This window comes from Cupressus sempervirens, chromosome 8, assembly GCF_028749045.1.
Source record: "Cupressus sempervirens isolate cs-2001-9-10 chromosome 8, ASM2874904v1, whole genome shotgun sequence".
Taxonomy (NCBI): Eukaryota; Viridiplantae; Streptophyta; class Pinopsida; order Cupressales; family Cupressaceae; genus Cupressus; species Cupressus sempervirens.
In genome coordinates this window covers 260172032-260460389 of record NC_143125.1, presented here as the reverse complement: position 1 = coordinate 260460389, position 288358 = coordinate 260172032, and the positions used below count along the sequence as shown (strand labels likewise).

Here is a 288358-nt window from a genome sequence, read left to right as displayed (position 1 = left end):
CCATGTCCTTTTTATCTGGATCAACAAAACCTTCAGGTTGTTCAATGTAAACCTCTTCATCCAATATTCCATTGAGGAATGCTGACTTGACATCCATCTGATAAACTTTGAATCCTTTGTGAGTAGCATATGCAAGTAAGGTTCTGACTCCTTCCAATCTTGCAACAGGAGAAAAGGTTTCTCCATAATCTATGCCTTCTTCTTGAGAGTATCCTTTGCATACCAATCTGGCTTTGTTTCTGGATACTTTACCATCTTTAGTCAACTTGTTTCTGAATACTCACTTGGTTCCAATTACATTCTTATTTTTAGGCCTGGGTACTAGAGTCCATGTCTTGTTCTTCTCTATATGTTATATTTCCTCGTTCATTGCCTCAATCCAACTATCATTTTTCAATGCATCTTTAATGCTTTTAGGTTCAAAATCAGCAAGTAAACAAGTATTTTTCAGCTTGCTTCTTGTCAAGGTTCCTTCAGACTTGTCTCCAATGATTTGATCTGGTACATGATGTCTTCTGACATATTTAGCTAATACAGGTTCTTTGCCTCTTGAATGAGTTTCATTGCTATCTCCTTGTGCTTCAATTTCATGTTCTGGTTGTTCTGGCTTGGTAAGAATTGGCTCAAGCGCTTCAGATTCGGTAGATACTTGCTCGGTAATGTTTGAATGTTGTTGTGGCTCGGTTTGAACTTTTTGTAACTCGGTTACTGATGACTTGGGAGTTGAGGATTCTTGAGTGAACGGTATGCTTGGTATAGTATACTGTTCAATGTAAACAAATCTTTTGTAATCTTCAAGTACCTTTTTGCTTTCTTTTTCAGATTTTTCTGCAAACTCATCAACTTTCACATGTGCACTTTCTATAACTTTGTGAGTGGATAGATTTAAACATCTATATGCTTTGCTTTTGCAAGAATATCCTAAAAATATTCCTTCATCACCTTTTACATCAAATTTTCATTTTCTAGATTCTTTCAAAATATAACATTTGCTTCCAAATACTTTTAGATAACTTACATTGGGTTTGTAGCCATACCATAATTCATAGGGATTTTTGAATGAGTCCTTCTTCAACTTTACTCGGTTTAAGGTATGAACTGCAGTGTTGATGGCTTCCTTCCAGTATTTGATAGCAACCTTCTTTCCTATCCTCAGGGTTCTTGCACAATCCATGATGGATCTATTTCTTCTTTCAGCTATTCCATTTTGTTCAGGAGTTCCTAGTGCTAAGACCTGTCTTTTAATACCTTTTTCAATGCAGAAGTTGTTGAATTCACGTGAGGTGAATTCACCACCTCTATCTGACCTTAAGCATTTTAGTCTTTTTCCTGTTTCTTTTTCTACTCTTGCTAAATACCATTTGAATTTCTCAAATGCTTCTAATTTATTCCTTAGATACATGACAGTCATCATTCTTGAGTAGTCATCAACAAAAAGAATGAAAGACTTTTCTCCAGTATAGCTTTCTATTCCAATGGGTCCACATAATTCAGTATGCACAATTTCTAATATATCTTCAGACTGGTAGTTCTTACTTTTAAAACTAGTCTTTCCCATTTTACCAATCTGACAAGTCTTGCATAAACCAACCTCAGGTTTCTTAATGTTAGGAATGCCTCTCACTTTCTTGAACTTGCTTATGTTTACCAAATTATCAAAATTGACATGACACAACCTTTTATGCCATAACCAACTTTCTTCAATTTGAGCAATAAAACATGAGCATTCACCAAGTTCTAGATAAAACAAGTTACCTTTAGTTTGGGTGCCAGATCCTATCAGCTTTCCTTGCTCATTCAACAGTCTTGCCTTTCCATGCATGAATTCCACTTTGAATCCAGTATTGAGTAACTGTGCCACACTTAGCAAATTATGTTTAAGACCTTCAACCCAATAGGCATTATTACATACAAGTTCTTTGGTTAGACAGATTCTTCCTCTTCCTTTTATGAAACAAGGTTCATTATTACCAAACCTTACACTGCCACCATCATAGTCTTCAAACTGATCAAACTTAGTTTTATCACCAGTCATATGATGTGAGCAACCACTGTCTATAGTCCATGTATCATTCTTACTTATATGAGAAACAAGTGCCATTTTATCTTCCTCATCACTATCAGAATCATCTTTAACGGCAATATAAACAATTTCATCCTCACTATTATCAGAATCTTTAGAATTTTTGGCCATGAAGCATGATTTCTTACCTTTGTTCTTGGATGATTTGAAGTCTTTCTTGCCATTCCATTTATTTTCATCATGTTTTTTCTTGTTTGGACACCTTGCTGCAATATGACCAATTTCTTCACAAGAAAAATAGATTAGAGGAACTTTACCTTTGTATTTTCCTCTGCCTCTAGAATATTTCTTTGCTAGCAGAGCTTCAATCACTTCGAGGTCACTATCTGAACTTTGGCTTGATTCATTTTCACTTTCTGACTGAGATTCCTTCTCCTTTTTGTTTTTCTCCTTGAGTGAGAGCTTGGCTTGAAATGTTGATTCAATGTTCTTGGATGCTGGTACATAGTTGTCAAAGTTATCTTTCCTGAATTGCAGAAACTTTGATTGCATACACAGGAAGCAAGGTTCTGAGAACTTTTCTTATAACTGTTTCAACATACTTTGCAATGTTTTCATCCTCTCTCATCCTCATTTGATCAAATTGTCCTCTTAGACTTTCTGCTTTTTCTCTTCTCACATTATCATCTCCTCCATAGATCTCTTTTAGCTTGTTCCACATCTCAAAGGTAGTTTTGCAGTCCTTAATGTCATCAAATTCTTCATAACTGAGAGTGGATGCTATGTCTATCATCATATTGTTGTGAGTCTTCTTTTCAGCAATGTCATTGACAGACAATGTGCCAGGAGGTTCTTCATATTTTTCTTTAAGGTATTTTAGTCCAGTATCACCAAAAGTAGCTAGATGAAGTCTCATCAATTCTTGCCATGTGGAGAAGTTATCTCTGTTGAGTTTTGGAATTTCTCTTTTGTAAGACATCTTGATCTTTGGCTTAGATCCTTGAAATCTCTTCTTGCAAGCACCAAAAGCTCTGATACCAATTGTTGGAAATGAGAATAGAGTAACTGAGAGGGGGAGGGGGTGAATCAATTACTCCAAAAACTTTCATAGTCCCTAAGATGTCTAAATATCTCCTTGATCTAATTAATATTAAATGCCGAAACTTGATAATGCAGCAAATGACAAATATTAAGAACTGATATGTTATCATGCATAAAGCAATTTAGCAATTAAGAGCACAAGAGACACCAAATTTAACGTGGAAACCCAATATGGGAAAAACCACCAATGTAACTAGATACTATTTTTCACTCTTCTGAAGTGAGCCTTGTTAGGAGCCAACCCTGTTAAAGATTACAAAAACACACTGTTAGGTGTGACCCTGTTAAAGGATTTAATCACCCTGTTAGGAGTGGCCTTGCTAGAGGTCTTTAGAACAATTCAACTGAACTGTCACCTTGTTAGAGGATTTATTGAATGGTTGTTAAACCAACTCTGTTAAGAGATTTTGAATTCACTGTTAGAATGGTTAGAAAGCAACAATGAAGTGACCTGATATAAAGTACAACTTATCTTTGCTGATTACAGATCTCTGTTATGCTTGGTTGGATCCTCACTGATCAAATGCAACTTTACAGCTCCTTCAACACATCTAATCCTTCATTAGACTTTGCTCAACATTCACCTTATCATTTCATACTATAATTTGCATTCATAACTTCTTTTTCACAATCACACACTTTTAATTCATAATTGGAATGAGCATATATACCTTTCAAATTATCTAAGTCAGCTTGAATCACTGAATAAACAAACAATTACAACAGTCGGCTAGAAGTAATTAATTTGCAAATCCCTATACTAGCCAACTCAGTACAGTAAACTTTGTTCAAAAAATAATTCTTGTGTTAACCGACTGAGCTCGGTGAGTACAGTGAACTTCGTGACAATCCTTCAATCACCGGGAGAACTCGGTAAGTACTGAGTTTCTTGAGATAACCGAGTGAGCTCGGTGGAAACTATCCTTTGGAGATCGAGTGAAGCTCGACTAATACTGACTTCTTCATGATTTCTTTGATGACTGAGTGAGCTTGGTGGAAACTACGCTTTGGAGATCGAGTGAAGCTCGGTTAATACTGACTTCTTCATGATTTCTTTGATGACCGAGTGAGCTTGGTGAACACTGTTTTCTCCATGATTCCTTTAATAACCGAGTGAGCTCAATTGGCACTGTAAATTGCATTGCAAACTATCTGAGCTCGGTGATCTTGAGACTAATGACTGATATGACATTTGTGTGACATCAAGGACAACATTATCCAACAGGTACTTGAGAACATTTTCTCACTATACACAAAATTGTGCAACCCCACACTCTTCACACAAGAAACAAAAAGTCACATTTTGAGTTTGGAAAGTCAGATTAGCGCATTAGGTGCAAAATTACCAATGACACCAGCTTAGAGTGAGAAGACTTCAGAACTTTGTTACAAACCCAAAATTAGTTAGCTGCATTGTCAACAAATGAAGCCATTATAAGGGAAAATTTGATTAGCATCCAAACAACATTGACCCCATGCATAGAAATTTTGCATAAGGAATTAGGCTACACAAAAACTCTCAGGAAGAAAGATCCAAATTTTTCAACATTAGAGGGCCTAGTCCACCTTGCTTCCAAGCTAGCCATCCAAATCAAGTCTTTGGATGTAGCATGTGAAAATTGGGATGTAGCTCTCAAAATTATCCTAGATGTCCATAAATATTTCTTGGAAAAACACACTATCAGTGTATAGCCCATTGACATTAGTGTCAAAAAGGGGGAGAGTAAGAAAATTGGGGAGATAGAGAAGAATGGGGGAGAGTAGGAAAAAGACATCATAAGCTAAGGGGGAGAAAGAAAACATAACATGAAGTCAAAGAGTATTAGTTGAGGCATATTTACTCAGCAGGGGTATAGAATTTTGGATACAGAATAGACTTATCAACTTAAGGGAAGTTATCAAAGTTATCAAATTTTGAGGTACTTAAGTTGTTACAAAATTTTGAAATTTTGAAGTTTTGTACATAAGCTAAATAAGAGATATGTTATGCTCGTAAGGATAAAGGATATTAATGCATGACCAAGTGTTTTTTACACTCATGTCAAAGGGGGAGATTGCTGACCTCAAATTGGTTTTGACTAATGAATGTCTACACACTTAAGTCATTTACTTAGTTCATGTCGAACAAGTAACACATGCCAAGCACAACATGTATATAATAGAGCATATTGAGTCCACAATGAGTGTCGAGCCACTCATATGTGGAGTCACTCAAGTACCAAGCACAAAGTGTATGCCAAGTGATACAGATGTCGAGTCATAATGAAGAAATCGGTATATGCTGAGCATCAAAGACTTTAGATGCCGAGTGAGACAGTTTTGTCATAGTTGTTTGTAAAGGAACAAACTACTATGTAAACCATATTTGAGTTGACTAATGAATGAATTATGATATTTTGGAGATAAGGATGAATCTTAAGTTTGATTCCCAATGCAATTACATGTAGCCAATCAAAAAAAGGGAAGGTTTAAGTGGAAAAATGGATGAATCATAGTTGTTGATTCATACCTAACCCTAAGTCACCTAAGTCTTCTCAAGGATTACAAATCCCAAACTCTCTAGTGTGCGTAGAAGGAGTGTGGAAGGAATGAATAGAGAAGTTTGCATGCACAAATAGAGCATTCATGGTGGCTAAGGAGTTGTGACCTAAGATAACATTGCAAAATCAATTAAGGGAGAACAGAGGAAGGGAAAAGAATACAGCAGCGAGACATCTGATCAAAGAGGATCAAGAATACATTAGTCTAGAGGTGATCTATCATCAAGCAACAAAGTGCTAACTGCAGGATCATTACTGAATCATTCTAATAGGTGAATCAGTTAAATCTCCTAACAAAGTAGTCCTAACAATTTGTATTAAATCCTCTAACAAGGTGCTTACTTAATTGTGAGTTAAAGTCCTTTAACAAGGCACACTTCTAACAGGGTATTGAAATCCTTTAATAGGGTGAGACCTAATAGTCTTTGTAAGCCTTTAACAGGATAGATCTTTCATATGGTAGATCATGTCTCATGATCAAAACATTATAACCTTCATTGGATACACTTTATTACTACATTAGTGAAGATTTGTGGGTGTCATCCCCACCCCATTTTTAACTTCTTAATGGAGGGTTTTTGAGTAATCATATCTAGTGTCATATATGTGTGAATGTTTACTTGATTACATATTTTAGATGTACATGATTTACATGGTATGTCAACCGAAGGGTGCTCCTAACAAAAGGGTGCTCCCCTTAAAACCATGAACACATAACAGAAACAAAGAAACAACAACAATTGTGAGAACAAAATATGGACTTCTTATTTGCACCACAAATGCAAAATTACAAAATTCACAAGTACAAAATGCTAACCCATATGGGTGCCTTCATTTGAGTAATCTACAAGGCAAGCTGTGAACTATCACCCAGAGCTATCCTAGACAATGTTTGGGCCTTTCTTAAATAGGCAATTTTGTGCTATTAGGGAAGGTTCTAGACAATGAAACTTAATACCTAGGGCCGACAGACCCTAACAATACATATAGAGTCAGCCAAATACATGTTTGACAATTATTTTAGATATTTTGAGTAGCCCAACTTCAGAAGGTCATAACTCTTGAACTTTTGTTCCAATTGGCTATTATAACCAATTTTTGAAAATGCCAGCTCCTGATCTATAGGCTCAAAATTGTGGAAGTGCCCTTCCATCGAGTTTTTGGACCTCATCTAGGCACTTTAAGGCCTCCAATGGTGAGCCTGAAGTTTTTTTGCAAATTTTTTCAGTAAAAATCTGTAATAACTTCTTTGATACTTAAGATGGAGCAATGAGATTTTTATGGTAGGCTTATAACTCTAAAATGAACCTTCCTGTAGAAAATAAGAACATTCCAAGCTCATATGACAAACTTCCTAAAAATAGCAAGTTCCCATAAATAGTAACCACCTTGTCTTTTCTACTAGTCCTTATTAAAATAGAAAAGACTAAAAAGAAAATATTTTTGGGTGATGCAAGATTGCTCTTACACCCAGGATGCTCCTACATCAAAAGCCTGGGGTAATTTGAGAAGTCACCCTGTCATGTCTGAGGTGTTAAGAGGAAAACCAAGATGATTAACCTCCTCCTTTACTAACCATGATGAATCTTCAACTCGCCTCCCTTTGCATTTGACCATATATTCCTCATAAGTTTTGTTCCTAGTACTTTTTCCAACACGATTGTTTATTATCTCCTCAATCTCCTTTGTAGCCAAACTAGCTGCTAGAATACTCCACTGCACTTTTGCAACTTCATCTCCATCACCTCCTTCATAATACTCTATCAAATCTAAAATATTAAATAGTGGTGAAATATTCAATAGGCAACTCCACTTCATAGGCATTTCCATAATCATGTCTTTTCACTAGCTTATATGATCCAAACTTCTTCATCTTCAACTTATTATATTACCCACTGGAAATGCTCCTTTCTCAAATGAACCATGACTTCATCTCCAACATAAAATTCCTTATACCTCCTTTTCACATCTGCCTTAGCCTTATACTATATATTCATCTTTATGATGTGCTTCCTCACCTCCTCATGGATGTTCTTTAAATGTTCAGCAAAATCTTTTGCTTCAGCACTACTTATCTCATCTTTATCCAACTTCCTCAATTTAGAAGTATTTTTGGGACTACTTCCATATACAATCTGGAATGGTGATTTACCAGTACTCCTATTGAAAAAATTATTATATGCAAATTTTGCCTATGGTAAAATCATCTCTCATCCTTTTGGTTCATCTCCAAAGAAGCATCTTAGCAAGTTTCCCAAACTATGATTCACAGCTTTTGTCTATCCATCAGTCTGTGGATAATGTAATGAACTAAACTTCAACTATGTCTTCAACTTCTTCCACAATGTACACCAAAAATACCCAGCAAATTTGGTATCTCGATCTAAAACTATACTCTTTGGTAGACCATGTAGCCTTACCACTTCTCTAAAAAACAACTCTACCACATGAATAGCATCACTAGTCTTCTTGCAAGGAATAAAATGTGTCATCTTTAAAAACTTGTCAACCACCACAAAAATAGAATCATGTCTGCACTGTGTCTTCGGTAATCCAAGAACAAAATCCATGCTAACATCCTCCCATGGCTTCTTTGGTATAGGTAATGGATGATATAACCTGTATTCTACTTTACTCATTTCGCCATCTGACATACTCTGCAACTTTGTATAAACTTCTTCACATCTTGCTACAACTGTAGCCAGTAATAATTCTCAACAACCAAAGCTATGCTTTTATCTCTGCCAAAATGTCTAGCCAATCATCCACTACGCTTCTCCTTGATGAGATTCTCTCTCATTGAACTTCTAGGAATGCACAACTAGCTTCCTTTGAACAACATATTATCCTAGATCATGAAATCCAACCACTTTGTCCTATCAAGTGTAACAGGTTTTGTACAAGCCTTCCGTGCTTCACCAAAATTAGGATCATTTAGATACAAAGTATTGAGTTCCTTGAACCCAACCACCTCTATCTACATTTTTGTCAGCAAAATTTGTCTTCTACTAAGAGCATCTACAACTCTATTAGACTTCCCACTCCTGTGTTTCAAAATGAATCTATAACTCTACAAAAACTCAACCCACTTCAAATGCCTTTCGTTCAATTTTCCTTCACTGTTCAAATATTTCAAAGCTTGATGATCAGTATACAAAAAAAACTCCTTAGGAAGAAGATAGTCTCTCCACTTCTTCAATGTTTGAACTAAGGCATAAAATTCTTGATCATAAATAGAATATTTTCTTTTTGCATCATTCAACTTCTCACTAAAATAAGCAATAGGTCTACCTTCTTGGCTCATAACATCTCCTATTGTAGTACCACTAGAATCACAATCTACTTGAAACACCTTCTTAAAATTAAGAAGTGCTAAAATAGGTTGCTCAGTCCACTTAAACTCTTCCATATCTCCTCTCATTATTTCAGTCAAGGGTCCACAAACACTGCTAAAACCTCTTATGAACTTTTTATAAAAACTAGCCAATCCATGAAAAGATCTTACCTCTATTGCACTCCTTAGATTATGCCACTTAAGGATAGCCTTCACTTTCTCTGGGTCCATTTTCAGACCTTCTACTGAGACTACAAATCCCAGGTACACCAACTCCTTTACAAAACTGCACTTCTTCAAGTTTATCAATAACTTTTCTTCCCTCAACTTATCAAACACCTTGCGAATATGAATCAAATGCTCCTCCAATGGCTTACTAAAGATCAATACATCATCTAGGTCAACAATGACAAACTTACCTAGAAACTACTTCAATACCTCATTCATGAGCTACATGAAAGTGCTCGATGCATTGGTTAGCCCAAAAGACATGACTAACCACTTGTACAGTCCTTCTTTGGTCTTGAAAGCAGTCTTCCACTCATCACCTTCTCTGATACAAATCTGATGGTACCTACTCTTTAGATCTATCTTAATGAAATACTCATCTCCACTCAAATCGTTCATAATATCATCCATCCTTAGCAATGAAAATGTATACTTGATTGTGATCTTATTGATAGCATGAGAATCTATGCACATCCTTCATTCTTCATTCTTCTTTGGTACTAATATGACTGGTACATCACATGGACTTAGACTTTCTTGAATGAACCCCTTTTGCAACAACTCATGAACTTGCTTGTTCAACCCTTTACTTTTTGCTAGTGTTATTCTATGTGTTTCCTTGTTTGACAAACTAGCTCCTGGAACCAAATCCATCTGGTGACTGATCTTCCTCATTGGGGGCAATCCATTAGGTACATTATCTAGTACAATATCAAAAAACTCTCCCAACATATTTGCAACTTCTACAGGTACCTCCTCTACTTCTTCTTTACTACTTTTTGGAATTATAGCAAAAAACATATGCTAATGCTTCATACCTTCGAGAAACTCTTTTTCATCAACAAAACATATTTTGGTACCACTACATACCTTTTCTTTTTTATCCTTCAATGGCTTCAACTTATGTTTCACTCCATCCTTGGTCAGAGTGTATGTATTTGTTTGCCCATTGTATATAGCATGCTTTTCAAACTGCCACAATCTACCCAACAACATAGGACATATGTCCATAGGTATGATATCACAAAATACCTCATCCTAGTAGCTTCCAATCTTGAACTTCACGGAGCACTGCTCATTTCCCATGACCTTGTGGTCATCTTGCACCCAAGCAATATGATATGGATGCAGGTGTTTCTACCTCTTCAGCTTCAACTTGGTGACCATCATTTCTGACACCAGATTGTTAGTACTTCAACCATCAATGATTACGTCATAGCACTTATCTTCAAATGTGCACCTTGTGTGAAACAAGCTCCTTCTTTGATTAGGTTCATTCTCACCACTCAACAGGACTCTTCTATTAACTAGGACTTCTCCTCTTTCAACATCTTCAGAATGTGATGATCTAGCATCTTCATCAACATGTGCAACTCTAGGTTGGCATTTTGTTCTTTGATCTATCCTTTCTTGGCACTGGGTACATTCAAATGCTCTATGCCCTTCTTCTTCGTAGTGAAAACATTTCCAATGGAAGCCTCCTCTTTGAGATCCTTGTCCTCTACCTCTTCCTCTCTGATCTCTATTGTTCTGATCATGGAAATGATTGGAATTATTTTCCCTTTGGATCTAACTGCTACTTCTAGCCTTGTCCTTATTCTTTTGATCATCATTATGGCCACCATAAGATCATCTGCCAGATCTTCCACCATGATCTCTTCCACTATTCTTTTTGTCAAACTTCTTGCTCAGTTTCTCCTCAACTCTTAGGGAAAACTGGTATGCCTCCTCAATACTATTATTTGAACAAGATTCAGCTCATCCTGAATGCTTGGCCTTAACCCATTAATATAATGAGAAACTTTCTCCTTATCAGCTTCTGCATGGCCAATTCTAATGAGAACTTGGTAGAACTCTTCAATATACTCTTGAATATATTTTTTTCGCTTGCTTCAAACCTTGCATTTTCTTCAACAGATCAAGCTCATAATCCATAGGAATGAGTTATCACTTCAATTTATCTATAATCCGATCCCATCTGATGAATATGTCCTTTCCCTTTCTATTTTGCTCCAACTAAACCTCCTCCCACCAGATCTTTGCATGTCCCTTCAGTTTTACCTTCGCAAACTTGACCCAATCAGGATCATCAATATCTTCATACTCAAACTACTCCTCTGTTTCATTGATCCAATCGATCAACTCCTCTGGGTTAAGATTTTCTCAAAATGTGGGAACCTCAAACATAGGTCTTTTTCCAATCTTGGAGATGGCCCTAAAAAGCCTCTCTTCCTATGGGTTTAGAAATGCCTCTGCTTCGACATTTTCTTCTACTTCGTCCTCGTCCTTGCTTTCATCTCTTATGAGAAGATTTATTCCTCTATGCATTTGTTCTTCCAATGCTTGTGTTTGCCTTTGGAGGGCTCAGAAACCCTCAAGTGTAACACCTACAGCTCTTTTTCCATGCTCTCTTTATGGAGGCATTTTTGCACTTCCACTGAGACCCTAGTGCAAACTACCTCACAATCGACGATTTGTCTACATGCTCAGCCCAAACCATGGTCCTGGTATGAACTTCCTCACAGTTAGCAATCTATCCACACACTCATGAACTCTAGCTCTAATACCACTTGATGAAGGGTGCTTACCTTAAAACCATGAGCTCATAATAGAAACAAAGAAACAATAGCAATTTCGAGAATAAAATATGGACTTCTTATTTGCACCACAAATGCGGAATTACAGAATTCACAAGTACAAAATGCTAACCCATATGGTTGCCTTCATTATAGTAATCTGCAAGACAAGCTCAAACTATCACCCAAAGTTGTCCTAGACAATGTTCAAGCCTTTCTTAAATAGGAAATTTTATGTCACCTAGGAAGGTTCTAGACAATGAAACTTAATATCTAGGGCCGACAGACCCTAACAATACATATAGAGTCGACCAAATACATCTTTTACAATTATTTTAGATATTTCAAGTAGCCCAACTTTGGAAGGTCATAAATCTCGAACCATTGCTTTGATTCGTTATTATAACCACTTTTTTGGAAATGTTAGCTCTTGATCTACAAGCTTAGAACTACACAAGCGCCTTCCATTAAGTTTTTGGACATCATCTGGGCACTCTAAGGCCTCCAACAGTGAGCTTGAAGATTTTTCTGCAAAATTTTCCATCGAAAATCCGCAATAACTTCTTCAATACTTAAGCTGGAGCAATGAGATTTGTATGGTAGGCTTATAACACTAAAATGAACCTTTTTATAGAAAATGAGAACATTCTGAGATCATGTCACAAACTTACTAAAGATATCAAGTTCCCATAAATAGTAACCACCCTATTCCTTATTAAAATAGAAAATATTTTTAGGTGATGCAAGATTGCTCTTACACCTAGGATGCTCATACATCAATATATATACATATACATGTATATGTATCAATATTTATATAGATGTGTATGTATGTATATATATATGTGTGTGTGTAATACATGTATATATATACATATCCATGTATATATACATATATATGTATATATATACATATATATGTATATATGTATATATGTACATATATATGTATATATGTACATATATATGTATATATGTACATATATATGTATATATGTACATATATATGTATATATGTACATATATATGTATGTATGTGTATATGTATATGTACACACATACACACATTGACATAGTGCAAGGTAGGAGAGTCCCCAAAGGAGATGTCCTAGCCCCTAGAAACCAACCACATAGTGGAATATAAATAATAACACAGAGATTTAGATCCACACAATGCCAATTCTCATAATAATATTTTTATCTAACATGCCTAACAATAAGACCTTTTGGGTTATGATCAAATACATCAACAATTACAATAAAAGTTTACCAAGATCTCGCAAGATTCAAACTGCTAGCTAGCCCAGATCTGTAACCTAGTAGAGAACTCCAAGAAGAATCTAAACACATGCTCATAAGCCACCAAGAAACCTTCTTATTTCCCAAGCCACACTTAGCTACGAGCTCTGCTCAAACTTTGCTATCTCAACTACTCATCTTCTTCCACTTGAATTCTCCCAAAATTATGCCTAAAACACCACCCAAGACCTACTTAAATACTTGCACTGCCACAGGTCGGCCTATTGCAGTTACATTTATTAAATACACCCACATTAAATATATCCTCCAAGCCACAAGTCATCTTGCAATAGATATAAAATATATGACATAAAACGAAATACTCAGGACAAGTCCCAAGTTTATAATGTATAACCAACTCATAAGACCACATAAGAATATGTACACTTAGACATAGGTCCATGTGCCAACCAACTATCCAAATCCAAGAGCATGCACACCATCTCCCTCGAATTGAAGCTCACAAATACAATCTCCAAAGTGTTGCTAGTAAATAGAAGCATACTACCAGAAACCACTAAAATGTCTCTAACTCCAAGATGATGACTTCAAACATCACGCACACTTAAGGAAAGGTTCCCCAATATGCCTTGAATAGATCCCCAACTGCATGAATCATAAATCCACAAACTCAAGCACAAAGCCTCTACATATAGGATTGTTGACTTCCCTAGGATGATCCTGCATTATATATATATATATATATATATATATATATATATATATATATATATATATATATATATATATTTATTTATTTATATTTATATATGTATGTATGTATGTATGTATGTATGTATACATACATATGTATGTATGTATGTATGTATGCATACATACATACATATGTATGTATACATACATACATACATACATACATATATATATATATATATATATATATATATGTATGTATGTATGTATACATACATATGTATGTATGTATGTATGTATACATACATATGTATGTATGTATGTATGTATGTATGTATGTACATACATATATATGTATGTATGTACATACATATATGTATATATGTACATACATATATATATACATACATAGATATATATGTACATATACATACATATATATATATACATATATATACATACATATATACATACATATATATATACATATATATATACATATATACATACACATACATATATATACATATATATACACATACATATATACATATACATACATATATATATATATACATCTATGTATATATATACACATATACATATATGTATATATATACACATATACATATATGTATATATATACACATATACATATATGTATATATATACACATATACATATATGTATATATATACACATATACATATATGTATATATATACACATATACATATATGTATATACACACACACACACACACACACACACACACACACACACACACACATATATATATATATATATAAGTTGGATCTTTGATTAGAACTAGAGGTAACTAAATCTAGATTGGATTGATGTAAACACTCATTAAACTAAGGGGCCCTACTATTCAAATTGCCTCAATCCTTAGTAGCAGAAGTAAACTCTGCACTATCCTACTAGGAACCCATTTATTAGTTGTGAGAGTAGTGTACAATATTTTGGGAAAATAGTTTATCAAAAATGGGGATAAATTTAGAGTCAATTTAGATATTCTTGTTATGCTCATTACTTCACCTCTACAAGCAGATCCAAACAAAGTTGAAATAGAACTTCTTAGAATGAGGGTCTTCAAAGAACCATGCATCCAAGATGATTTTGGGAATAATAGATTCAGTAAATCCTCTCACACATGTGAATAGATTAGAGAAGCACAAAATTTAGCCATGATATTTTATATCAATTTTTAATGACGATTATTATTGCCTATTCACATGGTGTCTAGGTACAATAAAGCCACATTTAATAAGCATTTGATCTAAGAACTAAAAATAATAATTATAAGCACTAATGATTGTGCATTGTCCTTCCTTTGGTCTTTTCAAAATATCACAATATGACTATCTCCTCTACTATTTAAAGAAGCCTACCTTGCTTCTACAATTGAACATTTATGGTTATTCTTTTTAGATTTAGGATAGTTTGTAGAGGTTTTCATGGATATGCCTATTCACATGAGGTCTGGGAAAAGGGAAATGCCATTTTGGGGGGTTATTAGAGATCTTAGGAGCAGTGAGATGGTTATTCATAATAATGATCTGGTAATTAGGGCTATCAAAATTATGGTTGTGGAAGAGTTCTTAGAGTTAAAGGATAGGCAAAAATACAATAGAGACATTGCAACCATGTTCATTGCTATTATTATGCAAGTAGATAGGGATGAGGACACTATTAGGGATTTATGTAGAGTTGTCTTTAAGAAACCCTTTATCAAGGAGCTTGATGTGGTTTTGGAAAATATGTATGACAACTCATGCATCCCAAAATGGAGTGAATATAGGATTAATAACCGCCTTGTCCAAGTTTTTCTAATCTTGGAGATTAAAAATCGAAGGAAATTTGTAGAAAGAGAGCAAGCAATCATGCACAATTGGATGTTTTTTCTTGCATCCACCAACACACGTATCTGCGTCGACTAGAAAGAAATAGAGTGGTCTCTTTAAGAGGAATTTGTTATTAATCAAGCCAAATTTGGGTTAGGGTATATTTTGGTATGATCATGGTCATTTCGGTTATTCTTAGTTTATATATTGTATAGATGTTTGTCCTTTTCTCAATTTAGCTTGGCTCTCCTTCTTTGGGTTTTGGTTTATTTTTTCGGTCACCCTTGCATTGTTCTCTTCTAAAGAATCTTTGTCTCTTTCTCATTAATTTTTCTAGGTATGTCCTTGTCTGTTGGATTGGCCAATTTTACTTTGAGCTGTAGCTTTGATCTCTGTTTCCTTTTTGGCTCTCCCTATTTTTGGTTTTATTTCATTTTGGTATGATCATGGTCATTACTAGTTTTTCATTTCAATTATTCTTAGTTTATATATTGTATAGATGTTTTTCCTTTACTTGATTTATCTTAGCTCTCCTTCTTTGGGTTTTTGTCTAGTTTTTTAGCAACCCTTGCATTCTCTTCTTAAGGGCCTCTATCTCTTTCTCATTACTTTTTCTAGGTATGTCCTTGTCCATTGGGTTGGCCAATTTTTCTTTGAGTCCTAGCTTTGATCTTTGTTTCCTTTTTGGTTCTCCCCATTTTTGGGCCTTATCCTGTAAACTTTAGGGTTCATTTTCTTCTTGATATTGACTAGTATCAAGAATGTAAATAGATGAAATATCAATGAAATGGGAAAATTAAGATTATCTTATGGCTTCATGAGTAAATTGGTCCTTATTTCTTCAAAAATTGACATTCCTATCCTTGTTCTAAATATTCCCTAATTTAAAATTTAAGATTATATTAGCTACAGATACACTATGGTAGTTTTATTCAGCAAAAAAACTCTCAATTTTTTTTCTTTTCTTGCTTCTAAATGAATTTGGTTCTAATTATGGCTTCTTTGTTGGTCCCCTTTTTTTATTATTTAATTTCATTTGATGGATTGGTATAATTTAATCCTTCAAAGACTAAAAAAATCCCTCACTCTTTGGGAATGATAGACAATACAACATGCAAATCTTAAACAATAAATACAAAAATGAAAAGAAAGTTTAACAAATTCTAAGACTATCTATGCTTATGTCAATTAGTACTGGTGAATTAATGATAAGGAATTCAATAACTTTAGACTCGGTGTGAGTTATGGATAGGTAATAGTATTTATTTTGTCTAGCTTCCCTTCACAAACCAAAAATAGGTTAGATAATGTAGAAGCCTTCTATCTATCACCTGAATTTTGGAATTATTAAAACATTCACTAATGAAGGTTTTATGCATATTATCAATATTACATATGATCTGGTAGGAACTATTTGAAATAGTCATCTAGGTTTGAGTGGTATCCTTTTTTATATTCCTATTAGGTTCTAATCGATATATGAAGATTTAACTAGAATCCTTTTAATATTTTTATCCCAACAAGTGCCTTATAGCAGACTTAATCACTCTCATTGAAAGGCCTAATCTGAACAAATTTTAAGAAATCACAAGTTCAGACAGTAAGGTTATAATAATAAATCATATATAATTAAACAAGTGTATTTATGATTTAAAGGAATTTTTTGGGTAAATAGAATCAAGATTAATATACCATTAAAAGACAAAACTAAAAAACAAAATCAAATAAGAAGAGGACCAAGTTTGTAATTATTTAGAGTATTTATGTTTAATCACCTTACTCCAATCATAGGAATGAGCTAGCAGGGTAAAACTTGGATCAACGAGACAAAATTGTCATCCAAAAATAAAGAAGTATAACTGCTAGAAAAAATTGGATCATCTCCTCACATTCTATGATGAAATAGAATTGAATATATTAACAAGATTAAGAGGGAAGAATGACAAAGCAGATTAGAGGTAACAAATATGAATTATAGATAGCACGGCTTTAACATAACATGTGCTTTTAAAATAAGTGGTTGATATTTGATGTTTGCAACTAATGGAAGTATTGTGTAAAGTTAATTGAAAGATTATAAGGACAATAACCATAACTTGATATAACAACTAATAGTGATCTTGGCCAAGAAACTATGTCGTGCAGATTAGTCCAAGCTTTTCATATAAAAAAGATGTTGAATAAGGAAAGGAGGCATAAACTATACTATTAAAATTATGGGAATACCCTTATCAAATGTAAATAGGGGTACACCCCTATATCAAATTTTGTAAACTGTAAGTGGACAAAAGTCTTCGAGCTAGACTAGAGGTTTTCTTGCTTTGTTCTTTCCTAATAATGTCCATTTTGAATGGAGTATCAAGGTAATTTTTTGCAATTTAGTATATTATCAGGGCTTAGGCCTTTTACCGATCAAAAAAACAAAAAATAAAAAAATGACCCAAGAAGACCATGTTCCTTGAGAAAGACTAGGATCTTAAGGGCTTGAAAAAAGTATGAATCTAATTAGAAAAACTTTTGAAGCTAATAAAAATAAAAGTGCATGGGAGTCTCATGTTGTCCAAATAAAAAATTCCCAAATGAGCCAATCTATTACCAATAGGAAATCCTCGATAAATAATGCATCAAGAATAATGAGCAAGATCTAGTTCAAGAGTTGTGAACTAAATTATCCAAAGTTCAAGGTGTAAAGTAGTAAGACAAGAGCATATATGTTGTATATGATTTAACTAAGAAAACTTTGGAAAGTGAGGTAAGAGCTAAGCATGCCTCTTTCAAGTTTTTGTAATTGTAAATGGAAATTCTAAATACCAATTGTAATCTTCCTACTAGGGTTTTGAGGTTCTAACCCCTAATTTGATAACATATTAATAGGAATTGAATTGATGATTTTTTTAGTAAATCTTGATATCTTAATTGGGTGTCTTGGACTTTATTTTATCTTCTAGCCAAGAAAGGAAGTTTTAAATGCATTCAAGCAAAATCTCGATCGCTCTATTAAACAATCTCATAGCATTAAGACTAAGTAAGTTACTGATTAAGTAAATGGTCTTAAGTGTAAAATTTATCACTATACCACTAAAGTTATGGTTTAAAGGCTTCTCAAATTGTCCAAATTATTTTAAAAGAAAATGACCCTTAGATTTAAATGCATTCTTTCATGATAAGAAGGATATATAGATTAAGATCCTTGTAAGTCAAGCACACTATAAAAATGACAAAAATATATATTTCATGTCAATCTAAATTTGAAAGGTTCTCCACCTCTAATAACTTTGATAATACATTTAACATATAAAACTAAATGTACAGATGAGGCTAAAAGTAATCCAAGGCCTCCAAAGTTGTGAGAAATACAATAATAGTCCCAAACCATTACAAGAAAGTTTAAGGCCATAACAAGAGAGAGCCACATAATTTTTGTTATGGATTTCTCAACCATCAATTCTAATATATAAATATAGACTCATTTTATTAATACTATTAAACACCCATTTCATAGAGACATGTCTATCACATGAGAACATGTCCATATCCATATATTTTACATTTGATTTACATACCTTACTTAGTAATCTTGATGCAAGGACGGATGATTACTAGGGCCAAAGGCATGCCTAATAAATAACCAACCTTGCAGAGTTAAGACAATGTAAGAAAATATGAAGAGACGACACTGGAAAGAGGAGAGAATAAAAAATTCTTCATTGATCCATCAAATTTTCACCATACATGTCTAGTTGTGAGGCCTTCTAGGTTAGAACCAATACAAAGAATCAAATGTCCTCCCGCATGTGATATCTGTGACCTCTCTTTTTTTCAAATTCTAATTCTAATCTCTTATTCCCTGCTAAATTGAATGCTAAACCTAGACCAAGATCCTATATTTATACTTGCCAAAATTGATTATAGAAGATCCTAGATCACATATAGAGAAGGTTGACCAAATAACGGTCTACGTGCATCCCAATTATTGATCCAATACATTAAATTGTGACCTTGAATTAATTACACAAGTTGGATATTAAATAAGAACCAAACATACAACTCGATGAAAGAAGAACAAGTATCACCAAACAACAACAACAAATAATCATTGAGGCACTTAGTGCATAAAAGCTAGAAATCCACTTGGTGAAAGAAACTCAGCCACTTGGTGAATGAAGACAAAAACACCTTCACTAATCCAATCAACAATGAAGTCACTAAATAGGTTCACAATGATAACCAAGCACATATCTACCAAGAAAGATAGCAGTGCAACCCAGGATGCTCATGCATAAGACAATCAAGGTTGAAAGAAATGAATCATGAGTGTGTCACAACCCAAGTTAATCCAATTAAAATTGAGAAATTCATGCAGCATCTTCAATTGGCATGTTCTTCCACTTTACCAAATACTCAAAGTAATTATTTCCTCTTGTACTCTTACCAACTATTTCATCAAAAATTAGCTCTATCTCATCAGTCTGCTTCTTAGGATAATCACTCGACATTGTCAACTCATTATTAGATTTATGATAATTGTACAATTCAACAACATTAAATAAAGGAGATATATCAGTGTCATCAGGTAACTCAACTTCATAAGCATTACCACAATCAAACTTCCTCAAGATTCTACAAGGACCAAATTTTCTTCATTTTCAGCGTACTATATGTACCAATACGAAATCTACCCTTCTTCAAATGAACCATCACCTCATCACCAACTTCAAAACTCATATGTCTTCTTGACTTATCTGCATTCTCCTTGTATTTATGATTATTATGTTCCAATTTGTGTTTCACTTCCTCATGCAAAGACTTCATAAATGTTGCAAATTCATTACCTTCAACACTTCTCTTATATTCTCCAATGATATCCCTCAAATCTAACATACCTATAGGCTAAACTCTAGTAACAATCTCAAATGGTGTCTTTTGAATAATCTTGTTCATAGAATTATTGTATGCAAACTCTGCTTGTCACAATACTAAATCTTGGTTACTCAGTTTATCCCCGACTAAGCATCTCAACAAATTACCTAAGCTTTTTATCACAACCTATGTTTTTCCATCAATCTATGGATGAAATGTAGAGATAAACTTCAACTCATTGTCCATCTTCTTCCACAAAGTCTTCCATATATAACCAATAAATGCAATGTCTCTATCGAAGACAATTTCCTCAATAATCCCTGCAACCTAAAAACCTCTTCGAAGAAAAGCTCAGCAACATGCGCTGCATCATATGTTTTCCTACATGTTATTAGATGTGTCATCTTAGAAAATCTATCAATAACAACAAATACATAACCATGCCCTCTTGTAGTCCTTGGTAAGCCAAGAACAAAATCCATACTAATATCACTCCAAGGTTTCTTAGGTACTAAAATAGGTCTGTATAATCCTGTATTCCAACTTACTCCTTTTGCAACTTGACAAACTCCACAACTCCTTAAAAAATTCCAAACATCTTTATATAGTTGTGCCCAATAATACTTCTTCTTAAGAAAATTAAATGTCTTATCAATACCAAAATGTCCATCCAATCCACCACTGTGTTTTTCCTTATTCAAATTATCTCTCATAGATCCCCTTGATATACACAATTGGATACCTTTATACAACATACCTTTCTGAATGAAATAATCTTCATACTTACATGGTTGATATGATAGATTCAATGCTATGCACTCTCTCTCCACACCTCAAAAAAATGAGGGTCAATCTCATACAAATCCTTCATCTCATCAAAGCCAAGAACTTCAACTTTCATCTTGGTTAAAAATGATCTTCTTCTACTCAATGCATCTACAACTCGGTTAGATACTCCACTCTTATGATTGATCACAAATGTGAAATTCTACAAGTACTCAACCCACTTCATATGTCTCTAATTCAACTTATGTTGACTTTCCAAATACTGTAAAACCTTGTTATCAGTATAAACAAAAACTCCTTAGGCATCAAGTAATATCTCCACTTCTTCAAAACTTGAATAATATCATAGAAATCTTGATCATACATAGAATACTTCCTTTTAGCATCATTCAACTTCTCACTAAAGAAAGCAACAAGTTTATCATCTTGACTAAACATAGCTCCAATTGCACTACCACTTGCATTACATTCAACTTGAAATACTTGATTGAAATTAGGTAAAGCCAATACAAGTAATTTAACAACATTTTGTGATGTGAATATCAGGATTTAACTGTGTGATTTTGAGTCAAACTCATTGACCCATGTTTCATGAGTAGTGATTCAACATGAATCCATCTCCTACTTATTAACAACATTTTGTTTCAACATCTCAAAACTCTTATCACCTCCATGTGTCCACTTGAAATCTTTTTTATCTCCTCTCATTGTCTCAATCGTAGAATTACAAACCAAACTAACATTCTTAATGAAATTTCTATAGAAACTTTCTAGCCCATGAAATGATTTTACCCCACCCACATTCTCAGGACTAGACCATTCAAGAATTGATTTAACCTTCTCAAGGTTCATCTTCAAACCTTCAGATGAAATCACAAATCCCAAATACAAAATCTCCTCCTTCATGAATGAACACTTCTTCAAGTTAATCAACAACTTCTCCTCTTTCAATCTTTGCAAAACTTGCCTAATATGCTCAAAATGATCTTCCTTAGTCTTACTAAATATTTCAATATCATTCAAATAAATAATCACAAACTTGCCCAAGAATTTCTTCAAGACTTCATTCATCAACCTCATGAAAGTACTTGGTGTGTTAGTCAAATCAAAAGGTATAAACAACCATTAAAAACAAACCTTCTTTTGTCTTGAAAGAAGTCTTCCACTCATCACATTCTCAAATTCTGATAGGATGATAACCACTTTTTAAGTCAATCTTTGTAAAATATCTTGCTCCACTCAAACAATCCATTATATCATCCATCCTCCATATAAGAAACCTATACTTCACTATTATCTTGTTAATAGCTTTACAATTAGTACACATTCTCCACTCACCATTCTTCTTAGGTGCCAATACAACATGTACAACAAATGAAATCAAACTTTCTCTAATCAAAATTTTCTATAAAAATTCTAGCACTTGTCTATTAAGTTCTTCGTTCTCGGTAGGTGTCAATCTATACGATGCTTTGTTCATCAAACTAGCTCCAATAATTAGGTCCACACAATGACTTATACTCCTTACTGGTGATGAACCATTAGGTACATTCTCTTAAACAATCTCTTGATACTCGTTGAGCAACTTTTTAACTTCTATTGGAACTTCGTCAACACTAGCATTACTCAGTGTACTAGGAATCACAGCAAAAACAAACTTTTTCTTTCTCATACCTTTCACAGACTAATTTCCATTTACCATGCAAACCCATAATGTTTTACAATGATTTTCATCAGGTGTCTCTATTAAAGGTAACAAGACTTGTCTCTTTCCATTTGCCCAAATAGAATATTGATTCAATCCATCATCATGCAATGCTTGTCTATCATACTGTCAAGGTCTACCCAAAAGTATATAGCAACAATCTATAGGCATTATACCACACAAAACTTCATCATAGTAATTCCTAATCTTCAATTTCACAAGACATTATTCACTTACCAATAACTTATGCTCATCCTTGATCCAAGCAACTTGATAGGGTTTAGGGTGTCTCATCCTCTACAACTATAACTTATTAACAAGCTCTTTTGATTCCAAATTTTTTGAACTACCACTGCCAATGATTACCTTACAATATTTTTTGGCAATTTTGCATCTAGCCTTGAAAAGACTTCTCCATAGGAGAGATTCTTTATCAGTTCTCTCATTACACAAAGTTATCCTCACTATCAAATTTTCTCCTTTTATAGGTCCATTCGGTGGACTCGCAAATTCTCCTTGGACTATAGCATTTATGCTACTACATTCAATTTTCTTACATTCAAAGGCTATATGTCCTCTTCACCACATTTGAAACAAGTTCCATGAAATCCTCCTCTTCCATAACCACCTCAGTAAGAACTACCTCTTCCTTGGTAAGAACTACCACCCTTCCACTCGGTCTTACCCTTCTCATCACTTTTCTACTCGATCTTGCCCTTATCTTGCATAATATTGTCAAATCTGGTATCTTCTCCATAAGAACTACCTCTACCTCTTTGGAATCTTTCACCTCTACCTCTTTGTCTTTGTTCATGTTTCTTTGTCAAGATCTCCTCGTCTTTCAAAGCATATTAATATGCTTCTTCCACACTATCCAATTTCACAAAATTGATCTCACCTTGAATTGTACTTCTCAAATTATTGAAATATTTGGCCACTTTCTCTACCTCCTCATTAATATGCCTAGATCTAATGTCTAATTTGTAGAACTTCTCAGTATACTCTTTCACACTTATATCCTTTTGCCTCAAATTTTGCATCTTCCTCAATAAGTTGATTTGGTAATCAACATGGAGGAACTTCTTCCTCAATTTATTCACCATCTTCAACCATGTCCTGATCTTTTCTTTCCCTTTCCTTTCTCTAGCAATTTGCAAATGTTCCCACCAAAATGAAGCATGGCCCTTTAACTTGGTGACTAACATCTATATCTTTCTATTATTAGGGGTGCCCTCAAACTCAAAGAATTTCTCCATCTCAGAAATCCAATCCAACAAAGTGTTGGTGTCCGAGCTTCCATCATAGCTAGTAACCTCAACAACGGGCTTAGAATGTGTTCTAGACAAAGCTCTTAATAATGTTTCCTCATCAAATTCCACCTCAAGTTCAAGGTTAGGATTTGGTGCTCCAGGAGCTCCTCATCCTTGCTAACATCATCAAGATGTACTCCTCTCCTTTGGGTTGTCTCCACAGCATCAAGTTTGGCTATAATTTGTTCAACATATCCATAATCGCATTATCAATATTTCCTCTACTACAAACCATTTTGATAACAGGTTCCTATAAGATCATAATCCTCTGCAAGTTATAGGCCAAATATCTCATATCTATCACCCTATAACCAAATCCACTTAGGGTTCTCCATTATCCAATCTCCACAAGGACAACCACCCTCTAATACCACATGACACAAGGAGTGATGGTAACTAGGGCCAAAGGCATGCCTTACAATCAACCAACCTTGCAGAGCTAACCTAATAGAAGAAAATCACAAAAAGACAACACCATAAAGGAGAGAGATCCAAAAGTCCTTCATTGATTCATCAACTCATACATGCCCACTTGTGAGGCCTTCTGGGTTATGACCAATACAAATAATCAAATACACATCAAATGTCCTCTAGCATGTGAGATCTATTACCTCTTTTTTTTTCATATTCTAAATCCCAACTCTTGTTCCCTATTGAACTGGTTGCTAAACCTAGACCAAGATTCTGTATTTATACTTGGCAAAATGACTTACAAAAGGTTCTAGTTTATTATATGGAGAAGGCCAACCAAATAATAGTCTGCACGCATTGACCCAATAATCGATCCAATACATTAAATTACAGCCTTGAATTAAATACACATGTGGCTCTCAAATAAGAGCCAAATAGACAACTCGATGAATAAAGAACAAGATATCACCAAACAACAACAACAAATAGTTACTGAGGCACTCGGTGCACACTAGACAGAAATTTACTCAGTGAAAGAAGAACCCAAGCCATTCAGTGAACGAAGACAGAAACAACTTCACCAAGCCAATCAACAACGAAGTCACCGAATAGGTTCACAATGATAACCGAGCACATATCTACCAAGAACGATAACAATGTAACCTAAAATGCTCCTACATCAAATCTCATACATTTATATTACATTTCTTTAATTGTTAGATGTACCAAAGTTAATAACTCTAAATCCAACAAAAAGATAATAAACATAAAAGCATCAATTTCCTATAGCACCCACTTTCACTTCTCTTATATCTACGTAAATGCACCATAACAATAATTCTATTTTGTATCATATCCTCATGCACTTGTGAATTACAAAGCTCTTCTTCCATCCTCCCTTCTAGTCAAAAACACAAATAATAAATAAGGATACTTGACCAAGTCTACACAATGATCAGCCAGCTATCTATGTTGATATTTTCGGAGGCACAGAAGTGTAAATACAAAGAACGAAACCGCACAAAGAAATTAAGAACTAAGAAATTATTCACTAGCGTGATAATACTAAGTCATCATGTGGTGATTGCCATTATCTTGCATTTACAAATATGTAGTCATGGACTCAAATGACAGTTGACGTTATCAAGAGCTATCACAGAAGCTTAGTGTAATAACCAACCATTCTTCCCTGACTTGGAGTTAGCAAATAACTTATCCAGTTCCACCCTTAACTTATCCAATTCCAGTCTCTCCAATCATAGTTTTCCTTACTATTAATGGATATCGAAGTGTATTTTGTCTTATTGAATTGTCGCCTAATTGTAATTTGCTGGAATTTGGTTACATATGAAGCGAAGCAACAAACAATCTCTATATGTCATTTGCTGGAGCACAAACACACTAGGCCATGCTGGTTGTTTTTGGAGAAAGTGGCAAGGAAAAGATTCATCTCTTGATTCCCCTCATCAATAAAGACACCTGCTAATCATGTGTTGGTGATCAAGACAACCATATCTTAGATACATACAGTTGTGCAGTCCTAATAAAAGGGATGCACCGTGGTGGCTTTCTACTCCCTGAATGAAACTTTTGAGTAACATGAGTCAGTCAATCTATGGTTTCCTTGTAAACAGACTTGTCATTAAAAACCTCCTCTTGTTTACAAGACAAGAATTTAAAAAAAGCAGATTAGAATGTTATGGTGTAGAGTATTGGAGCTTTTTGGGAGTTTGAAGTGTAGTGGAAGAAAATACTAAAGCAATGCATTCTCAGGCTGGGTTCAATCCAGGAAGCTTGCAAGATTTGCATTCTGATTCGGTATGTAAACTCACATTAGCTTTTTCCATGTTTTAATTTTGATCACATTCAGTCGTTTATTATTAAGAAGAGAAAAATGATCCAAAATGCTGAACCAAAAAAGTATGCACAGTCTAAATCAGAAACTCACGCATCAATATCAGAATTCTATAGTTGCAATTTCTATACGCCCCACAATTACAAGTTAGGAACTTTCAATTCACATTAAGTACACCAGATCCTTTTATGCTTAATGCATAACATAAACTATCATTTCTAATTTATAGCCGGGATAATCCAATCAAAATTATAAGTTAAGGATGAATTATGAGGCATTACATTTTTCCACAAACCATTTAGTGTGTTTAGTGTGTCTATCTGTATGCCCTCGCCAGTGGTCTTGTGAGGGTCAGCACCCTAGTTTTTGCTGCTGATAAATATAAAAAGCAAACAATTTACCGTGAAATAAATAATAGGAAGTCAAAATCTACAAGTGAACATGTACTATATATTGTTCAAAAAGATTATTTCTGAAATTGTTTACAAAACTTATTTATAATATCAAGTGTTTTCTGGGTTCATCCCATAGTGCATTGATTAGTAGGTGCATTGTTCTGTCCACCAAGATTCAAACCCCAACTGGACCATTACAATCGCAGGCTTACATCTTTGCCGATTAAACCTCAGCTTCAATAATTGAGAATAAGATCCTCATTTATAATCTCACAATTTGTAACAAAGGTTTCTAAGTGTTAATATCTTATTATATAGATATTGTATTTCAATTTTCCATGTACCTGCCTAGTGCAGATTTCTAACAATGTGAGTTTATCTGTGTGTGTGAGAGAACAGGAATTGGCATATTCTTTTATAAGGCAACTGGTGTACCCATCTAGTCCTCCCAAACAGCATGGGTTTCCTGTGACAGTGCTTGATCAGTCATTGAGATACCAAGAATGTACCTCAATCAATTCCATGGTTAATATGAAGCCATGGGAGCTTTGGGACTGGAGGGGAACACCTGAAGGTAATGTCACAATTTCTTCTCCATTCAAACAAACTATGATCATCTCAGTGGAACTCACTCTCTGAGATTTAATTATTAAATGTACAGAAGCCTATAACCCTGTAGAAGAAAACATGCATGAGGTAGGGTCAGAATCAAGGAAACACACATCCAAACAGGAAGGTGTGACATTTTCAAATTCAATTCAGCCTCTGGAGTCATGGAATCAACCAATAACAGCTCTACCGAAAAGCCAATTGAGGTTGGATGAAGAGCAAACAAATTGCATATTGAGAATGAAGAATACAAAAAGGACTTCTACCCATTCTCAACATCACATTATTGCTGAAAGGAAGCGCAGGGAGAAGCTCACACAGCGATTCCTAGCATTGTCTGCCATTGTCCCTGGCATAAAGAAGGTAAGACTACAAGATTACCCACAAGAAAAGAAACGGTTTCACTTAATGAAGAGTTCGTATTGCTTCTTAGTTGTAAGAATAGACAAATTTAAGAAGACTAAATTTCACAGATTTGATGTGATTGGTATCTACCTAATTGATAAACAATTGTACACGATTTCGATACAAATCCTTACCTAAGTTTGGTTACAGGTTAAATTTCTGATTTAGTTAGCATTTTAATTGTTGTGATATTGCTATCAAGGTTCAACTGTGTAGTTATTGAGTCAAAATCAATGATTCATTTAAGACATAAGTTTTCCACAATCTATCAATTAGCAAAATTTAGTTTTTAGAAAAGACTGTGTAAGATTTTTTAGCATCAACATTTTGGATCACACTTTATGATCCATCATCAGGATAAGAAGAGAGCTGAAGAAGAAAATAATAAACAGATTGGACTTCCTTTTGCTTCTATCCCCTTTGCTCCTTCCCTGGTCTGCAATCTGTTTATTATTTTCTCCTTCAGCTCTCTTCTTATCCTGATGATGGATCACAGAGTGTGATCCAGAATATTGATGCAAACACAATCATTTTCAAAAACTACCTTACTCATTGATACATGTTTTAGGAGTAGTGGTTTTACATAAACCCATCTCCCATGACAATGAATAAAACACTTAGTACTAATTAGATCTGGGTGATTTTCACAGGGGTGAAGCACAGGCCTCGGAAGGTCACTCAGTTGACCTCCCAAGACTACTGTACTTCGAGCACACTCAACAATGGAGTTTCCTCCATGGTTAAACCCATTTTATTTGTAATCTCATTTATTTTTCACGAAACATGAGTCAATGAATTTGATTCTAAAACTAAACAATTAAATCCTGATAACAATATCACAATTTGACTTACTATGAAAAATATCTCTTATTTATCAATTTTAACCATTGTTAAGAAATATTATAGATGGATGTGAAACCTCTTACAAATAGATATTTAGAGGGATCCCAAACTGAAGCCCACTATCTTACCCTTTGTGTTCATAGACAGATAAGGCCTCTGTTCTTGGGGACGCCATTAAATACGTAAAGCAGCTGCAGGAAAGGCAAAGATTTCTAGAGGGACAGATACCGAGCCCAGAGGTGAGATCAATTCCAGGATCTCCCAATGACTCAAGGATTGAAATGGGGCAAGGCAGTTCATCAAGAAGGCTACCAGAGATCCAGGTTCGAGTCCTGGCCACTCAGGTGTTGATCCGCATACACTGCCATAAAATGAAAGGGGTACTCATCAAAGTATTTACAGAGCTTGAGAAGCTTCAACTATCTGTGGTCAGCGCCAATGTCCTCACATTTGCAGAGACCGCACTGGACTTTTCGTTGACTGCTGAGGTGGCCATCTTCTTTCCCCTCTGCCAAAGATGAGATTTTTATTCGTGTTATACTTGTGAAACCCGCTGACATGGAAATTGTGATTTTGTTGATCTGTAGATGGAGCAGGGCTGGAACTTGACGGTTGATGAGATTATCAAGACCTTGAGAACCTCCATGGACCGTTAATCATTGTTTTGTGCTTTCTCATCCAGAGTTTCTTCTTCTCTTTATAGAGAATTGTGACATTTTTAATGACAACGAGAATATGGAGATCAAATATTTACAATTCATTGTAAGTAGAGGGATCCGCATTTGGATTAGATTGTGTACTATCATAAGTTTTGAATCATATTGTTTGATCTATCATTAGAATGAAAGAGAGCAAGAGGTGCAAAATAAGGTTTAATGAATTCATAAACCATTCTCCATTTTCTAATTGTAAAGATTCTACTAATTTGGAAGTCATAGGTCATATGTTGTTGCTAGTTCTAGGAGGGGAAGGAGTAGTATTAATGTGATCCTTAAGTTTTATTAGTTGATATAGGTTGTATGTTTTATAGCTTTCGTTAGTTGATATTGAATAAATTAATGAGATGTTTATATTTATTGCATGTGTGTGTGGGTTTTTAATATTAATGTTTAAAAAGTCAATGTTATTTTTTCATTTTACTTATTGTCTTATTTTCTAAATCGTATTTTTAAATTAAAAAATTATTGATCATTAAATGAGAAAACTTAATCATATTCGAGTCCATATATATATATATATATATATATATATCTCACGGTGTAAGGATTGCACCTATTTGTATTAATAAGTTGTTACAACCGAATTTTCAAATTGACTTCCCCTATTAAGAATCAAATCCATGAGATCCTTTCAATTAATAAGTTGTTACAACTGAATTTTCAAATTGACTTCCCCTATTAAGGATGGAATCCATAACATCTTTTGAACTAAAATATATTTGTATAATGTGGCATATATAGTACCACCTATTATAACACCCATCTAAGATATAACAAACTATCAATTTCATATAAAATTTATGTGAAACAATATAAAATTATGTAACAAGCAACTCAAAAGACATGAACCACATTAGATGCTTGATGAACTTCCTATTGTTCCACTTCAACCTTCACCACACATTTTGAGTGGTCCTTACACAATCCTCTTTTACTTTGGCTCTATGTATTATTCTATTAGATGATGGTTGTGAATAGTGTTATTAATGTTTTAAAAAGTCAAGGTTATTTTTCATTTTAGTTATTGTCTTATTTTCTAAATCATATTTTTTAATTAAAAAATTATTGATCATCAAATGAGAAAACTTCATCATATTTGAGTCAATGAATGTAATTTGTTTTATATAATTAAACCACAGTGTAAGGGTTGCGCCGATTTGTATTAATAAGTTGTTACAACTGAATTTTCAAATTGACTTCCCTTATTAATGATGGAATCCATGATGTCCTTTGAATGTAATTTTTTTATATAATTAAACCACGGTGTAAGGGTTGCACCTATTTGTATTAATAAGTTGTTTCAACCGAATTTTCAAATTGACTTCCCTATTAAGGATGGAATCCATGACATCCTTTGAACCAAAATCTATTTGTATAATGTGGCATATATACTACCACCTATTATAACATCCAACCAAGACATACCAAACTACCAATTTCATATAAATTTTATGTGAAACAATATAAAATTATGCAATAAGCAACTCAAAAGACATGAACCACATTAGATGCTTGATGAACTTCCTACTCTTCCACTTCAACCATCACCACACATTTTGAGTAGTCCTTCACAATCCTCTTTTAATTTGATTCTTCTCAATATCTAGTTCTCTGAATCTTTATCTTGAATTCCTCTTGTTCATCCCTTCATCCCCACTCTTTTGATGCATCCATCCTTCTTGTAAGAATTTGGCTTAGGCCAGAACTCACCCAAGACCAAGGAACTCAAACACAAGCACACAGTAGACCAAAATAGACAAAGTATGATCAGAATGACGATATTCATTCAATATGCCAACTTGAGAGTACACTAGGAGTGCTTGTATATAAAGGCCTCAGGAGAGCTTCTAGAATGCATAGAAGTCAGCATCATGATAAGTCATACAACCAAGCACGTGTCCACCAGATATGGGTTATCCTCCATTAATGATGGAATTAAGTGTGATGATGTGAGGATAAGCCTACAATGGTGTAGTACGCAAATCAGTGGTGTAGATAACATGTGCTAAATGAGGAGTGCGGATAACTGTGTTGTCATCATGACAACTCAGCAAATGATGCAAACTCATGTGTTGCAGACACCATGTGCATAATTAGAGTTGCATAACTCATGAGAGTACAAAACCTCCTAAGTGTCTCACCTAATTAAATAATAAAATAATGCAAAATAATTAAATAATGCATTAACCTAGTAAACTTAAGTAAGTGTAATAAGTAAATACTTATTTACACCAACACCCCCTCCCCCCCCCCCCCTTAAGTGCAACTTAGGGGAATGCCCTTAAGCTTATGAAATCTAGGATGAAATGCATAATGGGTCTCGACCATGTTAGGTACCCATGTGCATAATGATATGCAATCTCTCATAAAGCAAAGAAAGAGGGAAAACCTTGTGGGAAAAACCCTCCCCCAAAAAGAGAGATGAATAGGGATGCATAGATGGATGGAGTAATGAAGACCCCCCCATTATGACATACATCCAATATATACATAAGAGAATGATGAGAAGAGGAAGAGAGACAGGGTAGGCTCCCCCCCCCCCCCCCCACAAAAAGAAGAATGTCGAACAATGACTACTCTGATGAAGAAGCTGATCCAAGACTACATAATGGTGTTCCTCCCTTTAGGAAGAAACAAGGCCAAGGGTACAAGTGAGACTCTTCCGCTATGTGTGGAAAGAATCCCATGGATAAGTGACGTCTCTAAAACCTGCTCAACTAGCTGAAGAACCTGTCTCAAAGAACTATATGTCTCTGTAACTGATGAAGAACCCTGATGCAACTGTTGATCATAAGTATCCACAATCACTTTAACCTGTGATGATCGATCATGTAGAGAATGAACAAGAGAGTCGGATGGAGCCCTCGTGACAACTGAAGAAGGTGTTTCTGCATCAAGAAGAAGAGGTTGATCATCAATATTGTCCCCCAAATATGTCACTAAACCTATACCTAGAAGACTAAATGTACCCTATTGTTCTGGACCTATCACTGTGGCGATGTATGCATGTGGACTAAATTGATGGAGTAACCTCTCACTGTGACTGTTGATAGAACTCCACATGTCTAAATCTATTGAAGCATTATTGCTGGTGTCACTATCAATTTCCATATTGTATGATGTGCAGAGAGGAGTAGAGGATAAGCTTGGTGAGCTTTCCTCAAAGTAGACATCCTTCTCCACAAATATCTGATGTGTCTTTGGATCTAGAAGTCTGTATGCCTTCACACTGTCTTCATAACCAATGAAAGTACAAGGTTGAGATGATTGTGCCTTGCAACCCTTGGAAGATATCATTGCCCATGCGGGACAACTGAAGACTCAAAAGTGTGTCACAATAGGTTTTGTGTTGCACCATGCCTCAAAAGGAGTTTTTCCATCTAAGGCTAGATGAGGAGAAAAATTAAGAATGTGAGTGGCACTTAAGATTGCTTCGACTTCTAATGATGGATCGAGAGACTTGGCATGAATCATGCAACTTGCCATAGACTTAAGAGTTCAATTCCTCAAATTTGCAACATCTATCTTATGTGGACTGAATGGTGCTGGAATCTAAAGATCAATGCCCTTGAGTCTACAAAAGTCCATAAGTCTTTTGTTCACATACATGCTTCCATTGTCCATTCGGATTACTTTGATGGATTTCCTAGATTTCTGTTCTATATGAATCTTGAAGTCTAGAAATCTTTCCAACACTTCATTATTGTTATGAAGACAGTGTACCCAAGTGAACCTTGAAAAGTCATCAATGAAAGTCAATATGTAGTGAGCCTGGCTAAATGCAAAAGGACCTGCTAAAACTATGTGAACCATTTGTAGAACACCTAATGCTCTTGAAGACTTCCCTCTCTGTAACTTCCCCTCTGGATACATATCCACTGAATCTGTTGAACATTCACCTTTAGAAAAGTTGATTTGAGGTAGACCTTTGACCATTATGTATGTGCAAAGTTACTGAAGGTAGCAAAAGTCAAGATGACCATACCACTCATGCCATAATTGCATCTTTGAATTTGATTGTGTTAACAAGGCATTTTAAGGAGACTTGGGCACAAAATGAGAGAAAGACTACAACCTTTTGTTATGATTCACTTTCCCCACTACAACCAAGGAATCATCTTTAAGACTGTGCACCTTTACTGAGTCTGGAAGGAACTCAACTCTTTGTCCATCTCTGAGGTGAGTGATTTGGTAGATTGATAGGAGATTTGAACTTAGATTTGGAACATAGAGAACATCTTGAAACTCTCCATTTTCCATTTCCATGTTTCCTTTTCCTTCAATTTACATTTTGCTATCATTTCCCATGAAGATGTGTGGTATCTTGGACTGCTTCAATGAAGAGAAATCCTCCTTTGAAGAACTCATGTGATATGAGGCACTTGAGTCAAATATGCATTCCTTTGAAGAGTTAGAATTTTCCATGAGTGCTTGCCCTTTGCCTTTTGAATATGAAGAAGACCCTTTCTCCTTATAAGCATTAGGCAATGGAACCATCAATCTTTTTGAGATAACACTCATGCTCTTCATGACCCAATTTCTTGCAATAAGCACACTTCTTCTTCTCCTTATTGTTGTTGTCCCTCTTCTTGTTGGAGTTTGAGGACTTGCCTTGTTGATTGGATTGTGGTGTTGTCTTTTCTGCATCCTCAGATTTGTTCTTCCATTCCTTCTTACCCTTTCCTTTATTTGAACATTGTCTAGCTGAATTTTGAGAACCCTCATTGTTGGCCACCAATGCTTTAGACTGAGGTGATTTGAGAATCCCCATTGACTTCAACTTATTTTCTTCATCATCCAACAGTTTAGTATTCATCAAAAGTGACTTTCTTGTAGGCATACCCTAAGGTAGTCTTTGAGGTGTTAAAAGAAGATACAAATGTGGAATATTCTGATGGCAGCTTGTTATGTATGAGATAAATCAGTCTGTCATCTTTGATAGAACTCCCACAATCAGTAAGTTTTGTCCTTAGTTCATTCACCTTGATGATGAAATCTTGTATGGAGTCATATGACTTAGGATCTAAGGAAACAAGCTCATCTTCAATTTTGAAAACATCCTCTTCAGACACTTTATCATATAGGCTTCCGAGGGTATCCCAAGCTTCCCTGGATGTAGAACACTTCTTGATTTGATACATGATCTTATCATCAACCCCCAAACATATATCACCTAGGGCTTTCCTATCCATTGCTACCCAAGTTGAAATATCACTATCTGAAACTTTATCACCTGCTAGTTTAGGAAGAGTACCATCTACATATTGTGAAACTCCATTATGCATTAAGTGATACCACATTTTGATTGACCACGTAGCATAGTTATGAGGAGTTAATTTAGGAAACTTAAAGTTTCCCATAATGTAGAAAAGTGCAGAAAAGAGAAAACACAACACCAAGAACACCCCCCCTTTTCACTAAATCAAGAAACCCCCCCCAAAATAGATGCTTTGGGTACTTTATCAATAGTGCAATTACAATGGGCCACTTGCCAATTTGGCCTTTGTGGACTTCTAATTTTACTTGTTACAACCTCTTATTAAATTACAAATCTAGAACTTTACAATGTGCTACAATTCTGAAGCATTACAAAGTAAAGAAAGGCCCTATTTCTGAAAGTGACACTTTTATCTACACAACCCTACAATCTAACTAAGGATCTAGAAAGTAGACAAAAAATAATGCACTTTCAAAAAAAATAGAACCTGTTTTCAACTCTAGATGTGCTCGTACGGAGCGTTTGAAGTTGCAAAATGTAAGATTATGCAGGTATAGTAGCCAAAAAATGCAATTTATGAACAATCTATGCACCAAAACTAGAAAAAGGCTGCACCACTAAAAAATTAAGAAAATTTTATCCAATTTCAAAAAAAATTGCACCTAATTTGGAGTCTGGATGTCCGAGTTATGGCCTCCCGAAGTTGAACTGCAAAAATCAAAATCAATCTCAAGAGGGGTTGCATCAGCGAATGACGGGGTTAAATTTGACAATCATATGGCCATTGCAATAGTTCAATTTGGCCCTGGAATGATGTCCAAACAGGCATCAAATTTAAGCTAGTGAAAAGATGATGTCAGCGCACCTTGCCCCCTATGATGATGTGAGCATTATGTCAGCAGTACGAATATGTATGGAATAGTACAGAACTGGTACACCTGATGATGTATGCAAGCTTGTGTGGAGTATGACTATCCATGTGGATTGCTGACTGAAGTCTATGGTTTGATGAGTTTGTAGCTAACTGTGCTTGCAGGTATGCTGATTTGGATGCCACTGATTGCAGGTTTTAGCGATTTAAACAACGCCACATGTCTCACTAGGGGAACGACGCATGTCACAGGAATAGGAAACATGGCCATAGAATTTGCTGGAGGTTCAGAGTATATTCTACCAGAATTAACTTTTTGTGGCCAGACTGTGAGCATGCCAAAACTCTGAAAGGCGTTGCTAGATGTGCAAAATGTAGGCATCGAGTTTTGTATTGCATTGCCAGATTCCTTAATTTTTGTCCCACATTCATAGGGATGAAGAGTATATGGGTTTGTAAAAACAATAAATTGCAACAGCAAGTGTAGAGCCAAGTGCACCGAGTTGATGCTTGTGAATTAACGTATGTCGGTGTAAAAAGCTGTTGGTCTAGTGGGACAGGGTTATCAGTTATGTTCGATCGTGGCCTAATGTAATATGATGCATAGTACGACTTTGTTGTGGCAAAATTTAATAAGGTTGAAAAGTGAATAAAGAGCCCACTATGATTAAAATTTCCCTGCGATAATGAATTAAATAACCAAAATTGCAGAGCCGGGATCTGACAGCCCAGTTCTGCAAAAACATTCTCTACAACTAGCCCAATAGGGCACAATAATTTCAAAAATTAAAGAGAATTAATAGATCCAAAAATGCAAATAATCAAATCAATAAAACGACCATGCCCGAACTGCAAATCGGGGCCTCTGGGTTTTGATTTGCAAAAAAAATTTCCTCACGATCAACTTTCACCCAGCATAGGCAAATTTATAGTCAATCTTCACCGAATCGACACTTTGGACATAACAGTGAGCTCAGATCTGGCTCTAGATGCTCCCAATTTTTGCGAATGCTCTAAATTTAGGTCGAGGTGCTAAAGCATGAACGGTCTCGAACGACTGTGTGTAGAGAATCTCCCTCAGCTCTAATACCATGTAAAAATTTGGCTTAGGCTAGAATTCACCCAAGACCAAGGAACTCAAACACAAGCACACAGTAGACCAAAATAGATAGAGTATGATCAGAATGATGATATTCATTCAATATGCCAACTTGAGAGTACACTAGGAGTGCCTGTATATAAAGGCCTTAGGAGAGCTTCTAGAATGCATAGAAATCAACATCATGATAAGTCATACAACATGCCCACTAGATATGGGTTATCCTCCATTAAGCACAGAATTAAGTGTGATGATGTGAGGATAAGCCTACAATGGTGTAGCACGCAAATTAGTGGTGTAGACAACATGTGCTAAATGAGGAGTGTGGATAATTGTGTTGTCATCATGACAACTCAGTAAATGATGTGAACTCGTGTGTTGTAGACACCATGTGCATAATTAGAGTTGTGTAACTCATGAGAGTACACAAACTCCTAAGTGTCTCACCTAATTAAATAATAATAAAATAATGCAAAATAATTAAATAATGCATTAACCTAAGTAAACTTAAGTAAGTGTAATAAGTAAATACTTATTTACACCCAACACTTCTTTATTCAAGTATATGCATAATTACCTAACCCCACCTTCTAGCACCAAGTGTACCATTTGTTTCAAGAACAAAATACACCTTTCCACAAAAACCTTCTTTTTTAGTAGAAGGGAATGTGGCAAAAAGACATGGATGCTACATTAGTATTTACTCTATACCGATGATGCACCTCTAAAACATGTTCTCCTACAATTATTATGGCGTTGATTATCAACCCATGGTCCATACTTGAATTACATTTGAACTTTTTGTTGCTCACTTTGTCCAGAAATGACATTTGTCTCTTTTTATCACAATTATAGTGAAGTCTCCATAGTAATATCTTAAAGCTCATCACTTCTTGAAATGAAAAAATGGCACGCTTGCACACCATCCATTTCTATCTATTTATTATGTCACAAATAGGTCACTAGACACTTAGACATGTTTTCTTCTCAATACTATGCAAGCAAGAGAGTTAAACTTTATTACCTTATCAAATCACATCTTCCATACCATTAATAAATGAAAATATTGGAAGCAAAAGTGCATTCAATGATGGTATCATCCTCCACTCCTCATCATCATGTATGACTTAATGCATTGTTGAGTTGGCTAGAGAACTGACCAACTCATTAATTTTTTGATACATGTGGGTGATCTTAAAGTCTTCAAACAAATTGATTGCCTCTGAAATAATTTCTAACCATTTGGTAAGTATTAGTTTTGTGTGTTATTCCTTTAATTGGATTAATAAAGATAAAAGAATATCATTCAAGATGTAATTCTTTTGGTATCAATCTTATCCCATTATTCAAGTTTAGTAATGTCATATGAAATTTTACATCAGTATTATTGATCAATCCCAAATATTTTATTTTCGTGTGTATCACCTTTTCATTACGCTCTCACACCACATAACCAATCCCACTTCTTCTAAGGGTTCCCTTTAAGACCGTAGTGTCACAAATTGTATCCATGTATAATTTCTTACTCACCTAGGCCTAACTTTAGCATTTTGAGCCTTATATCTAAGCATACTTAATTTTCCTTATTCTAGTTCAAATTTTAGCTTCTTTAAATTATGGATTGTAGGTTATTGTCCTTGATATTACTAGGAGGACTAGGATGTGTGTAGTGACTTGGTCACAAGACTAGGTCACATAGGGAAACATTCTCTAGAACTAGATTGGTTGAGGCAACCTAGTCCCAAGAATTTGGGCCCAAATTTAAACCAACTAACAGCTCTCTTGTGGGAGTGGGAAAATTTTTCTCATGTCATCTTACTCCAATATTCCAAACCCAGAATGCTAGGGAGATGTACAAAAGAAAGGAACCCCTGTCATTTGAACACATAAATAAAGCAATCATATCTACATTCTACATCAAGCATTTAAATTCAAGAGAATCCTAAGAGGAAGTTATATTCAAGCATCCTTTGAATGCAGTGAGATAGAGTAATTTTCATATCTATAGCATTCATGATTGAATCCATGATCAACTATTTCTAAAGTTAACATCAATATGTTCATGGGGATTTCGACACAAAGAAGTTGTATGAAGGCATAACCACACAATTTTTAGATTCATCCTTGGTACATAATAACACACTTAAATTTTTATTTCAATTTATATCAAATTTAGGGTTATTTCCTAAATTAGGGTTCAATGTAGGAAAAACCCCATTAATCTAACATGTTCTCCCTTTCTATGTGCATGTGACAAGTTACAAGGGAACAGATCTAAGTTCAAGTCAAGTATTAGAAGACCTATAGAGCCATGCTTATAGCTCTAAAAAAATCAAGACTTGGATCATGTCAAAAATTTCTAACATAGTCCAAGGATAGGATACCCTACACATTTTTATCCCTTGGATTTTTTCCAAATTTTCACCACATGTTCCTATTTATCCATGTTCTTCAAATCTATAGTCAAAGTCTACATATCTAGTATATTACTCAACATGTTGAAAACTATTTGTTTACCATGCATTAACCTAGCTTCTTCATTCCTCATTTGTAATTACATAATAATTTTCAACTCGTGATTAAGGACATCCAAATCCACTTTGTTTTCAAATATCTTGATGCAACTCAATCATTCTCCTTCAAACATAAAAGAGTGATATAGGCCCAAGATGCCTAGATTTGTAATCTTAGGCTAACAAACCCTATTTTTCTATTGTAAATAAAAAGTAAGCAATTGAGAAGCAGGGTGAGTCAATTGCTTCTAAAACACAAAACTTGAACCCTTGAAACCCTCAAATCACAAAAACCCTTTTGATGCTTAAACCCTTACTTTTGAATAGTAAAATATAAAACATAAAAGCATAATAAAAAAACATCAACATAATACAACACAAAGAATTATATCATAGAACCTGAAACTATGGTAAAAACCACGGTCGGGCTAACACCCACAATAAGTTAGTACCTAGCTTTGAAGGATTTGAGAAATATGCAAAACAAATCCACAAAGCCCTCGAATACCTACATGTAAGAACCTATCACAGAGAAAAAAAGGACAAGAGGAGGGAAGGGTTTGCTCTAAAAAATATGCAAATGTATTCTCAGAAAAAGAAAAGATGTAAGATAATTATAAATGATCTATCCTTATAGTAGGAGATCGAAATCTGAAAGGGTAACCTAAAAGGTAAATGTTATTTAATAATTACTAATTAATTATTAAATAAGAATGCATAAGTGAATAAAGTGAAATCTTAAGAAGGGAGAAAAGGTAATTTAATTAACCTTTTTCTCTAACACCTCCCTTTAAGATGAGCAACGATGCAGCTACAAACAATGCAGAAAGAGCAAGGAAACTACAATGCAATGAGGAAAGAAAACTTGGGTCCCAACAACAAGGCCTGATGAGGTACCCAATCATAATTAAATCTTTATGAAATGGAGAAATAGAGAAAACTCAGTGGGAAAAAATCTACTCCAAAAAGAGATAGAAAAAAATGCATAGATGAAACATCTCAAGAGAATCGCTCAAGACCATAAGTACAATGAAAGCCTCCATGATAGAATCTCGAGACTCCATAGCCCCCCAAAAATGGCAGAACTCTTGTGTCAATGAACATACCAACGTGGCTTCAATCTGAAGGAAACAAAGGCAGTGGAAAAGGATGATAAAACCCATGCATGTAAGGTGCAGTTGGGAGTCCTAGTTGATGCTCAGAGAAGAAAGCATGAGAATCCTAAAATGAAATCTCCAATGGAGGTGGAATAACAGGTGTGTTGAATCTATCATCTGAGAGATGTGTGTCCTCTGATATATCCTCAACAACTACAGAAGGTGGCTTGATGACTAGAGTTGCAATAGTAGGTAATGTTGAAGAGTAATTTTGTGCAAGAGATGGAATCTGAATAGGAGGTGGAGGTGTAGAAGTCACAACATTGGTCTCAAGAACAACACATAAGTTCAAGCAACCTGACTTCACCTTAATAGAATCTCATGAAAAAAAGAGTGAGTCTCTGATAGTGGAGATGGTGGACCAAAATGTGAGAGGGAATATAAGCAGGAAGCATGATTAGCAATAGCAATAATATTGCCTGTCTCACTATCTCTAATATGCACTGAATCCTATGCAAACTCAATTGTCTTCCCTATCCTGTTGTAATGTTATCTAATAAATAGAGAGAAGGTTAGAGGATAAAGATGGAACACAAAGTACATCATGAAATGTACCATTATCAAAGTCAATAGAACCTTTTTTGTATACAGTCATAATAGTGTTATTCCCCATCAAAATGTGTGGAGTAGGAGAAGCCTCAAAAGAAGAGAAAAAATCATGAGAAGATGTCATATGGTGTGAAGCACCTGAATCCAGTAACCAATGAGAAGAATGAGGGATAGTAGTTGCACATTGTGCATGACCCTTTCCCATATCTTTACCATCTTACTAAAATGATGATGATGAAGAAGGTCTATGAGAAGTAGAAGGAATATCAATGTTGCTCTTCTGAAGGAGAGCTGTCAAATCTGAAACCTATTTGGCATAGTTATCTAACCTCTTCTCATAGCAATGTGACTCATCATGATTAGGCTTATTACAATAGGAACATTTTGGTCTTTATGGCTTTGATTTACCCCCTTTAGGAGGAGGTGGCCCAAATAAATTATGAGTGTTGGAATCAATTTGGGACTCTGTAGAATGAGATTTCTAAGTCTTCTCCTTCATCCCTAAAGATGGTTGAGCTACCAATGCATGACTCTGTGAGCCTATGAGAGAATCCAATTGAGAGAGCTTAGCTTTCTCTCGAGTCAACCGTTCACAAGAAACCTCAAAGGATGGCATGGTAAATCTATTACCCAAAGCATATTTGGTGGAATAGAAGGTAGAAGAAAAAATCTAAAAGTTTCCATGAAGCTTAGAAAGAATCAAATAGATACACTCAGTGTCAATCTTCATTTTCCCACAACCCTGCAATAAAGATCTCAGTTGCTTGAATTTCATCAAGAAGTCCTCAATGGAGGGAAAAGAATCTAGTATAAGTGAGGTAAGCTCTACCTCAATCTGAAGTACCCTAAACTCATTCATTTTACCAAATAAGCTTTCAAGCTTGGTCCACATAGCTAGAGGGGTACTGCACCCATCAAGATGAAACTATAGACTTTCAGAGACCTGTAAAGAAATCAATTCTATTGCCTCATCCATCTTGTTCCTGTGTTGCATGACCTCAAAAGACCTCTTTAAAACTAGTTGCACTGCATTGAACCCTAACCACAACCCTTTTGACCAAAGAAGCCATGTCATCAACGTCTTCCATGTGTGATAATTATGAGGGGTCAGAAGTTCCAGACAAGAAGAGGTCTCGGCCATTGTTTTAGAAGGTGTTGAATTGTTTTTTAATGTAGTTCTAGTTTACATAAGTAAATAATATAAATAATATGATGAAACATTGAACCCTAGCTGCTAGAAGGAATGCGTAAATGAAAGAATAGCAAAAAAGCTTCAAATATGTATCACAAATATATGTTTTTTGTAGGCCAAAAAATGACCAAATATATAAGTACTATGTCCACTCAATATTATTCCAAATTGATACCAGATTTTGAAGGTGGACAATAAATCATGCACTTTAAAAAAAAATAGCACTTGAATATGTGTTCATATGAGCCTGAAAGAAGCCTTTGAAGTTGCAAAAATAAGGATTTGCCATTTTTAGAAAAAAGCCAGAAATAGAGATCACAAACAACCTGCACCAATGTGTAGATCACAAAATTCTACCCCAAAACAAAAAATATTTCTTGAAAAAAGGAGTCTGTATGAGTGAGATATCGTTGTTTGAAAATCACCTCTATAATATTTTTTTCTAAATTGTCGTCGTTGCACCTCCAAAAATCAAAGAAAAATGTCCAGAAAATGTCACAGTTGTTCTATCAAACCCTCCTTCTCCTTTTTCTCCAAATACTGAACAAGATACATCAGATCTAGCTCTGATACCATGAAGGATTTGAGTAATATGCAAAACAAATCCACGAAGCCCTCGAATACCTGCATGTAAAAACCTGTCATAGAGAAGAAAAAGATAAGAGGAGGCAAGGGTTTGCTCTAAAAAATATGCAAATGTATTCTCAGAAAAAGAAAATATGTAAGATAATTACAAATGAACTATCCTTATAGTAGGAGATTGAAACCCAAAAAAGGTAACCTAAAAGGTAAATGCTATTTAATAATTACTAATTAATTATTAAATGAGAATGCATAAGTGCATCAAGTGAAATCTTAAGAAGGGAGAAAAGGCAATTTAATTAATAAAATAAAATAAACCTTTTTCTCTAACAGCTAGAAGTATAACTTATTACAATATGGGGAATGTACATACACTCAAGCACACTGCCCAAAGGCCACTACTCAAATTTTCCTCGGGTTCCAATCCTAAGGAAATAAGAATGACTTGCAAACACACCTAATACTATAATTTGATACATTGGTGAACTATGCATTATCATCTCCTTATTCCTTAATTAGTTATACTTTAACTACAAATAAATATACTATTAGATCTCTCTTCTACAATGTCCCTAAAACAAAACAAAACAAAACAAGACTATGCTCCTATTGAAATTCCTAGTGTTTGTGATCACTTAGTAACATGTATGATACAAAGCTACAATAATTCAAGACCTAATTCATCTCCTTTTATCAATAATTAGGTTAGAAAAAACCTTCTTCTAAACCCTAAACCATGTATGCCAAAATCAACCATATAGATCGATTTGTGTAAGCCAAACATGACTAGGGTCCATCTCAAATACCTTGAGATCGTCATCTTAACAATAATTTTTTTTATCAATTTGTTATTAATCATTTTATAATCTTCATTTACCTTGTAAGACTAAAACAAAAAGAATTAATATGTAGATGGGGGGTGGGGTGGGTAATTAAAGAATAAGAATTCAAATTTCTTATCTTGAAGCTTTAGTATATAGGCCCCAAGTTGTGTGAAAAACTTCAACTTCTTCAATTGCTCCAATCATATAACTTGGTGTAGTCTATAAATTGTTGATGTGTCTAGGGTTCAAGAACACTAGGGATCCTAATGCCCTTAAGTATCCCCTCTTCTTGAGCTTGTGTTATAGATCTCCCTAGAGCTTTCATCGTAAGGATAAACAAGAAAGGAGAGATTGGATCTCCCTATCTTAGACCCTTAGAAATCCTAAAGAAACCTATTGGTGACCCATTTACTAGAATAGACATCTTGGGAGTTGCAATACATTTGGGTATCAAGTTAATCCATTTTTTGGAAAATCCAAAGGCTTCAAGACACATACATACAAATTGCTAGTCCACTCTATCATAAGCCTTTTTCATGTCTAATTCAATAATCATAGTTGGTTCAAGATTCTTTTTGACCAAACAAATATCTTTCAGCGCTATTATTACTTCATCATAGATGGGCTTCCCAAGAACAAACCCAATTTTCTCTACACTAATAAGAGAGGGTAGCAATTTTGTAGTCTATTGCCTAGAGTTTTAGTGAATATTTTATATAGAGTGTTGCAGAGTGTTATGGGTCTAAAGTCATCAAAACTTTCTCCTTTTTCCATTTTTGAGATTAGGGCTATAAAGGTATTTTCAACCTCCTTAAGGCGATTACCAAAGTTCCTCGCCTCTTTTAGGGCTTTAGTTGTTTTTGAGCCTATAAAGGACCAACACTTTTGGAAGAAGCAGGCTAGAAACCCATATGGGTCTTGAGCTTTATTTGGGTTCATATTTTAAGGACTGTTTCTACTTATTATTTGGTGAATTTTTCCAATAACATTATATTGTGTTCCTTGGTGAATAATTTTGGAATGTTTTTAATTACCTCCACTTGCTCTCTTAAAAAAAAAAAAATCCAGTTATTAAATATGCTTTCAAATTAATTAATGGCTTCCAACTCAATTCTATCTTGATCTTCCCTAAGCATGCCATTACTATCCTTAATAGTAGAAATTATATTGATCGTTCTTCTTTGTTTGGTGTTTTTAGGATTTTTTTGGTGTTTCTATCTCCATCTGACACCCATGTCTCCCTAGATTTTTGCTTCCAAAAGACTTTTTCTTTAGTGAGGATCTCCTCATATTTATGAAGAAAGTCCTTTTCTTCCATGTGTAAGGGTTCATCCATACCTTTCTCCATTACTATTTTGTTTACACCTTCCAATTTCTCTTCTAAGGACCCCTTGATTTCAAATATTCTACCAAATCTTTCCACATCCTATTCCTTTAGATTTTGTTTAATGACCTTCAATTTACCAATGACTATAAGAAGTTTTGAACCTGATACCTTAGTTTCTTGCCACTATTATTCTATAGGCTTAAGACATTTATCATCTTTGAGCCACTTTTGTTCAAACTTAAAAGGGCATCCATTGGGACTTGTATCTGCATCAAATTTTAGTTCCACATGGTAGTGATCTGAACTTGAAATTGATTTCACCTTAGACTCTAGAGTAAAGGATGAGTTAGATAGGCTACTATATATAAAGAACCTATCTAACTTCTTAACAATATTACTAAACCCCTTTCTTCTATTATTCCAATTGAATGAATTTTTTGAGGTTGTAATTTAGAGAAGGCTATTCCTACTAATCCAATAAATAAAGTCCATTTCCACTTGAGATAGCCTTTTGATGCCCCCCCATTTCTTTGAAGGTTTTGTGATGGCACTAAAATATCCTCCGATCACACAAAGTTTACCATTATAGGAAGAAAATTTTGTTTCAATTTCCTCCTAGATCTTATTCTTGTCTCCATTTTGAATGGGACCATACACATTATTAATATGAAATGTACATTTTAACCTATGACACTTAGCATGGCCACAAATCTAGTTTTGGTGACCTTCCAGGGAGGAGAGGGATATATTTCTAGGGTCCCACAGGGTTGCCAATCCTCTTGATGACCCAAATGTTGAAGAGTCCTAGATTTTTGTAAAATCTAATTTTTTTTTAAAACCTTACATATTGGAGAAACTTAGTTTGGTTTCTCATATCAGAATATGTCAACTTACATTTTAGATAGGAAACACTTTAGGAGGTGTTATTTCTTAGGGGTGTTAAGGCCCCTAACATTCTATGTGAGTATATTCATGGCAGCGTGGAAAGGTACTTCCCCTTCCCTAAATGAAGAATATCAGTAAGTTTTTCTTGGGACATGGCCTCACCATCTTTGTTTCTCAACTTAAGGAGGGATTCTCATACCCTTTTTTGGGTAGACTTTGAACAATCAAGAGTAATTCTACTAGGCAGAATCATTGCAATCTTTAGGGCCTTTTGATTGTCCTTTTCTAGAGATTTTAGGTTGATCAAAAGATCCTCAATTCTCCTTAGTCTAATAAGGTTATCTTCTCATCTAATGTTAGCAATTAGGAATTCCTTCAATCTCTTTAATTCTTCCCCGTCATTGATTTCATTCATGAAAATGTCCATGACATCGTTAACTACCATATAGCTTCAATACTCTAATATGATGTTAATTTCTCCCACAATCATCATTCTCATTATAAGGAATAGACTCATAGTTTTCTACATTGAGATCATTGACTACAACATAGGGAAAGAGTACATATATCCATCCTCCTCATAAGCCACAAAAGTGCCAATTTTATTGCCTATTAATTTTAGGGTTTCTTTGTTGAGGATTTCAATTGGGATGTCAAGGAGAAGGATATAAGTCAGTCAACCTTAAGATATTGGAGACTAATAGGGTTGAAAAGTGATTGCCAATCTAGAACTCTAAATAGTTACCCCTTGAAAGATAAAAAAAATTACCTAAGATAATTTTTTGTTTTTCTATGAATAAAGAGTATTGAATTGGTATCAGATCTTGCATTATTGTTGTTTTGTTGTTGTGTTTCCGTTGTTTGGTTATTTTTTGGGGGGTTTGGACATCTCTTTTGGGGATTCTCCTACCTTGCACTACATCATCTTTTCTCTTCTTCAATCAGTCTCAACTAATCCTGAATATCTTCAGAAAGGGGCTTATGTTGATCATAGCTTATGAAAGGATTATCATCAATGTTAATTATGACACTAGTTTCATCAATTTGTAGAGTATCACCACTTATTGATAATTCTAATTTTTTCTCTGCAAAGGTAGGAGTTGTCTCTACCTCCATCAACATTTTATTGATAGCTACAACAATTTCACTTCTTATTGTATGCTTATCACCCGCCATAAATAAAATATGCCTCATTTTGTTTCGTAGATAAGGTGCTAGTTTACTCATCAATTTCTTTATTTCTTCTTCATCTTCATTCTTGCACATAGTTCTTATCATTCATTTTCAAAGTTCCATATCTTCTTCCCAAACTAGTGTCTTCTTTGTTATAAGTCTGTCACAGACTTTCTAATTGACAAAACCTGTAATATCCTTAAGTGTCAAGTTATTTAGAATCATATATCTCACAATACAGATATCAATTTTTTCCTTCTCCATATCACTATACAAATCATAAAGCTTGTTCATTTGCACAAATTTCCCTTCATTAACAATGGTTGTGTTAATCTTCTCTATCTTTGGTTTATAGGGTTACCTTGTTTTACTTGTTGGCTACTTGGAAACAGTGACTTTCTCTGGTTTTTTATCTTCTTGTTCATCACTAGAGTCTTTAATTGTCAAGAATGCCTTCTTTCTCTTCTCTGGTCTAGTAGCTTGTTGCTTAACTCTTTTCCACTACCTTTTAGATCCACTTGGTTGTTTGGCTAATACATCAACATATGAGATGCTCTTTTTAGTAGGATTTTCTGCAATAGATACACTGGATGCTTGGCCAACTAACAAAGGTGTCACATACATTACATCTTGTTCACTAGTTTGTTTAAGTCTGCAGATAGTTTGTTTAACTGCTTGAGATTCTTCTTCTGACATACCAACCTCAAATAGTGCTTTCTACATTATAGATGCAATCTTCTTATGAGATGCCTTTTCTAACGATGCTTGGTAAGTTGACTGGGTTATCTCCTCATAAGTTCCAAAACTGTATGATGCTTGATATATTTTGGATTTCAACATTAAATCAATATATCTGATAGTTATATCATCGTTTAATTAATAACCGAGGGGCTCAAGAAATGTTTCTCGAGGTTCTACTGCTTCAATATAAGTTAAGTCAGTATCCACCATAAAACATATATCATTCTTAAATTTGTCAACGATTGTAGGGTCAATTCTAAATCTCTGTTTCATCTCATTCTAAAATGTCCTCGAAATCAATTTTTTGCAATCCAAGATTTTCTCTGCTGGATGCCTTTTGCACACATTTGTTATCTTGTCCATAGTGCATCGTTCACTACTCATAATATCAGTAATTGATAAAAATGGAAATCTCTTAAGTACATGAAAGAAAATATGATTAATCATAGACTAGAATCTGAATACACCATTCTTAGTTCTCTTAATTTTCTCCAAATTCTAAAGAAGTTGTACTCTCAAAATCTCACTTAGATTCACTTGTTCTTTCTCAACACACATCTTATAAGCCGTATAAATGAAGCCTACTAACCATTCATCACCCTTAGAACTTGCACAAATAGAGTATGCAATGATTATGCTCAAGAATCTTACATTATGTTGTCTGATGGTGTTAATCACCATTTCTTTGCCATTGTAAACTGCCTTAGTATAACTTTCAACCTTTTCCTTAACTAGTTTCTCACCAATAGGTACATTGCCTTGTTTGCTAAGACCAGTGATCTCATGAATAAGGTCGATAGAGATTTTGATTACATTGTCTCCCATCCAAATCTTTCCATTATGAATTCTTCTCAATATGATTTGAGTCCATTCTTTTGTATCAAGTTTGTGGTAAAAATGATATCTATCTAAGTTTAAGTCTTTCAGATGCTCATATCCTAGCCTAATAGTCATATCATGATTGAAAACAATTTCCATATCTTTATTCATAAACTCACTTCCAATGGTTTCAAACTTACTACACAGGTAGCTTCCTACATCTTTCAAGAAAACTATATTGTTTGGAGTATTTGATAAAGCTGAATTGGGGTTTTCCTCTAGGGGTTTCACAATAACAACCTTTAATTTGGGTCTCTCAACATTTTCAACATTCAAAACAATTGACATATCCACGATCACACACACACACACACACACACACACACACACACACACACACACAATGGATGAAGCTCTTTGATGGTATTATGAAAAATCATACTTTTAATCAATTTGTAAGTTAAACTAAGTATATATGAAATCAAACTTATAACGAATTTATAAATCAATATTAATTTTATTACAATAAAAAAAGATTCAATTGTAAATGATAGTTGTAATGCCAATAGTTATATAATTGTATTTACTATATATAGATTTAAACTTAAGAAAATAATATAATTATATTTTTTATTTAAAGTTATAATTTAATGAATATATAACTAAATAATATGTAAACTTTAATATCCATATCTCTAATTATTATTTTATATTCAATACTTTGTCTTTTTGCTCATTAGTAAATTTAATACTTTTACATAACAAGTAAACTAAAATACCCACTATTTATATATCAATAGTAATAAATTTAATACAAAACATTACAAAAATTCTTTTTTAAAATTTTAGAATTCTTAAAAACTTAAATTTAACGATACATAATTGTTGATCAAATATTTAGCATAAAGAGATTTATTTTATATAGTTTTTAAATGATAAATCTTATATTTTAAGGACATGTCCACTTAAAAATGATAATTATACATGAATAAATTTAAGAACATGAAAATATTTAATAGATCTATTTTAACACATAAACAATTGAAATCCTAGTAAGTTTCACATGTCAAATAAAATGTACATAAATGATAAATCATAGTAGAAATAGTGAACACCCATAAACAATTAGCAAATCACGCAACTCAGGAAAAAGAAAACTTCAATCAATAATTAATTTAAATAATAAGTTTATATGAAGCACGAGAAAATAATAAGATCATATGAAGCATGGGAATTTCAAGACAAAACCTTCATTCATGAACCTCTACAAACCTAACTTCAGAAGCTTCAGAATTGTAACAGTTAGAATCCATTCTCAAGCTTTGCCTTAAATTGTAGTGGAGCGATGTCCTCAAACTGCCCTTGTAGCACCTTATTTTTGTGCTAATAGACATTGCTATGTTCTTTCACATATGAATCTGCATACAAAATGGAGAGAAAATGAGATAATTCGTGAAATTTAGGATTATTTTTTATGTTAAAGATTTCAAATATTACTCTATAAAAGGGTGAAGCTTTTACAAATTTTGTTGGATTTGTTGATTATGTGACTAATGCAAAATCAATGTTTGTACATAGTGTAAAATCATTGAAGAAATCTTGCTTGTGGGCAAACAAAAATCAAGTTTTTAGATAGACCTTCTTAGCTCTCTTAAACATGCACCTCGTGGTGGGTTTTTTCCTGGTGACGACTCTATGCTTATTGTGTCCCCAAAATGTAAATCCCAAAACTATAAACATAGGGGCTCATCTCACATACAATAATACCATTGAAGAAGTTGTAAAAAAATCCATTAAGGTTGTTATGGAAGATGTGAATAGGGATTTCAGTCTACTTAATGGGAATTGGTTTGTGCTCAATGTAGTGGATTCAAATTGTTCTGCATGGTTGGACACTGTTGTATGTACATGACATTTTTTTTTGTATTTCTCTCCACCTAAAAATTTTCTTTAAAATGCATCTCAATTTAGATTATCTTTAATCTTTTTCCTAATGATGGTCAATGTGGAAACTCGTAGAGAGACATGAAATGTTGAAATGTACACTACATATCAAGAATAACCTAAATGAATCTTCCAATTTTGTCATTCCAATGATACCTACTTTCAAAATCTTTTTTTGAAATTGATCCTTCGTTTGGTAACATTTTCTCATATTATGTCATATTTCAACTTTTTATAATCTCTTAAAGGTATTTAGAATACCAACGAAAATAGAAGACATAAGCTAATTGTTTTTAGACACTGAAAATGGCTATATATAGAGAGCCCACTGCATTTTTTTGTGCAGTGGCAAGGTTTTTGGATGAACGTCCCTTTAATTTCTAAACAATTTAGAAATTGAGATCAATTAGGGTCAAATATTTCATTGCAAGAGATGCAAACAAATTGTTTTTAACCATTATTAGCATTCAATTTTGATAAATTAAAAATCAAAACTAAGAAGTGAATACTTAAAGGAATCCAAATATTAAAAATATTAAAAATAAAATAAGAAAATACATTCAACAAACTAATAATTGCCTGATTTCCATGTTTTAAATCAAGGATTGAATTAAATCCCATAATGAATGGGATAGTCTATGATCTTAACCAGATTTTAAGATCTTTTAAACTTAGAAAAGCTCTCCAAAGACCTCATGGAAAATCTATAAATGCATTGTGTCAGTTCAACATTTTTTGTAACACACATCAAAGGAAAGTTTATTTTTGATAGATGTCTTTGCACTCTCTCCTATTATGATTAATACAAAACTATTGTAGGAGTTGTAGCTGGATTCTACGATGCTATCTAAAGAAAAACATTTTCCTTCTATGTATTATTTTCAATATTCCTTATTCCAAAGGAGGATGGATGGTTTTACTATCCTGGAATCTTTGCTTGGTTTACCCCTTTATATAATACTTAATAAAAAGATTTGTTTCCTTGTTGGAAAGAGGAGAAAGCTAATCATAGTTATCTATTCAGTAATGTCATACATTACCAATTGTTGCAGAGTATTTTCTTGTACAGCAAATGTTTGTCGTATACTTTCAGCTGTAATGGCATTTTTTTATGACATTTAGTAATAATAGAAAAATGAAAAAGAATAATGATAAATTATTTTTATAAATTGACTTCTTAGACTCAAATAAATATCTTTACTTTAGTGTAAAGAGAAAAAAAAATGATTAGAAGCATATGTACTTTGAAGGGAAACATCTTTCACTACTTTATTTACTTGCTGCAAGCCACTCTGAATAGATTTCAAAACTAGTATAACTCTATTTAGGGTTGTATCAACATTGCTAAGCCTATGCTCAAGCTATTATGAAATGTGGTCTACAAAAATGGAGATTCGCAAGATGAAATATAGTTCTTTTTAATATCAAAGTTGTATTTTTTTTAACTAGCCAAGGGTTTAGAATTTAAAGGATACAGTTATCACTTGGATATCTATGGATCATATTATTGGCACAAGAAGGCCTTGTTAAAGAAAGTACTTGACAACACTCATCTCTGCTGCCACCATGCGAAAATGGTGCAAAGCATGAATTTCTTTTGAGTCGAATTTGTTGTTCTTGGGAGCCAAATCTCCACTAGAATTATAGATTAATATGTTTATTTTTATAAAGTCTTCTAAAAAATATATTAGAATTAGTTAAGCAATGAAATAAACCATTCCTATTTTGTATAATCATCTTAATGTAAACTCATTAGAAAAATAATAGACCAAAAAATGTGATTACCACCATAGCCAACCATATGCAATTTTTTTTTTTTTAAAAGTTTGATTAAGGTGTAGGAAGGAGAATTCAAATAGTATTAGATTGTTTGAATTTTTAATTCAATTCAACCAGATGAGTTATTGTAATCGTGGACTTGAATAGATGATAATGTTAAAACTTATTAATATAACTTGTGGGGTTGACTGCTCCTCTCTTACAAAAAATATATATCTTGTAGCATACTGATAACATAGAAGAAATAAAAACTTGTTGCATCTCACTCATAGTAATGGTCTTCGTTTCTATCTAGGATCTGTTGAGTAGTTCTGATTCTTAAGCATGCAAGACAACTCATGGACGTGCATAACGAATGTATAAAAAATTTTATTGGAAGTAATCTGAACTATAGATTATAGTACTCTGTCATATATATCCCATTTATATTAATGGTAATCTTATTATAGTGTTTATAACATTACCTAGGTTACTATAACAGAGCAAATCCTAAAAAAAGTTGTGAGAGTTTTTTGAATTATTAAAGATTCACTATCAACAAATATATGTTACTCAAATTGCAAATCTAGAACAACTTAAAACAAAAGGTACTCGAGGGGTTTTCTTTTTTAAGTAGATGGTTTTAAACGATATTTTAAAGCTTCAAAATTGCACTTAAATAGAAAAAGGCTTGTTAAAAACCCATGATATTTATTTTTGTTTAGAATCAGATAGCTTATAGTTATAGTATGTCATCTATGAAGCACACGTCATAATTTTGATGATAGGGTTTTATAGAGATATAAGTTTAACTTTAAAAAAAATCATTTCTTACATTTATAGCAGGATAATGGGGATTATGGACTGTGATTAGAAATGTTGAAAGAAATCTTGTCGTAGGCTTTCTAGAAGCATTTTTCAATTTATAACCTTTTTTTTTTTTACTGCGCTAAAGGAGTGGAGGAACAATTTTCAGAAGCATTCAACTTTGTAAAGTTTAACAGATACGACAAGCTAATACATGACCATTCGGGATAAGTATCTTTTTCTAAGTTCTCAGAAAATAGTGTATATTAAGACACTTTTGAAAAAGATTGTTGAATTTGAGAATTTAGTGGAGGATAAGAGCTTTGCATTCGGGGAATATGCCTTTTGTTGAAAGCTTTTACACCTAGAGCACTTTGACCATCCAATCTCGTTTGAAGAGTATTTACATGCTTGAATCAATATTAGGAAAAATTTGTCATTTGATGTTAAGAAACATTAAAAAATAGACTCATTAAAAATAAATTTTCATGTGCGAAAGGAAAATGTAGGAGAAAAATAAGACTAGAAATAAATTTCGTAAGTTTATGAAAATTTCACTCTTTCAACTATTCAAAACTTTTGGATTTTGTGTGTATTTTTGGGAAAAGGTAAATACCTAACCACTCATCACATAAACATATTACAATTCAACACATTGGATATTACCAAATCAAAGAAATCCTAGAGGAGTTTTGAGAATACAGGCAAGCAAGAGTAGACGATATCGACAGTAGTATTATTTATGGGAAAAACCATGTAAATGCAGGCAACCGAATTTGTTATCACGAAAAAGCTATCATTAAAAAACAATGTAAAACACACACACAATTCCTTGGAAAATATTTTTAAAGTTACCAAAATTGAAGAGAATTTTAAACATTAGCGTACCAATAATGATATCTTCAAAATTGAGATTGTGAGGAAAACAAAGAGAAAATAATGCATCCGTAGGCGAGCAGTGGTATTTAGTAGCAACAAGGCTAATGGAGTATCAAGAGTCTGCTTGTCTCTTCCCATAACAATGGTTGAAGTGATGAATCAAAACTTGTTAGTGCGTAATGTTGTTTAAATTTTTTTCCAATTAAAAAAAAAAGAGTATCCAAAGTTTGATTACAAACATGATAACCTATGGCACACTCTAAGACCATGTCATCTATCTTGTGAGCTGTTATTAGACATGCACATGCAAATAAATGTCCTCATTAAAAACCGCCAAGTTTACACATTAGAGCATCTTGAATAGAGTGCAATAAGTTTGATATTTTTTACAACAAAAATAGAAAAGACTACTAGGAAATATCCAAATAACCAATAAAAAATTAGGAATTACTTGTAAGAAAAATCATTTAAATAAAAATGATGTTTAGAACATAAGTTTAATAGATTTTGCACCATTTTCAATAACAAACTAATAGTAAAAATGCAACTGAAAACTATAGTCTCATGCCTTACGACAGGGACTAAAATTTATGATATAAAATAACTAAACCTATTTTCTTACTATAAGTCAATTTTAGACTCCTTGCTATTCTTTCCATATTAGAGTCACTGTCTATCCGTCTCACAAAGAACCCATACTTTTGGCACTACCTTTGAATGAATGAGACTGCTTCATCTTTAATTTTGAGGACAAGATTCCTTAGATCATATCTTGAAGGTATAAGGCTTTAATTTGGGTTTTTTTGTTTTTGTTTTGTCAATTGTTGCTTTCGACATTGGAGGGATTCTCCGTATAACAAAATTTTTAATTGTTAGATCCACTTTGCTTGTTTTACATCTCTTATCTTTGAAATTAGGTTTCCTATATCTTCTTGGCGTAAGTCATTTAGAAGATAATTCATGCATGAGCAAGAGGCAAGGGTTACTTCCATAAGCTCGAGTTTTGGGAGCATTATTGTGCTAAGCTTTCAAACCGTTGTTGGCTAAAAATTTCAAAACTATTGATCCATATCGCCTCAGGTCTTTGTGGTAAGATATGTCATATTTAGATGACTTTTGGATTTGACTTCTATCCAACTCCCAAGATCCCTTACATCAAAATTATCCTTAGCAATCACTCGGGACTACAAAGTGATGGAATAGAAATGACAAATCACATACTTAGTTTTATTGAAAAAGTATTTCCCGCTCGATAATTTCCTAAAATTGAAGGGAGCACATTTTCAAAATCCTATGTTCATACAATTTTCAATTATTATTTGTAATTTAATAAATAATAATAATTAAAACTAAATACATCACTGAACACAATGAATACAAGCAACAGATACAAGTAATGAATGAAGGAAGATAAAATTCTGACTTGGCAAAAATACCAAAGATTTCAAGAAAATAATAACACTTATAAGTTAATTTCATCCTTGGTCATTTTTAAAAAAATTGAATATGGCATCTCAGTGTAAAATTATTCTGCAAAACTATCCTCCCCTTTCCTTATTTAGGAGCCTCCATTCCTGACTTGTAAACAAAATATGTAAGATTTGTGATTTCACTCCACAAAATAAGATTGTGAACTTGTACAAGCACCAAATCCAATTCTCAAGCAAAAGTTACCAAAATGATAAAGTGATTGAGGAACTTTAAAATCGAATTCGTGGATTTTGAGAAAAAGAAAGAGGATTATCCTCAGATAGAAGCACAATAAATAGGGCATAAGCACAAAAAAAGGGCAAAAGCACAACAAACAATTTAAAGTTTGAACCCTAAAGATATTAAAGGGCACAATCATTAAAATAAACAATAATATAAGGTATTACAAATGACCATCGCTGAATATAACAAGAGATGCGAAGCATCATAGTTCCTACCTAATGTTTAATAGTTGTAGAATTGTAGTGAGACTTCTATGCAAGACAAAATTGGCGCAAGGGTTAGGGAGAAGCATTCTTTCTATTTAATTAAAATATTTTGAAAACCTTTGTTCCTTGTAAAGTATAAGTGAAGAAAATTTTGAAGGAAAATTTGAATGATCTTAATGAGTACTTATTTTAGTTGGTGAGATGTGCGTGCGCGCGTGTGTGTGTGTAGTAGTGTACAATAATTAATTAATGTCACATTTGAATTTTGGTGGTTTTAAAATGCATTATTATTTAAGATAAGCTTTATTTTTCATTAAAGTTGATAAGTAAGTGAAACTAGATGAAATCATAATACTATATTTAGTAATTCCTAAAGAAAATGGATTGAAAATTTATACTTTCTTTTCTTAGTAAATGGTGGGGGGGGGGGGGGGAGTGCTAGAACGAAATTTAAGGTCATTATGCTTTAAATTAAATAATTCTTTCTTTCTTGAATGCTTGACACGTCATAGTAATATGGATTGCCACCTGCAAAGTAATATAGATAACCACCTGTAGTAATAATACTTTTATTTAATCTCTTAGGTTATGCAACAACTTTATTAGGTGTGTTCATGTTGTATTAAACTAGACTCAATAAGTCCATCATTTTTTTCAGGTAGTTCTCAATTTTAGCAATCTACCAGCATACTTCCTAAATAAAAATCTCCACATGGTATACATGCTATGCATGAGCAAAATAGCCGACAACTACCTTTGGTTCTCTCTATGATTTGAAGTAATAATATTATGTCCAAATGCTCATCATTGGAATATAGTGGGCCTCAAATAAAATTGGACTTCCATAGACTCACAACACAAGTTACCCTTTGTTCCTTGAACTTCAAGGTTTAAAAATAATTTATAAACATACGAGGTTGTATAGTAATATTAAAGTTGAAATTATTAAATATAAAATATATTTAATTTAATAAAAAATAATAATAATAATAATAAAATATGATATTATAATACTAGCATAAAGTAAATTAGATAATATAACTAGTATACTAAATTATAATTAATAATATTATTTCTATATATATAAAATTAGTAAATGGCCAAAGGCCTTGATTAATTTTATTAATTTGAATAAATAAGTTACATTAGCTTTTCTCCATTCAAACAGGCATTGGTAGGAAAGAACGGAGAAGAAAACCTCCAGTCTAGCCCGTGACAAATGTCCTAATATAGTTACATCTTAAAAGGGGCATACCCCAATGAGATCTCATTCTATTAAATACATTGTTGTAATTACATCATAATGAAGGGCATACCCCTAACAATTGTCATTTGATTGACTACAGTTAATGAATATGATTATCCGGATCCACATGAACTGGAGTCAAGAACCACTGAAGTGCTCGCAAACTTCTATACCAAAGTAATTAACCCTCCTTTTGACTTATCAATCAACAAGGTTAGATAATGATAATAAAGAACATAGATAAAATCACCTTACGAGATTACCAAGATATACTGAGAACTAAAATAGATGTTAACTATTTGCCAATAAATTCGAGAATAAATTAAAAATCATTCATCGAAGATAGCATTAAACTAAGACAGGACTATCCCAAAGAGGATTCCAAAAACCACCAAGATATCATACCAACTAAACCTATCCTTAACCTCTAATGAATACGCATACCCTAATCTGACCATCAAGTACAAATATAAGCATAATTACATTTCAATTATAATATTATTAAGTGTATATATGTATAAATATTATAGTATTATCTTAAATCAAAATTGATGATGTAATTAGTATACTAAATTATAATTAATATATGATATCTAGTAGAAATTAAACAATGCCACGAATAAAATTTATCACACCAAATATATTTATCAAATAATTATATATTAAATATAAATAAATTATATATCAATAAAAATTTATAAAAAATTTATTTAATAAAAATTTATAAGATTTTTATTAATTTTAATTAAAATATATTTAAAATAAATTATATTTTTATTGGATCGGTAAACGGTCGAAACCTAGATTAATTATTATTTATTATAATTATTTATTTATATGTGTTAAATGAATTTGAACCCAAGACCTCCCACATGAGAGGCTCACAAGTTTCTTGCCTAAAATAAATTATAGTTTTAATATAGAAATATAATTATAATTAAAAATTTATTTTAATATTTTTAATATTTTAAAACTTTTTTAAATTTATATATCAGAATTATTTTTATTTATTTTTTAAAATTAATTCTATGTAAGCAAAATCCATAGATTCACATAAGAATAAAGATGGGAAAAGGTTGTATTATGACATCATTTGAAGTTTGAAATATCATATAGGCATATTGGGAGGCAAACACATAGCTTTTGATATCAAATTGCTTTGATATATCTTGCAAGTGTATTGTCTTGCAACTATATTTTAGACTAGATATATAAAGTCACATTAAAGAAAATGGGTGAGTGGAATACTTAAGGCAATTACGTGCATAGATGTATAATGGACAAGTGTCTGGCAAATGTCAATTCAAAAATTAGATTTACGCCAGTTGTGTCAATGAAACATGTGTTTTAAATTTTTCATTTCATTGAAAATTGTAAAGCTCGAGTCTTCAGTGTTATATTTCATGGCATTGAAATTTATCAGTTGGGTTTCACAAAATTAATTCATGCACAAAAAGTGATATTTATTATTTAATTTCCAATTTTTTTTACATTGTGGATGATTATGTTCTTTGAATGGATTTGTTCATGCCTAAGACTATATAAATCTTTCCTCATTTTAGTCTAAAGATCTGTCTGACTCAGAAAAATGAGCCACGACATTATTTAAAATGTAAAAGATTCCTACTTGTGAGAGTAGAAGACCATACTTGCAATAATAATGGTGCTGAAGTAAACACCATTCTTGTTAATATCAAGTGAAAAAGGACAAGGTATCGAGTCTCAGAACTCCCTGAACTAATCTCATTGGGCTTTTTTATTCCAGGAAGCTTCAGCTTTGGATAATCATGTTCCACGCTCAATCCAACATGGATGACTTTTTCAATGAGTAGAGATAGTAAACAGAGTGTTTTTGTTGGGATTTATTGTGTGATTTTGAGAGGGACAGAATTCTAGTCGTCGAATCATGGAGTTGCGCACTAGATAATGTAGATAAATGATTGAATAGAATAGTTGGACTATAAACATATAGCTTGCTACAAGCCTGATTGATTCTTGGAAAATCACAAGAATCTACTATCATTTCATAAACCCGACTAACAAAATTAAAACATCAAACAATAATAAAATTGAAAAACCAAACTTAAGAAAATTGAAGAAAACCCAATGATTCTTTAGCACCTATGAATTCCTAAGAGTTTAAAACCATCTGATATACTAGGCTAACGACATTAGAATAGCAAAAGTGCTATTGAATCATAAAACTAACTTGGGAAAATTGAATAAAAGCCATTAATTCATCAACACTCACAAGTTCATAGAAGTTTAAAGGCATTTTATGAATCTGAATGAAAACATTAGAGCATCAAATTGCAGTCAATCTGATCATGAGTAGGCAGACTGACAATATATCACATGTACAATACATAAATTGCTAACAAGGCACGAAATACCATACCAGTGGGAGATGGAAGCACTTGAACAACAATCACATATAATTGAAACTCAAAACAAAAAGGACCGTGACCCTAAGAATAAAACTTGTAGTAGTATTAATGTACAAACATAATTGAAGAAAGTGAGTAACAATAGCTTTTTCTTCAATAATTTTAGCTGGATGAAGAAGCTTTTGTTGATACAATGCCTGGGACAATTTACCCACTTCAGCTAAACGCACCAAAATGCTGAGAGAGAATGAAATAGCGTATGTGGGAAAGAAAAGCACAAGTACATGTCTAACAATTCTTCTTGTCAATACCTGATTCAGAGACATCGATGACAAATGGGAGAGGTGGATATGGACAAACAATATTCAATGTCAAATGCAAAAGAAAATATTTGCAGAACTGTAATGTTTTTAATTTAATATGTCATACCTAGATAAATGTCCACCAACATTGTAGTAAAAAATGTATGAATTGAAATGTTGGAAAAACGATGGTGGAGATAAAGACAAGCATAAATGAATGTTCAATTGATTCCCAACAACTAAAGACAAATGCAAAGATTTAAGTGGCATAGATATGCACCCAATATGTATGTTAGGGATATTTATTTGTTCATAACTATTATGCCTTTTACTTTTGTCCCATTTTTTTTTGGAAAAAATAATTTTCTCCTTGCCTAAATTGACCATAACTAGTGAAATGTGAAATAAACAATATTTTGTATATTTGGAAAATAGTTTTTTGAAAAGAAACATTAAAATAGACTAGAGAAGTGCTAAAATATTCTAATCTCATTGGTTAGATTAATAAAACTAAAAGCACTTGCATGAATACACTAGTATTCCTGCCTATGGCAGGAACTAATAAAGAAGATGATATTATCATTACTGAGGATGATATACAAAGAATATTATATACATCGTAGAGGACATTATAATTATCACAGAGAATAATTTATAGAAGACAATTCACATATGATAATTTATATGTACCAAAGACATCAATGAATATTATAGATACTTCTAGTAGTATTCATATATATATATATATATATATATATATATATATATATATATATATATATATATATATATATATATATATATATATATATATATATATATATAAAGTGATGTCCATAAGAAAGATACAAAGTTATTTATATACCATTGAGAATAGAAAAATCATTAAGAGAAGGGTGTGGATCAATATCTATACAAAGATAGGTTCTAAAGGAAAGTCAAATATTAAAACAACAAGATCTAGCAACAAACTTTGGTAGGATTCTAAACAACAAATTACCTTTATCAAGTTTTGAAGGAATAGTATCATCCAATTCATATGTGAACTTCATCATTAACAAGGCAAGGGCAAATTCTTAAGAAGGAAAATTTGTTAAGAAAAAATAAAAAAATCAATCCTTGAAGGCAAATCAAAAGTAGTGAATGTGGAAGAAGTTTAAATTCAACGTTTAGTGGTGTGTGAGACATCCCTTTCATTCACTAGAAATTTAGTGCATCTAATATCACAGCGAGTATATTTTGGGAACAAAATATGTGAATTCAACAATGTTTAACCCTCATGAAGTATTCAATAGATATCTTAAAGAATGTTATGTCTTCCAGAGGTTGTGATATGCAGTACCCTTCCTCTAGTCCCTAAACCCTCAAACTATTGTGGAAGATGATTAGGGAGAATGGACAATAGTTTGATCTTGCCTATCACACAAATATGATGCTAGAATACTAATGTCATGGGGTAGAGGGATGTCTATCATGCAAATATGATGCTAGAATATCAATATCAAGGGGTAGAAGGAACTTGAAACCCTATGCAAAGGTTCCCCCTAAGCATGGAGGCAGAAGCAATGCCAAGCTTAACTCAAACTCTTTTTCCATTTTGTGGACTGAACACCAGAACCCCAAGAAGTTGATGCCAACACATCCTCTAGCTTCAAGTTTGACAAAGTCTCTGAGTAACAAACCTAGGATCAAGGTAGATGATCGCCTTGTTTTGAATTTGACAACTCATTCAGTGGAATACAACTAGCACATGCCAAAAAAATTGGAGTTTTTCTCAATAGACTACCCCAAGTATGGAAATAGATGTTATAGTCAAATAGATTAAAAATCTCTTAGGAAATCACATAAACTTGGCAATTATGGAAAACAATATTCTTTACATTGCTTGTGATAGTTTAGATTTTAAAAAGTCTTCTTAAAGGGAAAACCCTAGTTTTTAGTGGATATCCCTTCAAAGTTTTGGACGAAGAACCCTTTTTGGATCCAAGGAATGTGAGAGATTTCAAAGTAGACTGTGTAATAATTTTACCAAATCTCCATATAGAGCTAATTATTATGAAAACATTTAAACTTATAAGTAATACTCTAGGATATTTTTCAAGATTTGTAGAAATCGATCTCAAGTGCTACGATCCAATTATTATTGTTAATATAAATGTTAACATTTAAAACCTAAACCACTGGATACTAACGTCAATGGTAAAACCATTTATATCAAACCTAGATTTGTCGAGGATCTCTTTAAGGAAATTTTGATTCTTGGAAACCTTCCTTCCCCAATTTCAAACTACTTAGTAGATGCTACCCCTGCCTCAAATATTAAGTTCATTCTTAATGAGGATGGAGGAGGTTTCTATTTTGTTACAGTTGAAGAATGGCAAGAACGAGAGATTAGGGACCCCCAACCCTTGCATCTTTGATCAATGATTCTTAGGACATAGAACCCAATGGAGGAAGAATCCTCCCCTTTCAATGTTGATATAGATACAATAGTAATCTCCTTGACAAAGGATAAAAAATTGATCATGGTTTCAACTATGAACATGGTACTCCCAATATTAACATAGGTGATTAAAATGAGATTGACATTGTTCAATGAGCGGAAAACATGTAGACCCCAAGCCGAGTCAAAAGAGAGGTCAATATTTTAGTAGAAGCTCTAAATGATATAATGGTTGATGATCTCATGAATCAATTTTTAGATGAAATATGTGATAAAGAAGAAGTTAGAAGATAAAAATCAATTCTTATCAATTTGATTCTTAAAAATGATGTGGAGCATGTGGAGGATTCCCCCTTGGTCCTAAATGGTGGGATAGTTTTCTTAGATCAAGATATAGTGTCAGATAGGGAGCATGATTATGTAGGGCTTGGCTTCCATCATCCAAGTTGAGCCAACCCAAAATGTTCCAAATCCTTAAAGAAATATGGTTGTAAATCTCTTCAGGATGTTAGATCCGGATATGGAGTAGCTCGTGGACAATCAAAATTAAAGGATTTATTTTATGTTGAAAAGGGGAAGATCCTTCCCACAACATCATGAATATCTTAACCTATAATATTAGGGGCCTTAATGCCCCTAACAAACAACGTCTTCTAAAATGTTGTATCTTATTGACTAGAGATGATGTCACCCTTATCCAAGAAACCAAACTAGCTAAGGAAGAGATCGACAAATTTATAAGATTCTTAGGTTGGAAGGAAATTAAGGACTCTCTAACAAAGGGTACCTTAGGGGGCATTGCTTTTATTAGTATCCCAAGAATGTTTCAATATCTTCCCTGGAGTTTCATAGGAATTAGATGTGTGGGATAATAAAGGGTATTATATTTGATGTCCCTTTTAGACTCTTCAAGGTTTATGGTCCAACAAGGAATCAAGATAAAGTAAGGGTGTAGAAGGAGAATTAAATGCTATACTTAGAGCTTTAGAGAAATGAGGTGGTATCATCTATCTCTCCTCAACATCCAAAGATTTTGCAGATTGGGTCCATAGTGTTGGTCTATTGGAAATTTAACTCAAACTCATTCACTTGGAATAATAGGAGGAAAGGTTTTAGTAATATTATTGAAAATCTTGATAGGTTATTCATTCATGGGGATTTATCTACCTACTCTATTTCATTCATAGTTGAAGTTAAACTAGTTTTAGGATTAGACCACTTTGCTATTGAGCTTCAAATTATCAAGGATAAAAGATCAAGTAAGTTCCCTTTTAAGTTCAAATGAATGTGGTTTAAGGATGATAACAACCTTAATTTGATTAAACAATGGTGGAATGAAACCAAAGTATCTAGCTCCAAAATTTTTTAGGAGGTTAGTAAGTTGAAGCTTATTAAACGAAATCTAAAAGAATGAAACTTAGATTTCTTTGGCAATATCTTTGAGGATAAACTCACCCTAGAGAATAATTTGGAATCTTTCAACAAAGGGGTTTTGTAACATGGGATGGGTTTACCCCAGTTCCTCGAAGAGAAGGAGCTCATGCAACAATATGAAAATGTTCTAGCTAAGGAGGAACTCTTTTGGAGGCAAAAGTTTAAGGAAACCTAGTTAGAGGCTAGGGAAAAGAACACACAATTATTTCACAACAATACCAAAAAAAGAAGAATGCTTAACCATATAACATCCATAAGAGTTAGGAACTCAGGTAAACTTGTGAGAGAAGTAAATAAAACCAAAATTGCTCTGATCTTTAAAAATGAGAAACTAGAGTTTTTTGATGATGTCTAACCCATAACACTCTGTAATACTCTTTACAAATTTCTTACCAAGACTTTGGCTAACCAACTTCAATTGCTCTTACCTAACCTTATTAGTGAAGATCATATTGGTTTTGTCCTTGGTTGATCAAGTTATGATGGAATTATTATAGCACAAGAAGTGATGCACTCTATCCAAAATCAATAGAAAACTAGGTATGTTGATCAAAGTGGATATCAAGAAGGCACATGATAGAGTAGACCGGAGATTCCTATGTAAATGTACTGAAACTTATGGTTTCTCCAAGAAATGGATAAACTTGATCTTTGAATGCATCTTGATGCTAAAGTTATATATTCTGATTAATAACTATCTAGTGGGCTTCTTTAGTATTTCAAAAGGTTTGAGGTAGGGGAATCCAATTCCCCCCTTTTTGTTTATCCTTATGGTTGATGCATTCATCATATCTTTCTCTAATTCTATATCTTTTGGCAAAATTAGAGGCATTTCTATTACTAGTGATTTAGAACCGACTAGAAATCAACATTTTGTGGATGATACCATACTTTATGGTCAAAGCACGATTGAGGAAAGTAGCGCTCTAAATTGAATCTTAACACAATACTCTCTGGTCTCTGGTCAAGAGATCAACAAAGATAAATCAAACATCTTTTTCTTTAACACCTAGCCAAATGTGGAAGATCAAATTTGTGATATTTTTTATTTCAACAAGGGATCCCTTCCTTGTAAATACTTAGGGATACCTTTGAACTCTAGTACTTGATCGACCAAATTATGGGATCCTATATTAGAGAAGCTTCAAAAAAGAGTGGCAGGATGGAAAGGTGAATTACTTTCATATGGAGGAAGAGTTACTTTAGTTCAATCAATCTTTTCAAGCCTACCTGTCTATCAACTTTCCTGTCTGGACTTGCTAGGTAGTAAACTAAATGAAATTAATAGGCTTTTTAGAACTTTTTTCTGGCGAGGGTCGGATGAGATGAAAAAGTACCCTTGTATCTTATGATCAAGTTTGTAAATCAAAAGAGCAAGGTGGGGTTGGTATCAAGAATATCAAATTACAAGGGAAGGCTTTGGGAGTCAGGCCAACATGGAGAATGCTAACATTCCCAAAACTAAAATGGGTTAGGATCCCCTGTCACAAATACCTTACCTCTGGTTCTCTTTAGTCAATTTAGAGAAGCCAATCTCCCTAAAGGCTCGAGAATTTGGACTTTCTTGGTCAAATGTAGATGTGTCATTCAAAATAAGTTCACTTGGGATTTAGGGAATGAAGAGGATGGTTTTTTTTGGCATGACCCTTGGGGTGGTTACAAATCCTCGAATTTTCTTCTCTCCTCCATTAAATGGGTCCGTTAGAGTCCAAGTAGGGTTGCAACATTAAGGATTATGTATTTTTTGAACAAGGAAGTCTTAAATGGCATTAAAAAATCCTAGATGAGGAGGACATTCTTTAAGTTAGAAGGAATTTTTGAAGAATATGCTATCCCTTAGGAAAATTTCATTTTGGGGAGGTAAAGATTCCTTTATTTGAGATGGACGTGAGAGTCGTGTTTATAGTTCTAGGATAGGTTATAAGCTTATAAAATTCTCTCCAAGGTTCTCTAAGAGTCCTCTTCCTACTAATCTTTGCTAGGATAAATTCAGTCTCCTCAAGGCAGGAATATTCGCATGGATTGTTCTCCACCATAGAGCCTTAACAACATATAAGTTTAGGAGAATGGGCTACTAGGATCCTATTAGATGCCCCTTTTGTGAATTAGACGAGGAATTAGTAGAACATCTTTTTCTTAATTGCCCTTTCTCAAACCACTGGTAGTGGTGGTTGTGTTCTAAGTTAGAGTGGAGTTCAACCTTCCCTAACTCCATCATAAGTTTGCTTTCAACTTGCACCTTGTTGAAACCATATAGCATTTACAAGAACCTTTGGATCTCCTCTCCTTCCATAGTTCTGTGGGAACTATGGAAGGAGATAAGTAGAAGAATATTTTAGGACAATAAGATGGAGTTCGATCATATTGTCAATAAAATCAAAGCCTCAATCATTAAATCAACAAACAATCAATTGATGTCTATGATCCTCAAATGGGCAAGCATGTCTCATTGGGATGAGAAGATGCATAGTAGTTGGATTGGATTAAAATTCCCCCTCTTCCTAGGGAAAAGGTTTGATATCCCCATCAATAAGATCCATATAATTAAATAAATAATAAGAATATACTATTAATAATGATATAGTATAATTTATTATCATATTATAATAGTTCATAGTTATTAATATGAGAACTACATATCATATTAAAAGATAAAATATAATATTTACATTAATAATCTAAACACATAAAGTAAATAGTATTATCTATTATATGTAATAATATTGGTATTAATGATTTTAATAACGTCCACGAGGCCAAAGCAACCTAAGCGACCACCTAGAAAAACACACCACCCAAGAGGGTGGGAGGACCCTAAGTCTTTTGAAACTGCTTCTTTAGGTTCATTCTTCCTCAAATATAGAATCCAAATTGTCGGTTGCTAGGATATCGCCGTAGGTGGAGCAGATGTCAATGTACGCTGGGCATTCCATGATAAAATGTCATTCTATCTCCACCACTCCCATGCTGCTAAATAAACATATTCTTTCCTCACACTCTTCCTTTGGTAGTGTCCACCTACCCGTTTCTCACCTCAAGTGATGGGAACCCGTTCTAAGTTGAGCTATGAGCATTTTTGCTTTCCAATTGATATTTGCTCCTATGTATGTTTTCTCCACCTACTCCCTCTTTAGATTAAATTCTTTGATAATATAATAAAAAAAAATTGTATCCTTTTTGTTTTGACCATATTAGACTCTTGAATTTTTCATTCACATACTTTTTTATCTCCTCATTGTTATATGGACATTCTTGCCTACTACTATTCCACTTTTCCATCCATTTACCATTCTATTTCATCCATGTGTTTTTTCTTCTATCAAGTCTTTCTTCTATGATCAATTTAGGCCATTGCTGATTTTCCATTCTTTGAGTTTTCTTTAAATAACATAATAATTGAACCATGGCAGCTGCCTCTAATAGAAAAGTACCCATTTCTGCCAATAAGATCTTGTAAGGAACGGTGGTTTTAATCTTGAGATTACAGATGCTTAGCTTTAATGAGATTTCCTTCTTAACTATTTTCAGTCAGTGTTCATGATTAGCTCTTTATTTTGATAGGTATCTATGTGTTTTGCTTTTTCTCATTAACGACTAACCCTTTGTTCGAATATCTAGCATAAAAAAATGGTTGAATGCAGGAAGTAAAATGAGAGATTATAATCAATCCCTTGATCGCTATCCTAGCATCACTCGACAGAAATTATGGATTTCTTAAGTTGTAAATTATCAGGGGTATCCCCCAGATTACATGTAATTATTAGAGAAAATGATGCAGGAGCATCTTGCATGGGAAAAAAATTGAAAAAAAAAAAAAAAGAAAAAAATTGTGGAGGAGAGAGAAAGTGACGAAAATTAGAGGAGAAATAATTTTTAAAAAAAAGGGGGAAAAAGGAGAAAAGAAAGAAAAAGAGGATTTCTATTTTCGAGGTGCATAGGTAGCATAATAAAACAAAAAAAAATAAAAATGGTTGTCATTCCATTTATCGAGGTGTGTGGGTAGAATTCTAGAAAGTTATGAATATTGTAGAAAGTTGTGGATAATGTAGAAGGTTGTGGAGGAATTCTAGAAGCTTGAGGAGTAGAAGCTCGAGAAGAAGGTGAAAGCTCAAGGAGAAGCTTGAGAAGAAGGTAAAAGCTCAAGGAGAAGCTTGAGAAGTGAAAGCTTGAGAAGGAGAAGCTCGATAAGAAGTAGCTTGGGAAGGTGAAGGCTTCAAAGTGTGAAAGAGGAGGAGAAAGTGAAGAGTGAGTTTTCCTGAGTCTGTGGATAGAGCGCCAAATATGAGGCAGTTTACAACAGGATTGTGATGGACTTGTGAGTGTGTAGACAGAGCGCCAAATGTGAGGCTGTTTACACTTGGATCTTGCATTAGATTGGAGAAGAGCTAGTGGCTGCGGTTTAGAAACAAGGAGGTTGCTTGGTGGCTTGCGAGCACGAGTTGAGATCTTGGAGGTTTCTACCAGAGTGTGGATCTAGGCTAGCTTGGGTTTGGATTGGATTTTGAGAGATCTTGCCAAAAATATTATTGTAATTACTATTGGATTTTCAAGTATAATAAAATTGTCTTCATATTGTTGCATTCTTGGTTGTGAGTTGGTAAGGATAGTGTGACCCGTCCTTCGGCAGTGGTATCAGAGCCGTCCTTCGTCAGAAAAATTTCACTGGGGTAATGCCCCTTTTAAAGTTGTAATAATATAGGACATTTGTCTCGGGCAAGACTGGAGGTTTTCTTCTCCGTTCTTTCCTACCAGTGCCCGTTTGAACGGAGATATGCTTTGTAATTGCTTTTAAATTAATAATATAGATCAAGGCCTTGGCCGTTTACCAAAAAAAATAAATAAAAAAAATATTGGTATTAATATTATAATAAATATAATTGATATACTATTAATATAATATAATTAAATTATCAATATAATCTAATTTAATTTATGAAAAGACATGACTCTTAATAAAAATACTATATATATAGAGTTTTAACATTGAGAGAATATCATTCAGAAATATGAAGAAAATACATGCAATTGATCTGCAATCGAGAAAATGAAATATATTAATTGAAGTCCCAATAGGGGACATTACAAGGGGGACCTTCAAAGTAACATAAGCAGACAATAATGTGTATGGAAGGCTCCCAAGAGAGGATGGTATAAGCTTAGTTTCGACAGAGCATCTAGGGGGAATCCTAGTAAGGTTGGCATAGGATGCAACATTCATAATGATGAATGGATATAGATTGCATGTATAACTAAAGCAATTGGGGAAGCTACCGATAGTTGGGTAGACATTTCTACTTTAGTAGAGGGTTTGGATCTTTGTAAAGAATTGGAACTTAAGAAACTAGAAATAAAAGACAACTCATCCATAATAATCAATGCCCTCAGAAAAGGCTCCCTCAGTAACTGGAGATTAGATGCCCAATTCTCCAAAGTCCTGGTGCTTTGTAATTATTTTGACAAAATTTTAATCAACTATGTATATTGTGAAGGGAAGAAGAGGGCTGACGAGTTAGCTAATTAGGGAATCGATCTTTCAACAAGCTAGGGTAGATAATGTAAAGAAAGGACATCATTAAAGGGATAAATATGCTAACGAATATGGTATTAATGCGAGTGAGATCTTTTTAAAAAGACATTTTATTTTGGTAATGATGTTTGGACACCTCAACAACAAAGGATGAAGGGAGGAGGAGGAAGAACCTCCATCCCCTTCTTTTATGCCTACTGATGGACTTTTTATTTGGGATATGTACTTGGAATTCAATTTTTAAATAAACAAATGCTTCTTATGTTTATCTGTATTTTTTATACCTCTTCTTTGTTTTGTTAATGATAGTTCTTAGTCCTCTTATCTCCTTTTAAGCCACATTGTTTAAAAAATGACAAATTCTAGATTTGTAGTTTATTATATTACATACTAACATATTAATAAAGTAGACTAGGAGTTGTTTGGTGGTTTGGCTGTGTTATTTCATGATTGAACTAGATGAAGATAATTTGAATGTGCAAAAGAACATGGGAAAAATTATGATTCACATATTGTATCTCTCTTTTCTATCTTTCAAACGACATACAAAACTGAAGGACTTCTACCCAACTCCATCCTCTCAGTGCCTTCCGAGTTGAATTGTAATTTTTTATTATTTTAATCAATGACTTCAACCCCTTATTTAAAAAGAAAAAGCACACCACTTATAATCATTTTAAAATATTATCTATAATATTATAAAATATAAATACATCACATATAATTATTTTAAAATATTATCTATAATATTGTAAAACTAAAACAATTAAAATAAATTTTAAATCTACTAAAAAAAACTAATTTAAAAATAAAGCTAAAAACACTATACTTTTGTAAAAAAGGATAATTAAGAAAATACTATATTTAGATAAAAATTTTAAACTTTTTTTCATGAAAGATTTCTTAACTAATATAAATTGTAGCGTTACATCCGTCTTCCAATTAAAATATCCTATTCTATTCTATTTATGTAGTCGAGTGAAATAAACGGTCATATAGACCATCAAATTCATGATTGACTACGGTATTTCAAAAAATCAATACTGGTCACCATATTTTTTTTTTTTTGGTAAAATAAGAAATAAAAATCAGTGACCTAACTCTGGTGTAATGTGCGCTGGTAACTTGTGTGTTTTTTCCGGACTTGTGCGACTGCCACTGCCACTGGCACAGGCACGGGCAGGAAAACCAGTCACATTTTTTTTTTTTGCGTATTGCAAACTGCGACGGAAACAATATTCTCCGCAGGTAATAAAGTTAGAAAATGAGTATTTGACTGTCGTTTCATGGTTTTTCATAATTGTTAATTTTTTTGTTTTTTCGTAATTTATGTGATGTCTCCTACAGGTATAGGTACCGAATAAAAGCTGCAGTACCTCAATCACGAAGTATTACAGTATCTATAATTTCATTTTCTGTTTGGAGGGTCCGTTATAGTGCTTCTGTTAAAGATAAAATGAGCTGGGAAGACGAGAGTATAGGTCCGGATGTGGTTGCTGCCGGTCGTTTAGTGAGTGATTGCATAAGCAGAGGTGCCTATTCTTCTCCTGATTTGGAAGAAGCCCTCGAAGCTTCCAGATACTCCAGTCAGCCTTACACTTCTCCCCATAAAGAGGTAAGCAAATACCACCCTTTTTTGGTATCTATAAAGCTTGAACTTCACCCAAACCCACAAATTTTAGTCTCTGAAAGCCTAACCAAATTTCAATTCCAACAAAACTCCAATATAATTTGCTAGACCCAAACAGTCGAAAAAATATAATCTCTACAGCAAATACCGGAAAATTTGGACCTTTCAAAGGCCCTTGAAATCGAGTTAACAAAAACTCAATAACTTTCATTTCTGGTAAACCGCCTACCGCACCCCCTCAAATAAAACAAAAAAGACTTAACAAAACCCAAAAAATAATAATGAGTTTTTAGTTGGGTATTTCAGATTTTCAATTGGGACGCACCGGGGGTAGGGACTATTATTTATCGTTGCTATTCTACGGTTGACGTTTCTCTTTTGTTTTGGGGAAAGAAAAGATGAACTGAGCTAATTTAATTGATCAAGGCCTTCTTTTCCGTTATGTGGTTGTATAGTATCACAATATCAGAGGAGGACATATGTTTTCTAGGATGGAGCTTCTTGTTATTCTGCATTATAATGATCTTGGTTTAATTTAGGGGAAGAATTGGTCGAGCTGAACCAAGTAATCGTGGCTGCTGTGGCCTGTACTTGGTTGCATATTTTCATGTCCTTAGGTCAAGACTTGTATGTTTTTGGCTGAAATGCTTGAGTTGCTCATCTAAATTGGAGAAGAATGCTGTTAACTGGAGAAGCATGTTGTTCTATAGGGGAAAGAATGAGTCGAGTTAAAAGAGGAGAGTGCTGATGCTTTGCAGGGCACTAGGCTGCATTTTGCAAAAGGTTAGGCCATAAGCAGTGGTTGCGGAAGATGAATTCCTTATGTTAAAGTGGCTATTAGATGAGTGGTGTAGAAGATAGACCTGAAAAGTTCAAGTGACATCTGAAAGAGGCATCCTGGCGTAAGACTTGAAAAGGCAGAAATTGAAGAGATGTCATAGTTGGTTCCAGATAATTGTGTCTAGAAGCTAAATACAAAATGTCAGAGAGTAAAAAAATTGTACAGTCGGTTGCAGATAAATGTAGCCAAATGTTCACCTTCTTAAATCTCAAAGTTCTACTAGGTGGCAATTCAGTTGGGCATGCAATGTGGGTTGCGATGCCAATAGAAAACTAAGGCCTTCTTCATGATGTAACTTGATAATGTATTTGGTTGGAAAGGTGTAATTAGCTGAACTAGTTGACTGGGGCCACTAGGCTTTATATTTTGATGCATTTCTCCTGGAGCTAGGGGAGAACTTGTATACTGCATGTGTTTCGTCTGCTGATCAGTTGAGATTTTCTTTCAGCTGTACTGTCAAACACCTTGGTCACCACTGCTGCCTACAGCTGTAACATTATCAGTGAGACTTAATGTACTCAGCTGGGTAAAACTCCTTTCCATTGCTTGTATTTGTAACTGGTGGAAGCTGTTTTGAGTGATTAGGTGACTACATAACACCCCAGAGATCACTGAAGGACCAAAACAACTTCCCCAAGAGAAAATGACAAGAAAGATTGCTTTAGCACTGCAAGATTGATTAAAATGATAATTAAGCAAACTCAATGTACGTGAGGGACCTCCCTTGTAAAGGCATGTTGATGAGGTAGGATGACAACTTTCCTTAATACAAACATTAAATGTTTGATGTAAATATTAAACACTATGTGGGCAAAAGTAAGTAATGAGACGTGGTCCCATTATAAGGAATTTCTAGAATGCCTAGGATAACTAATGTAAGTTTTTAACTTCAGATGTGAATAAACTCTGACTATGTATTAGCTAGGTGATAACCTTATTCATGCTAACAACTCCCATAAACCACAGGTGATGAGTCGTAAGAATGTAAACTGCCTGCAACATGTGTTGTGCAAAAATTAGGAATATGCCGAACACTGGAATAGAGAGATCTGCTGTGAACACAAATATGGACTGCCAAATGAGGTGTTGCAAATGGGATGGACAAACCCAACCAACTTGCAGAGCAAAGGAATAAGGCAATGTGCCTGCAAACTACCTGAGAACAAAGGTCCGTTAAGGGAGAAAGTGCTGACCTGGTGATTGGACTCGATGGTAATATAAAACCAGCAAAGATATGGGGTCCCCCCATGAAAAGTTTGTCAAAGACTCAAATGGGCACTGGCCTGGCCTCCCAACTCTTAACAGAACCTGCAAATCCAACAAATCATGCCAAACACAGAAATAAAAACCGACCGCAAAGCACTTGGCCACTTGATCAATGCACATGTCAGACAAAATTATTTGTTAAAAGATGAACCCAGTGGTGATATACGGGCCTACTGTAAGGCTATGGATCTGTGAATTGCCAATTGAGATGTGACAATAAAAGCCAGCTGAGTGAGATTTGGATGCACCAAACCATGTACAATTTAACCTCCCTAAATAATGCTGTTGAGATTAAGTAAAACAGCTGGAAACAATAAAACATTGTATTTCTTAGAATAGTGCTCTGCAACCAAGACAAAAAATGCCCAGTTTTTATGATCTTCAAAATTCAAGTGTCATATATGATTCATGAAAACAGGGGTATGTGGCCCTTCTAAAGACAACAGTGATGCTCATTTCAATATAAACTGCAGCCAACAATAGCTCAAGCCAAAGGGCAATTATCTTGAGGAGTTTATGAATTTGGAGCTTTGATACAATGTTGGAGTAATTAGGTGACTCCACAACGCCCTGAGATCAGTAAAAGACCAAAACAACTTCCACAGGAGAGAATGACAAAAAAAATTGCTTCAAGAATACAAGATTGGTTGAAATGATAAATTGAACATATTAAATGTACCCGAGAGACCTTGCTTATAAAGGCAAAGTGCTGAGGTAGGATGTAATGTCCCACTTCTGAAATAGTATTTATTAATACTTAATTATAATAAAGCTAAACTATTAAAAATTATAAATAAGATAAATAATAATAAATATAATATACACTATAATTACAAGTTTATTAAGTTGAGCGATATAATCATTTAGGGAAATCACTTTGTTCGTTGTAAGGCTATTGTTAATGTTGCCAATAAATCATCACTTTGGAGATTTGCTATATTCCTTGTTTGAGCACAACCTTCATTCTGTGATTATATTGTGAATTTCCCTCATGGTTCCGACTTTGGATATACTTTGTCTTGACTCTTGAGGACATGGCATGAGGAGTATTGGATTTGGAATATAGTAGTTACAAAATAATGAAACACAATATCATCAAAATATTTGATGACGGGATTAAGTATTATCAGGTCTATTCTTTCCTATTGGGTAAAATAAATATTTATATCGCTTTATTAAATAATAACCTTTATATAAATTGTTCTGAATGGAAGTTTTGGTATGTGGGAGTATTTGTCCTGAAGCTTGGTTGTATCCCGTGAATTCTGTGCGTGCGTTTCAGTCAACATTTAGATTGGCAAAGAGAACACTTTTTGGGTTGCAACTCATTGTCCTCACTCAACAGCTTTATAAAGATAGAAATTCATTTGGGGGAAGGGGACAATGCTGGAAAGATAATTAAATCACCATCAGAACAAATATTCTTGCAAGTGAAAATTATATATTGTGGTATGGTTACTTCTCATACATAATGATTATGTGAACGTCTGTGTACTTTATGAAATGCTGTGTATATGTGACTGTTTATTTATAGTAGAGATTATTGGATATGCGTATATCTGCATGCTTTCTGATTACTGTATATGATTATTTGATTCTAAGTTGCGGTATGAGTATGGGAATGGATACGTGTACTATTACGAAGTAATTGGTAAAACGCTTGCTTGTTATTAACAGAGACCGAGAGGTCTATTAATACAAAAGAATAAAGCAATGTTTCCTTAGGAAATGTTCGTAAAGAATAAAAATATTCTATTCTAGCTTAAAGAAAGCTAAAGACGCTAACATATAACTACAGTTAACTAAATATTAGAAACATTCTACTATTTACAATAGATTACAAACAGGTAACCATTAACTAATAATAGAAGCTTATTAATTATCGTAATACCCTCCCTTAATGGTTAATCTATCCACAACACCAAGTTGTCCTCTGAATTTGACAAACTTATCAGGACCAAGAGGCTTGGTGAAAATGTCTACAGTCTGATCTGCTGTAGGAACACACTCCAAGTCTATTGTCTTGTCTTCAACCAACTGTCGTATGTAGTGATAGTGAACATCCACATGCTTGGTTCGTTTATGGAAGATTGGATTTCGTGCTAACTTGACAATGCCTTCGATATCAACAAACAAAGTGGTTGGTCTTGTTGGTGACATCTGTATATCCCCAAGCATCTGATGAAGCCAAACAACTTCACAACCTGCCTTGACTGTCCCTTTGTATTCGGCCTCTGTAGAGGAGAGAGAAATTGCCTGCTACTTCTTACTGGTCCATGTGATGACACCTGATCCCAAATTGAACACATATCCAAAAGTTGACTTTTTATTGTCAATAGAGCTTGCTCGATTTGAATCCATGAACCCATTGAGTCTAGGATTAGAGCTTCAAGAATAAAGAAGTCCATAATCTGAAGTGCCCTTCACATAACGAACCACACGATTTGCTGCCATCCAATGATCAACCTTAGGAGCTGTCATAAAGCATGAGATGTAACTGACTATGAAGTTGACATCAAGCCTAGTAGTAGAGAGGTAGATGAGGCTGCCTACTAGTTGCCTATATATAGTATCATCAACGGGAGGAGAATCAGACTTGGCTGATAACTTGAGACCTTTTTCCATGGGTGTAGATGCAGGCTTGCAATCCTGCATACGAAATTTGTCTAACAAAGCCCTGACATATTTGGATTGAGAGGTGAATATACGAGAAGACTGTTGCCAGACCTCAACACCTAGGCAATAATGCATGAGTCCAAGATCCGTCATATCAAAAGATTGACATAAATTCTGTTTGATTTCCTAAATCAAAGATGCCGAACTGCCAATGATGATCAAATCATCCACATCAATAACCAAAATGATGATGTCATTGTCAGTAGTCTTGATGTACAAATTTGAGTCAGAAGAACTCTTCTGGAAGCCTTGATCACTGAGGTACTTATCGATTTTTATGTACCATGCCCTAGGGGCTTGCTTCAAGCCATAGAGAGCTTTCACCAATCTGAGAACCTGATGGTCTTTACCAGCAATCTTGAAACCATTAGGTTGCGTCATGCAGTTCTCTTCGTGGAGATCATCATTCAAGAAAGCACTCTTGACGTCCATCTGATGGGCCTTCCAGCCAAATTGTGTTGCCATGGCTAGGACTAATCTGATTGTGCTCATCTTTGCAATAGGTGCAAAGGTCTCCTCATAATCAATGCCCTAACATTGAGAAAAACCCTTCGCAATTAAATGAGCTTTGTACTTTTCCAAAGTACCATCAAATTTGTATTTGATTTTGTAAATCCATTTGCAGCCAATGGGTTTGTAATGTTCCTCTAAGAGGACTTTTCTTTTGAGAAGTGAAAAAGCAAAATAATATTAATTATTTTATATTAGTTTCAATTTACAAATCTATTGAACTAATATAAAATAATTACTAATAAATAAACTTCTTAGTAAATATTTAAAACTAAGTTTATTTTATAATAAGCTTGTTTTTTGAATAACCCAACCGCATCAGTTGGTAGATCACCAGATTTTCATTGTTTAAATAAAGAAGGCAAATGACTTCGAGGGACATGGAAGGTGGAAAGCAATACAAATATTTGATTATGAAGTATCTGTTGGTTTCAGATTGGTTTTGACAATTGAGTGTCAACACACTTGAGAAATTTCTAAGTTGATGCCGAGTATAATGTAGATGCCGAGCTACAGTATGTGCCGAGCTACAGTGTGTGCCGAGCTAGAAATTCAATAGGTGGCGAGTTATTCAAGTGCCGAGTGACAATTGATGCTGAGCCAGTATATGTGCCGAGCAAAGTATAGGTGCTGAGCGAGACAGAGTTACTATAGGAGCCAAGCAAGACAAAAATCCTATATGTGTCGAGCATCAGCAATCAATAAGTGCCGAGTAACACAGAATCAACATATGTGTTTGTGCCTTCACAAGCTCAGATGTAAACCGTTTTTGAGCCGACTCAAGATGAATCTCGAAGGATCTAAAAGATAAGATCGAATCAATTACATTTCCTATGTAATCAGCATGCAACCAATTAGAAAAATGGAGAAAGCATGCAACCAATCAGGAAATATGGAAAGATTTGAGCAAGAAAGATGGATGAATCTCGATCGTAGATTCATACCCAACCCTAAGTCTCGAAACCTTTAGAAGGAGGTCGAAACCCCATATTGTAGTGTGTGTAAGAATCATGTGAATTGTATGGAATGCATGAGAGAATGCTAGCGAAGTTTTGAAGGAAGTAAAAGGGGGTGTGAAGACTTAGAGGAAGAACAACATTGCAGAATCAGGTTATCAGAATAGAACATCGGCACTAGGAGCAGAGTTATATTAGATCAAGAGGGATCAGATCAAATTGGACAGAACAAGGATCCGAAATCAGCAATTGAAGATTGTAAGCTATCAGGTCAAGACATTCTACTATACTTTCTAACCATTGTATTAGAAGAATGGAAATCCTATGATGATAGGTTGGTTTAGTAGCCATATTGTAAATCCTTAACAAGGTTGTAAATCCTTTAGTAGGGTGACATACCAAGTGAATTAATCTGTGTAAATCCTTTAGATAGGTCACTTGTAACAGGGTGTAAAGCCTTTAATAGGGCAGGTCTTTCACAGGGCAGACCATTGATGGTGGTCAAACTTTGTAATCTTAACCAGTTACATATTGCTGCAGTGATAAGTTGTGGGTGTCATCCCCACCCCAGTTTTTACCTTCTCATTTTGGAGGGTTTCTGGGTGATCAAATCTTGTGTTATATATTTTCATGCATGTCTTTACTTTCATGTTTATTAGAGATGTTAGATGCATGTGATTGATCTCAGTTAAAAGTTTTAGAGGTTAAAGTTTGTTACTTTTGATTCACCCCCCCTCTCAGAAGTAAATCTTTCCACGTTTAAATTCCAACAATATCTAGGAATATAAGACTCCTTTCGTCAGTTTTCCAAATTGGCCTAGTGGAGAATACACATCAAAGAGTTTGAGATTATCTTAGATTGAGAATGTTTGCAGACAAAGACGACTGAACCTTGGAAACAAAGCATGCCCTTAGTTGATAACCGCATAAGGAGATTCCTGCGGATGATTGGAATAGGACAAAATTGATAAAGAGAAAAAATCTTAGCACCCTGACTCTGTAGTTGATCATATTATTACGAGGTAATTGGTAAATACTTGCTTGATATTAACAGAGACCGAAAGGTCAATGTATAGAAAAGAATGAGACGATGTTTCCTCAGGAAATGATCGTAAAGAATAGAAACATTATATTATAGAGAAAGCAAAAAATGAAAGCAAACTAAAGCTTAAGATATTTACAATAGATAACCATTAACTAATAATAGACGACTTTATTTATTATTGTAATACCCTCCCTTAATGGTTAATCTATTTAACACACCAAGCTGTCCTCTGAATTTGACAAACTTATCAGGACTAAGAGGCTTGGTGAGAATGTCTACAGTCTGATCTGTGGTAGGAACATACTGCAAATCTATAGTCTCGTCTTTATCCAACTGTCGTATGTATGACAATGAACATCCACATGCTTGGCTCGTTCATGGAAGACTGGATTTCATGCTAACTTGATAACGCCTTCGTTATCAACAAACAAAGTAGTCAGCCCTACTGGTGACATCTGCATATCCCCAAGTATCCGACGAAGCCAAACAAGCTGTCCTCTGAATTTGACAAACTTATCAAGACCAAGAGGCTTGGTGAGAATGTCTACAGTCTGATCTGTGGTAGGAACATACTGCAAATCTATAGTCTCGTCTTCATCCAACTGTCGTATGTAATGACAATGAACATCCACATGCTTGGCTCGTTCATGGAAGACTGGATTTCATGCTAACTTGATAACGCCTTCGTTATCAACAAACAAAGTAGTCGGTCCTACTGGTGACATCTGCATATCCCCAAGTATCCGACGAAGCCAAACAACTTCACATCTTGCCTTAACAACCCCTTTGTATTCAGCCTCTGTAGAAGAGAGAGAAACTGCCTGCTACTTCTTGTTGGGCCATGTGACTGCACTGGATCCCAAACTGAACACATACCCAGATTTTGACTTTTTATCGTCAACAGAACCAGCCCAATCTAAATCTGTGAACCCAATGAGTTTAGGATTGGAACTTCAAGAGTATAGAAGTCCATAATCTGAAGTGCCCTTCACATAACGAAGCACAGGCTTTGCTACCATCCAATGATCAGCCTTAGGAGCTGTCATAAAGCGTGAAATATAGTTGATTGCGAAGCTGATATCAGGCCTAGTAGCAGAGAGGTAAATGAGGCTGCTTACTAGTTGCTTGTATGTAGTATCATCAATGGAAGGAGAATCAGACTTTGCTGATAACTTGAGACCTTTCTCCATAGGTGTAGATGTAGATTTGCAATCCTGCATTCTGAATTTGTCTAACAAGGCCCTGGCATATTTGGATTAAGAGATGAATATACCAAAAGACTGTTGCCAAACTTCAACACCTAGGCAATAATGCATGAGCCCAAGTTCAGTCATATCAAAAGACTCACCTAAATTCTGTTTGATTCCCTGAATCAAAGATGCCGAATTGCCAATGATGATCAAATCATCCACATAAATAACCAGAAGGATGATGTCATTGTCAGTAGTCTTGATGTACAAATTTGAGTTTGAAGAACTCTTCTTGAAGCCTTGATCACTAAGGTACTTATCAATCTTGATGTACCATATCCGAGGGGCCTGCTTCAAGCCATAGAGAGCTTTTACCAATTTGAGAACCTGATGGTCTTTACTAGCAACCTTGAAACCAGGAGGCTGCATCATGTAGACCTCTTTATGGAGATCACCATTCAGGAAAGCACTCTTGACGTCCATCTGATGGACCTTCCAGCCAAACTGTGCTGCCATGGCTAGGACTAATCTGATGGTGGTCATCTTTGCAGTAGGAGCAAAAGTCTCCTCGTAATCAATGCCCTGATGCTGAGAAAAGCCCTTCGCTACTAAACAAGATTTGTACTTGTCCAAAGTACCATCTGATTTGTATTTGATTTTGTAGACCCATCTACAGCCAATGGGTTTCTTCCCTGGTGGAAGATCAGAAAGGACCTAGGTGTTGTTCTTCAACAGGCTTTGGTGTTTAGATGTCATGGCCTATTCCCACTTTGGAATTCCTTTAGCCTCGGAATATGTTTGAGGTTCAAACACACTATGAATGTTGGCCATAAGAGCAAAGTTAACATAATCTGTAGTTTTGCTCTTTTTCTGAGCAGTTATCCCATCAATGAGCTCATCATCACGAAGATCAGCAAGTGTCTTAGCCCACCACTTAGGCTGGATAGGAGAATGACCAACAATAGTACTAGGAGATGCTTGATCAACAGGATCCTCATCAGAAGAAGCTGGATCAAACTCAGTTGAGGCATCTACAAAGCGAGGTGATCCTGCAGGAGAAGTCGAAGGTGTCTGTACAGGTATTACTGGAATAATTGGAGTTGTAGGAGCTACTGGAGCCCTCCCATCAGGTGGACCTAATGGAAGCTGAATTCCCAAATCATGGGCCTTCATAGGCTGGTTTACTGGATCAGGAACAGGAGAAACATGCATGAATGGTCCTTGCTGCTCATCAAACACTACATCACGACTGTAGATGAGGCGAGATGTCTCAACATCGATCAAGTGGTAGGCTTTGTGAAGATTGCTATATCTAGCAAGCATGAGTTTTTGACTCTTGGCATCCAACTTGGTGCGTGAAGCATCAGGGATCCAAACAAAAGCAAGAGAGCCAAAAACCTTCAGGTGACTGATTCTAGGCTTGCGACTTGACCAGGCCTCTTCCGGAGTTTTACCTTTGACCGCCACTATGGGTGACCGGTTCAACAGATAAATTGCAGTGTTAACTGCTTTTGCCCAAAACTGCTTCGGAACATGTCTATGTTCGAGCATGGAACAAGCCATCTCGATGCTTATCCTGTTCTGTCGTTCAACTACACTATTCTATTGTGGCGTGTGGAGTGTGGTTAATTGGCGTTTGATGCCATGTGTATCTAAGAAGCTGGAAAAAGCATTAGAACAAAATTCCCCCCCATTGTCTGATCTAAGAGTAATAATAGATTTCTTAGACTCTTTTTCAACTAAGGGTTTAAACTTTTGAAATACAATAAATGCATCTGATTTCTTTTTAAGGAAATACACCCACATTTTTCTACTGAAATCATTTACAAACAACAGAAAATACCTTGACTAAAGAACAGAAGGAGTGGCCACAGGGCCATAGATATCAGCATGAACAAGCTGAAGTTCCTGAGAAGCTCGCCAAGAATCACCACTGGTGAAAAGTGTGCAATGTTGTTTCCCAGCTTGGCATGCGTCACAAACTTCAGGGTGTTGAGTCTGAATCTCTGGCAAGCCAAAAACAAGCTCAACTTGAGCAAGCTGTGAGAGATAATGCGCATTTAAGTGCCCATATCGCTGATGCCAAAGTGTGCTGACAGAAGATCGTCGAACAGCCATAGCTGAGTCCTGAGAATCACCAGAATCAAAAAGTTTGAAAAGACCATGATCCTCAAGACCCATTGCAACTGTAGACTTAGTTGCCCGATCAGTGATGGTGCACTAATGTGAACTAAAGGTGACTGCCAAGTGTAGAGAATGTCGTAGCGGTTGACTGACTGAGAGTAGAATTAGTTCCATTCCTGGAACGTAGTACACATCAAGGAATATGAGATTCCTTCCAATAGAATGAATCTAAATGTTGCCTTTACCGAAAATCGTGTACTCTTCTTCGCCACCAAAAATAACAGAGTCTGAATAAGGCTGGTAGTCAGTAAACCACTCTTTGCGATGATTGAAATGATGAGAGGCACCTGAATCAATGTACCAGGTAGATGACTTCACATGATCTGCAGGTCTTTTAACCATGAAGGCGTAAAAGGTAGATTCCACCCGCTCAGTGTGCTTTACTCTGTTCGCTTTGGGCTGTGAACCTGACTGTTTAGACTGGGCAGCTAAGTGTTTCTGACATTCAACTTTCATGTGACTAAACTTGTGGCAGTAATTGCATTGAATTTCTTCTTTCTGGAACCATCTAATGTTGGAGCAGAAGACTTCTGTTGAGATGGTTGCTGAAACTTGACCTTCTCCTTCTGAAAGGATTTCGCAGCAAAAGTTTGCTCTGTGGAGGTGGAACCGGAGCTGCTACCGAATTGTTGTTTCCATCGATCTTGCTGAAGCAGTAGTGTGCAGAGATCAGTGAACTTCAAATCAACATCAGTAGATGTGATGTTGAGAGTCTCGATAAAATGCTCATAGGATTTTGGTAAACTTCGAAGAGTGATAACCAAAATATCCTCCTCCATCTTGCGACCGATGGCAAATAGCTAATCACGGATTTCTTGAATCCGATTTAGGTGTGCCTGGAGCGAGGTGCGCTCATCCATGACAATAGAAAACATAGTGTTTTTAAGAAAGAAGGCTCTACCCTTGTCGGAAGTCTCATGAAGACCTTTAAGATGTGTCAAGATTTCGGCAGCTGTCTTGCCGGATGGAGTCTGAGAAAGCTTATCATCAGCTACGGATAATTTGAGAAGCATCACTGCCTCTCGATTATTTAGATCCCATGTATCTTGATTAGGACCTAGAGAAGTCGGACGCTTCGTAACACCTAGAACAAGTTGATCGGTGTTTCGATATTCAAAAATTGCGATGATGTGCTGCTTCTAGGTTTTTATAATTGTGACCATTAAATTTGGAATTATGCTCGAGCAGAATATTTGTCAGAGATGCCATGGCATGTTTTTCAATGAAAAATTGTGAAAATCTGTGAAAGCATGTTCTTCGAGGCAAAAAATACGGAAGACCTTGAAGAATTAGAGAGTGACCCAAAAAAGAGCTTGAAAAACTCAAAAGGAATATGTTGTCGTTTTTTGGATTCGTTGGCTCAAAAATCAAGGCACCCAAAAAAATGGACGACAACCTAGTTGAGCTCTCAAAAAACCCACCAAGAATCTGCAATCAATTTTTTTTTGACTCCATAAATTAGGGTTTCGAGCAAAAAATCAGTTGGTGGCCATGGAGGTCGAAATGGCAAAAAATGTTATTTTTTGGGAAAAAAATGCCGATTTAGCAGTGGCAAGCTGCAAATAGGTATTTGCTGTGATCAAAAAACACATAGCCATCTGAAAACGATTGTGATCGCCCTAAAAAAATGTGGATTTGGCAAGAGCAGAGCTGTTTTTTGTTGGATACAAATCACACTGCAAAAAAAATGACTCGATTTGCAGAGTACAAACGAGCACAGTTCACTGAGAACAAGTTTGGACCAGTCACGAGCACCTATTTTTTTTATCAAAAAAAAAAGACCACTACTTTTCCAGATTTTTTGATAAAAACTACCATGAAATTCAAGCATTTTTTCGATATGTGATTTGCAGAACTAGACACAAAAAGACATTGCGTTTTTTAGAGAGGAGTTGCAAAACCCTAGCTCGAGATTTCTCTAGGCAGAAAACCCTAGGCGGGTTTTAGAGAAAATTGACTGAATTTTTTTGAAAAAAATTAAACAAATAATTTCAAGAAGAAATTATAATTTTTTCCAAAAAAATTTAAGTATTAGCTCTGATACCATGTAACAAGGTAATTGGTAAATACTTGCTTGATATTAATAGAGACCAAAAGGTCAATATATACAAAAGAATGAGACGGTGTTTCCTTAGGAAATGATCGTAAAGAATAGAAACATTCTATTCTAGATAAAGAAAAAAACGAAAGCAAGCTAAAGCTTAAGATATTTACACTAGATAACCATTAACTAATAATAGACGACTTTATCTATTATTGTAATACATATCACACTGGCTATTTATTATAAACAATACAAAAGTCGGGTGAAGGATAGGCCACTGCGTTAGTTTCCATTTCGACCCTACAAAGTCAAGAATTGATTGTCTTATCTGGTGACGGATATTCCAGAAGTTTAAGGAGACTTTAGTAATTCATTTTTGGCAGTCCTCCTCGTGAAAGACAAGAAGTCTTTGTGATCCAGATTTAGCGGTTTCTTCTCAGCAAAGGAGTTTCTATATTCTGCCAAGGTGCAATTTTATTATGAGATAATTGCTCGTTTAATAGTAATTATTTATGGAGCATTTGAAAATTATCTTTTCCTATTGCTGATTTTAGAAATAACATTAGAATGAGGGACGAGTCAAAATCTTCAGATTCTGTTATCTATATCTGATGTTGTCTAAACTTGCAATATTCACCATAGAACTTTTGGATAGATCCTTCTGTGATCAAATAGTCAAAGATTGATATGCAATATGTCATACTTGAAGTGTAAATTCCAATTGTAATAAACAATATGATACAGAAATGAAATTGAAGAATTTGTATTCAGAATTTGAAAATAAATTGGAACAACCCTTATTTGTTAAAATCCGAGACTTATAGTCAGAATTAGACTCTAAAAATCCGGGATTTTACATTGGTATTAATGCCTTCAGTCCTGCCAGCCTGAGGGTACAAACACATATGCCAAAAGGAAATTATAACTTCCATAATACCAGAGTCAGAAAAAGCAGATTGATAGAATCATCTAGTTCCTCTATATAAGTTGACATTGAAAACAGTCATATTGAGTCAGAGGAGGAAATAATATTTGAAAACAATATGGGAGATGTAGATGACAGACAATAGGGATCTCATAACTGCATTATTCAAGAGCCAACAAGAGATGCAAAATAATGTAAACCGTGTGGAAAATTTGATGGCACTATTCATGAACAATGATAGGAATCAGAATCAGAATAATGCAAGGGAAATAGGTGAACAGGAGAACCAATCAGTAAATGGACAATTGGAAAGTTCAACTTCAGCAAGACTCTGCATGTCAACCTTCACTCCTAAAAATCCATAGCCCGAAAGAGAACCTACCATTACGGAACTCCAGGAAGAGGTATACTAGGATTGGATACAAGCAGGTGATGAATTCAGAGCATCAATGACTTCTAGAGAATATTTAGATGTCAGGATGAAACATAAGAGTAATGGGCAAAGTGGGTATAATAATGAATTACAAAGAAAGATTGGTAAAATGTCCATCCCTTATTTTGATGGGTCAGGTAAAACCAATGCTAGAGCTTGGGTACAAAAACTTGACATGTACTTACAATTAAACCCAATGATGGAGGATGAAGCCATCAAATATGCAACATTACATTTGGAGGGAATTGCCCATGAATGGTGGCATCATGGACAACTGACATTGGGTCATAAGCAGATTAACACTTATGCTGTTTGCATAGAAAGGCTTATTGATAAGTTTAATTCTAAGGATCCTGAACTCCATCTCAAAGATTTGACTTTGCTTAGACAAATAGATACGGTGAAACAATATATTTCTAAATTTGAAAAATTAGCAGTATTAGTAACAAAAATCACCACTAGTTATAGATGGATTACCTGATACTATCAAAGGGTGCGTTAAATCCTTAAAATCTTCTTTGTAGACGACCATTAAAAGGGCTAGAGAACTACAACCCCCTTCTAAAGGAAAGATATTTAACAAAGGGCCAGTCTCTAAGCCAGATTTTGATAAAAAAACCTTTTCCAAACAAAACACCACCTAAAAACAAATTAGAAAAGGAAGAGCGTGTTGAACTCGGAAGGAAAAATTGTGTTTCAATTGTAAAGAAGCATGGGCACCAGGTCATAGATTTTTGGGAAAAGGGAGAATTCGCTACATTGAAGTAGTATCAGATAGTGAAGATGAGGAAAACATAGATCCGAATCAAGAACAAGATCCTAAAACTATAGGACAGGTTCAGGAAGATCCACTAGGAAAGGGTGAAAAATTAACAATGACAGGAACATTTTAATATTTTCAGAGTAAGAGGGGTGTTACAAGGGCAATGAGTTATTGTTATGATAAACAATGGTGCTACACATAATTTCATTGATACTGCTCTTGTCAAAAAGCGTGGCTTACATATAGTGAATCATGAAGGTATTGGTGTCCAAGTAGCAGGTGGCACTACTTTAGTAAGCATGCATAGGGTTCCTCAATTAAGTATTACTCTTGGTAATTATACAATAACATATGATTTTTATGTGGTTGATTTGGCTAACTCTAATGTTATGTTTGGCATTCAATGGTTGATAGCCTTGGATAAATATTCACAAAGTTTCAAATGTATGGAATTTTCTTTCGAAATTAATGGGAAAAAGGTAATCCTTAGAGGAATGCCCAACGGAGGTGCCCAGGTTGTGTCTGCTAACATAATGGAGTCCATTTTCCATCATGGTGATGTAGCTTGGTTAGCACAATGCCTTGTCTCTACTAAGGTAACAGGGTTTGACTCTAAACACTATCAAGATGATTTGTTGCGGATTTTAGATTCACATAGTGTGGTTTTCTGTGATATACCTCTAGGAGTTTCTCTAGATAGAGGTTTTGAACATACTATTGAATTGGAAGAAGGGGCAAAACCAGTTATTACTACTCCCTACAGGTATCCTAAGGCATTTAGAGATGAAATGGAGAAGGCCATTAAGGAATTACTAGATATGGGGCATATTAGACCTAGTTTGAGTCCATTTGCTTCTTCAGTATTACTGGTCAAAAAGAAAGATGGGACACTTCGCATGTGTATAGACTATTGTGCTCTCAAAAAAAGACCCCAAAAAATAGGTATCTGATTCCCCGCATTGATGAACTGTTAGATGAATTACATGGTGCTTTATACTTTTCTAAAATTGACTTAAGATCCAGATACCATAAGATAAAATTCAGGAACAAGATATTCATAAAACTTCTTTTTGTTGCCATTATGGTCACTATGAATAACAAATGCTCTAGCAACATTTTAGTCTTGTATGAATCATATTTTTAATAAACAACTGAGGAAGTGTTTGCTAGTTTTCTTTGATGATAAACTAATTTACAGCAAGACTTGGGAGGACCATTTGCATCATATTGATGAGATTTTGGGTATAATGGAATAATAGTCCCTTTATGCAAAAGCATCAAAAGGTGAATTTGCTATGTTAGAAATTTAATATTTGGCTCACATGATCAATGCCAAAGGTGTGCAGGTTCATCAGGAGAAGATTAAAACCTTTTTAGATTGGCCACCTTCACAGAATCGTTCAAATCTAAGAGGTTTCTTTGGTCTATGCAGTTACTACAGGAGATTTGTTAAGGGATTTTAAACAACTTGGATCACCATCGACATATCTTACCAAAAATGGGGCATTCAGGTGGACTGAAGAAGCACATGTATTTGACAAACACAATAAGGTAATGAGTTTTTGTCCAGTTCTTGCACTTCTCGATTTCAATCAGTCTTTTGTATTAGAATGTGATGCTTCAGGTGAAGGATTAGGGGCGGTTCTAATGCAGATTGAACACCCTATAGCTTATGAAAGCATGAAACTCAATAGTGCCAAAAGACTGTATTCAATATATGATAAGGAAATGTTGGCAATTATGCATGCATTGGCTGGCTAAATTTTGACAATATTTAGTTGGTGGCAGATTTGTAGTTAGAACTGATCATAACAGTTTGAAATATATTTTGAGCCAGAAAGATTTGAATGACAGGCAACAAAAATGGATCAGTAAAATCCAAGCTTATGATTTTGAAATTGAATATGTTAAAGGTAAGAACGATGTGGTTGCTGATGCATTATCCAGAAAACCTGAAATAAATGCTATTTTGGGAGTAACAACTGATTGGAGATCTTTGCTATCAATAGAATATTCCAAAAATACATTTGCATGTGACATTTTGGATGGGAATTTTCAGGATGAAAGACACAAGGTTATAAATGAGATAATTTATTATAAAGATAGTATTCTCCTTGTACCAGGATCTAAATTGAAAGTGAAGATTATGCACGCACTTCATGATTTACCTTTGGCAAGACATCCTAGTTATTTCAAGACTTACAGGCAAATACGTGACCGTTTCACATGGAAAGGGCTCAAAAATGATGTATTACGCTGTGATGGAATGTATTACATGCCAGCAAAATAAAACTGAGCATTCCTATCCAGCAGGCTTACTTCAACGTTTATGCATTCCAAAACAAAAATGGGAAAGTATTTCTATGGATTTCATTACTGATTTGCCCCGAGTACAAGGTAAAGATTGTATTTTTGTTGTGTTTGATCGACTGACGAAATTTGCACATTTCTTTGCTATTACTACAGAGTTCATTGCAGTTTAGGTTGCTAAATTATTTTTAAAGGAGGTGTTCTGTTTACATGGTTTGCCCAACGACATCGTTAACGACAGAGATAGCAGATTTTTGAGCATCTTCTGGGAGGAATTATTCAAGTTATCAGGCACAAAGCTGAATCACAACACCAGCTACGATCTGCAAATAGATGGGCAAACAAAGATTGTGAATAATGGGTTGAAGGTTACCTTCGCAATTATGTGGCTGGGCATCGAAAAGCTTGGATTAAATAGTTATATTTAGGGGAATATTGTTACAACATGACATATCATATGTCTAGTTGGTATGACTCTGTCATGTCCCCAATTTTCGGTGGCAGTCTGATTAATTAATTTGATTAACTTGGTTGTCCAAAATAATGAATATTTTATGAGGACGACTAATTAATCATTTTAATTAAATAAATAAATGATATTAAGTTAATTACTTATAAAGTTATCAAATAAATAAATATTAAAAGATAACTTTATATTTAATTAATTTAATAAAGTGACTTGGATTATAAAATATTTAATAAAGTCACTTAAGAGATAAGATCAAAAATGTTCTAGAAGTCTCTGGAGAAGATGGAGAGAAAAGAATAAATAGGCACCCCGGGGCTCCATTCGAATCAAGTAGTTGTTTTATTTCTCTCTTGTTATCAGATTGTGATTCAATCACAGGTGCATTGTGGAACCTAGGGTTTCTGCAATTGTCACAGTTGGCCATTGAGAACGATAACTCTCAATTGGTACGCAATTTTGAGGGTGTGAAATATCATCTGAATTATTGCAGATTGGAGGTGACACTTCAGTCATTTCATCAGGGCGATTATTTGTGGCTTAAGGCCAATTTGTGGTTCTGGCATCTCTATCCTTTGAAGGATTCAATTCGGATAATCAGGTCAAGGGCAGAATTGAGAAGAGTAAGGGACATCTTCCGCATTTTATATAAAAGCTCGCAATAAGAATAGGTCAGGAATAGGAGAGCGATACATCCAATGGTGAAGCACTCCTGAAAATTTATTGAAATATAGTATTCCTGAAATTGGGCCGGCTAGAACTGGAGATCATTCTAAGACTTGCGAATTGAGCAGTGGGCAGCGTTTTCATATAACCGTTGGGCAATTGGGATTCGAGGGTTCTGAGCATCGCTCACAGGCATCTTCATTAACCTTCCCGTCACTTCCTGAAGACCAGTAAATATCGCATGAAATGAGGGAGGTTGTTGTTTAATATTAGGAATCGAAGTCTGGACTGAAGGCTATTACCAATGTCCTATTATAAGGTGACACCATTGGAAAACAAGTGGGAGGTGGAGCTGATTTGAATTGGACTAGAAGCCGTTTGAATCTTCTTGAGGTAGGCGTTTTCTTTTCATTGTTTGAGGATCCGTGAAATTCGCAGGAAGAGGGAAGTCGTGGGTGTAGGTATTGAAGGTGAAATAACCTCCGCTGCAGCTCTAAAGACCTGTGCAACTTCAAGCCCCCGCTCCAGTATTAGTAAATCCGTCAGTAATCGACCACTGTCTCAGCGATATAAATTGCATTGTCTTCGACCGCGGGGCAAATCCAAATCCGACTCCATTTGTTAGCTCTCACAAGCCGAAGGCATAATAATTTGCATACGGGTTAATCACTTTCACCACAGGAGGAACTCATTCGCATCAAACAGAGGTTGAAGACTGTTAAGCAAGCGAGGCCGATGGTATTATGAATGGATGAGGGAGTTTAAAAAGTCGACGGCAGTACTCCGTATGGAGTTCGCAGGCCCAAATTATCCCAATTGGAAGTGGTGTGCCAGCTGGGACAAAACCTCAGACATGCTGAGATTGTATAGGATCTGGGACGATTAGAAGGCAACGGGATACATTTCGGTTGGAATCTACATCCTCAACATGCAGGAGAAGTGGTTCGATTGTGAAGGAATTTTGCAAGACTTGCCGTGGAGATAGAGTTGTAAAAGCACGGAAGAAGATTACTTTGGATGTAATGGAAGGTATCGATAATGGAGAGTCGTTGTGAGGAACAGATTTCGAAAGTGGTCAGTCAGGGGATCTTCTTGTAACCATAAAGGTTCGTGATGATCCTATATTTCGTAGATAAGATGCAGACATTCATGTGGATGAAAACATAAGCTTCACCCAGGCAATCTCAGGTTTTCTTTCTTCTACAAGTTCAGGTCTTTTGTTGATTATTGAATTATGGTTAAACAATGAAACATATGATTGTAATAAGAATTTCTCCCTGAACATTGAAGGTATGAATATATATATATTGCATTTGATACGTCTATTGGTGAATTATGTGAGGAATTCTTCTATTCATGATAAATTTCATAGGGTACAACTCTGACTACCAGAATAGAATTTGACATCAGTTCATCTCTGGTTCGTAACAACCTTGATTGCTAACTGTTTGACGAAATGTCTAACCCTTAAAGCTTGAGTTTTTTTTGTGTTAAAAGAGGCAATAACCTGTTGGGGTTATTTCAGACTCCATTCAAGGCTTTGTATGGATATGATGCTGTATCTTTTGTTTATCTTGCTTTTAACAACAGTAATGTACCCAAAGCTCAAACAAGCTTCAGGAAAGTCAAGATATTTTGAAAGCACTCAAGGAAAACCTACAATTTGCATAGAATCAATAAAATATTTAAGCAAACAAGAAACGTATGGAGCGCAGTTTTGATGGAGGAGAATTAGTGTATCTCAAGTTACAGCCCTACCAACAGTCCTCACTTAAACGAAGTGGAGCTGCAAAAATGAAGCCTCATTGATATGGGCCTTATTAGATTGTCAAAAAAACTGGTGCAATTGCTTATGAATTGGATTTACCAGCAGGTAGTCGTATCCATAATGTTTTCCATATCTCTTGCCTTAAGAAGGCGTTGGGTAAACAGGTAACAACATCAGAAGCATTACCACCCTCGGATTCAGAAGGCAAATTGGAAACAACACTTGAAAAAGTTCAGGACATACGTGAAAGGCATTTGCGTAATCAGTCCATCAAGGAATATTTAATACAATTCAAGAATTTGCCAATTGATGATGTTACATGGGAAGGTGAACAGGTGTTACAACATCCTAATTTGCAGTTGCTTGTGGGCAAGCAACATGAGGGAGGGGAGATTTGTTATGTATCTCCAAGAGGACTGTTTTTTTTGAAAAGCGAAAAGGCAAAATAATATTAATTATTTTATATTAGTTTCAATTTACAAATCTATTGAACTAATATAAAATAATTACTCATAAATAAACTTCTTAGTAAATATTCAAAACTAAGTTTATTTTATAATAAACTTATTTTTCCAATAATCCAACTGAATCAGTTGGTAGATTACTAGATTTCCATTGTTTAAATAGAAAAGGTAAATGACTTTGAGGGACATGGAACGTGGAAAGCAATACAAATTTTTGATTATAAAGCATCTAGGAATTGAACACTCCCTTTGTCAGTTTTCCAAAATGTCTAGTGGAGAATACACATCGAAGAGTTTGAGATTATCATAGATTGAGAATGTTCGCAGATAGAGACGACTGAACCTTGGACATGGAGCATGCCCTTGGTTGATAACCGCATAAGGAGATTCTTGCAGATGATTGGAATAGGACGAAATTGATAAAGAGACAAAATCTCAGCACCTTGACATTTTAGTCGATCATATCACATTGGCTATTATTATAAACAATCCAAAAGTCGGGTGAAGGATAGGCCACTGCTTTAGTTTCCATCTCGACCTTGCAAAGTCAAGAATTCATTGTCTTATTTGGCGATGGATATATTAGAAGTTTAAGGAGACTTTAGTAATTCATTTTTGGCAGCCCTTCTCTTGAAAATAAGTCTTTGTGATCCAGATTTAGTAGTTTCTTCTCGGCAAAGGAGGTTCTATATTCCACCATCACAAGCTCAATTTTATTGTGAGATAATTGCTCATTTAATAGTAATTATTTGTGAAGTATTAGAAAATTATCTTTTCCTATTGCCAATTGTAGAAATAACATTAGAATGAGGGATAAGTCAAAATCTTACAAATTCTGTTATCTATATCTGACGTTGTTCTAAACTTGCAATATTCACCTTAGAACTTTTGCATAGATCCTTCTGTGATCAAATAGTCAGAGATTGATTTGTACTATGAATCTCGAATCGGCCATGAATCCGAATCAAATTGGCCATGAATCGACAAATTAAAAAAACCCTTGAAATTTAGTAACTTATTTTATAAACCTTTATTGCTGATTCGATCGCCGATTCACAAAAAATTGTTTGGCTTGAATCGAATCGCCGAATTGCGTGCATCGCCGTGATTTTTGTTACTATGGTTTAAACACACTATGAATGTTGGACATGAGAACAAAGTTAATAGACTCTGTAGGTTTGCTCTTTTTCTGAGCAACTTTCCCATCAATGAGCTCATCATCACAAAGATCAGCAAGTGTCTTAGCCCACCACTTAGGCCGGAGAGGAGAATGACCAACATTAGTATCAGGAAATGTTTAGTGATTACAGGATCAAACTCAGGTGAAGCATCTTCAAATCGAGGTGATCCTGTAAGAGAAGTTGGTGGTGTCTGTATAGGGATCATAGGTATAATTCTTAGTTGCCAATTTGTGAAACAAACCCGATTCAAGTATGCAAATCGGATCCGTGGATGCAAGATTATTTTCCCAGTAATGGTCTGTGGAGGATTCGTGTATATATATACATATATATGCATTATAAATTTATATATACTAAAAAATAAGAGAAATATACATAATTCTAAAACCAAATCATTTCATAGTATGAATCTATGATTCTAGTATGCATCTATGAATCTAGTATACTTGATAATTGATCTATTTTCATAATTATAAAGAAAATCAACACATTTACATTCTTGATTTTATGTTTTTGTGCCTTGTATTGCCACAGATTCGTGCTGGATCCAAATCCTCAGGCTGAGGCTTGGATCCTCAAGGATCCACAGGTAGAATCAAGGATCAGCCCGGATTCCCAAGGATCCAAGCACAAATTTGGAAGTCTGGGATGAATCCGACTACTAATGTATAATTGGAGCTGCATAATACTGGACCTCTCCCATCAAGTGGACCTAATGGAAGCTTAACTCCCAAATCATGAGCCTTAATAGGTTGGTTTGCGAGATGAGGAAAAGGAGAAACATGCATGAATGGTCCTTGCTGCTCATTGAAGACTACATCACGACTGTACACGAGACGTGATGTCTCAGTATCAATCAAACTGTAGGCTTTGTGAAGACTACTGTATCCAACAAGCATAAGTTTTCGACTCTTGGCATCTAACTTAGTGCGTGATGCATCAGGGATCCAAACAAAAGCAAGTAAGCCAAAAACCTTCAAGTGACTGATTTTGGGCACACGACCTGACCAAGCCTCTTTTGAAGTTTTACCTTTGACTACCACTGTGGGTGACTGGTTTAAAAGATAAACTGTAGTGTTGACTGCTTTTGCCTAGAACTTCTTCAGAACATTTTTGTGTTTGAGGCATCTTGGTGATTGTTCTGTTTCGACATTCAACTACATTGTTATGTTATGGCATGTGGGGTGTGGTTAACTCGTGTTTTATGCCACAAGTATCCAAGAAGCTAGAGAATTCATTAGAACAAAATTTCCCCCCATTGGTTGATCTAAGAGTAATAATAGATTTCCTAGACACTTTTTTTTATTGAAGGTTTAAACTTCTGAAATATAGGAAATGCATCTCATTTCTTTTTATGAAAACACACCCACATTTTTCTATTTAAATCATCAACAAACAACAAAAAATACTTGGACTCAAGAACAGAAAGAGTTGCCATAGGGCCACATATATCAACATGAACAACTTAAGTACCTGAGAAGCTTGCTATGAATCGGCACTGGTGAAATGTGTGTGATGTTGCTTCCTAGCCTAACATGCATCACAAACTCCAAGCTGTTGAGTCTGAATCTTTGACAAAGTGAGGACAAGCTCTTCTTAAGCAAGTTGAGAGAGATAATGCACATTTAAGTGCCCATACCACTGATGCCAAAGTGTGCTACCAGAAGACTGTTGAGCAGCCATAGCTAAGTCCTGAGAATCACTAGAATTAGTAAGTCGGAAAAGACCATAATCCTCAAGACCCATTGCAACAATAAATTGAATCGCCCTAGCACTGATGGTACGTACATTGGTTGAACTGAAGGTGACATCCAAGTGTGGAGAATGTCGCAGTAATTGAGTGATTGAGTGTAGATCTAGTTTCATCCTTGGAACATAGTACACATCGAGGAAAATGAGATTCCTCCTAGCAGTCTGAATTTGAATATTGCCTTTACTGACAATGGTGTACTCTTTCTCCGCTTCCCAAAATAACAGAATCTTTGTATGGCTGGTAGTCAGTGAATCAGTCTCTGCGGTGGGTGAAATGATGAGAGGCACCTAAATCAATATAATAGGTAGATTACTTCACATGATTAGTAGGTCTTTTAGCCATGAAGGTGTAAAGGCAGATTCTGTTTGCTTAGTGGACTCTACTCCGCTTCCCAAAATAACAAAATCTTTGTATGGCTGGTAGTCAGTGAATCAGTCTCTGCGGTGGGTGAAATGATGAGAGGCACCTAAATCAATAGAATAGGTAGATGACTTCACATGATTAGTAGGTCTTTTAGCCATGAAAGTGTAAAGGCAGATTCTGTTTGCTTAGTGGGCTCTACATTGTTCTCTTTGGGTTGCGAACTTGATTGCTTAGATTGGGCAGCTAAGCATTTCCAACAATCAACCTTAATGTGACCAAACTTATGGTAGTAGTTGCATTGAATGTTCTTCTTTCGGGAGCCTTCTAAAGTTAGAGCAAAGGACTTCTGCTAAGAAGACTGCTGCGACTTGCCTTTATCATTCTGAAAGGATTTAGCATCAAAGGCTTGTTCTATGGGGGTGGAGCTGGAACTGTTACTGAATTGTTGTTTTCACCGATCTTGCTGAAGTAGAAGTGTGCAGATATCCGCGAACTTCAAATCAACATCAGAAGACATGTTGAGAGTCTCGATAAAATGCTCATAGGACTTCTGTAAACTTTGGAGAGTGATAACCATAATGTCCTCTTCCTCAATCTTGCGACCAATGGCAAGCAACTGATCACAAATTTCCTCAATCCTATTTAGGTGAGTTTGGAGCGATGTTTGCTCATCCATGATAATAGAAAACAGAGTGTTCTTCAAGAAGAAAGTTACGCTTTTGTAAGAAGTCTCATGAAGATTTTTGAGATGTGCCCATATCTCGGGAGTTGTCTTGTCAGATGGAATCTGAGAGAGCTGATCTTCAGCCATGGATGATTTGGGAAGCATCACAGCCTCTCGATTATTCAAATCCCATGTATCTTGATCAACACTAGGGGTAGTCGGATGCTGTGTAATACCCAAAACAATCTTATTGGTATTCCGATATTCAAAAATTGCTATTATTGACTGCTTCCAAGTGCCATAATTTTGACCATTGAATTTGGAATTACTCTCAAGCAAAATACTAGTCAACGATGCCAGAGCACATTTTTTAATGAAAAAGCATGAAAATCTATGAAGGCACGTTCTTCAAGGCAAAAAATGGAAGACCTGAAAAATTGAAAGGTGACCTAGAAGAGAACTCAAAAAACCCAAAAAGAATATGTTGTCGGTTTTTGGATCTATTGGCTCAAAAATTGAGCCACCTAGAAAAATCATATGACAAACTAGTTGAGCTCTTGAAAAACCCATCAAGAATCTATAATTAGAAAATTTTGAGCCCAAAAATTAGGGTTTCAAATAGAAAAGTCCTAGGTTGAAAAAAAACTTGAAATCAATGGTGAATCTGTTACAAAGGGTTAGCGTCACTCCCAACCCTAGATTTGCAGAAAAAATGGACAAAAATGCCCAAAAAACCGTCATGTTTTTTAAAAAACAGCGAGAAAAAGAATGTGAATATTGATCGTCAATATTCTTAGACAAACCCTAGTTCGAAGCAAATATTTTAGAAAAATAATTTGGAAAATAGGATCTAATAATTTCAAAAGAGAAATTATAATTTTTGATTTTTTTTAAAGAACTAGCTCTGGTACGATATTACGAAGTAATAGGTAAAATGCTTGCTTGTTATCAATAAAGATCGATAGGTCTATATATACAAAAGAACAAAGTGATGTTTCTTTAGGAAACGATCATAAATAATAGAAATATTCTATTCTAGCTAAAAGAAAGATAAAGAATGCTAACAAATAACTACAGCTAACTAAATAATAGAAACATTCTAATATTTACAATAGATTACAAACAAATAACCATTAACTAATAATAGAAGCTTATGTTTTATCGTAATATGTACATGGATACAGTATGTGGGTACGCTACTTTTTTTAGGGGTGGCGGGGGTGGGATACATCCATACAAAATAAAACAAAAACCATAAATATATACATATATAAATATATGAATGCTAATGTTTGGTATTTGCGTGAGAGATCATTCTCACTTGCTGTGATCTACTTCAAGTTTTCTTAGAAATATACTATGACGATTCTTGGTTCTATGTTTTCTTCTACGAAGATGACATTGTCTTCGTTTCATTGTTTCTCTTGGGGGAGGTTCGACTTTGTTTTGTTGTTAGTTTTATCCAACTTTGTGACACCGTATGACTCATTTATCCTAGTCGAGCTATTGGATTGTGATCGATTTTCCTTCATATATATTATTCTTGTCCTATTCACCTTCTTCAACACTGATATAGTTCATTTTGTCATTGTTTGTTTGTCTTTTCTATTCTTTGATTCTTATTTGATCACTTGGCATTGTGAATGGACGACTTGGCATTATTTATGTATTCTACTATTCTATCAATTCAAGGAAGCTCGTATTGTGGCATTATCGGAGTATCTTTATTATGGTTGTAATGAACAAAGGTATTTTGGTATTCTATAATAGTTTCTTCCCTACCACAAAATTATCTTATTCGAATTTATGAAAACTATTAGAGGTATCTTTTGACACTATTATTACATGTAATGAATATTATTGTGAAAGGCTATTCTGTTTGTTAGTGTTTATTTAGAGCTTCATTGTTTTAGTATTCAATGTGCATGTGATCAAAATATATATAATCTTATAAGACTTTTCAAGCAACATCTATGAGGTTCTCATACACTTTTGTATTTAATCAGTGATCATTTTGTGAATAAGAGTCTTTGATTGATTGGCTAGAGTTTTTAATCATAAGTAGGAGATCATTGTTTTGATTTGAGAACTCAATAAAGGAATTGTCATTTTTGTGGGCTGGGGTTTTCATCCTCAAGAGGAGGGTTTTCCCAGGATAAGGCTCTTGTGTCCTTTGTTCTTTGTGTTTTGCATTACACTTCCTAGTGTTATTTACATTTTGGTATAAAACATAACATGGCCAGAGCCAGGTTTAAGGAAATGATCGAAAAGTAGAATAGGACAATTGGATTCTAGAACAATTGTGATGACTAATGGGTTTTGAATATGTTGTTTTCCGTTGAGGTTTCTTTTGCAACTTTGTACAAATCTTCTATTTTATCATCAACGGGGAAGATGATGCCATGCTTATCTATGCCTTCATGTTTTGGCATTAGTTGATTGCAGGAAAATTTAGGGGATAAAGTGATAATTATTTTATGATTATACCATCAAATATTGATCATTAATTTCACATAGTTAATATTAATTCATGTTATAACACTTAGAATAGTGTATGCTTTTTTAACGTTAATTTGTTTATTTCTCTTTCTCATAGTTTGATTCCATGAACTATTACTAATCTCTCTAAAAATGCTTCCAAGACGGATTGAGAAGCAACAGGTTGATGAGAGATTACATGCAAAAGTCATGCAGGCTATAGAAATGAATGCAGGGACATTGCTTGTAGCCATGGGACTGAATGGTGTCACATAACGTCATTGAAGGGGAAGAACCTATACAATTTGTTATTGGGATTATTTTGAAGAGGAGGATATGACATTCAGAGGGAGACTCTTCAATTGCAGATTACAAATTTGCATAGTCAATCTGAATTTGACATTGGTAGCTCCAGAATAGGGTGATCTAAGACTCAAGTAGGTACGAAATTCTGGATATGTGTGTTGAATAACTATTCCTCTAAGGCAAGAAATGTAGGCATACAAGGTGGTTAGGAGGTTGATACAAGTGCTCGAAGATTCAGAGGAAGCTTGTGTGGCAGAGGGAGAGTGCTAAGTCCTTTGCAGAGAATCAACAAGCTCATGTAGCAGTGTGGCTGCAATTCTCCTTGCTTGGTCAAACATTGGAGTAAATCAATTTATTGTGATAATCAAAGTTGTGAGTATGTTATGCTTGTTGAGCAGGAGTCTCAGCTGTGATGGAAATTCAAGGGGCAAGCCCTTGTTAATAGGTTATTCTCAGTGAGGGGGCCCTTGTTTGTGTGTTCTTCTCTGTGATGGAGAAGTTCAAGGCTCAATCCTTGTTAATGAGTTCTCTCCGAGGGAGAAGTTTGAGGTTGAATCCCTTATCAATGCATTCTTCTCAGTGAGATAATTTTGAGGTGAAAGCCCTTATTCCACCCTTTGGGAGTACCTATGGTGGATCCATAGTCTAGGAGTAGTCATGGTGGAAGTCGTGTGTGAAACTCCATGACATAGTTTTCTAGTTCTTTCACCCTCTTGGAGTAGCCATGGTGAATGCCATGCTGAGATGACAATATTATTTTGAGAAAATATGTGATGAGATGTTGACATTAACATTTTTTGGTTGCACCTTCTTATACTTATCATGTTAATAGATAGCAAGATATCAATGATTTCTCACTTGCTAAGAGGGAGTGTCAGTGTTTTGTAGTTGTGTGAGAGATCATTCTGAACTGCGATGATCTGCTTCAGTTTTCTCAGAAATATATTGTGATGATTCTTGGTTTTCTGTTTTGTTTGGATAGCTGCGAAGATGATATTGTCTTCCATTTATTGTTTCTCTTGGGAGAGGTTTGACTTTGTTCTGTTGTTGATTCCGTCCATCTTCTTGACACTGTATTACTCTTTTATCATGGGCGAGATGTTGGATTGTGATCAGTTTTCCTTCATATAAATTATCTTGTCCTATTCACCATCTTCACTGCTGAGATAGATAGTCTTGACACCGTTTGTTTATCTATTTTATTCTTTGACTCTCATTCGATGTCTTCCATCGATTGAAGGCAGCTCAAATTGTGGCGTTCTTGAAGAATCTTCATTATGGTTTTAACAAACAAAGTTCTTTTGGTATTTCATGTTAGTCTCTTCACTAACATGAAGTTTTATTTGTTCGAAGAGGCATATTTCGGCACTACTATTACATGTTATGAGTATTATTGTGAAGGCTATTTTGTCTGTTAGCGTGTATCATGAGTGTCATCGTTTTAGTGTTCAATCTAAGAATAAGAGTCTTCGATTGGTTGGCTAAAGTTTTCAATTGTATGCAGGAAATCATTGTATTGATTTGAGAATGGAATCATCATCTTTGTGGGCTAGGATTTTCAACCTCAAGAGGAGGGTTTTCAACCGTGTGTCTATTTTGAGCGAATGACTTGGCATTATTTATGTCGTCCATTGATTGAAGGCAGCTCAAATTGTGGCGTTATTGAAGAATCTTCATTATGGTTTTAACAAACAAAGTTCTTTTGGTATTTCGTGTTAGTCTCTTCATTAACATGAAGTTTTATTTGTTCGAAAAGGCATATTTCGGCACTACTATTACATGTTATGAGTATTATTGTGAAAGGCTATTCTGTCTGTTAGCGTGTATCATGAGTGTCATCGTTTTAGTGTTCGATCTAAGAATAAGAGTCTTCGTTTGGTTGGCTAAAGTTTTCAATTGTATGCAGGAAATCATTGTATTGATTTGAGAATGGAATCATCATCTTTGTGGGCTGGGATTTTCAACCTCAAGAGGAGGGTTTTTCCAGGACGAGATTCTTGTGTCTACTATTCTTTGTGTTTTGCTTTTCAGTTCAAAACAGTAACAGTTGGGTACATCCATATAAAATAAAATAAAAATCATAAATATATACATATATGAATATACAGCCTAAAGAGTAGAAACAAAACTTAATTTAGAATACAACATATCATGAATATGTTAAAACTTAGAAGCACCATAAATATTACACATTTACAGTGAGTTACTATAATTCTAGTTTTATATAGATCTGTCAAAAATTTAATGTTATGATCCATATTGAATTCATTGTTTATTGGCTCAACTTTCAAAATAATACAATTAGTAATGAACGTCATATGGGTCATCAAGAAGATCAAGATCATCATCATCGACATAAGATTATGTAGGTAGACTAGTGGAACCACATGCTCCACTATCACATGCATAGCTAGAAACACGTTGGCTCTTTGATTCCACACAAGGTAAAGATTGTGTGGCAATTGAAAAATCCAAATCACTACATTTTTTAGATATAAATCTCACAATTTTCTTGTATTGGTTTTGTTTATGAGTAAGAAGGCACAAGTTGGAATGCACATAAAGTAGCTTTTCCGCCTTGCTGCTAATCAGTTGTGTTTCATTGAGTGAATAAGAAAGTATGTATTCTAATTTCACTTAGATGAAGAGGAACTAGCAACTGTTAAGAATATTAGCTTCTTGGAAATTGAAGCAAAATTATATATATATATATATATATATATATATATATATATATATATATATCTGATGATGTATCAGTATATTAAAGTCTGATTATACATATACATATACGTATATATATATACTGATTTATATGCTATTATTACTTATGCATTCTTATTCAAATATGTATAAATATAATAACATTATAATCCTAAATGCAAATCAAGTTAAAGGATATTATAATTCTGAAGTATATCAATAACAAGGCATAACATACTTTGCCATATTCAGATCTGCATATTTTATATTACTTGAATAAAATCAGAACAAAGATATTAAAAAGAAGATCTGTAATCTTTATATAAGATTCATTATTTCCAGTTAAAGTCATACATATGTATCTATAAGAATTCAAAATTGAATTGAAGATTGCTCAAGGCATTTATACAGATAAATTATAAGGTTAGTTAGTCTCCACCGATAAATGATCATTGAAATTTACATGGTATCAGAGCCAAATTGGTAGAGAGACTTCCAAATTTAAAATCTTGAAACAAAAGCGACAACATGTCAAACAATTTTAGAGTAGAGGATAGGCTTAAAGGAGCAGCGAATTTCTTCTCATGGAAAATTTAAATAATTATAATTTTCGAAGAATTAGAACTAGAATCATTCATTGAATCAGATGTTTCAATGCCTGAAGATGAGGCAGAAAAGGCCACTTGGAAAAGTCGAAATAATAAAGCCAGGAAAATCATTGTTGGTTCAGTAAAAGATCATATTCTTTCATCCATCACAAATCTCAAAAAAACATTTGAAGTATTCAAGACAATTAACGATACATTTGAAATCAACAACTCAAGTAGATTGATTACATTAAAAATCAACTGATGAATACAAAAATGAACAAACGAGAATCAATTTCATCCTACTTTGGTAAAATTTCCGAAATAAAGAATCATCTATCTTCTATTGGAACCAAAGTAGAAGACCAAGAACTATCCAAAATAGCACTTAGAGGATTGCCTATATCTTGGGAAGCATTCATCCGGGTTGTCAACAGACTTTCAATACCAGCTTTTGATCAATTGAAAAATGATTGCACATCAGAAGAATCAAGACTAATTTCTAGAGGGATCATTTCAAATCAAGAGAGAGAAAATCAAGCTCTTTTCTCAGTCTCTAACAACAAAGGGAAAAAGAGGAAATTCAAAGGAAAGAAATATGATAAAAAGAAAGGAAATAATAATTACAAAAAAAATGACTATTCCAAAGTTCAATGTTATAAGTGTGAGAAACTCAAACATACCTTCAGAAATTGTCCAGCAAGGGGAAAAATTCTAGCTTCCTTAGTCGAAACAAAAGAGGATGAAAATTTGTTATTCTATTCTGCCCTGTCAAGTGAGATGAAATCCAACAAAAATGTGTGGATAATAGGTAGTGGTGCTTCTCAACATATAACAAGATTCAAAGATAAGTTTGAAACTTTTGGAAATTATCTCACTGAAGGAGTCACCATTGGAGACAACTCCACCTATCCAGTAAAAGGAGGGACTTGTTCTATACAACTAAGAACTGGGGTTACACTAAATTGAAAGATGTTCCTTTTGTACCGGGCATAAAAAGAAATCTAGTATCGATCTTTGGACTTGCTGATGAAGGATTTCAAGTCACCTTCAACGAAGATAAAGTATTGTACTGGCCTAAAAACACTTATCTCAAGAATCCTATCACCGTAGGGACTCGAGATGGGACTCTATATAAACTATGCAACATTAAAAAACAAGTCCTAAGCCATGAAGTAACAAATTCTAATGAAGTATGGCACAGAAGGCTCGGACATATTGGATTCAGTTCACTTCCAAATTTAGAAAAAATCACCACGAGAACACCTAGCTTAAATTCAAAACATATAGGCACTTGTAAAGAATGTGCTCTAGGAAAGAATATAAAAAGACCTTCTCCTCTTAGTGAACACAAGTCTAAATCAGTTCTGGTCTGATTTATGTGGACCTATGCCAACACTTTCTTTAGAAGGATTCATTTACTACATAATATTTATTGATGATTCCTCTAGGAAAACTTGGATCTATTTTCTAAAGGTCAAAGAATCAAATGAGGTCCTATCAAAATTTAAAGAGTTCAAAGAAATTGTGGAAAATCAAATGTCAAAAAGAATTAAAACTCTAAGATCAGACTATGGAGGAGAATATACTTTTGAAAATTTCAAAGTTTTTTGTACCTCTGTTGGGATTAAAAGGGAGTATACAATACCTTACAATCCTCAACAAAATGGGGTAGTACAAAGAAAAAATAGAACCATTGTTCAAGCAGCAAAAGCCATGCTTCATGATCAAAATTTACACTTCTCATTTTGGGCAGAGACCACCAATACTGCTATATACATTCAAAACAGATGCCCACACTCAATACTAGAAAACATAACACCTGAAGAAGTCTTTATAGGAACTAAACCTGACTTAAGTCATCTTAGAATATTTGGTTGCCTCGTTTACATTCACATACCTAAAGAAAAAAGAATTAAGTTACAACCATCCGGGAAGAAAGGAATATTTGTTGGGTACAGTAAGAACTCCAAAGGGTATAGAGTCCATGTACTTGGACAGAAATCTGTTGAAGTGAGCAGAGATGTCATATTTGAAGAAAACACTGCTCTAAAACTATCAACAAGTACAGAAGATGAGCCCATCATAGACTTAGATGAAAATCTACAAACTGAAATTCAGAGGCAAAACATATCAGAAGAGAATAAACCATTACCAGATATAGAAAATAGAGACATCTTTAATATCAAGAAAAGACCATTATGGGCAAGGAAAATGATTGAAGAAAATAATGTTGAGCTAGATGAAATTTCTAGTGAAAGCAAGAAAATTAGGAACAAATCTTGTTACACTGCGCTAGTAACTGAGCTTACTAAATCTGAACCATCAACTGTTGAAGAAGCCCTAACTTGTCAAGCTTGGAAAGATGCTATGGTTGAAGAATATCAATCCATATTACAAAATGATGTTTGAGATATTGTACCTAGACCAAAAGACAAATCAGTTGTTTCATCAAAGTGGTTATACAAAATCAAATATGCTTCAGATGGCAGTATTGAAAAACATAAAGCAAGGTTTGTTGCTCGAGGTTTTCTCAGAAGGTAGGTATTGATTATGAGGGAACTTTTGCTTCAGCTGCTCAATACACTTCGATTAGAACAAAAACTGCAATTGCAACATCCAAAGGATGAAAGATACATCAAATGGATGTGAAGACTGCTATGAAGAAGTATATATTGAACAACCTGAAGGTTTTGCTATAAAAGATAAGGATCTATATGTATTTAAACTCAAAAAAACTTTCTATGGCCTCAAACAAGCACCTCGAGCTTGGTGTGAAAGGATAGATAGCTACCTCACCAAACTAGGATACTCAAAGAATGACGCTGATCCTAACATATACTTCAAAACTTCTAATGATGACATGTTAATACTTGTTTTATATGTTGATGATCTATTGATAATAGGTAATGATCACTTAATTGAAAGATGCAAACAATATCGTATAGCTGAATTTGAAATGAAGGATCTAGGCCTACTACACTATTTTTTGGGCCTAGAGGTTTGTCAAAAGAAAGATCATATTTTTCTAAATCAAGGGAAGTACACTCAAGGCATCTTGACTAGATTTGGAATGATGGACAACAAACCTCTAACAATTCCGATGGAAATTAATCTACACAAACTAAAAAAAGCTGTAAATTCAGAGTCTATTGATGCCACTCTTTATAGACAGATCATTGGATCACTTATGTATCTAGTAAATACTAGACCTGATATTTGCTATGCCACAAATGTTTTAAGTCATTTCATGTGTGAACCAAAGAAGATTAATTTGATGGCTACTAAACATATCTTGAGATATCTATGTGGCACTATTGGTCTTGGTTTGTAGTACAAAAATGTTGAGATTAAACTTGAAGGATATACTGATTGTGATTGGGCTAGTTGTTCCATAAACCAGAAGAGTACTACATGGTGTTGTTGTAGTCTTGGATTAGTAATGATATTTTGGTTAAGCAGAAAACAACCAATAGTTGCCTTGAGTTCCACCAAAGCCGAGTATATGACAGCCTCCATGAGAGCATGCGAAGCAGTATGGTTGAGAACTATTATTTGGACTCTTTGAAAACCAACTAAGTCATACAGTGATTCATTGTGATAACCAGAGCTGCATCAAACTTTCTGCTAATTCTGTTTTTCACAATCGAATGAAGCACATCAAGACTCCTTACCGTTACATAAGAGACATGGTTGACAGAAATGTTATCAACCTGATTTATATCAGCACTAATGAGCAAAATGTTGACATTTTCACCAAGCCTCTTGCAAAGTTGAAAATAGAATACTTCAGAGGTAAACTTGGTATGACAAATTTGTAAATACATTTGTAAGTTAATATATTCATGATTAAAATTAGATGTTTGCAAACTTGTGTTATATAAGGTGACGACCTTTCTTATGTGTAAGGTCACTATTGTAAGGTGACGACCTTTCTTACGTAAGGTCACTATTGTAAGGTGACGACCTTATTTATAGTTGATCTATCTTCTAACGCTAAAAGTGTTGAAGTAAGTGTTATCATTGTTCTTCGGGCAGGATTTTGCTGGACACATTGATAACCATCATGGTTCTTCGGGCCGGATTTTGCCGGACACCATAATTTGGTTGACCACATTTTAAGTGGTGTATAACCTTGTATTATATTTCCTTCAATTCCCTCCTTGCTAAAGAGGAAGTGTTAAGAATATTAGCTTCATGGAAATTGAAGCAAAATGATATGCATATATATATATCTGATGATGTATTAGTATATAAAAGTCTGATTATATATATATATATATATATATATATATATATATATGCATTTGTGAATTCTGAAATATATCAATGACAAGGCATAATATTCTCAGTCATATTCAGATCTGCATATTTTATATATGCTTGAATAAAATCAGAACAAAATGTAATCTTCATATAAGATTCATTATTTCTAGTTCAAGTCATACATGTGTATCTATAAGAATTCAGAATTGAATTGAAGATTGCTCAAGATATTTATACACATAAATTATAAGTCTTGTTAGTCTCCACCAATAATCGATCATTCAAATTTACAGCAACCTATGGAAAATTTGACACAATTAAAAACTAGCACTTACACCAAAAGAGGTGCAAGGGGTACGCCGATAGGTTTTAGTAGAAAAGAAAAATTGAACAAATTTCTAATTAAGAAGAGATTTCAAACTGAAGGCAAAGTATATACATTTTATATAGAACAGAGGCAAATATACATGAGTAACATCTTTAGAGGGTTCACATAGAATATAAAATTGTAATGTACATTTGTTGAAATATCTTTTCAATTCTAAATATAGAAGAAACTGGAGTCCTATTTGTGATGGGGCAAGAAAGACCTGTACATAAAAGGAAAATGGAATTAATAAACAAGAAAAGTACATATGAGTAAATTTATATACAACACGGGCATATATACATGAGTAGCATCTTTAAAGGGTTCACATAGAATATACAATTGTAATGTACATTTGTTGAAATATCTTCTCAATTCTAAATATGAAGAAAATGGAGTCCTATTTTTGACATGGCGGGAAAGACTTGTACATAAAAGGAAAATGGAATTAATAAATAAGAAAAGTACATATGAGTAAATTATCAAAAATTCAGAATTATTGAAAAATTGAAATCATTCAAAAGTAAGTTGACAAACTTGAGATTTTCTTGAGTATTTGATATGTGTGAACTCCTTGTTAGAATCCAACAAATGTCAACCTGTACAAAGTGTTATGGATTTCTTAGGAAGTTAGAAAAAGAAACTAATAAAATTAAAACAAAAAGATTTAGAATGCCAAACATTACCATTCAATGTAGAAGTTGCTTCATAGAAGTGATTTCTATGCGACATTGTGTGCAAACGCGCTTCTTCTTTCTTTCTAATGATATTGTATGGGTTTTTTTTGCATCTTACAAAAGCGCTCAAAAGAGAAGGAGGGCTCTACACGAAGGCCATGGATGGATTTGACTCTAGAGATTGCTGTGAAGGTGAGGCCTTGTCTTTCAGTTTTACCTATGTCAATTGTAGCCATACCTAAGGTAAGACCTTGTGATTTATGTATAGTTATAGACCAAGCTGTGGTGAGGGGTATTTGGGTACGATTGCCTCGGGAAATTGGTTGTATTGGAATAATTTTTGGGTTTCTAGGATCCCAAGGTGGACCAATATAGCTATTGAACTCTACAGTAACATAAGAAGGCAACAGAGGGGGTTTAGAGCCTATTGGATACACTATATCCTTGACCTCTCCAAGAGATCCATTAACAAGACCAACATCGATCCAAAGATTGCTTGTAAGCATAACACGTTGAAATTTACATAGTAAAACTTCTCTAGGTAGTTGGTCATCATTTGCAAATTCCTCAAGCCTACGATGTGCATTTATTGCAGTGCAAAGTGCAATAGGGATATTTAGTTCTTTTAACATCTTTTTGTTGTGGAGCAAAACTTGTACATTGGTAGCAAACAAATGTGTTGCTTGGTCAAAGTCAATACGTTCAGTTGGAGTGAGGTTTTTATTTGTGCGAGTCATTAACAACTCCCAATCATGTAAATTTGGTTCTGCATTGCGCATATTTTGTAGTGCTTGACGAAATCGTATTTGAAGTGGATCATCACCTTGTTGTCTAAATATCGTTTTCAATGTTACAACTGTATTAAAATTGTGCCACAAGTGTTTTGCATTAGTGTGAGATGCATAGATTGGTTTGTCCATAACAGGTGGAAGTTGGGCTAGGTCTCCTACAAGAATCATGGACATGCCACCGAAGCAAAGGTGTTGTTTTTGGGGTATAGCTTCACGTAGCCTGGAATCAATTTTTAGTAGTAGTTTGGGGCCTATGAAGCTCATCTCATCTATTAAAATGTAACGAATGTTTTTCATCTCTTCTTGGTATTTTGTCAATGCTTGTCCTTGCAGTGATTTCATTTCTCGAATTGGAATTTTGAGGGCTGCGTGTATGGTTGATGCATGGATATTGAAAGCTGCAATACCTGTTGGTGCAAGAACAAGGAGTGGGTTTATTGCATTGAACACTGAATTGTGTAGTGCATTTCTTATGCAACTAATAAGGTATGATTTTCCAGTTCCAGCAGTTCCTTGTATGACCATGTATAAAGGTTGCATGGAGAGATTTGATGTGGAGTGGTCTATAATGATTGAAAGTGCAAGTTGTTGTTGACGTGATAAATCGTAACTGTTGGTAGTGGTAGAGGTGGATGAGTTGGGAATTAAACCAGCCATCTTGTTTCTATGTATAAATTGAATGGCATGATCATGCAAATTCAAGGGAACATTATGGTTTTCCCATGGATGGTTGTTGTCAAAGTCACGTTTTCCCAACATGTCCAGGTCATTTAAGGTAGAACTATTGGCAAGGCCCAATTGGGAAAAAAATTCCCACTCATTCATTTGTAATGAAGCATGTATATCTACATCGCAATCTGATTCATTATCCTCTTTCATGACATCTTCAACCGGACCAGTACGATCGACATGCCAAACTTTATACGTTTCTATGTGTAATAGATTCCAATTTCCAATAATGTCATCTTTGTCCAAACCTATATCTAGGTGTATCTCACGAAAGTGTTTGTACAAAAGCAATTCACTCCAACAAAATGTTTCAAAATGTTCAGAGTCTTCTTTTGGAATTGAAAAAAATTTAGGAAAAACTTGCACTATTGCTTTTTCCTTTCTTATTCTCCATTTGGTTCCTTTTCGAGAAGGTGCATATGAATATGATCTGGCTGATTCAATTAGTGTAAGTTGTTCAAGGTCAATTGGACGTTCCATGTAGGCTTGTATGTAGCTAGATTCTATTTTGCTACCATCATTTGTTTGTTTTAGACGGTGCAACACTTTTCTCCCCACATTCAAAGTCATAAATTTGTGATTGCAATTTACAAGAGGTAATTTTTGAAGCATGTGACATGTTTCTTGTGCACTAATGTCTCTTTCAGCAACAATTTCAACCAAAAACTTCTGATATGCTTTGCCAGCATTGTCGCTAAGATTTGAATCTGAACAATTTCTACCCAACATCTGAACACAGTTTTCAGATTTTTTTTCAGCTTTTGATGCATACTTTGCAATGTATCTTAGAACTAATGCTCGGGATGTAATAGGTTGACAATCTATATTCCCTCTCCATATTGATAACATTTTTGGGCTATGAATGTTCAACCTCTCATCATTTCTAGCTGGTTCAAAGCATACGTGTCCTGATTCATTAAGGTGTAATGATGATTGTTCACATTCTTTCCATGGAGCTTTATATCTACATTGCATGTCTTTACCTTTCTTACGTAAACACGTTCTCTCAGTACATCGAGTGTGCCTTTGAACACGATTAACTAGTTCTTCGTAATCAATGAATGGATCAACAGAAGTTAATTGAGTTGTAGTTAGAAGGCATGGATCATCTGTTGGAGCTCTATTTTGCATGTTGTCTATTTCATATTTTGAGCGAGGGTTCATAGCAGTGACATATTTTTCGAAAAAGTTTTTGACTTGTTCTACTGCGTCAGGATCTTCCCAATCAAGTGTGTCCATATTTGGAGCATTTTTTACCCAAATGACACCGTGTACATGCGCAGACCCTCTACCCTGCCATTCTGAGCGATACCAATAATTAGTTGCGTCCATGAGCTTCTCGATTATCTCTTCACGAAAAATTGTGAAGCGTTGGCGTAGATATAATGATGTTGTATGAGGGTTATTAATCACATTATCAATGCGTTGTTTGTTGGTAAGCAATGAAGATGGAATATTTGGGGAAATAACACTATGCAAATCAGGCCATTTAGTGTCTGCTGAACTCAATGTAAAGAAAAATGTTGGGGAGCCTATTTGGGTAATTAAACTTGTCAACTCTGTGCGACGTGCATTCCAAAATGCTCTTGTCCCTCGTAAGGTAGAACCAAAGTGCATTAGTTCTTCTGCCAATTGATTGTTAGGCAGATTAGTCAAGTGAGAGCGAAGGTCTTCAATTGTGGTTGGTGTATTGTCTTCAACTTTACGTTTAATAAAAATAGATACAGTAGACTGACTACGATGACGCATCATAAGATTCAATAGGAAGTATGTAAAGCGTGGATGTTGGCCAAACCTATTATCATGGTAATGGATAAGATGCACTGCATATTCATGCATTTCCACTTCTCTAGCTCGAGGTTGCATGGGTAGTGCAGTACCATTTGGGAAAAGCGTGGGAAAGGCCATGTCAAACAACCCCTCTGCATTGTACTCATTAATAGGGGTTGAATTTATGGGTGGCCAAACTGCCATGTCATCTGTATCTTGTTCTATTTGTAAAGAATCTTTAATGATTTGGAGTTGACGACGTTTGTTTGGTAGGCTCATCATAAATGATGTTGAATTTTGGGAGTCACCTTCCATATCACACTGTGCATTTTCTACTGGTGCATCTGTAGAATATAAAGGTTCACGAGAATCATCAATCGTACGTAGCATTGGTGAAATATCTGTGTTGAAATTAGGGAGCAATGATAATGCCAAATTGTCAATTTGTACATCTTTGTAATAAGGGTCAAATTTGATCTTATACAAGAGTGCATTGTGAACATGACTTCTACTAACATAGCAATCATAATGCTTGCCAATTGAATTAAGTCTTCGAACAACTAACACATCTAGTTGGTCAATTGTACGTGGTAAATATTTTGTAATTGTCTGTATATCCCGGGGGAAACTAATTGTGTGGCCACTATATTTGTATTGCCCACCATGAGCATGTGTTACTTGCAAGATGGGAGTAACACGTGCAATAAGCATCTCTTCTACTTGGGTGAGAACCTTCAACACAATTGGCTGCTCAAAGGGGTCCATGTTGTTGGCTTCTGAGAAGTGATGTATACCCCTCTCAGAAAAACATCTCTTACAAGTTACAAGTCCATTCGATGTACATACATTCATACCAGGGTAGCACTCATTACAGATTGTACATGTTTGCAGTTTTGAGAGGGCATCTATCCTAGTTCTAAATCTGTGTAATGCATCTATATATGTAGATGATAAGTGGAAATCCATGTGGGTTGTTGTTTGTTGACAATGAGCATTATGCTCAACAAGATTTGGTGCTATATTAATAAAAGGTTGTGGAGTAATTGAAGTTGGTGGACTTTGGCGGTAGTGGGGGAATGATTGGGTTGGTGTTGATTGTAAAGTTTGGTAGCGTTGAATGCAACGACGTGCTCTAATTTCTTCTCTATGTCGTGCATAATACAAGCGACTTCTCTTCCGTGAATGCATAGCAACACTATGAGTATGGATAGGTTGTTCTTCTGAATCAGGAGCAGTAGGACCCATTTCCTGAATTGTATAATAGTAAGAACAATGTAATTCTATTACCACTATCCAAATAAAAAGCAAGGAAATATAAATAAAAAACAATATTAAAAGAAGAGTGTCAATCCTTCCTAGCAAGTTGTATGCATGAAAAATTTAAGTAGAGTGAAAAGTATTAGTAGTAGTTTGTTTGATTATTTTTGTCATTCCTATAATTTCCAAGACTAAAGTGTTGATTATTGTTTTGTAATGTATCTGGTATTATAAATCATAATATATATTAGATAATAATATTAGTGTGCAACCATAAATCAAGCATAGAGAACATGTATAAGATTTCACATAAAAAAATTTTATGGAAACAAAAAGTTGTCAATGAAAAACCATAACATTATAGATATGAGCAACAAACAACAACTATATCTTCAATTTACAAGAAGAGGAAAATGAAAGTATTGAAGGGGACTTCAAACCCTATCGATGTGTAGATAGAATGGGGATAGTAGTCAATAAAAAAGAGAGAAGATGGTAAGCATAGATAATTTATAGTAAAGAGCGACAAAATATTGTAATGCAAATACAATATACTTTTGCAAAAGAGTCATTTGCATGTATGGATAGAACTTTTTTTAAAAATGTTACTTATGTGTCTTCATGTGTAATGCAGGATCTATTCAGTGGATGCTGACATGGAAGGAATAATTTCATTGAAGAGTAAGTTGGCTTCATTTAAGAAATCTAACTTAGCAACTTCTATAATTGTTGATTTGAGACGCAAATCGCCATTATATGTTTCCATTTTGCTTGTAACTGTGAATAAGAACTGATTGTATTGAGCAGTACGTATAACAAACTCTGCACGCTCAGGTTCATCTTCATTGAATTGTAGCATATAGAGCTCTTTTGCAGGCATACCAATGAGTTTAGTTGCAGTTTCATTGAAAGCAGTTGCCCACAATGATCCAGTATGGTCTTCGATTTTGATTTGAAGTACATATCTATAATCACATTCTGAAAATGTTGTGAGACACTTTGGGCAGGACCACTTGCTGTCACTAATTTGTTCAACCCTTTTCTTACACTGCTTCCCTAATATGAGAAGGGGACAAGCTGGATAACAAAATTTCTTCCTTACGACAAAAACAAGGGTTGCTTTGATAATGCATTGGAGAGGTTTTGAGGAACTTGGACATTTCTCTTCAATCATAGTAATAGTTTTTCGTTCTAAAATTTGAGGCGGATCTAGGAGAGTGGGCGTTGGTGTAATACAGTTATGGCCATGCTCGAAAAACCAAGACTGTAGTTGGTTGGCTTCTTCAATATTAGGGTTTATAAGTAATTGTGAAGTGGCAAGTGTGCTTACAACCTTACCATTGTATTCTGCCACACGACCATTTTTTACAACAAGAATAGTTGACTTTTGGAGATGATACATTTCTTGTAGTTGGGCACCTTCTTTCATTGCTGCATTTCCCCACAAAGTTACATTGATAGTGGATGCAGAAATGTCAATCATCTTGAGACTCCTTCTGACAACCTCAGTTCCATCATGCCTTTTTATTGTAGAGGCAGGATCCACAGAAATGTCAATTCCAATAAGATCAAGTGTAGAATTAATATTTGTAGTTAGAATCTGTGAAATGGGTGTAAAAGTGTATCGAAGTGTTGGAATTAAGATGTCATCTTCAGATAAAGAAAGTTGGGAATCTTCATTTAAAGTAATTTCAAAATCACTGTTCAACTTATTGTAGAATTTGTTTGCAGATTTGATGGTACCACCAGACAATTTGTAAACACTCCCAACTTGGACATTCTCAAAGTGTAGGTCTGCAACAACATTGAAGCAAGTTATCTGCACTTCAGTCTTTTCAGTATCAATAATGTCAAAATTGAACATATGACCATTACCATTCTTTGATTTGAAGTGGTATTTTTCCTTTTTCATAGTCACACGACCCTTAATAGTCCACAATGTTTGATATGGGTTTAGACTTTTTAATGGAGTGATTGTTAAAGTGCGACGTTTTTTTTGTAGAGATGCATCAAGGCCAAACATCAATTTAGTAGGAGTCATGTGTGTTGATGTGCCAAAGTGTTCAACATTTGTCCCCATCTTCAATGGACTAACATAAGATTGTTTTACTTTTTTCTCTGGTTCCTTAAATAAGAAGGTGGGAACACCAATGATATCATGTTCTGTACATAGAACCTCTAAGTTGGAGATTACAATCCACCTAAAAAAGTAGGTAAAGAAATAATATTAATAAAGTTCCATAATTGCATCATAAAATTGGTAGAGTTTCATTAAAAATAATCATAGTAGAAGTTCACTTACTTTGACTCAGAAATGGTTGGAATTGAATAATGCGTAACATGTATTATAGAACCTCTTTGGATCTTATCTAAAGTTATCAAGTCATTAAACTTCCTTGGCAAGGTTGCTTTTTGTAGATGAAGTCCATCGGAAAGTTCTAACTTGTACCTATTTTTTGCTTGAGTTCCTTGTCCAAACGTTGCAATGCCAAATATTTGGAGATGTGGTTGCATTTGTAGGTTGTCATTGTTGATAAGTCTGATTGCATCTTCCGTTAGTGTTTGAGACATAACTTAGAGTGACAGTATTTTCCCTATAAATTGAGACAGGGATATCATTATCTTGTTTAGAACTACAAGCATCGTAGCAAAATAATAAGAAGGTAAATTTACAATAATATGTGTTTGTCAATATCTTAATAGCCCACATTACATTATTAGGGGTGGATCTAAGTAATACACAATGGTATCATTTTGCAGAGGTACAAAGTGTCAAAGTATAAAAAGAGTAGTTGTACATCTATTTGACATGGTTATAAGCACATCTATGGTGAAGTGTAGGAGGGAAAGTATATTGTACCTATAGTGGTCTCTTACTACAAAGATAAGACAAAAAAAATAGAAGGTAACATTAGTATGACTTCATACTAAAAGGAAGCATAGTTGGAGAAACTTAGATATATAAACATCATTGTATTAAGGGAGGTGTCATCTATGTGTTGAATGCAACGACGAATAATATCCTTTCAGAGTTAGGGTAAAATTTGATGTTTTTGCAAAAAATAATGACGACAAACATAAAAAAATAGTAAAGATTGTAGAAAGATGGAGAAAGATATGGTAAACATAATTTGATGTACAACATTGTACCATGGAAAAAAATCATTGCAGTTAAATGTATATGAGTTGTCTATTAGACATTATAGCTTACTTAATGTAATTGAACAAGTTGGGTTCTCTTTGATAAATCTAAAATATGAAAAGGTAAAGGAAGAAGAAAAGTGAATAACGGTTGGAGATATATGAAAGGTATAGTTGTATTCAAAGTATATCCAAGTTTGTACAACTTAAACTTCAATCAACATATGATGTAATAAAGGAGGAACATAAGGTGGAAACGTAAAAACCAGTAATAGAATAAATTTCAAAACCCTCATTTTAAAAGAGTTATGTTAGAGGAACACTAATAAACACAAATAGATGACAACACAAGTGAAGTTTTTCCTATGGACGATTAAGATAGAGCTGAAATGCATGACGAATAATGGGTGCATTCCCTTGTTGGTAATACTCGTCGGCATAAATCTCCCCCAGATAAGTGCTATAACTATGAAAGTTGACTTGTTGTCGATAGATTTCTTGCAAAACTTCCTCAACTCGAATGATCTCATAATCTTGAACATCACATGTATGCATGCTTTCCACTTTCATTTGTGCATATAGTTCAGCACAATTTAGAGAAGCACAATTTGCAAGATTTTGTATTTCAGTTTGGGGATATCCATTCCAATTGATAGATGCATTAGATCCCGTAGATGATTGTGGACTATTGACATCTGATGTGCTGCTCGATATGTCTATTACATGGTGAGATTGGAGAGGATTTGCCATGATCGTGAAAACCGAAACAAATGGTATAGCTGAAAAAGATAATCAGTAGCAACTTGATTAAATTATTAAATGGTCAATAATTTGATCCATATGTTATAACTAAATTGCATGATTTTTTTTTTTTATAAAGAAAGATAAGTTTAAATGCATGAATGCGCAGTAAAATGAAATGTTGGATTGAAATGTATAATTACTAAAATAAAAATTTGAATGCTATTTTTGGTGCACCTAACCAACAAACACTTATACGTAAAATGTAAATGATGATAATATATAAGAAGAAGTATTCATAATTGGATAGTTTAAAAGTTAGAGTTTGTGTAATTCAAGAAGGATAAAAAAATATAGAAAGTAACATAATGATATTGTTATAATATTTGCTTAGATATTATTTTCATTTGTGTTTGTCAATAAAAGTGAATGTAAATTGAAGCTCAAACTTTGCAAATAAAAACAAATGTACACATAAGTGGGTAATATCATTTGAATAAGTAGATAACACATGTAAGTTGATAAAATAACATAATTAGGTGAAATGATTTGAATAAATAAGTCAAAAAAAATGTTAATCCTTTACAAACGTTAACCCTAAATATTAATATTAATCACAAACCTAACCATAACCATAATTATAATCACAATATGAAGCCTAAATCTGAAAATTCTAAACAATATCATATTCCAAAACTCTCAAATAACCTGAACTCTAACCATGAGAACAACTATGGAAACTTCAACACAACTGTACTCGTAAAATCAATCATCCTCCTACTCCTAACCCAAAATGTAACCCCAATCAAAATCGTAACTCTATCATGATACTAACCATCATATAGACCCTAATCTTTCTTAGACTTACAAAATTAAAGTTATAAAGGAAAAAATTTCTTCTACTTACAAAATTAAACTTATAAAGAAAAAAAAGTTTAAATATTTGTTTATAAATGATCATAAATATAGTTAACTTTTTTAGTAAATACAATTTTTATTATTATAATTATAAATTTAACAATATTGAAAAAGGAATTTTAAAAAATATTAAATTGAAGAATTAATAATATTTAAATCCATATAGAGAACTCTGTAAACCAGGTAGAGTAATCCATTAAACTATAAATGAACCAAAATTCCAAAAATGCAAACACTGCAGATATAAAACAAAATCTAAAAGGTTTTTATTTGTATTTCCTATTTAGATGGGATTCGAGAAATAAGTAATTCTGGCCTACTTGACAAAGTCATCATGATGCAGATTCATTTAATCAGAAAATCATACACAATGCAAACTATAATTTCGTTAAGATGAGTTTTATTCAGTACTATGATCAACCAGAAAATTAATCATGCATTTCGGCAGGGTCATCAGAATCCATTCCCATATAAGTTACATATATATCACAACTTCTAGTACATTGAGCCAAAAATAGCAATCCCTAAAAACTAACGACTCGCCCTAACAATTCAAGTACCCATCTGGAATTGATAAACATGTGTGCTTGACTAAGTTAGAAAAAAGATGCATATAGGGGCAACATACCTTTTTGCTTTGCTCAACCCCTGAAATCTCCCTCTGTTTACTTCAGAAATTGCCACTTGCTCACACGTATCTCCTCTCCACGAGTCTGATACATATTGCACAGTACAAACATTCGTAAGACATACGTAAAGCCTGAAACAAATAAAGTGTGAAGCTAGGAGAAAATATTTATCTGAAAGTAGAAGTTACAGGAAATATAAGTTAAAATAGAATTAATTGAACCTGGGGATGTAGATGACTTGGGAAATACAATGAATAGCTTCTGATCTAGATAGTGTGATCAACAAAATGCTGCGTCTATATCATAGTAAGAGAGGGTTTTTTATTCTGCAGCTTTGCAGACTTCCACTGTCAACATGTCATACATCCCATGATATTTGAATGCAGACTACCATTGTCATGACATCTGTAGTGTAAATGTACACCTCAGATAACAGAGTTATAGTTGAACCCAACATGCAGCACGGTTACTAAATTAATGGATTCATCATCTCAAATAAATTTGGGACATAAAATAGGGACAGTAATTATTTTATAGATTTTCGGCAATTGGTTTTACCCTGACCATCATCTCTAATCCAATCGGTACAGGGCTTTCTGGCTATATAATACCCATGTACAGTCTCATGTCTTCATATTGGTCCTTGTCTAAATTAGATTGAAATTAAAATGCGAAACTAATTCATGTGGACATCATCCCCATCGACTGATGTCTTTCATTACATCCACAACAAGATCTTAAAGAATATATCATTATATGTTTATTTATGCAATGCATGCTCAATTCATTCAATTGAGTTAACTATTCATGCCACGATATTTCTACAGTCCATTATTGTAAATAAGAATGGCAAATGACTTAAATGTAAGCCGCTGCAGAAATACATCAATTTTTTTGGGCCCAACTATTTGCGAGGGTGGTTAAAAAACTTGTTGACATTGTCAAAAGAGGGTAAATTGCCATGTAACAGCCCACGCAATAAGGGATGCCTTCCAATCTGCCGGCTCTTGGTTCATTACGCCACTAAGAATGGAGGACGCCTGGCACCAAATGAGTTGGCAAACATTTCATGAACAAACAAATAGGCGGTTCGATATAACATCATGCCCATATCCCCTTTCTCATGAGGCAGCAGGTGGCATCAAGTCAGGTGGGAGGAACAATCGAAATTGAGAACGAGGCAGCAGGTGGCATCGAGTCAGGTGGGAGGATCAATCGAAATTGAGATTGGGACGGCCCTGGAAGTATGCATGTTGACCACAGTAAATAATTAGCCGGGACAATAGCAAATTGTTTAATTTGATTGGTGGCACGTTATTGGTAAGAAGAGTTAATGCTGATATAATCGGCAAATGGTTTTCTGACTGTTGTTTTGAGTTGGTAAATGGTATTCAGATAGTTGTTTTAAGATGTGAGACAATATCCGGTTGCAAGCAACCTCAAGGATAAAGCCTATCGGCTAACTAGCACTTGCACTAGATGAGTTGCAAAGGTGTAGCTGATAGTAATGCACACAATCATATATATATATATATATATATATATATATATATATATATATATATATATATACAACCATTCTTCTCCATTCATAAATACAATGTCATAATATCAAGAAATACAAATACAAATACAAATAATTCATGCAATCAGTGCTCATGAAAAAACTAAAAGATAATAGTAAGAAAAATGATAAATTAGCCTTTTACAACTTAATTTTTTTAGATGGAAGACCTATTATTCTCATATATGAATGTAAGAATAGGAGTATAAAAATAAAAGAATAATTTTATTATTATTTGTATATTTCTTTTTCTAAAGGCACACAAATAATGCATTAGAAATATAGGTTTGGTGATGTATGGCCATTGAGGTACCACCTAGCATGAGCGTCCTTATAATTGTCATGTAGAGCAGCATCAATTTTAACATTTTGGAGGCTACAAAATCAAATTCATCTGAAACTAAATCCTCCATTTCACAGATCTTGGAAGAGTTTAGTGAGCACTATTCTACAGTGTTCACTAACTTCTCCGTCTTTGTATGGTGTTACCCTTCATGGCTAAGCAAGAATTTCTTCACTATAAAATTCCGGATTCAATGTAAATGCAAGAAGATGTAGTGGGGTGGACTTTTTGTGCCACCACTCAACACAAATTGACCGAACCTCTTTGAAAAAAGATTCTTGAAGATCTTGCCTTTTTTTTATTGATGACGATCTCTCATTTCCTCAATGATAGAGTCTGTGCCATTTATAACTTTCCCAAACACGGGTGATCCATGCTAGTAAAATGGATAATGCTCATGATGGGCTCAATTAAACTAAGAAGATATCCCACTCGTTCCCACCAAGTATCATCTAGGATCATTTGCTTTACAAATGTTGCCCTTTTTGTATTAGATTTCCTCCATTGAAATCAACTTTGACCAACAACAATGCTAGCAAGTGGCTCTTTTACCAACACAAGTCACCTTACGTCAATTGTCTTGGATGAAGATAAAGTCTCAACAACCTATTCAAAATTAAAATACAAAGAAGCAATGATCAAATTTAAAAAAGAAACAAATAATTACTAGTGAAATGTAGCATTTAAAAATTGAATTGTTTCAATTACCTTCAAGTGTTTAGCAACTCCAACTATGAAAATGATTTGTGACATGTTATGGTTTGATGAACATCTAGATCTCTTCAACCTCAACATAAATTTGTTTGATCCAATTTAATTTTATACCCATGTAATGCCCCACCTGAAGATCCTTGGAACAAGGATAAATAAAAGCCAATACTTTTTTTTTTAAGAACAAGCATGGAATTAAACAACATTAACATGCAATCGATCATAAGATCGCAACAGAAGACTTAACCAACCAATCCAAACATCCAACGATCTCCAAGTGTCACTACTTACCGACGCATCCAAATCCAACTATGAAAGTTTATGCAAACAAGAAATGAAAGATCTCTGACCTGACGGGACCTAGGAAGGGACACATCCCAAGACAGTACCTAGAACATGCTTAAACTTTCGACCAACAAGTTCGGAGATACCTACCATTTGCTTGAAGAGGTTTTTGCAAAGATATTAGGTGATACTTTTCTAGTATTGTACGATATTTCACAGTACTACCAGGCGATACTTTTCTAGTATCACACAATACTTCTTATAACTATTAGGCGATACTTTTAGGGACTACGTGATAGACTTAACTACTACCGTGCGATACTTTACCAGTGTTGCACGATAGAACTCACTACTACCGTGCAATACTTTCCAGTGCCGCACAATATTTCTCCTTTAGACATGCAATACTTTTCCAGTATTACCCAATGCTGAACCTTTGTTGCTTAGGATTGCGAAGAAATATTTTGACAAACAATCAGAAGAGGAAAAGAGTTAGAACCTCCACACCGGGGAGTACCGAATCCACAATAATCGAGGCTCGAAAACTCAAATGAATGAAAAATAACTAAGCATGCTAGAAGGAATGAATCAACCCTCTAATCACATAATCAATAGCATTTTAGAAACAAAGCGGAAAGTAACATCGCAATGACATACATGAGCATAAATTAACTTTCTATGAGAAATGAAATAACATAAATCACATGGAACATACTCCGGAAGAAACGGGGAAATCATGTGAGCATCCAGCTCCGGAACTGAACATGGAGAAATGCCAACTCTGTATGCCGGTCCCCAGCAATGGTAAAGGTAGCTATGCCTCCCAACCACGTGGAACCTGTAGGCCCACTCCTGCCGTGCTGATGGAGATAGTGATCTGACCTCAAACACACATAAGACAATCATCCATGGCCAACACTCATGCCAAATAGTACAAAGGAGTGAAACTAAGATCATGACACAATGCAATACAACAGGTCTTGGTCAAACACTCTATGGGTCTACTATGTAGGGGCTTTGGTGGAGAGTAGGTTGCTTGGTACCAACAAGGTCAACATTGTTATGGACTGTACCCCTCAGGAGGCCAACATGCTGACCCCAGATGAACCGTGCAAACAATATGGTATTTTTCTTATCTTATTAATTACCCATGAATTTATTTAGATATCACTTAATTAGAAACTTCTTCACGTACACCTCGTCAGGAACACGACTCGGGGGTTACGAGAGAAGCCCCTCCACACTAGCCTACTCTACATACCCATGCTCATCACACGATGAGTGCTCGTACGCATGTAGTTTCCTAACCCAACCCCAATGAACATAACTCAACTGACAACAACCAGGAGCTCGAGTCTCACAAGAACTCAACAAGTGCACTCTCACGTGCTCGTGTGTGGGCACACGAACTACACAATGATCAAAATAACAAGAGTTGGATGAGAAACAAGAAAACAACTCAATTGGTCTATATCCAGGAGTGCAGATTCAACATGAATCCCAATGCAATAAAATACAAGGGTCGGAAAGATATCCTTACGGATAATCTGGATCCACAAGCAACTACAGTACCAAGAAAACCTGATAAATCAGATGACACACAAATCGAGACGAAAACCCGAAAAGTCAAAAACTTTGAAATTAAAACCCATTTTGTCTTTGGGTACAAAAGCCACGAATATCAAATAAAATTTGGGTTCGGCGTCGAAAACGACCAGCATAACGATGCAAAACCCCAAACCCTCATCCTGAAAAACAAGGAAATGTTCATACCCTCCCAACTGGGTAGAGCTAGCAACCAGAAACAGAGAGTAACACTAGTTCTCAACCTCCTAACAAACAACTACCAAAAACAGATTCAGAAACAGAGCTGAAACAGTAAAACAGGAGAGCCCTACCTGACAGCCAAAAGGGCAAATATGGGAACTCGAATAGTAAAATAGAAACCTCGCAAAAATTGCTGAAAGTCATGACAATCCAAGGTCTCCTTGAGTTGGATCCAACGAGACCACCCTCGTGACAATCTCGTGCTTGTAGCTCCTACAGCGAACAGAATAGTATTTTGTCTTAAAGAGGATTTGGAATTTGCTCTCAAAATTCTATTCCAAAAAGTGAGAAGTGAGGAATAATCTTCCTTTTTGGATATATATTCACTTTTGAAGTGAACAAAAAGGATTAGGGTAATTAACCAGATCACTTAGTTAAACCCTTAATCAACCAAACAAAAACAGGCTATTCCAAGTAATTGGAAGTCAGCTACGACAAAGTTGTCAAGAATTAAATTAAATAAGATAAAGCCCAAAATTTCCTTAAACTATTAAATCAGAAAATTCCTTGATAACTTTCGCAACAAATGCGAACTTCTAAATGCACAGACAAGCTCATTGGTCTAATCACATAATGCAAATGAGTCGGGATTTATTAAATCACTTGAGGGTTTTATTAATCAATTAAATAAGATACGTTGACCATACAAGGACAACATTGGTTAGGTAATAATGGTTGAATCACTAACTCCATGTGCCACTGCCAAGGATATAAATCCTGCACACTGAACAACATGATCAAGTGCAATTGTATATAATAATATAGCCGAAGCGATAAATGCATTAAATCACATTAAAAACATCTATTTAAATCACTCACTGCATCATAAAACATCTCAAAGCAAGAATGAAGTAAATAGCTGTAGCAACACCTCAAAGTATCCAAAATCAAATAAGTCCATCATATAATCATAAACAAAGTATATGTCTGAATACAAAATAACCGTATATCATGTAGATATGATCAAATTGAACAACATAGCATCTAACCTCTATGATACTGGTAAATCAAAATAAAGTATCTGACCATTAGGTCATCTCGAATGTCCTACCGTACAAGGCCTGAAAAGGTGACATGCCAAGAGAACTATGGTACCCATTATAATATGCAAGCTCAACAAGGTATAGATAGTCCTCCCATTTTACCTGCCTGTCCATCACATACATGTGAAGCATGTCTTCTAGAACTTGGTTGACCCTCTCTGTTTGACCATTGGTCTTTGGGTGGTATGCTGAACTAAAATTGAGTTGCTCGCCCAAGGCATGTTGGAGAGATGTCCATAGTGATGAAGTAAACACTAGATCTCAATCCGATATAATCCGTCGAGGGATTCCATGCAAACAAACAATGTTCTCCAAGAAAACATGCGCTACAGAACAAGCCGTGTAGGATGTTCTCATGGGTGAAAAATGTGCTACCTTGGACAACTTGTCCATTGTCAGCATGATACAATCATGTTGTCATGACAACATAGGCAACCCTGTGATACAATCAATCGATATAGTATCCCACTTCCACTCTGGAACGGTATGCGGCTGCAAAATGCTCGTCGAATGTTGATGTTCTGCTTTCACTATCTGGCACTCAAGACATCGAGCAACAAAATCAGCAACATCGCTCCTCATCCCTGCCCAAAAGTACATCTGTCTAAGGTCAACATGCATCTTCTTGATGCTGGGATGAGCAAAATATGGTGCACGATGTGCTTCCGACAAAATAAGGTATGAAGATCACTAGATGCTGATACATAAATGCGCCCCAAGTGTCATAACAGCCCATCGGACTCTAGCAAATAACCTGTAAACCTCCCCTTAAGGGTACGTCCAGACTCAATTTTTGCCCTCATCTTCGGATACTATGTGTCACTAGGTAAGGCCTCCAAGATACGACCTCACAAATCGACTCCCAATGACAATACTGATATCTCATGTTGCCTCCTACTCAAGGCATCTGCAACGACATTTTCTTTCCTTTTGATGTCGTGAACATCAAAATCATATTCACACAGGAACTCCATCCAATGATACTGTCGTGCATTTAGGTTTGGCTGAGTAAAGATATACTGCAAGCTACGATGATCACTATGCAACTCAAACCTCTGTCCCAAAAAGAAACGTCTCCAGCGTAGAAGCGCATGCACAACTGCCACAAGTTCCAAATCATGAATGGGGTAGTTAAGCTCATGGTTCTTGAGTTTTCTAGACTCATATGCAATCACACGACCATCCTGCATCAATACTGCCCCCACACCCTCCAACAAAGCATCCGTACACCATAAAATCACCTATAGGATTAGGCACTGCAAGGATTGGTGCATTGGTCAATCGCTCCTTCAGAGCCTCAAATGCTGACTCACATTTGTTTGACCAAACATACTTCTTCTCTTTCCTTTCTAGAGAAGTGATAGGATGAGCCACTCGTGAGAAGTCCTTCACGAATAAACAGTAGTAACCTGCCAATCCCATGAAGCTACGAACCTCAGAAACACTAGTGGGCGCCGACCAATCCATGATAGCTTGGATTTTCTCTGGGTCCACTGCAATGCCATCACCTGTGATGATATGCCCAAAATACTTCACCTCAAATTGAAAGAATCCACATTTACCCAAGTTGCTATACAACTCATGGTCTTGTAGTCATTGCAATACCTGGCGTAAATGGACCTTGTGCTCCTCGACAGTTTTAGAATAGACCAATATGTCGTCCAAGAAAACAAGGACACACCGATTGAGGTACGTGTGAAATAATCCATTCATCAAACTTATAAACATCGATGATGCATTGGTTAACCCAAAGGGTACAACCGTAATCTCATACTACCCATAGCGTGTACGAAAAGTTGTTCATGAATCTCAGCCTCCTGAATCTGAAGCTGATGGTATACCAATTTTAGATCAATCTTGGAGGACACTCTTGCTCACTTCATTTGATCAAACAAGTCATTTATCCTCGTCAAAGGATACCGGTTCTTCACCGTCACCTTATTCAACTGCCGGTAGTCAATGCACAACCGCAATGATCCATCTTTCTTCTTCACAAAGATGATTGGTGCAGCCCACGGGGATACATTAGGACGAATATGGCCCTTGGCCAACAATTTCTCCAACTGCAGTCGGAGCTCACTCAACTCCTGAGTAGTCATACGATAAGGAACTCATGAAATAGGCTCTGCTCCTGGAATGAGATCTATACGGAAGTCAATGTCGCGTTCGGACGGCATTACCGGTATCTCATCGGGAAATACGTCTGCATACTCATGTAGGAGTGAGTGATCGTCTAGCGTCACCTCACGACTCTCAGCATACTCAAGGTCATTGATAGAGACCACAAACATTTGACATCCATGTCTCACACTCCGCTTCAGTTGCTTAATTGAGATCATTCGAAGTGAGATTGGCCTCTAGACCCCTACAAGTTCCACCTGCCCACCTATGTCATGCACATAGTGTACCAACTTACGTCGGCAGTCTATATTTGCCTGATGGGCGGCTAACCAATCCACACCCAATACAATTTCATAAGACTCTAAGGATAGGATGCGAAGATTGACTATGGTGGTAAGGTGCCCAAGTCTAACACACAACCACTAAATATGGAATCCACAGTCACCTTGGAACTTGTAGCTAACTCAACCGGCCACCTATCAACCTGTCGTGAAGCCACTAGCCCACATCGTTGAACAAGGGATGGTGAAATAAAAGAATTTGATGCACCAGAATCCATTTAAACAACAAAAGAATTACCATGCAACGTACTTGTAGCCTCGACTACGGTACCTTGGTGCTTAGCTTGACGGTTTTCAATTGCCGGAAATACCTTGTGGGATTTGCTTGCATCATCCATGGTAGGTTTAGACATGGCCGAACCTTTGCTAGGTCCTGAAGATGTCTTTATGGTACACTCCACTGGTTTATGGCCCCGTTGACCACATGAAAAACATGTTCTTGCAAAACTAGAACCAGATCCATGTCCACCCTTGGAAGCACTAGAGTAGGGTGCACTCCCTCGGCTAGAGTCCTACTGATTACTCTTAGATGGATGGCTCTACTGGGTCTTGAAGATGTTTTTATGGGACACTCCGTTGATTTATGGCCCTATCGACCACATGAAAAACATGTTCCTGCAAAACTGGAACTAGATCCATGTCCACCGAGGGTACACTTCCTCGGATAGAGTCCTACTGATTACTCTGAGATGGACGGCTCTACCGGGATTGTTGACCCCTACTCTGGTCACGCCCCTTCCCTCATGTGGTACCTGAACTTTGTCCACCCTTCGGTGGATAACGTTGGCATCGTCTCTCCGGACGACCACTCTGTAAGGGTGCTGACTGGGCTTGACCCTGCCTTGTGACCTGTGTCTGAGGGGGTGGTACACTGTCTTATGGATCGCGTACTGTGGCCCTGAGGGCTTGATCTAACATTGAACCCCTTAGCCACATTTCTCACGACAATTCTTGCCATCTTAGTTGCAAGTGCAATTGTCGTAGGCTGATCAAGATGGACATCCCCAATGATAGTCTTTAAGACCCCTGAAAAAATGCTGTGTGAGGAGTACCTCGTCGTAACAGTAACTTGAGTATTGTCTCAACCCAAAGAACCGCCTCTCATACCAATCCACTGACATATTCCTCTATTTGAGGTCGTGGAACTCATCTACACGATCCTCTCAGTACTATGGAGATAGGAATTTCTCCCTGAACCTCTCCTCAAAGATCTCCCAGGTGAGATCCATTATACTGATCTAGAGCATCTCACTCTCCATATCCCACCACACGGATCCATGTTCTCTCAATTGTGTAGTGGCACATTGGGCCTTCACATTGCTCTCATATGGATGCAAGGAGAAGTAACGCCCCATATCCAGTAACCATGTCTTGGCCTTGAGACCACCTCCTAGGCCATTAAACAGTGGTGGCTTGAACCTTTGAAGGTCCTCATCATATCTATCAGGTGGAATTTCCATCATCCCAATCATGGCCTCTCCTACGGTTGTCCCTATCACCAAGTGTCTTCTTCACCTCCATGCTCTGACATGTGGGAGTCTCCATGGTGAGATTCCTCTCCTTGGCCACGGTTCTCTTGGTTTTCCTCTACTTGAGGTCCCAATCGAGTTATAATATCTTACAACAAGGGCAACAATGCCCTGACATCACCTTGTCCTCCCTTAACTTCCTGATGTTCTTCCTCATGGAGTTCTTCATTGTTATTCTGTCAGTTGTTAACCCGATCAACAGGACAACGTGCAGGAGGCATCACTAAAGGAGCAACAAGATAAAGGGTTAGAGTCATACACAACAATCATAAGTATCACAAGCGTAAGCTAAGATAAGATATCATAACACGTAATCAAAACAATATCATAGTGGGAGCATAATACAAAGATCCCAATGTTGCAACATGGGCTCTGATACTAGATGTAATGCCCCGTCCGGAGATCCTTGAAACAAGGATAAATAAAAGCCAATACTTTTTTTTTAAGAACAAGCATCGAATTAAACAACATCAACATGCAATCGATCATAAGATCACAACGGAAGACTTAACCAACCAATCCAAACATCCAATGATCTCCAAGCGTCACTACTTACCGACGTGTCCAAAACCAACTATGAAAGTTTATGCAAACGAGAAACCAAAGATCTCTTATCTATCGGGACATAGGAAGCGGTGCATCCCAAGAGGGTACCCATAACACCCTTCAAATTTCGACCAACAAGTCCGGAGATACCTGCCATTTGCTTGAAGGGGTTATTGCAAAGATATAAGGTGATACTTTTCCAGTATCTTATGATATTTCACAGTACTACCGGGTGATACTTTTCCAGTATCGCACGATACTTCTCCAATATCGCGTGATACTTCTTATAATTACTGAGCGATACTTTTCCAATTTTGTGCGATACTTCTAATAACTATCGGGCAATACTTTCAGGGACCGTGCGATAGACTTAACTACTACTGTGCGATACTTTACCAGTGTCGCACGATAGAACTCACTATTGTCGTGCGATACTTTCTAGTGTCACACGATTTTTTTCCTTAAGGCGTGTGATACTTTTCCAGTATTGCCCAATGTTGAACCTTGTTGCCCAGGATTGCAAAGAAATAGTCTGACGAACAATTAGAAGGGGAAAAGAGTTAGAACCTCCACATTGGGAGTATCGAATCCATAATAATTAAGGCTCAAACACTCGAATGAATGAAAAACAACTAAGCATGCTAAAAGGAATGAATCGACCATCTAATCACCTAATCAATAGCATTTGAGAAACAAAGTGGAAAGCAACATCGCAATGACATACATGAATATAAATCAACTATCTCTGAGAAATGAAATAACATAAATCACATGGAACATACTTTGAAAGAAACAGGGAAACCATGTGAGCATCCAACTCTAGAACTAAACATGGAGAAAGGCCAACTCTGTATGTTGGTCCCCAACAATGGTAAAGGTAACTACGCCTCCCAACCACGTGGAACCTATAGGCCCACTCTCACCGTGCTGATGGAGATAGTGATCTGACCTCAAACTCACGCCAAACAGTACAGAGGACTGATACCAAGATCATGAGACAATGCAATACAACAGGTTCTGGTTAGACACTCTATGGGTCTACTATGTAGAGACTCTGGTGGAGAGTAGGTTGCTTGGTACCAACAAGCTCAACATTGTTACGGATCGTACTCTTCAGGAGGCCAACACGTTGTGTCCCTAGATAAATCGTGCAGACAATATGGTATTTTTCTTATCTTATTAATTACCCATGAATTTATTTAGTTATCACTTAAATAGAAACTTCTTCACGTACACCTCGCCGGGAACACGACTCAGGAGTTATGAGAGAAGCCCCTCCACACTAGCCTACCCTACATACCCATGCTCATCACACAATGAGTGCTCGTAGGCATGTAGTTTCCCCACCCAACCCCAATGAACATAATTCAACCGACAACAATTGGGAGCTCGAGTCTCGCAAGAACCCGACAAATGCACGCATACGTGCTCGTGTGTGGGCACACTAACTACATGATGATCAAAATAACAGGGGCTGGAAGAGAAACAAAAAGGACACAAGAAAACAAATCACTCAACCCAGCCTATATTCGGGAGTACGGATTTGACATGAATCCCAATGCAATAAAATACAATTGTCGAAAAGATATCCTTACAGATAATCTGGATCCACAATCAACTACAATGCCAAGAAAACCCAAGAAATCAGACGACACGCAAATTGAGGTGAAAACCCGAAAAGTCAAAAACTTAGAAATTAAAACCCATTTTGTCTTTGGATACAAAAGCCACGAATATTAAATAAAATCTAGGTTTGGTGTCCATATGCAAAAACAACCAGCATAATGGTGCAAAACCTCAAACCCTCATCTCGAAAAATAGGGAAATGTTCATAACTGCCCAACCCGGTAGAGCTAGCAACCAAAAACGGATGGGAACACTAGTTCTCAACCTCCTTGCAAACAACTACCAAAAACATAAGTAGAAATGGAGCTGATATAGTAAAACAAGAGAGCCCTACCTGAAAGCCAAAAGGGCAAATACTGGAGCTCGAACAGTAAAATAAAAACCCCACAGAAACTGCCGAAAGTCATGGCAATCCAAGGTCTCCCCAAGCTAGATCCAACGAGACCAACCTCACGACAATCCCATGCTCGTAGCTCTTACAATGAACAAATTAGTATTTCCTCTTGAAGAGGATTTGAAATTTGCTCTAAAAATTCTATTTGAAAAGGTGATAAGTGAGGAATAATATTCCTTTTTGGATATATATTCACTTTTGAAGTGAATAGAAGGATTAGTGTAATTAACCAGATCACCTAGTTAAACCCTTAATCAACCCAAACAAAAACAGGCTATTCCAAGTAATTGGTATTCAACTACGACAAAGCTGCCAGGAATTAAATAAAATAAGATAAAGCCCAAAATTCCCTTAAACTATTAAATCACAAAATTCCTTAATAATTTTCGCAACAAATGCGAACGTCTAAATGCATAGTCATGTTCACGGGTCTAATCACATAATGCAAATGAAGTTGGATTTATTAAATCATCGGAGGGTTTAATTAATCAATTAAATGAGATACATTGACCATACAGGGACAACATTGTCTAGGTAAGAACACCCGAATCACTAACTCCATGTGCCATTGCCGGGGATATAAATCTTAAACACTGAACAACATGATCAAAGTGCAATTGCATATAATAATATAGCTGAAGCAATAAATGCATTAAATCACATTAAAATCATCTATTAAAATCACTCACTGCATCATAAAACATCTCAAAGCAAGAATGAAGTAAATAGCTGTAGCAACACATCAAAGTATCCAAAATCAAATAAGTCCATATAATCATAAACAGAGTATATGTCCGAATACAAAATAACTAGATATCATCATAAAACATCATGTCACATCAATAAGCATCATCATTTAGATATGATTAAACTGAACAACATAGCGTCTAACCTCTATGATATTGGTAAATCAAAATAAAGTATCTGATCATTTGGTCATCTCAAATGTCCTTGAACATGAGTATCAAAGTATCTCTCGAAATCAAAATATAACAAGGTACAAAATGCAAACACGGGAGGCACTACAACCCAACTTTTGTAGCATGATATCAAGACAACCAAGATGTCCAACATATGAGTTCAGACTGTGTCTCAACTAATATACTAGCAACTCTATAGTTCTTTGCATTGTCCATTATTACCTGGACAATATTCTAAGGACCCACATCTTGAATGCATTGTATAAGGAAATGTGCAATAAACTATACATCCTTCATTTGTCCCTTACAATCTAGAACTTTAAAAAACATTGCCCCTTTAGGGCTCAATCACATTAATCAATGGCTGATTTGTTGGTGTCCTTCCATCCATCAAAAACAATTAATGCCTCTATTCATTTCCACAAATTTCTAATGGGAGCCAATGCATTGCCTATGCTTTTATTCTCCTTTGTAGGTGTTATGCACTTTCCCATAATCTGTGCTTATCCACCCTTGTGGAGCCTCATTTACTTTTCTTAACATATGTTGCCAATATGGTGGTCGTACAACAATAAATGACAAACCAGTTGCATATACATATCTTGCAACAACTTGGTCTAGAAGCTTTCGAACATCATTCTTAGATGCTGTATCTAATGTTCGTGTGCTTCTCTTTGTATTATTAGGCTCATCACTCTTCAATCTTGCCCAAGAATGGGTGGCTCTCTATTACCACATTAGGAAATTCACTATGAGATGGAGAAGTTGGGGGCCTTGATGTACTTCTTTTTACTTTCAGCAAAGAATGGTTTATGGCTCTTCTAACTCTTGCATTTGCTTTGTCTTGCAATCTAATAAATCTTGCTATTTGATGGTGTAGCAATTCTTTCTCATTCAGTCTCTTTCTTCTTTGATTCCTTGTTGGGGAATGACACATAAATGGGCTTTCACATGGCTGTAGGAACTAATTTTCTCCACATTACAAAATTGCTTTCCCAAACAAATGTTCCACCTCCTTTTACTTGGCTTTTTATGGTGATATTTCAATAATGACAGATTTGGGTTGTCATGAAGATGGGGCGAGCTATAGAAGTTGCCATTACGCTATCTACAATAGCCAACAAGATTTTTTATAATTATCAATACAAGATTAAGCTACAAATAAAAAATAACAATTAATAATATTATATGAACTAAGAAATAATAAATGTTATAGTTAAAACTTAAGATAATAATATTAGACAAGAAATCATTTTGAATATTTTATATAATAATATTTGTTATGCAACATTTATATTTTAATATGAAAAACTTTAAAAATATAAAATAAACAATTATAAATATATATAATTTTTTTTTGATCAATAAAAGGCTAGCACCAAATTTTATTAATATTTAAGAAAATTACATAATTTTTTGCCTTGTTCAAAGCGCTGGCACCAGGGGGCAAAGAGCGGGGAGGAAAACCCCTAGTCTAGCTTGAGACCGAAGTCTTGCATACATTGGGAGGGGAAACCTCGAATACAAAATCACGAGGCGTACCCTCCTAAAATACAAGGGCCATAGATAACACATGGCTGAGGTGGCATTCCACCTTTACAACAACATCCAACTGTGGGTTTGGGGTTGGCATACCAACCCTTCAAAAGAGGTTTGATGAGAATTTGGAAAGAAATCCATAGGCAGCTGGAACATAGTGTCGTTGAGGCCCTGCACTACAAAGCCTAAAACATCTAGCTAAAACCAAGATGGAGGGGAGGGATAGAAGGTCCCCCAACCACTAACTGATATCCTTCAAGAAATTAAAAACATTGGAAATAGAAACAGTGTAAAAGGATACTGGGTTGGAAATTTTCAGCATACAATTGAAATTTCTCAAGGCAAAAGTGCCAAGAGAAAAATAATAGTAACGATTGCCCCATGAGTGGGAAAGGAGCCTCTGTACATATGGTGAAGTAAACAGAAGACCAACTTTGCAAAGAGCCACAAGGCCCATTCTAGGCAGAATAAACCATTGCCAAATTTGCCAAAGAAAGAATTTTTCCAATTGAGTCATAAGCACATTGATAAAAAAGGGCCCCCGCGAGCCAAAAGTCTACTTCAATGATCTTGGAAGCCTGCATGAAAATGAACTGAAGAATTGCAAGAATCTTCTCAAGCGAATTCCATTAACAACTATTCTTGAGAATAACATATAAATATAGGATCTGTGACAAAGGGATAGGGTTCCTTCCGGGGTGCGAGAAGGCCATTAATAAAAAAAAAGCCCTGGGGAGAATTTGTAATAGAGGTGTTGAGGGGGATAGGGCCCATTTTCCTTTATGGGGAGTCACAAGTCATGGAAGACAAGAAGATGAATGCTTCTTGAGCTATCAAAATTATATGTTTATTCTTAAGATAACCGGATAATCTATCGACTTTATATCAATTCAGTTCGATAGAGAAAGATGAAAACATGCTTGCTTGCTAGATGTTGAGAAAGAAGAATTTGTTAATATCACATATGAGTGGCACATTGTTATCCATGATTGAAAATCTAAGGGCATGAATTTCAGGGAGCCATCATAAGGATTGCAGGCATCGTGGCGTGCATCGCATATTGTGTAAACCAAAAAACCCACCACTGAGAATTCCTCATAAAAACAAGGTAAATCAAAATGGAGTTAGAAGGAAGGAACTCAACATAAAGGGTAAACAGAGGCCCAACAAAACCGAGCCAATTATAAATGGAGAGAAAGAGAAAGCCATATCTCCATAATATGCAAGAAGTAACAACCGATCATAGCATACAATATATAAACCATAATTTAATAGCGTCCATGACATTTGAAGTTGCTGTATTAACATGTAAAACTTTCATTATAAGTCAAAGGGAGTTTCTTAACTAGTGCAAGGCCAAAATTGTCTAAACTATACAAAGAGCAAAAAACCGATAGCAAAAAGATTTCCTTCGAGCCTATTGCTTGTCGTCAGAGGAGGAATCTATCTCTGTCTCATTATCGTCCACATGGTCTCCCAAGAGTAACCACACAATGCCATGCCATTTCGGCGGATCGTGGATGTTCATGACGTCCATCAAAAGCCACCAATTTAGTTTAGAATCTTTAGATAGATGGAAGTCTCAAGTTGAATGCCATTTCATCCTTGATAATGAGAATAAGCTTGACCTCGACAACCCTATTTACTACTCGAAAGTCACTCCGGTTAGGTGTGAAGAGATTGGCATTGATGTTGTTGAGGATAATGTTTGATTCCACCACCAAATGGGCCTTGAAGAGATTGGTGCAGAGTTCTAATATGGACTGTTTGTCCCCTCCTGCATGAAGGATGGTAGAGACAAACATTGCAACAATCTCCACAGTGGATTTGGGCCTTTCATCCAACACTGCGGAGTCATTGCCCACAATTTTCCTAACATCCCTAACAATTAGACTGTGAGTTGAGTAATCATATAGCATCAACTTGAGACGTCTCTCCAAAATTTTTCCCCAAAATTGTAGAAGTCACTTGCCCGTTTTCATCCTAACATTGGTGTCCATTCTCGTATGTGAGTGGCTAAGGAGAGAGACAACCTTTATAAATAAAGAAATGCCCATAAACTTTGTGAGTTGTCCAAATCAACTCAAGTACCAAGAGATATGACCATATGAGAGATGAATGAATAATTATGAGATTACTGCCGATAGTATGAATCACACACATCTCCGAACCACTTGGGAGGGGAAGAGGTATCGTAATTCCCAATTAATAAAAAGCCTCTTGTTTTGATGATTATGGGTAATAATGAATGGGAGAGGGGAAAATGGGAGAACTATACACTTTATCAAATTAATTAAGGGACTTCGTAAAGGTGGGAGACATTTGCCTCTAAGTTGGCTAGGGAATCAACTAGGGAATTGCCTTCACGATATATGTGGACAATTTTATGATAATTGAGGAGGTCTAGGAGATGCAAAGCTCTAGCTAATCTAGAGTTAAGGGACCAATTCGAGGTTGAGCAATTGCAAAGGGCATTCATAATGATTTGCGAGTCCTCTTCAATAATTAAGTTTTCAATTTTAGAGACCTACAAGCTTTTAAATCCTTTCACAAGGGCGTCAATCTTTGCTACATTGTTGGTGGTGGGAGGGATAGATTTAGCTCCTCAGACATAGACTTTCCCATTCCAATCATGGATAATAAAGCCAATTCTAGGAGTCCCAGGGTTACCCCTAGAAGCTCCATCAAAATTGAGTTTATACCAGGAGGTTGGGGGAGGGGTTCAAATGTAGTTCTGTCTATTGTCTCTAGATGCTTGTCCTTTTTTGCCTGCACAGGTTGGTGTGATAAGACTAAACTAGTCTTGTCTTCATCAAAGCATCCTAGTCCGAGAAGTTTCCTTCTTGGATGGTAGAGGCTTATAGTCTATTGTTAATATTTTCCACAATGCTAGCTTTAATCTTGTTACAGAGGGAGGAGATTTCCATGGCTAAATTTGGAAGATTCTTTGGTTGCACTCCTTCCATGTTTCCAATAATAGAATTGATGGAGCTGATTTCCAGAGGCCACCATAAGTGTTGAGATTGAAGTAGGATGGCCAAGCTTTGAGATGGCTCAAGAGGTCAGCTGGAAAAGCTGTATGGAAATACAGCGTGTTACAGAGCCAGGTCCACAACTTTTGAGTGAAAGGGTAGTTGATAAGCAAGTGATCGACTGTTTCCTTATTACTTTTACAGAGAAACATGTAGAAGGGCCTTCAAAGCCAATTTTCCTTAACCAGTCTATAGTCAGAGAAACATTCCAGCTTTTTGAAGACATGCTTTGTCCCAACAGAGATCCAGAGGAAGATTTGTGGGGGTCCATTGCATTTGGGAGGAAATGGTTGTATATCCTTCTTTGACACTGTAAAGACTTGATTGTGATGCATTCCAAATTCATGAATCATCTAAGGGTTTTTCTATCTTTGAGGATGGATACTCGGAGAGTCTTCTCTACCAGGGGAATTGGAGGATTGTCGCATGCTTTCATGCTCCAATCAAAGACTTGGTTATTCGGATTAATGTTGATATAATGTCTAAAGTTGGGGCCCCAAGCAATAACCATGGAATTAACAATTGCTGTTGGGACTAGGGATTTGAGAGGTGGGTGACCTCCCTAAGAGTCATCCCAGAATATAGTAGATTGACTGTCTTAAATATCTCAAGTGAGGTGTTGGCTAATGATGGTTATATTTTTAAGCATGAAATTCCAAACTCTAGAACCTTTAGGGGTAGAATGGGCATTTTTTTTAACAAAAGTTTTTTTTGATGATTATTTTGTAGGTGCAATCAGTTTGTTTTCTTATCTAGTTTTGGTTTGTTCGTAATGTGTTCAGTTAGTCTCAATTTTCATGTCTTCACAAGGTTGACCCAACAATCTCAATTTTAGTTATGGCATCTTTGAGCAACATTATGTTGGAAGGGAATCAACGATTTAGTGACTGTCACTACAACACCTAGAAGCTAGGATGATGGTTTTGAATATTGTTGTCTTGATAAGATCGTTTTGGCCACAAAGACACATCCTACTCAAGTTCAGACGGATCAGGATAAATGGGATGAATGTAATTTGAAAGCTATCATGTTGCTCAAACTTTTAGTTACAAATAATTAGCTCCCTTAGGTGCCTTCTGGTAAAACAACTAAAGAAATTTGGGACATCTTGAAGTATTTTAATGAGATGTCTAATAAGAGTTGTGTATTCTTTTTTGAAAAACTTGTTTTCTTTCATGATGGATGAGAAGACAACTCTCCAGGCACATTTGCTCAAAATCAAGGATCTATGTGATGTTATAGGCCGCATGATGGAGAAGATATGGTAGTTATCATGCTTAAAAGTCTACTTCTATCTTCCCCTGAGTTTCCGGGACAGGGAGGCAGGGGACAGTGGGATAGGTTTTCGGGATGTCAAAATAAGTTTGCCAATTTTGGGGACGGGGTGGATGGTTATATAACAATATGAAAATTTAAAATATATAGAGAAATTTAAAACACTTATATGAAAACAAGGATAAAGCATGTACTTATACATAATAGAACCTTAAAATATAAGAATTAGTAGAATTCACATGCCAAATTTGTATTACTTTGAGAATCAATGTCAAATTTGTTCTAGAAGTCAAAAGTCCAAGTCTCATAGGTGTCCCCAAGTCTTTGAGATGTTTTCGGGATAGGGACGGCTGAAAATATATCGAGGACTTGTCACTCTTTAACACTGGTTTGCCTTGATCCTTTGAGCATGTCAAACTTCAAAGAGACTCAATATCACTTCTAGTAGTGTGCCCCAATATTCTTTGATCTCGGCTTCAAGCTTTTGCAATAGAATAGATGAAAGCAACATTTTGGAAGTCAAGCTAGTTACTCATCTCCTAAATAGGTTGTCTTCATAGCAAAAGCCTCTTATAAGAAGAAAGGTAACCCATAGTCTACTTAGGAGAAAGGGTCAAGTAAACCTTCGACTTCTAAGAAGAAGAGTGTTTGGTGTAATTATTGTAACCATATGGACACTTGAAGATAGATTAGAAAAGTGGTTGGTAGCAACACAATCTTCACAGAAAGGGTCTCAATAGAAGGCTCGAGCTGCTATGCATTTTGATCAAAAGGAGTCCATGTCCTATGTGTTCATGGCCACATGCCCATCAAATCATGACACATCCTCGGCCTGGTACATTGACTTCTGTGTCTCTCAACATTTCACACATCGTCGAGATTGGCACAGAGTTCACACATTTCTTTTTTTCGGTTGTTTTTGGAGAGCAGTATATAGTTGTAGGTAAAGGAGTTGAACATATTTCACTTTGTGGGAGGGGTTTGACATTTCTCAATGTGTACTTTGTTCAAGGCTTGAAGCTAAATCTACTACGAGTCAGTCAAATAATTTAAGTTCTCCTTTGATGTTATTTTCAACGCACACAAGTGTGCTATTGTTGCTAGGGAGTCTGATACTATAGTTGCAGTTGGCCTTGAGGATCATGGTGTATATTGCCTCATTAACATTGGTGATTCTCTAGAGTAAGTTATGGCAGCCAAAAGTTCTTCGATCAATAATCTTTGGCATTAGCGATGTCGGCATTTGAATATACAGTATCTCTCTCAATTGCCGAGAGATAGTCTAGTTTTCAACTTAACCACGATTTAGACACAAAATCATGGAGTTTGCAGAGCATGTCAAACTAGGAAGTAGCATCGAACGCCGTTTTAGGATGGTGATGCTTAGGGGGCATCCATGCACTTGCAGTTGGTCCATGCAAATGTTTTTGGGCCCATGAATATTCCATCAATCACAGGTTGTAGGTATTTTCTACTACTTGTTGATGATTTCAGCAAGAAGATGTGGTTGAATTTTCTTCATTTGAGGTGTTTAGTGTGTTTCAGAAGTTCAAGGCCTTAGTGGAAGAAGAGTTTGGTTGTTAGATTATCATTCTTAGGTCCAATAATGGTGGATCATTTTGTTCATCCGAGCTCTCAGAGTTTTGTTCATTACATGGAATTAAGCGTCAACTTACTACACTTACACCCCCATTAAATCGATGTCAATGCCCAAGAAGTTTTGGACAAAGGCAATATTTATAGCTATTTATCTTTTGAATTAGTCTCCCACACAGGTTGCTAAGAAGATGACCCCAACAAAGGCTTTGTTTGGACGAAAACCCAAAACCAATCATTTGAAGGTTTTTTGGTCTACAACATATTTTTGGATTCTAGATGCCAACCCCACCAAATTGGATTCCAAAACTGAGAGACTGATGTTCTCAGGATATAATGATACATGTAAGGCTTATTGATTGATTGATGCTGATAACGATTGTTTCATATTCAATTCCGATGTGGTGTTTCATGAAGCTCGAGGTCTATTTCAACCTCCTCCTCTTTCCAACCCTAAGGAACAATGCCCATTGGCTCTAGAGATGGATGTTTGTCTTCCATTTGGTTCTCTTGATTGGAGAGATCCAATTGACATTTAGCCACCAGCTCCTTCGCAGGATATTCAGGCTCCACATCTCATGATTCCAAGTCCTATTGTTCCTACTATTGTAGATGTTGGTTCTTCTATCCTCTGGTGTAAGTGGCAGCCTAAGACCATTGGTGATCTTCATGATGATGAGTTGATAATGGTAGTTCTTTCCTAAATAAGAGCAACCAACATACCCTAGTCAGTTTTGCTCTTATGGTCAATATTCATAGTATTTTTGAGTTCCACACATTTAGAGGATAAGGGTATATTGGAGTGGGAACAGGCTATGGCAACTGAACATTGTAGTCTCATGAAAAAGAACACTTGGGTATTGTCCTATCTTTTACAAGGGAAGAAACCCATTGGCTGCAAATGGGTCTTTAAGGTCAAGTATAAGGCTGATGACACAATAAGGACAAGGCATAATTAGTAGCTAAAGGGTTTTCATAGAGGGAGGGCATTGACTATGAGGAGACATTTGCTCCCATTGCCAAAATGAGTACCATTTGTCTTTTTGTAGCCCTTTCAGCTCAGTTTGGTTGGCACATCCATTAGATGGATATCAAGATTTCTTTCTCAATGGTGATTTACAAGAAGAGGTTTACATGACACAACCTCCATGTATTCAGGTTGTAGGTAAAGAACATCAGGTCTGTAAATTGGTAAAAGCTTATTATGGCCTCAAATAGGCACCACACACATCGTTCATCAAAATTGATAGCTATTTGATTGGTCAAGGGTTTCAGCGTAATCCTTCTGATTTTAATTTGTATGTTAAGCATGCTAGTGGTGATGTTCTTGTCATTTATGTTGACAATTTGATCATTACTGTTAGTGCAACACATCCAGTTGAGCAAGCCAAACAAAATTTGTGCCAAACATTTGACATGACAGATTTTGGACTTCTCCATTGTTTTTCGTGTTTTAGAAGCTTGGCAGAGATATACTTCTATTTTAATATCCCAGTCAAAGTATGCCAAAAGTTTGTCGGACAAACTTCGGATGCAGGATTGCAGTCCCAGCTCTACACCTATGGAGAAAGGGCTGTAACTTTCAAATAAATCAGAGTCATCAGTGGAAAACGCCCCAACATTTAGGTATCTAGTGGGCAGTCTTAGCTATCTCATTGCCACTAGACCTGACATCAGCTATGGCGTCAGTCATGTTTCTTGCTTCGTGACAACCCCTAAGGCTGAACATTGGGTTGCCGTGAAATGGGTGCTGCGATATGTGAAGGGTACTCCGGATTTTGGCATTTTGTATGGCAGAAGTCAGGATCCTCAGCTCATTGGTTACACAAACTCAGATTATGGAGGATGTAATGATGATCAAAAGTTTATTTTTTGGATATCTTTTCAGTTTGGGCACAAGTACAATTACATGGACTGACAAGAAGTAACATTTAGTATCACTCTCATCTACTGAAGTTGAATACAAAGGAACAATTAAGGTAGCTTGTGATGTAGTTTGGCTTTGCTAGATGCTTGCCAATTGGCATATGCCTCATTCAAGCCCTACTCACCTATTTTGTGATAATGAGGGAGTTCTGAAGTTAGCCAAGAATCTAGTCTTCCGTGAATGGACAAAGTATGTACACCTTCATTGTCACTACATCTGCCAACTTGTCGAAGATTGAACCGTGATGTTGCAGTATGTGCCTACTGAGTACAACACTGTAGACATGCTCACCAAGTCTCTCAATCTGGAAAAGTTTGTCAAGTTTAGGGGGCAGCATGGTGTAGTTAAGGGAAGGTATTGAAATATTTTAATTTTTTAGCTTCCCAGGTTCTTGCTATTTTTTGCCAATTGTTTTAGAATCATATTTAATGGTCATATAGGCTATCTTTTAGTTTTCTTAATTTAGTCTATATTTAGACAACTTTGTTTACGCTATTTTTAGTGTCTGTAAACTCTATTTAAGAGTTCATTGTGAATGCAATAATTATTTCATTTTTAACAATTTCAATAAAAATCATCTAAAGTTCTCTTAAATCATTCATTTTAGAAAGGGGAAATATTAAGTATATAGGCCTAGAGTCACTTAAGTTCAATAAAAAGGCATACCCAAATAACAATTTGCTTAAGCTACATGAATGTATGTGTTCACAACTAAAGAAAAGAATAGAGAACAAGCCAAAGATGATCACTTGCCCAATTATGCTCTTAAGTCCTCTTGCTCTTGGGCAATCCAAGAAAAGGACAAGCCAATGCATAGTTAAGGTTAATGGCTTGAGTTGAGGACATCATAGTGTGGGAGCATTAGAGAACTTGTATGGTGTTTGGACATTGTTGTTTTGCCCAAGAGAAGTCCATGAAGGCCTATTTGAAGGCATAGAACCATTGTTACTGTAATGCCCGACCAAGGGATCCAAAAGAATTAACCTAAAGTTTTACTAAGTTTGCTAAACATTTTTTTTTTTAAAAGTAAGAAAGTATAACATACACATTAGACACATAGTAGCGGAAGCAATAACATGTAATCATCAATAAACATACATAACAGGTTACATTCCTTAAGGATCCTAAGACGTTGAGTCACATTTAAATTTAATTAATTCTAAGTCTAACAACTACCACATAAACATGAAAGAATAATTATAAAGTCCAATGTCCTTTTAATATACATTTGTTCCGAATGCCTCTTGGCAAATTAATTCGGAATGCTCAATCATCCACTGTACATGTCACAGGGTATGAAAGGCTTAAAAGAATATACATAAGTAGAAATAAAGATACATCATCCTCCAAGAATCCATGATACTAAGTACAGTAAAAATAAATGATACCATACATGATACATCCTTTTATCATAAAAGATATAAACGTCCAATCATGAAATACAACTATCCATCTATCATAAAACACAACTAATCCAAGTGCGTGGTTCCTCCCAACCATCAATAGCATTAAAATCTTATTATAATATTAATAATAATTTACAATAATATTAAAATGGTTAATTAATTAAATTAATAATAAAATGCAACTTATATTACAATTATTAATTATTAATATTTTAAAAACTTTATAATACACATTACAAATTATTATAAAGCGCTGGTTTGATATGGCCGTGCGGCTGTTTAAAAGCCTGCCGGCACTTAATTACATGCGGCAGGACTACTGCGAATTCGCAGTACAGACCTGCGAATCAGTCCGCTGCCATTAAAAATGAGTATGTGGGGGGGGTGGGTCAAACCCCTCCTCACTTATATTGTATATAATTTAAAAAAAAAATATAATAAACGTTATTATATTATTATTATTTATTTAAAATTATAATTTTATTTATTTTCATAAAACCAAACTCCTATGCATGACATTATATATATGATTTAATTTTAAATTTTATTTTTTTTATAAAATCTATTAGAAACAATTTTCCCCCCCCTTTATTAATAATTTTAGATATATTTAATTTAATTTAATTTTTCTTTATTTTTATAAATAATTAAAATTTTAATCTGATAGGAAAAATAAGTTGAACTATTCGAATTTTTGATCTAGGATTTCATTTCCAAAATCAAACCCCTTCCAAATTTAAATTTCTAATCTCTTTAATCTATGTAACGAGGGTTTTTGATTACTTATCCAATTTCTACGCATGCAGAAGACATTGGCTAGCATTTAACAATTTACAATATTGAAACGTTTAAGGGTTTCATCACAGAGAATTCAGATTTACAATCCACAGGCACGAAGAAGACATGAAAGGAAATTACGTAATTAATCAGTGATCGAAACACAAGACCCTACCTGAACCTGATGCTAATACGAAAACCACCTAAAAACTGTGAGAGAATTCGTTTTCAAAATTCACGTCCAAGTTCATCTCCAAAATTCGTTTCCAAAATTCGTGTCCCAAAATCTGTGTCCAAAATCTGCGGTCCTTCTAAAATGAACCTTCAATTGTGATAAAGGATTCTCTCTCCTTAAATCGGGGAACTAATTGTGAGTTCACCTGAGAGAAATCCATGCTCACTAGAGTTAACTCTAAAATTAGCTTTTATTAATCTTTGCTTTATCTTTTCATGCACGTTAAAAGAATAATTAAATTACTTTATTTAATTTTCACTTGACTTCTATTTTTTTTGATTAATTTATTACTTTGGGTTCCATGCGTACTTAATGCAATTAAAATAACATTATTATTCTTATTTTATCTTTTAATTAATTTTCTTCTATTTTCAATTCATGCACGCATCATGCGATCTAAAATCTTTTAATAATTTAATATCTTTTCACTTCTTAATTTTATTTTAGAAATTTAAATGATAAAATATTTATTAACTCAATTAATAATAATATTTAGCATTTATTTAAAAATGAACTCTAAATATATTATTATTAAATTAAATAAATATTATCACGTTCTAAATTTAAACTTATAACTTTATCCTCAAATTTAATTCTTGTTTATTTAATTAATTTCTCAATTAATTAAATATAATTAAATATTATAATAACATAATCACTTTTCATTAGATTAAATCATTAATTAATATTTCAAGTAGACTTAATTAATAGAAAGTACACCAAAGACTCATAAAACAACATATGAAAACCCATCATAGAAAAACACATACTAAATCAAACAAAAAGGGTTATAATCACAAATTAACATCATTCGACGCATTCAGAGGGTACATGACTTAGATACTTGTCCTAATTATCAATTAGGACAAATGGCTTAGGGGTTTAGGATTTGGATTTAAGAATTTATCTCCCCTCTCTTACCATTGAGATAATGCGATAGGGTATGCTCATCTTGGCAATTCAGGGAAGTTGATACCCAGTACCTGCAACTTGCATAAAATCCATGCATGTACAAACACAATATTCTAAGCTAAACAGGCAATGGCAGGAAGTGGTGCATCGTGTAGATCCCGACTAGCAGGTGACTACGACTCCCTTCCTTAACCACATCAGAGATGCCATACATAAAGAAAACAAACACACACACCATACACATGCTGTATGGGGTAAGTATCCATAAGAAAACACATAAGATAATCCATCTAACTAATCATCATCAATAATTGAAAACACTGAATAATCATCATACATACATGAAATATAGAGTACCAAATAATCTCATCATAAAAATCAACTAAATCTGAAACAATAACTGATAAACTCAAAGTACTGCTACTAATCATAAGCGTAAAACTGGGCTAAAAGAGTTCAACAATGATAACAAAAATGCAAACTAGGGGCAGGCACTACAGTTACAAGTCATGAGATTGTGGTATGCCGAGACGCCTTATTCTTCCTGAGTATTTCCCCGTTCTTTTAGTTTCTCCAGATCACATTGCTGTGGCCTTTTTCTTTTTGTGGCTATTTATCTTCTAGGCTTGTGCGTGCATGTTGCCTTTTGTTATTCATCACATAGGTCGAAATTCAAGACTCTGCAATAACTCTACAGACCTCAGATTCAGGACTTGAAAAGCTCCTCATAATTTCTGAACATTAAAAAGCACATAAATTGTAAAATAATCTTATCAAATGCGCACGAAACTAAAATTACTAAAGTAGTATTTCTTTCATTTATAGATTAAAAACGATTTTAACACACATCACACTTTTATATGATCATAACTTAGAAAACTTTTCTAGTTACTTTTATTTCTTTTGAAAAGCATGGGCCCCAAACAACTTTTTTTCTTTGTAAAACTAGAATAGAGTTTTGGGGACAACAGTGCCCCTCATAGGATCTAAAGGGCAATGCCTTTTGTGGATCCCTTGTTATTATTAGTATCTCGCTATATTTAGCTAGTTCTAGTTAATGGTCATTTAGGCTTTGTTTTTAGTTTTCTTGTTCAGTTCTTTTTATATGCACTTTGTCTATCCAAAAATTCAGCTAGGGGAAATTCTCCATTTTGCTCCTAGCACCTTTTTTGACCTGTGGTGTTCTGGCGTTTGCTAAAGCTGTGTCAGCCCTGTCAGTCCGTGTCAGTTCCGAGTATGTTGTTTTTCGCAGTTAATATCCTTAGTCTACCCACATTCTTTTGGCGGTATCTGCCACATCAACCCTTCAGCCAAGCCAACAATTTTTTTGCTCTAAAGGAGAGACAGCAATTTTACTTGGCCACGTCTGCAGATACAAACAAATTTGTCTCTTCTACTAGGTCTGTGTCAGAAGCAAACACCTAGCGTTCAGTGAAGTGAATTTTTGGGGATATTTTCTTTGATTTTTGGCAGGTGTGGACCAAGAGAAAAGTCTCCCATCAGATTATTTTTAAAGAAAAAATTCAATTTGGTTTTCATAAAATTCCCCCTAGAAAAATTTCTGTTGGATTTTCATAACTTTTTCTTTTAAAAAAATTCAGTTGGGTTTTCATAATTTTTGACCTTAAAGTTGGGTTTAATTTTTTATTTTTTAAAACGGAGTTTTGATTCTTGGATATGTATTCTGCTTATGTTTGGTTTTGATTGATTTTGTACCTCAAAAACTGGTTTTTTGTTTTTGTACATGAAGTTCACATGGGATGTTCATTCATGGTTTTACCGTTTTTCTTTGAAAAACAAAGCTTTGTACTCTTCTAATCATGGTATTTTGCAATCCGTTTTGGGGCATTCTGCTCATTTGCTATAATTTGGAGGGTTTTGTAGCTGTTCTTAGTGTCTATGTCTGTTTTTGGTAAGCAGTTTTGTTGAGTTTGGGTGGAAGAGTCTGGCTCTACTCTCACACCAACAAATCATTCTAAAAAAGGAGACTACATTCTCTGTTACTTTTTGACTACTGTAGAATGTTGTGTCATATTTCTGACTGTAAGACGTGTTGTTTTTTGTAGGGTAGCTGATAGAATGACCATTAAAGGAGGGTATTAGATAAGGTATAATAAAGATAAAATTCATTAATGTCCAACAAGTGACCACAAACAGGTTAAAGGGGCTTGTGGAGAACATAAGAACTTAGTTGCTGGTTTGGAATCAGAGAGATATACATAATTCTAAAACTAAATAAATTCATGGTATGAATCTATGAATTTAGTATACATTATCATTTATCTATTTTCACGATTATAAAGAAAATCAACACATTCACATTGAATTACTGAATTATAAAATGAGAGAACAACAATGACAAGAAAAAATGAGAGAGCAAATGTGAGGTGGAATGTATTTGGAGGTTGAATAAAAGGGTTCTTTTAGGGTTAGGAGGGAAAAAACAATAAAAAAATCATTTAAAATGATGTTGGATCCACTTAAAATATTCTTTGCCCGTGGATCCTCATGGATTTGCACTAGATCCTTGAGGACTCACATAGATTCTCACAGAATCCACGCCGATCGTTGTTGCCTTGTGGATCTGGGTGGATCTGCAGGCCGCGGATCCACAGGGTAAATACATAGACCTTGCACTGATTAGCATGAATCCAAGCACAAATCCAAATTTGGATTCGGCCTCCAAGGTGTGAATCCGGCAACTAAGCATAAGAAGAGCCAACAATAGGACCACCAAATGATGACCAGATAACAACAGGAAAATGAAAGAAAGGAACAATCAAAAACCCCAATAAGCTGGGGGTGCAAAGCGCAGGACGACAACCCCACCATGCCAAACACAACTAAGAAGCTGAAGAGACCGAGAAAAACCTTTGAACGGAGGGGTACTCCATAGATGTGGTAGTGGTAGTAATGGAGTGATGCGGAGTGTGCTGTTGTCTTTGGAGGTGTCTCAAACTAGAAGAGGGAGTGGATCTGAATCTCTAACTCTTTAAATATGATCTTTGTGGCCTCATATATCTAGGTTGAGAAGGTTACTCCAGGTGTCTTTTGGGGTTGCTAATCATCTCTGGGAAGAAAGGAAATGAGCTGATCCAATAAAGGGCGCAAGGGACGTTGGAAAGAGCGAATGACCTCCTGAATATAGAGAGCCAACATCGCTAATTCATGTATGTGAAGAAGGATACAATGGAGCATGTCTTCGAAGAGGCAATATAATCTGCCTTTGGTCTCATAATATAAAGGACAAAAGGAAATAAAATGCTCCACCAACTCAACCTCACCAAGAGTGCATAGCCAACAAATCTTGTCACTTCTCTTCAACAAATGGTTAGTCTCAACTCGGTGATGATGGGAACAACTATGAAAGACCCAAGAGGAATCTTGAGAGAGCACTGCCAATGATGAGAGGTATACAAGGGGCAAACAATGAAACAATCCTTAATCTCAAGGAACCGCACAACATAGAAAGCCATCTTTGGTTGAAGTCCGCCTTGGTAGTTGACCCAAGTGGTGTGAATGTGTTGCCTATAGATATCTTCACCAACGTATCTATTCAGATCCCGAGTGGTGGGAAGAAGGTGGGGAGGAGCATCCAAAGAATACTTGAATATGGGAAAGGTGGTTGATCGACATCCCAATAGTACTAAGGAGGGAAGAGGCCCTAGTGAACCATCCACAAGACTGACTTCAAGAAGTAGTAGAGAGAGCAAGGTACTCAGACAAACAATAATCAAGGTGAGGATATCTTAAGCGATCCGTCCTATAGTTAGTAAAGCCATGTAGACAATGGAGGAACCTGACAAGGTCAAAGATGGCCTCAAGCATGAAGGGGCATGCCCCAAGCTCAGTAAGAACAATACTATAAGGTGTGGATTGTTTGCATATGATGAACTACTGAAAGAGGAAGTGGACCCATTCAATAGAGGTCCGATAAGACCGCAAAAGAGGATCCCAACCAACAAAATCATTCAGAATCGTCGAACGCGCAAAAGTATCAAGAAGTGTCGTTTTGGATGAGATGTCGTAGAAGTGATGCCTAAAGCACTGTCTCTCAAGAAGAGCAAGGGAATCAAACCTTTTGGGAATGCCATGAAGGCAATGGAGGGAGCAAACAACGTCAAAGATGGTCTCAAGCATGGAGGGATGCGCTTGGAACTCAACAAGAACAATATTATGAGGTGCGGACCATTTGTAATTGATGAATCGTTGGAGGAATTGGACCCGCTCAATAGAGGTCCAATCAGACTCTAGAAGAGATGGATCCCAAACGACAAAACCATACAAAACTATGGGAGGCTCAAGATTGGTGTCATCTTGGACAAGATGTAATGGAAGTGATCTTTGAAACACTGTCTCTCAATAAGAGCAAGGGAACCCAAACCCTTTGCAAATGCGCGGCTGGATAACAAGCTTGAGGTTGACACGAGGTCCAGAGAACTCGATCCCTAAGTAGGAATAACCTGAAACAATCTCAATCTTGGAACCCTCAAAAGTGAAATGAAAATGGGAAGCCTTGAGGCAATTAAAGACCATTACCTTAGTCTTACCTAGGTTCATAGATAATTGTTTCAGATCACATAAGGAGGCAAAGCAGTCCAACTATCTCTGAAAGCCTCAAAGGAGGCCAAAAGAACCACATTATCCGTAAAGAGCAAGATATGAATAAGAACATGGTGTAGGAGGCAACAATCATTGATAGGAAGGTGATCACAAAAAATGTTCTCAAGCTCATAAATATAAATCCAAAACAGAGTAGGGGATAGGGGGCATCCTTGCTTCACCCCAATGGTGCTACTAGTGAAGTTGGAGAAGCTAGCTAGGAGTCCTAAGATGATCATAAACCATCTAAAGTCGGCTGAAGAATATATCTAGTATCTCGCTATATTTAGCTAGTTCTAGTTAATGGTCATTTAGGCTTTCTTTTTATTTTTCTCTTTCAGTTCTATTTATAAACGTCGTCTTTATTAAGACAACCTTTCTTTTTGTTCATGCTATGACTAGTGTTTGTAAGCTCTATTCAAGACAACCTTTCTTTTTGTTCATTGTTAATGCAATAATTATTCCGTTTTCTTTGTTCGTTCAGTCTTTAACAATTTCAGTTATGATTGTGGGGTTTAGGGGTCAAGCTTCTGCCCACTTCAGGCCTTCAAGAACATAGAGATCTTAAGTTGAATGAGTTATGGATGTTTCTTTTTGTCAATGTGCCAAAGGACTGAGACCTGAAAGAAGGAATTGTGGACAATTATTATTATCATTTTGTTTGGCAGAAATATTTTTATTTATTAATGATAATATAGCTTGTAATTACCTTAATACTGTGTGTACTGGCCTGCAGGCCAGCTTCCCCACCCCAAAACAAGCAGAAACTCAACTTTTATCTGCTAGAACACTTGCAGGATCCATCCCAACCCTACAACCCATACAGCCCTCGACAAAATGGCTGTAAACAGCTCTATACTGTACCTTACCAAAAAACTAACATCCTGCACTTATAACCTTACATCCCTTATCAAAATTGGATATTAGCACCCTTTACTTACATTGATTTACAAAAATGCCATTAAACTGGCTGAAATACTTCTTTTCCTACATATTGACTCAAAAATTTAACAATAAACTTTATAAAATGTGATATTAGGCCAGTGAATACAGCGCCTTCCCTTTGCCTTCTTCTACCTTTGCGCGCACAGGGCCATTTACCCGGAAATCACTTGGCTTGAAGATTGGAGCTGAAGACCTCACCCTTTTATTTGCCTCCATTTCGGCTTGCACTAATGCCTCTCACTCCTGCAAATATTCTTTTAGGCATTCCCAGCGAACCCCTCCCTATGACCTTTGATCATCTTGGGACCCTTTATCACTCCATATAATGAAAGGCTAGAACCCATCATCCTTGGTTTCAACTGCAGGCCAGAAACCATCTTTACTTTTAGTTCCTTTCCCTGGCACCACACAATCCGGCAACGAATTCCAACTCATTATTCATTCTTCTTCAATGCATTCACTCAGAACCCATTGCATCTTAGCCTTATTCCCAACTTCAGAATTCCATGCTAAAAACATAGCCACAATGTTGGAATTGTCTTGATACCTATGCTCCATCTTAAAAAATTCATCAACCAGGATGAAATCCACAATCTGCAACAATTTAAGCTCATGAATTTTGAAAATGACCTTCAACCTCTTCTCTAAGATTTTTCCTAAAAAGGCCGACTACTCTTTTGCTGTCAATGCTGTAATTTTTGCCTCTATTATGCACCAATTAGCCTACTCTCTCTACACTAGCACCAGAAACTTGAGGAGATAATGCCATTGACACCTTCATAAAGAGAAAACCTTGGGGACGTGAGGCCTATAATATATGGCCCTTGAGCAAAATGTAACATCCACCTTCTTCCGTACAAGGAATTGATAGGAGTAATCATGTAGGTGGCATACTACAAGAAGTTTCCTCACATGCCAAATCATCAAAGTGATCCAAACTCAAATTTGCATCATTAATATTTAAGGTTAGTACCCATTTGGACAGATTGTCCGCCACATCGTTACTTGATAGGCTGATTGATATATGAGATATTTTAAAAAACATGGAAGGACATCGTTAGTTTACAAGTAAAATGGATGAATTTATTAATGGTCCATCTTTTAGTCTTACACTGTTTAAGAGAATATACAATCACCATTCAATCCCCTTCCAGATAGAGTTTTTTTGCTAATAGAATATCTTCATATGGTGCCTGGGCCTCAGCCATATTGTTCATTCCATCTTGCAATCTCTTAGCTCCAATGGAATAATATTCCCCTTGGAGTTTCTAACTACCATCCTCACACCTGAAGGGCCTGGATTACCCTTTGAAGCTCTGTCGAAATTAACCTTTATCCATCCCTTCTTTGACACTTTCCACTTTATTGGAACTAGGATTAACCTTATAAAGCCCATTAACAGGCCTGGAATTGTGGACAATTATTGTTTTTATGCTAATGTGGGTAAGATTTACTTCTAAAACTGTGAGTTATGGTGAGTAGTCTAGAGTTAAGAGTAATGAGTAATAGATTGATAATTCATTGACTTGCAAGCACCAGTGTGGCAAACCCCCTTGCGAGTAACTTTCCTGAAAAATCAGCTGGGGTAACTCATCATGATTAGCCAAAGGCTTGTTGTCAAGCTCTTGGGTGAATTACTTGCTCGGGAGTTTTACTGTACTCACAATTTTTGATCTGTGATTCATTGCTCATATTGACTTTATGCTTCACGTTAAGTGACTGTTTTAACATGTTTCTGCATGTGGGACAATTTACAAACAGTTTACCTTGAAATGAGTTGGATTTTCTGTGGGGAATTATGTAGTGGAATACCCACTCTAACCATAGATCAAATATGTAAGATTCTCTTTCTCATGGATACCACTCTCATATTTGATCACAATTGAATTATTTCTATTCTTTTGTAACATTGTTGGGTCTATTACTATTCTGTCCTTTTTCAATGGACTGGTCTATAATTACTGTAAATGGTGAAGGTAGATCTAGAGGCTGTTCTAGTCTTCTACAGTCGTGATGTTTGTTCACATTAAATTTTTTATGGGATCTTATTGCGCTAACCAGATGTAATGTCCCCTTATTAACTCAACTCTTGCAAATATTTCTGTTGCCTTCAATTCAGCAATCTTTCTCTCAATAGGGTGTTAATGCAAATATTAAGTTCGCAACAGCTGATATATATATTTCTGACCTTGCAACGAGTTTGCAGCCAAGGCACCATAGTCTTTTGTAGCACAGAGGACCTCTTTTTAGTTATGCCCATCATGTTGAGAAGGAGCATTTGTGTAGTAGTTCTATATGGGAGACAATTTTCTTTCTTTTGTAGGAAAGGATTAGGGTTGGAAGAATATTGAGCCACAGAAAGATAGCGAAATTCCAAGTTGTGGGAGAGATCATAATTATTACCCCCATTATAATATAATATTTTTTGTACTTTAGTTAATGAGGATATATCAGAGGTTTACTTAAATTAATCTTTTGGTTTTTCATTCTTTTTGTGTCTTATGGATACAACAGGTATATGCAGGTTGCTTGGAACATTATGACTAAATTGTTTTAGGTGATTCGATTCCTTATTCCTTAAGGACAATGTTTTTAGGCAGCATGGATATGGTGCAGTTCATTCAAGTCATGAGTTTGTTAGGCTATCCTCTTAGAAGATGACATTAGCTGTTCAATGGACCTTATCCATATTTTGGCGATGGTTTTCAAATTGTCATACATCAATTGACAATATAAAGTCTTGTTAGCATTTCTTATGCATCTTTGAATATTACTGCTCAGCTATGCTTGCGTTTCACATAATGTTTTTTAGGTTGGACAGACATATGTTTTTATGTATTATTTTTGTACACGTTCATGTAAGTATGTATATATGTGGATATGTATCTCTGTTTACAACTTGCATTTGCCATGTCTCTTGTAGATATTGGATCGAGGATCTATAACAATTAGGTATTCAATGGACCTTATCCAGTATTTCGGTGATGGTTTTCATATTGTCATTTATCAATTGACAATATAAAGCCTTGTTAGCGTTTCTCATGTATCATTGAATATTACTGCTCAGCTAGGCTTGCATTTCACATTATGTTTGGAGGTTGGACACACATATATACGTTAGCTTTGTGTGACCACATGGCTCCCTCTTTCAAAGCTTCTTGGCCGGGCTGATTTATTTGGAGCACTTCCACTTCATTTCATGTAAGTGGTGGTTGGTTTCTCCTGAATAAATTTGGCGTTTCAAGTCAGAGGACTTGGGCTCCCTCACAGCTAGCCTGAGGTTTTCTCCTAGTAGTTGTGCATTGTGAATGTTACATTGTTTATGTTGATATTATTTACCACTTCTATTGCCTTCATGAGTTGAACAAGTATTTCTTTATTATAACTGTGTAAAGGTTCAGGGAAGACTCAACTGTAGACTTATAGATACAGCCGTTTAGGAACATTTACTGAACAAAATACTCAAGGTTTCAAAAGGGACTGAAATTCTGATGACTCTTCTTCCCATGGTTTCTCCTTAAATGGGAGCACGAAAGGGGAAAGTGACAACTTACTGATGATGTTTGTGAAGATTCCATTAGAATTGCTGACTGCGAATGCCCCATAATATGTTTTTAAATTGCTATATTATTTCAGCTTCTTTAGTTGTACCAAGGTTCCTTCAGCCATCGTTCCAGCAAATCATTTTGTCACCCTTTCTCCTGGTAACATTCAAGGGGCATATTTGGGACCTGAATTGAGGTTGTCAAGTATAGTTCTGGTATTGGATGACTAGAACAGAACCCTTCTACACCGTCTTTGTAATCATTCTTTTCCTTATATGCTTGTAGGTTTGTCAGTTTATATTGACCCTTTTATACTTTATTATTTCTAAAGATCAATGCACTTTTTCCTCTCTACATTAATGGACTCTTTAGTGGTGAAGCAGGTGGTTTTAGTGATTAATAAAGATATCTTATTCTCCATATTCAACTATTTTACAGGGTTCTTCTATTTAAACCTGTCTATTGCAGAAACTTGGTTCTGGTATGGGTACAGGTCTGGGTTGGCACTGGGTTCACTGTGGATTGGTTTTTGATTGCAAAGCTGCAAAGTTGTTGGTACTCGTACAGGGTTGGGGCCGGGGTATGCTGATCAACAATTTTTGTTCTCTTGCATATGGTATGGCTATATATATTTGATATATATTTAAAATATTAAGATTCAAAAACAGCAATACTCTTGATTGCCAACAAAAGTATCTAGTTCCCTTATAGCTTGCGAAAAAAGGGATTGGTAATTTTATAATTCAATGACTTGTCCAATGTCAATACACTATGAAAATTATTATCAAGATTCAATACTCTTCATATTACTCTTCATTTTTGATTCAAGTTTATTTGAACCACATTGAGATACAATGTCACATCCACAGCCATCGTGCACCGATTATGTTCAAGTTAACAAACTCAAGATTTTGATCCCAATTCTTCGTAATCACTCAATTTTAATCAAGTTTTTTGTGCGACAGAGTTTCCAGCAACTAGTGGGGATCTGTGAGTGGAGACACTAATGGGGCTGTGGGGCAGTGCTCTCATGGAACTTTGGGGGTGATTCCCAAATTAAAGCCTTTGAAACCGCACAATCCTTCCAGGCACACACAATTTTCTCACTCGAGGATGAAATCAAGTATCTGAGAGCTTTTTTGGTTTATGAAATTGTTTAAAAATTGATTATTTTTCCTTTGGGTGGTCCTTGGGTTCCTTTAGGTTTGCTTGAGATGCTTGGGTGACCTTTAGGCAGATTCCGGCCACTCCCATTGCAGGTGCAGTACTTGTACCAGTTCAGTGTGAGATCAGGACTAAGAGGCATACTCGAAATCATAGCAAAGTTGGCTTAAATGATTAAATCCTCAGTTGTGTAATTTGCAGGTCTTTTGATGGTTTCTGAAGCTTGACCATGTGTTTTCATCGTCATTTGCTTTATGTTTCTCTGCCTTATCTTAGCTTCTCGCAGATTATTTACAGTCCTTTTGATCTATACTTGTGGTGTGGTTCAGAGACTTAAGTGGTTGTTATTAATGGCCTCTTTTAATAAACCAGTGGATCACTTCAGTTTGTTTGCTTGCATTACAAAAAACATCATGTTTGGTAATTTACCTGCGATATCTTCTGATGGATTGTTTTTAATATGCTTATGCTTCTAGGTTATTTTACAAAGGTATTATTTACTAAGTCATTATTGTGGATTGTTTTCAATACATCATTATTGATGTTGTTATTAATCTTCTAGGTTATTTACTATTTAAATAATTTTACATATTTGCTGATATTTAATGTATCTGTATATAAATAAAGAATATATTTAAACGATATTTTTAATCGCTAATTGGTTTTTATTTTCTTTATATATATATAATATTGTATGGCCTTATCAAAGTCTACTGAACCTGAGAAAAAGTGTGCACCAGATTATGAACCCAAACTCGCAATGTGAACAGAAACTTGAACCTGAACCAGCTACTTAGCTATTTAATTCAATATTCCTTTGTACCAACGAACTTAAGCTTTCCTCTTTGAAGATAAGTTCTACTGTGCCCACTTCTTTGCTTACTGCAGATTTGTTGTTTCCAGCTGTTCTGCTCTCGGCTTTGTTACTTTTGGCATATGTATTGTGTCTTTATGCAAGTCATCTCAAGTGCTTCTTTTCTTAAGGCTACCACTATGTTACTTCTGTGTTTATTTTCAGCCCAGTTTCATAAATTTTTAATTTAACATTCACATCAGGAAGTATTTTTTCTTTTCTTTTATACTCCATTGGAGTCGTCGAGAATTTACTGAAGCATGCTTGAATTGTACTGCAGTGGCCTCGTTTTATTGAAGTTGTTAATGCTAGAGAATTGCCACCTGTTTTAATAGACCGTTACAATGCGGCTGGAGGTGAGGGTACAGCCCTTTGTGGCATATTCCCTGAAATTCGGAGGGCCTGGGCTTCTGTGGACAATTCTTTATTCCTTTGGCGATTCGATAAATGGTAACTCTTTTCTAACTGTACTGGAAGCCTGGCAGGAAAGTACTAACCAAATAGTTCTACTTGGTTTTGTCATCTCTGTTCTCTAATCCTAACTATTCTAAGAATTTGCTTAAGCTGTTTGTTTATCTTCTTTGATAAACCATTTTTTGGGTGCTTGAGCGTTCTTGATAATGATTGAAATATCATTTATAATAGTTTCTTGCTTGATAAAAAAACTAAATAGGTTTCTTGGTTGATTAATTATGTTTGAAATACAACAAAATATCTGCAATCTGCATTTGTATTTTTAGCGAGTCAGTTTAACTATTTGAATTGCATTTTATTGTTGTTTTAATTATTATTAGGAAAGCATACTAGTCACCAATCTTGTGGTCTGTATTGCTTACCATCTCTGGAAATTGTGTTTCTCTTGCATTTATTGTTTCTGGAGTGATATAATGTAATAGCGTATTCCAGGAATCAGCTGCATGTTGATATCCATTAACAATTCAATTTTTGACCTTTCTTTAATTAGTAGTGGCTAACACGATTCCATCTAGGTGATTCTCAAAAGGACAAGTACTGGGGATTCTCAGGAGCTCACCCTTCCCAGTTGTTTATGGTCTCTAGTGGTCTTGTGTTGTTCTAAGAAGAGCACTGGTAACATGTTTCATTTCATTTTATTCCCAAACATTTAGATGATATTATAGTGTTCTATATAAGAATTGATTGTCAGAGAGAGCAAATAAACAGTGAATTTGATGATTTGATTCAACAACCTGAGTTGATATACAGCACAGTGAAGGTAACACTGTGAAGGCTTTGCAGTTCGCAGTTACTAACTTGTAACAGTTAGGATAGTTAAAATTGTGTTACAACTGCTGACAAATGTATTACACTGCGCAAGCATTCCCCCATTAATACATTGACACTAAAAACATCAAATTCGCCTTGCCCTAGGGACCCTCCTTAAGGCTTACATAACAAAACATGCTGACTACATAATATGAGTACATTTTTTCAGAAAATCTTCTTTGAAGAACAAATTCTGAATTAAGTGAAACTCCATCAAGCTACCTCCTTAACCCTCGTAAAGGTGGAGCCTTGAGTTCTCACTCCCAAACTCTCAAATCACAAACCTTAAATTATTCTTGACAACAATTTATATTGGTCCCTTCACACACATGGCTCCATCATGTTATCTGTGACCCTCATATAAGGGTGAATTATTGTTGACAACAATCCATATTGAGCTCGTCATAGACACAGCTACATCATGTTTTCTCTGATCCTCACAAGGGTGAATTATTCTCGATGACAATCCATATTGAGCTCCTCACACACGGCTCCATCATGCCGTCTGTGACACTTGCAAGGGTGATAGTTCTCGATCACAGTCCATGCTATCTGGGCAACCATCCATATTTGAGCTCTTCAACAAACCCCAAACCTGACTCCAGAATATAACCTTCACAACACACATATTCTATGAATCTGTCAACATCAACAAAGAAGACCTGAGAAAGATAGACAAAGGCCAGCAATGCTTCTCATGCATAGACATCTTCTCAAAGCGAGAAGCTGACTTGAGGTTATGGAAATTCCTCCATATTCTGGTGCTGCCAGCCTCCAAAATGACTTCGTTAGTTTTTACCAGTGTAACTTCAAAAGATGGCATCAGAGGAAGTATTTTGTGCCACTTCAAAAGAATTATTTATTTCTTTCACATGATACCCAGCAATTATTGTTAGCACCATGTCTACCAATATCCACACTTAAAGGAACTTGGAAGTGACTAAGGAACGAGACTCAATGAAAAAGATGTTTTTCTTCCCTTTTATGTTGGCAAATATTAGAAATAACATAAAGCTCACTACATAATCTTCACCTGTAGGCATGACAAACTGACTCTCTTTTTAATAAGATTCAAGGGTTTACAGAGGTACTGAAAAGAAGGCCATTGTCCACATGCTGCACTACCAAACTGACATAGACTATGAAGATAATGTAAAATGTGCATTGGATGCCTTCCTCATCTCTCACAGCTTCTTCCATGACCATCTCTCACCAAACTCCACTGGTGCAGAAGTTTGCAAAGCCACAAGAAAGAAAGCAGCTCTGATAGGATGATAAAAGAATGCTGCCGAGCGGTAATGGCGACCTGATGCTCTATACAGGGTTTAAAACTTCACTACTTTTAATGGCTTATATGTAGTAGTCCATACCGACACTAAACCAAAAATGTAAAACCTATTCCTTGTAACATTTTGTCGAACAGTTTTCTTGTTTTCAATTATGTTTGGTGATTCCAAATGTAATAAGCTAATAAGTCACCAGTTCAGTTGCGGGGACAGAAGCAGGTATGTGAATCTGGCATGTGGGTGCGTGAAAAGACTTTTTAGGGGTTTGGGTGGTTATGGGTACGTGTGTATATATGTTTATATATTATATATACGAAAAAAAAAGAGAAGTATACAGAATTTTAAAACTAAATCTACTGCTATTGCTGTAAGTATCCAAGATAAATTATATGTATCTGAAGAACAATTCTCTGTATCATTAATGCATTCCAGTCCTAATTTTCAGTCTTCATGCCACTGACATTTTCCTAAGAAATTAATTGTACATATCAACCTTGTGATAATTTTATTCTCATAATGCAGGTATAGATAATTATTTTTCTCCAAAAAAATTATTAACCCATACACACTTCTCTCATAGTCATTTTCAAGTTTATTAGGCCTCCTCCTATAGAAGTTTCTCCTATCTCATTGTTATAAAGAAGTTACAAATAATTTTGTAATTCCTAAACTGATAGTGCCAGATCATTTCCATTGAACATTATAAGCATTAAAATATAAAAAGATATAACAAATATGTAACAGAAAAGAACTGGACAAATCATTATTAAATTTGCCAAGAATACTTGCTTATCATGCCAAGAAAATAACATCTTATGAACACTTTCTTTCTGGTTCTGCTCTAGCTGGTAACTTGAAATAATAAAAGTAATGTTTTTAATTAAGTTTTGGACCCACTTTTATAAAGTAAGCCCACAGGTGCACCCAGGTTTGCACTGGCTGCGCACCCAGAGTGCCCTGTGCACACTCAGCACGTACCCCATAGACGCACCTGCATTGAGTACGGGGCCTGTGAACATGAACCCTGCAACACACATATTGAGACATTTGCAGGTCGGATAGAATTGTTTACAATATTACTGCTGTAATGATTCTCTCAAAACATGGTTACAAATATGCATATATATACTGCTGTACTCATACTCCAACAGTGCAGAAATATCAGCATATGATTCACACTGTAAGAATTTACAAATATAAATAAAATCCTGACCTTATTGCAGACTGTGAGTGAAGAAGATATGAAACAATTTTTTCAAAAAATATGTTACAGCGATGAATGTTTCCAGGCATCTCTGAATCTGAAGGAGTGGGCATGTACTTCCAATGGTTCCTACTGAGCCTTTGTACATGTGATCTCTAAGAGCCTCAGCAACTTGTAAAGATACCTTGCTACTTAAGGGAAGAACAAGGAGATTCTTTTTAAAATAACACTTTGGCATTCAATTGTTCTCACAATGCCGCCTCATCAAAATTTTCAAACATTGTTGTTCTTTTGTGTTTGCTAATCTATCTGCATTGGGTACTTACATCACATGCTTAGAAATATATGATGTACAAATTACTTGCAATAGATGATCGGTCAGCAAACTCCTTTATCACCTCTCTCAGCTTATCTTCCAGATCTTGAACTTTTTTAGTACCTTAAAACTCCAGACATCTCCTTCCAATCCAGATGTGACTTCCACATCAAGTTAGAGATCACAATCTTCTCTCATCTTCTCCAGCCAACATTCAAATTACTTATGCTATTTTCTATCACCATGGCTATTGCACCATCTATACATTACTGCTCTGACACCACGTCAGAGTAAGAGCAAATACACAGTGGACTTTTGATGATTTGATTCAAAAACTTGAGGAGTTAAAACTTAATATACAGCGTGATGAAGATAATACAGTAAAGGTAAGGCAGTTAGGAATGATTTAAGTGGTAACAAGTAGAACTTAGGATAGTTACAGCTGCGTTACAACTTGTTACATCCAATCTCTCTGAGCATAATAAAATAATTATTAAACTCTAATTACGGAAAATTAAAAACTGAATAACAACTTACTTCCAATTTCCTAATAACTTAACAAGAAGCAGTTCAATTCCATTTCAGTTACTATCTATTTCACATGAAACTTAAAATTAAATAATTAATTAAAGATACTGTACAGAAAGTAAATAAATATTGAATTGATAACCTAACAGAATTGAACCTGCTCATGCCAGTCATGACACATGATCCTTTTCGGACAGTTGAAACAACAAGGGTGAACGAGTATCATCAGGGTTTTTTTACCACTGAACTGTGTTCGATTGGGATAATCTGTTACCTGTACAACTTCCAAAGGATGTAGCCTAGCCCTTCCCTTGAGCACACAAGTACATTAACCATTTTCTTTCCATCCATGTCTAGGTGTAGAACCCACAACCATCCATGTCTTGGTGTAGGACCCACAAGTGTTGTGGCCAGTCAACCCATGATGTCCTTTCCTACTAGGTGACCTTCCTAGCTAGATGTTATACTATTGGTCCCAATGACAGATGCATACTATCCGTAGTATAGTCCATTACTTATTCAGCTACCTATTTTATTTTTGGTGCCATTACTTTATCACCCACCTTGTATGGTTCTTGACGTAACATATATTGGTGCCACCTTTTTCTTCTTGCTTGTAACCGAGCATGCGGTTGCAAGAGATGAGCTCATCACATGCGATGAATGTATTTCAAGAAAACTCTGCTCTCACCCGTAACCCCTGCTCTTGTTTTTCATTTTTCAATTATTCTCTCTGTTTCTATTGTCAGTAGTAACATTAAGCCGCATATCCTTTCCAGTGAGATTACTTGCATCGTGCTATCACTTCTTTTGAGTGGTGTGTATAAGCATTTGTTTAATAACTGACTGTTAGATACAGAGCCGTCAATCATATTTCTGGAAGTGCATATATTGCAAGCTCGACGATTGCCATCAACCATCTAGTAGACAAGGAGGAGTCAGTTTTCTCCCATATTGTACTTTCTTCCACATTTCTCATTTAGAATTCTTACATGACAAACTCTGAATTCTTGGCTGAATATTGATGGTGTTTTTCCTAGAAGTTATAGTTAGAGCATGGCACCAAAAGATCAACCATTTCATTGTACATTTGATTGGTAATACCATTGCATGATGAGCCTGTATGCTATGCTACCTGTGCAAGATTATATTTTGTTTTCATAACTTTGATGCTTGAAGGATTTTAAATCCAGTCCAGACTTATACAGAGGCATTTATTTTGTATGCCTTTGAGATAAGGAAGGCACCTTATAGAGTTCAACAATTGTTATAAGAACTTAAGATTTACTTGTGAATGAATGTTATAAGCCTAGATCAGGCAGAAAGAGTTCAAATTGTGATGAAATAAGAATGATCAATGCTATAAGAAACCACACCGGGATTCATCCAGAAAGACCAGCAAGGTTGAGATGAAGAGTGTGGGTTATGACAAAAGAATGATGGGTTATATGTGTAAGATAAGAGAAGAAATCAGAAACAAAATAAACAACTGATAAACAAAACAAACATTGACCAAGTCAGCTCATGGTCAATAAATGGTACAATTCTTGATGTCTAGTCAGGTAGTGGGTTGACACTCTAACACTAGGATGCTCAGTGCCAGGATGGGGTGTCTTGCACCTATTCTTGGGTAGGGAGGGCCTTTCTCGGTAGAGATTGTATGGGGATACTAAGGGTCCGTTGTTGGGAGGTTAATCCCTTGACAATGCTTGTCCTCTCCACCAGATACCAAGGCATTGATATGATCTGCATTCAAATATCTTCTAGTAATAGGTATTTTACTTTTATGAATTTGAAATTTCAAGATGAAGGTATGTTAGATGGTTAATATCGTTTAATCAAATATTTCCTTTTCAATTATTTTGTTATAGCCATTGGTTCTCTTCCATCTTAATATGTAAAGTAGTTGAAAAGTTGTCTCATGTGATCATGAAAAGTAAGGTATCTTTATTTGTAGAAAATGATCTTTCTGTTTCCATTAAGTAATGGTTAGGTATGATGACGGATATATATATTGCGTTTGTTGGTTAAATGCTCTTTCAATTGTTCATTAAGGCAATTCAGTTAATTGGTTATAACCGTTGATCTCTTTCATATGAATATGTAAAATAGCTGATATAACTGCGTTCTCATACTCATGACTAGGAAAAGTAACCATGTTCAATGATATGATTGTTGTTATTCATGGATTGGAAAAACTGATTGTTACATTATCAAGGAGGGACTGTCAAAAGCTACATTGTTGCACATTTGTTTCAAGAAAGAGCATACTACATAGAATGGGATGGCATAGATATAGAAAACTTCTTGATCAAAAGACTTTGACCCATTTTGTCCTTGCATAGTAAAATAAAGTGCAGTTGTCTCCATCTTCTTGCCAACAATAGTAGAAACATCATCACTACTACCGGTGCCAACAATTATAGAGGGCATATGCATAGCTTATTTTGTGGATTTGGTGGCATTAGCGTACTCGTAAACCTTGATTTTGCCTCAATATGCAATCTATGAATTTCTACCTTGTTGTCCATCTTTGTATTTTGACAAATTTTCACCCTTTCATACCTACCATGTTTTGTAAGAGTCACAACCCTTCATCATTCATGCTCTTTCAGAGAGTCACAACTTGTCTTAATTGTCAGCCGACTGGATTGTTCATTGGTGTTTCTGTAGCCGATGAAGTGATTGTCGTCGGTGTTTGTGTAGCCGACGGGTAAATAGTTCGTAGCGGACATAATATTTGTGGCCGACCCACTCCTTCGGGAAGGTTCGGCGGGTAGTATTTATATCCCGTCTGGGATCATTGTAAATCATCATTAATCATTTTTCATCTTATGAAGCATAATATAAAGTTTTGGCATATGCGAATAATCTAAGGAATTTTGCTGTTGGTGTTCCATTGTCTGTATGCGTTCATTTATTTTACCTGTACGGTAAACATTTGGCACCGTTGCCTTATGAACTTGGAAGGTGGGAGGAATGAAGAGTAATGCAAAATCAGCTTAACAAGGATCAAAATAAGGTCAAGGGAAAAGATGGAATTTGTACTGCGCAAGAAAATTTAACTCTGGCATAGCAAGCTGAACACCGAAGGAGATTCCAAAAGATTGCCAATGGAAACCAGAGCACGGAAGACTTGTTGGAGGAAACTCGACAGCGGGTGGAATTGGTGGAAGAAGCACGAGAGGAGTTTTTGAATTTGTGTTCTCCGAGGGAAGAGAATCTTGACGGAAGAGCATCACCGACGGAGCAAGAGCGTGGAGTGAACTCTTCGTCTGGGATATACTTCCGCAGGGGACAACTTCAGAACACCCTTCTTCACCAAGGTTCGTAGCTGTTGAGTTTGACAGTGTGGGAGAATAGTCCGCTGGTGTGGAAGTGCAGTCTGCCGGTGTGGAAGTGCAGTCCGTCGGTGTGGGAGTGCAGTCCGCCAGTGTGGGAGTGCAGAGTGCCAGTGTTACAGGATCGAGCAACGCCTGTTTACAGAAACCAATTATGATGGTGGAACCAAAAGAAAAACTGCCAAAGTTCGATGGCGATGGTACGGCCGATCCCATTCGACACTGCAAGACATGTGAAACGATCTGGAGGGCAAACGGCATAACTGATGAAGATGACTGGATGAGACAATTTCCCGCAACCCTACAGGGTGTGACAATTGACTGGTTTACTAGTACAGATCCACAGAAGCTAGACATTTGGAATAACATTAAAAAGGAGTTTTTGGCCGAATTTCAACTGTTGCGAGACGATAATGAAATTGTAGCAGAGATCTTTAATACCAAGCAAGGAAAGAACGAAACTGTCCCCGTTTATGCCAGGAAATTGAAAGATTTAATAAACAAAATGGAAAATAAGTCAGCGGACGGACTTCAGAAAAGGTGGTTCGTGGAAGGCCTACACCCTAACCTGCGGAAGAAAATGAAAATTGTGCCACCGTTGTCATACATGGAAGGCTATAACAGAGCATTGAATCTCGAAAGTGAGCACAAGACAAAGAAGAAGAAGAAGACTAGTTCCTCTGATTTTGATGACGACGAGCCTTCCGACAAAGATAGCAGTGACGATGAAGGCAATAGCAAGGTCGTCCGCACCTTGCAGAAGGACATGATCCGCATGATGAAGGAGTTTAAAAACATGTAGAAGGAACCAAAAAGCAGTGAGCTGTGGTGCACAGAGTGTAAGATTGACGGTCATACTAAAGGATCCTATCCAAAGAATCAATTCTGTGATATTTGTCAAATCATGGCCCATTCGACAAAGGAGTGCCCCTTTAACATGAAGACAAGAGGATCTCCATAGGTGCTTCTTACGCAGGAGGCTTCCCTGTCGGGTAGTAGCAGAAACACGAATACCGCCGGTGCTACATCCGGAGGATACAAGAATTATCGGCGTGGACTGAACAACAACAACAACAATAACAATAACAATACGAGCAGAAGCCGGATCTAGTATGATGCAAATGGACGGCCGATTGTTCAATGCCGTGCATGTAACTTGTGGGGGCATTTTGCGCGGGAGTGTCCAAAGGCGAATACACCTCAACTATTGTGCCGATGGTGCCGACCCAGCGATCACGATGATTCAAAGTGTCCAAAATCCGGTGTGAACTTGATCACTGTGGGGATAGATGAGGAAGAAGTTCTGGCAATCACGCGAAAACAAGCAAAAGAATACCTAGACCCCGCCGAAGAAAAGAGGAAATTTGCGAAAGCACGGGCGGAGGTTGAAAAAGTATCCAGAGCGGCAACACCTCAGGACACCGCCGACACTTCAGCGAGGAATTCTGCGGAACAAAACATAGTACGGCAAATTTTGCAGACAGAGGTACCAGTAAGGATAAATGATTTGCTTCTCACCATGCCTCAACTCCGATATGCTCTATCAAATATTACGCTAGTTCCCAAGTCATTGGAAGAACCAAGTCAAGGGAAGGAAAAGTCACTGGGAGAACCAAGTCGAGGGAAGGAAAAGGAGATTGCTGAAGGTGGAGAAGATCAGATGTTGGCGTTGACATCCAGACGACACACTGCAGTCGTCGAGATGGGGATCCTTGGACATGTTCTCACGGACACAATAGTTGACGGAGGGTCCGACATAAATGTATTGCCGGAAGAAACCTGGAGGAAACTTGGATAGCCGACATTGTGGCCTCCAAGATATCAGCTGCTGACAGCCGATCAACATGGTATTAAACCGCTGGGTATTCTCATGGCACAGTCGGTAGCAATTGGCACTCAGCCGTTCCTGATGGATTTTGTGGTGATTCCATTGAAAAAAAAAAGGATACGACGCCATCCTGGGCCGTGGGTGGCTTATTGAAGCAAGAGCTCGACACGATTGGAAGAACACTTTATCACTGGAAAGTAAAGGCCATCGATTTGTCATTGATCTGCATACCCAAATGGTAGGGGAAGAGGCTCTCTCATTAGATTCTGAGGAAGAGGAGGATGGTAGACAACGGATGGAACCGGATCAGGAGGGAGTTCTACGATTGGATCGGGGATCAACAAATGGCGACTTGGATTCGGTCAACAGTCTCTACCACTGGCAAATGGAGGACTACGAATTATTTCAGAGCTGCAATGTCTTGTCGATTGAGGAAGGCCCGAGAGCGAACGAATATTCGAAGGAGTTTACTGAAGTAAAGGAGGGGGAGGCACCGTTGGATGTTACACCCGCCCATGCATTCAGTAAGGGGGAGACAATCAAGTATAATAAAGCTATGCTGCAAACAATGAATTTGAGGGACGTGGCTAGGCAAGGTACGGAAGCGACTGTCTGAGATAAGGATGCAGCTGAGCACGAGTTGTAGTTAGCTAGGAGGCAGGCTATGGATGCCGTGCTTCTTCTGAAGGAGGTCGTGGAGGTTAATTCTAAGATTCAAACAGCTCTGCACATCAGGACAGAGCAGGTGTATGAGTTGCGTCACCAACAACACTCTTTTGGGACACCTCCTCCTCTCTTGTATTTCTTTTGTTGTCTGTAAGTTGTCTCCTAATTTTGTTAGTTGTCAGGAGACGACTTTTCTTTTGGGGGGGATGGTGTCAGCCGACTGGATTGTTCGTTAGTGTTTCTGTAGCCGACGGAGTGATTGTCGTCGGTGTTTCTGTAGCCGACGGGTAAATAGTTTGTAGGGGACATAATATTTGTGGCCGACGGACTCCTTCGGGAAGGTTTGGTGGGTAGTATTTATATCCCGTCTGGGATAATTGTAAATCATCATTAATCATTTATCTTATGAAGCATAATATAATGTTCTGGCATATGCGAATAATCTAAGGAATTCTGCTGTTGGTGTTCCATTGTTTGTATGTGTTCATTTATGTTCCTCAATCTCCTCCGTGGGAGAGAAAAGATAGCCGTGGGAATGATGTTCCTTGCTTAGAATGAATATGATACTTTTTATCCCAGGAAATCTGCCGGTAACCAACTATGTTCACATAAATATCATAGAGCTGAAAGAAGCCGCTGTACTGCGTGTTAATAACCCCGTTTGGCAAGACAGTCCGTCCAAGGAGAAAAGAGAAGCTCGTCCGGCTAGCCTGTCCACGGATGGGAAATACGGGCAGAGAGCGTTTGAAGTGTTTGGCGATGATTCCCGGCCGGAGAAGAATGTTGCCGCATGAATTTGATTGCCAAAGTACCCCTCGGCTGCTGTGAGGCCCTGCTAACAGACTTTCAACAATGACTCACACCAAACTTACTACTCCTTCCCACTAAAAACAGTCAGCCCGCGGAAGATGGCACTGCCCAACAGGAGCAACTCCGCTTTCTGACCTTGATAAATGTTTTCTCTTGTCACAATGACATTGATATTGGCAAGCACAACATTCTTTGTTTACTCCATTGCGATCTTCAATATAAAACTGTTTTAAACCAACTTATTTCCAAATTCTTCTGTGTTGGCGTAACTCCAAGAATTGTCAAACTCGTGAGACTTAGGTCGCTGTTGTAAGCATCCCCGCGGAAAAAAGTAGTTTATAATTTTCTGCCCGCGGGACTCTTTTTATTCAACCCGTAGACAGACCCTGCCCGCGGGGCTTTTCATTTACTTGTGGACAGACTGCCTGCAGGGCCTTCCATTTACTCGTGGACAGATTGCACGCGGGGCCTTTCTTTAAAACCCGCGGACAGACTGCCCGCAGGGCTCTGTTTGATTTTTCAAATTTTAATTTTTAATTTTTTTAAATTTTTTTTTAGTTTAAAAATTTGAAGCTGAAGCCTCACGGTTGTTTACTGATGATGACGAAGAACTTATGTCAGCATTAGGCGACGACGACAGAGACGATACCTTCCGAGCGTGGTATAATTTCAATTAGGATCCATTAACTGCCTGAGGCACCTCCTGTCTGTCCAACGTCGATAGTTTGATTGCTCCATTAGTGCCAACTTCTCGGATCTGGTATGGTCCGACCTTTCCTGGTTTTATCTCACTGCGACCGTCGTATTTCAATACTAATTGTCCCGGCTGGAATCTGTTGCATTTCAAATGTTTATCATGCCAGACCTTGTGTCTGTTCTGTGTGACTTCTGTCGCCCACTTCGCCAACAATCGCTTCTCCTCTAGTTCATTCAATTTGTTTAACCGTTACTGTAAACTCTCCACGTCATCCAGTTTGTTTGCTAGTGCTATCCGCAGGCTTGGAATCATGAATTCTGCTGGTACTACCGCAACCTGTCCAAACATTAAGTGAAACGGTGTGTGTCCTGTCGTCACCTTGTACGCCGTGCGATAAGCCCACAAGGCGGCAAGTAAGTTTTCCTCCCAGTCAACACCTTCCACCGCGCAGGATTTGTAGATGATAGATACTAAGATTTTATTGGTAGCCTCCGCCTGTCTGTTTGCTCTTGGATAGTACGGGCTCGACAGTGAATGATAAATCTTGAACTAGGTGGTGAGCAGACGAATGACATGATTAACAAAATGCCCTCCCCTATCACTTGTTAATTGCAACGGAATTCCATACTTGGTAATGATCTGTTCATAAATAAATTTCGCAGTGTTGACGGCCGAATTATCTGGTAACGCCCGTGCCTCCACCCACTTGGTTAGGTACTCCGTTGCAACAATGATGTATCGGCACCGTCGAGTCTTGCTCACCCTCAGTGGTCCAATGAAATCTAATCCCCATCGCTCAAAAAGTTCGTGCGCATGTGAGGGGTTAAGTGGCATGAAATCTCTCTTTAGCGGCTTCCCGACCCGTTGGCGAGTGTCACATCCGACGACCCATTCCCGCGCGTCATTGTACACCGTCGGCCACTAGAGACTTGTGAGCAATATCTTCCGTGCAGTGGTGTCGGGCCCCATGTGTCCTCCCGCGGGACCCTCATGTGCTTCTTTTAACACCTGTGGTATCTCCTCTTCCAACACACACCGCCGAAGAATATGATCCGGCCCCATTTTGTAGAGCAATCCATTGATCAATTGAAACGCGCGACTCCTGATTATCAACTTGCGCCTATCATTTGGTGACATCTCAGTGGGAAACTGTCCTTTTGATAGGTACTCGCCAATACTCCTGTACCATTCCGGCAGTATCCCAATCTGAAACAGTTGCGCGTTAGGGAAGTCGTCATTCACACCCTCCGCTGGTTCCCCTGTTTTGATCCGCGACAGGTGGTTGACACTGACATGTTTCTTTCCTGGTCGGACAATGATTTTGAAAGTAAATTCCTACAACAGGAGTAGCCATCTGCTGATCCTCCCTTGGATGACAGGTTTATTAATCATCTACAACAGGGCCTGGTGATCAACATAGAACACAAACGGTGTAGCGAGCAAATAATGACGGAATTTTTGCACAGCATAGACCATTCCCAATGCTTCTCTTTCAGTCGTGTTGTAGTTCTGCTCAGCCTTTGATAACAACCGACTGGCAAAGTATATTGGGTGATCTAGCCCGTGGTTACCAGTCTGTGCCAGGGTCGCGCCGATCGCATAGTTGGAGGCATCCACATGAACATGAAACTCTTTATTCCAATCCGGATATGCCAGGATGGGTGCCGTAGCCAGTCGTACCTTTATCCCTTCAAATGCCTCATCTTGCTCTTTATCCCATCTAAATGATTCTTTTTTGCAGGTTAACTTATCCAACGGGTGGAACACCTTGGCAAAATTTTTAATAAATCTCCTGTAATAACCTATATGCCCGAGAAAAGATTTTACCTCCGTCACATTAGTAGATGGCTGCATTTCAAGAATGACTCTCACCTTGTCGGGATCCGTCTTTAACCCTTCTTTACAGACAATGTGTCCGAGTAGTCTTCCGTGCGGAACCATGAATCTGCACTTCTTGGGATTCAACGCTAGCCGGGCTCTGCGACATCTCTCCATGCATTCACCAAGTGCTGCCAGGTGTCCGTCCTCCGTGCTAAATATTGACCAATCATCCAGGAAGGCTTTGAAGTTTCCCATGGACATCCTGTCGAAGATATGCAGTATAAACCGTTGGAATGTGGCCAACGCGTTACACAACCCAAATGGCATCCGGTTGTATGCGTAGACCCCATCTTCGACGACAAACGTTGTCTTCAACTTATCCTCCTCCGCTATAGAAATCTGATTGTATCCGGAGAACTCGTCCATAAAGGAGTAAATTTCATGTCCCGCGACCTCCTCGAGAATGCTATCTATGAATGGAATTGGAAAAGGATCCTTGATCGTCATTGCATTCAGGCATTTGAAATCGACACATATCCGGATCTGAGTAGTATCCTTCTTCAATGAGATGACTATCGGTGACACCCATTCGCTGGTTTGCCCCTTGAAGATAATGCCAGCTTCCAGCATCCGGTTGATTTCCTCCGTAACCCGTGTCGCATAGTTCTTGTTCATCCTATAGGGTTGCTTTCGTACAGGTACGGCTCCTTCTATTAGCAGTATGCGGTGCACACATAATTCCGGCGGTACTCCTTTGAGGTCCTTGTATGTCCATGCAAACACATCCTTGTACTCCAGAAATATCTTGAATGCTGCGGCCTTGAGTACTGGATCCCAATTATCTCCGACTAGTATGTTCTTCAGCTCTGCCTCGTCCCCCAAATTCATCGTTTGTAGCGTAGCTTCATTATACTTGATTGTCTCCCCTTCACTGAATGCATGAGTGGGTGTAACATCCAATTGTGCCTCCCCCTCCTTTAGGGATATTCGTTCTCAATCGACAGAACATTGCAGCTATGAAATAATTCATAGTCCTCCATTTGCCAGTGGTAGAGACCGTTGACGGAATCCAAGTCGTCATCCGTTGATCCCCCGTCCAATCGGAGGACGCCCTCCTGATCCGGTTCCATCCGTTGTCTGCCTTCATCCTCCTCTCCCTCAGAATCTGATGACAAGGCCTCTTCCCCTACCATTTGGGTATGCAGATCAATGACGAATCGACGACCTTTACTTTCCAGTGATAAGGTCTTTTTCCAATCGTGTCGGGCTCTTGCTTCGATAAGCCACCCGCGGCCCAGGATGGTGTCATAGCCTTTCCTCTTCAACGTAATCACCACGAAATCCATCAGGAACGACTGAGTGCCAATGGTTATCGGCTGTGCCATGAGAATACCCAGTGGTTTAATGCCATGTTGATCGGCGGTTAGCAGCTGAAATCTTGAAGGCCACAATGTCGGCTGTCCAAGTTTCCTCCAGGTTTCTTCCGGCAATACATTTATGCCGGACCCTCCGTCAACGATTGTGTCCCTGAGAACATGTCCAAGGATCCCCATCTCGACGACTGCGAGGTACTGTCCGGATGTTAGCGCCAGCAACATTTGATCTTCTCCGCCTACAACAATCTCCTTTTCCTTCCCTCGACTTGGTTCTCTTGGTGACTTTTCCTTCCCTTGACTTGATTCTCCCGCAATATTTGAAAGAGCAGATCGGAGTTGAGGCATGGTGAGAAGCAAATCATTTACCTTTACTCGCACCTTCGTCTGCAAAATTTGCTGTACTATGTTTTGTTCCGCGGAATTCCTCGCTGAAGTGCCGGCGGTGTCCGAAGGTGTTGCTGCTTGGGATACTTTTCCAACCTCTACCCGTGCTTCCGCAAATTTCCTCTTTTCTTCGGCGGGGTTCGGGTATTCTTTTGCTTGTTTTCGCGTAATTGCCAGAACTTCTTCCTCATCCACCCTGACAGTGATCAGGTTCACTCTGGATTTTGGACACTTTGAGTCGTCATGATCGCCGGGTCCGCACCATCGGCACAATAGTTGAGGTGTATTCGCTGTTGGACACTCCCGCGCAAAATGCCCCCACAAGTTACATGCGCGGCACTGAATAATCGGCCGTCCATTTGCATCATACTGGATTCGGCTTCTGCTCGTATTGGTATTGTTATTGTTGTTGTTATTGTTCTGTCCACGCCGATTATTCCTGTATCCTCCAGATGTAGCACCGGCGGTATTCGTGTTTACCTGCATAAGAAGTACCTACGGGGATCCTCTGGTCTTCATGTTAAAGGGGCACTCCTTTGTCGAATGGCCCATGATCTGACAAATGTCGCAGAATTTGTTCTTTGGACACGATCCCTTAGTATGACCGTTGGTCTTACAGTTCGTGCACCACAACTCACTGCCTTTTGGCTCCTTCTGCATGTTTTTAAATTCCTTCATCATGCGGATCATATCCTTCTGTAGGGCGCGAACCTTCTTGCTACTGCCCTCATCGTTATTGCTATCTTCGCCGAAAGGTTCGTCATCATCAGAATCAGAGGAATTAGTCTTCTTCTTCTTCTTTGTCTTGTGCTCACTTTCGAGATTCAATGCTCTGTTATAGGCTTCTGTGTATGACGACGGCGACACAATTTTCATTTTCTTCCGCAAGTTAGGGCATAGACCTTCCACGAACTACCTTTTCTGAAGTCCATCCGCCGGCTTATTCTCCATTTTTTTTATCAGATCTTTTAATTTCTTGGCGTAAACACGGATAGTTTCGTTCTTTCCTTGCTTGGTATTGAAGATCTCTGCTACAATTTCATTATCGTCCCACAACAGTTGAAATTTGGCCAGGAACTCTTTAAACCAGTCAATTGCCACACCCCGTAGGGTTGCCGAAAATTGTCTCATCCAGTCGTCTTCATCAATTATGCCATTTGCCCTCCAGATCGTTTCACATGTTTTACAGTGCCGGATGGGATCAGCCGTACCATCGCCATCAAACTTCGGCAATTTCTCTTTTGGTAACGCCATCATGATTGGTGTCTGTAAACAAGTGTTGCTCGGTCCTGCGACATTGGCGGACTGCACTCCCACACCGGCGGAATGCACTTTGGCGGACTGGTCTCCCACACCGGTGGACTGCACTTCTACACCGACGGACTGGTATCTCACACCGACAGACTCAACCGCTGCGAACCTTGGTGAAGAAGGGTTTTCTGAAGTCGTCTCCTCCGGAAGTATATCTCGGACGAAGAGTTCACTCCACACTCTTGCTTCGTCGGCACTCCGAGCCGTGCGAGTCGATGCTCTTCCGTCTAGATTCTCTTCCCTCGGCGAACAAAAATTCAAAAAGTCCTCCCGTGCTTCTTCTACCAATTCCACCCATTGTTGAGTCTCCTCCAACAATGCCTCCGCACTCCTGTTTCCGTCAGCAATCCTCTGGAATCTTCGTCAGCGGTTTGCCTACTGTGCCAGAATTAAATGTTCTTGTGCAGTACGGATTCCATCTTTGCCCTTGGCCTTATTCCGATCCTTGTTAAGCTGATTTGGCATTAATCTTCATTCCTCCCACCTTCCATATTCATACAGCAACGGCGCCAAATGTTTACCGTACTGGTAAAGAATTCAACACATACAGACAATGGAACAGAATAGCAGAATTATATTCGCATATGCCAGACTTACATTATGCTTCATAAGATGAGTAATAGAAGATGATGCTTTACAATGATCCTAGACAGGATATAAATACTATCCGCCGAACCTTCCCGAAGGAGTCCGTCGGCCACAAACATTATGTCCGCTACACACTATTTACCCGTAGGCTACAAAATACAAACACCGACGACAGTCATTCCGTCGGCTACAGGAACACCGCCGGGACCATCCAGTCGGCTGACAGCAAAAACCGCAGTTCATGTGTGGTCAATACATTATTAAGCCTCTCCACCAAAACTTTTCTATAGAAAAGCATTTGCTGTTTTGGATACCACAGGTTGAAATTGGCTTCCATGATCACCGATCACCACGTTCCTTTCCTTTGCTTTGACAACAAGCGATGAATAATGCAAATCGATATCCTTTGCATGCAATTGGTATACTATCTTTTCCTCGAGTGGCAAGCCAATTAACTTCGCATGTGTGTAGAGGTGGATTGACGTCCTTCATAATTTATTGTTGCAATTAAATGCCTATTCTTTCATTCACTTGGTTAGCTTTTAAATTCTTCTTGAGATACCTTACCTCGATCGTGGGTCATTGAAAATCCCTACTTGAGGTTTCTCTACCATGTGTCCCCTTCCTTAGTCGCTGCAACTTTGTGATAATACTCAAAATCCGCTCTGATCTCCTAGGATCCATCTGCTTCTCTCCCTTTTTGCTAGAGTGCATAGTGGAGGGTAGACATCCCTTTTCCTTGTTTGCTTCACCTTTTCCTCATGTGTCTTGCCACCATTTAATTGTTCTTTGCAATTGTGTTGAGCTGTTCCACTGTCCTTTTGCAATTAGTTCTTGCCACATCACTTGCTTAGACCTCAGTTTTGTCCACCTTCATGGATTTACCCGCATCACCATTTATTAACAGACATTAAACCTTTGTTATCTGCTTCCGGGTTTCCTATCTCCCCCTACTTTTCTTGGGTACCACCTCTCTGGGCATTCACGCATCCTTGACATGTACTGGTGGGGGTTTTGTCCTTCTCATCATTTGTTTATTGACACTTCCCACTTTGGTATCCTTCCCGAGGTCGTGATGCCTTTCATCTTAGCCATTTCTCTGAGAATTTCAACATTGAGGTAATTGCCTCCGGGGAATTGTGCCACTGTTTCTCCTGTCCCTAAGTGCCCTACTTAATTGCCCAGTTTGGTACACTTGGTTTATTAACTAATTTGGAAAACATAGAATTTACTGCAGATTGTTCAGAATGTATCAAACCCATTGCTTTTTTTTCTTCTCCCATGAGGCAAAATCTCTCTTGTTGTGGTTACCCCGAGGACCATTTCTGGTCATTCTCCTATTTCTGCTGGTATTCAAATAGATTGTGACTCTTTGAATCCTCGGAGGGAGAAGACATGTCGTAAATCAAATCTCTTAATATTTGAAGGCTATATTTCAACAGTGGACTTCGATTTATTTTGAGTATGTTATAAGAATTGGGCACACTATTGCTATAGTCTATATTAATGTATGTGATGTACAAAAGCTACTGGCATAAATGTTTTTTAAGTCTGACAATAGCAGTAAATGCGAATGATTGTTTTAGAATTATCTACTTCTGTGAGCGCAAATTCAAGCATTTGGTTGTATTGTGAGTGGATTCAGGGAAGAAGCTGTGGATTCTTTTAAAAATTTGGAACTATTGTTAAAGAACTATAATGAATCTGGCTTCGGCCTATTACTTATAAAAAGTTCAAATATTATACTACATTAAATTATTGTTGTTTAAGTTTAAATTAAAAAAAAATTGTGAGTAGATTATAACATAAATATAGACAATTGTTGCATAGTGGTCAGTATTTGTTGTTAGTTGTAATTATAGTATTAAATATAATTTATTTAAATGTTGCATCTCTATTTTAATATAACTTAGGTGATTACTGATTAGTATTAGGATCCATTTTGGGTTACAAGATTAAGGTTGGAGTTGGGATTATAGTTGAACCAGAGTAAGGGTTAGAATTTTCAAGTCAATTCGAAGTGGAGTTCCTAATGCTTTAATTAGGATTAGGAAGTATTAAGGGTTAGGGGCAATTAGTAGAAGTGTTGAGGTTATTGTTGAAGTTAGAGTTAAAATGCATATTACATCTAAATTGTTATCATTATTCTTTGATGTCATATCCAATATATGTTACTATTGGCATAATTATTGTACCTCCTTTTAGTGCAAGTGCTAGTTTAGTAGTTGTTTTGGAGTAGAGAAAGCATCAACAGGCTATCACGTTATTGCTAGTTATGAACATCTTGGTTATACAAAGTTTTGAGTAATCTACAAATTCATTTGTTTGTGCCTACTTCACATTCATTGGATCACACTGAGTTCTCTTTTATGTGACAATCAGGGTGTCATTAAATTTAATGAATAACTCATTTAGTCATGCTTGCAACCAAACACATTGGGTGCAGCTTATCTGTGTAGTAATTTGTATACTACAATGATTTTTCTCTCCATTAATGTAGATGGCAATAACAATCTGCAGATCTGACAACTATATCTCCTGGTTCTGTTCTTTTTGTTAATTTTAGGACAATCTTTGAGTTATATCTTTTTGTCATTATTGGGTTATTAGATATAATATACTATTTTTTTAACGTTATCATGGTAATGTGTTGAAGTGAGATGATGATGAGATCACAGAAGTGGGTGCAATTTTGTATTTTTATAGCCCTTGTCCATTGTGTTTGTGTTTTTGTATATAGTAAGTGGTAATGGAAATCCATTAGTCTTTTTTTGTTTAGACAGTCATGTAAGCCATGATCTGTCACAAGGTTGATGGCACAACACGACTTTTCTTGCTCTCTGTTCATTTTTGTTGTCTTGGATGAATGATAGGGCTTTTCACATGATGCCATGGAGGCAATTGACTTGAAATTGTTATATTAGTCACCCTTTTTTGAGATTGGATTAAATCATTTCAGTTTTGAGTTTGTGCATGGCAAAAGGGATTTCAGCGTGAATGGACAACAATTTCTAATTGCATGTAATATGCAACTAAATTTTTATTATTTATTACTGCAATGCTTTCTAGGAGAGGCATTGAGGTTATTAATGGGTAGATAGTAATTTTATTCATGTGTGTGCATATTTCTGTAATGCCATCGCCATATATATAAGAATTGCAGGCATGAATAAGTAAAAGACCCAGGCGTTCAAATATGTCATGCCCGCACCATGAAGACATTGCTTATACAAACAAATCACGGCCATAACTAATAATATTCCTTAGGTGATGGCACAGAGAGGCTGACCAATGTAAAACACAAAAAAAAAATGTTTCAAAGTCATTTTATAAAAGTGGCCAACCTGTTTGAATTTCAAAATAAATTAGAAGTATAGTCTTAAAGTTGGCTCCCTTTGGTTCCCTTTTGAATAATGAAAAGGGATGTTCATTAAGAAGTAGTAGTTATAATATATAAAGGGGAATTACCTCTAAGGCAGTGATCATTTTAGGAAGGAATGAGAACTCCGTAAGGCAGTGATAGAGTATGTTGTAAAGCCAGTAAATAATAAAAGGAAGGATGTTTGTCTTGGAAAGTTTGTGTTCATTATGAATTGTTCTCTCTTTTCAAAGGAAATGGAGATATAAATAGTCTGGCAATGTCATGTGATAGAGCTCAAATTTCTTGAAAAATTTACAGTCTCCATTTGTTGGAGGCTTGATAAAATTGCCATTGATGTGAAAAAGTAATATTGAAAAGCGAGTTAAAATCCAAGCAAAAAGGACATCATATCCTGTTAAAAGTATATATGAATAATATATATGAAGAAATATTTTCTTCGTTTAAATACTTTAGCATGATAGCAGAAATATATTCTTTGATCAAGACATTTTCAACATTCAATACTTATATACAACTAATCTACAAGAGCCCAGAATTTAGCAGTCCATGGTTTTAGAATACACGTTGCTGGTAATGAAGGGTCTTCATGATATCAGTCTTTGGAGACTTATGCTAATAATTGATATGCTAAAGCAGGGATGCCTGATCCATCTCTGTTAGGTTCCTTTTCAAACTGGAGTGAGATCATCTTTACAAGGTTCATTGAGTATATAAACTCACAGCTTCTAGATATTTTCCCAGTAAGGCTTCAAAGGAAGTGGTTGGCTTCTCAGGATTATGCAGCTCAAGGAAAAACTTTGTTCAACATGAAAAATCCTAATAAAGGAGATAGTATTGTAAGCAATGTGAAAGCCGCTCAAGAATATATTCGAAACTATAGTACAGGATCACTGCACAACATTTTCCCAAATTGAAGAAGGTTGATCATCAATGGCCATAAAAAGGGGTGATAATAAAAAATTGGTTGTGAGAGACACAAGGGCGTGAATGATGCATCAAACACAAGCATCAATAAAAAGAGTGAACATCTAGCCTAAAGGAGTATATACGGATTTATTGAATAGCATGCCACAAAGTCCAACAATGACGATAATATACTGTGCATATAGGGACTGTACACTCAAACAACATCTTGAGAAAGTCATGTCGGAGTGTACTCTAGTATAAACAAAAGAAGAAGCTCATGCTACGGTAATAAGCGAAGACAAAAAGGAAGCATTCAAATGTAGACATGGTATTTATTGATTTGGCATGAATCTTGTCTCTAGAGGTTTATGTGTGGTCAAGACAAAAACCTGATAGTCATATAAAATAGAGATACACGACAATAGTGCTATGTAATGACCATAAGGAAATTGGAGTAAAAAGATGTAGACAGTTATGTATAGGGCTGAAAATCTCTATGATTATAGGCTTTGATCATGTATGTCAAGGAATCTGTAGAGAAAATGCGAGTTACAATGTTTTTAGTTTGAATTAAGGGAACCCTTTTTAGTTTGGAGATAAGATAAGATAAGATAATAATATTAATGTCCAACAAAAGACCACAAAAGGGTCTATGGGACTAAGAGCTTGCAACAAGAAAATAGAGAGAAGCGGGATCACCAAACGGTGTCCAAGAAAATAAAGTAAGAAACAAGAAGAAAAGAGAAGTGCCAAGGAAAGGATTAGGAATCCTTTGTAGACATGAAGAATTTGGTCACAGAAGGATAGGACTGCAAATGAGCCTTGCACTGCGTTCCTGAGCTATTGGAGGAGTGTTGTTGCTAGGATAAACTACTGCAGGGTTTCACAGACTTGGAGTGATCGATGGTGGTAGTAGTAAGCAGCCTTTTCACACCCCTTGGCAGAGACAAGGGTGAGAAAAAGGCAGTAATGGGCTGATCTGAGGTATGACTGCGAGGAAGAAGTGATTGCAAAGTACTCTCGCGGAGCAGGGTGGCTTCCTTAAGGTAAAGTGCAAGACATCGTTGATCAATGTAGCTGAAGAATGCTAAAAGAGAGAAGCAGTCGCAAAAAAGGCAATGAAATCTCCCTTTGATCTCATAAAAGATAGGGCAACGGAAAATAAAGCGAGTCTCTATCTTGACCTCAGCTAAAGTACACATCTGATAGATCTGGTGATCCCTATCCATATGATGGTCGGTTCGGGCCTGAAGATAGTGAGAACCAACTCTAAAAGAGCCCAAAGAGATACACAGAGCATGACACCAATGTCAAGATAGGTAGCTAGGACGAATAATAACCCCATCTCGAATCTCCAGAAAGTGCTCAGCAAAGAAGGCCATCTTTGGACGTAAACCTCCAGGAGGATTACTCCAGGTAGTAATAATATAGTTTGTAGATATCAAGTTTGACATGTTCATTCAACACCTGACGCAAGGGGAGTAGGTGAATAGGAGATATCTTTCACCATAATTGACACTCTTGTGAGGAGAATATGTGGATTGAAGTAATCGCTCAACCTGGAGTATGCAACGCTTATGATGAAAACTACATCAAAGGCACCATATGGAAACAAAATATCGGACCCGAGTCAAATCTTGTGTTGAAACTCCCAATTGACAACATTTGAATAATATATGAATTGACAACGAATTCATGGTAAATATGCAAAATGACAAGAAGTATGCAGAGACTGAGTGACAACTATTCTATCGAACCAAAGCCAGTCGAACAGGGAAAATATGTTTGATTTATTAAGACTAGTAGTGTTGTATTCTTGTTGTAAGTGTGTGCTCGAGAAAGGAGTGAATCCTGTACCAAGTAAATCCATGGAAGCATCCATTGTCAACCCCTATTCCTTTCCAGTAATGATGTGATTAGTCTAAAGAATGCGTCGGAATATGTACAAGAGTCATATAAAAGCAATCAAAGTAGATGCAATTGATGAGGCGGTCACGTGATTTCAGTATCTGGAAGAAAGCATTGAATACATGAAAAAATTGTGGGTGCAGAGGAAAGGTTGCAACAATGTCGAGGGAATAAAACTTTCCATATTTATCTTTGGCCTCGTGGGAGATTACCTATTAGATATCATAGCTTAAATGGCTAACTTATTTCACTTTGGAAATCAAATTATACGCTCCATTTCAAGGTTACATTACTATCTATCATAGATAAGCATTTTGTAATTAAAATAGTTGCATTTAGTTGGTATGAAGAGGTGCGCCATTACATATTCGCACCCCTTCACTTTTATAAATAGGAGATGTAAAATCTTATACAATATATATTCATATACAATTCCTAAAATTTTACATAAGTGCATACCTGATATATTATTTTCTCGTTGGTGAACAAATGGAATTTTGAACTAAGCCTGTGGACATTGAATTATTGATACGATTTTGGAGTCAAACTGCATTGGATGGATCATCCATAAGGAGTGTCTCTAGTGCAAATTTATTTCCGGCATGATTAGTAAGAAATATTTATTTTATTTTATTTGCATGAAGCTTTAGAGTTGAAATATTATATATTTTCGTTCTTTATAATTATTTTAAAAAATAATATAAATTAATTTATATGATAGATAAGTGAACATGATCAATTATAGCATTTTAAAGTCGAACATCATAGATATTGAGAAATATTTAATTGTTTTCGATTCTGTCTGGTTTGTCTCCGAACCATAGGAGTTAAAATACATTCTAGAGTATTTCAAAATTGCGTCCATATATTTGATCGGTCGCATCTTGATTACTAAATTGTTTATAATTGATGTGCATAGAATTTTATAAAGTTATACGTAATAACTTATAATATTGACTCTATTGCCCTATTTAATTAAGCACTGGTCTTTATATTATTCATGATTCATAATCCATACGCTGGTAATTATCTCATATCTTTCTTTTGAAGAATTAATAGATTCATTTGGTGCATTAATCCATACTTATTTAAAAAAAATTCACATATTCATTTATTATTCTCTATTGACAATTTGCAAGTTAAAAGCTTTCTATAATCCTTGCTATTTTGAAAACTCTCATTATATTCGTATTCTAACCAATCTGCTATAAAGATATTGGATCTAAGTTGTTGTCCAAGATCAGGTGTGCCTGCCTTGGCCTTGTAGAGCCAAAAGTGCGGGGGATTTGGATCACATCGATCAGTCCCGTCAAGTTGGCCATAACTGGTTGGATATTCGAGCATTGCGTTGGCAAGTCTTGTAGGATTTCAATCAGTGGTTTTGGGAACCAACAGATTGGTGACTTTGCTGGGGGCGAGTTACAAAATCTCCTTAAGAGTCTTTGATTTCAGACTAGTAAGAGTCAAGTTCTATTTGGTTAGTTAAGCATATTTTGATATATCTGATATCTCAATTAATGAGTTCTTTACATTCATTAAAGTGCATTTTTAAATTCCTTGAGGATTTCGATCTCTCGTAATTATTTTATGAATCCTAAATTGCTTTGTGGAGATTGTATCTTGTAGAGCATTGTATGTCTTCTTTAAGCTTTGGCTGCGGATTTGATCTTTGATGAGGTGTTCTCTACTGGAGAAAACAACTCATATTATCGGAAACAATTCATTTCCTCCATTAGGAGGTGGCGGCTCTATTGTGTTTCGATGAATTTTGGATTGGTATTTCAAGAAAGGGGAGTACTTAGATCATCAGTGACTCTGCTGAGGGGGATGACTTAGAAGGAAATGGTATATAGCGTTTTCAGATGTATTGACCATTTCAAAGAAAGTCTTTCATTCCAAATGGCATCAGGCCATTGGATTTCGGCACGTTTGATTATGAACCTATCAAATTATCCCCAAAGCTTTCACAACTTGTACCAAAATTCCTTGGAGAACGGGATGAACCAACCATTCAGCATTTGGATGCATTTTATACATTCATAGAAGACTATGAGGTCCATGCAGAGGATCATTGGATGAAGTTATTTGCCAAGACCTTGAAGGACAATGCAAGACAAGCATATGAATCATTACCCACACAATGCATCTCGTCATGGAAACAATTCGAACAATGGTTTCTATTTGAATTTCATGATGCAAGCAGCGCAGATGAGATGTGTTATGAACAACATGAAGATTAGAATTGCAACATGGAAGAGGACCAACACATGTCTCCACTTGATGCCTTTTTCAATATAGAAAGATATGAAGATGAATCCGCAGTACAATTCTTCATGAGAGTGTTTAATGCGTATCAAGAAATACCTTTAGCATATAGACCTCCATCCTCTAATCTTTTCAATAGAGTACAAGAACTAGGTCTCTTATATGATCAGCAATTTCGTATCTTTCTCAAACTAATGGATAATGAATTGACAGTAGAAGAGAATGAGCAAACACGAGTTGAGTGATGTTTCAAATTCGAATATAAAAGAAATTTTTGATCCCATTGAAGAAGAATCCGATCGTGATGAGACTGGTAAGGATTAGTTTATGGGGAATATGGAAATGAGGAAGAGGATTCTCTTAGCATGGATGAAATCTCAGCCTTATTAGACACGGAATATAAGATGTATGTTGAAAAGAATGGCCCAAATTTTTTCTCAAAGTGGAATAGTGGATCAACTCATATTCAAAAAGTATTTGATAAATCCCAAGAAGGTACAATATTTGATGAACGTGTAATTGATCTATAGAGTTTATCAGATTTATTCCCTGTAAGGCATGAATAATTACTTTTCGGAAACAAAGCACCTTGTGAAGTCAATCCATATTGCTTTCATGAGGAGGAAACCAGTGAACCAGAAAGATCATACACTTCACAGGAAGATGATATATTTGTTGAAGATGTGCATTGTGGTCTAAGTATAGAAAGAGATCTATTTGGATACAATTTCAAAGAATTTTCAGATCCCATATATGATGAATTAGCACAAGGGAGTGAAGAATATAGCTCTTATACACTTTTTGGATCTTGAGGAAAATGCGAACATTCGGGAAGAGGAAGAAAGTGCATCCGAGAATGATTTCAATATCATTTCAAGCATCTCATGCGGTGAAGTGATAGTGAACCCTTACAGAATATTTTGTGAAGTTGAAATAGAGCAAGGTACAACATATAAACATAAAGAAGTTTCAAATGGAAGTTCTCATAAAGAAATTTCCGAGGTTGCTACTTTCTTGAATTCATTGTTTGAAGATCTTTTATGCAATCAAATATATCAGCACTATGACGAAGATAACACACCTAATGATTTTGAAGCTGACACAATTCATGATATGTATTTAGAAGGTGAGGCATCTCCCAATTTATCATATGAACAAGAAATGTAATCATATGAGTATAGTTCTGAATATCTTCCAAGTTTCATATCCAATCAAATTCTTGGTAAAAGAAAAGTTGCATCCGTTGAAGATGAGTTAAACCTTTTTGTGGGAATAATCAACATCTGGAGTGTGGAGATGGAGAAGATTGCATACAAGAGGACAATCAAGCAAAGATCATTTTTCTTGATACTTTTATGACTGATCAAATGCATGACATTGGAGATCTCGCATTTAATGAAGGATATAATGCGCTTGAAGATCTATCAAAGGCTAAACAAGAGTTAGATGTCAAGGATTGCATTCATGAACCAGAGACAGTAGGTATTGCTCATAAAAGTGATGCAGTTGATACAGGTATAAAGTATGAACAGCATACCGAGATGAGTATCCTTGAAGACTATGATAATATTTATTGAGAATATGCTTAGTGACATGTTTTTATCTCGAGGATTTTTCTTCTATGTATACTAATCAAATGAGTGAAGCAGAAGATCAGAGGTTAGGATTTAATGATAATAAAATTTATTTCTTTTCAGATGATCCTACTGAGTACTGATAAGGTAAAGGTTAATTCTAAACAAATGATGAAAGAAAAGCACATGTCATTTGATTATTGGTTTTCATTTGCAAGGAGAATGACTAAACTGTCTAGTTTCTTCAATTATTGAGTTGAATAATTTATTCTTCTACATGCAATCATGTATGGGTTAGTAAGGAGACACAATTGGGTGCGCAGATGCAGATTCTCCCTTTGGGTAGGTTATCCCAATGTTGGATGAAGAGAGATTCCCGCCTCTCAGAGCTAAGAGGTATCATACCACACCCTTGGGCTTGGTTGTGGCAAATGTTTGGAGCCCCCCATCATGTGTTCCTCTTAAACCTCTACGATGGTTGGTTGTGGGAAGTGAAACTGAAAGCAATCATGTATGGGTTAGTAAAGAGACATGGTTGGGAGAGTATATACGGGTTCTCCCTCTAAGTAGGCCACCACAATGTTGGATGGAGAGAGATTCCTGCTACTTGGGGTAAAGGTGTGTTATACCATGCCCTTGGGCTTAGTTGTGCTGAATATTTTGGGCGCCCTATGGTGGGTTCCTCTCCAACCTTTTCGCTGGTTGGTTGTTGGAAGTGAAACTAAAGAATGTAAGCAATCATGTACGGGATGGTAAGGATACATGATTGGGAAAGCAGATATGGGGTCTCCCTCAAAGTTGGCCACCCTAATGTTGGATGGAAAGAGATTCCTGCCACTCGGGGCCAAGGGGTGTTATGCCATGCCCTTGGGTTTACTTGCGGAAAATGATCTGGGGCCTTGTCATACATTCCTCTTCAATCCCTGGTATAGTTAATAATTGGAAATGGAGCTATAGATTTTCAAAAAAATATTAACAGCATATTTACTTTGGAAAGTTAAATAGATGTTTTATGATTTCATTATAGAAATATTATTTGAAAATCAAGTTATGTCACGGAATTGTTACTTTGGACAAAACTAGGTTACACCAATTAGGGCACGTTACGATTTCTCTCATCACATGTGTGAGAAAATTATGACCTAGAATGATGTTTTCTGGACATTATTAACAATTGTGGTTGAAGTCCATGGATGTGAGGTGCAGACAAAAATATTTAAGAAATCATATAAGCTTGCTTCTTCCTGCTGAGATGCAAGTGTGCAGACTACGGCATAGTCCAATTGTGTGTTGATACCTGCACTTGTATTTAGGTGAATGTAGCTTCTCTTGAGAAAATTGTCTTCTGCCCAATCACAGCCAATTTAGCTTCAACAAGAGAATGAGAAAATATCTGGTATTGACTACACGAAAAGACCCATATAGAGCAGAAGTATGGTTCCTATTCTACTGAATCATGGATACTGATTTCAACATATAGTGGCATCTGGTGATGTAAATAATGGTCATGTGCTTCTTTAGCAATAAAAAAACGAAGGATATGGTAGGAGATGTGTTTGATGAATATCTAGAGTGAGAAAGTTTTAATTCTTGTGAAAAAGCTTACTAAGTAAATGGACAAGTTGATATCTGTGTAACAGGCCGTGACATGAATTATATATAAGAGCTGCCTTTTTTCTGTAACACAATCTTTATATTGCAAGCACATAAATTCTCAAATACAACACTTCTCAATTACAACACATTTATATTTCAACTGCTTAAAGTTCTAATTAGTTTGATCCGAACTTGAGGTCTTTGTTTTTATTTAACCCAAAACATATTCAATGTTTATAATTATCCTAATGGGCCTTTTTGATTCAGGGACGGACAATGCCCAGAATATAGTGGTGAGGAACAAGCCATATGTGCTGTAGGCCTTGCAAAAGTTAAGCCTGGTATTTTTGTTGAAGCAATACAGTATCTTTTGGTACTCGCTACTCCTGTTGAGGTGAGTGAATCCTAATGGTCCATCATTTTATCTTAATAAAGCTATTTTCTTGATAAGGAACAGCCAATCATCTGAGTTTTGAACTTGGTATTATGTTTTGATTTTTGATTTTATTTTTTGAATTTGTTTTTCTCTTTCTACTGATCAACACTAATGATTCTTTACTGGCTAACCAAAGATTGTATTTTGAACAGTTGGTTCTCCTTGGTGTATGCTGCACTAGCAGCATTGATTATACCGATCCATTTGATGAAATTTCTTTACAACCATTGCCTGAGTATACAATACCAACAGATGGAGTTACTATGACTTGTGTCGCATGCACAGATAAAGGCCATATCTATCTTGCTGGGCGTGATGGCCACATATATGAACTGCAGTATTCCACGGGTTCAGGCTGGCAGAAACGTTGTCGCAAAGTCTGTTATACTGGAGGGCTAGGAATCCTGTTATCAAGGTGCTGATATATAACATTTCACATTAATTTAACTTATTATTGTTTTACTTTTATTGCTCAGTTAAGTTAATGATATGTTGTATCTTTGATACTGACCAAGGTCCAAAAGACCTCTTCTGAATCAGGTGGGTGTTGCCTAATGTGCTGAAGTTTGGAGCTGTAGATCCAATTGTGGAGTTAGTAATTGATAATGAAAGACATATTTTGTATGCACGGACACAGGAGTCTAAGATTCAGGTATTTGATCTTGGGAAGGAGTGTGATGGTCCTCCTAAAAAGGTCACAGAAGAAAGAAATTTGAGTGATCATAGGGATAACCGCTATGGAGGGGCTCGATCAATTGGAAGTAGGGCAGCATCGAGGTTTTCTAAGACATCTATTGTATCAATTGCAACTGTTTCTACAGTGGAGTCAAAGTGGATACATCTTGTTGCTGTTGCTTCAGATGGTCGTCGGATGTATCTCTCTACAGCTTCAAGTATTGGGACTAGTGGTCCTCTTGGAGGATTGACTGGTTTAAGTGGCAGTTATCAAAAGCCATCAGTTTTAAAGGTGGTAACAACACGCCCTTCTCCTTCAATTGGACTTGGAAGTGGTATTACATTTGGAAGCCCTTCGGTCAGTGGCCGTTCTCAAGCTGAAAGCTTGGTTATGAAAATTGAAACAGCTTACTATTCTGCTGGTGTTCTTCTGCTTTCTGATTCATCACTTCCAACAACTTCTAGGCTGATAATTGTTAGTCGGGATTTGACCTCATTGTCAGCAACATCAGGTAACTTTACATTAGGTGGAATAACAACCACAGGTAGAGGCTCCCGTGCATTAAGAGAAACAGTAACAGAGCTGGCTGTTGAGGGTAGAACTCTTTCGTTGGCTGATGTCTTGCCCCCACCAGAGTGCACAACTACTGTGCAAGCTTCATTGTTGGAATTATGTGACTCCGGAAGCATTGAAGAGTCCAGTGAAATGACTAGAGCCAAAAAATTATGGGCACTAGGTGAGTTGGCTACACAACATATACTTCCAAGGAGGAGAGCTGTCGTTTTTAGTACAATGGGTCTTATGGAGATTGTATTTAACAGGCCTATTGATATTCTGCAAAGATTATTGGAATCCAGTGCAACAAGATCTTTGCTAGAGGACTTCTTTCAGCGTTTTGGTTCAGGAGAAGCTGCAGCAATGTGCCTTCTTTTGGCTGCTCGACTTACATCCAGTCAAGAGAATATAGTGTCACATGTTGTTGCTGAAAAGGCCGCCGAAGCATTTGAGGATCCAAGACTTGTTGGGATGCCCAGGATGCAGGGTACAAGTACATTGATGAATAGTATCACCCCTGGAGCTGGATTTAATATGGGGCAAGTTGTTCAAGATGCTGAGCCAGTTTTCTCTGGTGCCCATGAGGGTCTTTGTTTGTGTGCATCGAGATTGCTCTGGGCTGTCTGGGAACTTCCAGTTATGGTTGTTAAGGGAGAGTCTGGAAGTGATATGGATATGGACAATGCAATTATTGTCTGCAGACTTCCCATGGATGTGATGCAGATACTTGAAAATAAAATACGTTCATTAGAACAATTTTTGAGGTTAAGGAGAAACCAGAGTAGAGGACTGTATGGCCGTGTTGTTGGTGTGGGAGACATGGCCGGTTCGATTTTGTACAATGCAAACCAAAGCTTTGGGACAACAGATCAAACTGGAGGAAGACATGTGTTAAATATTCCTGCTCGCAATGGGGAACAAGGAAGTATCCCAGCACCATCAAACAAGAGACAGAGGGTTCCCTACAATCCAGCAGAGCTGTCTGCATTTGAGGTGCAGAAAATGTCTATTATTTATAGGATCCAATTTGTCTTTATGAGTTTTGTTTATATAGATCACAGTTTGAGTTTTCAATAAATTGATATGTTTTAAGATGCCTGTTTGCAGCAATTTTGTGAGTTCAAAATTTTGTTATAAGAATATTAGGCTATGTACTATATTGTATTTTGCTGTTAGGTTAGAAGCATGGAGTGCATAAGGCGATTGCTAAGAAGATCGGGTGAAGCACTTCTTCTTTTTCAACTTCTTTCTCAACACCATGTGGCTAGGCTAGCACAGAGCTTGGATAGTAATATGCGAAAGAAATTAGCTCACTTGACATTCCATCAGCTTGTCTGTTCGGATGAGGGTGACCTGATTGCTACAAAATTAGTTGCTGCATTAATGCAGGTATGCTCTTTCAGTGTTGCCCTTAGGTTTTAAATTCTGTTTTAGTTTTTAACAGATTCATTTACAGTTTTACTGTTAAAGTAAAAGGGTAATTGCTAGTTTTATCCAGATATTTTGGACGCTTTTCATTGTTTATTTCATTGAAATTTATCATTTCTCCCTTTGGTATGAGTTTGTGCTTTAGAAATGATTTGCCAATATAATGTGCTCTTTCTTTTTAACATTTGTACTAAAAATCTTTTTCCATGTTTTAGTTGTTGGACCATTGATTGTGTGTGCGCTGGTTGTCTGTAACAGTTTGAGTGCTTAATTGTTTTCGTCTTCATGTCGTATTTCCTCTTTTCATTTAACATTAGGCACTCACTTTGGTCTTTATTTCCAGTATTATATTGGGCCAGATGGTAGAGGAAGTGTGGATGACATCAGTGTCAAATTGAGGGATGGATGCCCAAGCTATTATAATGAATCAGATTACAAATTTTTTCAAGCAGTTGAGTGCCTGCACAGGGCTAACACTGCTGTGGATTCTGAAGAGAAACAGAAGTTGGCAAGACAAGCTCTGGATATCTTGGTTAAAGTTCCTGAAGCTGCCGACTTGCTAACTTTATGTCAGCGATTTGAAGATTTGAGGTTAGTTTTTATCTCCAAGGTTTCTCTAACAGACTGAAATATTTGCACTACCTTGATACTCAATTGGAATCCCAGAGGGTTGTTGCATCAAAAATGTGGATTGAGTTTTCTTTGCTTGGTAAAAATTGTCTAGATTATAGAGTTCTTAAAGTTTTCTGCACTTGAAATGGTGTTCTATTTTTTCTCATATTTTAGCAACATCATTGCAGAGAGTAGCCTTATGAGGCAAAGTTACCTAATTTATAAGATTTTCTTCTGTTGAACCTCCCCTCCTGCTCGTTTTGTGTGTATTTAGACATGGGTCCACACCATTTAGTAAAACCTGAATTGTCACAAAGAAATTTTATCTGTGTGAAATGTGTGCTATTCTTCCTAAAATCAATCCTTTAAAGTCCTCAATAATGAGGAAATAAAATGAGAAATTGCCATCTAAATATATATTTTCCATATTCTAATAGATTTAAGTGGATGTGTGCTTACATTTTCTGCACATTTCACCTGTGAGTGGGGCTCTCTAGGATATATCAACGTTCTACTTATGGCAGTGATTGATCTTTTGAAATTCAAGATTAGATTTATATTGATCACTTATGTTTACAAATATTCTTATAATATATATTCTTTATGAAGTAACCTTGAACAAATTAATAATGGTACTTAATAGTACTGCTGCCACCTTTAATATGAAAGACCCTATTTTGAATTGTCTGTTATCTACATTTGCAATCGGCATGAACACTAATTTATATAAACTAAGGCGTGTACTATGGGAAACTGACCCCTACATACATCCCTTCATCCAAATGACTCATCAATTCCACACAAGGTTTGGCGGTAAATTAAATGATAATCCTTGGTCAATGTTGGTTTAGCAAAACACTTCATGACTGCAAGGTAAGACGAAAGACGAGGAAGACCCAATCACGTGCATGAGTGTCGTGTGTTAGCAATATGACTAGGCCCAATGTAGACACTAGTTTATGTGGATATAATGTTAAAGTCACCTGCACACGTCACTCCAACATGCTCGATAAATTTGAAGTTATAACCACAATCAACATGCTTCATGACAACCATATAACAACTTTGATTCATAATTTTACCATAATATGGATATAAATATTAACATACACAATTATATATATATATATAATGAACAAGTTATTCATATGAATTATCCGACTGAAGCTATAAATTATTAACATGATCTCTTTCTCTTTTTGGTCAAATGCTTGCTAAATTCATGCTGGATAATCAGTCACTGTTACTTTTTAAATCAAAGACCATGTATTGATGACTAGGGCAAGGAATAATTTATTGTAGTTTATGTTTCATCCCCTTCATATTGAAAGAAAGCTATTGCATTTCACCTAAAATGAGCTTGTGAGGATCACAACACTCTAAGGTCTTTATTATTTCTTTTCCTCTGTTTGAGGGGTGAGAGTGTTAAAGATCTTAGGCTTTGGATATGTTGTAACTTGTAATAGCACTTACAGATTTTTTTTGTGTTTTCCAAGTTACTATATGAGTGAATATATATGTGATTAAAGAGGCATGTCTCTTTAATATATTAACTTACACTAGTTATAGTTATAATACAAGATATATATATATATATATATATATATATACACTTAATTATTTCATATATAATATTTGCCATATATTATTTATATATCTCATATATATAATATAATTTATCCGACATAATTATAACATTAACACTCCCTCTTAATGAAGAAGGATAAAACACATAGATATTACACCATAGGTAATATTTCAAGAATAATACATATAGGAAATCTTTGATCAAAAGATTTCCAGTATATGATATCATATGAGTATTGGCCTATCAGAATATCAAAACATGATATTCATCAATCACTATTTGATATCATATTAGGTAACACGAGCATTGGCCTATCAGAACATCAATCAAATGATATTCAGCAAGTGTTCAGGGTAATGGCCTATTAGAACGTCAACTAAATGATATTCACCAAGTACTCAATGCGGTAATGACCTATTAGAATATCAAGGCAAGATATTCACCGAGTACCTAAAATATATCTATACAAACAACTTGTAGATAGTCAAATTAATGACATCTAACACCTAGTTGTTGATTTATAAGATAGAGCCTTTCATTATTTATTTCAACATTTACAAAAAATGTATATCATGATACAAGTTATTGTAAGGTCATCGCCTTTCAATAACTTCTCCAAATACAAGTGATAAATCATTTAGAAGTCATTACTTCCTCATGATGTACATAGCGGGTAGGCTCATACACACATGACAAGAAAAGTTCACATGAAGTCACCACAGATACTATCGTGTGGTTTTGTCATGACATCCATCATGAAACATATCAAAGAATAAGGTTTTAACCTCAAACTTATCTCTCATAGATAAGAATGTATTACAAGGGATTGAACTTGGAACTTCTTCACGAAGAAACATTAACCTTATGACCTCTAATATCAACTTTTCTGACCTCTTAGAACAAAGTTCTCTTCAATGAAGCATCAAACTCCTTTTGAATATGTTATCATCCTTCTAACTGCCTAGCAGCAAGTCATGTCATGCTTCCCTAGTTCAAGAGGTATCTTGATAGCATAAGGTCTTCCGACTGAAGCATATTTTCTATCTGCTTCCTCTCTTTGTTCAAGGCTGCCTTTAATGAATTGTTAGACTTCATTTCATAATCTCAATCATCAAGGATATTTGCTTCAAGAGACTCACATTATCCAACCTAATCATTAGATGATTAATGAATCCTAAATCATATCTTCTTTGGAGCTACTATCATAATGATTGAGTCTACACAATATTTGGTAGCATGCCTAATGTTCCAATCTTCTTCCCTACAAGAACATCCCAGAGAAAACAAAATGGATCAAGGAAAATAGCTTCTTATAGTACATATAGAAATACAAATAAGATGGAGACTAAATACTCAAGGAGATAAATACTTAAATTTACACACCAACTTCCTTGATACAAATTTCTACAATTAGAAAATGCCTTCATATAAGCATTTGTCAAACAATGGGAATGGTACATTGATTCATATTCCCCCACACAATGTAATATTCCCACTTATATCGAGTGTTTCAAAGCTTTCTTGGCATCCTTGAGACAAATAACAAGGCAAGTAACTCTTATAGTAATAAAATCACCTATAATAATTATTCTCAATAATAATATTATTATTATTATAAGAACATTAGAAGTTTTATCCTACACTTAATTCATAATGTAATAATTATATTCTAATAACCAATGTAGTTACTATAATATTTTACAATCGTAAATCTTGGCAATAAAGAAAGGAACATCAAATTCAAACCTTTAATGATGGTTGGCCATCAAATCCTATGAGTTTAAGAGTCCGATGAAGGCTAGATTTCATTTTCATTACTTATCCTTTTCTTTTCAATATATATTTTCTACTCCTTTTATTATGTCCCTTGAATTATTCATATGTAACATATCTCTTACCCTGTAAGACACTTAAAATCAATATATTCCTTAGTAACATTAAATGTAATGCATTATATATACTTACCTGCAAGGTGTCAGTACCTAATATATTGTTATTTATAACATGTGATCGCTATTGATTAGATGGTCCTCTTTCTAGAATATCCCCCCTTACTAAGGTCTTAACACATCATTGTTGATTACTCTATATTTACCTTTGTATACTCCCACTTATCTTAGAAGGCCTCTTTATATTAAATCTGCTGCATTTGACCTTCTTCGGTGGTATCCACAAGGAGAGATTATAGGAGATAGAACCATTGCAAGAGGACACCAGCTAGCAAGTTTAAACAATTCAACTCTTGCAGCTGGAAGTCACTCAACAAGACTCAATATATACGGTGTCATTTTCTAACCACAAATAGAAACATCTCTAATGCAAACACTTCAGAAAAGCTCTTTTGTCCATTGAAATGGAGGTTGTCAGATGTTTAGTGTCCTGTGCGAACGAGGGATGTTATCCACAATGTTGAGATGGACAAGTCCAGTTGGGTCAATATTACCCAACATAATTTTGAATAAGCCCGCCTCTTTCATGTTATATCTCGGCTGGCTCTATCAGAATTTATTCTCTCAGATTGTGCCAGGATATTCTTGAAGAAATCTGCCAGAGATTGTGCTCCTAAGCCTCTGAACTGATCTCTTCCTGCTTTTTTAAAAGATCCCAAGCTTTGCTGCTGAATCTTCATCTGGTATAGATTGATGTTTAGGGGTTTGATCAAAATTTTATTGAGTTACCATATTACCTCAAGGCCTCCTGTTAAAAAGCATTTTGTCTTATTTGACTCTGACAGTCAATATATCTTTGTGCACCTTGACAGTGATGTGTGATGTGTCACTGCTGAATATTTAAAACACGTACAAATCTGGTCTGGATACCTGACAATTGCCGAGACAACATTTATTAAAGCTTATTTTCATTTTTCTCATTTTTAGACACCATCATCATTGTTTTGAATGAAACAATATAAATATATACTCCAGTAAACATCCCAGGATTTTGGATATTTTGTATTTTCTCCAGGCAAGAGAGTTCAATATTAATTATCTGAGTTCTATCATTGATATTTCTCAACTCCATTCTATCATCCATGATAGGTGATAAAAGAAATCTAGTCCCACTGCCCTCTACACCAATGATTTTATATCGCTCCATACAAAAAAGTAGGGATCTCTGTGACCATTAATAATTATTATCTTCTTCTAATGCCAAGCCCTTTTATTATGATCTCTAATATCATTAATAATTTTCTTCTAAATCTGAACCATTTGAGCTCAATTTGATCATTGTCCATCACTGTTCATAATCACAATTACTGAACTCATTGTGCTCAATTCTTCTTATATGTGGTTGATATCGGACACTTCTTCAGTACATTCATGAATGTTTCCCTCGACTTGTATTGATAATACTATTTGTTCATTAATATCTCTTTTCACTGTATTGACATTCAGTTGTCAGGAGGCAGAAGCTGGTCATATAAAAAACAGATTAGAAATCTTGCATACAAGCTATAATCCCCATCACGAGACATCCTTCAGCAACTCTGAAATATAATTATCAACTACTCTGTGTAAGCAAAACAATACTAGTGAAACACCAAATGAACTCAGGCTGATAGGGATCTTCAATCCAGATGCAATGCCAACCAATATGGTGTAGCAGAATAAACAAATCAAAGATTTGCATCAGATACACTCCCCGATGGGGGAAGATACCCTCCAAATGTCTATCTCAATTCCCTCCATAATCCAAATACCATACACTAAGCAACATATATATCTCAGCGGCACTATCGACTACTAGGATGCAATAGATTGCAACATAACTAAGAGTTCGAATGAAATATTAAAAACATTTCAACACATATTTTATGTTTATTGCAATGAATACATTTATTCACTCGTCTCCTCCATTTATTTTCCACACACTAATATTAAACTTGCTTTTAAGTTTAAGGATAGAGATAGAAGAGAGAATGCCATTGGTCTCTAGTAAGCAACATTGCTTGTCAAACATTGCATGTGGGTAACCTGCTCTGATACCATGTTAAAGATCTCAGGCTTTGGATATGTTGTAACTTGTAATAGCACTTATAGATTTTTTATGTGTTTTCCAAGTTATGTATGTGATTAAAGAGGCATGTCTCTTGAAGAGACATGTCTCTTTAATGTATTAACTTACATTAGTTATAACACAAGATATACACACACATACACACACACACACACACACTCTTAACATAAGTTAATTATTTCATATATAATATTTGCCATATATAATTTATATATCTCATATATATAATATAACTTATCCAACAAAATTATAACATTAACAGAGAGTTTAGTTGTATTAGTTTTTTGCCTTCTAATCTTTAGAGGGGAATTATCATTTTGTAAGTGGATACTTAACTAGGTTAGACAATCAAGGAATATAGAGAACATCAACTCACATGACATTCGTCTTATATCCTAGTTATGGTATGTGCTTTGACATCATGTCTCATAATGTCTACCATAACATATCATGGCATGTCCATAGATACTATGTCACATAATAACCACCATGATTATGCCATTAAGATCATAATGATAAACAACTGATATCACATCTCATGATATCCATCAAAATGTTCAAGAGATACTATCATGACATGTCTTTGAATATGAAGTATCATGATATTCATCATGGTAGTGTACATTGTAAAGTCGTCACCTTACAATGTTAGATACAAGTGTATATTATCAGAAAGATTGTCACCTTTTAGTTATGGACACAACGGGCCCATAAAGTCATAGAGTCACACATATGACAAAAGAGTTTACACATTAAACATCTTTTATAGATATATGTGTGTGTGTATATATATTAGTACAAAATAAATTGAGACTTACTCTCAATAACTTACATTTTAACCACACGAAGTTTCTTTCCAAAGTGTCCAACTTTAACGTTGGAGAGAGGCTAGGTGAGAATGTCTGTTGTTTGATCACTTATATTATAATACACCAATTGCGTCGCACTTCTTTCTACCATATCTCTTACATAGTGGTAAGAAATCTCTATGTGCTTTGATCGATCATGGAACACTGGAGTCACTGACAGCTTAATACAACTTTGATTGTTGCAGTGGTTAGTATAATCACTCAAAAATGGTATAGTAAACTATAAGCCCCCTTTTTAGCATTTTAAATCCATATGCTAGACTGCATCTTATGCTTAATCAATTTTCCATATCTATCAAATCACTCATCTTTGATCAAATCATCATGTTATTATTTATTCAATTATATCCTATGACTCGACCACCTTATCCTAAGTCTTTATTTAATTAGAAAAACATTTCCCCTTTTAAGTAAATAATTACCCTTTATCCTTTGTGTGCACACGAAAAAGGAATTTCCTTATTTAAAAATAAAAAGGAAAACCCTTTTGTCTACACATTGAATGGACACTTTTCCAAGCAAGTGGACTCTCTTTGCTTCTCCACACATCTTTTGCCTCTTAACCGCTTCCATTGATTTTGCCTCTTGAGAGTCTTGTGCACCAAAGTCAACATGGGAATATTTCTCCACTGTAGATTTTGCCCCTAAATCTCTCATCGTCCATTGTTCTTTAAAAGGAGAGGAGGCTCTCTCCTCACTCTCTCGTATCTTTGGAGTTCATGCTATTGTTATGCTGTAGGTTTCATTCTAGAGCTATTGGAACACTTGAGCACACTTTTTTACATTCTCATACTAGTTTACTCTCATTGTAGCTTAAATCTTGCATGGTAGCTTGGCTTACTTTTTGTATAAGATTACATTACCTTGTCTAATAGGAGGAAAGTAATCTTGCTCATCTTGTGAGCTTAGCTTTCTTTCTTGTAATTGCATTTACATCTTGTCTTAGTTTTGCACTTCCATTCTAGCTTGCATTTGCATTTGCATACTCATTTGAAGTGCTTGGATACTAGCACTCTTGCTCTTATCTTCCCACACTCATACCCTATTTGCTTATTTTCCCTTGCACATCATAGATAGGAAATTCTAAGTCGCCATTCAGGGTTCCTAATCAATTGGATCCCTTGGATAGAATGTCTTAGATAAGTGTGTCACATTTTTGATATACAAATAGTTGTAGGTTTTAGGGGCTCATCAAATAGTCTGACAATCAACTTTTGAAGCCATATTGCTTCTTTGGCTCCCATAGGGGCTGCAATGTATTAGACTTTTGGAGAAATTTGTGCTGTTGAAGACTGTTTCCTACTTATCCAAGAAGTCATTGCTGGTCCCAAACTTAAGCAACATCTTGATGCGCTTTTGCGATAAGTCATACTTCCAACCCAATTTGAATTAGAGTATCCATGTAGATCTAGGTCAACTTTCTTATACTTGAGACCATATCCAATAGTATTGTAGAGGGTACCTCAATATGTGTTTTGGAGTAATGAGGTGTATCTCCTGTGGTTCACACATAGACTGACTCAAAGCATTCGTTTCATAACACATATCAGGTCGAGTGTTAACCAAGTACATTGGTGATTCAATAATTTGTCTATATAGAGTAGGATTTGCAAATTTGGATTCTCTTGCTGCCTCTTTTAGCTGATGTAAGTTGGTTTCCACAAGTGTGGACATCGGTCTACAATTCAACATCTCAAACCTTTTCAAGCTATCAATAGTGTATTTTCCTTGATTTAGAAAAATACCATCATGTTTCCGCCAAGCTTCCATGTTGTTGATAAAAACTATATTGTAGCCAACGTGTTGAGTTAGTATCCGAAAGGTTGCGTGATGGTTGAGTCACCCCTTCGGGAAGTATATGTATATTGTCTGAATGGATTTATGGATCATTATTGTAATTGGAATTGCATATTTGCTTATATGAATAAAGTCTTTGTTCTATGTTATATTCTAGTCTATTAATGCGATAATTATCCATTTACCCAGTACGGTAAACATTTGGCACCGTTGCCAGTCGAACCTAGTACAAAAGAGGTGTTATGAAGATTAATGCCAAATCTCCTCAATAAAGATAGGAATAAAATAAAAGACAAGGATGATATACGCACAACACGGGAAGCATTAATTCTAACACAATAGGTATAGTGAAGACAAAAGTTTCAATAACTTGCTGTTGGGTATTGAGGGGGTGAAGGATCACCGATCGATGGAGTGCATTCACCTGGCAAACTGAGGAGTGCCGAGGACTTGCTTGAGGAAATGCAACAGAGATTGAATCTGGTAGAAGAGACAATGAAGGAGTTCTTAAACTTGTATATGCCGAGGGTAAAGAATCCGAACAGAAGGGAAGGAACCCGCACAACTTGAGGTACTGAAGGAGCACGAGTGTGGGGTGAACTCTTCGTTCTTGATACACCTGATGAACGGATACAGGTAGAGGATCAAACAACTTCACTTGAAGATCTCTTCACACCGACAAGTATTACTAGTGCAGCGAGTGTCCACCTCAAAAGCAGGAACGAATACGGACAATTACACGACAACCTTAGGAGGGTACCGAAACAACAAACGACGTGGATGAGGCATCAACAACAATAACGAGGGTCGTAGCCGAATATAGTACGATCTGAGTGTACGACGGATGATACAATGCCGTGCGTGCAACCTCTGGGGCCACTTCACCAGAGACTATACTATGAAGGGAACACCGTAGCTGTTGTGCAAATGTTATGGTCCTGGAGACCATGAGAATTCAAAATGCCCTAAACCTGAGGTGAACCTATTAAGTATAGAAAGATGTGATGAGGAGACATTAGCCATCACTCACGTGCAAGCGAAAAGACAATGTATCCAGATCCGGAAGAGGAAAAGAAAAGGTTGTAGCAAGCATGAGCAGAATTAGAAAAAGAAATGGAGGCTAAAAAATTGCAAACAAAGGACATTGCGGGTACCTCAAGGAGGAACTAGGCAAAACAAAATATCATAGGACAAGTAATACAAGTTGAGGTTCCCATGAAGTTGAACAACCTTCTTGCAATGCCTCAGTTATAGACTGCAATATTGAACATGAGACCATCCCTGAAGGTGATGGAAGAGCCAGGAAAAGACGCACAAGGTGGAAGCGGAACGACTGCGGTGGACCCAATGCTATTTGCGCTCACCACAGGAAGACACCTTGCAATAGTAGAGATGGGTATTCTCGGAATCATCCTCATGGACAGCATCGTAGATGGAGGGTTAGGAGTAAATGTACTGGCAGAAGAAACATGGAAGAAGTTGGGGCAACCTACGCTATGGCCACCTACATTCCAACTGCTCATCGTTGATCAACACGGGATCAAACCCCTAGGGACTTTGATGGCACAAGTTGTAATGATCGGGACACAACCATTCTTACTGGACTTTGTGGTTATTACATTGAAAAGAAAAGGGTACAACACCATCCTTGGATAGGGCTGGCTAGTACAATAAAAAGTAAAACACAACTGGAAAAAGAACACTCTATCCATGGAAGGAGGAGGTCGTAGATTTGTAATTGATCTACATACATAGATGGTAGGAGAGGAGGCAACATCGTTAGATGCTGAAGGCGAAGAAGACGATGAAGGGAAGAAACAAATGGAACCCAACGAAGAAGGAATCCTAAGGCTAGAAGGAGGGTCCAACGATGACAACATGGATTCGGTGAACAACCTATTCCATTGGGAAATGGAGGACTATGAGCTCTTTCCGAGCTGTCACATGTCAGGGGTCGAGGAAGGTAATAAAGGAGAGGAAAATGAATTTCTGAAGGAATACAAAGAAGTGAAAGGAGAGGCACAGATAGATGAAACACCTGCACATATTTTTAGTAAGGAAAAGCCTATTAAATACAAGAACCCATAGTGAAGACAATGAACTCAAGGGGTGAGGCTAACCCGAAAAATATAATTGTGGGAGATGACTGGAATCCAGCTTGAAAGCAACAATGTTTAAAATATTCATGGAATATAAGGATGTTTTTGCGTGGACGTATAAAGACCTGAAAGGGGTACCACTCGAATTATGCGTCCATCATATCCCACTGATAGAACGAGCAGTACCCTTACGGAAGCGACCATACAAGATGAACAAAATTTATGCCGCACGGGTTACAGATGAGATTAATTGGATGCTTGAAGCAGGCATTATTTTTAGGGTACAAATGAGTGAGTGGGTATCCCCAATTGTGATATCTCTGAAAAAAGACACCACTCAGATAAGGATATGTGTAGACTTTCGATGCTTGGATGTAATAACGATTAAGGACCCGTTTCTGATACCGTTCACTAACAGTATTTTGAAGAAGTGGTGGGGCATGAAATTTATTCATTCATGGATGGATTTTCTAGATACAACTAGATATCCATCGTAGAAGAAGATAGGCTCAAAACAACCTTCATAGTAGAAGATGGGGTATACGCCTACAACAAAATGTTGTTCGGTCTGTACAATGCCTCGACAACGTTTCAAAGAATTATCTTGCACATCTTTGAAAAGATGTTAGTCGGAAACTTCAAAGCATTTTTGGATGATTGGTTAGTTTTTTGTGCGGAGGACAAGCATTTGACCACACTCAGAGAAGGCATGGAAAGATGTAGACGAGCAAGACTAGCACTAAACCCAAAAAAGTGTTAAGCAGGATTAAAGACGGATCCTGACAAAGTTCGAGTAATCTTGGAAATGCCACCTTCAACAGATGTGACTGAGGTAAAATCACTCCTGGGACATAGGATATTACCGAAGGTTCATTAAGAACTTTTCCAAAATATCTTACCCGCTTGACAAACTAACCTGCAAGGGAGAACCATAAAAATGGGAAAAAAAGTAGAATGAAGCCTTTGAGGGATTGAAAACACGATTAGCCACAACACCTATCCTGGCTTATCTGAACTGGGACAAGGAGTTCCATGTACATGTTGATGCATTGAACTACGCAATTGGAGCAACGTTGGCGCAAACAGGTAATCACGGATTGGACCATCCGGTGTACTTTGCAAGTGGACTATTGTCTAAAGCATAAAAGAATTATAGTACAACAGAGCGGGAGGCTCTCGGAATGGTGTACGCTGTGCAGAAGTTTAGACACTATCTACTGGGGACTCCATTCGTATTTTACATAGATCATCAAGCATTGCTATATCTCGTGAACAAACCTATCATCCAAGGACGGATAAGAAGATGGCTACTATTGTTGTAGTTTACATTAAAAATTTGTGGTACGACGTGTGAAAATCCATGCAAGTGCGGATCATTTATTGAGGATCAAATCGGGAAAACTGCCGGAGGGAGTCAACGATGACTTTCCCAATGCACAATTATTCCAGAGTGTTGTACTACCATCTTGGTACGCGAGTATCGGGGAATATCTGTTGACGGGGCAATTTCCTAGAGAAATGCCACCAAGCAAGAGGAGGAAACTGGTGCTGAGAAGTCGAATGTTCCAATTGATTAACTAAAGATTGTTTTTTACTTATCCAAGAAGTCATTGCTGGTCCCAAACTTAAGCAACATCTTGATGTGCTTTTACGATAAGTCACACTTCCAACCCAATCTGAATTAGAGTATCCATGTAGATCTAGGTCAACTTTCTTATGCTTGAGACCATATTCAATAGTATTGTAGAGGTACCTCAATATATGTTTTAGAGTATTGAGGTGCATCTCATGTGGTTCACACATAGACTGACTCAAAGCATTCATTGCATAGCACATATCAAGTCGAGTGTTAATCAAGTACATCAGTGATTCAATAAGTTGTCTATATAGAGTAGGATCTGCAAATTTGGATTCTCTTGCTACCTCATTTAGTTGATGTAAGTTGGTTTCCATAGGCGTGGACATTAGTCTACAATTCAACATCTGAAATCTTTTCAAGCTATCAATAGTGTATTTTCCTTGATTCAGAAGAATACCATCAAGTTTTTGACAAACTTCCACACCTAGGAAGTAGTGTAAAATACCCAAGTCCTTCATGTCAAATTCTAATGCCAAGTCCTTTTTTACATTGAACAATAAGATGATCCTCTCCTGTAATTAGCCAGTTATCAACATATAGGATTGGTATAAGAATATGACCTTTAATAATTTTGAAATAGAGATTTGGGTTGCATCATTCTTTGTGAACCCTAAAGCCATAAGATGGATGTCGATCCTTTTGTACTAGGCTCGAGGAGCCTGTTTAAGTTTGTATAGGGATTTCTTCAATTTGCATACATGAGATGTTGCATTGTGAATCACAAAACCTTTAGGTTGTTCTAAATAGACTTCGTTGATGGTCTTGTTCAAGAATGCAATTTTCACATCTATCTGGTGTATCTTCCAGCCTTTAGCTGCTTCAATAGCTATGATTGCTCTAAACAAAAGCATATTTGGGAACAAGTGGAAATATCTCCTCGTAATCAAAACCTTCTTTTTGAGAGAACCTTATGGCAACAAAAAGTGTTTTGTGTTTCTCTATACCCATCTACAACATGTTTGATTTTGAAGAGCCATTTAGAATATACACTTGATTTGTCTTTAGGTCTAGATGCTATATCCCATGCATCATTTTTCAAAATGGATTTATACTCTTTTGTCATGGCATCTTTCCATACTTGATGTTTGAGAGCTTTTGTTACACTAGTAGGTTCTGTGTTTATGATTTCACTCATTGAGGCCACATAGCTTGAGAATCTATTTGGCCTCTTACTTTCTCTAAAGGTTCCTTTGGGTGTTGCAAAATTTTCAGCTTGCTCAATCATATTTCTAGCCCAAATTGGTCTTTTCTTGTTGTTATTATTTTGATTTTCTTCTTGATGCTCCCTCTGGTCTCAGGGTCAGTAAGGTTTTCATTTGTGGTTTCTTTTGGTTACTTCCTTTGAAACTTAGGACTAGGGCCTTTCTCCATGTTTGTGGGTGGATTCTAAATTTCTAACCCATTTGAGTTCTTTGCCCTTCTGAATGCAATGTCTTTGTCAAATATTTTGTCTCTTCTTATGTCTATTTGTCTTTGTCCAGGTATGTCGATCCTGTAAGCTTTTGAGGTTTCATTGTAGCTTACAAATATCCCTTTCCTCCCAAAAGGTTCTAGTTTTGACCTCTTCTCTTTAGACATGTGAATATACACAAGACAACCAAATATCCGTAGATGGCTTATGTCACGTTTTAGGACAAGAAAAGCCTCTTTAGGAGTATTGTCATCAAGATGTGAATGGGTACATTTGTTTTGGATGTAAACGATTTTTTTGATGCTTTTTCTCAAAATGATGTAACTATGCTTTGGTTAGACATCATTTATTTTGTAGCTTCCACAATAGTTCCGTTTTTTCCTCTCAACTACCCCATTTCGTTGAGGATTATAGGGTACAACATAGTTGGAATAATCGCTGAGTAATCGGCAAGTTTCCAACACTCGCCAAAAAACTCGCAGAAAGGATTTACTTGGCGGGAGGCCAAAAAAACAGTAGAAAACACATGCTAGCCCAACAATATAGGGGAAAAAATTGATTTTTTCCAGTGCTAGTTGCATTTGTCGTTCTAGAGACTTGTTTCTTTTGTATTCTCTTTAATTAACTTATTAGATGCATCTTCTCATTAAATTTGGCAAAAAAATGTATTTTCAATTAAATTTCATCAATTTTTTTAGCTTTTCGAGTTTTCCCGAGTTTTTTAAAAAAATGATCGAGTTTTTCTCGATTAAACTTTTGGGGGGAATGGCGAGTTGTTGTTGAGTACGAGTTTTCCAACTATGGGGTATAGTAAACTCCCTCTTAATCCGACATTAACACAATTTTTTCTAAAGATTTTTGAAGTGTATTCTTTTCCATCGTCTGTTCTCGGTGTTTTAATTTTCTTTCTAGAGGAGTTTTCTGTTAGGCCTTTGAACTCTTTGAATCTTTAAAGGATCTCTTCTGACTCTTTACACTTAAGGAAGTAGATCTTAGGCTTTCTGGAGAAATCATCCACAAAAATTACATAATATAGGGAACCTCCCATGGAAGGGGTAGACATGGGTCCACATAAATGGACTAATACATTGAGTAACTGCAAGCCTTACCTCTGTTGCGGGATGTCTCAACAACACTAGTTTGAGCAAAGGAATTACAATGAGAAGGATGTTCACTTGGTTACTTTTAGAGCCTAGCTGTTCTAATGTGACTAAACAGTTCTCAATTGCATCCAAGTGACAAAGTAGTCTGTACTTTGTGTTAAGTTTGTAGCTTCAGTCGGATTGATTCGATCATGAAATATATTTTTAATGGTAAATCATCAGTTAGATAAATATTCTTATATATATATAATAACTATATATTATATATATAGTTATTTATATTATTAATATATTAACTAATGATGATTAACCATAGAGACATGTGTTTTCATGAGACATGTCTCCTCTCATATTTATGAGTCTTCAAATCTGCATTTGGAACACACCAATAAATTATGATAGTGTTATTACAATTGTAGAAAATGATCCTATAAAACTTAGCATGGTATCAGAGCCAGACTGCAAATGTAAGAATTTATACAGGAAGAAAAGAAAAAAAATCAGATTGTGAAGGTATACGCAAAGGAATATCACAGGGTAGACGTAGGAAATGAAGTTTCAGCCAAGCTCGAAAGCTATATAGGGAACCTCCCATGGAAGGGGTAGACATGGGTCCACATAAGTGGACTAATACACTGAGTAACTGCAAGTCTTACCTCTGTTACAAGATGTCTCAACAACACTAGTTTGAACAAAGGAATTACAACGAGAAGGATGTTTACTTGCTTACTTTTAGAGCCTAGCTGTTCTATCGTCGATAAATAGTTCTCAATTGCATCCAAGTGATAAAGTAGTCAGTGCTTTGTGTTAAGTTTGTAGCTTCAGTCGGATTGATTCGATCATGAGATATATTTTTAATGGTAAATCATCATCTAGATAAATATTATTATTATATATATAGTTATTTATATTATTAATTTATTAATTAATGATGATTAACCATAGAGACATATGTCTCATGAGACATGTCTCTTCTCATATTTATGAGTCTTCAAATCTGCATTTTGAACACACCAATAAATTATGACAGTGTTATTACATTTGCAGAAAATGATCCTATAAAACTCAGCATGGTATTAGAGCCAGACTGCAAATGTAAGAATTTATACAAGAAGAAAAGAAAAAAATCAGATTATGAAGGTATACATAAAAGAATATTACACAGTAGACGTAGGAAATGAAGTTCCAGCCAAGCTTGAAAGCTATACACCCAACATCTCATATGTCTTTGACGACACTCATAGGTACTTTAGGAAGGTACGGGATCAACACATACAAAAGCAGTGAAACATGCTATTATTCAAATAATTATTTGAAGAAACAATGAAAGATAAATAACAGTTATATTTTAAAATCCACATTGCTTATAGTCTGACTATACTTCATTGCCTAAGCGTGAATCTATTTCCACATGAGAACTGCAGCTAATACCAAAGTTGTTACAACATTAATAATGGGGGATGCAAAAAATGTTGAAGCAGGTTTCAATCCTGCCCATGACAGTTCATTAAAAAAAAAAAGGTTGTGGAAGCTTTCATGATTGGTTGGCATAAAGCAGAATCATGATTGAGTGCTTATTGTCTTTGAAGATCACGATTCCGTGAGAAAGAACACCACAAAATGCATTGGAATAAAAGTCCATTAACAATAGTGTGAAAGATTATTGCAGTTTGAAGGGAATTTAAATTGATATTTTTTTTTTGTTTTGTTTTGGATTCAATGGGTAACATACTGCGATAGATGATATGATATGTATATGTATAAAAACGTTTGTTTTATGTATGTATCATATGTATGCAGCAGAAAATAAGTTCATACACCACTATGCTAATAGTATAGCAACATAGCAATATACAACACCATATATATATATTAGCATTTTAGTACAAATAGCATATGTTTTCTCTTTGTAGGCTTTTTTGTGGTCTATTTTATGGTTGGAGGATTGGATTGACTAAGATGGACCAAAAAAAACTTTAACAAAGTAAAGAAAATCCTTTTTTTGGTAAAACTCAGCCTGGGTTCTGCTGCAGATTTGGCAATTTACCATAGGAACTGCAAAATTTGTGTCAGGTTTATCTAACAGAATTTAGACAGACTTTTGCAAGAATATGATAAGGACCAGGTTTTTGCAAGAATTGGATCAGACTTTGGGCTTGCCAAGGAAGAATTTGGTAACATAGGTAAATACCATATGATTAATAATTCTTGTTGAAACATACTTTGGATTATATTGAAAGATATTGATGGATATATGTTGATATCCTTAAAAATGCTATTCCAAGAATATCATACTGAGATGATATCTCCTCATATACTCGAGAGCATAATGTGTTCTATAACAATTCTTCCTAGGTAAGAGGGAGTGTTAAGTTTGTAGTTTCAGTCAGATTGATCCGATTATGAGATACATTGTTGATGGTAAATCATCATTTAGATAAATATTCTTATATATATTTTTTGATCAGTAGATAAATATTCTTATATATATATATATATATATATATAATTTATAAAATAAACAATCATGCATATAAACACAATGTGGAAACCCAATGAAGGGGAAACCCATGACAAATAGTTGCTTTTTATATTAACACAATGATTTGTAACCACCAACCTAGTAGAGGCTCCATCCCATATATTTATGAGCACTGACTTACTAGAAGCACCAACTCGCACTCTTGACATTGACCTACTAGAAGCACCAACTTCACACTGCTGTCTTTGTGAGCACCAACCCACTACACACAAACTGCTTTTCCACCTTGACTATGTTGCTTGCTTCAACTGGTGGATACTTTAATTGTGCAAATTTCTCTTCTTGAATCTGATACTTATATCTGCATGAATTCTCTAATTTCAGCACACAAAACCCTTCTCTCTTATTTCTCTTCTACCTCAAATCAGACTCTCAAAAAAAATATTTTCTTTTAGTCAACCAAAATATTCTAATATATATATATATATATCTGCATGACTATATATATATATATATATATATATATATATACAGACACATGTATGTATCAGATTTATATATAACCTGATTATATATTCTTCCTTTTAACTCTTCATTTTCTTCTAGTTCCTGACACCATTTATTTGTCCATTTTTCTTTCTTTATCTATATCCTTTTTATTCAAAGAAACATTATGTCTCTCTAGCTTATTATGTAAATTTTAATTAATTAATTTCTTTTACAAGTTTTCCTTGAATTTAAATTAAATAATACTCATTGGTTAGCAACGTTTTAGTTACCGCCAATTTTATTTTCTCCTTTCATTATTAAATGGATCACTACAGGTGACATGTTTTTATATGCCTTTGTCATTTTAGAACTCGATCTCTATTTTTGTTACGTGGCTTCTCACTTTAGATGCTGAACTCCAATTTGATATGACAACTTCTCAATGCTATCGGCATCACCATATCAGTTGTCCTTTTTCTTTCCGTAAATGTTAATCTGCCACTTCTAACCTTAATTCAAACTTCCATTATTATTTCTTTTATTTTTGCTGGCTGTATATTAGAAGCTGTGTATCCCGTGAGATGCTTGGTTATCCATCATTGAAGTCACCATTCTTTCATGCCATCTCTGTTTATATCGATTTTGAAGGGCACACTTTTAATCGTTCTTGTACAGACCACTCCTTATTGGCAAGATCATTCCTTATATAGATCACAGCCTTCTTATATAGATGTGCAATACTTATAATGAGACAGGAAGACTGTTGCTGTTTATATCTCTTTGACTGACTGGTTCTGACATGTCATTGAATATCACAGTTTTAAATCTCCAAGCGTTAGAAATATATTTCATTATTATCTTTGCCATATTAAGGCACTACAATATCCAGGTATACTCATAATACAGTATGTGTAGTAAAGGACGAGAGTTCATTATTTTATAAAATGCTTGAATCTTTATTAGTACATCCACTGATAACGTGTAGAATAATTAACCATTAATGTGCCTTTTATGCTGATAATTGTACCAATAAATTATGTGGTGAGTGTGTTAGATTAATTTATTCTCTCACCTCCGAAGTTATTGATGCACCAATTTAATTTATTAGAGCTTTAAGGCAATACCTTCCAATGTGCCATTGTGCCCATGTATTTGTGGTCTGTGATGGGGAATCAACACCAAATCTTGCACAGGTGCATCATAGCAACGTTGGATGACAACAAACTAACAAAGTGAGGAGTGATGCAAATGCTTACTAACGGTCATAATTTTTGGTACCAAAAGTGAAAACATTCTCCTCATAAGTGGGTTAGTTTTATCTTCCTTATATGTGCTGTACTTGAATAAAATGGTAATTAATTATTTTTTAAAATTTCCGGTATGTTGATTAGGAACGGTGCTTAAGAGGGGTTACATCTCATGAGAATGAAATTCTAAATAATCTAACATAATTTATATATATCATTCTCCTCGTAAGTGGGTTAGTTTTCTCTTCCTTTTATGTGCTATACAAATGATAATTAGTTATTCCTTAAATTTTTTAAGTATGTTGAATAGGAACTGTGCATATGAGAATGAAGTTCTAAATATCCAAACCAAATTTTTGTGTTTCCTTTTCAGATATGAAACATATACTATGAAGTTGCATCTAATTTTTGCATATTATTAGTAATAATTTGAATAAACTGGGTAAGATAAAATGTGTGTGCATGCCAAATTCTGCTGTAGCAACAACCTGTGCGATGCGATTTATCTTTGGAAGTCACTTGATCTGTTTCTTTGGTTATCTAGTTGAACTTTGCCTCTCTTTCCTAATCTGATTGCTCCAATTTTTGAGCTATAGATTGTATATTTCTTTATTGATCAGAACTAAGAAAATATAGTGAAAGTTGTTGCTTCTGATTGCTTTAGATTCTATGAAGCTGTTGTGGAGCTTCCTTTGCAAAAGGCACGGGCACTCGATCCTAACGAGGATGCATTTAATGAACAAATTGATCCAAATCGTCGACAAGCTGCTATTGCACTCCGGGAACAGTGTTATGAGTTTGTGATGAATGCTCTTCGATCTTTGAAGGGTGAACCTGGACATACAAGAACACACACTCAGTTTGGAACTCCCGTCAGACATACTGCAATCAACCCTGTACTTGACCAGGCTTCTCAAGAACGATATATACGTCAAATTGTTCAACTTAGTGTCCGGTGGCCTGATAGAGCATTTCATGAATACTTATACCGAACAATGATTGAACTTGGCCTAGAAAATGAACTGTTGGAACTAGCTGGTCCAGATCTTGTACCTTTCTTGCAGAGTGCATGTCGGGAGCAGTCCAAGGTATGGAAGACTGGTTAGAATGAGCATTAAATAATGGAACCATGATAATATTATAAAAATTGTATGCAGGCTGATAGTATAATTCTGTTGGGCTTGATATTTTGGGATTGATAGATCTTGATTAATAGATTTTATCATGTCAATTTTTAATGAATTTAGTCTTCTATGGAAAGTTTTTCTTATTTGCTTTCATCTGATACAAATTACATATAAAATAGGCACAAATTATTTTTCATGTACTAGGCAATTTTTGATCACCATAATTTATTTCTTCTTTGAATTTTTTATTTAGATCTCTCTTTGATTTGTCATTGGCAGTCTGGTAATTTAATGTTTAAGCCATCAATTGCTCGTGGACATCCATCTGTTGTTGTTCCACAAGCCAAATATTTGGAACTTCTTGCTCGTTATTACGTACACAAAAGACAACATTCACTTGGAGCACATGTATTCTTGAGGCTTGCAGAAAGAAGGCAAGCAGAAGGTGGTGAAATGTTGACATTAGACCAAAGGTTAGCTTGTGTTGATGCTTATATATTTCACAATCAGCTCAATTTGATATAATTAAAGGAAAATAGGAAATGAATGCATGGTGTCTGTTTGTTCATTGAGTAAATAGTGTTGCTTTTGTACTTCATAGTAGTAATACTAGGTAACAGTGATAATATTTTTCTTTAAAAGCAGTTTATGTTCTATTTTGGCAATGACATCCGTTCCCTGTTCAATGAATATACTTGACTGCTGGTGCAGATTTCACTATCTCAGTGATGCTGTGTTACAAGCAAGGAGTGCTAGTGGAACTGGTATTTCAGGAAGCATTATGACAGATTATTCTGACAATGGATTGCTGGAACTTCTTGAAGGAAAACTAGCTGTCCTACGTTTTCAAATGAAAGTCAAAGAAGAATTAGAACAGTTGGCATCAAGAAATGACACTGTCATGGGAACGGATGATTCTAGCCCTTCAGGAGATCCATTTCCTCCAAGGAACACCGTTGCTGAAGATCATCTAGCACAGTCTGCAAGGGAAAAGGCTGCAGAGATATCATTAGAGTTAAAGAGTATTACACAACTCTATAATGATTATGCTGTTCCTTTCGAACTGTGGGAGGTACTGTGCATACTTTCATCTGCCATTAAACTTGTTTAAGCTGTAGCCCTTTGCACATGGAAGGAGGATAGATCTTCTTTTCGTAATTGTAAAGTTTATCTGTTCTCTACTACTCTTCCTGTTTTGTTTTTAAGCTACTTTCCAGCTATATCATGCTTCTGTCTGTAGAAATTTCATTTCTTTCACAGTATATATGTGTTTACTTAATTGCAGTGAGACCGAGACTTTGCTACACCGAATTTCCACGTGGACTCTTGCTCAGCCTGGACATGGAACCAGGACCCAATAAAAAAATTAAGAAATTGAGAAACAGAAATAAAATAAAACAGTTAGAAATATTTCACAAAACATAGAAACTATTAGTATCTATTTTCATTTCTTTAGGAAATTTAGACAAATTCACCGCAACATATGTATAAAATATTAAAATCACTACATTACACAGACAGAAAATAGTATTTGTATTAAAATGTTTTAAAAACTAGTGTGTGAAATCCATATCCAGTGGATTATTTTATTCATTGACTGGAGAACATTAAACACAATGAAAATTGAACTGAGACGATGCCCTTAACCTTGAACATGCCACGGAGTAGCTGCTGCAGGTGTATTTACTTATTTGATAGATACTTTCTCTGCCTATGATTTTCCTACAGAAAATTAGCTGTCTTGCTATAAATCTTGGTAGTAGAGAGTTGGTTACAATCTTATTACGGATTAATCTTTTCCATCCGAATGGTTGTGATATTGGATAATTTCAAATGTTTGTGATGGGGTAGACATTTGTGATCGGCAAACTCTTAGTTGATCATCCACCCTCTAGTCAATTTATTGCCTTGGTTGGACTGTATGTATTTGAACATACTAAAATTGCACAGACAAATTACTGAAAACTGTTCCATAGCAACTTCTGAACTATGATCAAAGTGGACTGTTTTCATTCACTGCATCCAGTCTAGTATTAATCTAAACAGCCTGGATTCAATTTTCTATTTATTTTGGATAAACTCAACATTATACAACAATGTTCCTGGATTATATTTCATAACTCTCTGAATCTTTCCAGTGATTTGCCAACCATATAAAAGATATCTGGTCTTGTTCTATCAAAAAAGTGAAACTGTCAATTAGTATTTAGTATCTCCTACCCTTTGCAGGTTTCTATCTTTGCAAATTATAAATCAGAAGTTTATATTTGTTTCATCTGGAGCAGGTATTGTCTATAAATTCATTAGGAACTCCCTTAGGATTTCCAACTTGTTGACTATTCAATTAATCAGTCCAAGTGAGGTGATTGTTCATAATGGGCCTACAAATTGAAATAAATTCCAGATATGTGGTCCTTGTAGAGGATTAGCAGCTGTAAGAATTCTATTACGTTCATCAAAATCTAAATACCTTTTTTATAATGAGCGATTCTGCTCAGATGATAGCTGAGAATATATTCCTCAAACAAGCTAGATATCCAAAGCAAGATTTTACTTTTTGCCAACATCTTATACCAGCATTGTTTTTTTTAAGAGAGCAAAGCCTATCCGCAATGAGAATGATTTTTTTCTTATCATTACAACCTTGCTGTAGAAAATTTTCACAATTGTTTCCTCTTTCTCACCAATGTTAAAGGGAGACTGATGAACAAACAAGATATATAGCCTATAGGCATAGGTGCAAGACAGTCTTGATCAACAAAATTCTTCCAGCTTGTTAAACAGATTTGCCACTGCAAATTTCAATGTGATTCCTTCAATGGGCAGCAATAATGTTCCGACAATTGAGAAGTTGTTAATGGACTAGCAATTTTTTTTTGTGTTTGAGAGTGGCAGCATACTTGTAAGATGGAGGTTTTAAAGTTTTAATGTACTTTTCACCTTAAAGTACATACACAAAGAGAAAAAATAATGGAAAATGATCTATTGGAACTTAAGTTGCAGGGTTCACTGTAAGTACCTATGTCCCGGGTGTTGATCGGTTCGGGTGTGGTCCTCGGTGTGTTTGGGTGCATACCTGTTGCATCCCAGGTGCACGAGATGTGCTTGGGATGCTTATTATGCACACCCACAGCCTATCAGGTGTGTACCCACAACATTTTTCACCCGTTTAAAAGACATCTGGTTTGATATAATATATGCATGTATATTTATCAATATACAGTGTGTATATTGATATATATACTACATATTTAATGCTTGAAATAATATCATTGTATTGATCCTATTTATGAAAATAATTATCATTCATAGATCAGATCGAAATATCATATATTAGTCCCAAGTGTAATATCGATCTGCATGTCTGTTAGACAATTAATATTATAGATCATCATTGATCATGTTCTAAATATAGCTCCGATCAAGATATGTTCGATAGTGCTGAGATTCTTATCAGATTGCGTCTGATATCATTACTTATACAGATCATTGATTATGGTATCAAGTTTATCAACCATTCATATTTGCCATTGCAAATTATTGTGTAAACCCCTGATAGTTATCGGGCTTTGTTTAAAGTTATGAACCAGTACTATTCAAGGGACATGATAATTAATGGACACATCCTCACTTTGTGGAGACATGTCTATTCATTAGCATGTCCCCTCTATTTTTAATTTACTCATATATATATCATATCCGATTGGACCTAGAGGAACACCAAATCAATTAGTTAAAGCCTCTTGGACTACAGTCGGTCTATGATAAATACATTCTGATTTGTAAGTCCAATAACCGGAACTCATTTGTATTGTTTCAATAATTGTTCTATATTTGAGAAATATTATTCTCATTCTGATTATAGCCTGCAAAAAAAATACACCAGCCAATATGCATATTATTCAAGAGTCAAGAAATTGAAAAGATATAGACATTTTTAAATCTGCAATAGATCTAATCACTTTAACATGGCATCAGAGCCTTGCTGTAAGGAAGATCTGATTAGATTTGAGAATCCAGATTACTCAAAATATATATTCTCCCTTGAAAGAATAAATTCATTCCATTCTTCATAATGTCAAGTGTTATCAGATTTGAGGATTGTCTTAAAGGAACAACCAAGTTCGTATCATGGAAGCTTAGAGTTATGATGATATTGAGAGAAACTGATCGGGGCTCATTTGTGAAAGGAAACACGCCTTAGCCAGAGGATCTTGCAAAAACTCAATGGATCAAGAACAATGAAAAGGCTATGAAAATAATTCTGGATGCAGTTAGGGATCATATGGTTTACATTTTGTTGAAATGTGATACTGCATATCCAATGTTCAAATCTCTTTAAAATACATATGAAATTAACAACACTAGTGGAATCCTTGCATTGACAAGACAACTTCACAATGTGAAAATGAATAAAGGAGAATCTGTCACGACATACTTTATGAAAATTATTATATCAAGAGATCACCTTTCAACTGCTGGAAATCAGATTGAAAGTAAAGAGTTGACATTTATAGCTCTAGGAGGCATCCTAATGTCACGGGAATCATTTATTCAGGGAATAAGTGCACGGTTAAAACTCCCTAAATTTGATAGATTGAAAACAGATTGCTTACAAGAAGAATCCAGACTAATGACTAGAGGGAACAACCAAAATTCCATAAATGAGGATTTTCATGTATTAAACACTAACTCTCATAAGAAGGGAAAGAAAAAGAATTTCAAAAGGAAGAAAAACACATATGGAAAAGGACTTTCCAAGTGTTAGTTTTTATAGATCTCTGATAGACAAATCTATTACAGTAGATATGAACAATGATAGATACTCTTACTTGTATAATTGCAGAACAGATTTGTTTCCCAAATGGTGACTGTTCTGTGATTGCTGAGATGACAAAGATCTTCCAATGAAGACTGCTGATATTCGAACTGTAGACTGAATATTTTAATAGACTTCCAGCAAAGAGTGCAGAGGAGAAGATTGAGAATGATCCTGTGATTATAGTGCAGATTGCTGGGACTTATAATGCCTTGAATTGATTGTTATCCTCAGCAATCTGCCTATACTTATATATGTTAGTGAGGAGCCATGACTCCCGTAGAGTCATGACTCTACATGGCCTTTGGCCACGAAGAGTCATGCCTCTACGGAGGCATAACCAACTCCATATTAGTTTAGAGTAAACCAACAATGCTTAGTATAAGCAATCGGCAAGAACACAATACCATCAATATTGTATAACTTGTGATGTTCACTGATATAAGGCAGTCTGCCGATAATACTATCAATCACATGTTTAAGGCAATCATTAAACAACTCATATATGTGTGTGTGTGTGTGTGTGTGTGTGTGTGAGAGAGAGAGAGAGAGAGAGAGAGAGAGAGAGAGAGAGAGACCAATGATTAATATCAGATGAATCTGATACAGATTTGCAAATGACTGATGAACATTATTACTTCTACAGACGCTATACATCAACACCAAGAAGAGGAAAATCTCAAATACAATGTTTTAGATGTGATCAACAAGAACATTATGTAATCAAGTGCCTTGATAGAACAAAACAACAAGCCTCTTTTGCTGAAGTTGGAAAAGCTAACATAGATCATGATTGAGAGAAACTTGTTTTCTATTTAGCCTTATCAAGTCAAGTTTCAAACAAACTCAACACCTGGGTGATTGATAGTGGATCCTCACGACATATTACAGGATTCAGAGAACATCGGAATACTATGGCAGAAGAATCTGATGAAGGAGTAACTATCGAGGATGATTCGTATTATTTGGTAAAGGGGATTGGAACTTGTACCATCAATCTGAAATCAGGCATACCCCTTCAACTTACTAGAGTACTATTTGTATCTGGGATATAAAGAAACCTAGTCTGAATTTCTGCACTTGAAGACAAAGGGTAGGAAGTAGCCTTTATGGATGGAAAGGTTATGGCATGGACAAAGAACTCCACCATAAAGAAAGCACATACTATAAAGTATATCTTTACAAACTTTGCACTGATTCAAACAAGCCCTCATCCATGAGATTTCTAACTCAAATGAAATCATAGAAGACTAGGGCATCTCCATTTTTCATGTCCTACCTTTAATAGAGAAAATTGTGACTGAGTTGCCCAAACTAAATCAGTCTCATGAAGGAGCATGGAAAGTTTGTGCCCTAGGAAAAAATACAAAGGGGACCTTTCAAAATAGTACTAGTAAACCTAAAAATGTACTAGAATTAGTTCATTCTGATTTCTGTGAACCCATTTCTGTATCATCCATGGGAGGACTTTTAATCTTTGTAGATGATTTCTCTAGGACTTGGAAATCAGTTTGAGGAAATCCTTTAAAGGTTCAAGGAATTCAAAGATCTTGCAGAAAATGTGTCTCGGAAGAAAATCAAAACGCTGAGAACAAATAATGGGAGGGAATACTTATGAATTTTTTAAAGAATTTTGTGTGAATGCTGGGATTAGGAGGTAGTTTACTTTGCCTTACAATCTACAATAAAATGGGTTTGCTGAAAGAAACAACAGGACCATTGTAGAGACAACTAGAGCCATGTTGTTCGACCAAACATACCAAACGTGGAAACCTCATTCTAGACAGAAGCCTCTAGGACAGTTGTCTACATTCAAAATAGATGTCCTCACTCACTCCTTGATAACAAGACTCTAAGGGCCTGTTTGGTTGCTGGAATATAAATTAAGCATTGGCATTCAGAATGCTGGCTTTGGGATTCTGGAACTTGGAATCCAGATTATGATTAGGGAATCCAATTTGGGACTGTTTGGTTGACCAAGAATTCATTGTGAGAATACAAATTTCCTCCGTTTGGTTGCACATTGTGGAATTGGAATACCAGCCAAATAACATGCAAAATATTATCATCCAGCTGTAGCATTATCATCATGCAGAAAAATTCAATACTTATTTGGTTTGTTGAAGTCCAAACATTTTTAACAAGTATAAAAAGATTAAGTCTTGTTGAAAGTAAACATTATCATAACAAATGAGGACGAGATTGTACTAATGGATACTAAAACTTTTATGACTCTTGCTCTATAAAAAAAATACCATTGATTATAATTCACATAATTACTAATATGAAATATGTATATTGTTCAAGTCTCGTTGAATGAATCCGAATCAGAAGAACTGATGAAATAAGAGTCAAAAACATCCCATTAAAAAATTTATATTTGTAGAGATCCAATAAAAAATTTGATCATCACAACATTCAAACTCACAGGTGCAAAGTCTAAATTTTTATATTAAATTTTTACGAAATCTTACTTGGAAACACTTTTACGCCAGAAAAAAAATCAATAGAGTAGATTGTTTTTGTCCTGCATACAATTCATTTAACTGAGAAATAATGTATGTGAAAAAGTTATTTCACCAAACTTTTTTGCAGTAACTACTGAGGCGATCAGGCAGAAAAAGCCTGATAAATTACTCAACAGTGGCAAATATATGAGCAAGCAATAGCGGAAAATTTTTCCCCCATTTAAAAAAATTAAATTTCAAAAAATAGTGCAAAAAAAAGTGCCTCCAAATGGGCATCTGGAAGTCAAATCCAATCAAATTTTACTTTAGTTGAAATCCTCATTTTCAAAAGATGGGATTTAAAATGGGAATTAAAACGGGAATTCCAAATAACAAGTATTTTGAAAGAATTTGGAATCCTTGTTTTGGGGGTCAAATGGGGATACCGGATTCCACTTTTTTCCAATTCCAATTCCGATTGTGCGGACCCAAACAATGGATTAGAATTTTTTTAGAATTTCGCATGCCAATTCCATTCTAATTCCAGCTACCAAACGGGCCCTAAAAGAAGCATTCATAGGTGTCGAACCTGACATAAGTCATCTAAGGATTTTTGGTTGTCCAGCCTACATCCATGTGCCTAAAGAAAAGAGGTCTAAGTTTGAACCCACCGACAAGAAAGGGATATTTGTAGGCTATAACGAAAAAAGCCTATAGAATGTACATACCTGGACAAAAATTGATTGAACTTAAAGGAGATGTCATCTTTGAGGAAGACATTGCTTTTACGAGAATCAAGAGCTCTCATGAGATAGAATTACAAGATCCTCCTTAAGATATGGAGGAGGATCATGCTCTTGAGGTTGAGAGGGAGTCTCTCGAAGAAACTACAACTGGAAATCAGATTGCTCCAGTAGATGAACCTAACAAAAAGAGACCACTTTGGGCCAAAAAGATGATTGAGGAAGCTGAAAATTATGCATCACCCAAAGGAACTTTTAGAGAAAGTAAGAAACCCCACAGATTCTCTAGTTATGTAGCTTTGATGAGTGAGATCATCAAATCAGAACTAATTTGTGTTAGAAAAGCTCTCAAAAATCAAGTATGGAAAGATGCTCTGACAATAGAGTATCAATTCATTATAAAGAATAATGTTTTGGACATAGTACCAAGACCAAAAGGGGAATTTGTTGTTTCTTCAAAAAGGCTCTTCAAAATCAAACATGTTGTAGACAAAAGTATTGAGAACTACAAAGCCCAGTATGTTGCCAATCACAAAAAGTTACTATTGATTATGAAGATGCTTTTTGCATCTGTTGCCTGTTACACCTTAGTTGGGGTAGTGATAGTTATCACAACATTTAAAGGCCGGAGGATTCATCAAATGGATGTGAAGACTGCATTTTTGAATGGGATGATTGTAGAAGTCTATTTAGAGCAACTTGTTGGTTTGTGATACTTAATGCTGAATCACATGTATGCGAATTAAAGAAAGCTTTATTTGGAGTTAAACAAGTCCCAAGAGCTTGGTATGAGAAGATTGATCACTTTCTTGTGGGACTAGGGTTTTCAAGGAATGATGCAGATCCAAATCTCTACTTTAAGGTAATTAATGGTGATATGTTAATACTTATTTTATATGTTGATGACCCGTTAATCATAGAAGATCACCTAATCTCTCAATGTAAGAGGGATCTAGCCTCAAAATTTGACATGAAGTATTTGGGCATTTTACATTACTTTCTTGGATTAGAAGTCTGAGAGAAATAAGATGGCATTACTCTTAATCAAGGAAAGTATACGATTGCCATTTGAAAGATGTTTGTAATGTTGGACTATAGACCCATGTTTACATCGATGGAAACAAATTTGCACAAATTGAAGAAAGCATCGACAAAATCAGAATCTGTAGATTGCATTCTATAGACAGATATTTGTATCACTGATGTATTTGGTTAACACAAGACCGAATATATGTTACACAGTGAATGCTTTTAGCTAGTTTATGTATGAACCAAAGGAGATATATCTTGTTGCAAAACACATTTTCACTCTTAAATACAAAAATACAGACCTAGATCTACATGGATACTCTGACTTAGATTGGGTAGTGTAATTGATTGAAAAAGCACATCTAGATGTTGCTTTAGTCTGGGATTAACTATGATCTCATGGATTAGTAGGGAACAATCATCAGTTGCTCAAAACTCTACAAAGCTGAGTGCATTGCAACCTCTTTGGGAGAAAGAGAAGCAGTGTGGCTCAAGAAATTGCTTGTGGGATTATTTGGTAAGTCCATGAATTCTACTATTATCCACTGTAAGAATCAAAGTTGTATCAAGCTTTCAATGAATCCAATGTTCCATGGTATATTGAAACACATAGAGATTCCTTATCACTATGTTACAGACATGGTAGAAAGGAATGTGATTCAATTAGAGTATATTAGTAGAAGTGATTAGACAACAAACATTTTCACGAGGCCTCCCTCCAAGGTAAAAGTTGAACACTTCTAGAATAAACTTGGTATGGTTGAAAATGTAAGTCAAACTTGAGATTGAGTCTCAAAATTATTTTTACTTGCACTAATATATAAAAAGATGTTTAATGCGTAAGCTCTTTTGTTGTCACGTGTGTGACTCCATGATTTTATGGTCCCCCTGTGGACATTATTAAGAGGTGATGATCTTTCAGATAAGAACACTTGTATTTGACATTGTAAGGTAACGACTTTACAATGATTTGCTTCACTATCATTATGGTTATCATGAGACTCGATATCCAAGGACATGTCATGATAGTATCTCTTGGACATTTTGATAGATATCATGAGACTTAATATAGTTTGAAGATCATTATGATCCTTAAGAGATAATTATGGTGGATAGTGTATCCATGGATATGTCATGATTTATTATGGTAGACATCATGAGACTTGATGTCAATGCACATATAATAATATGAATATTTGTGTTATGAAGAATGTTATGTGACTTGTTATTCTTCAACATACCATATCTTGTGGTATCACGAGTAAGGTGATATTGTTGTGTTCTATACTTGTTTAAACCTTTTATCTTCCCTAGCTAAGAGGGAGTGTTGAAAATGATAGCTTTAGTCAAATGATTATGAATGATAATTATCAATACTTTGATATAATTATACGTATGTATAAATATTAATATACATTATGTATACATACACACACATATTTAATGCTTGAAATAATATGGTTGTATTAGTCCTATTTTTGAAACTAATTATCATTCATAAATTAGATGGAAATATTATATATTAGCTCCAAGTTTAATATTGATCTACATGTTAGTTAGACATTTAACATTGGAGATCACTATTGATTGTTAGGATTAATGAGACATATATAACAATTACTTGCAAATATATCCAATAAAAATAATAATAAAGCACATAGAAGAGAACACAAGACACAAAGATTAAACGTGACACACCCAATCCTTGAGCTACGTCCACCAAACAGTGAGTCCGATATTCTTATTATCCAGTGATTACAACTTGATTACAATTCGTAATACCTTACAACTCAATACTGCCACAAGATGCTACTAAATCATCATACATTATGAAATCCTTAACTCTAAGTCATTTTATACAAGCTTTGTTGCTTACAAAACTGGGGCTAGAATAAGTCCTCCAATAAAAAAATAGATCTCACTGCCTTTGATAATAATAAAGTTTTTGAGCTTTCTAAGTTTGATTAGACTCCACATAACAACAATCTCCCACTTGGAGAGTGATTAGACTCCACAACAATAGCCTCCCACTTGGAGACTAATTTAAAACTTGTAGCTCCCATTGGAACGTAAAACCACCCTGGACTATGTTGTTCTTTTATTCTGCTTAGTCTAAAAGACCAATCGAAGCTGAAGAGTTCAACTTCTCACTTTTCACTGCCTTTGTAAATATATCTACTGGATTATCATTTGTATATATCTTTTCCAACTTTAACTGTCCATCATCTAAAATTGACCGAATGAAATGGTATCACAAATGTATGTGTTTTACCTTTGAATGTAGAGCATAATTCTTCGCAAGATGAATAACACTCTTACTATTTGTAACAAATGATTGTCCATCTGTGGGTTTACCAATTCTTCAATAAAGAACTGAAGCCATATCATCTCCTTGGTTGCCTTTATAGAAGCAACATACTCTGCCTCTGTAGTGGATAAAGCATTCACCTTTTGTAATTGGGAAATCCGATTCACTGTTGTCCCACCAACAGTGAATACGTAACCTGCAGTACTTTGCTTGGTATCAAGATCTCTTGGCAAATCTGAGTCAACATAGCCTTGCAAATCAGTAGTAGAGCCCCAAAAATTTTAACATTTACGGGATGTTCCTCTCAAATATTTGAGAATCCACTTGACTGCATTCTAGTGCTTAATCTCGGGATAACTTATATACCTGCTAACGACTCCCATTGCATGTGCAATATCTAGCCTTGTACACACCATGACATAAATTAAACTCTCTACAGCTGAAGCATAAAGTACCTTGGACATTTTTATCCTTATCTTCTTGTGTCTTTGGACACATCTCCTTAGTCAATTTCAAATGATTAGTCAAAGGTGTGATGACAACTTTGACATTCTCCATACAAAAATGTTGCAACACCTCAATAAATCAGCTTGAGATAATATCAATGTTCTGTTCTTCCTATCTCGGCAAACTTTCATACCAAGGATTTGTTTTGCTGCCCCCGATCCTTCATAGCAAATGAATGTTCTAACTGTTGCTTCAATCTTTTAATATGATCCATGTTACATTCAGCTTCAAGCATATCATTAACCTATAAACAAAAAATAATGTAGTTGTACAAAGATATAAGGTGCCTACTTTCACACCTTCTGCTAATACTATGGAACCTTTCGAAACCTTCCAATTTTTATTACTAAAAGTAATTGTGCAACCCTCATCACCTAGTTGCCATATTGAAATTAAATTCTTACTTAGCGTTGGAACACGTCTTACCTCTTGTAGTAGCCAATGATTCCCATTCTGCAACTTAATCTTAATTCTTAATTCTCCCCTTTCCAACAATTTGAGAGGGTTCATTGTCTCCTAAGTAAACAAGCCCAAAATCCCCTTGGACATAATCAAGAAAATAACCTCTATGGGTAGTAGCATGAAATGAAACCCTTGAATCTAAAACCCATGAATCATCAATGCTTTCTAATGAAAGAAGCAAAGCATCCTCTTCGAATTTGTTACGTACCACATTTGTCTGTTTGTTTCCTTCTTGTTTGTCTCCTTCACATTTCTTTCGAGTCCAACAATCTTTTTTTTGTACACTGGTTTTCCATAGTACCAACAATCTCTTGGTCCTCTAGATTGAGACCTTTTACCCTTAGATTTTAATCTTGATTTTCCACAATTTCCAGAATTGTTTCCTCTCTCAATCATTCTTCCTCTGCTTTGTGTGTTCAAGACACTTCCTAATGTAGATGCACCTGAGCTTTTCCTACGAATTTCCTTGTTCAGAATGACACCAACCACATCATCAAATTTTAGGATATTAGAACCAGAAATAGAATCACTCACAACCATTACTAAGTCATTCAAGCTTTTAGGAAATGAACACAAAATTAGTTGAGGCCTAATTTCTTCATCAAAATTGACATTTACAGAGGATAATTGACTAGTAATCATATTAAACTCATATAAATAATGAGCAAGAAACCCACCTCCCATCTTCATATTAAATAAATGCTTCATGACAAATACCTTGTTTAAAGCGGAAGGTTTTTTGTACAACTTTGCTAGTGTTTGCATCAACTCTTTTGTCATCTTCGCTTGTGTAATAATAAATGTCACCAATTGTGCCAGACATAAACAAATACCACCAAGTGCCTTTCTGTCCAAAATATCCCAGTCCTCATTTGTTATACTTGTCACTTTCTAGGCCTTTCTTGTAATGGCTGCCATAAATCCTTCTAATAAAGATGGTCATCCATTTGCATTTTCCATAACTAAAAGTTTTGTCCATTAAACTTCTCATCCTTCAACTTACCCTCGTCTGCCATTGCTCCCACTCAATCGTAGGACTCCCACTCAACCGTGAGACCTTCCTGTAGGGGATGCCCGAAACAACCATCCTCTAATCCACTTGTTAGGATTAACAAGACAGAAATACAATTACATGCAAATATATTTAATATATCAAACAATAAAGTACACAGAAGAGAACACAGGATAAAGATTTTGTCATGCCCCCTCTTTTAGCTCAGTCTAGTAGAGACATGTGACTCAGCTTATTATGGGGTCTTGTAGGCTGATAGGCTTAGATAGAGACCTAGTATGGTTATTCAGTGTTGGGGACTTGATGTTTAGGCAGTTATTGATCAATTGGGAGACGTTCCTTGTGTTTAGGAGGCAGTTCCTACTTTTTAGGAGGTATAATCTTGCCTAGGGTTGGGTCTCCATGAGATTACACTTTGGGTTCAGTTTCAGAGGGATAGGGCTTGTTTCCTAAATTTTAGGAGCATCCCTAGATTTTAGGGATAAGACTACTAGTGGATCTTTGATTTCCGACTTTAGTTACAAACAGGTGACAAGATGATTTTATGGTTTGTGATGTCAGTTGGGCATTTTGTGGCTATCTGGGTTATATTTTTAATATTTCCTAAGTTAGCATTTAATAATTAAATAAGGCTAAGTTATTAGCCATTTTGGAGTAATAAGGGGTTTTTGGCCTCATCTGGATGCGCATCCTATGGTGTGATAGCTCGTTGGAAAGGTCTCAAAATTCTCTAAATCTTTCTTTTTGGTCTCAGGGCAATTTAGTGAACAGATTTCTGTCTATGAGGAAAAAGGTCATTTTCTAGTAACATGACCACTTTAAAATAAGAAATTATAACACTTTCACTACCCAACACCACTTGGAGACACTTAGGGTTCGATTTGCAATTGAGAGGAGTTATAAGGAGATAGAGGCTTCATTCTAAGATTATCTTTTGCATATTTGACAACTTGTTTATGAATTTGCTCTGAATGGGCGATTTCTAATCTGGGATGCAAACCTCAGGTTAGTGATTGGTTGGGACGTAGCCCTCAGCAATCTTTGGCACCACATCTCTTAGGCATTGTGTGTGGTGATTAAGGACAGAGGCATCAATTCTCATTGGGGTTTCAGTGTGACATATCATCTTTCCAGTTGGGACGTGGTTCATTGCAGCCTATGGGATGCCATTTGCAGCAGATACACCACGTGGTGTATAGAGTATTGCTTGTATTCACCTCCAAATGTATGCTGGATTCAAGAACAATCTTCACCTTCCAGTTTGACGTTAAATTAGTATGTGAGCTTTGGGAAGTGCATTGGATTTATTGCTTGGCTCTATAATTCAGACAAATCTGCCTGGTACGGTTTGCAATAATTTTGATTTTTTACTGAATACTTATTTATTTCAGTGTTGTTTAATGGTTGCTGTTCCCTATTCCTTTCTATGTTGTAAAACCATAAAAAACAAACAAACCTTTCTAAACTTCTGTCTAGTTCTGTAAGAAAACATAAATAAACAGGAAAACAAATTTAAAAATATAAAATTACAGCAGGTCGGCAGAAGAGATCCATCAGGGATCTTTCAGATTTAACGTGGTTCACCCAATCTCTAGGCTATGTCCACCAAACAACGAGTCCAATATTCTTATTATCTAGTGATTACAACCTGATTACAATCCGTAATCCCTTATAGCTCAATACCACTGCAAGAAGCTATTGAATCATTATACGTTATGAAATCTCTAATCCTAAGACATTTTATATAAGCTTTTGCTACTTACAAAATTAGAGCTAGAAGTCGTCCAATAGAAAAATAGATCTAGACACCATTTACAATAATAAAGTCAGTTGAGCTTTCTAAGTTTGATTAGGCTCCACATAACAACAATCTCCCACTTGGAAATTGATAAGAAAACCTGTAGCTCCCACTAGAATGTAAAACCACCCCGGACTCTGTTGTTCTTTTATTTTTCTTAGTGTAGAAGACTAAATGAACTTGAAGAGGAGTTCAACTTCTCCCTTGTCACTGTCTTTGTAAACATATTTGTTGGATTATCATTTGTATGTATCTTTTCCAACTTTAATTGTCCGTCACCCAAAACTAAACAAATGAATGGTACCACAACTATTTGTGTTTTGTCTTTGATTGTAGAACATAATTCTTCACAAGATGAATGACACTCTGACTATCTGTAAACAAATGATTTCCCACCAACAGTATATACATAACCTGTAGTACTCTGCATGGAATCGAAATCTCCTGCCAAATCCGAGTCAACATAGCTTTGCAAAGCAGTAATAGAGCCCCAAAAATGTAAATATTTACTGGATGTTCCTCTCAAATATTTGAGAATTCACTTAACTGCATTCCAATGCTCAATCCCGAGATGACTCATATACTTGCTAACGACTAACGACTCCCATTGCATGTGAAATAGCTTCCCTAGTACACACCATGGCATACATTAAGCTCCCTACAATTGAATCATAAGGTACCTTGGACATTTTGCCCTCCTCTTCTTGTGCCTTTGGACACAATTTCCTTAGTCAATTTTAAATGACCAGGTTAAGGTGTGCTGACAGCTTTGACATTTTCCATACAAAAGCATTGTAATTCCTTCTCAATATAATCAATGTGAGATAATGTTTCAAAATCTTTATTGTTTCAATATCTGTTCTATATTTGAGAAATATTATTCCCATTCTGATTATAGCCTGCAAAAGAGAAACATCAATTAATAAGCATATAATTCAAGAGCGAAGACATTGAAAAGATATATACAGTCTAAATCTGCAATAGATCTAATTACTTTAACAAAAATAATTGCTATCTTTGTTAGATGCAATTTGTGATCTGTCCGAGAACATGTCTGTATGGTTGTCTTATAATTATTGCACCAAGGAAAAAATGTTGTGGAGATTTGTGTATTGATTATAGAATTTTGAAAAATATTTCTATCAAGAACATTTACTCTTATACCTGTGTATTGATTATAGAACTTTGAACAATATTACCATAAAAACATACATCCTTTTCCATGAATAACTAACATTCCAACGCTGAATACAAGTTGTATTTGAAATCTGGCTATTGTTGAAAGTTTCAAGGAGTATGTGTGGAAAAACAACATTTAGGATATGAAAAAGGTTAATCGTGTGGCTTGCAGTTTTGTTTGGGTTTTCAACACTGCAGCTACTTCAATGCTCCAGGTTCTTAGGCAGCTGGACCAAGATAAAAGTTCTCCAAAAAACCTGTTATGCAACTAAAATTTGGACTTGCTCAAAATAACCAATGTAAAGTTTATTATCAGATTTAAATTGATTGCAGAATTTTTGTTGCAGGTACAAACAATAACACCAATGTTTTGAATCGCTTTCAGAATCTGCAAACGTTAGTGCAGTAATAACAGGAATAAAGTATTATCAAACTCAGAATTATCTTCGATCCTTTTGAGGTGCTTGCATTAATAGATTTCGATGCTTAGATTACATCGGGCAGATTGGATAAATATCAATGGAAGGGGTGTGGTGATGAATGGCCATGTCTCCAATCGGAGACATGGACATTCATTCTCACACCCATTCATTGTTAACTAATACTCATGATTAGTTACTGTCATAAACACAGTGATTAAATGTATAACCAATCACTACATCTGTGGCCCAATATAAAGGATAGATTGATCATGATCTAAGCATCAAAGCAACCAAAATTAATCTCGATAATGCCTTAATGATCTTGGAACATATATATATCTCATCGGTTTCAGACTGTTGAAGATAAAACAGCATGTACGTATGCATATATGTATAACAGTGTGTGCATCATGCTATTGTACATATATACACACGTATGTGCTTACCAGAGTAATGTCAGACCGAAGCTACATGAATTAACACTCCCTCTTAGCTAGGGAAGACAAAGTGCATATATATATATATAAGTTCTTCTTTATATGAAAAGTAATATCCTCAAGATATATATATAAGTAAATCAAGTCGCATGATATTCTTTCTAGTTAAGGTGTGTATACAAATATCAAATCACATGATATCCACCATAAAAGATCATGGTACATCCGTAGATATTAAGTCACATAATATCCACCATGAATTTGAACATATTGATCTTCAACAGATATCAAGTCACATGATATCCATCAACATGCTTTTTTAACTACCATGATTTTCCTTGAATATCAAGTCACGTGATATTCATCATGATAGTAATCTAATAATTATAAAGTCATCACCTTATATTACCAGAATCAATATTTCATTATAGAAGATTATCACTTTAAATAATGCACTTAGGGTAGGCCCATGAGTCATTGAGTCACACATATGACAAAAGAGTTTACACTTTAAACATCTTTATTTATATAATAAAAATTTACAAAGTTCAGACTCAATCTCATAAACTTACATTTCAATTAAGCCAAGTTTCTCTCTGGAATGATCAACCTTCACTTTAGGAAGAGCCTTGGTGAGAATGTCAATTGTTTAATTATTTGTATTAATATATTCTAATTGAATAGCTCTTCTTTCCACCATGTCTCTTACGTAGTGGTAAGGAATTTCTATATGCTTAGATCTATCATGAAATACCATATTCACAGATAACTTGATGCAACTTTGGTTATTACAGTGAATAGTGGTAGGTTTCATAGGTTCACCAAACAAGTTAGAAAGCAACTTCCGAAGTCACATTGCTTCTCTAGTTCCCATAGCTGCTGCAATATACTCTGCGTCAGTAGAACTTTGAGCAACAAAAGCTTACTTTCTTTAGATCCAAGAAATCATGGCTGATCTTAAACTGAAACAACATCCCGATGTGCTTTTTCGGTCTTTTACACTTCCAGCCCAATTGGAATTAGTGTATCCATGTAACTTAAAGCTGGTATTCTCATATTTAAGTTCATACCCAATATTACCTTGGAGATACCTCAATATATGCTTCAAAGCAACAAGATGAATCTCACGAGGTTTACACATGATTTGACTTAATGCATTCACAACATAACAGATATTAGGTCGAGTATAAGGTGGGATCCACTAGTCTGGATTCAACACTTGCTTCCTTTAGCTTGTGAAGGTTGGTTTCCTAGGTGTAGACATAGGTCAACAGTCCCACATGCCAAACCTTTTCAAAATATCAATAGTATACTTCTTTTGATGTAGAAAGATATTACCAGACTTCTAATGTACTTCCAAACCAAGAAAGTAATGAAGATTTCCTAAATCCTTCATTTCGAATTCAGAAGCCAAATCTTTCTTCCATTGATTAATGAGATGTTCTTCCCCCGTAACCAGAAGATCATCAACATAAAGAATTAGAATTAGCATATCACCTTTAGTTACCATGAAGTAGAGATTTGGATCAGCCACGTTCTTGGTGAATCCAAGACTTAAAAGGTATTTGTCAATCCTTTCATACCAGGCCTGAGGAGCCTATTTGAGTCCATATAGAGCCCTCTTCAATTTACAAACATGAGAGGCAACATCATGAGTTACAAACCCTTCTGGTTGTTCTAGGTATATTTCTTCCTCTATTTTTCCATTAAGAAAAACAGTTTTTACATCCATTTGATAGATTTTCCAACCTTTGGCTGCTGCGATGGCTATTATAGCTCTAACAAAAGTGGTACCTGGCAACTGGTGCAAAGGTTTCTTCAAAGTCAATTCCTTCCTTTTGAGAAAAACCTCTAGCCACAAAACGAGCTTTATGTTTTTCAATGCTGCCATCTACAACATACTTAACTTTGAAGAGCCATTTTGAAGACACAATAGATTTTTCCTTAGGGCTCAGAACTATGTCCCAAACATCATTTTTTAGTATAGACTGGTATTCTTCCACCATGGCATCTTTCCAAGCTTGATGTTTAAGTGCTTCAAAAGTACTAAGAGGTTTAGGATTCAAACTTTCACACATGAAAGCATTATATGTCAATTTTCTAGGTCTCTTGCTTTCTCGGAAGGTTTCTGAAGGTGCTACGAATCCATCTCCTTCCTGTATTATTTTCCTTGCCCAAAGTGGCCTTTTAGTGTGATCAAGACTCTCTTCTTGAGTCTCTGGAAGGATTTCAGTTTCAATTGAAGTCTCTTCAGGGAACTCCCTCTGAATCTCAAGAGTAAGAGCCTCTTCTGGAGATACATCAAATGTATCTAGTTCATCAGAAGTTTTGGCTCTTTTGAAAGCAAAATCCTCCTCAAAGATGATATCTTTGCTTAGTTCTATTTGTTTCTGTCCAGGTATGTAGACTCTGTATTCTTTAACTGTTTCACTAAAACCAATTAGAATACCCTTTCTTCCAGAAGGTTCTAACTTAGTCCTCTTCTCCTTAAGTACATGAACATACACATGACATCCAAATATCCTTAGGTGACTGATATCAGTTTCTTTCCAGAAAATGTTTCTTCAGGAGTCTTATTGTCCAAATGCGAGTGAGGACGTCTATTCTGAATATAGATTAGTGTGTTGGATGCTTCATCCTAGAAGGACATACTGAAATTTGATAAAAAATCATAGCCCGAGCAGCTTCTACAATAGTTTTGTTCTTCCTTTCAACAACCCCATTTTGTTGAGGATTGTAAGGGACTGTGAACTCCCTCTTAGTCCTAGTGAGTTTGCAGAACTCTTTAAATATTTCAGAAGTATACTCCTTCCCATTATCTGTTCTTAGAACTTTAATGTTCTTACTAGAGTTCTCAGTAATAGTTTTGAATTCTTTAAACTTAAAGAGAATCTCTTCAGATTCTTTGCATTTAAGGAAGTATATCCATGTCTTCCTTGAAAATCATCAACAACTGTCAAATAGTACAAGAATTCTCCTATAGAAGGTATAGACATGGGCCCACATAGATCAGAATGTACTAGTTCCAACACTTATTTAGTTTTGCTCAAACTATGAGGAAATGACCTTTTAGTGTTTTTCCCTAAGGTACAACCTTTACATGATTCATTGTGAATATGGTTTAACTTAGGCATTCCGATTACTACCTTTTCCATTGATGTTAGGGCACGGAAGTTGATATGACCTAGTGTTCTATGCCATATTTCATTTGAATTTTAGGTCTCATGTACAAGTACAAGATTTGTCTTAGCACATAGCTCATATAAAAGTCCTTGTCTTACTCCTATTGTTAGAGCCCTTTTAATGGTTGAATTTTTAGGTCATGTTAGTACTTTCCCTCCCATGAATGCAATTCTAAAACCATCATCTTCAAGTGTGGATATAGATATTAAATTCCTCTTAATACCTGGTACATAAAAAACTCCAGAAAGTTGAATAGAATTTCCAAATTTCAATTTTATGTTGCAGGTCCCAATTCCTTTTATGGAGTGTGCAAAATCATCATCAATTGTAACTTCTTCATTTGTTTGTATTTGCATGCTTTCTAGGTTATCTTGATATCCAATGATGTGTCTAGAATACCCTTTGTCAACTATCCATGTATTCCTTTTGGTTGATATCTGGCTGGATAATGCTGAATAGAAGGCATATTTCTCATAATCATTGCCTTCATTTGACTTCTCAAATGTTGCAAAAGATGCTTGAGGTTTAGATCTATTGGGACAATTTATTGCATAATGTCCATATAGATCACATCTGAAGCATTGGATTTTGGACAAGTCTTTCTTTTGTTTGGATTGTCCTTTTTCATGAAAATTTCTTTTCCTTCTGTTGTTTTTCTTCTTTCCTTTCTTTTGAGAATTTGTATTAAGAACTTGAACATCTTCATCTAGGGTTTTGTGTTTTCTCTTAATCATTAATCTCGATTCTTCTTGAAGACAATCTATCTTAAATGTTCTAGTTTAGGGATTTTAGACCTAGCATTTTTACCTTGTACAAAGGATTCATAAGAGTTTGGAAGTCCTCTTAATGTTATTAAGGATAATTCTTGATTTTCAATTTCATAACCAAGTGCAGATAATTGATCTCTCAAATTTGTGATTCTCATAAAGAAAGCATTTATAGTTTCTCCTTAATTCATGCTTACACTATTCATTTGCCTTTTAAAAGCAAGTTTTTAGCCTATATTATTGATTATAAATGCATTTTCAAGAGCTTGAAACATACAATACGTTGTGGTATGTTTTGCCACAATAGGTACTATGTGGTCTTGAACAACATCCACAATTATTTTCATAGCCTTTTCATTTTTCTTGATCTATTCTGATTTTTTAGGCTCATCTTTAGGTTCCTTCCTCTTTGTCCTCTCTTATAAATGATTCCAATTTTTTCTTTTTTTAACATCATTAATCAAAGTTTTCAGGATTTGAAGTTATCAGCACTTCTACGGTAATGTTTGAATCTCATTGAGTTTGCCATCTTCGTAAAGGGATGATTGTTATTTGAAGTAAAATCTGATCCTTATAAACTTAGTGTGATCTTTCCTTAGCCAAGCTCTGATACCATGTAAAGTTTATTACCAGATTTAAATTGATTGCAGGATTTTTATTGTAGGTACAAGCAATAACACCAATGTTTTGAATCACTTCCAGAATCTGCAAACATTAGTGCAGAATAACAAAAATGAAGTATATTCAAACTCAGAATTATCTTCAATCCTTTTGAAGTGCTTGCATTAATAGATTTCGATGCCAAGATTACAAAGGGCAGATTGGATAAATATCAATGGAAGTGGTGTGGAGATGAATGGCCATGTCTCCAATTGGAGACATGGACATTCATTCTCACACCCGTTCATTGTTAACTAATACTCATGATTAATTACTGTCATAAACACAGTGATTAAATGTATAATTAATCATTACATCTACGGCCCAATATAAAGGATAGATCGATCATGATGTAAACATCAAAGGAACCAAAAATAATCTCGATCATGCCTTAATGATCTTGGAACATATATATATCTCATCGGTTTCAGATTGTGGAAGATACAACAGCATGTACGTATGCATACATGTATAACAGCATGTGCATCATGCTGTTTTACATGTATACACATGTATGTGCTTACCACAGTAATGTCAGACCAAAACTACATGCATTAATAAAGAAGAAAATAAATGCAAATAAATTTACTGAATGGGAGATATGAAGACGTGAGGTTGCAAAGTCCTATAAATGTATTATTTCATATATATAGGCAAAACTTAACTTTATCTATGAATTTTTAAAAAATAGTTTTTCCCTTGGTAATTCTAAACTTACATGCCAACACTAAAAACAAAATTTAGTAGTTTGTGAGCTGAAAAAGAAAGACCAAGGCGTGCCATGGTAGATTGTGTGCTGAAAAAAAAAGACCATGCCATGACTTATCTGGCTTATAACGTCTCTAATTCATTGCAACCCCTCCCTATGGAGTCTTTGCCTTCCTCTCTATTTTTATCTTGCCTGATCCATTTGGACCATTTTTTTGTAGGCTAGGATTTAGAAGGTAATGGTTTGCTGGTGAAATGAGAAGCATAACTTTCTCTAGTTCATGCCCCTTTATAGTTGTGGCTCTAGCCCCTTATACCAATAGGGTTTATCCCTGTTTGGGCAGGTTTGACCCCTTTGTAAACTAAACTGAGGCCCCTTAAGGTGATGAGGCCTATCTTTCCTATTTTTGTTTTTTTCATTTTCCATATGTTTCATTTTGTCTTTATTATCTTTGCTTCTAAATGATGGACACACCTTACCAAAATAATAATGCAAAAAGTTGATGAAAGATTGATGTGCATAAGTCTTGTATTTGTATTTTATCGTAGTTACTCGTTGACAAACCTTATTTCAGAGTGCATCTATTTTCCATTTCGGTATCTTAAATTCTGGCCGCTTGATTTAAAAGTACTTTGTAGGATATCTATTTTAAGACAGGAAAGAGTTTGGCTCACATTTACATTACTAGTGATTCTCAGAGTTGCTGATTTGCTTTAATATATCTCCTTCACTTGGCTTACAAATACCTAGTCCATTGTTAAATATTAAATAAGGAATGCCAATGAAACCAATTTTTTCAAATGTCTAATAAACCAATCTTGTCCAAGTTTGTTAAGTTGTTAACCCATGGGTGTTGGTTAGGAATTTGGAGATTTAATGTGTGCCTTGCTTGGTCATAAATTTACAATTATCTAGCAGAAGGCATAAACACGTATTTGTATTTCTTGAAGATATTTCCTCTAGTTCTTATGTTTTGTGATGTAGCTTTGCTTATTTTGTTTCAGATCTGTTTGGAAATTCTTCACTTCTCGAATTATGCTGGAGATGGGGACAGTGGCATAATGCGGGAGATGTGGGCTCGGTTACTAGATCAAGCTCTTACAAGAGGAGGTGTTGCAGAAGCTTGTTTGGTTGTGAAGAGAGTTGGTTCTAAATTATATCCGGGTGATGGTGTTAGCTTACCTTTAGATACAATATGTCTTCATCTTGAAAAGGCAGCATTGGTGAGTATTTGAGATTAGTTTAAGCAGTAAATCAGCTAATCCTTTTTCTGATGGTCAACTGGAACTTTATTCTGATTTGTTCTTTGCAATGCCTAACCAATATTTACATGTCTGCTATCCACAATTTTAAAAACTAATGTATCTACGAGAAATTGTGGTTGTCCACATCTGTCAAAGAGACCTGAAATTGTTCCACCAACTTATTTCTTTTGTACTTCTGATTTTTTTTTTGAGTCTCTAGTCAGAAGTTGTAATGCCCCAATTTTGGACCAAAAAGACTGACACTTCAAGATACGATTTAATGAGCTATAATTAAATATTGAAACATATTAATATAAGTTTCTACCCATCATCATGTAACCACCTTTTATAATGCCCCATCAGGGAACCCAAGAGAAATAAAAGTATAATGTCACTAAGTTTACTGAACATTTTTTTTGTAAAGGTTTAAGTAACATAAAGATAACAATGCGGAAGCAATACATTCACAGTTACATTTCTCAAGGGTTCATAATGTTGAATCACTCATGTAAGTTTAATTAATTCAACATCAATAAATATACAATCTCCATGTCCATGGATAAACCACATATAAAAGATCTCATAAAAGAATACATAAAGTACATATGATGCCACAAGGCATATGCATAATGCATAACATCCACTGCACATGTCGCAGAGTATGTAAAGATAAAATGTAAATAACATGATACAATACAACATCCCATAGGATCTCAAAATACACAATGGACAAATGCAAGAATGCATCCACTCTATTATGGTAAAATAATGAATTTGTTATTAAACAAAGATCATGAATGATCTATATATACAAGATACAAGAGAATGTTTCTCTAATGAACAAGAGGGAGGAAATAGAAACATTCTTGTAGAGTGAAAAATAAAGCTTACATAATGAACAAAAGGAGTTTATGGAAACATTACAAAATGAGTGACCATTAGAAAAAGACGAAAGAGAGAATAAATAGAAACTATCTAATATTGTAATATTGTCCCTTAATGGTCAATCTATTTTCGAAAAAGTTACAAACAAAAATTTGCATGTCCTCAAAAAATGTAAAAGACAGCCTCAAATTGATTAGAGAGGTTTGCATGTTCTTCTATGTTTGCCTGTGGCTGGGATCAACCCTACTTCCATTGATCAGAAGCAATGCAAGTCTTGCATTCTTGGATCACATGACCAAATTTGTGGCAATAGTTACATCGGATTTGCTTCTTCTTGGAGCTATTATGAGACCAAGCAGATAATCGAGATGAGCCTTTATCCTTGTGAAAGGATTGGGCTGAAAATGCTTGTTCAGAGGAGGATGAAGGAGCATTGCTACCAAACTATTGTTGCCAACGATCTTGTTGCAGAAGTTTGTTGCACAAATATGAGAACTTTAGGTCAACATTAGTTGCAGTAATGTTGAGCGTCTCAATAAAGTGCTCATAGGACGGTGGTAGGATTTTCAAAGTAATGACCACCATGACCTCTTTCTCCATTTTACGACAAATGGCCTCAAGCTGATCCTTGATGTCCTTAATCTTCAGAAGATGGTCTTTTAAGGACATATGCTCATCCATAATAATGGAGGATAGTTGATTCTTCAAAAAGAAGGCCCTACTTTTATCTGATGTCTCACGGAGATTTTTTTAGTATTTTACAGATCTTTGTAGCTATCTTGCCAGATGACACTTGAGGCAGCTGATCATCAGTAACTGAAAGCTTAATAAGTATAACCACTTCATGATAACGCTTGTCAAAGTTCTCTTGAGTAGCATCGACTATGGTAGGATGAGTCTTGGTACCTAGACCAAGCGCCTCAAGGTGACAATTCTCAAAGATCGTCATCATTCTTTGCTTCCAGATGTTGTAGTTAATTTTGTTGAATTATTGACCACCTTCTAGCATAAGACTAGTGAGAGATGCCATTTCACCCTTTTCAATGAAGAAGCATGAAAAAATTGAGATGACACGAACTTCAAGGCAGATTGGCGGAAGACACAACAAAAATGAAAGGACACCCATAAGAGAGCTCAAAAAACCTACAAAGAATCTGAAACTAGATTCTGAATTTGCTGGCTCAAAAATTGAGGCATAGAAAATGATACACCCAAAAAAATAGGACTAACCCAGTTGAGATTTGCAAATATCCAATCAAGAATATGCAAAAAAAATGCTAATTTGACACGTGAATCGAGGGTTTTCAAAAAAACATTAGTCGGATTAGTCGGATTAAAAAACTTGAAATTTTTTACAGAGTTTTTGAAAAAAAAAATGGCAGATTTTGCACAAAGAAAATTGCTAAAAACAATTGAAAATCGAATCCCTAGTCGGGTTTGGAGGGAAAAAATACAAATTTTGAACACACTTAGGTTAACATATCAAAATTTTTGAACTATTAATTTCAAAAAGAAATTAAGAATTCGCTCTAATACCATATTATGGTAAAATAATGAATGTGTTATTAAACAAAGATCATGAATTGTTGTCGGTAAAATGTATAATGTAGCCGATGGGTAGAGTAGTATCCGAACGGGCGCGTAACGCTTGAGACACCCTTTCGGAAAGGTATATGTACACGTCCAAGATGGACTTTGGAATCATTCATTGATCATTGTAGTCATTGTAATCGGATTGTAATCAACAAGTGCATACATGAAAAGTACCTGTTCTGCATTGAGTCGTGTTATACATGTGTTGAACTTTTTACCCTATGCAGTAAACATTTGGCGCCGTTGCCTGACGTACCTGGAACAAAGGAATGAGGATTAATGCCGAATTTGCCAAACAAGGATCACCTAGGAGGTTGAATCCAGTCAAGCTGTACCATAGGAACTATTCACAGAACCTAAAGAGGCCGTACCTAATCACCTAGTGAGTGGGTGTCATCGATCGTGATATCCTTGAAAAAGGATACGACATAGATAAGAATATGTGTGGATTTTCGAAGCCTAAATGCCGTAACAATTAAAGATTCGTTCCCAATACCATTTACAGATAGCATTTTGGAGGAAGTGGCAGGGCATGAAATTTACTCATTCATGGACGGATTCTTAGGGTATAATCAGATATCCATTGCTCAGGAGGATAAATTAAAAACGACATTCATTGTTGAGGATCGCGTATATGCATACAACAGGATGCTGTTCGGATTATGTAATGCTCCAGTGACTTTCCAAAGGATTATCCTGTGTATATTTGATAAGATGTCTATTGGAAATTTTAAGGCATTTTTAGATGACTGGACGATTTTTAGCACAAAAGACAAACACATAACAGCGTTAGGAGAGTGTTTGGAGAGGTGCAGGCGAGCAAGATTAGCATTGAACCTGAAGAAGTGCAGGTTCATGGTGCCACAAGGGAAGCTGCTCGGGCATATAGTTTGTAAAGAAGGATTGAAGATGGATCCAGACAAGGTCTGCGTAATCTTAGAGATGCCACCCTCGACGGATGTAGTGGAAGTGAAGTCATTTTTGGGGCACATTGGTTACTACCAAAGGTTTATTAAAAACTATGCAAAATTAGCTTATCCGCTGGACAAACTCGCCTGTAAGGGTGAACCTTACAGATGGGAGACTGAGCAAAATGAAGCCTTTGAGGGATTGAAGACAAGGTTGGCTACGGCTCTGATTTTGGCTTATCTAAATTGGGATAAAGAATTTCATGTCCATGTAGATGCCTCAAATTATGCCATCAGAGCAACACTGGCGCAGATTGGCGACCATAGGTTAGACCATCCAGTGTACTTTGCAAGCAGATTGTTGTTGAAGGCGGAGAGAAATTACAGTACCACGGAGCGAGAGGCGTTGGGGATGGTATATGCAGTACAGAAGTTTAGACAGTACTTGTTGGCCACTCCATTTGTGTTTTATGTAGATCATCAAGCGTTACTATACTTGGTCAATAAGCCGATTATTCAAGGAAGAATAAGCCGATGGTTGTTATTATTACAGGAGTTCACATTTAAGATTGTGGTACGGCCAGGGAAGAGTCATGTGAGTGCAGATCACCTATCAAGAATAAAATCGAGGTAGCCACCTGAAGGAGTTAATGATAATTTTCTAGATGCGCAACTTTTTCAGGTTACAGTACTACCAGCTTGGTATACATGCATTGGAGAATATCTATCGACGGGGCAGTTTCCAAGCGACATGCCACCAAACGAAAGACGGAAATTGGTGCTGAGAAGTCGAACATTTCAGTTAATCAATGGACTATTGTATAAAATGGGACCAGATCAGATTCTAAGATGGTGCGTCCTTGAAGAGGAAATTTCGAAAATACTGAAGGAAGCACACGAAGGCCCGACGGGAGGACACATGGGGCCGGATACTACTGCACACAAGATACTTTAGGCAGGGCTATGATGGCCGACGGTATACAATGACGCTAGGGAGTGGGTCGTTGCGTGTAATACATGCCAGCGGGCTGGGAAACCATTGAAGAGACGTTTTATGCCTCTAAATCCATCGCACGCACAGGAACTTTTTGAGAGGTGGGGACTGGATTTTATTGGACTGTTGAAGGTGAGTAAAACAAGGTGCTGATACATTGTGGTAGCGACGGAGCACTTAACTAAATGGGTGGAGGCACATGCATTACCAGACAATTCTGCACTCAGCACAGCAAGATTTTTATATGAACAAATTATTACAAGGTACGGGATCCCACTCCAATTGACAAGTGATCAAGGAGGACATTTTGTTAACCACGTTATCAGAGTGCTCACTACGGATTTCAAAATTTACCATTCATTGTCGAGCCCATATTATCCAAGGGCTAACGGACAGGCCGAAGCAACGAACAAAATTCTGGTGGGAGTGATTTATAAATCCTGTGCAGTTGAGGGAGAAGACTAGGAAGAGAAGTTACCATCTTCTCTATGGGCGTATCATACCTCATATAAAGTAACTAGAGGACACACCTTGTTCCAGCTAATGTAAGGACAGGAGGCAGTGGTGCTGACAAAATTCATGGTAACAAGTTTAAGGATAGCGATTGAGAATAAACTAGGTGACATGGAGAGCTTAGGGGAGAGACTGTACAATCTGAACAAACTTGATGAACGGCGGTTGCAGGTGCAGTGGGCCATCAAAGTTACACAAACAAGGAGGAAGGCGTGGCATGACAAGCACCTAAAATTGAACAACTTTCAACCTGGTCAATTGGTACTGAAGTATAATGGACGAAATGAAATAAGGCCTGGAAAATTTAAAGTCAAATGGGTTGGACCATACAAGATACGGGAAGTTGGATATAACGGAGCAATTAAATTGTGGACACTAGATGGAAAAGAAATACTAGATACCGTAAATGGATCGAAGTTGAAAATATACAGGGAAAGAAAGGATCCTCCGCCGACAAATGGCTGAACGAAGAAAAGACGTTTGTAAATAATGTATATATGTATAATATTGAAGTCGAATATGGTTTTAAGTGTCAAGTGATAAATTGTAGTTTTAAAAGTATGAAGTGCTAAAACAAGGAAACTTGAAGCATAAAGTAAATGTATTGGAATTTTAAATATTAAATGTAGGAGGGAGCAAAAGTTTGCCGTACGGCCTTAGAAGATATCATCAAAGGAAAAAGTATGAAGAAAAAGCCTGAGCAAATAATAGAATAATAATAAAGTGACCGAATAGTAATAAAGTGGGAAGTGAGGGAATTTAAAAAGACCTTTTGGATGATTGTACGGCCTTCTAGATGACCGTATGGCCTTGACAAATTTAAAAATGTAAACCATAACTAATAAAAGTAATTGGAAGATCCAGAAATTTGTATGAGGAAGCAGGAAATCATATAAGAAAGACCGTACGGCTATTGACCAGAAGCCAAGACTCCGTACGGACTTGGAAAATATTGGAGGTGAAACCGTACCGCCTTGAAAGGAATTGGAAAGAAGTCTGCATGACCGTACGACCTCAAAGGACTTACATAATAAAGTGAGTTACAGAGAAATTTGGGGAAAAAAAAGGTTGTGATGACTGTATGGTACGGAAAAGTGAGGCACAAAGAAATTTGAAAAAGAGTTGTGATGACCGCACAGTCTTAAGCACACAAATTTTCACCTCAACACCGTATGGAGAGCAGAGTTGATCTCAGACAAGGAAAGGAAACCTTCGGTGAAAGGCAATTGCAGGAGGGGCACAAAATCGAAGTAGGGAGAAAGCAAGGAGCATACAAAGGAAAAAGGAGGAGGCCGTACGGTGCAAGGGAGGGACAAAGGTGGTCCGTACAGCGTGGGGAGTGATAAGGAGGAGAATTGTATTGACCATACCGCCAGAGGAAGGAAGAATTAAATTATTGACAAACAAATAAGCCGTACTCCTTTAAGTCAAGGAAGCCGTACTAAGAAAGCCGTACCATCACTTGGGAGGTTGAATCCAGTCAAGCCGTACCATAGGAACTATTCACAGAACCTAAAGAAGCTGTATAGTATGGAAGTGGGGACAAGAAAGGAGGTTGTGAAAAGTTGTACGAAGGTAATTGCCATAACGGTTTTAAGATTCATTCACAAACGACAAAAGAGTGACAGTTATGCAGTTTGTAGGAAAGAGGGCTTGGAAGAGAAAATTAGATGAAGACACTGCCATGAACAAGAATGCGAAGACACTACCCTCTAGAATTCGTGTAGCAGGAGGGACTTATGCAGGATCCAGTAGCGTAGGTGCAAGTAAGAAGAAAGCAAAGCAAATGAAGCAACCAGGAGAACTTCCTACAGTACAGAGTATCACATTCGAAGGGTTAAATGGTGCAGAGTGCCGGAAATGGTGGCAGGAGACTCCGGACAACCACCAGGTGAAGGCTAGTATCTGAAGAGCACAGGTGGAATGGGTAGTGCAAATGCCAGTATTTTGCATTAGAGACTACGAAGGGTTTTTGCACATTATGATTGAAACATATGACAGGTTCTCTAGAAGTAGTACATTCGAATATCTTGGTTGCAAATTAACAGTATCATTCAGACCGACTGATTTTACACGGGTATTTGGCATACTGGGTCATGCTCAGGTTGGGAGAAAAATAGAAAGCAAGCCGAAAAAGTTAAGCCGTGAAGCGAAGATGAAGTTGATACAGCTTGTGTGTGGAGACCTGTCACAGGTAGTACAGGAGGCTCTTTTAGACACGTCCAGAGGCAGAGGACTAAAGAAATCTAATCTCCAGGAGGGACATTGGCGTTGTTTGATGGACATTGTTAAAAGCCGTCTCACAAGTTCGAGCCGCGCTTCAGATCTCTTTTCCCCACGTAGCCATGATGAACGAAATTTTGCACGGCAGAGTTTATGATTGGGCAGCATTATTGGCTGAGCGGATGTTAGAGTTTATGACATTACAGCACAAAACGTTCTATATGCCACATTATGCTATTGGTCTGTTTTTGGATGCGACGACGCAGATGATCCTGAATGATGCACTGGAGGCAAAACTGGGACCACTCTCGCCTAGCGAACCACCTATAATGCAGTGGAAGCACTTGGATACTCTTGGCACCAAAATCGTAGGACAGAAGCGACCAAGGCTGGATGGTGGTGACACAGATAGCGGCAGAGAGGAGACATCTTTAGAGGTGAATGGGTCTGAGGGGGAAGAGGAGGATGTTGAAGAGGTAGAAGTGATCACAGCTACGCCCTTGAGATTTCCACGGCCTGTGCTTTCGACTACGACACACTTGGCCCCTGTAAGTATACATGGTATCCCAGGGTTTAGACAGATCAGACAACCAATAGTGATGACGCCAGTCTCAGCTACGACGCAGCCCACCGTAGAGACATGAGCTGTAGTAGAGTCACATTCAGCACCGATAGAGGCATCGATGGAGCCGGCTTGTGAGACTACCAGATACAGGAGAGACTGTGGTACCTGACATGGAGATGGAGATAGACAGAGAGACAGGGGTGTTGGAGGTACCCGTAGGCCAGGAGTTGGGGGCATCAGGTGTCCTACTGGATGTAGTAGGATCTGATGCAGTGGTCACAATAGACATGGCACTGTTGGCATCACCTGAGCAGGACAGCGAGAGAGAGGACCGAACCCAAAGGGTGAGTGCTTTTCTGAGTACAAAGTTCCACTGAACTCCGGCACCTCGAGTGACATACCTGCCGACACCCACGCAGGAAGCAGTTTCAGAGAACCCACTATAGGATGTTGCGCAGGCACAGGGTGAGGGAGTACCGCATAGCGCTATTGAGCATATGGTAGATGTAGTGGAGAAGGCTATGGGTACACAGTAGGAATGACCACTAGTACGGGAGATAGCGATGACGGAGGTAGTTTTTCTTGATGATGTCGCAGCTCTAGCATCTCGGGCTCACCAGGTTATAGATTCGCCAAAGACGCAGGCGTTGGAGTCAGTAGGGAAGGAGCTGGAGGGAGTCATAGCCTTCATGTGGACGGGATGCCCAGCTGCCTTTACAGTTTGTTTTCAGGAGAGGGGATGGCCCGATGTGGAGACCATGGAGATGTGGCTGGTCCATGACGAAGGAACCTAAGATGGAGAGTCGGATTGAGAGACAGATTCAAGAGATAGCGAAGTTACACAAGGAGACGTACTACACTCTTCGGAGGAGTCAGGCGGATCAGGTAGCAGTTGAGAGAGCTCGAGAGGAGTCAGCTGTTAGGTTAGCCCTGGAGAGGGCAGCCTAGGAATCTGAGAGGGTGGCTTGGCAATCCGAGAGGGCAGCCCTGTTAATGGAAAAAGAAAAAATGGTAGCAAAAAAGGAGAAGGAATTGGGAGAAGTCGGAGAGATGATGCAGTCAGCCCTAGAGCTCTAGTTGGAAGCGAAAGCAAAGCTGAAGATAAAAAAAGAACAGGTCTACAAGCTGAGGACAGAGGTGAACGAGTTGCAAATGCGGACGGCCACTACGCCTGGGACGCATCCCTTTGTCTAGTACTTATGCATTGGTGTAATTTGTTAATGAAATTTTGTAACGAATTTTGTTGTATTGTCGTCTGGAGACGACCTTTCTTTTGGGGGGGGATGATGTCGGTAAAATGTATAATGTAGCCGACGGGTAGAGTAGTATCCGAATGGGCGTTTGATGCTTTAGTCACCCCTTCAGAAAGGTATATGTACACGTCCGAGATGGACTTTAGAATCATTCATTGATCATTGTAGTCATTGTAATCGGATTGTAATCAGCAAGTGCATACATGAATAAAGTACCTGTTCTGCATTGAGTCGTGTTATACATGTGTTAAACTTCTTACCCTATGCAGTAAACATGAATGATCTATATATAGAAGATATAAGAGAATGTTTCTATAATGAACTGGAGAGAGGAAATAGAAACACTCTTGTAAAAGAAAGTTCCATAATGAACAAAAAAAGAGTTTATAGAAACATTACAAAATGAGTGACCATTAGAAAAAGATGCACGAGAGAATAAACTTAAACTATCTAATATCGTAATATGCTCAATATAGCAAAGAATGGTACAATTGTATCAAGGTACATCCCGCATCGTACACATTTGTTGGATCTCGGTGGCAAAAGAATCACTACCACAACCTAAGCGGTCCACTCCCACTGTGTGGAGGAGGTAATGTCAAGTCCCATAAATAACAATCCTCAAATCATAAGGGATAAGTAAGAGAATCTTGATAGCTCTCTATCTCAAAGGTACTACATGTATAACAAGGTAAAATGTCTAATCCTAGAGGCAGACAACACGTAGGAAACCTAGTATGTATGTGGGAAAGTGTCACCACATGAGCCAACAAATGATTGAATATTATTTGGAATCTGAAGTCGGAATAACAAATGATTGGATATTATTATCTGTGAATAATCAAAATCAATTTTTTTGGTTTAATATTATGTGTTGCTAAATTAATGACCTATGATTTTTCCATATGTTGCATTATTATTCCCATATTCAGATTTACCCTCTGCAACTCTCCTTGCTATCTATTGCCTATAAACCAAGGTTGCACGGAGATGGGGGTACTTGGGTACTTCGGAGATGGGTATGGGTACGGGGACGATTTTTTTCCCAAAATAGGAGATGGGGGCATTTTGTGTATGTCAATGTTTAAAATATATTATTTTATATTTTATACGAAATCCGAAAATATAATGGCATTGAGTTTTCAAAGCAAGAAAGGTGATAAAGCTTATTGTCAAAAATTAACTTAGAACATTAAGCATGCAAATTGAAATGTTATACAATCAATTTATCAAAGTTTCATATTGACTAGTGATTACATATTCAAGTAAGCTTGATGAACAACAAGCTGACACACAAAAACAAAACAAAAAGCTGAAACAAAGATCTGAAATCTTAATCAAGGTCCTTAGCTATGATACTTTCCACAGAGTACCCGACCGAGTACCCAGTACGGAATACCAGTACGAAATATGTCTACCAGTACCCAGTATGCATCCCAGGGGTATGGTTACCATTCACGAATACTCATGCAACTATGCTACAAACCCTTGGTAAAATTTTCATGATTTAAAACCTGTAATTGATTGTTTTTTTTGGGGACCCAAAACTACCATGTTTTAAATGTTTGAATTGTTAGTTACATAGGTTAAAATTTTTGAAAATTTGAGAAAGCTAGGCTCAACATTAAAGGAAATAGCTAAAAAAACAATTTTAATATAGAACAAAAATAACTTTTTCTAAAAACAAGTAAATCTTTGTGTGCGCGCGCATGTAGAAATGTGGTGGCTGTTATGTTTACGTGAAGGATAAACATATCTGCCTACATATAAATCTATTTTCGGGTGGTTTTCATGGCCATACATTATTATGATTATTGTGATGCTGAAGATATAATGTTGCACAAGTCTTAAATATTTGATATTTGGAGCACACATTAAATTTTAATGGATCATACAATTTATATGCAGAAAATAAATTTGATACATGCATCCAAGGGTATTTTTAGATTCTGCACATCGTGCAATGCATGGATGAGATATGTACATTGTAAACAATGCTGCAGAGAGATTTGCAGTTAAGATGTTTCAGTTACATTGGATAGCCACATTTGACAACCAAAATTATTAAATGCAATAGGGTTCTCCTCTTGTGCAGGAACGGACAACTTCAGGTACTGAACTTGTCGGAGATGAGGATGTGGCAAGGGCATTATTTGCTGCTTGTAAAAACACAGCAGAAACTGTTCAACGTGCATATGATCGGTTATTATCAAGTGGAAGCATCTTACCATCCCCATCTCTTCGTCTGCGACTTCTCCGATCAATGCTTACAGTTCTTCGTGAGTGGACACTCTCAGCGCTTGCACAAAGATTGGGTACAACTGCTAGTGGTGCTTCCCTTATTCTTGGAGGGGTTTTAACTCCTGAGCAATCTTGTGGTATACAGCAAGGAATTAAGGACAAAATTTTAAGTGCTGCAAATAGGTAAGGCAAATAATCTTAATCTCCACTCTTAAACCTTTTGATTGTATCCCTTCCTATTTACTATTTAATTGTATGATTAGAACTTAATTTGGGGACATGTTTTTGCAGGTATATGACAGAGGTTCGGAGGTTACCACTCCCACCAGCCCATACAGAACCTGTATACCGTGGCTTTAAAGAGTTAGAGGAAATGCTGCTGGGATCATCCACTTTCTAGTTCCACTGTTAAATCTAGTTTTCCTGGAGGCAATTCAAGGTTTCCTGTTTGGATGTTACATGTGTAGATTAGCAATCTTGTCATATTATTTATCAGGACATTCAAGCACTCTTTAATTGTGTACTTGGGTTTACTATGTGTACTTCAAATTTTCCCATGTTTGTTGGTTCTTACGGTGAAGTTGCGCATCCAGTAACTCCTGTATCTCATTGTATCAGGATAGTGTTCATGTTGTATGCTATCAATTTTGGGAGATTGGAAAGGTTGTAATCTTGCCACAAGTAGCAAGTTCTGCTTGATCACCTTCAGTAGCAATTCTAAATTATAGATAAGTTTCTTAGTATTGTTTTTATTTATTGGGCAACTAGCACTAACAATTCTGCTAATTGTTGTGAGAAGTTAGGCTCCCTTAGGCATCACATATTTCTACTAGAGGCTTGTGTGTAACAGCTTTATTCCCTGTCTTCAAACTAAATATTTCTCATAGTTTAAATTCATGATCGTGTTTAAGCTTGTGGATATCCTGGGTCGAACTGTGGTTGAAGACCTGAAAGTAAAGGTGTTGGGTAAAACCTCTTGAAAGCGGACTTTTGTAGTACGCCACAAGGGGCGAATTCCCATTCCTGTAGTTCTGAATGGATCTACCTATTTGTTAGATACATCTAACTGGGTGAATGCATTGAAAGTTATTGATAGACATTTATTTTCAATGAAATGTAATAGACCACGGCCAATTTTTTGCGTGCTTAAGTAACAATCATTTTCACAAGACATTTTTTGCCATTGTGTCCTTCCAGACATTAATTTTAATTTTAATTTATGGATGATTCTGTCACGTTTTCATTTTGACTTGTTTGCTAGCCCTTTTCCAGGCATAATCATTGGATTAATCTTAATTTTCATTTACTTCATCTATTAATCCTCGATCATATAATAAAACAAACTTTAATTCCTAATTTAAAACTTGGTTCCTACTTTGTAAAAATTAATCTACGCTCAACAATGTCTGGTTACATTGCCAGTTATTTTTAATCCAACAATAAAGGATTCATGTATCATTCAAATTTAGTAGGAATGTTTTTATGGGTAAGGATTTTAAAATCTAACAAACTTCATTTTAATGCTTTAGCTGAAGAGTTAAAAGAAAGGAACAGGTGACATTGATTAATGTTTGCGTTGGAAAGACCTTTACCTTTTAGTGATTATAACGGAATGGTCTTGTCATGCAACTTCGGATAGTTCGTTGAGATTCGAGAAGTATGCAAAAGTGTTTACAATGTGCTTAATGTGCCCACTTATTGCATTGAATCCCGATTGTTTCAAAAAATAAATTGGGAATATTAACTTACAATTGGATTGTATTTTCAAGGTTGATACAAATTTGTCCAAAAATTATCCCCATAAATATGTGAAATTAGTAGACATAAAATAAGTTCTGATCAGTGGTTTCTGTTGATTATCTGACCACGTATTGTACTGATTGTTTCTGAAAATAAGATGGGAATGTTTGTCATCTTACAATTGGATCGTATTTTCAATGTTGATGATCCACATTTGTCTGTTCGTTGAAAAAATTATCCTCATAAATATGTGAAATTAGTACATGCAAAATAAGTTGTGATCTGTGGTTTTTGTTGATTAGATAGGAAAAATGTTTACGATATGCATTTCTTAACCATCAACTGTTTATTTTTTTGCAAGCTCGCTATGAAAATAGCAGTAATGTAATTAATTTTTGAGTTTTGAGTAGCATTAATAGTTTTATAAACACGAGAATTGGATGATTTATATTGTTAAAATATCATTTGAGTTTATCTTTTTCAAATTTCATATGAAAATAGTGAAAATGATTAAGCTTCTTTTTTTTATTGACATTGTGTCTTCGATGCTTGACTATTTCCCTCTTAGGGTATTCGCAGTGCTCTGCAAGAGCATGCTTTGGAAACAAAAATATAAAAATGATTCACTCGTATCTCAAATAACTAAAAAAATCGCAGAAGCTATACGCTATATAGACACTTATTTCCATTGGTTTGGACTTTAGTGTCAAGGGTGGTGATTCTACTTGTATCATTTCATTGTTTAACGATCAAATGATTAATAATAATAATTTGTAAGATGTGAATAGTGTTTAACTCTCATAGTGCTCTCGCAGAATAATGCCACATTCAGATCATCGATGACCAATGATGGACCTTCGTGGTAGGTACGGTTCATATATATAGTGATTCATAGGAATCGTTTAGTCCGACTGATTGAAAGAACACGCAATCAACTAATCCCCCAACTAGAGTTCTCTATGAACACCTTATTCTAGCCCAGTTGGGGGGAGGGGGGCTAGCAAGCTAATGATATGGATCGATTAATGAAGCCCCTACGATAATATACTTCTGCACCGCCTTCCTTTCAGATTATTCAGTTATCCTTTACCAAATCAATTTTTTTCCAACTTTAATAGGAATGTTTTTGGCTTTGTTTTGTGTTTCATTATTATTCTCAAGAAAAAGTAGAGAAATTAATCCAATTTTTTTCGTTGTGAAAATTACAATTCTATAGATATATAGATGCATAATTGTTCTCAATGAATTTAAATTTGGGTTTGCTGCGTTAAGTCCAAGTGTATCGAATATCCCTAGGTCAATTCTAAGAAATTTGTATTTTTTGTTTGTCTATTGATTCACTGTGATTAAAAGAAACATCAATATGGCATATGAAATATCGAGAGAAGATGAATAACGTTGTATTGGTGTTCAAACAATTAGCAATACAATTGCTTGGTTTGGTTTACTATTTTCTCACTACTAGATTTCTGATCTTTATTTATATGCTTCATTGAGGAGTCGTATTAATGCTTTGTAGATATCTTTTAGAGAGACCGAGCCGATTGTACGATTGTTCGTAGTTTTCCAATTCAAAAAGAGGTAAAAACACTATTTTTATTGTGGATATAACCTTTTTGGTGTACGATAGTTTGTTGGCTGCATTTTTATTGATCCAAGTTTTTAGTTATTCATTTATCTGTTTTATATTTGAACAACTTGATTTTCTGTAAGCTACAATAATCATATTCTATTAAAGACCATCTCATTTTTTGTGGCATCAATGACTTTCAGGGATTCCACAAAATATTTTTGTTTATATTCTATTATCATGTATAGTTCACAAGACCACAAATTTTGGAGATTTGTCAAACAATTTAGATGGCTTGTCTATGTATCCTAGGTGGAGGTCCCTACTATTTTAAATGGCTAGTGAATTGATTGATGTCGCGTGGGCAAAGATATCTTAACTATTATTGTTTTTCTATAGTTGCATCAATTTTCTACTGTATATTTTTCTTGTGTATCTTGTGTTTTTTTGACTGTCTCACCTCTTTGCCCCCTTCTACAAAGTTGTTCTTGTTGGAATGGGTGTTAGGGTGAAACTATGTTAAAAAAATGATTGCATTTTGTTACATTTCAATTTTTGATCCAATTTAAAATGTTTATATAGTCGTTGAGGTTTCATGTGAAGTCAACTGACAATTAAAATTTGTTAGAATCATGTGAAATGGTAAGATGATTAATCTTTATAATTTCATATGAAGATGACATGCTAGTTAATTGTTATGATGATATTTTAAAGCTATTTTGGGAAGTTGGTTATTTATCATGAATTCATAAAAATTGAGAAGGCAGTTAGCCATTATGATTGTTTATGATTAATAATTTGTTATGGTAATATGATTTAATTGTGGAGAATTTCTTTATAGGGAGCACGTTAAAGGGGTGGAAGCATTGTTAGAAAAGAATTAGGCACAACGAAATCACCATCACTAGACAAATAGATATGAATCTTGAATCACCATGGCTAAGGGTAAACGACTATGCAAATAAGGTGTATGTTGGACAATACCATGAGCTATTTCACAATCAATAAAATATTAAATATTTAAATATAATAAAAAAATACGTATCTTTAAATGGTTTATGTTGGTATTCTCATCATTTCATTATGTGTGTATTTGTGTGCACACACACACAAGTATAAAAGTATGGTGTCACCATAGTATTGAATTATTCAAGATTATCTCTATTAACATACATATATATATAAATACGTGTATACATTGAGAGGATATGAAGATAAAATAATCCCTCAAGTATGCAGGTATATAGATATGTGTATCCTTATAGGTATAACCTTGGACACAATAATAGTATGATGACACCATTCTTTCTTTTATAATTAAAAGTCTCTATGAGATGATGAGTACACTTGGTGTTTTTCTTCTTTTGAATCAGTGAACCAAGAAGCTAATAATATTCTTGTAAATGCTATCAAGAGTTGCGACTTCTATTGAGCCTTCCATATTGTTCATATTTTATTTAAGCTCAAGAGCATGTCTGGTAGCCATGGTCGATACTATGGTTCTTTCCCGCTCCTCTGTTTTCTTTTCCTTATTCTTATAGTTGATTTGGAGTCAAATTGAGCTGATGTTCTTGCTATTAAAGGGGTCTCAACATTTTGAAATCCGCATTAGCAAATTAGACTATTGAGAGCTGACTAATCAAAATTTATCAAGATCCATTCCTTCATTGATCAGGTTATGAATAGTTTTTCTATTCTTTATGTTGGTATATGTACTTCATCCGAAATCTAGATGCAAAATAGTTTCAAGGATTTTCAATAAGCAATGCTTGAATGTGAAGTAAAATAGGTCTATTGAATAGTCATTTGATCAATTACACCAAGTTATCTGACCATGTTAAGTATGAACCAAATACATATGTCATGCTATAATTTCCTTCTCAAATCAGCTTGCCATTTAAATTTGAATTATAATCCTCTGAATTTCTTAAGAGAAGTCCTTGAAGTCTTAAGGATGGCTTCGTGCCAGTACTGAAATATTATTTTTCATTAGTTGAGTTTCAACAAATGAATCGATATCTCCTGAACAAACACCTGAGACTCACCACTCGGTTGGTTGGCCAACAAAGAGGGTGAAGAGGTGGAAAGAAAGTTCTACAAAAACAAAGAATAGGAATCAAATTGTTATGATGATTTTATTTCTTTTAAAGAACTAATCAATAGCTCATGCATGTCCAATTCATATACTTTGTTGTCAAGTTGAGTGGTGGAACTAAGTACCAGGATGCTCAGTGGCTGGACAAGGTGTTCCATGTCTATTTCAGGTTGGGAGGGCTTTTCTCGAATGAGATTATGTGGGGATATTTTAAGGGTCCACAGTTGGGAGGTTAAGTCTCTGACAATGTTTCCCCTCTCCACAAGATGTTAGGACATGCATCAGAGAAAGAGAAGTTAAGCACTCAAACATTTGTTGGTAACAAGTATTTTACTTTTATGATGCCTATACAAGTAGAAGAAATGATGGATTGATTTATATCATTGATTAAGTTATTTCCTTTAATGAAAATGACTTTTATCGTCAATGTAATTGGTAACTAGTTAGATTGGTTGATCTTCCAACTACACGTAGAATATATCTATATACAAGAGATTATTAATTGTTATTTCAGTCTTTCATATACGTGAATAATATGAGCATATCTTCTAACCATATGTTATTGCCATAGTTAGAAATAGGAAGAAAAGGAATGATATAGGTATTTGACGCCCTAAATGATACAAAGGCATTTGATGCCCTAAATGATATAGTGGTATTTGACGCCCTAATAATACATCAGTATTTGATGTCTTGGATGATATTGTGGTATTTGTCATTACGATAAAGTGGTATAGCTAGTTGTTCCTTAAGCAATATTTACAGACTAACTTGGATTTTGTAGAGGCATTCCTAGACGGATTTCAGTTTTGAATTTTAGGTTATGTAGATTTTAAATTCCTTGTTGAATTTATTGGTGGTGTCTTTGATTGTTAGTTATGGAATTTTCGTTTAACTGATTGTAACCATTAATCTCATTCACATGAACATAACTGATATAATTGTCTTCCTATGAATTTGAAGTAGTAACTATATTTCTTTGATATGCTAGTTGTTAGTTAAGACTTGGGAAAAGTGGTTGTTGCACATTAATTGATGTTTTGAATGACACCGATTTTGGGCAGAGTAGCCATCAAACAAATTAACCTTGGCTAGACAATTTCAATAGGCAAAATACATAAAAGTAAAATTATTTGTCCACTTTCAATCGTAGAAACTTAGTTGCTATGCAACTCTTGTTATTATGTTGAGATGACCATAATGAATATTGCACTATACTTATAAAACATGTATTTTTCATTGGCTTGACTTCAACTATCAACCTTCCAACTACATGCCATATGAAATATATGATAATATATTTTTCAAAGGCTAGAGAAGGTAACGTATATAGATTTGTTGACGATGCTATGTGTTAACCTTATGGTAAGACATATTGTTAATTAGTGCCAAAACACTTAATCATTATGAGAAGTTAGTAGTGCTCGAGCTACCAAACATAAGTGTTAATCGAGCTCATAAATGAATCCACCAAGTTGTAGTGTTAACTGAGTTGACAATATCTACCAAGCTCCAATGTAAATCGAGTTAGTAAAACATTATTGTTTCATAATGATAACCAAGAAGGCATAGTGAATTGAGCTAATAGAGTTTGTCATGTGATTAGTATGTACTGAGCATCTAGTATCACCCAAGTGCTAGAGTTGGCCAAGATGACAGTGTTGCCCAAGTGTCTACAGTATCATCGAAATAAGCTATTGGACCCGAGTCACAACACTAAGCTGAATTGTTAATTATTTTTGGAACTATTGAAGTTGTAGTTGACCTGTTAATGTAATTATTTGGATGGATATAAATATAAGGTATTTTGATTGTCCAAATGATGTACTATGAGTTGAAGAATAGTGTATATAAGCAAATATGAAAGAGTAGGATATTTAGAAGGCTACAAGCAACATAAAGAAAAGGCAGGGACTCATCTATCACAATCAGGTGATTAGTTTACTCCAAGAGATCTTCATTAGCAAACAAAGTTGCATATCAAGTATCATTCCATTGATTCATTCTAGCCAAATCCTTTAATAGGGTGGACCTAATAGTCCTTTGTAGAAACTCCTTATAGAGTATATACTTAATTGTATTGAGTAAATCCTTTTACAAGGTGGACCTAATAGTCCTTCAAGTACTCTTAACTGAATAGATCACCAAAAGTGATCAATTGTAAACTTTAATAGGCCAACTTTATTACTACAATAATGAAGCATTGTGGGTGTCATCTCCAACCCAGTTTTACCTTCTACTTGGAGGGTTTTTTGGGTTACCAAATATTGTGTTATGGTGTGATTACTCTATTGCTTTATGTTCCATGCATGCAAGTAGATTATATAATATAATAAAGTGGATTAAGAGAAAGAAGTTTCACTCCTCTCTCAATCATCTAGTTTGCATTACATTTTCAATAATTGGTATTAGAGAAAGGTTCTTTTATCAGAAGTTTAGCAGCTTGAGAAAAAATATTAGAGACGATTGAAGTATACAAGCTAGACAAGGCCATTGAAAATGAAAAGTTGGATCTACACGTGGTCATGGAATAAATCAAGAAATTGAAGAATCAACTCTCTCAATCCCTAAAAAGAAGAAAAGAATTGGTAGTTCAGATGAATGACAATCTATACACAGAAGAAATAATTGAAGATATTTGCAGAGAAAGAAGTTTAGATGAAATAGATGCAGTTATAGAAGATCTACTTGGAATAAACCTCATTCTACAAGAATTCATAAAATTGAGAAGAAAACAAGAGATTCATTTAGTCAAGATATGTAAAGTTATGGAAGAAGAAGATAAAAGGTTACTCAACGCTAGGCTAGAAGAAAAGAACAATGAAATCCACCAACTTTCACTACATCAGGCATATATGATGAATTAGCTGAATAGTACAAGTGAAGGAGTCATCAATCTTAGGACAGAAAATGAGAGACTCTTAAATGATCTTAGAGTAAAAAAAGAAACTAATGAAAGAATGCTGAAATCACAAGAAAGCATGGATCAATTGGTTGAGCTATCTCAAAATAGACACAAAGAGAAAGAAGGGTTGGGCTACACTAAACAAGGAGAATCAACACAACAAGAAGCTCAAAACAAAAAAACAACTACATGTAATCATTGTGGAAAGTCAACACATACATCAAAATAATGTTGAAGCAACAAAAAGTCAAAGTTTAATGGTAAATGTTACAGTTGTAACAAACATGGACATAGAGAAAGTGAATGTGCAAAGAAAATTAAGTTTGAAGGAAAATGTTCCACATGTGACAAAGTTCATAAATCTTCAGAATGCAGAACCAAAAAGTGGAATCCTATTGTACAACTTGCTAAAGAAATCTTTGGTTGGGATTACAACACTTGGTACAAATGTTATCTATGTGGAGAGAGCTAACTGCATGAGGACTCACTTTAGAAAAAGGAATCCTAAAAAAAGATGCTATGTATGCAAAGAACTTGGTCATCTAGCAAAGAATTGCATGAATAGAGCTACAGTTGAAGAGAAAAGAAACAAAGGCTGATAATCAGGACTCAAATGAAGCAGCAATGGGTAAGGATATCTCCAGAGAGTTCAAATGAAAACAATGAGGTTATTAACACCCAAGGAAATGAGTTGGGTGATTCAATCATCTTTGCATAAGCACGCAAGGAGACCACTAGAGCTATGAACAAAATCATATTCTACATCAGTTCCAGTCATCCAAGCAAGGAAGTCCAAACTAGAATTACAGATGCACTAGGATAGATGAAAGTCTTAGTTATAACTGAGCTATTAGTTCTAATTGAGTTACTCCTTAGGCTTAACTGAGCTATTAATTCTAACCGAGTTACTCCTTAGACTTAATTGAGCAAGGTCAGACTCAATCAAGTCATTGGCTCAACCAAGTATGGTCAGTTAGTCTTGGCCGAGCTTCAAGGTGAAATCAAAGTTTAAAGACCTAATCAAGCCTCTTTCAACTACCCAAGTACAAAGCATTAATGGGGCCCTAAAATTGAAAATTTGATAAAAAGGAGAAATCGAAGATTCATTTCTTCACCCTGAATTCAAAGATTTCACAAAGTACAACATTCTTCGAGGCCCCAAGCGATTCAAAGTGAATTTATGTTGAAGGAAAGTTGTAGGCGACGTTACCATCTACAATCCTTCATCAACTAAGCATTATAGTAGCCTTTTCGAGTGCAAAGGTTAAAAAGGGTTCTAAAATATTGGTGAAAAGTTCAAATTGCATTCCACTTGAGTTCAAGCTATATCTTGTGATTTTTGAGGAGAAGGATCCACAAGGGGCACACTTGTCTATTCCTCCCAAGTACTTCTCATTCATGATGTAAGGTCCTTCTATCACTTGTCTATTCAAGAATTGGGCAATTTTGAGCTAGATTAGGCATATGTTGCATTGTGTGAAAATAATGTGTTGAAGCCAAAACACAAGCATCTATAAGATAAGGGTTTGACCCACATTATTCATATGCCAAGATAAGATAAGATAATTTCATTAATGTCCAACAAAAGACCATAACGTGGGTCTATGGGACTAGAAGCTTACACCAAGAAGATAGAAGACAAACAGAGCACGAAATAGTGTCCACAAAAAAACACGTACAAAAAATGAAGAAGAAAGTAGGAGACATCACGAAAAAGATTAGGTATCCATCCTCATAGGGAAAACGTCCAACAACAATTGATCTAGGTGGCTACCAGAGGCCCTATGATGAGGCTAAGTGCTATGAGAGGAGTGTCGTTGGTGAAGAGGTCCCCTGCGAGTTCTCACTGATCTACAATGACCCATGTTAGGGAAACTGTATGGTCACTCACACCCCGAGCCGGAGCTAAGGGTGAGAAGTAGGTCGTAATAAGTTGTGTCTAGGTCTGACTCCTAGGAAATGATAGCTGTAAGGTATGGTCATGAAGCTGTAAGGACTCACGAAGATAGAGCACAATGCAACACTGATTTGTGTACCTGAAAAAATTTGAGAGGGATTTACAATCTCTAAATAGATAATAAAATCTCTCTCTAATCTCATAGTATATGGGGCATCTGAAAAGGAAATGGATCTCAGATTCTACCTCTGTTAAGGTACAAAGTCTACACACCCGATCCTCTCTAGCAATATGGTGATTGACTTGGATATGAAGTCTGTGCGAGCCCACCCTGAAGGAGCTAAGGGAGATATGCAAGACGTGTGTCCAATATCTATGTAAGTACTTAGGGCATACAATAATCCCATCTTGAATATCTAAAAACTACTTGACGTAGAAGCCATCCTCGAATGTAGTCCCCCTAGAGGATCAACCCAGGTCCAAATAATATACTGCCTGTACTTGTCAAGTTTGACATGCTTGTTCAACTCCTATCGAGAGGGGAGTAGATAAGTAGGTGCATCCAATGAGAACTGGTAGGGAGGGAGATAGTCAATGTCAATTCCAACTAAACTCAATAGGATAGTAGCTTGAGCATACCAATAGTGAGCTCTAGTGGTTGGATCAGAGTCTGCAATAGCAACTGAGGAGTAGTAGGCTATTTAAGGGTATCTATGTTGGCCTTCAACCGAGTCTATAAAGCCACAAAGATGGTGGGGAAATCAGATTAGGTCAAAAATGGATGCAAGCCTGAATGGGTGAGCTCCAAACTCAGCCAAAATAACACAGTGTGGGATAGATCTATGACATCTAATAATTTGATGGAGGAGTAGAGTCTGGGTGCGCTTAATCATGGTCCAATCCAAGTCTAAAATGAAAGTACACCAAACCACCTAACCATAGAGCATTGTGGGTCTTACTAAGGAATCCATGAGGGATAACTTAGATGATGTGTCTTGAGATTGGTGTCTAAAGCACTATCTCTCGAGCATGGCAAGGGAACCCAAACCTTTACTGATTCGAGGTTGAATGGTTGATCTCAAGCTGAAACGAGATCTAAAAAACTTAACCCCAAGGTATGTGTAAGATGATGTAATCTCAACTTCCTGACCTTGGAAGTGAAAATGGACATGTGAGGTTTTCAGACTATTGAAGACCATAGCGTGAGTCTTCTCAAGGTTCACGACTGTCTCATGTCACAAAAAGATGCAAATCTATCCAGAAGCCTTTGAAGACCCTCAGGAGAAGAAGCAAGAAGAACCACATTGTCAACAAGAGAAAGATGGAGATCAATACCTGGTGTAGATGACAACCATCACCCAAAAGCGAGGAGTCATTGAGAAAAGCCTCGAGCTCATAAATGTAGATCCCAAACAAGGTGGGTGACACCCCAATGGTGCTCTGGATAGGGTCAAAGAGGCCCTCTGTGGTCTTAAGTCTACCAGTCACTGTCTCATATAACCTCATGATAACCATCAATAAGATCTTAGAAATACCAACATCTCTAAGTCTTTGGAAAAGGGCCACTCTAGGGATGGGATCAAAAGCCTTACTGAAATCCAAAAAAGAATAGTAGACTTTCTTCGAGTGGTGTTGAGCCTCCTCGATAATAGCTTGTAGTATAAAGCTACGAGACATGGTTTGGTAGTCTACCTGAATCCTGCTTGACCCTTAAGCCCTAAAATTTCTCCTGTCAAGCTCACTGGATAAAATAGTATTCAATGTTGTAGCATAAAGTTTGACAAATGTATGCCCAATCATGATGGTCCTATAGTTTCTAGGATTAGAGACAAACCTAGACTTATGGATTGGTTGAATAACATGTCTCAACCATGAGTCTAAAAAACCAAAAAAAACCACTCTATTAAAGAGTGAAGAGAGATAAATTCCTAGGATCGTGGTACCAAACTTGAAGAGCTCAACCTGAAAACCCTCCTCATTAGTCGCCCTGCTGCATCTCATAAGTTTGATGGCCTTGTACATGTTGGAAGTGGAGAACAAGTGACAATTTGGGGGTGGGTTGGGAAGAGGAGCGAGCTGACCTAGGATGTCATACAATGTGGAGACATGGGAGGCAAGGAGGCAAAGGTTGGGGATGGACTGGGGTTGGCTATGCTGGGGGAACATGATGCACCAAAATAACTTGGAATTTTTGAATTAAATTGATTAGGTTCATAATGAGCCAAATCCATGACATGACATTATGGCTCAAATAATCATTTCCCATAATGAAGAAGATGATTCATAAAATAATTGGGTATCCAATGTTGGAGAAGTTCAAGGCTACCAAAATCCTAGGATGGGCAGAATTAACAAAGCTAACCCTAGCTAAATGGGATGATAAAGACATGAAGTTGAAAAAGGTGACTGACATGGAAATCAAGTTTGGAATCCATGTCATAGCTCACAAAACTTATAGTTTAAGCCAACCAAACAATGTGCCTTGTGAAGCAGTTGACCTAGCTTACAAGGTTGTGAGGAAGAACCTATCTTTTAACCTTGTTGAGCTTCAACAAATCTAGTTGAGAAAGAACATGGAGAGCATTTGGGCCTCCAAGAACAACTCATGTAAGTTCAATTCACTCTTTTTCTATTTGTTCTTTTTCTTTCCATCAAAATGAACTATGGTATGGAAGAAAGATACCCTCATGCTATATCAGATAAATGAGTTCATAAATGAAATGGGTGATAACTTTGAAGGCATGATGGATGCATATTTTTAAAATGTTAAGGACAGGATGCAGAGTAGTTTTAGGGTCCCTAAATAGTTTGTAGATGATTATGAGCAAGACATATGCTTCCTGGTTGACTGTAACAAAGTACATATTTAGGTAGTCAAACCTAGGATTGCATGGGTGAAACCTTTGACATATGAGGTAAACATTGATGAAACTAGAGTTATCATTCAAGCTATCATTAATGAGCCTATAGATGCTAAAGCTACATACTTTGGAACAAATGAGGAAGCCAAGACCAAAATCTCACTTGAGATTTAGATTCCTCAAATCTTGAAGAGAGGAAAGAAAAGGCTGGAAAACATTGAAAAAAATCTTGCCAAACAAATTCACCTCTTATGCTCACTGAAGGAAAAGGTTATGATGTAGAAGAGGAAGATGAAGAGGAAGTTGGTCAAGAAGAAGAAGAGGCAAGGGAACCTTCTAAGAAGAAGGTAAAAACTCCATCAAAGAAACCAACAAGGTCCTCTACCCCTATAATCACCACCACCAAGCCTAGGAAGACAAGAAGAAAATTCAAGCTTGAGGATGAGGATGATGATGCAGATGAAGACAAAACTCCAATAATTTATTTGAAAACAATAAGAGAAGGAAGTGGTATGGCGGGGTTTAAATTCCTTAAGTATGATTCCAGAAGCAATGAGGAGTAGAGACAGATTGAAGAAGTATTAGTTGAGAAGATGGCTAGATGGAAGTATGACCCTTTTGAAATCAAAGGGAATGCTCCTAAAATCCTACTAACGGTTTTTTCTCACCGTTGGGATAGTGTAGTAAAAACAAAGAAGGATATTAAAGAGCATACTCTAAGGAAACTCATGTCAAACCTCTCTAACAAGAAAATCAAGGAGGCCATGTCTAAGTATGAAAATAATAAGAATCCTAGATTTAAAGCTTTTCAATTTCTTTCAAATAAGATAAAATATGTTGTACAGTCCACAACCAATATGTGGAAACCCATTTTTTACATCAAAGAAGAGGGAAACCTACTAGAGGTTCAAACAATTGTAGAGTCTGATCTGGAGAAATTTTTTTTAGAGGTCATGGCATCTCTTCCTACCACTTCTCCTAAGGAAATACTTGAGCAATAGTATATTGAGTTGAACACGAGTTGAACACAATTCAACCAAGTAGTGAAGTGAAGACTATTACATCTTCACTAAGTTCTCTAATAGTGGGAACCAAACATTGGGCTTCCATAGTATCAACTAAGAAACAACTAAAGAAGTATTTGGTTGACAAAGGAAAGGAGATCATACCTTCATCAACTGTTAAGACCAAAGGAAAGGGAAAGATTGTTGATGACATTGATTTGGATGAAGATATTGTGATCCTAGATCGGGACCAATCTAATCTATCTGTTGAGAAAATGGACATACTGGGAGAATAATGGAAGAAAAGGGACAAGCAGTAGATACTAAGGGTGGAAAGAGATAGAAGAAAAGTCCTTGAGGATATCAAGGAAATATTTATGGATGCTCTATCTATTGAGGTAAATGAAAAGTCCTCTATCATTGAACAATTGATTGAAATTATACATAAGTTCAATGAAGATACAGATGGGCAGGACAAACTCAATTGATCAAGTAGAATTGTCTACTTTAATTTATGCATTAGAAAATATTGCCAATAATGTTGTATCTCTATTTGTAAAGGTGAGTGATACAACCAATTTTATCAAGGAAATCAAAGATAAACTAGCCAAGATTGACATTGACTTGAATAATATTGTCAATTAGTTGGCACTCAATCCAAGTTCCACTTCAAATCATTTTGCAAAATTCATATTTTTGACAGATCTCCAGGTAAAGCTTTTAAGAGAAGATGCAAAAATAAGGGAAACATTAGTAGATATACAGAGTATGATGCTTCCCCACATGGACATTATGCAGAAGAGTGGATCATGCAAGGACACTAGTCAAGGATACAAACCTTGCAATGGTATATTGCATGTTAGAATTATCAGTAGAGCTTAAAATTGATCTACACATACTAAACATGCTATAAGATAACTGGGATAAGACTATGTCTTTAAATTTGAAGGTAAATCATGATTTCCTCTCTCATTTTGGCATAAACTTGTAAATTTTTTGCATTTGTAACAAAAACAAGGGGGAAAGTATATAGGAAAAAGTATATACATACATACATACATACATACATACATACATACATACATACATACATATATATATATATATAATTTGAAGGTAAATCATGATTTCCTCTCTCATTTTGGCATAACCTTGTAAATTTTTGGCATTTGTAACAAAAATAAGGGGGAAAGTATATAGAAAAAAGTATACACACACACACACACACACACACACACACACACACACACACACACACACACACATATAATATACATATACATACACATACACATACACATACATATACATACATACATACATACATACATAAGGAGATATGTATAGAAAGAAGAAAATATGTATAGTAGAAAGATATGTAAAAAATAGATAAACAAAAGCAATTTTGAAAAATAAAAAATAGAGTTTTCAGTTCAAACCAAGTTGCAAAGTCTTCAATGCAAACCAAGCTACAAAACAAAGCACACTCAAAGGGGGATTTTGACTAAAGAATTTTGATTTCAGATCTTGTGCATGATAAGTGTTTTTTTTTCACTAATGCCAAAGGGGGAGATTGCTAACCTTTTGGCAAGGCATATTATCAATTAGTTCCAAAACACTTAGTCATTATGAGAAGTCAATAGTGACCAAACTACCAAACATAAGTGTTAACCGAGCTCATGAATGGACCAAGTTAATAGTGTTAACCAAGCATGCAAGAAGCAGTTAAAATTGTCAACCGAGTTGTAGTGTCAACCAAGTTGATATTACCCACTGAGTTGTAGTGTCAACTGAGTTGACAATATCTACCGAGCTCTAGTGCAAATTGAGTCAGTAAAACAGTCTTGTTTTAGAATGATAACCAAGTAGGCATGGAAGTGTGAATTGAGCCAATAGATTTTTTTGAGTGATCAATATGAATTGAGCATCCAATATCAATCGAGTACCAAATTTAGCCAAGGTGACAGTGTTGTCCAAGTGTCTGCAACATAACTTGAGTAAGCTATTGGACTTGAGTTACAACACTGAGCCAACTTGGTAATTATTTTTGGAACTATTAAAGTTGTAGCCAACCTATTGATGTAATTATTTGGATGGATATAAATATAAGGTAGTTTGATTGTCCAAATGATGTACTATGAGTTGAAGAATATTGTATATAAACAAATATGAAAGAGCAGAATATTTAGAAGGCTAGAAGAAGCATAAAGGAAAGGCAAAGACTCATCTATCATAGTTAGGTGATCATTTTACTCCAAGGGATCTTCATCAACAAATAAAGTTGCATATCAAAGATCATTTCACTAATTCATCCTAACAGGTGCATTAATCCCAAATCCTTTAACAAGGTGGACCAAATAGTCCTTTGCAAAAACTCCTTATAGAGAACATACTTAGTTTTATTGTATAAATCCTTTCACAAGGTGGACTTAACAGTCCTTCTTACTCTTAACTGACTAGATCACCATAAGTGATCAATTGTAAGCCTTAAAAGACCATCTTTATTACTACATTAGTGAAGCATTGTGGGTGCCATCCCCACCCCAGTTTTGCCTTCTACTTGGAGGGTTTCTGGGTTACCAAATATTGTATTATGGCATTGTTACTTTATTACTTTATGTTTCATGCATGCAAGTATATTAGATAATATAATAAGGTTGATTCAGAGAAAGAAGTTTCAATTGGTACCTGATTCACCCCTCCCACCCCCCGTCTCAGTCAACTAGTTTGCATTACATTTCCAATAGCTATGTAAATAAAGTTACATGATGAAAAATGCATGAAGCATGCATAGTGGCTTGCGATTAATAATGCATTAAGTTTTCATAGTTGTGTGATGAACAATATGTGAAGTCATGTATATTGGTTATGAATGACGATAAATGTTATGTGTGTGGTGGTTGTGGTGTGAGACAGGAATACTCTAGAGATTATTAAGGTGTGCAAAATATTCTTGGGAGATTGTGTCATTGCACTTTCATCAAATGCCAATGTAATATTTGGATTAAATGACTTCATTTGTAACATAGACCTTGTGTATTTAGAATATCGTTCCCTTGAAGGCTATGTGGTAAAATAAAGAGCTTTGGATAGTTGAATACAAACACTATATAGGTAATATTTATCACAAATTTTTAGTAGCAACAAATTGAAAAAATATGTATAGAAATACAATTCAAACTCAAGGATGAATTGTACAATAATCTTCATTTTGTAAAGTGAATTCTTTTGGTAATAAGTTGCAACACATAGTTTGATTTCTATTATTAATTTATATTTTCTCTTTAATTAGGTTAAATCCACTTTAGGTCACTATACCAATGGTTGTGATCGCAAGGCTTATTCAATATTTCCAAGGCTAGGCTTGATCTAAGTGTGGATTATCAATATTTGAAATAGTTTTTCTAGGAACTTGAATTTATGAATAAGTCTACTATAGTAGTCCAAATTAGTGGTATAATTTGCATTTACCCATGCCTTTTCTTGTTTAGTTTGTGCTTGTTTGAGGAAATATCTTGATATATGTATATATTGACAAATGGAAATCTTTTGTGGCATTGTGTATTTTCTTCTAGCCTTTGTTTATCACTATACACACTTGTTCCCATATAGTTGTAAGATACCTTATGCCTCCTATGTCAAAAATTGTTTATATTTGCACTACCATTCCATTTATTACACTTGTCTTTAGATGCATCCTTATGTGACTATTATCCAATGTATTACATTTTTTGTGCACCTTATGGCATATATGTAGTTGTGGTGATCCTATAGTCACAAAATTGTTCCTCACTTTTTCAAAATTTAAAACTCAAATTCAATTCATTGGTTTCCTTCACCTCCTCCATAGTCAAACAAACACATTTTGTGAAATTTGATGATATGAATTGGTTTTTAACAATAGTTATTTGTAATTAGTTTGGACATTCATAATAAAGATACTCCTCTCATTTTAGAGAACTAATGAGCAACCAATAGTGATAGTTGGAATACGTGTACTAAAAGAACAAATAATTTGTGTACATCAACTTAGTATGGTTGATGGTTTTCTTATATATCTTCTATATATTAAGGGTTGGCCTTGGAGAATATTTCTCTTTGCAATACAATAACAACTCTATTGATCTTGAGTTCAACTCTAAGGCTCAAAATTACCAAATGGTTTTCAAGTGATTGTGTGTATGCATAGATGATTAGTCTCACCTTAGCTCTGATAGAACATGGGGATACCTCTGCAACACCAAAAAAAACTCTTCTGGCTTGATATACTTGCACAATACAAGAAAAAGGTGCACTATGTCAAAAAACAAAGAAAATTTTGTAGTGATTATGGATGAATTTGGACTAAGTAGTAGTTCACAAATATGAACTTGTCCTCTAATAGTGAATAGAACCAATTTAGTTTTTGAGATATATATAGAAAGACTGATCATTTTTTAGTTGATTTTATCAAATTCCAAAACATTAATCTTTGGCACACAATCTTTGATTATAAAGATAATTATCCCTCTTTACCATTTTCACTGTCTAAGCATTTCTATTGTAAATTATTAGTTTGTTCGTCCTAGAAATCTCATTACTTAACTTAACATACACTCATATCTATGCAACATATTATGTCACCCTAGATTTAGCTAAGGGAAAGGTTAATCTAGTTTACAATTTTTGTGAACTAGTGTAATTCTATATAATTTTGTCTCCATTACATCAAGGGTTTCTAGAGATATTTTGTTCTAGATAATCACAGTTATGGGGTTTAGCTTTTCTTTAAATATTGTTACCTAATTGATATATCTTTGATATGGTGCTTGTTTACACCTCTCTTTCATTCAGCTTACCTACCCTTATATTGGTGCTAGGGTTTGGATTTTGCACTTGTTTTAGAATAAATTTACCTCTATTTTCTTTTCAATGTTAGATGGCTTTACCCTTTCCATAACATAATTTAGTGCACAAGAGGACCTTGTTTAAATCCTAATATGAAACCTAATTTTTTAGCAATAGTATCTATAAAGGAAGTCATATTGAGATCAATATAGGTTATCAAGACCCCTCCTTACTCAAATCAAACACCTTAGAGGTACAAGAATTTGTCAAAAAGGATTATTGGGGCTCAATTCACTACAAAGAAACTTTTGGACTAAGCATCACATCTTTCTATAGCCTTAAAATGTCCATAATTACAAAAATATTGGAAAACACTACCTCGCCACACCTAAGATCCATCCATTTCTTAGATATTTTTTGATTACTAGTGGTTAAAGAGAGCCACACCTTTCCCTCATAATTAGATCAACAACTAGGTATAATTACTTAACTTAGAGATATATTATCCTATCTGAGTAGCCAACTTTCCTCTATGAAGGTTAATTTCATTATCAAACTAAATTATATTTGCTTGAAATAGGATCTCCTTGTATGTGCACTGAGAACTAGCTAGGGCCATGTTACATGAAATTTGTGCTGAAAATAAAGTCTACTCTATGGCTACAAGAAGTAAATGCTTGAAGGAGACAACTTGAATTGAATGCTAAAAATAAATGTAAGGGAAAATACTAAAACTAACATTAAATGAAGGAAATCCTTTCTAAAATATAACTAGAACTACTCAAACTTCTTTAGTTGTAGGACCCTACAACAACTATTGCTAAAAACACAACTTACTGCAATGATGAAACTACTCTACTATTGCACAGAGGAAACTATGCTAACAAGGACTATGCACCAAGTGGGCCCCTTGGGTGAGCATCCATGAATTAGTTGCATAGAATGTATGCTCAAAATATTGCTTTATTTAGTCGAAATAGATAGATACATAGCCATAAATAGTAACACACGAAATAACTCAATTGTAAGTAACCAATCTTAATCTCTATTACACCATCCTTCTCATGTAGGAGAGAAGTTCCTTTGTTTGAAGAGAAAACTTAAATACCTAACTAACTTTAGCATGAAAATAAGCATGGCACATTATTGTCTCCGAAGAGGTAGGGGCGCACTTATTATAGAATAGAAACGACCCAATCAACATGAACCCAAAATATAGCTACTACTTCCTCCAACATTTTCTCATATTTAAGGACATTCTAGATGACTTTTGTTATCGAGTTGTTTGCTCTATTTTCATGCAAGACAATTCCTAAGATATCTCCTTCCACTATAAGATTGAGTCTTTTCAAATACTTTAAAGCATCTCTCTTTGGAATATTCTTCTAATCGCTATCTTGCACCACAAATGTTAAAACACAAAACAAGAAGGGATGCATATCTTTAATGGTTAAATGGAAGTGCTAATGAATTTATCAATGTAAACTGTGTAGGATGAATTCATTAACTAATCACTTCAACACTAACATTCAAGAAAGAGGGAATTTTAAGAAAACTCTCTATATGACCTAGATTAAATTAGCAAAACCCAAAGGGATAAAGAGATGCCAATGCTAAAGTCAATTTATATCAAAAAAGTATACGAGCATGTCCTATTTAATGCAATGCAAATTTTAATTAAAATGTGAAATTGGACTAATGGATTTAACGATAAGCATAAGATAGATCTAGGTGCTAAGCATATGCAATAATCCTAATTAAGATATGAAAATATGTCTAGACCAAATGACAAAATGAGTGATAAAGTTTTTGTAGGAAATGAAGAGAGTAACTAAAAGGGGAGGGGTGAATCACTTACCACAAAAATAATTACCTAGCTCTAGATGTCAGACTAAACTTTTCATTGATAAAGAAATATTGTCCAGATTAGTTAAAACAAGTTTCTTACTGTAAATTGGTTAACAAAGAAGTCATACAAATATTAATCTATTTCAACCTTTAGTAACTTAGTTGAAGAAACATATAGCATAAATAAAATAACATGAACATGGATGACACCAAGATTTAACGTGGAAAACCAATTTGGAAAAATCACCATGTAATTAGTTACAATATTTTTTGCTCTTCTGTAGTGATCCCTATTAGGAGCTAACCCTATTAAAGGTTACAAAACATATTGTTAAGTATGACCTTGTTAGAGGATTTAGATCACTCTATTAGGAGTGGCTTGGTTACATGTCGTCAAACACTTAATCTTGAAATGTTGCCTTGTTAAAGGATTTACAATATGACTATTAATTCAACTTTGTTAAGAGATTTCTTTATTATTAAAATGGTTAAAAGGTAACAACTATTTGACCTAATTTAAGAACCAACTTCCTTTGCAGATTTAGATCACTGTTCTAGCTTGATCTCTGGATCCTTACTTATCAGATATTCTTTGCAACTTGTCTTCCACACTTTCCTACTCTTTCTTTTCCTTTTCTCACATACCCATTTTATTCTAGATTTCACTTGTACATTGTGTCCTCACTACTTGACCTTTCATATATATCATAAGATTTGACAAGTTGGCTTGAATACCCTTTCAAATAATCATTAAACATCCAAATAGTTAGCCTCAAATAATTAATTATTAGACAATTGTATTCTATTGTCACTCGGTCAATATTGGGATTGATCACTTGGTTAACATTAGGAGTCCTTTGATGTCTAACCACTTGGTTAACACTACAAGCAAGATATCCTTCATTAATTGACTACTTGGTTAACACTAAATTTTCTTCATTACCTGACTGCTCAGTCAATAATGAATATTCTTGGTTAACACTACAAGCCCTTTATTAATCGGTTAATATTGACATTTGTGTAACATCAATGGAAACATATAATTTTAAGAATTGTTTCCAAAAAACTCCCTCTTTGGCATTGATGAAACACAACATGTCAACTTAAAATGATAAGAATATGAGCAATTAGATAATATCATTAGTTTCATTCTAATTCTCATCCATACCAACTCCCTCTAAGATTTTTCCTAGATTTGTCTCAGCTACTTCCAAATGAATTCTCCCTCTTACATCTATCATCACTTCACTATGTATTTTTTTTCATTTGCTCCCTCATTATTGTATATTCCATCATCTAAATATTTTCTTCTAAGATACAAGACTCTCACTTTTCCTCTTTGGCATCAACTCTTCGTTGTTAACAGAAAACTCTCCCTCTTTGACATCAAATGCCAAAGGATAAAAAATTTGAAGTTACTATGTACCTTTTGTACTGATTCATATGCAATAAGCTCTACATTTTAGACATGAAGTGTGACAATTTTCATCAACCTAACAAATCTTGAATGGAACTTGGTTGATACATCACTATCTTGTACTTTAGTGAGCATCAGATAGGGGAATAAACCCTAGTTTACCTCTTAGATACGTAAATGCATCCTTATGTAAAGCCTTAGTAAATATATCTGCTATCTTCTCCTTGGTGTTCACATATCCCAATCTCACATCTTTGTCTTGAACCAACTCCCTTATGAAATGATAATTGATTGCAATGTATTTTGTCTTTGTGTGCATCACATGATTTTTTGATATATTGATTCCACTTGTGTTATTACAATAGATAACTATTGGTTCCTTGATCTCCTCCTTCATTCTTGACAATAATTGTTTGATCCATATTATGTTAGAACAATTGACTATAGCAGAAACATACTCTGCCTCTGTTGTTGATTGAGAAATACAATTTTGTTTCTTGCTTGTCCAAGGTACTAATCTCTTTCCAAGAAAGAATGCTCCTCCACTAGTTTTTTCTTTTGTCATCAATGCCATCTATCTCTGCTCCAATTATTTGTTTAGGTGCATGATTCTTCTGACATATTTTGCAAGTCTTGGATTTTTCTTTCTTGACTCTAAACTTGGTTCATTTGGTTCTCCATGATCTTCTGCCTTTTTCTTGGGCTCCTCTAACAGATTCGACTGTAACTCTAGTGCCTCTCTCTGTAACTTTGATGCCTCTGTCTGTGACTCAAGTGCCTTTGTCTATGACTCAAGTGCCTTTTTTATGTGACTCAAGTTGTACTGTTAGTGATTTGATAGGTTCACTTTGTTGTTGCTTGGATTCAACTATTTGTGGTAAAGTCTTTGGTTCCTCCTCATAGTATACAAACTTTATGTAGTCTTAAGGCTCCTTGATGCTCTATTCTTCACTTCTTTTTGCAAACTCAACAATCTTCACATGTGCACTTTCTATGATTTTGTGAGTGGCAAGATTCAAACATTTGTATGCCTTACTCTTATTGGAGTAAACTAGGAATATACCTTCATCACTCTTTTCATCAAGCTTTCCTTTCCTTACATATTTCAAGATATAACATTTTCTTCCAAATACTTTGAGATAAAAAAATATTAGGCTTGTACCAATACCATAATTCATAAGGTGTTTTTTTTGTACCTTTCTTTTGTTGAACTTGGTTAAGTGTATGAACTGATGTGTTGATTTCTTCTCTGCAGTATTTTGGTGAAACATTTTTCTCAATCATTAGTGTTCTTGCACACTAGATGACAGATCCATTTTTTCTTTCTACTATACCATTTTTATCTGGTGTTCTATGTGTTGATACTTGTCTTTTGAATCCTCTTTCATTGCATAATTCATTGAGTTCATTTGAGATGAATTCTCCTCCTCTATTTTATCTTAGGAATTTTTGAGTCTTCCATGTTTCTTTCTCAACTCTAGCCAAATACCATTTGAACTTTTGAAAAGCATCAAATTTATCTTTTAAGAATATTACAATCATCATCCTAGAATAGTCATCAACAAACAGAATGAAGTATATGTCTCCATAGTAGCATTCTATACCTATTGTTCCACAAAGATTTGTATGAACTAGTTCCAAAGCTTCTTCAAAATTAAAAGTCCTACTTCTAAAACTTCTCTTGCTCATCTTTCCAATTTGACATTGTTTAAAAATGCCCATCTCAACTTTCTTTAGATTTGGTATGCCTCTCATTCTTTTGTTCTTTCTTATGGTAACCAAGTTATCAAAGTTAACATGACACATTTGTTTATGTCATAGCCAAGTTTTTTTTATTTGAGCTAATAAACATGTACTTCAATAAGATCTAGGTAAAAAAAGTTACCTTTTGTTTGATTGCCAATCCCAACCAAGTTTTCTTTCCCAACCAATAGTTTAGCTTTGCCATTCATGAATTCTACCTTGTATCCTATATTGTTCGGTTGTGCCAAACTAAGTAGATTATGTATCAACCCTTCAACCCAGTAGGAATTTTCACATTTGATTCCTTCAATTAATGATATTATTCCTTTTCCTTTTACATAACATGGTTCATTGTTTCCAAATCTAACAATTCCACCATCATAGTGTTCTAAATGTTCAAACTTAGTTTTGTCACCAGTCATTTGATGAGAAAAACCACTATCTATGATCCATGTATCATTTTTTCTAACTTGAGATAAGTGTCATCTTTTCATTTTCCTCATTATTAGATTCATCATTAATGGAAATGAAAACTACTTCTTCATTATCATCACTATTAGAATCTTTAGCAATGTAACAAGATTTCTTACCTTTGTTCTTGTAGTTCTTGAAGTTCTTTTTTTCCTTTGAACCTACTATTTATTTTCTCATCTTTATCTTCTTTTTTTGGACATCTTGCAACAACATGACCAACCTCTTCATGTGAGAAACGAATCAATAGAATTTTGCCTCTAAATTTTTCTTTCCCTTTTGATACTCTTTTTGCAAGAAGGGATTCAATGAATTTGAGGTCTTCATCTGATTCATCTTCTTATTCACTATCAATTTTTTTTCCTTTTGAGTTTCTTTCCTTTCTACCAAGAGTTGGTTTTGAATGCATATTCAAAGTTGCTAGGATTAGGAGCATAGTTATCAAAGTTATCCAATTCAAAAGTAGTTAATCTTCCCACAAATGCATCCAAGGTTATATTATTTTTAGGATTGCATCTCATCTCTTGAATTGTTGAAACTCTAATTGTATAAATAGAAAGAAGAGTTCTTCGTACATTGTTGACCACTGTCTCATTAGTTATGTCTCCTCTTGCAGCTCTGATTGCACTCACACTTTCTTTGATTCTTTCACTGTATTGGAGAATGTTCTCACATTCTTTTATCTTCATTTGAACAAACTTGCCTCTTAAAATTTTTTCCTTGTATTTTGCACATTTTTGTCACCTCCATAGACTCTTTGTAGGTTTTCCACATTTCAAATGCAGTAGGACAGTCTTTAACCTCATCAAATTCAAAATAGTCGAGAGAGGAAGCTATATTAATCATCATTATATTGTGATCCTTTTTTTCTTTCATTTGTTCCATAGTCATAAGTTTAGGTGGTGGTACTTTTTTTTTTTTTTCCAAGTAGAACATACCAATATCACTAATTCTTGATAGGTGTAGCTTCATCAATTCCTGCCATGCTGAAAAGTTGTTTCTATTAATCTTGGGAATCTCCCTTGTGTATGACATCTTAATATTTAGCTTAGGTCCTTGAAACCTTTCCTACAAGAACCAAATACTTTGATACCAATTTTTGGAAATGAAAAGAGTAACTGAGTGGGGAGGGGTGAATCAATTACCACAAAAACAATTCCCTATCCCTAGATGTCATACTAAACTTTTCATTGATAAAGCAATATTGTCCAGCTTGGTTAAAACAAGTTTCTTACTGTAACTTAGTTAACAAAGTAATCATATGAATATTAATCTATTTCAACCTTTAGTAACTTAGTTGAAGAAACATAAAACATAAAGTAAATAACATGAACACAAATGACAACAAGATTTAACATGGAAAGACAATTTGGGAAAACCATCATACAACTAGTTACAATATCTTTCGCTCTTCTGAAGTGTGCCCTGTTAGGAGCCAACCATGTTAAAGGTTACAAAACATACTATTAAATATGACCCAGTCAGAGTATTTAGATGATTCTATTAGGAGTGGCCTAGTTAGAGGTCTTCAAACACTTCGATCTTGAAATGTCACCTTGTTAAAGGATTTACAATATGATTGTTAAGTCAACTCTATTAAGAGATTTCTTTATTGATACAATGGTTAGAAGGTAACAACTATTTGACCTGATTTAAGAAGCAAATTCCTTTGTAGATTTAGATCTCTATTCTAGCTTGTTATCTGGATCTATATTTATCATAATATTCTTTGCATCTTGTCTTCCACACTTTCGTACTCTCCCCTTTCCTTCACTCACATACCCATTTTATTCCACATTTCACTTGTACATTGTATCCTCACTACTTGACCTTTCATATATATTGTAAGCTTTGAAAAATCAGTTTGAATATACCCTTTCAAATAATCATTAAACATCCAAATAGTCAGCCTCAAATAATTAATTATTAGATAATTGTATTATGTTGTCATTCAATCAATATTGGGATTGATCAATCGGTTAACACTAGGAGTCCTTTGATGCCCAACCACTTGGCTAACACTACAAGAAAGATATCCTTCATTAACCAAGTACTCAATTAACACTGAATATTCTTCATTATCTAACTGCTCGGTCAATATTGAATATACTTGGTTAACATTGCAAGGCCTTCATTACTTGGTTAATACTAACATTTGTGTAACATCAATGACAACATAAAATTTGAAGAATTATTTCCAATAGTTTGCCCTTGAAATGTGCAAGTGAATATACCTTTTCACTTCAAAGGTTGTGGATCTGTACCACTTACTGAACTTTCAATTGTGGATTCATGATCACAACAAAAAAAACCAAAAAATGTTATTTTCTCAAACCTCCAAGAAGACATCGACCTAGTGGTAAAGTGTTTAGACACTTTATAAGAATATGGAAATGCTCTTAGGACACAGTAGAAAAATGGGCTCAACTTCTTCAAAAATATTTTGACAAGTAGTTTTCAAATTCTAATTGTAATTTGGCTATCATGCTCCTGCACAAAGTAAAACTTGGTTTTTATTTTGGTTTAATAAGGACTTGCCTTGTTCAAGCCCAATATTGAGGAATCAAACTTAAAATTGAATGTAAAAATATTGATTAAGAAAATGCTTACAAGTAGTAGGATTGAATATATCATATAAAAGATACAATTAACTTTGTAGATGCAATTGAATTTGATTGGTGATCAAGTACACAAATGTAATGGCTTGACTCAAATAAAGAAAAATGAAACCATAGAAATCAAAATGTTAGAAATAGGGATGTATGTGATATTTCATGAAGAAGTATTAATTAAATTGAATTATTTTGATGAAAGATCTCCTCCTTGGAAGCCAAACTGCACCACCACCTTGAATGAAGAAGTTTGATGCAAGTAGAAAATGCTTGATCTTGATGAAGATTTGAAGATGCTTGAAGTATCAAAAATGGAGGAATTATTTCTCTTGATGGATGAAAATAAAACTCTCAAGCCTCCTTATATACTAATTTTTAGGATAAAGACACAGCAGGTTGATCTAAGATCAAGAGTAAACAATTGGCAAACCTAAGGCAATTTGGGACCCAAAATAAAAAATACTTAGGAAAGAGGTTGATCTTTTCCAAAATAGGTCAACAAAAGTTGACCTATTCCCAAGGGGGTCTTAGAAAGGGGTCATAGAGCCCCCAAAGAAGTTGTAGAAGGAATTAGGAAAAGCTAAAACTATCGAGAGATATGACCAAAAAGTTGATAAAATAATACCTAAAAGACATTGTTGAAAGATAAGAGATGACCTAGATTTGTTAGAAATATTAGGAAGAAAAGGGAGAGAGTAAAACCACACTAAGGAGGGTTAAGAGATCTCAAAATTAAGTGCTTCTATTTTAAGATGGTACAATATCCATTCATGATATGCACCATATTCATTTAACTGGTGATTAAATATAAATCAAAACTCTTTCGTAGAGTATTAGTATGATTATATATCATACCATGATTATAACTTTGTTACACCATAGTTCCATCTTAAATCCTTAGGCATTAAGACCATAAAACCAAAATTCCTAGTGGTTGCATGCCACTAATCGAAAGAACATAATACAAGTCTTTTAAAAATATGGAATACTTGGCTAGAGACCTAAGACAAGACATCTCTTAAACCTAGAAAATTCCCTAGAAACTTCAAAAAGAATAAGCAATACTTTACCTCGTCAATTGTCATGAAATTAGTATAATCACATCTTTGAATCCTCCAAGCTCGTCAATGAATTTTCATCACCATTATTTTACTAGAGATGCTCTTATGCTTCTTGATAGACCCAAAATAATGAAGAAATAAGTTATATTTAAATCCCCACTTTACTCTAGATGTTTCAACCATTATCAACAACTCAAGGTTTCAGCTACAATCTAGGGATTCTTATTATACATAGATAACCAAGAACTTGATCCAAATATGAGTTTAATTCAAGTTTTGGATTAAAGTAAAAATTGGTTGTGAGGGGGTCCGAAACCCCATACAAAAACAAAAGATCAATGATAAAAAGTCTACTCAATTTTACAAGGACTAGGAACCTATAGTAACAATATAAAAAAACCAAGTTTTACATGGACCTAAAACCTACGAGTAGAATTCTAACAAAAAAATAGTTGTAAATTAAAATCATAGTAAAATACAACAAACATAGATGTACAAAACCATAACTAAACCTAGACCAATGATCATTACCAACAAAAAAAAATAGGAAAAAATTGTCACTAGAGCTCCTCCACAACCCTAGTCAAATCTTTGGCAATATCAGAAATCCCTTAAAGGAGATCCTCAACAATGGAGTTAGGGGTAGCTTCAATGGTCCTTTTAGTACTCTACCTTGTCCTTCTTGTAGGACCACTGGTCATATTGGCATGCATAGGCAAGATAATTTTCTTATTGCTCCTCCTGCCCAAACTAATCGTCACCACATATAAACTTGTAGTTATCATGTCCATTTGTTGTCCTATATCCTTGACCATTTTTATTAGGCAAGCTTCATAGGCCATCAGTTTCTCAAGAATATTCTCGATTTTCCCTTCAAGCTCAATTCTTTTGTTTCTTTTAAAATCCAAATTCTTTTGTAACTCTTTAATATTTTTCTTTAATGAAATGATTTCATTATAGAGTCATGTATTAGCCTACAGAGTCACATCCACCTTCATTTTAGCTTTGTCAAGAAAGAAAAGCCTTCTACTGAATTTTTTTGCCTAAGTCTCCTTATTCACACTCTTCAGCTCATGGTGAGCAGAATCAATGTGGGTCTCTTTCGGAATAACCTCTTTCGGCTTAGATTCTATGTGCCCAACAAAATAATTTTCCTCTTTATCAATCATCTAGGTCAAAAAAATAGTATCTCGCTCATGGGTAGTAAGCATCATTTTATCATCCCTCTTGTTTTCCATCTAGAAATCCTCTTTCTACACAACTTCATTTGTGGGTATAATATCTATCACCTTAATATCTTTGTCATTTGGAATCAAAGAACTATCTAGGTTCTTAATTTTAGGGTTCAGAGAACCCACGTTACTCCTCATCTCGCCTGACTTATCCATAGAATCAATCTGACTATCTGAGTTCAATTAAAGTTACACCATCATTGAAAAGATAATTAACACAAATTTAAAGAAAGTTGATTAAGGAATGACTCAATTCTTCACTTATACACCCTTTGTACCATAAATCATTGGTCCTCAATTTTTGTTGTAGTAAATTAGAATTACTTATAAATTTTGATTTTAATGGATAATTCTCATAGAAAAAAATTCAATCATTTAATATATTTACTACAAGAAAAAAGGCAAAATTTTGACTATAATTGATCAAATTACCATTTTTTGCAATCATTCATCCAATGAGAACACATACTAGTTTTTAAAATTTTGAATGTCAGTCATTGATTCAAATGGACTATAGAAAGATATACAATAGATATTCAAGAAATAGGATGTGTAAAAAATATCACATGCTTTAATTTGAATTTGTCTAATCATATTTCTCCAATTTGTATTGGACTTCATATTTGAAGGCCATGCGTAAATATATTGCAGCATCACGTAGTGAAATTAGGAATGTGTATACTTAGCCATCAAAAAAAAAAAATTTAACAAAGAGAGTTGAAAAAAACCTTAGTCCTTCTTTGGTAAGATTTGAGTTACTTATGGTTCGATAAACACCTTTGTCAATTTAGATCCACATCTTTCGTGTGCTACATGCTAAAAGCCTTTGCATAAAATTACACACATTATGCCCACTTGAACATATTATCATAACTCACATCCTTCTCATCACTAAGAGTTTTGACATCTCAAGGAAAATTGAAACTTGACTTAGGAAATATTATGAAATGAGAAAAGTGGTCACTAGGGACTTGGGGTTAGTTGTTAATGCAAATTGAATCATTTTTTTTATAAATAGAAAGGATCAGTCAACTATAAAAGTAAACTAAGAAACATAATGCATTCAAGGATTTAAGGTAAATGAAAACATAAACCTAGCTATTGTCATAGGCTAGTATGCCTCACCTAAGAATCCTTGGAGAAAAGGATCAATCAAAGAATAAAATACTTATTTTTTTGTTAAATAAAGCTATAATGTATACATACAACATGCATAACACAATTGCAAATGGGAGACTGTTATATAAATCCAAATATTTTCAAGCCTTTAATTATATTAATACATTTTAATTTCCTCCTATGTGATTAACATGCAAGGGTCATTCTAATTACTAAATTTCCATTCAAATTGCTATTTATTTAAATTGTAAAGTAGAGTTCCTAGGTGGTTAACTATACAAGTTCATTCACCATTTTAACTAAGAAAACTAATCATGAGTCCACATTCACTGTCACCAACTTAGGGGATTTTTCATTTGTTTTGACTAGAAAGGATGCATCTACCAAAAGGGTACTTAAATATATGACCAACCAATTTATTGCATGTATGAAATTTCCCACTGTCACAAAAATGACTCACTAGAAGTGATTCCTTACCCCCAAAACAACTCAAGACTCCAAAAAATGACCTAAGACTCCCATAAATGACTCAGGACTTCCTAGATCTAACTAGAGACAACCTAAAGGAGACCCTTTAACCAAAATTGATCCAAGATTTATTGAAAATGACCTAGGACTCCAAAAATTACCTGAGACTTCCTAGATGCAACTGTATGACATCCAGTCCAACTAAAAACATAAAAGAGGTCAAGAAATAATTAACCCTACATGAGGGAATACAAAAAATATGTGACTTGAGAAGGTAGCCACTCAAATATCTAAATACATAAGATGCATCAAGTAATAGCATCTAAATCATCTATAATATATAATTACAAGGTCTAGCCCATCCAAAAGAGAAACTATCTCAAGAGTACAAGTACAAAGATCAAGAGGAAAAGAGAGAAAGAGAAGGTCAAGAAACGTTTCTACATCCAGAAAAGAAGATCATCATTCTTTTTTATTTCCTAGTAGTGATATAAACTAATATGTCTCCCAACCACGTGGAACCTATAGGCACACCCCACTATGCTCATGGAGATAATGACACAACCATGGTAACATAAGATATATACATCTAAGGATTAAATAACTATGTAGGGAATCTAGTAGAGTGTAATTTCTTGGATTGTACTAGCCCAAGCTATACATAATATGGTTTATCAACACTCTCAGGAGGCCTTGTATTATGTCCTCATACTAGCTTGCATAAGAGACTAGCAGCCATAGTGACACACCACCCTCACACCGACTCCCTTAAGATGCTCGACTATTGATAAGGTGGTTCTCTTATCTCTCATTAATTTTTGATATCCATGTGTTTTAATTTGGTTATCAAGTTTTAGAACCTCCTCATGTTATCTTGGGTGCCACTTCTAGGCTAGGGTACTCATGAGAGGCCATTTTATCCCAGTGTCCTATATACCCATTCTCATCATATGGTGAGTGTCAAAAAGAAATGCAAGTTCCCAACCCAGGTCCTAAATTAGGAGTCACTTAACTAGCCTAAATCTTGGAGTTTGAGTCTCACAATATTGTGCCATAGGCACATGCACATGCTCATGGGTAGACACAAATAGATCTATGTGGAACAATGATAAAACCGTATGCAAGGGTTTGATTCAAGAAATACAATCACAAAATCCAAGTATGAAAATAAATTCAATTAGGCACTTCATTGGGAGCAAAGAATTGAGAATGCATCAAAATTTTATGAAGTGAAAACATAGGATGAGGGGAAATATGAATTCAACTCCCTTTTTATCATCCAAATTGATGCAACAAATCCCAACTCAATTCTAGGCAATTTGTAAAATGAAGCAAAAGAAAAGTGCCCAAAAAGGAAACATCTTCGAATTTGATGAAATTGAGAACCTGCTTCTAAAATATATTCAAACCCCTAATAATATAATAAAATTCCCAACTAGGGATTAATACACACAAAACCTAATAGGATAGCATTACTAAAACTTTCATTTTGAAACCTCAAATAACATAAATAAACATGCACAACCAAATGAGCAATAAAATCACATAAAAACAACAATGAACACTATTTCTTAACCTCCAACCATTTAAAAAATTTTAAAAATGAAGAAATGAATAAAAATAAGAAAAATATGAGAGGCCTACCTCCCACCAAAAGCTATAAATTGGGAAACCCAAGAAGTAAATAAAGAGGACTCCGAAGATGATGAAAACATTGATAAAGGAGAATCTTGCTATGGATCTAATGAGCATATCATTGCGATGATTCGACAAGATACTCTCCCACAATAAGAACATCAAGAAATTCTCCAAAAAGGTTTTGGATTAATTTCTCAAAGTCCCCAATTCACAAAGTGAGAAGTGAGAATTAAAGCTCACTTTTTCCTAATATAAGCACTTTAATTAAAGTGACTTATAAATTAGGATACTAAATTACTTAATAGACTAATTATATCCTTTTCCAAACCAAATAAGATAATTTCAAATATTTGAAATTCAACTACAGAAAATTAGTTGATAAATAAAATAAATAATTAAAATCCCCCAACATTTAATTAAATCAATATTTTAATATATAAAAATTACATTCATTGCAAAACCTTAAATGCATAGATACACTCACTAGTCTAAATATCATGCATTATGAATCCAGATTTACTTCAATAACTAAAGGGTTAATAAAAAAAATAATAATATAGATACATTAGTTATACAATGTTGGCATTGGCTCAACATGAATGGTCAAGGTCACTATCTCCTGGTGCCATTGCCTTAGATATAGGTACACACATAGACCCTTTAATAAATTTGAATGTACCTAGTATGTGTTTAATAAACAAGAAAAAACTAATAATAAATTTGAATGTACCTGGTATGTGTTCAGTAAACAAGCAAAAACTAAGTGTAGATGCTCAATATACAAATAGCCAAAACACAAATAGACAAATAGTCACATTGAAGGAGAATGAGACACCATGTAGATCTCACAAGCGACTATGGATTCATTCCCACTTCATGCTAACACTAATAGGGGAAAAAAAAATGACTAACATTCTACAACATAATAACATAATCATATAATAAATCATTTAAATAGCCATTCTCAAGCATATGATCACATATCTATTGAAGGTAAAAAGAAAAATATCCACAACATAAAAGCACATAAGTAATTAATCCAATAACATCCATCTAATAAAATATAAACCATAGTCCAAGTCTAAATATAAAATAAACTAGGTATCATCATAAAGAATTGTTTCAAATCACTAGAGTCATCATGCATATATGATCAAATTACGTAGGAACATCGTCTAACATCTACTAGCTATGATAGTGGTAAACAAAATAATTTATAGGTATCAAATCATCTCAACATGTGAGTAAACAAGTAATAATAAAAAATGAGTGTCTCAAATCAAAATAATCATGTAACATAATGTAAACATGGGATGTACTACATCCTCCCCCACTAGGCATAAAATTACTCCTGGAAGCCTATAAAAAGGCATGGCTACAAATCTCTCAACCATGTGACATCCTGTCATTTAGTTGAAGTCTTATCATTTGGGTCCCATTGGACCCTTACTTTCTTTATATCCCAATATTTTAGGGTCAACCTATAATGATGAAGAATACATATGGTCTGTAATAAAAGATTCACATCCTCTACCTATAAAACACCCTAATCAAGTACATGGATCACATTGGGAATATACTATCTCAAAACATAAACATCCAAAGCATCATGGATGCATGATAGGCTAGGTGATAATTAAAGAAATAATTAATAGGGACAATCCTCTCTAAGATCTCAAAAATCCCAACAAAATTTAGTGCTAAATTAGATCCTTTCCCATAATGAATGACAATATTTTGTGGATAAATTCTCAAATATACTCAGTCACCACCGAAAAAGTGATGATCCAACCTATGGGAATTTTCATGCTTCTTCTGATCATGGCTAGTAACCAAATGATCTCTAATATAAATAATCTTCTACTCCATATCCTAAATGATAGTAGGACCCAAAACTACTCAGTCCTCTAATCAATCCCTACTCAAAGGAGTATGCAAAGGTCTACCATACAAGGCCTAAAAAAGTGGCATGCCAAGGGAACTATAGTAACCAATATTATAGGAAAACTTAAGTAATAAAAAATACTCCTAATTCACATGTCAAACCATCATGTACATCAAAAGCATATCCTAAAGAACTCGATTTACCTTCTCATTCTATCCATCTATCTCTAGGTGATAAGAAAAACTAATTGAGTTTCATATCCAAAACATGTTTATAAAGAGATGTCCACTACTGAAGTGAACACTAGATCTATCTTTAAAAAAAAATCCTATTAGGAGTCCCTTGTAATTGAACAATATCTTGCAAGAAAACATGAGATACTAAAACAATATTATATGATGTTCTCATGGGTGAAAAGTGAGATATATTGGATAACTTGTTCACTAATCATCATAATAACATGATGGTGATGCAATGACCAAATAAACCATGTCATAAAATCAATGAATATGGTATTCTACTTCCACTTGGGAATATAACGTTATTGCAAAAGGCTTACAAGATGCTAATTCTCTACCTTCACTCTCTAATAGTCAAGGTATCAAGAAATAAAATTTAAAAAAATCATGCCTCATTCTCGCCCAAAAGTACAATTGTTTAAGGTCAACATACATTTTCTTAATGCTAGGTTATGTAAAATATGATGCATGATATGGCTCTAACAAAACCAAAGAATGAAGATCCCATGACACTACAGTAAAATACACTCTAAGTGCCACAATAATACATCAAACTCTTAATGGTACATCCAAACTTAATATCTTCTCTAACCTCTTGATACCCCATACCACTAGGAAAAACCTCCAAGATATGGCTATGTAAGTCTACACCCAATGAATAAATCAAGATCTCATGTCTCATTCTCAAGGCATTTTTTATAACATCATCTTTTTGTTTGATGCAATGAACATGAAAATCATACTAAAAAAGGAACTCCATCCAATGAAATATTCTTGTATTCAAGTTTGTTTGAGTAAATATATATATTGTAATCTATGATTGTAAGTGTTCTTCTCAAACCTTCCACCCAAAATAAAATGTCTCTAGTGCACTAGTACATGCAAAACCATCAATCCAAATCATGAGTAGGGTACTTCAACTCATCACCATTGACCTTTTGTGACTCATATAAAATCACACATCCCTCCTATTGGATATATAAGAGAAGTAACTGGGAGGGGAGGGGTGAATCAGTTACCGCTAAAACAATTCCAAATCCCTTAGATGTCAATACAAACTTCTTATTAACTTAAATCCTTGCACAACTCAGTTAGAACTAGATGTTCATTGTAACTTGGGTAACAAAAAAAGATATTAATGTGTATTAACCTTTAGTAACTTAGTTACAGAAAGAAGAAAATAACATGAACACAAGAGACACTAAGATTTAATGTGGAAACCCAATTTGGTAAAACCACCAATGCATTTAGTTACAACTTTTCACTCTTCTAAAGTGAGCCTTGTTAGAAGACAACCCTATTAAAGGTTTAAAAAAACACTATTAGGTGTGAGCCTATTAAAGGATTTGAATCACCCTATTAGTAGTGGCCTTGTTATATTTCTTAAGACACTTCAATCTAGAAATGCCACCTTGTTAGAGGATTTATAAAATGACTATTAAGTCAACTCTGTTAAGAGATTTCTTTACTACTACAATTGTTAGAGAGTAATAATGATTTACTTGATTGATGAAGCAACTAATTTGTAGATTCTGATCACTATTTTGGTTTATCCTCTAGATCCTTCCTAGTTAGAATAGTCTTTGTAGCTACTTAGTTGTTCTGCCTTTAATCAGATATCCTTCTTTCTTAGCATTGTATCTTCTTCCACAATTTTATTTTTCAATCCACAACTTGATCTTTCATATATATGAAATCAAGTGTCAAGTCAGCTTTAATACCCTTACAAATAACTAATTAACATCCACTAAGTTGGCTTACATAAACCAAATTATTAAAAAACCATTCTATTGCAGATCATCTAACACTAAAATTGGGTCACTCGGTTTACACTTAAATCCTTCAATGAACTACCTAGCTCGGTTTACACTTGATCACTGAACTTGACTTCTTCTGAAGTTCTTCTTGGCTGAAAATGGAGTGTTCTAAGCTTGGTTACTATTGGCAGTGCTAAGTTAGAGTGTAACATTTGTGTAATATCAATAAAAACATACAATTGAATAATTGATTTCAACACCTCCTACCTCAATACTCTCACTACACTATCTAATGATGCATCAATATACATTATGAACTCATGTGCAAGATCCAATACTGCAAGGATAGATGCATTGGTCCATCACTCATTAAAAGCCTTAAAAGATAACTCACACTTCTATGTCCATATGAACTTCTTCCCTTTCATCTAAGGAGGAATAATATGATGATCCATGTGAGATAAATCCTTCATGAATTAGTGATAGTAACTTGAAAAACCCAAGAAACTATGAACCTTTAGGATAACAATGAGTGTTGGTCAATTCATGATAATTTGGATTTTAGAAGGATCCAATACAATACCATGACCTAATATGATATGCCCCAAAAACTTCACTTCAATCTAGAAGATGTAGTACCTTTCCCATTTTTTTTGTATGTCATCCCTATGGATGTGACCTTAATGTTCTAGCATTTTTGGTGATCATGTTAGGATGTATGAATAGTCTATGCCCTTAAGGTGATGTGATTTATGTTGTTGTATTAGAAAACTAATTATGCTTTATGTCTAACTTATGAGACTTATGATGTATTTGATGGTTTCATTGAGGTGTATGCTAATGGTTACATAGATTTGTATGGTACCATGATTTTATTCCATGAGTACCCTTGAGATGTAAATAGTAGTTGCACAATGAGATGCATTAGACTACAACAACTAATTCCAGTTCCTAAAATTATGTTGACTCATGTGTTTGTTCATGCTATTAGTGGTATTTTCACCATAAATTTTGTTGACCCTCAAGGAAATCTAGGTATTCACTATTAGTGCAAAATACTTAGTCATTTACAAGGAAGAGTTGATTGGTTAACATTGTGACTGAGCCACAATAAAGGCTAGTCTATAAAGAGAAGTGCAAAAGTTCAATATGTTTCGAACACATAATTGTATCCAAGAATAGAGTGGTTTCCAAGTTATCCACAATGCAACACATGATATCAATTGAGTGTTATATAAGATGAGAAATTCAAAGAGAAAATATTTTAAGCTGAGTGTAGCACATGCGAAGGATGAACAAGAAGAAGCAAGAATGACTAAGCATCAGAGGTAATATGTGTCAAGTTATGAGGTTTGTGTATATAAGTATGGAATGACACAAAATATTATGAAAAACATTTTTTTGAGAATGAAATATGTTTCTACAATCAAGGTGAAGATCAAGGAGGTAATTCTGCATGTAATTCTATATCACTAATCCCTATGTAGTATGAAGAACCAATTAGAAAATTGGAAAGCTTAAGGGGTAAAAATGATGAATGAGAATCATTGATTATGATCTAGAAGTTTATTAAGATGGCTATATAAGTAGGGTTTTGGGACATAATCATGTTACAAATGAGTTGCAATTTGGAGGAATTTGTGTATGCAAAGATGAAGGAGAATCAGTGAGTTGTGAAGGACTAAGGGAAATTGAGCAGTATAGTGAGAAGTTATAGCAAATTAGTCATAGTGAGGTGATTAATTAGTTATTAGATAGAAAAGATATGTTATCAATGAATAAGTGCAGACTAAAGGATTAGAGTATTGTTACATTATAATTAGCACATTAGGTGAATCTCTTAACAGAGTGGTCCTAATAGGCCTATTGTAGATCTCCTAATAAAGTACTCATTTAATTGTAAAGTTCAATGCTTTTGTAAAGGTAGACATAATAGTCTTATAAGCTTTTAGCAGAGAAATTTTTTCATGGAGTAGATCATCAAAAGTGATCAAATTGTAGTCCTAATAAGTACTTTGTTACTCCGGTAGTGAAGATTTTTGTGGGTGTCATCACATTGTATTTTTACCTTCCTAGTGGAGGGTTTCTACATTACTAAATATTGTGTCATGTGTTGATTAGTTGTTTATGCATTTTGTTCATGCTAATAGATTTAGATATGTTATTACATGTTATCACATTATATTGCATGGTTGAGGTGTATGGTGAAGTATCTTTAGTATGGTTTATGTTTAAAGTGGTAAATTTTTTAGAGATCCTAATTCATAGAAAACCCCAGCATCTCACTTTCCCATTAGATTTCCAATAATATGTATTATGATGCTTTATGATGTTATTTGTGTTGCTTCAAGATGATTTCCTAGGATTTTATGGTATGATCGGTCATTTATGCTATTGAGTAATTCAGTTAGTTATTTCCATTGATATATGCTTACAATAATTGGAAAATTATTTATCTATATTTAGGTTTGAGATTATGGATTATATTTTCATATGAGAAATGCTCATTTTGATCATGATTATTGTGCCTCTATGCTATTATATCTATCTTTAATTTTTGGTTACATATATTCTCAAAGGACTAGAAATGATTATTTAAGTATTTTAATTATTCTATATCTATTGTACTATACAACACCGCTTCTATATGTGGATTTATCATTTTTTGTAGTACAAAGTTAAAACATAGTCGTAGTCACTTGCTTGCAATATGTACATGGTGTTCCATTATCCTTCCCACAACTATGTGTCTGTTTGTGCTTTGGATATTATACATTAAGCATCTACACTTGTTTTTCACTTGTTTACTTAATAGGTACTAAGTACATTCACCATGAATTCAAGATCTAAGTGTGTACCTATATCCCTAACAGTGAGCACCAAGAGATAGTGACTTTGACCTTTCATGTTCAACCAATGTTGTCTTTGTATGGGTGATGTATTTGTATAGTTTTTATTATTAACCCTTCAACAATTAATAAATATGAATTTATAATGCATTATGTGATTAGACCCATGAGTGTGTATGTGCATTTAGGGTTAAGAAATTGCCATAAAAATGTTAATTTAATACCAATTTAATTTTATTTAGAGGGATTTTATTTATTTGATTTAATTATCTTAATTACCAATGAATTTTTTATAGTTGAATTCAAATACTTGAAAATATTTTACTTAATTTGGGAAAAGGGACAAATATATTATTAAGTGGGTTAATAATCCATTTTATAAGTCACTTTGTAAAAATGCTTATATTATGCCAAAAAGTGAGTTTTATACTCACTTCTTATTTTCATGTTTTGAGAATTGGAGTATGTTCCTCCAAATCCTCTTGGATAAAATCCTTTAGTTTCTCATTGTGTTTGATTTGGTTTCTAGATTTGTGTGTGGAGTAGTTTATCGGAATCACATTAGGACTATTCCACTTTATCAAAGGTTTCATTTGATTCAGCAAAATATTTATCTATTTCTTCCTCTTCTTAGTTATTACCATTTGTCTGAGGTAATATTCTTTTTTATTTATTTTCAACTATTTAATGGTTTTCATTCAATCTCTAAATTCTCAAGGGGCTTGAGAACTAGTGTCCCCCTTTGTTTTCATGTAATTCTATCACCCGATTGGATGAGGATGAGTATTTCCTTCTTTCATTTTTTAAAAATGAAAGTTTTTGTAATGTTATGGTACTAGATTTTGTATGTATGCCCAAAACTTGAGTTTCATTTGATCTTTTGGAGTTAGGACAAGATCTTAGAACTGGATTTTTTATTTCATCAAATTTTAGGATGTTTGAATTTGGGGCAGTTTTGAAATTAAATCAACTTATGTGTCCATTCAGTACATGTCTATCACCTTGTTTACCTTAACTTAGATTTTGTATTAGTAGCCCTACTACAAAGAGTAGGACCATGGAGCTGAAATGATTAGAGGACATTCAAAGGTATTTTATATCCTAGTCCAAAAGTATGATTTTAGTTGTAAATGTGGACTTTTGGTTCTTGGCATATTTTTCTTGAAAACTCTGATAAAGAATTTTACTAGACTCTTAGTAGTTTGGCCACATTTTGGAAGTGAGTTTTCACTTTTGTTAAATTATGAGAAGTTAGAATTTTGGGCTTTTGTACCTTTGCCTCATTTTTCATGCCATCCATATTTTTTTGGTATTTTGATAATATATAGTTGGATCATGGAAATGGACTATATTCTATGTTTTTATTCATTTCTCAATTTTACTTTGTGGAACTTGGGATTCGTTGTCAAATTCATATGCCTAACAAGATGATTGGTTGAGTGAATATTTGCACTTGTATCATTTATTTCATTTCTTGAATCCTAGCCTTGCATTGGTTTTATCATGATATTATGTGGATTTGGTTGTGTCCACCCACAAGCAAGTGTGCATGTGTATGGAGAGAACTTGTGAGACCTGAACTCTCAAATTTAGGAGGGTTGAGAGATTTTTCATTTGGAGGTTGGTTTGGAAATTTGCATTTCCTAAGGGCCCTCATATTTTTATGGGCGTGGGTATGTAGGATAGACATGTGGAGTGGATTCTTATGGGTACCCCAACCTAGAAGTAGCTAACAAGGTAACATGGAGTGGGTCTAGACAAGTGATAAAAAATAAGAAATATGGGATGATAAAACTTAATGCAAGATAAGAGAACACTTGGATAGTAGCCAAGAATCTTGAGGGAGCTAGTGCAAAGGTTTGGTTCTTGTAGGATACTCGGTCTCTTGTGCAAGACTTTATGAGGGTATGGTGTGAGGCCTCCTATTGTAGCTTTAGTCAGATTGATTCAATCTGAGATACACTATTTTTATTCATAAATCATCATTTCTATACATATACTTGTTCATGTTAAATAATATATATAATTGTATATAATATATATTATTATACATTTTTAAAAATATATTATTATTAATTAAATGATGATTAAACCATAGAGACATGTTTTTTCAAGAGGCACGTCTCCTCCTCTCATATTTATATGAGATTCAAACCTGCATTTGGTACACACCAATACCTTGGAAATTTTATTACATTTGCAGAAATGATCCTTAAGATATTAACATGGTATCAAATCTAGGTTTCATACATAATAAAGCGACATATTGAAAAAAGAAGAAAAATTAATAGTCCATGAAAGACATAATATTGGAATAAGGGAATACATATTTTTTTTTATTCTTATTTTATTTTTCTTCACAATCAATGACATGTGAGTAAATAAATAACATAGATCTCATAATACTCATTAATCATAACCATTAGGGACAATGGAATAAAATAAAGGGCATCAAGTGAGTGGATAAAGGCACCTTGACCAATACCTTGGCCAACATTACTACTGAAAGATAAGGAAGAAGGAGATAGGGTTGCAATAGGAAAAATTAATAAAAGTCATTGATTCTAAGTAAATAACAACAGATGATCCCTTAAAGACCAAATAAATAAAGAGCTGCAAGAGATTGAATATTAACATATTACTTCCAAAATGCAACACCTTACATACTTTTTAGATACTATAAAAAATAGAAATTATGGTTTTTCCTGAAAGTGTAAGGAGGAGACTCATTATGTAATTGGTGAAACCTTAAATGGGAAAAGATATTCCATAAGGAACATGACACAAAACTATTATAATAGATGGGGTGTACCAGCCTTGAAAATACATAAAGTTTATTGACCTAGGAATCAACAACATCAGCATTGGACCTCGTGCATAGGAGGGCTTGGAAAGAAGAAGTTGGAACATTAAAATTAAAGGCAAATATGAACATCAATATTCTACCAACACTTAATCCATCAACAATAGTTGAAAAGGACATGAAGGATGTTACCTGGATTACTACGTAGAGTAATTTATTCAAGAAAGGATTCGAGCATTTACAAACTCATCCCTAATACCTAGGAATGGAATGGAAAGATAAGGAGAAAATTATTGGAAAGGTTGAAAAAAATTATAAAAATATTTGACTTATTGCATCACTACTATCTCACATGGATACTCCAAAATGGAAGAGACAAAAGACATTGGGAAGAGTGTGACATAAAGGCACTAGTTTGAATGGAGTTTTCGCTATCTAGATAAAAGATGTGAACCGTTGTTAGTTATTTAGCAGTTTTGTGTCTAAAGGGGATGTGTGTGAAGTGTTGAATAAGAGGGAGTGAGAGTTTCATAATTAAGAGTGAAAATAGACTAAGGTTCTAATACTTATTAAAAACAAATAAGTTTTCCATATTTGAAGTGATCTAAAATTGTTCAACGATATATGAGTGGGAATTTTACATTAAGGGGGGTGAATAATTACCTTAACCAATGTTTCATTCCCCATTGGAGGTATTTTCTAATTTGATGTATATGGACCTTCATTGGATCATTTATAATGATGGCAATGTATAGATACATATTTATTATTCTTAACTATTACATTTACCTACTCATTATAGTCTCTGTCATTTGCAGTTTTATATGTACTATATCGGTTTTTTTAATCTTTTCCTTTGTATTTGAAGTTGATCTTTCAAGGAAAGAAGAATGGTACATTAGGCAGCTTATTATAGTAACTTCAAAGAAGATGTGATCAGGATAGATAAAGTGAGGCTCTTGAAGCAAATATCTTTGATGATTGATATTAGGAGTATCCTTCTATATTAAGAGGGAGTATGATACTTCTTTGTGTATGCTATAACATTTTAGTGTTCAATGAACATTAACATAAATTTAATATTCAAAAACTAAAGAAATACAACAAATGTATGAAAGGACGAAGGAGACACAAAAGGAGATGAAAACCAAGTATGGTGACCTCCCCAAGTGCAACCTTGATGCTTAGATATATCCACAACAATGGTTGGATGTGTGCTCAAATGTGCTCAAGATTTTCATGGTGGATTATGGTTGAGTATGGCGATAAGTGAAGGGTTCAACAATGGGAGCATGGGTAGATTTTTCCATTATAGGTGGTATTTTGATAGTTTATGAGCTTTCAAAATAGCATTATAAGTTTACATGGGAAGTGGATGTTTTGTGAGAGGGAAAGGGTTCAATTTATAGGCCAAGGAGTAGTGAGATGGATGGCCAAGTTTCAAGGTTGGATGAAGGGTGAGGAAAAGCTAGGACTATAGTTAATTAATTTATGACAATCAATTAACTAAATATTAAATACTTAATCAATAATGTCCTAGAAGATGACTAAGAAGATTACTTAATGATGTAATTAGATTTAGATGTCTACATTTTCCCCCTCTTTGAGATAGTGTTGTAACAACATTATCTCAAATAATTTTGAAGATAGATGACATGAAGAAGATTCTTAAAGAAACAAAGTTTTCCCAATCTCGAATAGAAAGAGGAAAGACCAGACTATGTGATCAAAGTTGTCCCAATCTTGAATAGAAAGAGGAGAGATTGGACTATGCGATGTGTGATCAAATTTTCCCTAGTCTCAAATAGAAAGAGGAGAGATTGGACTATGTGATGTGTGATCAAAGTTTCCCCAGTCTTGAATAGAAAGAGGAGAGGTTAGACTATGTGATTCTCCCTCGAGAAGGCGGCAAGGAGAGAAGACGAGACTTGACAACTTCTTGAAAAGTACAAAAATTTGGGGTAAAAGGGAGGACTTAGATTGGCTAAGAGAGGATTAACATGAATTTAGACTCTCACTATGGGAGAATGGGACAAAGGAAACCATGTGCACAAGAATAATCGTGGGTTAAGAATGCAAGTTTGGGATGGAGGGGAATTGGTTATTTAAACTAAACCTAGGTAGGGCGATGATGAGGGGTAAAGGGGGTTTTGGAGGTTGTGGATAAATTTGAGAGTGATAGAGTGTTTGGGACATGATTGTAGTACTGATTGGATTGGATGCTTGAATAGGATTGGAAAATGGATTTTGAGTTTGTCGAATAGAAGGGTGAAGAAATCCATTGAATCTTGAGCATGGAGGTTGTTCCAAATAGGATCACCACCATGTAGTTTAGCACTTATTTTGATATAGGAATATTGGAGACATGTCAAGGTTACAAAGAGCATTAAGGACTTTTCACCAATATTACTTAGGACAAACTTGAAACAAACATGCAAGAATTGCCCCAGCATCACACATGAATCCTGAAGGAATTAGAGTGGAAATGACACTAGGTAACCCACAAGAAACTAATATTTCCCAAGTATAACATGTAACCACAAGTAATCACATGTTTGGAACATGCAAGGGTCACATCTGACTGATGCACAAGTAGAAAAGAAAGAAATGAAAGACCTAACCAAGACCTTGCTCTCGAATTGCCCTAGTTGCAGCACACCATGATATGAAAGATTGTGGTGACCTTGAGAAGGGAACAACCAAATTTCTTGGAAAATATTATCAAGAACCAAAATTGAAACCCTATATTGAAATAAAGAGTAAATCCATAAAAGGAAACCTTTTCCCAAAGAGATCGATAGGATGGGAGACGCATGGACCAAGATCAAAAGAGAGGAAAGTTGTATCCAGCAAGGATCTATCAGTGGTATCCAAAGTGGTGATGGGATTTTAAAAAACTAAGAATTTGAGGACAATGCTTGGATGACAAAGGGTTTCGCATGAGGAATTTTTGAAACACATAACTGGGAGAATTTCAGATTCTGATCAAACACAAACTAACACAACAAAGGTGGTATATACACAATGGGATTAAGATAAGGATAGACACTCAAATATACAAAAAAGGGACCAAGGTGCTAACATAGAGCATTATACAAAAGCATTGTATGATAGGATATCAAAATGGATCAGATACAATACAATGTGAAAAAGATCTCAAGATAAGGAGATAGTGGGAAAATATCAGGATAGGAGATAGTAGATGAAAAGCTGGGGATGAGAAGATAGCAGGAGAAATGCTCAAGATGAAGATATAGTGGATGAAAAGCTCAAGATGAGAAGATAGCAGCGAGAAATATCAAGATGAAGAGATAGTGGATGAAAAGCTCAAGATTAGAAGATAGTGGTATAAAGCTTAGGATGAGGAGATAGTGGATGAAAAAGATCAGAATGAGGAGATAGCGAATGGAAACATGGATTGATGGTGTATTGGGTGATGTGGATAAGTGAATGATATACCTTAAGACAAGGAGTGGGAAGGATGAATCCCAATGATGATGATTGGATTGTGACCAAGTCTTTCAAAAAGGATGGAAAGAGGATTAAGAATGTGATTGGATGAGTTGAAAGATGTGTAATGGGATGGTGCTTGTGATGGTAGATTTCTAGGAGCAATAGGATATGAATGGATGACATTGGGGTACATAGGGATAGCCTAGAGATAGATACCAATAACAAGTAATATACCAAGTGATGAAAAGATAGAGGTGATGTTGGGATGTGCAAGGATACAAAAAAAAGATACATTTGATAGAAGGTTTGGGTAGAGGAATGTGAAAAGATAGAGATCAGGAGATGAATGGATTTGGGGAAGACTAGATGGAAATAGGACTTGAATGGGGATGGAAAGATGGATACGATTCAGTCTCCAAGGAGTATGATGCCCCTAGTTATCATATTTTATTCAAGAGGAGGTTTTATAAGGGGTGTGAAAGGATGGAAGATCGATCAACAAGAGGATGGTGAGGTAGATGGAAGCTAGAATGGGAAAGATGAATGAGGTAGAGGCTAACTATGATGGGTGGATGAGGTTGATGGAGAGATTATATGGATGAAATAATGGTTGGATAAAGGATAGGTGGATACAAGATGTAACGAGGAAATGGATACCAAGAGGATGAAAAAAGCATGCATTTAGTAGCGGCTTTTATTTTTATACAAGTCCAAAGGAGGATGGCGAGTGAAATGGATGAGATGTGGTTGGTATTTTAGGATGAGATGGATATGGTGATTGTTGGAAATTTTCCCCAAGTGTGTAGAGAATTTTTATGGAGGGATTACACGACACTTATTTTCCAATTTTTTATCATGGTGCTTGTCCAAGGTGCTTGAATTTCCAAGTTGTCACCAGTAGACATGTATTTTTCTCACATTCTTTTTTTTTCTTTTTTTTTTGGATTTTTACTCATAGATGTTGGTGGGATGGGTGCATTAGGAATCTTGAAAAATATCTGATTAAATGAGCGGGATGGTGGGTGGGATTTGGCAGATAAATGGATGGGAAAACATAAGACTTTTGGGTAAATGGATGAGGAATTTGGAAAGATCATCATTGGCACACACCTTGAAGGGTGATGAAGTAGTGGGAAAGATGGTTTTGAATAAGAATAAGGAGAAAATGGAGTAGCAAAATTATAAGGACCAATAGTAATATTGGAAGATGGAGGATTAGAAATGTAGGATAAGAAGCATAAGGACTACAAGTGAATTGGGGGGACGAAGTATGTATTTATGGAGATTTGGATAAAATATGAACAGATGAGGATTTTTTAGTAGCAAAAATGGATGCCAATTGATATTTTTCTTTGAGATGCATTTTGGGTATCCACATGATTTTTGACTTTTTTAGCTTGGGCCTTTGTGGCCTTTTCAATTTTTCTTTTATTTGGATCAAATGTTTCTCTATTTGAACATGTATTTTAGATGGGACATGTTGGTATGTGGATTTTTGTGGATTTTTGGATTTATCATTTTTAATTTTGGCATCCAATTTGGTTCTATTAGCCATGGTATGGGAACAAGAGCATGGAAGATAGAGAGAGATAGTGGATGGAATGATAAAAGTTGAAGGTTAAGAGGAATTCAAGGATGATTGTCTTTGATGATCTAGCTTGTGGATTTGAGGGGATGGAGTGATGGAT

General features: G+C 35.5%; 2 protein-coding genes across 2 annotated transcripts; both read left to right on the top strand.

The window, feature by feature from the left end:
- Nucleotides 1-26452: 26452 nt before the first annotated feature.
- Nucleotides 26453-35956, top strand: LOC149542455 (transcription factor bHLH25-like). The gene is made up of 6 exons (XM_089795730.1): nucleotides 26453-26509; nucleotides 27341-27515; nucleotides 27603-27913; nucleotides 28942-29286; nucleotides 29386-29449; nucleotides 35772-35956. Exons 1-6 carry the CDS (start codon nucleotides 26453-26455, stop codon nucleotides 35954-35956), a joined length of 1137 nt encoding a protein of 378 aa, XP_089651856.1.
- Nucleotides 35957-70134: 34178 nt separating this feature from the next.
- On the top strand, nucleotides 70135-241928 carry NUP155 (nucleoporin 155). The gene is made up of 14 exons (XM_089797398.1): nucleotides 70135-70361; nucleotides 70461-70728; nucleotides 153910-154079; nucleotides 182968-183094; nucleotides 183289-183551; nucleotides 183677-185360; nucleotides 185544-185756; nucleotides 186139-186386; nucleotides 205813-206236; nucleotides 206555-206748; nucleotides 206987-207347; nucleotides 229762-229980; nucleotides 241031-241359; nucleotides 241468-241928. The coding sequence occupies exons 2-14, from the start codon at nucleotides 70570-70572 to the stop codon at nucleotides 241574-241576; spliced, it is 4500 nt and encodes a 1499-aa protein (XP_089653524.1). The 5' UTR covers nucleotides 70135-70361; nucleotides 70461-70569; the 3' UTR covers nucleotides 241577-241928.
- The last annotated feature ends 46430 nt before the right edge of the window (nucleotides 241929-288358 follow it).

What these genes read in the sequence shown, in the direction of transcription:
- LOC149542455 (XM_089795730.1), top strand. Translation starts at nt 26,453, where the DNA reads ATGCATTCTCAGGCTGGGTTCAATCCAGGAAGCTTGCAAGATTTGCAT. An exon ending in AAGATTTGCATTCTGATTCG is followed by an intron (nt 26,510 to 27,340) that starts GTATGTAAACTC and finishes GTGAGAGAACAG; the next exon opens with GAATTGGCATATTCTTTTAT. An exon ending in CTGGAGGGGAACACCTGAAG is followed by an intron (nt 27,516 to 27,602) that starts GTAATGTCACAA and finishes TTAAATGTACAG; the next exon opens with AAGCCTATAACCCTGTAGAA.
- NUP155 (XM_089797398.1), top strand. Translation starts at nt 70,570, where the DNA reads ATGAGCTGGGAAGACGAGAGTATAGGTCCGGATGTGGTTGCTGCCGGT. An exon ending in TACTCGCTACTCCTGTTGAG is followed by an intron (nt 183,095 to 183,288) that starts GTGAGTGAATCC and finishes TATTTTGAACAG; the next exon opens with TTGGTTCTCCTTGGTGTATG. An exon ending in CAGCGATTTGAAGATTTGAG is followed by an intron (nt 186,387 to 205,812) that starts GTTAGTTTTTAT and finishes TGATTGCTTTAG; the next exon opens with ATTCTATGAAGCTGTTGTGG.